The 227,833-nt window shown below is 42.0% G+C and overlaps 2 protein-coding genes across 8 annotated transcripts; both read left to right on the top strand.

Annotated features, from left to right (window-relative positions):
* Positions 1 to 12,788: 12,788 nt before the first annotated feature.
* Positions 12,789 to 18,089, top strand: RPL6 (ribosomal protein L6). The gene is made up of 6 exons (XM_079942073.1): positions 12,789 to 13,039; positions 13,130 to 13,228; positions 15,070 to 15,213; positions 15,781 to 15,829; positions 16,853 to 17,037; positions 17,896 to 18,089. The coding sequence occupies exons 1-6, from the start codon at positions 12,815 to 12,817 to the stop codon at positions 18,046 to 18,048; spliced, it is 855 nt and encodes a 284-aa protein (XP_079798199.1). The 5' UTR covers positions 12,789 to 12,814; the 3' UTR covers positions 18,049 to 18,089.
* An 18,634-nt stretch (positions 18,090 to 36,723) lies between these two features.
* On the top strand, positions 36,724 to 227,279 carry HECTD4 (HECT domain E3 ubiquitin protein ligase 4). 7 transcript variants are annotated; one of them, XM_079942071.1, is made up of 76 exons: positions 36,724 to 37,087; positions 85,450 to 85,967; positions 90,116 to 90,205; positions 90,865 to 90,995; positions 94,113 to 94,221; positions 94,894 to 95,032; positions 97,907 to 98,077; positions 108,125 to 108,317; positions 112,516 to 112,674; positions 117,915 to 118,028; positions 118,766 to 118,906; positions 123,145 to 123,377; positions 123,783 to 123,928; positions 124,752 to 124,822; positions 125,727 to 125,832; positions 126,428 to 126,548; positions 127,235 to 127,357; positions 129,373 to 129,497; positions 131,061 to 131,214; positions 131,673 to 131,773; positions 133,364 to 133,562; positions 135,682 to 135,801; positions 136,928 to 137,032; positions 138,109 to 138,272; positions 138,871 to 139,104; positions 140,095 to 140,287; positions 140,481 to 140,585; positions 141,055 to 141,143; positions 141,530 to 141,705; positions 144,181 to 144,316; positions 144,410 to 144,551; positions 144,641 to 144,807; positions 147,291 to 147,437; positions 148,121 to 148,305; positions 150,327 to 150,480; positions 151,604 to 151,884; positions 152,113 to 152,302; positions 153,265 to 153,346; positions 154,359 to 154,561; positions 155,265 to 155,400; positions 156,208 to 156,390; positions 156,857 to 157,021; positions 157,418 to 157,587; positions 158,497 to 158,612; positions 167,011 to 167,114; positions 168,276 to 168,437; positions 168,557 to 168,705; positions 168,998 to 169,077; positions 171,153 to 171,316; positions 173,735 to 173,972; positions 174,756 to 174,892; positions 175,387 to 175,513; positions 183,008 to 183,145; positions 184,719 to 184,855; positions 186,454 to 186,614; positions 196,921 to 197,102; positions 198,335 to 198,540; positions 198,827 to 198,957; positions 199,249 to 199,454; positions 201,070 to 201,249; positions 203,569 to 204,875; positions 205,885 to 206,092; positions 209,748 to 209,971; positions 210,060 to 210,211; positions 211,573 to 211,679; positions 212,381 to 212,504; positions 215,399 to 215,589; positions 216,710 to 216,856; positions 217,929 to 218,048; positions 218,711 to 218,866; positions 220,495 to 220,598; positions 220,851 to 221,072; positions 223,012 to 223,178; positions 223,466 to 223,661; positions 224,230 to 224,452; positions 225,022 to 227,279. In XM_079942071.1, exons 1-76 carry the CDS (start codon positions 36,911 to 36,913, stop codon positions 225,156 to 225,158), a joined length of 13,251 nt encoding a protein of 4,416 aa, XP_079798197.1. In that variant the 5' UTR covers positions 36,724 to 36,910; the 3' UTR covers positions 225,159 to 227,279. The 7 variants fall into 7 exon arrangements, 6 of the variants coding, with proteins under 6 accessions (XP_079798197.1, XP_079798195.1, XP_079798196.1 ...); XM_079942069.1 differs by having other exon boundaries at positions 135,655 to 135,801; XM_079942070.1 differs by having other exon boundaries at positions 127,235 to 127,363.
* The last annotated feature ends 554 nt before the right edge of the window (positions 227,280 to 227,833 follow it).

Here is a 227,833-nt window from a genome sequence, read left to right as displayed (position 1 = left end):
AAATAGTCGCTCCACTTACTAGCTGTGTAACCTTAGGAAAGTTGTTTGGTTTCTCTGAGCCTCAGTTTCCTCCATTCCTTCATTTCTGTAAAATGAAAATAGTAATTGTATTTTCTTCGTAGGATTATGGGGAGGATTAAATACGTAAAATGTTTAGAACTAGGCCTGGCCTATTTAATAAGTGCTTTGTGATTATTAGCTGTATTAAATATCATTAGAAGGACACATCTGAGTGTTTTCTATCTGCTAGGCACTGATTTTTGACTATGGGGTTACAACAGTGAACTGAAAGGACAAAAATCCTGGTGTTCTCATGGGAGGAGCTACAGTAATCAAGATAAATAAAACACACAAGATAATACTCCGGTCCTCATTTCCCTTCTTTTTTCCATAGCCCTTTATATTATTTTAAATAGGTTACTTATGGAAGGCTTCACTAAGGATGACATTTGAGTAAAGGAGCAGTCAGTGGGAATAATTTAGGGGAAGAACATTTAAAGGTCAGAGGCCGGTGCAAAGGCCCTGAGGCAGGAGGCTGCCTCCTGTATTTGAAGAAAAATGAAGAAGTCTCTGGCTGGAGCACAGTAGGAGATGGGAGGGGTATAGGAGATGTAAAGAGAATAGTAGAAAGGAGGTGAGAAAGGGGTAGAGATGGTATGGGGTTGTAGAGGCTATTTAAATGAACAGTAAAATGGAGAGCCACTGAAAGATTTTCAGCAGAAAATGAATGTAATCTATGCTTTAAAAGTATTACTTTGGGTACTTTGAGTTATTGGATCAAGAGGGCAAGGCTGGAAACAGAGACCAGTTCAGAATAGTAGAATACTGTAATATTGGAGATGATGGAGATGAGGTAGCTCAGACCAGAGTGAGAAGGTAGAGCTTTTTTACCTGATGAATGCTCCTGTGACTCATTAAGGGCCACAGATCTAGTAAATGGCAGAACCAGAATTCAAACCCACATCTATAGAGCTCCAAAATCCTCATTTTTTCCTCCCAGTGCTCCACATCTCATTCCTATACAAAGAATTCTCATACAGTATGCTAACTGCTTCAGCATTGATGTTACCCAAAAATCCTTTAAAAAATTGTATTTAATATATGCCAGTTTAATTTAGGTAATAGGTATTCAACAAGCAGTTGTCTGGCCTGTTTCTCTCCATTCCCCTGAAGCCTGGCCCCCCCAGATGAGCCAAACAACATCCTGACTGATCTTAGGCCTGCAGGCTTGCCTTCTCCAATCCATTCACCACATAATAGCCACAGTAATCTAAAATGCAAAACAAGTTGCTCCTTAAATTGAACACTTCAATAGCTTTTCTTTTTTTATATATAAATTTATTTATTTATTTATTTTTGGCTGCGTTGGGTCTTCGTTGCTGCACGTGGCTTTCTCTAGCTGCAGCAAGTGGGGGCTACTCTTTGTTTTGGTGAGCAGGCTTCTCATTGCAGTGGCTTCTCTTGTTGCAGAGCATGGACTCTAGGCGTGCAGGCTTCAGAAGTTGTGGCACACAGGCTTAATTGCTCTGCAGCATGTGGGATCTTCCCGGACCAGGGCTCGAACCCATGTCCCCTGCACTGGCAGGCGGATTCTTAACCACTGCACCACCAAGGAAGCCCTTCAATGGCTTTTCATTGCTTTTAGGATGCAGTCAAAAAAAATTTTTAACAACCACCTGGTCTTGTCCCAGCTCACTTTACTAGTCCCTTCTCTCCCCACCACTCTATGACCCAGCCATACTGAAAAACTTTCAGTTCCTCTCAATAGCCATGTTCTCTCCCAGCTCAGGGCCTTTAAACAATCTACTCCGTTTCCCTGGAGGATTCTGACCCCCATCCCCATGAACTCTCGTCCATGCCACTGATCTCAGGCTAGAGGTCATCTCCTCTGGAATAGAATAATCTGATTCTCCCAGTCCATCTTAGATGGTCCCCAAGACAGCTATCCTAGCTTAGAACTGAACACACTCCATTATAAACCTAAGACACAATATCATATGAGGATTAAGTTCTTAATCTCCAAAGGTCAGCCAGCCTGCCTGCCTGCCTGGATGTCCTTGGGTAAGTCACTTGAGTCCTCTGTGTCTCAATTTACTTCTCTGTAAAATGGAGGGATCAAAATTCTACCCACCATAGGGTAGGTTGTGAAGAATAAAAGAGTTAATGTTTGTGAAGTACTTAGAACAGTACCTGGCAAAGTAAGCATGTGATAAATGCTGGTTATCATTTGTCTCTTTTCCAAAGTAAACTGTAAGCTTCCCCCAGCCTCCACCCCTTGCTGTGAGGCTTGCAGGATCTTAGTTCCCTGACCAGGGACTGAACCCAGGCCACGGCAGTGAAAGCGCTGAGTCCTAACCACTGGACTGCCAGGGAATTCCCAAACTGTAAGATTTTTGAATGCAGAAACCATTGCTTCCCCAGTTTCTCCAGTGTTCTGTACACTCCGCAGCTAGAATGATCTTTCTACAATACAAATCTAGTCATGTCCTGTTCTATGAAGGAAGTTCAAAGCCTTTAGCACTGAATGAAGATCCTTCTGTTAACACATCAGGCCCTTCTAAAAGTGAACTATGCTTACCTGTTCAGTTTCCTTTACCTCTACTTCCTCACATAATCTGGCAGTTTCCAAAGGCCTCTGGCTGTTTCTTGTATACCTGTCTTCCAAAGTTTAATTCCTTCTGTCTGGAATACCCTTTAAACTCGTCTCCATCTGGAAAACTAAGTGTCATGCAAGATTCAGCTCCAACACAACTAGCTCCTCTAGGAAATATTCACTGCGCACACCATTTGACTACTTCCTGAGAATAAAATAGAAACCCTGTAGCTGGGAATTCCCTGGAGGTCTTCATCTTTATATGCCCAGAGCCTAGCACAGGGCTTGGCATATAACAAGCTTAAGAAATATTTATTTAGATACACTTTATTTTAATTTCTCTCTCAGCTACAAAAACAACACGAGCTCCTTGAAACAGGTCAAATAAAAACAGTAATTTTCCCTGCTCTACAATCTATATAACCTCCCTTCTCCAACCCCCACCAGGGTTAATGGTTTGGTGTGTATCCTTCCACACTTTTCTCTATACTTACATGAACCCACACACATATCCCACACCCACGCTCACTCAAACACGTAACATATATAGAGATATTTTTAATGCAGTCATAATATGTGTATATATTTATGGGTTCATAATATGTATATATTACACATACATATGTGTATATATGTACATATGTGTGTATATATGTATAAAAATAAAACTCTGTGATTTATTTTTTTCTCTTAAAATATAATGAACATCCCTCTAGACCAGCACTGATTTTCCAATACAAATATGTGAGTCATACATGTAATTCTAAAGATTCTAGTATTCACTCTTTTTTAAAAATAAATTTATTTATTTATTTTTGGCTGCACGGGGTCCTCGTTGCTGTGCACGGGCTTTCCTCTAGTTATGGCGAGCGGGGACTACCATTGTGGTGTGTGGGCTTCTCATTGTGGTGGCTTTTCTTGTTGTGGAGCACGGGCTTTAGGCGCACGGGCTTCAGTAGTTGTGGCACATGGGCTCAGTAGTTGTGGCTTGTGGGCTCTAGAGCGCAGGCTCAGTAGTTGTGGCTCACGGGCTTAGTTGCTCCGTGGCACGTGGGATCTTCCCGGACCAGAACTCGAACCCGTGTCCCCTGCATTGGCAGGCGGATTCTTAACCACTGCGCCACAAGGGACGTCCAGTATTCACACTTTTAAAAAGTAAAAAGAAACAAGTGAAATTAATTTGAAAAATATGTTTATTAACCCAATATATCAAAATAATATCGTTCTACATATAACTAATAAATATAAAAAATTGAGTTATTTTACCTTCTTTTTTTCTTGTTAAACCTTTGAAGTCCAGTGTGTGTGTGTTTTTTTTTTTTTCTGTACGCGGGCCTCTCACTGTTGTGGCCTCTCCTGTTGCGGAGCACAGGCCCCGGACATGCAGGCCCAGCGGCCAAGGCCCATGGGCCCAGCCACTCCGTGGCACATGGGATCCTCCCGGACTGGGGCACGAACCCGCGTCCGCCACATCGGCAGGCGGACTCTCAACCACTGTGCCACCAGGGAAGCCCCAGTGTGTATTTTACACTTACAGCCAATGTGTAAAATCTCAGTGTGAACTGGCTACATTTCCAGTTCTTAATAACCACATTCGGCCGATGCACCCATTCTGGACAGAACACTGAGATGTAACCCAGTCTTTTCCATATCTGCATAATATTCCATAGTATGGATGTTCACTATTTAGTCAATTCCTGTGCTAGTAGATATCCAAGTTATTTGCAGGGTGTTTTTGTTGTTGTTGTTTTGGGTTTTCTTGATGGTGTTTGCATGAACTTCCTTATGAGAAAATTGAGTGAGGGAGTGAGCCATTATGTTGATCTTAATATTAACATTTAGGGAGGAGGGTTCGTGGCAAGAATCATGCCTTGTAGGCCGCCCTGGGCGGTCTCGTCTTCCTGCAGCTTGTAGACCCTCAGGCTTAGGAGCTGTTTCAAGCACACAGCCTTGAGAGAGTAAGGTGTTCTTGAGGCCATCTGTACCAAATCCGTGACTGAACCCAGTGAAGACCTCTGTATAAACATTTAAGATTCTGGCATCACATGCGGAGACCTACTCTTTTAGCCACCAGCTGCTGGAGACAGCCTCGTAGACAAAGGGCTCCCAAGTCATCCTCTTATAGCTGAACAGCTACTGTAGACCCTCATAATCTGACTTCAGAATGGAGACTGCCACATTCACAGCCGTGCAGCTAACAGGGCCTTGGTGCTCCTGCTGGGTGTCAGGCCTGAGCCTCTGAGGTGGGAGAGGTAAGTTCAGGACACTGTACAACCAGAGACCTCCTGGCCCCATGTAATACCAAATGGCGAAAGCTCTCCCAGAGATCTCTATCTCAACGCTAAGACCCAGCTCCACCCAATGGCCAGCAAGCTCCAGTGCTGGACGCCCCATGCCAAACAACTAGCAGCACATTAACACAACCCCACCCATTAGCAGAGAGGCTGCCTAAAATCATAATAAGTTCACAGACACCGCAAAACACACCACCAGATGCGGCCCTGCCCACCAGAAAGACAAGATCCAGCCCCACCCACCAGAACACAGGCATCAGTCCCCTCCACCTTGTGTAGGAAGCCTACACAAGCCTACACCAACCTCACCCACTGGGAGCAGACACCAAAAGCAATGGGAACTATAAACCTACAGCTTGAGAAAAGGAGAACCCAAACACAGTAAGCTAAACAAAATGAGAAGACAGAGAAATATGCACTAGATGAAGGAGCAAGGTAAAAACCCACCAGACCAAACAAATGAAAAGGAAATAGGCAGTCTACCTGAAAAAGAATTCAAAGTAAAGATAGTAAAGATGATCCAAAATTTTGGAAATAGAATGGAGAAAATACAAAAAATATTCAACAAGGACCTAGAAGAACTAAAGAGCAAACAAACAATGATGAACAACATGCTAAATGAAATTAAAAATTCTCTAGATGGAATCAATAGCAGAATAACTAAGGCAGAAGAACGGATAAGTGACCTGGAAGATAAAATAGTGGAAATAACTATCACAGAGCAGAATAAAGAAAAAAGAATGAAAAGAACTGAGGACAGTCTCAGAGACCTCTGGGACAACATTAAATGCACCAACATTCGAATTATAGGGGTCCAAGAAGAAGAAGAGAAAAAGAAAGGATCTGAGAAAATATTTGAAGAGATTAGACTTGAAAACTTCCCTAATATGGGAAAGGAAATAGTCAATCAATTCCACGAAGCACAGAGAGTCCCATACAGGATAAATCCAAGGAGAAACACACCACGACACATATTATTCAAACCATCAAAAATTAAATACAAGAAAAAATATTAAAAGCAGCAAGGGAAAAAGCAACAAATAACATACAAGAGAATCCACATAAGGTTAGCAGCTGATCTTTCAGCAGAAACTCTGCAAGCCAGAAGGTAGTGGCAGGACATATTTAAAGTGATGAAAGGGAAAAACCTACAACCAAGATTACTCTACCCAGCAAGGATCTCATTCAGATTTGAGGGAGAAATTAAAGCCTTTACAGACAAACAAAAGTTAAGAGAATTCAGCACCACCAAACCAGTTTTACAACAAATGCTAAAAGAACTTCTCTCCTCAGGAAGCACAAGGGAAGGAAAAGACCTACAAAAACAAACCCAGAACAATTAAGAAAATGGTAATAGGAACATACATATCAATAATTACCTTAAATGAAAATGGATTAAATGCTCCAGTCAGAAGACATAGACTGGCTGAATGGATACAAAAACAAGACCCATATATATGCTGTCTACAAGACGCCCACTTTAGACCTAGGGACACATACAGACTGAAAGTGAGCGGATGGAAAAACATATTCCATGCAAATGGAAATCAAAAGAAAGCTGGAGTAGCAAATCTCATATCAGACAAAATAGACTTTAAAATAAAGACTTTTACAAGAGACAAAGAAGGACACTACAGAATGATCAAGGGATCAATCCAAGAAGAAGATATAAAAGTTGTAAATATTTATGCACCCAACATAGGAGTACTTCAATACATAAGGCAAATGCTAACAGCCATAAAAGGGGAAACTGACAGTAATACAATAATAGTAGGGGACTTTAACACCCCACTTTCACCAATGGACAGATCATCCACAATGAAAATAAATAAGGAAACACAGGCTTTAAATGATACATTAAACAAGATGGACTTAATTGATATTTATAGGACATTCCATCCAAAAACAACAGAATACATCATCTTCTCAAGTGCTCTTGGAACATTCTCCAGGATAGATCATATCTTGGGTCACAAATCAAGCCTTGGTAAATTTAAGAAAACTGAAATCGTATCAAGTATCTTTTCCAACCACAACACTATGAGACTAGATATCAATTGACGGGGAAAAAAAACTGTAAAAAATACAAACACATGGAGACTAAACAATATGCTACTAAATAACCAAGAGATCACTGAAGAAATCAAAGAGGAAATCAAAAAATACCTAGAAACAAATGAAAAGGAAAACACAACAACCCAAAACCTATGGGATGCAGCAAAAGCAGTTCTAAGAAGGAAGTTTATAGCAATACAATCCTACCTCAAGAAACAAGAAATACCTCAAATAAACAATCTAACCTTACACCTAAAGTGATTAGAGAAAGAAGAACAAAAAAACTCCAAAGTTAGCAGAAGGAAAGAAATCATAAAGTTCAGATCAGAAATAAATGAAAAAGAAATGAAGGAAACAGTAGCAAAGATCAATAAAACTAAAAGCTGGTTCTTTGAGATGATAAACAAAATTGATGGAGCTTCCCTGGTGGTGCAGTGGTTGAGAGTCCGCCTGCCGATGCAGGGGACACGGGTTCGTGCCCCGGTCCGGGAAGATCCCACATGCCGCAGAGTGGCTGGGCCGGTGAGCCATGGCCGCTGAGCCTGCGTGTCCGGAGCCTGTGCTCCGCAACAGGAGAGGCCACAACAGTGAGAGGGCCGCGTACCGCAAAAAACAAAACAAAACAAAACAAAAAAAAACTACACTGAGGTATCACCTCACACGGTCAGAATGGCCATCATCAAAAAACCTACAAACAATAAATGCTGGAGAGGATGTGGAGAAAAGGGAACCCTCTTGAACTGTTGGTGGGAATGTAAACTGATACAGCCACTATGGAGAGCAGTATCGAGGTTCCTTAAAAAGCTAAGAATAGAACTACCATATGACCCAGCAATCCCACTACTGGGCATATACCCTGAGAAAACCATAATTCAAAAAGGGACATGTACCACAATATTCATTGCAGCACTATTTACAGTAGCCAGGACATGGAAGCAACCTAAGTGTCCAGCGACAGATGAATGGATAAAGATGTGGCACATATATACAATGGAATATTACTCAGCCATAAAAAGAGATGAAACTGAGTTATTTGTAGTGAGGTGGATGGACCTAGAGTCTGTCATACAGAGTGAAGTAAGTCAGAAAGAGAAAAACAAATACTGTATGCTCATACATATATATGGAATCTAAAAAAAAATAATAATGGTTCTGATGAACCTAGGGGCAGGACAGGAATAAAGATGCAGACATAGAGAATGGACTTGAAGACACGGGGAGGGGGAAGCGTAAGCTGGGACGAAGTGAGAGTAGCATTGACATGTATACACTACCAAATGTAAAATAGATAGCTAGTGGGAAGCAGCAGCATAGCACAGGGAGATCAGCTCAGTGCTTTGTGACCACCTAGAGAGGTGGGATAGGGAGGGTGGGAGGGAGACGCAAGAGGGAAGGGATATGGGGATATATGTATACATATAACTGATTCACTTTGTTATACAGCAGAAACTAACACAACATTGTAAAGCAATTATACTCCAATAAAGATGTTCGAAAAATAATGCAATAAATATAATATTTCACTTTCACATTTTTCAATAAAAATAATTGTAGTTTCTTCAAAAACTTTAGGGAGTTATTATTAATATTGTCAATATCATCCCCATTTTATAAAAAAGAAAACTCACGTGCAGAGATTTATCATAAGATCAGATAGCAAGTGATCCCCGGCTAGAAGGATAATACCCTTTCTGCAGCACAACTGCCTACTGGTTTTCTGTCTTTCTGTAGCACAAAGAGATACGATTCAATGTAAATGTATGTGTGACCTCGGCTAAGACATTTATTGTAATCAAGCCTCAGTTTTTTCATCTTAAAGTCCTACCTCATAGGAAAGTCGTGTTGAGGCTTAAAACGATTTAGTGTCTGCAAAAATGTTTACTTTGTAATTAATAAAGCACTGAACAAATTTATGAGCACTTTATAGTGGCAAAACCCGGTGCTTAATCATACCGTTTATAACAGAGTGATGATATTTTTCCCAACTAACGAATGCTAAATTTTGCAATACCTCAAAAAAACACAAGAGGGTGTTCATTATATTTTGATTTCAATGGCAAGTCATTTCACAAACATTTTGGGGCACTGACTATGTGAAAGTCTCTGAGATTGTCAGAATTTTTGAGGGGCTCAAGTAAACAATTCTGCGCTTTATTCACTCTGATACATTTTCTAAAGTCGCAGTTTCTAAGAGGTGTTTTGTTCAGGAAGCTGGACAAATAAAGGTGCCGACATTCCCAGTCTCAAAAAAGAGCTGTGCCTAAGCTTTTCCTTGAAAATATTACATGCATGGACAGTAAATAATCCTAAATGGGTATGAAATGGAGCAGGACCCTATGGTCCTTGCCCCACTTGTCCTCAGCCTGCCTTTTGTCTGTGGAAAACCTTTAGACAAAGAATAAGTTTAATCAGAGAAGTGAGAAAACGCAGAAGCAAAGAAAATCGGTCAAACAGGAGAAAACAATAGTAGTTTAGTCCGTAAGCAAAGTCAAGGACCTTTAGTTCCTTCTCAAAGACTACAGATGATATTCTGAGCCATATCCTGTGAGTGTCTTATAGATACTAAAACCCCCACCAGGTGGAAGAAGTTAACTACATGATGACCAGACTGTAGCCATGACATAAGCTGCCATGATTCCAAGAATTGGCCTCAAGAAAATGGGAACAAACCAGCCCTGGAACTGAGGATTCAGTGTACTTAAAACAATCAAGATGACACTGTTCAGACCACCGAAAACCCATTTCAAGATGACTGTCAGAGCTGATTGTGCTGTTTCTATATGTAGCCCCCTCCCTCAGCCTATAAAAACTCTTGCCCTTGATTGTCAGGGGTGGGTGGGGGCAAAGTCGGCCCTTTGGATAGTTCCCCCCTCCCCCTCCCCCTGCCCCGTTGTCGGCATCCAAAATAAAGCAAGCTTTCCTTTTCACTAACCTTGCCTCTTTAATGGCTTTTGAGCGGGGAGCAGCTGGACCCACTTTGGGTTACAGGTATAACATGCAGCCTATTAAGATCACACTCATCCTTAATCTGTATGGGAGGCAGACATGTTTAGAAGTCACATGTTTCAGCAAACGTGGCAATTCTGCCTTTACTATAGTCTGAAGGATCCCACTGGAATCTCTGAGGCTTTCAGAAGCATCTGATCACTATGTATGTATCCTCAGTCAACCAGAACCAGAAAAAGGCTACATGATTCCAGGGGACACGGAAACGATGGTTTGGATACATCAAGGTGAAAAGCTCTAGCCACCAGCAACAAATGGAAGAGAATGGAAAATTCAAGCCAAAAGATGTCACATTGTGTACATGTTACCTTAAGGGCTTTGATGCAGTTAAAAAACAAAAACTATAAGATATACTGTGCTGTTTGTTTTGCAAAAGACAATAACTATTCTTATTTTTAATTCTAATATGAGCAAAGAACTCTCTTATTCACGTTCATTAGTCAGCTCTTTAATCTTTACAGACTGTTGATTAAGAGTGCACTCTGGGCTTCCCTGGTGGCACAGTGGTTGAGAGTCCGCCTGCTGATGCAGGGGACATGGGTTCGTGCCCCGGTCCGGGAGGATCCCACGTGTCGCGGAGCGGCTGGGCCCGTGAGCCATGGCCGCTGAGCCTGTGCGTCCGGAGCCTGTGCTCCGCAACGAGAGAGGCCACAGCAGTGAGAGGCCCGCGCACCGCAAAAAAAAAAAAAAAAAAAAAAAAAGAGTGCACTCTATGGATCAGATCCATGCTGTGGGCAAGTTACTGCACCTCTTTGAGTTCCAGTTTCCTCATAATAGTAACCTCTATAGAATTTTTGGGAGGATTAAATAAAATAAAGCAAGGCTCATAGAACAGTTCTAGGCACATAGCATACAGCATTGCTCTTATTTATCCCTAGTGTATAACTTTTAGCAGAATACTTGGCACATAGTAAGGTCCCACAGGGTCCTGCTCCATTACATCATCCACAACCATGATGTACATGGTGATGCTGGTGGTGGTGACAACAAGAACTAACATTTATTTAGCCGTTACCATGCATCAAATACCATTCTTAGTGATTTTTTTTTTTTTTTTTTTGTGGTATGCGGGCCTCTCACTGTTGTGGCCTCTCCCGTTGCGGAGCACAGGCTCCGGACGCACAGGCTCAGCGGCCATGGTTCACGGGCCCAGCCGCTCCGCGGCATGTGGGATCTTCCCGGACCGGGGCACGAACCGGTGTCCCCTGCATCAGCAGGCGGACTCTCAACCACTGCGCCACCAGGGAAGCCCATTCTTAGTGATTTTATGTACATTAACTTATTTAATCTTCCCCCAAACCCTGTGAGGTAGATATGGTTATCTCCATTTTAGAAGTGAAGAAATAGAGTACAAAGTGGCCAGAAATGCTTGTAGAGGGAATAAACAACCATGCCCTTTGATGCCTCCATGCCTCTTGCATTTATTGTTCCAATTGACACTTTCATCTGCCAAATTTGTATCTATTCTTCCAAATCCAACACAAAAACAAACTCTGGTGCAAAACTTTCCTAAATCTCCCAGAAGAAATAACTTACAATTATTAATTTACCTGTTTGCTTTTCCCTTGAATGTGTGTTCTTCAGAACAGGAATATATTTTATTCATTTTAAATTCTAGCTTTTTTCCTATTGTATAGCACAGGTAAGCAAATATAAAAAGTTTCAACTTTATGCCGGTTCCCAAAAGTACTTTGAGAATTCTATTGGTCTATAAAATGAAGCATTTTCAGGAAAAAATTTCTCCACTTTCGCCTCCTATTGAGAAAATTAGCTCTGTTTACAGTACGAACGAGGAAAAACTACATTTCCCATGATGCCCCTGACCCGGAAGGAAGTGAGACTCGACACCTCCCGTGATTGCTTATAGACCGGAAGCCGGTGTCTTAGTTCTCTTTCCCATCTTGCAAGGTAAGAATGGCGTCCCCTCTCTGCAAGACTCTATTTCAGGATCCCAATCCTTCGCCATCTTAACCAGGAGGGTATCAAGTCGACAACTGCAGGGGTCGGACACGCTCAGGGCCATTTGGGAGGCCTCCCAGACCCTTCATTTCTCTCGCTTGGGTTTACGGTGGGGCACGAAGAGGGTGCTGTGGGGCACGAACAGTGTGAGGTGGAATGCTGCAGAGGCTCCGGGGCTCCGGTTGCTCGCCACCCTCCCGGGCTGGGGAAACAGGGCCCCTCCAGGGATTCGTAGCGGGCCAGTGGGGCAGCAGGGACAAGGGCGGCGGCGCGCGCTCTGAATTCGGGACCTGCGTTCCAAAAGACGACGCCGAGTTCGTCTCCGCCACGTTGTGGATTTGAGACTGAGCACAAATGCAACTTTTCCCGTCTCCCGACGTCCGCGGCCGGAAGTCGCCTGCTGGGCTTCGCTTTTTTCAGTTTGGCCTGAGTTTGGGCCATTTGTGTGTGTGTGTGTCTTCGCCTCCTAAACGGAATTTCTTGAGTGAGACAGTCTGATAAGAGCAAAAGTCCTGAAAGCAAACGGTTTCAGGTTACAGCCTCGCTGCTTTCTGGCTGTGGAGATTGTTAAAGCTAAGTCTAGGATTTCTAATTCGTAAAACAAATAATGGAATAGGGACTTTTGACCTCTAAATATATGTAGCGAACAAATAATAGTTGTGAGATATATTCAAATCGTCAAGAAGGTTATACGGTATTGGGGAGACAACCTAAAAGTTAACCATTTATGGATATTGTTGCAGATGTGTGGCGATTTGGAGGAAGGCCTGTATCTTATAGTGGGAATAGTGGGAGGGGTGTAAAGGATGGAGAAGGAGGACAAGGACTTGCAGTCTGGGAGGCCTGTCGATGTATAGCTATGAGATAATTGGTGAAATGCCTTTTTAAAAAATATATGTATTGGTAGATGGCGGGTGAAAAGCCTGAGAAGCCAGATACTAAGGAGAAAAAACCTGAAGCCAAGAAGACTGATGCTGGTGGCAAGGTTAAAAAGGTGAAGCAGGTTAAGAAGGGGAAGCCCCACTGCAGCCGAAACCCTGTCCTGGTCAGAGGAATTGGCAGATATTCCCGATCGGCTATGTATTCCAGAAAGGCCTTGTACAAGAGGAAGTATTCAGCAGCTAAATCCAAGGTAAGGGATGAGGGGAAGCCCTGAGCATTATGTCTTAACATTAAAACGTTTGTCTGCCTCTGACTTTTTGACGCATTTGTGTCCTACTAGGTTGAAAAGAAAAAGAAGGTGAAAGTTCTTGCTACTGTCACAAAACCAGTTGGTGGTGACAAGAATGGTGGTACCCGGGTGGTTAAACTTCGCAAAATGGTAAGATTTGGAGGAGATTGTAATTTGGGTGTTTAGTTGAAGCTTGAATCCTGTGAGGGTTATTTATTTATTTTTTTTTTGGCTGCATTCAGTCTTGGTTGCTGCGCTCAGGCTTTCTCTAGTTGCGGTGAGCGGGGGTGCTCTTCGTTGCGGTGCGTGGGCTTCTTATTGCGGTGGCTTCTCTTGGTGTGGAGCACGGGCTTCAGTAGTTGTGGCTCGTGAGCTGTAGAGCACAGGCTCAGTAGTTGTGGCGCACGGGCTTAGTTGCTCCGTGGCATGTGGGATCTTCCCCGGCCAGGTCTCAAACCCGTGTCCCCTGCATTAGCAGGCGATTGTTAACCCCTGTGCCACCAGGGAAGCCCTCCTGTGAGGATTTTTGTGTGTGTGCTCAGGTTTTAGAAGTGTATGTTTACCAGAGGATTATTAATGGAGGATAGTTCTGGGTTTGCAACTTCGCTTTATTATTTACTGTTCTTAAGTAGAGTTACTTTTCTGTGCTTTTGTTTCTTGTAAAATGGGAATAAAGTTTTGACTCACAGGGTTGTTGTGAGGCTTACCATACGTAGAGCCTAGGGTGCGCCCAGACCTGTAGAACATTTGTCCACTAGAGTGGGTGTTTCTTGGCCCCTCTTTACCATGCACAAGACCCAGCGTTTTCTCTGTGAAAAATAAAGGTTTGCTCTGTGATTTCCATTATGGGACTATTGCAGATGTATTACATTCTTCACAGTTGAATATTACTGCACCAGAGGGAAAATGGCGCTTTGATTTCTTCTTGTCACAGGTTTTGTGAGCTGATTTTTCTATTAGGTATTAATGTTTGTGGTAAAAGAAAGACCGTCCACTAAAATGATACAGTTAGAAATAGATTATTTTGAGTTACTTGTCATAAGCGAAAGAGTCTTTGTGTGGGGTCTTTTTAAAAAATTAATTTATTAATTTATTTATTTTTGGCTGCATTGGGTCTTCGTTGCTGTGCGCGGGCTTTCTCTAGTGGCAGAGAGAGGGGGCTACTCCTCGTTGCGGTGCAGGGGCTTCTCTGTGGAGCACAGGCTCGAGGCGCGGGGGCTTCAGTAGTTGTGGCTCGTAGGCTCAGTAGTTGCGGCTTGCGGGCCCTAGAGCGCAGACTCAATAGTTGGGGCGCTCGGGTTTAGTTGCTCCGCAGCATGTGGGATCTTCCCAGACCAGGGCTCGAACCCGTGTCTCCTGCATTGGCAGGCGGATTCTTAACCACTGTGCCACCAGGGAAGCCCTGTGTGGGGTCTTATTTTTACAATAAATGAACTGGCAGTCTTGATCTAAACTAATGTCTATGGTTTTATACAATTTATTCTTTATGGATAAGATGGAAGTGATGCATGTTAATGTGAAGCATATGAACACACTTAATTTGAGTTGGAAAACAAGCCATGCCTTTTTTCATAACATACAAAATTGTGTCAGGCGTGTGTTTCTGGAGAAGTAGGGACCCCAGAGGGTCAGGGACCCCAGAAAAACTTGAGAATCACTGCTACACAGCAGTATATAATGATAGCTTGCCATGTAGTCTCTAAAGTTTGGTTTATTCCAAATTTACAAAGGTAACTTGCTTGATGCTTTCCCTCTTTGCTTGGACACAGCTCCTTCAGTTAAATGGATTCCACCCTATGTTTTGCATGTAAAGCTATTGAAGCAGTGTTGATCTTTTCTACCTTTAAAATATTAGAAGTGAAAATGCAGTAGTGTGAATAAAGTGGTTCAAGTAACTACAGGATTGTAGTGAAGGTTTCACTGACCTCACAACCAGCTCTACTGACTTGATTAGATTATTTAAATAAGTTGGACCTATGGGCTCTCTCCAGCCTAGGTATTATCCTACTGAAGATGTGCCTCGAAAGCTGTTGAGTCACGGCAAAAAACCCTTCAGTAAGCATGTGAGAAAACTGCGTGCTAGCATCACTCCTGGAACCATTCTGATTATCCTCACTGGGCGCCACAGAGGCAAGGTGAGCAGAGCATGACACTTGAGGTACCTGGAGTACTTGATCCTAATAAGTTTGTTCTCTGGATAGGATTTGTTTACCTGTGTGAACTGCAGTTAGTAGCAAGAGGTTCTGTGGGAGAGGTGAGAGTGATCCATAACAAAACCAACAACCCAGTCACTATCATAACGTGTTTAGTCAATAATAGACAATAACTTATTACCAATTCCTGTCGTTGGTAATACTACTTGTTACAGGTGATTCAGATGTCCCTGTACCCAAAAATGTTTATGTATTTGAGTTAACTTCTTAGGATGGATTTGCAGGGATAGAATTACTGAGTTAAAGGGTACTAGTTTTTTTTTTAATGTTAAAAGTAGTGGCTGCTCATTAAAAATCAAGCACACAAAAGTACTGCTCGTATCCTAGAGTCACCCCTGTTATTAGTTTGGTAAGTTACTTCCAGAACTGCTGCACATATGCATATGTAGAAATTTCCTTTTTTACCAAATTCAGGAACCTGTGATTTGATTAATTCAGAAGTCAGTTTCTAATTTGTGGAACCATCTAGCATTTCTTTTTAATCTACAGAGGGTCATTTTCCTGAAGCAGCTGAGCAGTGGCTTGCTACTTGTGACTGGTAAGAAGATCCTTGGATTTAATATACTCTGAAATTTGCAGGTCTCCCCACCTTCAGTTTTACTGAGAAATAATTTATATGCATCACTCTTGCGAGTTTAAGGTGTACAACATGATGGTTTGATTTACATATATTGTGAAATAATTACCACAATAGGTTCAATATCCATCTTCGCATTTAGATAAAAGAAAAAACATTTTTCCTTGTGATGAAAACTCTTGGGATTTTCTCTTTCGAAGGTTGTATTTTTATTTTAAAAAAAAATTTTTTTAATATTTATTTTGGGTGTGCCTGGTCTTAGCTGTGGCATGTGGGATCTTCATTGTGGCACGCGGGATCATTAGTTGTGGCATGCTTGTGGGATCTAGTTCCCCGACCAGGGAACGAACCCAGACCTCCTGCATTGGAAGCGCAGAGTCTTACCCACTGGACCACCAGGGAAGTCCTGAAGCATGTGTTTTTAAATGCTTGAAGTATACACTTTGCTCCCACCTAAATAGAAGTTTCAGTGTCATGAGATTCTTTCCCCTATTTCATTGCCTTATGTACACGGGAGTTCTGAGGAAGCAGGTATTTAAAGTTTGTGTGGCAACGTATCACCAGGTATAACTGCCACCTAAAATGCAGAATGGTTGGCTACTAACTCCTAGGAATGCATCCTTCATAAGACTTGTAATTGGTCTGCCCTTGGCACCAGGATGGAGTTCCTGGATAGGGGAAAAGTGAACTGTTTACTCCAAAAAACAGTGCTCAGTTTAAATTTGTCCTCAAGGACCAGTGATTTTTGACCAATCTGTATAAGTGACTATGCTCTCTCCTAATCTGGGTAACTTTAAAATTTGAGGATGGGGGGAGCCTTGGACAAACTGAGATCTTGAAAAAAGCCTTGATGCTGACAGTAGAAAGCAGTTTGGAATTTCTTTGGATCCAGAGAAAAGTTAGAACATCAACAGGTTTCTTCAAATCCAGTCAGTTCTTGAATCTTTGTATCCCCTTTCCCCTCACTATATTTTCCCCCCTTAGGGCCTCTGTCCCTCAATCGAGTTCCTCTGCGGAGAACACACCAGAAATTTGTCATTGCCACTTCCACCAAAATTGATATCAGTGGTGTGAAAATCCCAGAACATCTCACTGATGCTTACTTCAAGAAGAAGAAACTGCGTAAGCCCAGGCACCAGGAAGGTGAGATCTTCGACACAGAGAGAGAGGTAAGCTATTTCTGTCTTTGCTTCTAATAGCTCTGGCTCTTCTACTTGGGAGTGAAAATAAACAAGGTTAAGAATTGTTGGAAAAAGAAAAGCTGTAAATAATGAGGACTATCTGGGAAATAATATTTTTCCAGATTCTGCTAATTATTTTATTTTTGGCTGCATTGGGTCGTCGTTGCTGTGCATGGGCTTTTCTCTGGTTGTGCCGAGCGGGGGCTACTCTTTGTTGTGGTACGTGGGATTCTCATTGTGGTGGCTTCTCTTGTTGCGGAGCATGGGCTCTGGAGCGCAGGCTCAGTAGTTGTGGCACATGGCCTTAGTTGCTCCACGGCATGTGGGATCTTCCCTGACCAGGGCTCAAATCCGTGTCCCCTGCATTGGCAGGTGGATTCTTAACCACTGCGCCACCAGGGAAGCCCAAGAGTTGCTATTATTATATTAAAAATAGGTTGTATTTCACAGCCCTCCAAGGAAAGAATTATCAAAGTTGACTTCTAGGGACTTCCCTGGTGGCGCAGTGGTTAAGAATCCACCTGCCAATGCAAGGGACACGGATTCGAGCCCTGGTCCAGGAAGATCCCACATGCTGCGGAGCAGCTAAGCCCATGTTCTGCAACAAGAGAAGCTACCACAATGAGAAGCCCGCGCACCACAACGAAGAGTAGCCCCCGCTCGCCACAACTAGAGAAGGCCTGTGTGCAGCAACGAAGACCTAACACAACCAAAAATAAAAATAATTTCTAAAAATTGCCTTCTAAATATTCCTGGGATTGAGTACTTGTGATGTAGGATTTCTTAGTTAATGTGGAGTTTGGTACTTGTGCCCATTTTTTTTTAATGATTTTTCTTTTTCTTTAGAAATACGAGATTACAGAGCAGCGGAAGGTTGATCAGAAAGCTGTGGACTCACAAATTCTGCGAAGAATCAAAGCTGTTCCTCAGCTCCAGGGCTACCTCCGCTCTGTGTTCGCTCTTACAAACGGAATTTATCCTCACAAAGTAGTGTTCTAAACTTCTTACAAAGAACCTAATTAAATAATTGGGTCCATTTCCTTTGTGTCTTTTTTCTTTTTTTAATCTGCCTGAAGGTGTGGTATGGCTCAGCCAACTTGATGGGGTGTTAGCCTCTACTAAGAGGAGTGGGATTGGAGGGGAGTGCTATCAGCTGCAATGGAATCCCCTTTTGGATCAACATCCTTAGCTTCCTAAGTGTCTTCTCAGCTTTTTCACCCGGCACCTACCAATACAAAGTCGTGGCATTTCCACAGCCATCACTGAACAACAGGTCAGTACTAACGGTACATGGATAAGAAACAAGTGTGGGCTCTCAGGCCACAAACTTTCCTCCCTTTCCATGACTTAACATCCATTTCTGCCCAATTCAGCCCCTCTCCATAGTCATTACTATTAGTTTCTTGTGTATCTAGGTTCTTAAAGCATACACAACAAATTAGTATAATTATTTACCTTTCCCTGTTTTTAACCAAAAACCCCATGTGCAGTACATGCTGTTATATAGATAACAAATGAATTTGATTATTCCATAGGAAGTGTCCATCTTTACTGCTGCATAGCGTAGTAGTGCATTCTATGGATATTTGGGTTTCCGTCATTTGTAATTATACTGGTTTCCCCTGCTATCCAGAAGTAGAGTATGCTTCTGAAACTTTTTGTAAGCCAAAATGGCATAAAGTGAAGAAATGACCTTATGACACATCTTGATAACAGAGGCATAAAATGGGATAAAACACAGATGCTCACAGTTCAAAGTGACGGCTCTGGATGCTGAGATGTCAGAGTGTAGTTCCAGGGAAGGAGCTTGCCGGTGCGACTCCCACTGCCCAGACATGCTGCCGTCTCTAGTGGCTCTCTGCAAAACAAAACCGCTGTTTTCCCCCTTTGCCTTTTTTCATAAAAGTGAAAATCTTGATTTTTTTCCAGTTAACAAAGACAGGTACAAATGAAGTTCTTTCGGTTAAAGCAAACTTTCAGAAAGTGCTGGGTAACAGTGCGATGTAGTGAGTAACTTGCAGTGTGCATACAGATGAGCAACCATCAGGTAGGAAGTAGCTTTTTGCGGAGTCAGGATTTAGGCAGTTTTGGTAGGTGGTGCCAAACTGCCCTCTATGGAGGTTGTACCAATTTATACTCATGTACAAGAGAGCCCGTTACCCTACAGGCTCCCTAAAATGATGTGTCATGAGACGTGGGTTTTTTAAGTTATTTTATTGATAATTTACATTTGGTAGAATTGATTTTTTGTGTGTGCAGTGCAGTGGCCTCTGCAGTTTGGGAAGCACCACCAAAGTTCCTTCCAAAAGTCAGTTTCCACTCCTAGTAACCACTGATAAAATTTTTGTTTTTCTAGTTTTGTCTTTTCCAGAACATCATGTAATATATTCTGTGGCATAATATCTGTGACATTTGTTCACATTAATGGTTCAGTAGTTCTTTTGTCAGTCAGCATTCTATTGTATCAGTGTGTCACTATTCTAAAATAATACCCATTGAAAGATATTTGGGTTGTTTATAATTATTGGAGATTATGAATAAAGCCACTATTAACATTCACATACAGGGTGTTGTGTGGACATATGTTTTCATTTCTCTTGGGTTAGAATACTTACAAGTAGGATTGGCTGGGTTGTGTAGTTTAACTTTGTAAGAAAGTTTCAAACCTATTTTGTAACCCACCAGCAATGTGTAACAGTTCCAATTATTCCACTTCCTTCTCAGCACTGGCTATTTTCAGGTGGTTTTTTTTTTTCAATTGAGATATAATTGACAAGTTAATTTTAGGTGTACAGCATAATTTGTTATTTGTGTATATTGCAAAATGATCACAATAAGTCTAGTTGACACCCATCACCATACATAGTTATAAAAATTTTTTCTTGTGATGAGAACTTTTAGAACTTTTAAGATCTATTCTTAATGACTTTTAAATATACAATATAGTGTTACTAACAATAGTGATCGTGCTGTACATGACATTCCCATGATTGTCTTTGTTAATTCTAACGGTTCCAGTAAGTTTGTACTGATAGGTATATAGTGATAAGTTCTGATGCATTTTTTGAAACAAACTCCAACTTCACTTCTGACTAAAGCCCTTTAAGTGGCTCCTTATCACTCTAAGGTTTGGCTCCAAAATTATCGCCACGAGTCCTGATTGGCCCATTTCTCCAGTCGACTCATTTTTACTCTGCCCCTCAACATATTAAGTTTCTTTTAGTTCCTCAAATTGGGCTGTTTTGCCTGCTTCAAAGCTTTTGCACACCCTGTATGTTGAACTGCCTTTCCCACCATGTGAGTGGCCCCTTACTAAATAGTAATGATAATTTGACTTGTCACGTAGGTTACCCAGGAGCAAGGAAACATTGCTCAGGCCAATGCAAGCGTCTGGTCCACTTGACAGATGTATTACGATAAAGAAAAGGTATTTGTGATTTATCAGTGTCTGTGAGCTTAGGGCTAGAGCTACCTTCAGGGTGTTGAAAAATAAGGTTTCTGTTCGTGCAGATTCACACCAGTTCTTAGGTATATGCAAGGATGTTCATTGCAGCACCAAAGGTTCCATCAGTAGGGGATCAGTAGTTTACATCCATACGTTGGAGTATGATGTAGTGTTACAAAGAGTGAAGTAGCTGCATAAGAACTTGTGAAGGGACTTCTCTGGAGTCCAGCTGTTAAGACGCCGAGCTTCCACTGCAAGGGGCCCAACAGGTTCGGTCCCTGGTCAAGAAACTAAGATCCCACAAGCTGTGTAGCGCGGTTCCCCCCCCCCCAAAAAAAGAAAACGACAAGATTGATACCCACAAAATATAAATTGTTAAAAATTCAGATTGGTAAGAAAAAGACAAATCTTGATAGACAAAAAGGCAATTCACAAAAGAAGACATATATATTACTAGTATTTACGGAAAAAGATCTAGTTTCCCTAGTAAAGAAATGTACATTTAAAATGAGATACGGATTTTACCTATTAAGATTAGCAAAATATATTTTAACACGTCATGTTGTTGAAGATTTGTTGAAATGAACATTCATGAACTGTTTGTGGAATACAGATGGGCAGAATATTCAAGACAGCAACTTTATAATATGTATCAAGACTCCTAGGAATCTTGAAGAAATCACAAATATACAAAAAAAAAGTCATGTAAAGTACATAGTATCTCATTTTGATAAAAAAGATTATATGTATGTGGTAGATTGTAAAAATGGCCACAAGAAATCTTTCTGTACATTAAGCAGTGGTTCTCAACTTTTTTTGGTCTCAGGAGCCCTTTACAGTCTTAAATTATTAAAGATATGAAAGAATTTTTTATTTATGTGGGTTATGTCTATTGATACCATATCAAGACCAAATAATTATTAAAAGATTTGTTTTTAAAGACAACAAACCATTCCATGTTAATGAAATATTTTTGTGAAAAACATTTTCCAAAACAAAAATGAGAAGAATGGCATTGTTTTACATTTTTGCAAATTGCTTAATGTCTGGCTTAATAGAAGACAGCTGGCTTCTCATATGTGCTGCTACATTCAGTCTGTTGCATTATCACATATTATGTCCTGCAGCCTCTGGAAACTATTCTACGCTCGTGAGAGAATGAAAGTGAAAAGACAATATCTTAGTAGCAGCATGATAAATGGATTTCACTTCATGGGTTCATTTTAAGAATCTCAGGGATGCTAAGGATTCCCAGATCATACTTAGAACCACTGCACTAGTCCCTTAGCAAGCAAGGTTCCAGAGGTGGAATCCAAATCTCTACCTTTGAGATGTCCTCCTTTCCAGTCCACCTGCTTCCTACAGCTCTGGCGCATCTGTGCAATGCTTGGGGCAGGACTGCTTGTTGCGGACAAGGCTGGGAACCTCATATTCATTCACCAGTTTGCTATACAGGATACAACTCAGGAACAGCCAAATGGGAGAGAGAAGTAGGGCAAGGTAAGGGTGGTGCCTGGAGCACCATACCCTCTCTGGGTGCACCACCCTCTCAGCTCCTCTTGATGTGTTCACCGACCAAGAAGCTCACAAGTATTTATGGAGCTTAATCACCAGCACTACCACCCCTTCCCCACTTTTCCTTAAGTCTGGGTAGGGCTGATATTTCCAACCTTCTAATCCCTTGGTCTTTCTGGTGGCCGGCTAGGGGTCCCAACCCTAAGTCACCTCATTAACATAAACTCAGGTGTGATCAAAAAGAGCTCCTGGGGCTTCCCTGGTGGTGCAGTGGTTAAGAATCCACCTGCCAGTGCAGGGGACACGGGTTCGAGCCCTGGTCTGGGAAGATCCCACATGCTGCGGCGCAACTAAGCCCGTGCGTCACAACTACTGAGTCTGCGCTCTAGAGCCCGAGAGCCACAACTACTGAGCCCACGTGCCACAACTGCTGAAACCCACGCGCCTAGACCCATGCTCCACGAGAAGCCACCGCAATGAGAAGCCCAAGCAGCACAACGAAGAGAAGCCCCCGCTCGCCGCAACTAGAGAAAGCCCGCGCGCGGCAACAGACCCAATGCAGCCAAAAAAAATTAAATAAATTTTAAAAAGGAGCTCCTTATGAATAACAAAAGACGCTCCCATCACTCAGGAAAATTTCATGGGCTTTAGGAGCTCTGTGTCAGTAACCCAGGACAAAGACCAAATATATTTTTATCAGGTCTTTAACTTAATCACACCTGCCAAGTACCTTTTGCCATATAAAGTATTGATAATATCTACAAATTTGCGGGATTAGGACAGGGACATACTTCGGGACTATTATTTAGCCTACACCACCTGCCAAGCTCTGGTTACAAGGGTTTGGGGAGGGTTCCTGCTCCATTCCAAGGCCTGATTCTCACCTTTAGAAGCTCTAAGTGGCTTGTTTGTTTGCTTTTTGGCCACACCTCGAGGCTTGTGGGATCTTAGTTCCCGGACCAGGGATCCAACCCACGCCCCCCCCATTGGAAGTGCAGTCTTAACCACTGAACCGCCAGGGAAGTCCCCTAGAAGCTCTAAGTGTTGAACAGACCCCAGTGCTACCCTCCATGTATATAATTCAAAATAAAAACAGTGTCAAAGTGGAAAATACATGTAAGGAAAGGCAACCATGTTCTGAATTTCCCCATAGATTGTACAAGTATAAAGTTGGAATTTCTTTGGGAAAATAGGGTGTGGAATAATTCATTCAAAAACTATTCATTGAGTGCAGGTCAATTGAAAGTGGTGTAGAGGTTAAAGTTATAGCTTTGGGGGATCCAATGGACTTGGATTTGAATCCTAATTTTGCTGCTTATTCATTTACCTTTCAGATAATCAATATGCTAATAATGGCAAATGATGTGGTCCTATTTGCTAAGCAAAATATATACTTTTTTTTTAGAATTGTTTTATTGTGGTAAATTATATATAACAAAATGTACCATTTTAAACATTTTAAGTATATAGTTCAGTGGCATTAAGAATTTAATATAAGGACTTCCCCGGTGGTGCAGTGGTTAAGACTCTGAACTCCCACTGCAAGGGGTGCAGGTTCGATCCCTGGTCGGCGTACTAGGATTCCACATACTGCATGGTACCCACGGCGTGGCCAAAAAACAAATAAAAAATATGAGAAAGTCACTAAAAAAAGTAAAAAAAAGTTTAATATGCAATATTTAATATATATGTATTTAAATATATAAGCATTAATTAATATATAAGTATTTGATTAAATAATAAGTATTTACTATATTTAAAAATACATTTAATGTATACAGTCTAACAAAAGAGACAGGCATCTAAATTTTTATTAATAATTATTTAATTGCAGTTAAGATAGGTACAACGAAGAAAAAGTATAGTGTGCAAAGAGATTGAGAAACAGGAAGATTTGTCATGTTTGGGGGAGCCAAGGAATTTCCCTATGAGGTAGCTGAGACCTGAAGGATGAATAGGAGTTTGCCAAGTGAAACAGGTGGGAAGTGCAATCTGGCCAGGGAACAGCATGTGCAAAGGCCCGGAGTAGGAACAGTTGAACAAGTGGTAAAGAACTGGAAAGAAGCCAGGGTGACTTTCTTTGATCAAGATTGACATTGGCTTGAGGTGAGGTAAAGAAGCAGATGAGGGGTGGGAGCAGGGGGCGCTGCAGTGGCTGCAAAAGGTGATACAACATTGTGAATTCATGTGTGAACTGTTTTTGTAAGGCACCTTCAAAGTCATTTAGCACTAAGAAGCCTTTACAAAGCAGCTACTTTAAGCACCATGCCAGGCACTAGGGACTTAGGGTTAAAAACTCAGTGGCTGATAATAACAAGCATGTAGTGGACCCCTCCAGGGTCTGTGGGTTGGCTCTTCTTCAAGGATGAGATCTGCAGGGCTTGGCTCCAGGCTGGTGGCTCAGGCCTCCCCACATGTCCAATTCTGTGGCCAGCAGCTCCCGGAGTGTGTGCTTTTATTGACAGATGACAAATTGAACAAGAATATTTGACCTCTGCTCACATCACGTCTGCTAAAATGCCATTGACCAAAGCACGTCACAAGGCCAAGCCCAGCTTTATGGGTCAGGGAAATTTACTCCACCTGCTCTGACGGGAAGTTTGGGAAAGACCCTGTATTTGCTTCCTAAGGCTGCAGTAACAAAGTACGACAAACTGGGTAGCTTAAAACAACAGAAATCCATTGTCTCACAGTTCAGGAGACTGGAAGTCCAACTTTAGGGTGTCAGCAGGGTTGATGCCTTCCAGAGGCTCCGAATGAGAATGTATTCTATCCTTCTCTCCTAGCTTCTGGTAGTTGCCCACCAACCTCAGTGTTTCTTGTCTTGTAGAAGTATCACTCCAATCTCTGCCTCTGTCATCACATGGTCTTCCCTCTATGGCTCCTCTGTATCTCTGTGTCCAAATTTCCCTCTTCTTAGACAAGTATCATATGATATCATGTATATGTGGAATCTAAAATGTGATCCAAGTAAACTTATTTACAAAGCAGAAACAGGGGCTTCCCTGGTGGCGCAGTGGTTGGGAGTCCGCCTGCCGATGCAGGGGACACGTGTTCGTGCCCCGGTCTGGGAGGATCCTACATGCCGCGGAGCGGCTGGGCCCGTGAGCCATGGCCACTGGGCCTGCGCGTCCAGAGCCTGTGCTCCGCAACGGGAGAGGCCACAACAGTGTGAGGCCCATGTACCGCAAAAAAAAAAACCAAAAAAAACAAAAAAGAAAACAGAAACAGACTCACAGACATAGAAAACAAACTTATGGTTACCAAATAGAAAAGGTGGGGGAGGGATAAATTAGGAGTTTGGAATTAGCAGATACAAACTCCTATATATAAAACAGATTAAACAACAACATCCTACTGTATAGCACAGGGAACTATATTCAATATCTTGTAATAACCTATAATGGAAAAGGATATGAAAAAGAATATATATATGCATAACTGAATCACCTTGCTGTACACCAAAAACTAACATAGCATTGTAAATTAACTATACTTCCATAAAAATAAAAATTTTTAAAAATTATCATAAAAAAAAATTTCAAGACTTCCCTGGCGGTCCAGTGGTTGAGACTCTGCACTTCCAGTGCAGGGGGCATGGGTTCGATCCCTGGTCAGGGAACTAAGATCCTACGTGTCACGTGGTGTGGCCAAGAAAAGTTTTTTCTTCCTCTTCTTAGAAGGACACCAGTCTTTGGATTAAGGTCCACCCTAATCCAGTATAACATCATCTTAACTTGATTACATCTGCAAAGGCCCTGTTTTCAAATAAGGTCACATTCACAAGTTCTGGGTGGACACGAAGTTGGGAGACACTATTCAACCCCCAGTATAGTCACATAATAAAGGGTATGGATGTATGACTTTAATAAACGGAGAAAGTAAAGAATTGAGAACACTTTCCAATCTACCACAAAGTTACAGCAAAAGCCCAGAAAAGGGAAAGCCCAGAAAAAGGGATGATATATGTGAACTCTAAGTATTTTAGCACATTCAGTAGGTGGAAAGGGGCTGAGGACTGTGAGAAGTGACACTTTTGCCCAATAAGAGCCTGATCGTGAAGATTTTGTGGGGACCCAGAGGAAATCAAGAGAGATCACTACAGGATTTTTTAAAAATTAATTAGTTATTTTTTTCTGCGTTGGGTCTTTGTTGCTGCGCGTGGGCTTTCTCAGTTGCGGCGAGCGGGGGCTACTCTTCATTGGGGTGCGCATGGTTCCTTATTGTGGTGGCTTCTCTTGTTGTGGAGCACGGGCTCTATGTGGGCAGGCTCAGTAGTTGTGGTGCACGGCCCACGGCATGTGGGAACCCGTGTCCCCTGCATTGGCAGGTGGATTCTTAACCACTGCACCACCAGGGAAGTCCCTCAGTACAGGATTTTAAAGCCAGGAAGTGACTTCATAATCACGCTTGCATTTTATTTTTATTTTTTAAAAAATTCATTAAAGGGCTTCCCTGGTGGCGCAGTGGTTGAGAGTCCGCCTGCCGATGCAGGGGATACGCGTTCGTGCCCCGGTCTGGGAAGATCCCACATGCCACGGAGCGGCTAGGCCCGTGAGCCATGGACGCTGAACCTGTGCGTCCGGAGCCTGTTGCTCTGCAACGGGAGAGGCCACAGCAGTGAGAGGTCCGCGTATCGCAAAAAAAAAAAAAAAAAAAAAATCATTAAAAAAAGAATTTTGTTTATTTGGCTGCACCAGGTCTTAGTTGCAGCATGCAGGATCTTAGTTGCGGCATGTGGGATCTAGTTCCCTGATCAGGGATCGGACCCGGGCCCCCTGCACTGGGATCATGGAGTCTTAGCCACCGGACCACCAGGGAAGTCCCCACACTTGCATTTTAGAAAGATCACTCTAAATGAGGACTGGTTTAAGGAGGACAAGGAAAAACTAAAATACCCTAGCAATGTGAACAGTGGCAGGAATCTGATCAACAAATTGATTTTTTTTTTTTTTACTAATTACAACATTCAATGCAAATTTTTATGAAAAAGAAACAAGCTCTGATATAAAAATAAGTAACTTCCAGGGCACAGCCTAAAATAATCCTAAAATTGTGGGGGAAAACCCCCCACAAGTGTGATCCTGGAGTCCTAGTGCTGCTTTAGATTGAATTCCTTCATGACAAGGATATTAAAATGAAAATATCCACCCACAGAGTCTCCTCCTCACATAACAGTTTCCTCCTCTGCACTTTTTTCAAGTTATTAGGTGCACACATATGTAGTCCATATTAGTGTAGGTAAACTCCTGTGTTTTGATTTTCTTCACAGACTATTATTTCATAAATGTTTATATTGCTGTCAAAGTTTCTTAATTATCCTTTTTAATGGCTTCATACTATTTCATATAAATGTACATCATTATAAATAAATAGGTTTTTGAATACAACTGTTTTCTTTTGAATTATAGTTTCTTGCTCTGTTCTCCCACTCATTTTCCTTCCCTAAAACATCCTATTTCAGGGAATCATAGCTCCATCCCTGTTATGGATTGAATTGTGTCCCTTCAAATTCCTATGTTGAAGTCCTAACCCCCAGTACCTCAGGGTCTGATCTTATGTTATGGAGTAGGATTTTTACAGAGGTGATCAATTAAAATGAGGTCATTAGAGTGGCCCCTAATCGATAAGACTGGTGTCCTTATAAGAAGAGGAAATGTGGACACAGACCCGCATTGAGGAAAGACAATGGGAAGACACAGGGAGAGGACAGCCAGCTACAAGTCAAGGAGAGAGGCCTGAAATAGTTCCTTCCCTCACAGCCTTCAGAAGCAACCCACCCTGTTGATTATAGATGTCTAGCTTCCAGAACTGTGAGACAACTTTCTGTTGTTTAAACCGCTCAGTTTGTGATACTTTGTTATGACAGCACTACCAAACTAAGAAAATCTCCCAGGCAGGTGCCCAGCCTTTAATCCTCATAGCCCCCCTCAGCCACTCCCTAAACTCCCATATCTTCTCAAGTGCTTTTGAATTCACCCACTTCATTCCGTGCCACTAGACACTCACCTAAGCCCAAGTTCAAGTTCACGTCTGGATTCCTATGACAGCCCAAGTAGTCATCCAGCCTATAGGCTGAGCCATTTTCCACAAGGCAACCAGAGGATTTTTCTAAAATGCAAAGGCAAATAATAATAATAATAGTAAATTAAAAAAAATTTTAATAAATATGCAAAGGCAATTCTCTCATTCTCCTCAAATTTCTCCACTGATTTCTCATTGCTCTTTTGGGAAAATTCCTTTAACATAGCTCACAAGCCCCTTCCTGATCAGACTCCTGCTTTCCTCTCAAGCTATTTCTCTCCAATCTGCACCCTACACCCTAACAATCTCTGCCCTTCAACTCTTCAGCTAGAAAGGGCAGCTTCTGGCACTAGTTTGGGGTTCAGAGGACTGGTTCCAGAATGAGCTTCCCTGGGTTCAGATCCCAGCTCTGCCTCTTCCTAGCTGTGAGAACTTCCTCCTTCAGTGCCTTGATGTCCCCATCTGTAAAATGGGATAACAAAAGTGCCTACCCCGTTTGGTTGTGGTGAGTATATTTGAAGCATCCCTGGCACATGGGAAGTAACAAATATGAGTTATTATTCTTCTGGTCTCTAATCTACCCTTTTCTCTCTCACCTCTTAGATTTTGCACATGTTCTTCTGAAGCCCTGGAATACTCCTCTCTGCTATGAGCCTTCCCCCACTTGACTAATTTCAATCATCCCTTTGGATCAGTTTCTGAGCCTCAGCACTATTGATATTTGGGGCTGGATAATTCTTTGCTGGGTGCAGGGGAGGTTGTCCTGTGGATTGTAGGATGTTTAGAAGCGTCCCTGATCTCTACTCATTAGATGTCAGTCGCATCCGACCCTAGTCATGATGATAATTATCATTTTCAGACGTTGCCAAATGTCCCCGGGGTTGGTGAAATAACCCCCAGTTGAGAACCGCTGCTCTAGCTCTTCTGTGCCCCTGCCCCAAGCCTCATCCCAAATACAGATCAGGTGCTCCTGGTCTGTACTCTCAACCTGTCCCATCACTGACAGGACTTCTTGCCCTGCAGCATATGTTCGGATTACTTGTCTTCTCCCCCATTAGATTTTAAGCTCCTTGAGGATAGGAGCTATGACTTAGTTATAAGAGCCTAGCAGAGAGTAGGAACTTAATAACTCCTTGTTTTGTTTTGTTTTTAATTTATTATTTTATTATTTTTTAAAATTTTTGGCTGCGTTGCGTCTTTGTTGCTGTGCGTGGGCTTTCTTTGGTTGCGGCGAGCGGGGGCTACTCTTCGTTGCGGTGCGCGGGCTTCTCATTGCGGTGGCTTCTCTTGTTGCGGAGCACGGGCTCTAGGTGCGCGGGCTTCAGTAGTGGTGGCTCGCGGGCTCTAGAGTGCAGGCTCAGTAGTTGTGACGCACGGGATTGGTTGCTCCGCAGCATGTGGGATCTTCCTGGGCCAGGGCTTGAACCCGTGTCCCCTGCATTGGCAGGCAGATTCTTAACCACTGTGCCACCAGGGAAGCCCCAATAACTCCACGTTGGATGAAAATTTTCTATGGGTAAATTTCTAGGAGTGGAACGATGGATCAAAAGGCACGGTCCTTTTATGCCTTTTGGATACGTGTGGCCAAAGTGCTTTCCCCCAAAGACCGTGCTGATTTAAAGTGCCACCAGCAATAGATGGTGTGTTTACCCCAGAACTTCACCATGCCTGGGTTCAAATGAAAATCTTTGAATTAATAGGTAAACAATGGTGCCATATTTAATAATAGCTCATATGCATTGAGAGCTTCTTCATTCCAGGCATGGTCCTAATGGTCCTGCTCGTATTAACTCATTTAATCCTCACAAAAGTGCTACGAGGTCGGTACCATTACTATCATCCCATTTTAAGGTGGGAAAATGCAGCACAGATGTGAGGAATAAGTTGTCAAAGGTAACACACAAGGGAGGTAGGACCCAAATCCACACAGGCCATGATTCAAGCACTACGCATCCTGCATTTCATGCAAATGCTTTTCTTTGGTTACTAAATCTTCCCACCCACCATCCTCACATTCCTTTAGCTAACTCATACACACCAGTTACCAGCATTAAATGTGACATCATGGTGGTCATTTTATAATGTGAAGAAATATCGAATTACTATGTTGTGAACCTGGAACTAACATAGTGTTGTAGGTCAATTATGTTTCCAAAACAAACAAACAAACAAACTCATAGGAAATGAGATCAGATTTGGGGTTACCAAATCTGTGGAGGTGGGAGTTGGAAATGGGGGTGGGGCAGAGGGAATTGGATGAAGGTGGTCAAAAGGTACAAACTTCCAGTTATAAGATAAATAAGTACCAGAGATGTAATGTACAACCTGATTAATATAATCAACACTGCTGTATGTTATATATGAAGGTCGTCAAGAGAGTTAATCGTCAGAGTTCTCATCACAAGGAAAAGACATTTTTTCTTTTCTTTTGTTTGTATATGGGATGATGGATGTTCGCTAAACTCATTGTGATAATCACTTCATGATGTATGTAAGTCAAATCATTATGCTGTACACCTTAAACTTACACAGTACTGTATGTCAATTATATCTCAAAAAAACTGAAAGATCAACAACAAACCCCCCCCAGGACATCCTCAGGGAACCTTCCTCATTTCTCAGATCAGGTCCCTGGACTTCTCATCCCCTTTGGAATTACTTATTCCAAGTCATTTCCCCATCCTAAGCTTCTGGAGGGAGGGAAGATGCCTTTTTCCTAGAGAGGAGTGCCAAACCTAACATTTTGCCAGCACAAAGTAGGCACTCAGTGAATACTGAATGAATGAAAACATAGAGTGTTTGCTTTTCCTCTTGTGCAAACTCTAAGATTGTGTCTTTTGCCCACTTTTCCTTTGTGAGGGCTACCGTTTTTTAATGTAAGTTTTTGTTTGCAGCAGGGAAGTGCTTGCAAATTTGTTAAGTAAGAATTGGAAATTCCAGTGCGGTACGGCCTCTGATGTCCACAAGGGGGCGAGAGAGGACGTGGCATCTTTCGGAGCTCCAAGGTGCCGATTCCTCCAATGACAGTTGCACGTCATGCTGCTTCATCGTTGGGCTTTTCATCGTTTAGCTTTTCATCAACGTGGAGGCTTGTCCCTTAAGTTACCGTAATCAAGGGAGCTCTAAGGAGAATTTCTCCCTCTTCATTTTAAAAAGCTTTTTCATCCGATTTCCTTTCTCTGCTGCCTCGTAGACTCACCTATGAGCTGACAGAATCTTCCTTGAAATAAATTTAAAAAAAAAAAGAAGAAAACAGGGCCGACCAGATCACTTGGAAAAAAAGATTTTGAGTAGGTGTGTGTGCTTACTCTTTGAGACTGTGATTAGTGAGATGGAAACACTCAATCTCCCCCACAGGTTCTGTCAATGTGTGTGCACGTATTTATTTAGCAGATGTAGGCATGTGTTTTTTTCCTTGGTGTTCTGAAAGGCTTTAAAAATTAACATGGCTGCTTTATTTAAAGCTATTTCAAGCTCTATTAAGGCTTATCAAGGACCGCTTATCTCCAGGCTACACTCGCATTTTTGTGGGCCTGGTAAGGATTACAGACTCATTTTAGACAGTCAGCTGGTGCAGAAAAGCCAGCAGAAGGGAGAGATATTGCAAAATCCCAGAGGGGCCCCAGCTTGAGCCAAGGCCAGTGAACACTGCGTCAGCAGCTGGGGCAGCGGAGAGACAGTCTCCATCAACAAGCTTGCTCTCTCCTGGGGAGATGCCTCCAAGGGGAAACTGAAGTCCAATCTACTCATAGCTCTTCCTGCTTTCTCATGCTTCCTCCAGAGGGTTGCCGAAGAAAATAAGTCATAAACCATAAACCTTTCCTTTCTATGATTCCATGAATGGATGTTTCCTGTGTGTACGGTGTGTGTGTGTGTGTGTGTGTGTGTGTGTGTGTGTGTGTGTGTGTGTGATCTTGACTAAATTTGGATTCTCTGCCTCCAGGCTTCCAGCATAGAGTTCTTCTGAGCAGGGACTTTCTTTGTCTTGCTGATCTGTTCTAGAAATTCCCAGTAAATGGTCTTTTTCCAGAGGGGGTTCTATAAATACTAATTCATCAGCTGCCTCATCGTGGTACAGTGGCAGCCATGCAGTCCTATGACTAATTAATTACTGTTGCTAAAATATTAAATAACTATTTTTTTTTGGAGGTGATAAAAAGACTTATTTCAAGGTTTTTCCAGTTTACAGAAAATGGTAAATATCAACTCTATGTAGACTGTGAAAGTTTAGATACATATATTATAATCCCTAGAGTAGCCCCTAAATATAATACAAAGAGATACTAGAAAGGCTAATAGATAAATTAAAATGGAATAATAAAAGTTTTTCAAATAACCAAAAAGAAGGCATCAAAAGAGGACCATAGAAACAAAACACAAAGGGACAAATAGAAAACAGCAAAATGGTAGACGTAAATCCAAGCATATCAATAATTGTATAAAATGTTAATGACTGAGACACTAAAATTAATAGGCAGAGGATGACTGAGTGAATAAAAATAAGACCCTACTACATACGATGAGACATACATAGTAAATATGAACACAGGTGGAAAGTAAACTGTGGGACAATATATACCATGAAAACAGTAAGCATATCAAGACTAAAGTGGCTTTTTAAAACTTCAGATTTAAGTAACTATTCAGTATGCAGTCTAAAGACTTTCAGCCTTGGATATGTGCTGTCTTCATTAATTGAAGTGAAGGACGATACAGACTGTCCCCGACCTAGGATGGTAGGACTTACAGATTTTTTGACTTTACAATGGTGCGAAAGTGATATACATGCAGTAGAAACTGAATCTCAGATTTTGAATTTTGATCTTTTTCTGGGCCAGTGATACGCGGTAAGATCCTTTCTCGTGATGCCAGGAAGTGGCAGCAAGCTTCCACTATAGATGAACAACCTATATACTTACAACCATTCAGTATCTATGCAACCATTCTGTTTTTCACTTTCAGTATAGTATTCAATAAATTACACAAGATATCCAATACTTCATTATAAAAGAGGCTTTGTATTAGATGAGTTTGCTCAACTGTAGGCTAATGTAAGTGTTCTGAGCACGTTTAAGGTAGGTTGAGCTAAGCTATGATGTTCAGTGAGACTTTCTACTTTTGATATTTTCAGCGTATGATGGGTTTATCAGGGCATAATCCCATCATAGGTCAAGAAAGATCTGTACTTCTTCGGCATTTAGACTCCTGATCTTGAAATATAAACAATATGAGGAGGAGAATTTATTTTGAGCCACACAAGAAGGTTATTTAGATTCCGAAACCTGAGCATTCAAAAACTGATGGTTGCCATTGGATTTGGAAGGTGTGAGACAAAATAAGGAAGCTGGGATTATAGAATCAGACAGACCTGGGTTCACATCTGAGATTTGATGTTTACTGTCTGTGAGATATTGAGTAAAGTATCCAACTGTGCATCAGTTTCCTAGCTGAACGTGGGGGTAATAATATCTCCATTCTGTACACCTCCCAGGATTTGACACCTGCTAGGAGCTTAGGAAATGCGTGTGGGATAAATATCATGAAAATGAAATTAACAGTCATTGTAAGGCACATGAGATTGTTGTAACAGTGCAAGGTATATGAATTACTTATTTGGGAGGGAGGCAGTACAGGATGGAGCCAGCTATGTGTTCAAATCTCAGTTCTGCCAATTCCTAGGCAGGTGCAAGTCACTTAATTCTGAGCCTCAGTTCCTTGTAAAATGGGGCTATTAATGAATACTTGGAAGGGTAGTATGATGGTTATATGAGTGGAGACACTTTGATTCCTAGGTGTTCAATAGATTTTTTTTTTTTTGCGGTACGCGGGCCTCTCACTGTTGTGGCCTCTCCCGTTGCGGAGCACAGGCTCCGACGCACAGGCTCAGCGGCCATGGCTCACGGGCCCAGCCGCTCCGCAGCATGTGGGATCCTCCCGGACCGAGGCACGAACCTGTGTCCCCTGCATCGGCAGGCGGACTCTCAACCACTGCGCCACCAGGGCAGCCCTTTTTTTTTTTTTTTTTTGCTTTTTTAAAAAGTAGTGCATGCTCTAGGAGAAAACTTGGAAAACATTGCAAAACCCAAATCACAAATCCTCCAGTCACCTACCTGTAAATGCACTGCTGAGATTCATCCAAATGTTATCAGACATGCTACCTTCCCTGTCTTTCCTTCTACACCTATAGTCATACATCTGTGTAATTTTTAAAATGCAATCATACAGTAAATACAATTAAATTTCAAAATTTCCTTACTATTTTAGCCTGACTTTTTCCATTCACCAATATATCATGAACTTTCACTTGTATTAATATTCTTCATAAACATTATTCTGAATGGCTCCATAATATTCCATGTTATGGATATACCGTTATTATAGTTAACCAGTCCCACACTGTTGGATATTTAAACTGATTATAATTTTTCCTCTTACAAACAATACTGAGCTGCACATCCTTGTATGTACATCCTTGACTATGGGTCTGATTATTTCCTTTGGACAACTTCTTCAAAGTTGAATTGCTGGATCAAAGGGTATGCACTTTAATGTTCTAATGTATTCATTCATTCATTCTCTATTAAAACTTTATTTTTTAGAGCAGTTTTAGGTTCACAGAAAAATCGAGAAGGTGCAGAGATTTCCCACATACTCCCTGCTCCCATGCACGCATAGTCTCCCCCATTTTCAACATCCCCTGCCAGAGTGGTACATTTGTTGCAGCTGATGAACCTAACTGACAGGTCATAATCCCTAAAGTCCACAGCTTACACTGTAGCTCCCTCTTGGTGTTGTATATTCTATGGGTTTGGACAAATGTATAATTTCATGTATCCAACATTATGGTATTATACATAATATTTTCACTGCCCTAAAAATCCTCTGTGCTCTGCCTACTCATCCCTATCTCTCCAAATCCACTAGCCACCACTGATGTTTTTATTGTCTCCATAGTTTTGCCTTTTCCAGAATATGACAGAGTTGGAATCATACAGTGTATAGCCTTTTCAGATTGGCTTCTCTAACTTAGTAATGTGCCTTAAAGTTTCTTCCATGTCTTTTCATGGCTTGATAGTCACTTCTTTTTATTTTTATTTATTTAAATATTTATTTATTTTGGCTGCTCTGGATCTTAGTTGCAGCATGCAGGATCTTTGTTGTGGCACGTGGACTTCTTAGTTGCGGCATGAGTGCGGGATCTAGTTCCCCGACCAGGGATTGAACCCAGGCCCCCTGAACTGGGAGCTCGGAGTCTTACCCACTGGGCCACCAGAGAAGTCCCAGGTAGTCATTTCTTTTTAGTGCTGAATAATATTCCATTGTCTGGATGTACCACAGTTTATTTATTTTATTTATTTTTAAAATAAATTTATTTATTTATTTATTTACTTCTGGCTGTGTTGGGTCTTCCTTGCTGTGTATGGGTTTCTCTAGTTGCGATGAGCAGGGGCTGCTGTTAGTTGCGGTGTGTGGGCTTCTCATTGCGGTGGCTTCTCTTGTTGTGGAGCACGGCCTCTAGGCACACGGGCTTTAGTAGTTGTGGCATTCAGGCTCAGTAGTTGTGGCGCATGGGCTTAGTTGCTCCGTGGCATGTGGGATCTTCCCGGACCAGTGATGGAACCCGTGTCCCCTGCATTGGCAGGCGGATTTTTAACCACTGCGCCACCAGGGAAGCTCCTGGATGTACCACAGTTTATTTATCCATTCACTTACTGAAGGGCATCTTGGTTAGTTCCAAGTTTTGGCAATTATGAATAAAGCTGCTATAAAGTGCCCTATGCAGTTTTTTTGGTGGACATATGTATTCAAGTACTTTGATACCAAAGAGCGCTTTATTATTATTATTTTTTAAGTATAAAAGCAATACAAAGATAATCTCACCTCAACCATTCCAGGCTGGTCCTACTTTGCGTGGCAATTCACATTAACAATTTGGTACTTATTCTCCCGCACATTTTTCTCTACACACATAGTTCTTTCTTGTTTTAGTAAAAGTGGGATGGCGGGCATATTTTTAAGGTGTATGTCAATCAGTGTTGAATACTGATGGAATATAACAATAGTTTTAACTCCCTCTCGGAGCGTTTATTAAGTGCCAGACACTGGACATCAAACACTGTGACCCATGCTTTATTTTCACCAGATTTTGAGCGCTTATTGGGTACTAGAATTTGTAGTAAATATGAAGCACCTACCGTGCGCTTCTACCAAGTGCTTATGAACAAATGTGCAGCGCTTATTCTGCGCCAGATTTTTGCACGTATCTCATTTAAACGTGAGAGTGAAAGTGAACCTCCAGGCTCTGCCCGGGGGCCCAGGGTGGGGGCTCTGGCCGAAGAAAGAGGAGTGCACACCTGAGCAGGTGGGAGGAGGGGAGGCGGTGCCCTCTTCTCTTGGTGCACTGCAGACCCAGGGCGCCCTCGAATAGCAAGGGGCGTGGGAGGTCACTCTAAGGGGAAGATGCAGTGGCAGGCGAGGCGGAGAAGGTCCTGCTGACCCGGCTGCCCCCGGTCTGCGGGGAGGAGGGCGGGGCCAAACGGGTGGGCGGGACCAGTATTGTCCGCTCCGTGGGGCATGCCGGGAGCTCCGCCCCCAACATGGCGTCTCACTGACAGTTGGCTGCCGAGAGGCAGAGGCGGATCTTGCTCCTCAGGGCGGCGGCGGCGGCGGTGGCGGCGGGGCCAGGGTCTCCGGGGCCAGGGGTGGGAGGATGGCGGCTCGGACCTCCTAGGGCGGAGCTCCACGGGCGAGGCGGCGAGCGGGGTGCTGCAGGCGGGCGCGGCGGCTGCTGCCATGGACTGGTGATCGCGGCGGCTACTGCTCGCGTCTCCCCTGGCCGGGCGGCTGCTCCTCACCGCCAACCCCTCAGCCGGGGCCATGGGCTCGTCGGCGGCCGCGGCGGCTGCGGCGGCGGCGGCCGCGGACTCGGCGCAGTGGCTCTCGGTGAAGGAGGAGACCATCTTCCTGCACGACGGGCTGATCCGGGTCACCGACCTGGCCGAGCTGCCCAGCGAGATTCTCGGGGCCCCGGAGGCCGCCGACACCGACTTGGAGGTGAGCGAGGCTGCCCCCGGCCTCCGCCATCAGATTAGCCCACCCGCGCCGCATTCCCGGGGTCGGGCCCTCTCATCTCCGCTTCACCCCGACCCCGAGGCCCACGAAGGCTGCCCCAGCAGGTGTGTGTGGGCGCCGGGCAGGCAGGTGCGGGCCGCGCCGCGAGTCTGCAGACCACCCGCCTCCCTCCCTCCTCGGGGCCTCAATCCCCGCCGGGGATTTCATTTGTGGGTTCATTTTGAACGTTCCGACTACCAACATTTTATTAGACCATCACCCGGCACAGCCTTGAAGCCCCGGAGGAGCCGCCGCCGCCTCCCGGGCCCGGTCTCCCTTCCCCCACGGACCCCTTGGACGCACTTACAGGGCACACCCAGGCTGCTTAGCTTTGGGGACATTTTAATTTTAACGCTCTACACCCCCCCCCCCACCTCGTCATTCCCTAGTGCTGTGCGTGTGTGTGTGTATGTGCGCGTGTGTGTTTTGTTTGTTTTTCTCGGGAGAAGGTAGTGGCAGCTGCCGGTCCGCGATGGGCAATCCAGCAACTACTCCGTGTCGTGCCTCGGATTGACACGGGGCCTTTGTCAGGGAAGCGGGCAGTGTGGACAGCGAGGGGGATGCTACAGCGGCCCTCGGTGCGCTATCCGCAAGGGTCACGGGCGTTTTAGGCCGCAAGGCCTTTTTATGAGCTCGGGGGTCGCGGAGAAGCCCAGGCTTAGGAGCCGTGGCAGGTGCAAAAGCAAATCTCAGCAATTGTGCCGCTGGGTTTGGGGGCAGAAGGAAACCAAATATGCTGGATGGATGGGAACTTTCCACCGACTTCTCTTGGTTTCGTGTTTGCCCAGGGGTGGCAGTACCGGCAGGATCGGTTCATCGAGGCACTGCTCCCCCTCCACTTTGTGGGGTGACATTTTGATGTGTAGGTAGCATGGGGTGTCACGAAATTCTTGTTGTCGCAAGGAGGACTCTCTGGGGTAGGGCGCAGAGAGGATGGCTTGTCTACTGGCTATAAACGGAATGCGAGGAATCTTTTGTGTTATGCGGTTTTGCGGGCACTTTGGCTTTCAGCACAACGAACATTTATAGAAATGGATTAAAACCCATTTCTATGTGTTTCTGGAAACGGCAGTGATGGGATCCCGTTGGCGGAGACATTTGGACGTGTCTGAGATGCGAATACGTTCCTCTGTATTTTTGTGTCTGGATTTGAAGTTGAAGTTGCGGCTGCGGCATTCCCATTGTGAACTCTTAATGACTTATTTTACAGTCTGGCCACCAAAAAATAAGGCATGTGCAAATTGATAGGGAATTCTGAACATGGAATCATAGTTTTATTATGTCTCATTTGGGCCTTTTCTATAAAAAGCAAGGTGTGTCTGAGTGTCTTATATGCTTAAAAACTCAAGGGGCATTATGCTATGATGGTGGAATCTTTTGATATAATTGGTTCTCTTGTATGTGAAATGAGGAAGGCAGATGCTCTTTGTTCCTTAGAGACAAAGTTCACAGATCCAAAATTTCTATACGTATGTAATTTATTTATTATTAAAAAGTGTAGGATTAGTTAAAAATACCTGAGCTGTTAAGCTGGCTTTCCTAAGATGTTTACTGTACAAATGTACTGAGTAGTTGTCAGGTATTTCCACAGATGAATGATTTAATAGAAAGAATCTCTCTGGCCTGGAAGATTTTTTAAAAACTTAAAAAAAATTTTTATGGTCTGACCTCTCAGAAACCAATATGTATACGGGTGATAACATTTCTGAATGTAGTCAGAACTTTTTTCATTTCTTTCCATATGTTATACAGGCAACATAGTATCAGGAGAAATAGCTAAGAATGTTTTTGTGGCTGTTAGGTTTGTGTTTTGCATATTTAATGATAATAATATTGAGTAAGTGTATCCTATGTGTCAGGCATTGTTTTACTAAATTCTCCAAGGGATCCTGGTTTAAAAAAGAGTGGGGAGGGATCCTGGTAGCTAAATATTGTTACCTGTTGTAACAGTTGTAAATATTGTACCCATGTACAGGTAAGGCAAGTAAAGTACAGAGCAGGTATGCAACTTGCTCAAGATCACACATAGTTGGAGAAGAGAGCCTGGACTTTAACCCAGGTCTGTTTGGCCTCAAACATATCTGCTCCTAATCATAATATTCCACTACCTTCATGCATGTATGATACTCATATTTGTAATTGTTTTAAGTTTAATAACTGGGTAAAGATAGGGTAATAAACAGGTATCTTTATTTCCTTTCTAGTGACTTACTCTTTTTACATCTGAGGAAGATTAGAGGTTCATCAACTTTTTAAAAACTAACTTTTGAAATGCTACTACCCCTGTGAGGCTCTTCCAAGCCTCTCCTTCCACTGGACATCTGGGTGAAAGTGACCAATTTTTACAGGATTTTATAGTTATATAGAATCTTTCAGTTAACAATTTTGGATTAAGAAAGATGAGACTCAAACTGAGGTGACTAATTTATGATTGGCAACCTTAATGCGTAAGACTGCACTAGCTGCAATAGAGTCTCAGAATTTTAGAGCAAGGAGGAACCTTGGAGATACTTGTTTCCCTCATTTTAGAGAAAAGTTATCTGAGATCAGGAGAGGTTTTGGCTTGGTAGCATAGCTAGTTATGGCAGGACAAGTGACTAGACCCTGGCTTTCCTGGCTTTGAATTCCAGTGTTCTTTTCGCTATGTAAGTGCTGCTCAAAGATAAATGTGAATCCGAAAAAAGAACCCATCCTAAGAGGTAGATCAGCGTTAACTTAGCATTTTAATTTAAGCAATAGCAGAGGATTGGAATTAAAAATTTTCTTCTCAGTGAATTTCAAAGGGAAGGTTTTTTTGTTTGTCTTTCAGTCAATAGTGTTTAATCAACAAATTCATTAACAAGTGTTTGTGGAATTCAGAGGTGAGCTGAGCCCACTGTCGTGGGTGTTGGGGACATAGCAGGGGATAAAATAAAATCCTTGTTCTTAAAAAAGCTTTTTTTTTAGTGGGGGATATAGATGATAACAAATTGTCAAATATAGGACATGTGAATAATATGTCAAATGATAAGTGCTATGGAGAAAAGTATAGCTGGGTAAGAGGGATGGAGAGTAATGGTGTGGGGAAGGGTCTGTTTTACATACAGTGGACCGGAAAGGAAAGACCAGGATGGCATTTGAGACCTGAAAGAAATGAGAGTGTACCATATGGCTACTGGGGGGAGCACATCCCAGACAGGACAGCAAGAGCCAAGTCCCTGAGAGGGAAGCAACCTTAGCATCCTTAGTGTGGAGCTCTGAGCCCAGTAAGCAAAGGGGGAAAGGAGAGTGAGTGATAGGAGATGGAGGCCAGGTCTGCAGATCAAGTAGGGCCTTGTAGGTAAGGACTTTGAATCTACTTGAGCAGATTAAAGATGCAGAGTGAAGCTCTTTCTTGGCCTTTGAAATAGCTATCTGTGTTTAATTTTATGTTTTTGGCAAAAAGTGAAAGCATGCAGGAAATTAGTTTTTAAGTGTTGAAATAAATATAAATTCAAGAGAAATAAAAAAGCAATAGCTCAAAAATGACAAATATTATTGAATTTTGCATTACATTTCATAGACTATTAGTCTTTTTAAAATTAAGGTAATTTACAAGAAAAAAGCATTAGTTTCTTTGTGGAAGTTCCAAAAGAATTCAGCTTCCTGTCTCATTTTTCTTTACAAATTCCAGGTGGGGACAGGCGTCATACATCTGGATGTTGATAGAGAAGCTAATTGACTTGCTCAAGGTGGCCAAGATATTTTTTACTCCATAGTTTAGATTAATTTTGAACCCAAGCATTTTCGTTAGTGTTTCTCATCTTTCATTGTGTTTGTTTATAAGGACCCCCCACCACCCGCCCCATTCAAAGACTTGAACATGTATGTTCATGGAAGCTTTATCTGTGTTTGCCAAAAACTGGAAATAATCAAAATGTCCATCAACAAGTGAATGGATAAACAGGTGTGGTACATCCGTATAATGGAATACTAAGCAATAGAAATGAATGAGTTGTTGACACTGACAACTTGGATTTATGCTGAGTGGAAGAACCCAGTCATACAAGAGTGCATACTGTAAGATTCCATTTATATGATGTTCTAGGAAGTGTAAACTAATCTGTAGTTATGGAAAGCATCTGCTTTCCATAGACGATAACAAATTGTCAAATATAGGACATGTGAATAATATGTCAAATGATAAGTGCTATGGAGAAACGTATAGCTGGCTAAGAGGGATGGAGAGTAATGGTGTGGGGAAGGGCTCTGTTTTACATACAGTGGACTGGAAAGGAAAGACCAGGATGGCATTTGAGACCTGAAAGAAATGAGAGTGTACCATATGGCTACTGGGGGGAGCACATCCCAGACGGAGGACAGCAAGAGCCAAGTCCCTGAGAGGGAAGCATCCTTAGCATCCTTAGTGTGGGGCTCTGAGCCCAGTAAGCAAAGGGGGAAAGGAGAGTGAGTGATAGGAGATGGAGGCCAGGTCTGCAGATCAAGTAGGGCCTTGCCAGTGGCTGCCTGGGGATGAAGGCAGGCAGGAAGGGTTGGGAGAAAGGATTACAGAGGTGCATGAGGAAACTTTTGGGGTGATGGCAATGTTCCCTATTTTGATTGTGGTGATGGTTTCATGTTGTATGTATACATACGTTGAAACTCCTGAAATTGTACACTTTAAATATGTGTAGTTTATTGTATGCCAGTTATAGTTCAGTAAAACAAAACCCGCAGAAGCCCAGAATGCTTTACTGATGTGAAAAAGGCTCAATAGGTCTTTGGGTTTGTTTTTTGTTTTTAATCATGTAAGGGAAGGAACCTTTAGGTTTGGAGGTGATCAGCTTAAATAGTCAAGGCTTTGAATACTTATGTTACACTTAAGTGAAAGCTTTGAGGTGATATTTAAATTCATAAATGTTTATCTGTTCTCCTAGGAGGATACTACCACCTGTTTATCCTTTGGTCAGAATTCTTTGGAAAGTGTTTAGGTACTTTTAGAGAATTCCAGATTCTAAATTTGGAAGAGTTAATGAATAAATGAATAAACTGCCTCTGTTCACTAACAGAATTAATTATCAGGTAATTAATGAGCACTAGAATAAGAGTCGCTGAATCTTGGTACAGTGTTCTGTGACCTCAGCAAATGGCTCAAAATTTCTCAGGTGAAAGAATATAAAAAAAGAATGTATATATGTTTATAACTGAGTCACTCTGCTGTCCAGCAGAAATTAGCACAACATGGTAAATCAACTATTCTTCAATAAAAAAAAAAAAAGGAAAAAAAAAGTTCTCGGGTATGACTGGCTAGCTGTAAAGTTAGGATGAAGTATTTGAAGACTGTGGGAGGCAGTATTGCCTAGAGGTTAAAGTCAGGTTTAAAGAGTCAGACTGGGATTGAAACTCTAGCTCTGCCCGTGACCTTGGGCAAGTTCAATTACCTTTAATAATCCCTGGTTTCTTCCACTGCAACTTCTTTGTCATCATTGTCACCACCTCTACCACCACGAGGACAACAGTGTCAGCATATTGCATGCCAGGCTCTGTGCTAAGCACTTCCCACCCGTTATCTCATTTAATCCTCACTGCAACTTCATGAGGTTGGTACTATTGTCATCTTTATTTTACAAATAAGGAAGCCATGGCACAGAAGTGAAGTTGATGAAGGTCATACGGTTACTAGTAAAGCTGAGGCTGAAATAGATCTGTCTGATTCCAGCCCAGGGTCGAGGCTTCAAAACCATTGTTAGACTGCCTAGTCATCTGTAAGAGGGGGATAATAATAGGGTTAACGTAAGAATTAGTTAAGGATGGTTGTGATTATGTACTTACAGTGTATGAACTCTCTTTGGAAGGTGCTGTGTTGCTGAGAAGTTATTTTACGTATATTCAGTTAGCTGCCCAGTGTATATGAAAGCAAAACTATCCCATCAACAAATTTTTTTTCCTAGTAGTGAATAGTGGAGATAGTGCTTTTTTGGTGTGATCCCTTTGGAATTTTCTTCCTTCCCAGTTTGTTTGGAATCTGGCTGGCAGATGAGATAATAGTCTTCATTTCAGTTTTCCTCCAATTGTATGCCTAGGGTCTTGCTAAATAAATCAGTTTTGATTATTATCTGTCTTCTTGGCTTCCATATTGGCTGCCATAAAATACCACCTGTTGGCCAGGGCTACTGGGGGGATTGTCATGCACCTGTTCTTTCCTAAGTCATATAAGGTACCTGTGGTGATAATTATGAAAGGACTGTCAGTTCCTGAAGGTGCCCCATGCTTTCTCCTCCCTCCACCCCTCTTTCTGGCTTGTTTTACAGTGGTGATGGTGGGGTGAACACAAGGAGTGTAGTCTGCTTTGCAAGATGTTTAGTCAATAGTTGTAGACAAATGTAAATAACAGCAGGTGATCAACTATGGGACAAATGCATAATTACTTCAGAAGGAGAGAAGACTGCAGAAATTGTATCACTATTACTTTGATGCTGCATTGTTAACATTTTTATGTATTCATTAAGTTCTTTAAAAACCAATACATAAATACATTCTTATAAAAAAATGCAGGTTAAACTGAAGTTCCTTTTGACTACCATCACTAGTCCTGTTTCCATCTACTCCCCACCCTGGTTAAATCAATGATAAATTTTTTTGGTATATTCTTCAAGACCATTGTTGAATGTGTATGTTTATGTGTGTGGTGTGGTGTGGTGTGTGTGTGTGTGTGTGTGTGTGTACATAACACTTTTTATTTTTTCTTTTTTGCGTAATAGATTTGATTCTAGGGACTTCCCTGGTGGTCCAGTGGTTGAGACTTTGCCTTCCAATGCAGGGGGTGTGGGTTCAGTCTCTCGTTGGGGAGCTAGGATCCCACATGCCTTGCGGCCAAAAAAACAAAACATAAAACAGAAGTCATATTGTAACAGATTCAATTAAGACTTTAAAAATGGTCCACATCAAAAAAAAAAAAGATTTGATGCTAGACATATCATTCTATAACTTGCTTCTTAGATTCAATGATATGTTTTGATTTTTCTATGTCTCCACATATAGATCTATTGCAATTTTTTAAGTGCTGTACAAGACTCCGGAAATACCATAGCTTATTTAGCCATTCTCCTACTGATGAGTGTGTTAGTTTCCTGTTGCAATGCTAACACACTATTACAAACTTAGTGGCTTAACACAACACAAACTTATTCTCTTACATTTCTGGAGATCAGAAGTCCTAAATGAGTCACATTGGGTTAAAGTCAGGTGTTGGCAGATCTGGTTCCTTCCGGAGGCTCTAGGGGAGAATGCATTCCCTTGCCTCTTTCACAGCTTCTAGTGGCCACCTGTATTCCTTGGCTTGTGGCTCCTTCCTCGAACCTTTAAAGTATATCACCCTCGTCTCTGATCTGTCATCATGTCATTTTCTCCTCTCACTGATTCCTCTTGCATGCCTTTTACAAGGACCCTTGTGATTACATTTAGAGCCCACCCGGATAATCCAGGGTAATCTCCGCATCTCAGGATCCTTAATTTCATCACATCTGCAAAGTCCCTTTTGCCATCTAAGGTCACATTCACAGGTTCCAGGGATTAGGATGTGGACATCTTGGCAAGGGGGTGTGGTGGTTATTATTCAGCTTACCACGATGGTTATTTTTGTTGTTTGAAATTCAGTTTTTCACTATTAAAAATGGTCCTTCAGTGCACATCCTTGCATGCCTGTTTGTGCATATGTGGGAGTATTTCTCTAGAGCAGATCCTGAGAAGTAGAATTGCTGAGTCATAGGTGACCATTTTACATTTGAAGAGGCACTGCCAAATTGCTCTCCACAGTGGCTTACACCAATTCATACTCCCAAGTAACAGTGCTTGATAGGACCTCTTTCCCTCACACCCTCATAGAGACCATTTTAGAACTTATGGATTTGCTTAAATTTATCATTTGCTTAAGTCAATGGCTTTCACTCCAAAAGATCAGTCCAATAGATATAGTTGGGTACCTGGACCTGCATGCCAAATCATGCTCAGCTGAAAGAAGCCAGGGTTTTCTGTTATTGCTGCCTGGCTGTTATCACTTCACTTCAGAGGACTTCTCTTGTGGCTTGATCGCCTTCGCCTCCTGGCATGTACTCATGTTAGTCAGTAATCCAGTTAATACAGACTATGTCCATATATAGGCAGGAGAGAACAACAACTTTGTATTCTGATGGTCTGGGGATGCTGCCAGAGGCCAGCAGAGCCAGGGAGCTGCCCACCCTGGGAAGAGATGCACTGGCCCCTGAAGTGTGTTCAGAGTGCATAGCATTTGTTAGGCAGACTATCTGGACTCAGATTGTCTTAAAATTTTCTCTCTTATATGCCAGTATAAGGAGTAATTCTATGTTTTTCTGACCTATATAGAAAATAATTGATAGTTCATTATATATATATATATATATATTTTTGCGGTACGCGGGCCTCTTACTGTTGTGGCCTCTCCCGTTGCGGAGCACAGGCTCCAGACGCACAGGCTCAGTGGCTGTGGCTCACGGGCCCAGCTGCTCCGCAGCATGTGGGATCTTCCTGGATTGGGGCACGAACCCGTGTCCCCTGCATCGGCAGGCGGACTCTCAACCACTGTGCCACCAGGGAAGCCCAGTTCATTATATTTTTATGCTGTCAGAACTTTTTTGATTATAAAGAAGTAACACATGGATGTTGTAGAAAATGGAGAAAGCACTAAAGGTGTAAAAGAGAAAAGAAATATCCTTTGATTGCATTATCCAGAAATAGCCATATTAACTAATTTTTTTACTATTTCCTTTTTAAATTCACATTTATATATATTATTATAAATAAACCCAAAAGATTTTTAGTGTTTGGAGTGTCATTTTCTTCTTTTTCTTTTTTGCAGTGTTATTTTCTTGATAAAGTTTGGTAAATTACAAATTTGTGGTAATTATTAAAGTGTGTTTCAATCAACTATACTTCAATAAAAAATTTTTTTAAAAATTTAAAAGCAGGGACTTCCCTGGTGGCGCAGTGGTTAAGAATCTGCCTACCAATGCAGGGGACACGGGTTCAAGCCCTGGTCCAGGAAGATCCCACATGCCGCGGAGCAACTAAGCCCGTGAGCCACAACTGCTGAACCTGCGCTCTAGAGCCCGCGAGCCACAACTACTGAAACCCACTCACCTAGAGCCCAAGCTCCGCAACAAGAGAAGCCACTGCAATGAGAAGCCTGCACACTGCAACGAAGAGTAGCCCCCCGCTTGCTGCAACTAGAGAAAGCCCACATGCAGCAGCGAAAACCCAACACAGTCAAAAATAAATAAATAAATGAAAATTTAAAAAAAAATTAAAAGCAACAACAACAATAACAACAAAAAAGTGTGTTCTTGCAACCTGTTATTATTGGCAGTTTATAATTAAAAAGGATTTTTATAGTGCTGTTATAATTCCCCTCCCAATAATGTTGAATATTTGTGTGGAGCTTTGAGTTTATGAAGTGCTATTAAGCATAGTTGTAGAATAATTAATTAATGTTCCATGATGGGACACTTTGAAGTGGACACAACTTGAATCCCTGGTGTTTCTACTGAAACCTGCAGTCGGCTGAATTACCAGGTCAGAGCACAACGTGTAGCAATTTTAGATTAACAACAAAGAGATACATAATTTGCGAACTATTTTATGCAAATTGTAGGTTTAGCAACACTAATAACTACAGATGTGTGGTTCAAGTAGTGGTTTTATACCAAACAAAATATTAACATTCAGCTTGTATTTGTAATGGATCTTTTCTGTGTTTACTGTATTTTCTTTGAGCTCTGTGGTTTGCTTTACTGATTTCAAATGAACCAAGTCTCATATAAAAGATTACAGCTATTTACAGGACAGACTAGAAAATCTGGACCTCCTATTTCTATTGATATATTTGCTTTTCTTACTCCTGAAATAGAATCATTAAGAATGTTAAAGGAGAATCTATCAACATATTTTCGTCAAAACAGTGGCCTATAATAGAATAATTACCTTCTTTATTTCTTGATACTGATTCCTTCCTGATCATCCAGTTGTGGTGTGGCTGAAAGACAACTTACTGGTTTGTTTAATCTAGAAAGGAGCAAAATGGGTGGTGGAAAGGTAAAAATACATTTGGGGAACTTTGGAGGGAGAATTTTTTTGGATGAGCTTATAATAAAAGTTTGCTTTCCGTCAGGGATTCTGAACCTGAATAGAATTCAGGGCGGTCTGTGAACTTGGATGGGAAAAATTATATGTTTATTTACACATACCTTTAGCTAGAATGCAGCATTTCCTTCTATTATGAATGTAGTCAACAAACTCTAGTAGTATTGGCAGTACCTGTGACCTTGTAACCAGTAGAAATCATAGATATTTTCATATCATATTACATTTGTTGAACATATCTTGAAATACTGTTTATGCTCATCTCACCACCACTTAGAAATTATGGCAAGTATTAGATCTTGTTATTCAGTGTACTAATAGTGAAGTTCCTATGTTGATATCACAAATTTGTTTCTTAAAGTATTTTGGTACCTGTATTTTAGTATACTGTAATTGGTTTCTTATAATTCTGTGTATTTTGTTTTATGCATTTAAAAATGTAACTGGAGAAGGGTTGGTAAGCATCACCAAACTTGTGAAGGTTAGAGGCCCCTGAGATAGACTCTCTTTCTGCCAGCATCTCTCCCTTTTTTGGTCGAAGTTTGCTGACGACTAGCATAGTTTGCAATTGTTTGAAAGAAAAGTGAACCACATTTTGGAAAATCCCTTCTGTGGTAGAATATGTTATTCTTCTACAGTTTTTCCCATTATCTACTAACTGTAAGCTATTAGCGAATAATAATTTTCTTGGGTAATCTGATCTTTGCCCATTTGCTAAATGTGGTATCATTAACCAGGAAACTATTTTTCTTAAGAAAATTAAATACTTGCTAAAAAGTGACAAACAGTTCTTTTGAAATAGAACAATTTTTTGTTCACCAAATATTTTGGTTTTTTCCCCCTGGTCAACTGAAACTATGGGAATAAAAATTCATCAACATACTTTATATTGGTATCTTATACTGCTAATAATGAACCGTTTTAAACAGGTGGCCTCAAGCAGTAACAGTTGGTATCCCAGGAGAACATTATTTTTCACGTTCGAAATTCATTTTGCTTTCATCTTCTCCATAGAGTACTGTTATGTAATTTTGGTTTCATTTATTGTTCAAATTGTTATTTTATGCTTGAATTGTCAAAGTTTAGCAGTTTTACTTAAGTAGCCACAAGAACTGTGCTGTCCAGTGGGTAGCTACTACCCACATGTGGCTGTTGAGCCCTCGAAATGTGGCTCGTCAGAAGTGAAGTGTGCTGAAAGTGTAAAAGACACATCAGATTTTGAAGACTTCACACAAAAAGGATGTAAAATATATCCCTAATAATATTTAAATGGATTAAATGTTGAAATGGTAATATTTTGGATATGATGGGTTAAATATGTTATTTAAATTAAAATATACTAAAATTAATTTCATCTATTTCTTTTTACCTTTTTAAATGTGGCTACTGGAAAATATTAATTTCCATATGTGTTTCACCTATTTCCATATGTGTTTCACCTATTTCTGTTGGCCAGTGCTTCTGTATACGGAGGGCAGCAAGCTATGGTCCTCATGGTCATATCCAGCTGTCTGTTTTTGTAAATAAAGTTTAATTGGAACATAACCAGTACATTCATTTACATATTATCTGCCTTCATGCTACAATGCAGAATTGAGTATTTGTGACAGAGACCTTATGACCAGCAAGCCTTCCAGGGGCTTCCATATATACTATTTTCATTTCATCTTTTCAGTGGCTCCATGAGGCAGTAGAGGAGATATTTATTATTTTAGAAAAAAAGGCTTAGAGAAGCAAAATGATTTGTACAAGGTCATATAATTAGGACTCTTTCATTTCTGAGTGATTTTCCACTATACCTCTGCTTTAGGTTGCACTTGATCTTATTAACCTATTGTCTCTGAGACAGTAGTTAATGGCAGCTATTTTAAATAAGAACTACGCAGCCCAATCTACACGTGGCTGCCAGAGTAATCTTCCTAAAGCAGTTATGTTACTTTCTTGCTCAAATCTTCAGTGGCTTCCCATTTCCTGCAAAATAAGATAATAATTCAACGTAGCTATGCTTTGGCTCCATCTACCTTTCTAGTCTTATATCATTAATCCTTGCCCACCCCCCCCACCTTTCCCCATGTTTTACAAACTCACCACATTTACTCCTACAACCTTGGTTTAAGGGGTTCCATTGCCCTGGGGTACCCCATCTCCACCTTTGGAACACTACCCTTTATCCTTCATGTGGCAGATCAAATGCCACTCCTCAATGAAATTTTCATGATGCCTACAGTTAGCAGCAGTCATACTCTCTTCTGTATCTCCATAACACTGCCTTATATATATTAAAGTTATTTATTTGCATCTTGATCACCCTTACTATATTATAAGCTCTTTGAGAACAGCCATTTCATATTGTATGTTGAGTACCTACTAATATAGTAGGAGCTCCAACTTTGGATGTTGATTGAACTGAATGTTAAAAGGGGCATTTAAAATGTGTGAAAGAGTGTGATTTAATGAATAATATCATAAGTTGAGGACATAGGTGAGGAAAAATTCATTAATAGAGAATAAGAATAGATAGTTATTTTTGGTGAACTAAAAGTAGTTCAGGTGAGACTTTAGGAATTTTAATAATTGCAGTTATGCTTTGCATTTTAGATACGAAGAGAGAACACATCCCAACAGTTGTCGTAAATGTTGTTAATGCTTGAATGTGGATAATATGGGGTTAAGACCTTTGATTTTGTGTAGAGCATAATGAATTTTGCGTAGAGAATGATGGATTCCCAATAGATTTCTGAAAACCGCTAGATTAGAGGGAGTCAATTGAAAATACCTGATTTTGCTCATCATTCGAAAAATCTTAATGAATTGGAATGAATTTTTGTTTAACTTAGTTGTTCTACAGTTAGGTAGTGAACTTGAGCACTGTTGTGTATATTTGGAACATTTTCATGTAGAGATTTTTTTTTTCAGGGCTTTCAGTCAGCTGTGTCCATTTACCAGCTTTTATTGAGTGGCAGTGTCTTAAGGACTGAACTGTCACAAAAGTTATAGGATTTAGCATAATCTAGTTACTGATTAGCATAATAAGGCTTGTAGTCATAATTTAAAACATTACAAAATGCTTAAAATTTTAAAAATTAAAATGTTAGAATTTTAGAAAATTTGCAAAATGTAAAAACAGTATAAAGAAGAAAATAATATTACCACCTAGAGATGAGTTTAGTTTATATTTTAATGTGTTTCCCTTCAGACTTTTTTCTATGCATGTACACTTACACTTCTGTCTCATGTACCAGAGAATATAATTTTAAATACCTGCATAGATATTAAAGTCTGCATGGTATTTCATTATATGGATGTTCAATGATTTATTTACCCATTCCTCTATTGTCGGATATTTAGTCAATTCTGTTGAAAAGTTTTTAAACTTAGGGAAGTGGTTTTATAAATAGTGAGATTCTTCTCTTTAAGTATGCTACGACACACATGTATGACCATCTAGGTTTATTTACCATAAGTTAGAATGAGAAACTTCAGAACTGTGCCATAACTGTATAAATTGATAGGATTGTTTCACTGTTTAATTGTACATTTTTATATGCATAATCAAGTTCATATTTCTGATCATGTAAGTAATACATAAATTACATGTGAAGTCTGTGGATTCATTAGGTGCTTTATTAAAAATTTTAGAAAAGCAACACATGGTTCAAAATTCTTAAGGTTCAAAAGGGAGTTCAGGGAAAACTCTACTTCTGCAGGAGAGAGTGGTTCCCCCCAGAGGTATTTAATGCACATAGAAGCTGATGCATAGCAGATATCTCTGGACTTCAGCTCCCACTACACCCACCCTCCTTCCCTTCACTCCACTACAGCCGTCTTGGCCTCCTGGTGTTCATCACAGGTCAGGCTGGCGGGTCCCAAGGGCTCCCTTCTTCAGGGCCGTTGTTCTTCCCTTTGGATGAAATTAGGTTCCATAGGGCAACAATCCACAAAGGTGATAGAGGTGGTACTTCTGAGAATATTAGAGTATGAAAAACTTAGAAACTTAACATATTAGAAAACAAAAATAGCCATATTACCAAGGGTGGCTTTAACTCTGATAGCAGACCAGTGGGAAAACTTTGAAACAACTGAAACAATGAATCTTTTCAAACAGATACGAACAGTTACATATGTGTAGCACAGTTCCAGAGAGTACAGATAGAAACCGTACTTTGAGTACCACCCGTGGCAAAGGAGACAGGACTTTTTAGTTCAAAGGTTCTCTGGTTGCAAGACTGTGTGGTAATTCCACATAATTGGGACATACAGCGTTACCCAGAACTAGAACGGTTCTCCCCAAATTCTGATCTACAGATTCACCTTTCTCTAAGTAGTTCTGTTTGGTGCTAAAATGTCACCCTTCCTGCTACTAGAGTCAAACAGTCACTTACATGATAAGCAACTATATATTTATCTTGCACAGGACTGGTTTTTAAATCTGTATAAAGTACTATATTTTATGGCTCTTTCTTTGCCTGTTGCTTTTAGAATGAATGTTAATATGTGGGACCGTACAGAATATCGGATTTAAAGAAGGGTGGTATATTGAGTCAGTGACAGATCTGGGACTTCTAAATGCAGGAGTCTTTAGGGCATGTGTTGACACAGAGGGCGAGCCCAGTGGTTCAGCCTTTAGGCTTCGGCATTGACACACATATCTAGCCAACTTTTGATCACCTGTCAAAACTTCCATTTCTTGGTTATATTTTAATCTTTTTTTTCATGACTTAGATTTAATTATTACTACGTCCAGTTTATAGAAACTGATTTGTTTGTAGGAGAGTTGCACCCCACCCTGAATGCTCCCAAATAAAAGCTGTGGTAGTTGCTGTTTATCCCTCTTACTCGGCTACATCTCCTCACTTTCGGTATCTGCCTCCCAGTTAAATTCTTATTCCTTTTCTCTGAGCTTATTCTTCCCTCTTCTTATTGCCTGTCCTCTTTTAGTCACTCCATTGAGGTGACAGAAGTGGCTGTCATTAGGTCGTTTATTTGCTGGTCACATCACATCTTCAGCATTCAGAATCATAGAATTTGTGGGGCTGAAAAGGATCTTGAGATTATTTAATACAGCTTTTTTTTCAGAAGACACTGAGTTCCTTTAGCCTATTGTGGTCATTTACTAAGAGTTAGGAGACTTTGGAAAATTAAATAGGTTGTATATAGAGCAATGCTACTCTAAGTGTAGGCCACATACCATGAACTTTCATCCGTAACAAAAAAGTAAGTACAGAAATTGAGAGTAAGCACTTAGAAACTTCATAACAGATTGCTAGACTAGTTTTATATCTGTTGAACGTAATAAAACTTGGGACTTGAATTTTGTGTCTTTTTTCACTTTTTTGGAGGTGCTAATTGATTTTATTGTATTTTACAAAACTTTTGTTCTACAATGGATTGGGAAAAACCAATCCTCCACCCAAGACAGTTTAAGAAGCACTGATATAGAATATCTAACACAATGTTTGGCATATAATACGCTCTCAAAAACTAATAGCTTCCTTGTTTCTTAAAAGTTTGCATTTATTTTGGGTGAGGAAGCTAGAGATCTGAGTAGTAGATAAATGAAACATTACAGAAATGGGGTGATTAAAATCGACACTGCTTGTTTTCAAATACAAGCCACTCGGTTTTTTCCTTTTTAAACAGCCTATGCTTTGAAGAGAGATTTATACACAGTAGAACTGTAATATATATTTGCACTGATTCTTGGAGATACTTTATAACATTTAATGTGCTACTAAATCCTTAGCTCAGCAAGGGTGAAGGAACTTAAACTCTTTGGTAGCTAGTCATATCCATAAATATTTGAGTACATCATTATGCAGTATGCATATATCAATATTATCTCCTTGGATAAGGGAAGGAAAAGATCTAGTGAGAAGCACTGGGGCTTCTGTCAGTTTTCTCATGTCATTCAGCTTTTGGAAAGTACATAGTTGTAATATTTTTTGGCATTCCCATTTTGAAGCAATTTAATACCACATATAATAGCCCTTATATTTTTAGCAATCCTTGGCTACTTTTTGAAATTAGTCTCGTCCTGATTTTTTAATTGAGTTAAATTGTAGTTAAACTTACATATGACACAGTAAATATAGACTATCAAAGGCTCTTAGCTTACTGTGGTTTACAGGTTTGAGGGACATTTTTTGTATTACTCAAGATCGTGAAACTGCCACTCCCTATTTAAGGATAAAGAAAGGTCAGTGACTGAGCTAAGTGACTCTCCTCAAATGTCACCCCTTTAAAAATTCTGTTTGTAACCAATAATCCTTAGAAATGAATCCCTTTGATTTATGCAACTTCATTTTGGCAAATTTAAAAAACTATTTGAATGTTAAGAAACCTGAAAGGATTGCTTTTTGCTTGGCAATACCATCCACCTCCATATGATACCATACACATAATGTAATAGGACAAATCTTTATCCATATAATGGAATGGAATGACACATTAAAAAAATCCTATTTGGGCTTCCCTGGTGGCGCAGTGGTTGAGAGTCCGCATGCCGATGCAGGGGACACGGCTTCATGCCCCGGTCCGGGAGGATCCCGCATGCCGCGGAGCGGCTGGGCCCGTGGGCCATGGCCGCTGAGCCTCCGCGTCCGGAGCCTGTGCTCCGCAACGGGAGAGGCCACAACAGTGAGAGGCCCGCGTACCGCAAAAAAAAAAAAAAAAAAAAAAAAAAAAAAATCCTATTTGGAACATCCTTAATCTTATGCTGATTTAAATGTAGAATAAATATTTGGTCTGTAGGGCATATCACATATTTTCGTTTTGAGCCTCGTTTTTATTTGGACAAGGCTTACTTTTTGGTTATTTCATGTCTTAAAAAAATTAATTTTTAATTGTTTTAAATTGAAGTATAGTTGATGTACAGTATTTTATACAGGTGTACAATATAGTGATTCACAATTTTTAAAGGTCATAGTCCATTTATATTTACAAAATATTGGCTATATTCCCCATATTGTACAGTATACCCTTGTAGCTTATTTTATACATAATAGTTTGTACCTACTAATCCCCTACCCCTATTTTGCCCCTTCCCCTTCCCCACTGGGAACCACAGTTTGTCCTCTATATCTGTGTGTCTGCTTCTGTTTTGTTATATTCATTAGTTTGTTGTATTTTTTTAGATTCCACATATAAGTGATATCATACGGTATTTGTCTTTCTCTGTCTGACTTATTTCACTTAGCATAATACCCTCCAAGTCCATCCATGTTGCTGCAAATGGCAAAATTTCATTCTTTTTTTAAAATCAAATTCTTTTTTTAAAGATTTATTTAAAAAAATTATTTTAATTAATTAATTAATTAATTTATTGGGCTGCCTCGGGTCTTAGTTGTGGCATGTGGGATCTTTCATTGCGGCAAGTGGGCTCTTCATTGTGGCGCACGGGCTTCTTTCTAGTTGCGGTACGTGGGCTTAGTTGCCCTGACCAGGGATTGAACCCTGCATTGGAAGGTGGATTTTTAACCACTGGACTACCAGGGAAGTGCCTCAAATTCTTAACATCAGTGGTGCTTGAGACTGAGCTAGGATTTGAAATAACCAGCATATACCATGTTTGAGAGTAGTTTTGAAGTGATGACTTAAAACAATTTGAGATTTGAAGTGTCACTCCCTGGTTTTAGTAGGAGCATTTGAATAACACATCCAGGTTTTCCTCTCTTTCTGTTTCTTTTAGGAGTCAGGCTGAAGAACTTCAGAAGAAGAACCAGTATTATTAATCCTGTCGAGCACATATTACATTTTGGCAAATTTGGCTGATGAGATTAAAATTACCCTTCACATTTTAAAGGTTATAGTTCTATAATGTCATTAGCAAGCAGGTAGATCTTAGGGGGATAGGAAATGAATGTTTCTTTTAGCCTAACTTTTCAAAGTCAAGGTTTAGAATTTATTTTGGCATTTTGCTTTGATGCATGAAAAGATCTGGTTGTAGTTTCTTAAAATAACTAAATTTATCTCTGTTCAGCAGTCATGTTGAAACTCAAGGAAGAGCCACATTTTGGAAAATATGAAAGACAAATAAGAAACTAGAACTCTTTTAGTGGTATATGTTCTTCTGTGAGAGAGCTGATAAACACTAAATAGTCTATAATATAGACTAATATATATAATAGGCTACTCTTCATTGCGGCGTGCGGGCTTCTCATTGCAGTGGCTTCTCGTTGTGGAGCACGGACTCTAGGCACGCGGGCTTCAGTAGTTGTGGCACGTAGGCTCAGTAGTTGTGGCTCGCGGGCTCTAGAGTGCAGGCTCAGTAGTTGTCGTGCATGGGCTTAGTTGCTCCGCGGCATGTGGGATCTTCCTGGACCAGGGCTTGAACACGTGTCCCCTGCCTTGGCAGGCGGATTCTTAACCACTGTGCCACCAGGGAAGTCCCTCCGTTTTTTTTCTTTTAATATTTATTTACTTATTTGGCTGCATCAGGTCTCAGTTGCAGCACGTGGGATCTTTGTTGCAGCATGCAGGGTCTTTCGGTGTGGCATGCAGGCTCTTCATTACAGTGCGCGGGCTCAGTAGTTGTGGCAAGTGGGCTCTAGAGCGTGTGAGCTCAGTAGTTGCAGCATATGGGTTTAGTTGCTCCACGGCATGTGGGATCTTAGTTGCCTGACCAGGGATCGAACCTGCGCCCCCTGCATTAGAAGGCAGATTCTTAACCACTGGACCATCAGGGAAATCCCTAGATTCTTATTTATCGAGTTGTGTTCTTGGATATTAAGGAAAGACTTTGGCTAGTAGTTTATGTTTCTCTAGCAAGGAACTGTCGAAGGATTTTTGGGTCTTGATTTCAAGATGTTAAATGTTCTGAAAGAGTGAGTTTTTCTCCCCCTTTCTTAGATCATAACCCATCCTGTTTAAATTTCAAAACATAGTTCAAAAGCTTTGGAACTTTGAATGTATTTCTTACCATTAAAGTGAATCTAAATGAATTTTGTTTTGAGAATTTTATAAACCTACCTTGAGATAACGGGGAATAGATGGGGATTCTTGCTTTAAATCATAGTTTGGCAGCTCAGAGATGTCGGATGATCTTTACCATTTCCTCTTATCCTTTCATCAGAGTTTCTCATTGTTATCCTATCGTATTTATTTGAATGGATGCAAGTGAATAGCAGAAAGAAATCAAGAAGTGAAAGACCAGCTTGAATATAGCCTTATCATAAGGTGTAGTTTCTGTGCATATAGAAACTATATATTTCTATACCATCAAGAAAACAAAAATATCATCCTCATCAACTTTACAAAGTAAAATCTACTCTCAAAAGCTTGTTTACAAGCTTTTCCTATTTTATGTAGTCTAATATTCAGTGAGTGACAGTAATTCATTCATCTAACATAGTAAGTGTTTTCGTTGGATGTTTCTGTTCCAGCCCTACGATTTTTAGGCTTTTCCATAGGCTTGCTAGCCTCCTATTATTCCTAGGCCGGCAAGGATTGTACCTAGTGATCTTATTTTGGATTATTCTTTTTCTTTTTCTTTTTAAGGGACCTCATGTGGCCAAAACTAAACAGGTGTCTTATGTTTATTGGTGATTTTCTTATTTCTAAGTCATATTGAAACTATGACATATTTTAAGTTTCCTGATATATTTTAAGAGCTAGCCATTCTGTAAAATAAAAAACAAAAACCTACTTAGTGGGAAATTTCTCAGTTTCCCCATAACTGCATGTACATTTGTGAATGAGAGCCCCTCAGCCTACTTACTATCCACAGTGTGGTATGTTTGCTGAATATTTGTTAAATTGAACTAAAGCACCAATATATGATAGAGAATGGGCATATTAGACATGTACCTTATTTAGTCACATTTCTGAAAGGTAGCCAGCTATGGGTCATTCTGTCTTTGTTTTAAAGGCTAGGAAACTGAGGAACGGGAAGATGAGTGACTGACATACCTTGGATTAGACTTTTTGCCTCTTAAACACAGTAAGTGTGTCTTCTCTGTTAAGCTGTGTTACTGAGTAAGTATATATGATGGCCTTGGTAATGAAATCTTTCTTGTGAGTTGGCACAATTTAAGTCAGGCAATATAGCATAAAAAATATGTAAAAGTATTCTGTTATGATCTTTCATGATTTATCTGTAGCTTTTGAAAAAATAATTTATTTATTTTATTTATTTATTTTTGGCTGCATTGGGTCTTTCGTTGCTGCACACAGGCTTTCTCTAGTTGCGGTGAGTGGGGTCTACCCTTTGTTGTGGTACACTGTCTTCTCATTGTGGTGGCTTCTGTCGTTGCGGAGCACGGGCTCTAGGCACGCAGGCTTCAGTAGTTGTGGCGCACGGGCTTAGTCGCAGGCTCTAGAGCACAGGCTCAGTAGTTGTGGTGCACGGGCTTAGTTGCTCCGCGGCATGTGGGATTCTCCCGGACCAGGGCTCAAACCCATGTCCCCTGCATTGGCAGGCGGATTCTTAACCACTGCGCCACCAGGGAAACCCCTATCTGTAGCTTTAACAGGGAAAAAACCAACTAAACCTGCTGAATTAAAAACTTTCACATTTTGGACTTCCCTGGTGGTCCAGTGGTTAAGACTCCATGCTTCCATCTCTGGTTGGGGAACTAAGATTCCGCATGCTGTGCGATGCAGCAAAACAAAAAACTTTCACTTTTACCCCTTTGTCTAGAAATTTCTAGGTATTGAAGCATGAGATTCATTTGTATCCATCAGTTTGTCACTATGAATAGTCGATAGATCTAAAAGTCTCCAGAGTTGTCTTTGTTGGGGTACCTGCTTAAATAGTCCTCTTTCCTAAACCCCTCACCTGTTTTTTTGTTTATTTGTTTTTACTATTAAAAGATTCTATAAATTGGTTACCTAGAGGAGAGCTCCGTGGCATTGTGAGCCATATTCTGAGATAGCAGAAGGAGGGCCAGCTGTACACCCTTATCTGTGTCCTGGCAGACACTAAACAAACTCCACCCTGGCGTATTTGGTGAGAAGTGATAGTGTGTCAGAGCTGATGATGACCTCTGGCCTCTCCTTGCACTGGGGACCTCTGTTCTCACAGGAAGCTTGATTTACTTTGGAAACAAAGAGATTTGAGTTCTTTGTAAACACTGATAAAGTGAGGCAGGAGGGCTGTGCAAGGGCTGGCTACTTGATGCACCTACACAGAAAGCTGGGTTCAGATCATTTAGATCTGCAAGGTATAGAAAATAAACTCTTACCTGAATTGAACTGATGACTAGAACAGGAAACGAGGTGGCTGATAAATGAAGGTGATGATTTATGCAGCCATTCACACTCCATTGGATTTCTGACACAGGATGGAGCTTTTAGGAGACTGACAGGCCCTTAATGTATTGGGTTGGCCAAAAAGGTCGTTCGGGTTTTTCCGGAAAAACCCGAACGACCTTTTTGGCCAACCCAATAGATTGAACCACAACTTAGTATTTGGTTCCAACTGACTGAGCTAGTCATGTTAGCCCGAAGAGCTGATCCAGCCCTCTCACTGAAAGGTCTAATAACCAGGAGAGCAGAGGGTGGTGTGATGTGTGGCCAAAGTATTGGCATCATAAATCAGAGCTGATTGCATGTGGACGTAAAAACTGAGGGTGTGTCTTGCTGACAGCCTTAAACTTTTAAAATTGGATTATTTTTTTATGATGAAATAAAGTCGTATTCACTTGAGGGATGCTGTAAAGATGTTTGATTCTTTTGAAGCCTAGAAAAATGAATCCATCCAAGAACACTAAAGCATAAAGTTTATTAGATAAAAATATACTGAGAGATTGGGGAGGGCCTCTTCATTGGCTTCATATCCTTAATAAAGAAAAACAAAATAGACACTTTAAACCTCTAAGAAGCAAAGTCTGGAATTTGCATTAGACTGCTTAGAAGCTTAGGAGAGTATGACAGTATTGCTTCCTAAGTCAGTGAAATCAAAACAAGAAAAGTTACACAAAATAATAATTTTTTCTAATAACATATGCTGTTTCCTCAGAAATGATTATTACCTTCCTCCTTTCAGCATGTTGTGAGAATGGCATGTTTATTTTGGGTTTTGAGTCTAAAAAGACATTTGATACCAAAATTAAAAGTGCTGTATATTTATTACCAATAGCCTTTCCCCCCAAATAGAAAAATTTTGAAATATAAAATAATTTGAGGTATTCTCAACATTATTGCTTTTCTAGAATTAAGTAGGTTTCTTTAGTCAATTCGTTTTTCTCCTTTGCACTCAGACCTTGCCAAAAATAAAATCTTCCTACACTTGCTCATCCAGTTTTACTCCATAACATTCCAGGCACTGTTTCTAGGAAAAGGTTGAAATTAAGAATAATGTATTTCCTGCTGACCATCCTGTTGGTACTGCCTCAGCTGAAGTCTGCGCCAATTTCTTTTGCCATCTGTTCTCAGCATGGATAAGTTGAGATTCATGCAACGAGAGAGAGAAGCAAAACTAAATGTTTTATCTGACTTGTCCCCAAGAAGCATGCCTTATCTTTGACAGTTAGAGTCTTCACTGGAGAATAACTTGACATGGAAATATCATGCAACAAATTTTTTAAAATTTAATTTTATTTTTTTATTTTGGCCACGCCGTGCAGCATGCGGGATCTTAGCATGCGGGATCTTAATTCCCTGACCAGGGATCGAACCCATGTTCCCTGCATTGGGAGCACGGAGTCATAGCCACTGGACTGCCAGGGAAGTCCCAACAAATTAATAAAAAAATTTAAAAATTTTTTGGCTGTGTTGGGTCTTTGTTGCTGCGCACAGGCTTTCTCTAGTTGCGGCAAGCGGGGGCTACTCTTCGTTGCGGTGCACGGGCTTCTCATTGTGGTGGCTTCTCTTGTTGCTTTAGTAGTTGTGGCACCTGGGCTCAGTAGTTGTGGCTGCAGAGCTCTAGAGTGCAGGCTCAATAGTTGTGGCGCACGGACTTAGTTGCTCTACGGCATGTGGGATCTTCCCGGACCAGGGCTTGAGCCCATGTCCCCTGCATTGGCAGGCGGATTCTTAATCACTGCGCCACCAGGGAAACCCAATCTAGTTCATTTCTTAATATCAAAGCAATCATAACTTGGTGCTGCAGTGATCTGAATAAATAAAAGATAAAGTTTTTCTACTTCAATTAGAATGCTTGGTCTTTAAAAACATTCAACCTTTATGTTCACTGTACTCCACTGTTTTATCTCTGTGGTTTGTCCAAACTAAGAAGTGAGCTGTTTCTGCTCAAGCCTGGGGCAAGGACTTGGCAGAGCCAATGAAGTGACAGCCTGAAGAAGCTCAAGCAGGGAATTCTGTGTATTGTACACGTCATCCATATAAATGGAATGTGTTTATAGTTCATATGGCAAGCAATTGGCATGAGAGCGAACACAGCTTGGGCCAACATACTGTCCTTATGTTCTAAATCAGCAATTCTTGACACCTGCCGTGGGGCCTCCTCTCCTTCTGCCCCGAGCATCACTGTGTTAGGAAACCACGGTGACTGGGGTGACTGTGATGTATCTCTCAGCTCTGGAATAGAAGGAAGGTTGTGAATCGTAGCTCCAAGTTCTATCCACTAGGTGTCTGATATTATTCCTAATATCAATGTGTGTATTGATGATTAGTGGTAGGTAAGTGAAGTGCAAGTAAATTCCTCATTTTATCTGGCTTAGTATTTCAATCACTAGGTGATTCCCAGTCCTGAGTTTCATTTTTCAAAGAGCCTACTTGACAGATGCCAACTCATTTATCATCAGAGGTTTTTTTCAGCTTTATTGAAGTATGATTGACAAACAAGAGATATTTAAATTCAACATTTGTCCCCTGCATGAAATATAAATATATATTTTATATAATAAATGATACATATTTTTAGAAAAAGAAACTGAGGTAACAAGAATTTGGGCCCACAGGGATTGCAAACTGTAGTCAGAAGGTCAGATTCAACTACAAATAGGTTTTGTTTGGCATTCAGAGTTTTACAAAATGTTTGAATGCCTTTAGGAGGAACTCGCATTTTCCAGTTTGTGGTGGACCTCACCATTGCCTGTATATATGTATGTATGAAATAATAATTCAAATAATTGATAACCTGTTTCTACTAGGAAGGCTCTTATTTAAGAATATGAAATTCCACATCCATATTTCATTTTCTCCTAGTTTCAAAAATGAGAGCAACAGAGTAGGGAGGTCACTGAACTCATTCTCCTGCTCCTTCCTCCTTTCCTCAGCCACGGTTTCCCCAGTTTGTGGTTGGGGAAAACAAGCCACCGGTGACTCTCATCAGAACACTTGCAGAGGCTGTAGAAATTCAGAAACTATGGCAGCCTCAACACAAAAGCTTTACCTCCTGCTTTATGTTATAAAGTAGTCATTTTCTCTGTTTGGAAACCCAAGAGTGGCTTCAATCAATAGACTGTCTTGGTTTTCTTTTGTTTTGTGTTTTGGAGAATGTAGTATCTGGCGTTTAAACAGTTCATAGAAATTAGGGCCAGTTTGTATGCTGAAATAAGCTTCATCCTAAACAGAAAGTTTGAGTGGTAGCAGAATGGATGGGTTTTCCAAGTTATAGCTGGTACGAATTACTGGGACACCTATTAAATATAAGATTTCCAGGTCCTCTGATAGAAGGTGTAGGGGGGTATGTTTTTCTAACTAGTGCTCAAGATGATTCTTTTTTTTCTTTTTATAAAATTTCTTTTTTTTTTTAGCTTTGGCTGCGTTGGGTCTTTGTTGCTGCACATGGGCTTTCTTTAGTTGCAGTGAGTGGGGGCTACTCTTCGTTGCGGTGCACAGGCTTTTCACTGCGGTGGCTTCTCTTGTTGTGGAGCACGGGCTCTAGGGACGCAGGCTTCAGTAGTTGTGGCATGTGGGCTCAGTAGTTGTGGCTCACGGGCTCTAGGGTGCATGCAGGCTCAATAGTTGTGACGCACCGGCTTAGTTGCTTCGTGGCATGTGGGATCTTCCTTGACCAGGGCTTGAAACTGTGTCCCTTGCATTGGCAAGCAGATTCTTTTTTTTTTTTTTTAACATCTTTTTTGGAGTATAATTGCTTTACAATGATGTGTTAGTTCCTGCTGTATAACAAAGTGAATCAGCTATATGTATACATATATCCCCATATCCCCTCCGTCTTATGTCTCCCTCCTACCCTCCCTATCCCACCCTCTGGGGGGACACAAACACCGAGCTGATCTCCCTATGCTATGCAGCTGCTTCCCACTAGCTATCTGTTTTATATTTGGTAGTGTATATATGTCAATGCCACTCTCTCACTTCGTCCCAGCTTACCCTTCCCCCTCACTGTGTCCTCAAGTTCATTCTCTACGTCTGTGTCTTTATTCCTGTCCTGCCCCTAGCTTCTTCAGAACCATTTTTTTTTAGATTCCATATACATGTGTTAGTATACGATATTTGTTTTTCTCTTTCTGACTTACTTCACTCTATATGACAGTCTCTAGGTCCATCCACCTCACTGCAAATAACTCAATTTTGTTTCTTTTTAGGGCGATTAATATTCCAATGTATATATGTGCCACATCTTCTTTATCCATTCATCTGTTGCTGGAAACTTAGGTTGCTTCCATGTCCTGGCTATTGTAAATAGAGCTGCAATGAACATTTTGGTACATGACTCTTTTTGAATTATGGTTTTCTCAGGGTATATGCCCAGTAGTGGGATTGGTGGGTCGTATGGTAGTTCTATTTTTAGTTTTTTAAGGAACCTTCATACTGTTCTCCATAGTGGCTGTATCAATTTACATTCCCACCAGCAGTGCAAGAGGGTTCCCTTTTCTCCATACGTTCTACAGCATTTATTGTTTCTAGAGTTTTTCATGATGGCCATTCTGACTGGTGTGAGATGATATCTCATTGTAGTTTTGATTTGCATTTCTCTAATGATTGGTGATGTTGAGCAAGCATCCTTTCATGTGTTTGTTGGTAATCTGTATATCTTCTTTGGAGAAATGTCTATTTAGGTCTTCTGCCCATTTTTGGATTGGGTTGTTTGTTTTTTTGATATGGAGCTGCATGAGCTGCTTGTATATTTTGGAGATTAATCCTCTGTCAGTTGCTTTGTTTGCAAATATTTTGTCCCATTCTGAGGGTTGTCTTTTGGTCTTGTTTATGGTTTCCTTTGCTGTGCAAAAGGTTTGAAGTTTCATTAGGTCCCATTTGTTTATTTTTGTTTTTATTTCCATTTCTCTAGGAGGTGGGTCAAAAAGGATCTTGCTGTGATTTATGTCATAGAGTGTTCTGCCTATATTTTCCTCTAAGATTGATGGTGTCTGGCCTTACATTTATGTCTTTAATCCATTTTGAGTTTATCGTTGTATACAGTGTTAGGGAGTGTTCTAATTTCATTCTTTTACATGTAGCTGTCCAGTTTTCCTAGCACTACTTATTGAAGAGGCTGTCTTTTCTCCATTGTATATTCTTGCCTCCTTTATCAAAAATAAGGTGCCCATATCTCCATTGTATATTCTTGCCTCCTTTATCAAAAATAAGGTGCCCTTTATCAAAAATAAGGTGCCCATATATATGTGCCCAGGTTTATCTCTGGGCTTTCTATCCTGTTCCATTGATCTGTATTTCTGTTTTTGTGCCAGTACCATACTGTCTTGGTTACTATAGCTTTGTAATATGATCTGATGTAAGGGAGCCTGATTCTCCAGCTCCATTTTTCTTTCTCAAGATTGCTTTGGCTCTTTGGGGTCTTTTGTGTTTCTATACAAATTGTGAAATTTTTTGTTCTAGTTCTGTGAAAAATGCCATTGGTAGTTTGATAGGGATTGCACTGAATCTGTAGATTACTTTGGGTAGTATAGTCATTTTCACAATCTTGATTCTCCAATCAAGAACATGGTATATCTCTCCATCTGTTTGTATCATCTTTAATTTCTTTCATCAGTGTCTTATAGTTTTCTGCATACAGGTCTTTTGTCTCCTTAGGTAGGTTTATTCCTAGGTATTTTATTCTTTTTGTTGCAGTGGTAAATGGGAGTGTTTCCTTAATTTCTCTTTCAGATTTTTCATCATTAGTGTATAGGAATGCAAGAGATTTCTGTGCATTAATTTTGTATCCTGCTACTTTACCAGATTCACTGATTAGCGCTAGTAGATTTCTGGTAACAGCTTTAGGATTCTGTATGTATAGTATGATGTCATCTGCAAACAGTGACAGTTTTACTTCTTCTTTTCCATTTTGGATTCCTTTTATTTCTTTTTCTTCTTTGATTGCTGTGGCTAAAACTTCCAAAACTAAGTTGAATAATAGTGGTGAGAGTGGGCACCCTTGTCTTGTTCCTGATCTTAGTGGAAATGGTTTCCAGTTTTTCACCATTGAGAACGATGCTGGCTGTGGGTTTGTCATATATGGCCTTTATTATGTTGAGGTAATTTCCCTCTATACCTACTTGCTGGAGGGTTTTTATCATAAATGGGTGTTGAATTTTGTCAGAAGGTTTTTCTGCCTCTATTGAGATGATCATATGGTTTTTATCCTTCAGTTTGTTAATATGGTATATCACATTGATTGATTTGCGTATATTGAAGAATGGCAGGCAGATTCTTTTTTTTAAAATCATTTATTTATTTTTGGCTGCGTTGGGTCTTTGGTGCTGCGTGTGGGCTTTCTCTAGTTGTGGCGAGTGGCGGCTACTCTTCATTGCAGTGCGCGGGCTTCTCATTGTGGTGGCTTCTCTTGTTGTAGAGCGCAGGCCCCAAGCACGTGGGCTTCAGTAGTTGTGGCACGTAGGCTCAGCAGTTGTGGCTCACGGGCCCTAGAGCGGAGGCTCAATAGTGTGGCGCACAGACTTAGTTGCTCCGTGGCATGTGGGATCTTCCCGGACCAGGGCTCAAACCCATGTCCCCGGCATTGTTAGGCAGATTCTTAACCACTGCACCACCAGGGAAGTCCCGGCAGGCAGATTCTTAACCACTGCGCCACCAGGGAAGCCCAAGATGCTTCTTAAGATGTGTTGGAAACACTGGTGTTGTGGTTCAGAATGTGGGCTCTAAGTTTACAGACTGCCTTTTAATCCCGGTTCACCATTTACTAATGAAGTGATTTGGTCATTGGTTTAACCTTCTAAACCAGCCATTTTCCATTCATTCATTTATTTATTGAAGTATAGTTGATTTACACTATTTCAGGTGTACAGCAAGTGTTTCAGTTTATATACACACACACACACACACACACACACACACACACACACACATACATACACACACACACACACACACACATATATATATATTCTTTTTCAGATTCTTTTCCTTTATAGGTTATCACAAGATATTGAATATAGTTTCCTGTGCTATACAGTAGGTCCTTGTTTTTTAATCTGTTTTCTATATAGTATTGTGTATCTGTTAATCCCAAATTCCCAATTTATCCCAACTCCCCTAAACCAGCCATTTCCTTATCTCATGGGGACAGCACTACTACTTACCTGCCTCATGCTATGATTTTCCAGATTAAGGACCACAGTGAATGGAAACTTTTTGGCACAGCTTCTGGCATGTAAACATTTGGTAAATTTTGTAAATGTAGTTCCCTCACTACCAAACAGTTCTCTTCTGTGAGCTCCTGAACTACAGCTTTCTAGCACCTTTAGGAAAGACATTTGCTTTCTACTCTTTCTAAAATAACTTCTTACAGAGAACTATATTCAATATGCTATGATAAACTATAATGGAAAAGAATATAAAAAAAGAATGTATGGGGATTTCCTGGTGGCACAGTGGTTAAGAATCTGCCTACCAATGCAGGGGACACAGGTTCTAGCCCTAGTCCAGGAAGATCCCACATGCCGTGGAGCAACTAAGCCCATGTGCCACAACTACAGAGCCTGCGCTCTGGAGCCCACGAGCCACAACTACTGAACCCACATGCCACAACTACTGAAGCTCGCATGCCTAGAGCCCATGCTCCGCAACAAGAGAAGCCACCGCAGTGAGAAGCCTGCACACCTCAACGAAGGTAGCCCCCACTCGCCACAACTAGAGAAAGCCCGCACACAGCAACAAAGACCCAATGCAGCCAAAAATAAATAAGAATGTACGTATATGTATAACTGAATCACTTTGCTGTACAGCAGAAGCTAACAACATTGTAAATCAACTATACTTGGATTTTTAAAAGTGAAGAAAGTTTAAAAAAAACTTCTTACAAAAGTAATACATGTCCTCTGGAGAAAATTTGAAAAAGCAAAAGGAAGAAAAATATAAATTACTTGTACTCCATAATTTCATGAATTTACTTCCAGTCTTTGTAGACAAATGTTATAATGTGATTAATATATAACTAGTAATTTTCTTTTGTAAAGTACTTAATTGCCCTTGAATTGCTTATTTTGCTATTTACCTTTGTGTTTCTTATATCATTAAGGTTTTGATTGGTTAGTTTTTGTTTGTTCTTATAGATAGCGTTTAGAGTCTTGTTTATTGTTTTTGTATTGTTTGATTGTTTATGATTTTTTCTTAATGCAAAAATTTTGTTATGCAATAGGAAAAACTCGAGATAGTCCAGAGACCTACAGCCATTTTTGTTTCCAGCCTCCTTTCTTTTCTGTTATTACCTATGTGCCTCTGCTGTGTTGAGCTTTTTATGAACTCTGAGTTAAGCTAGGCTTGGAATTTGTATTTTGAACAGAGACATTGCTGTTTTGCTTAGTTTCTTACAGTGTGGCTGTTTACCAGGCCGTGTTCTTTATGCTGAACACTCATCCAAGTTGTTTTAGAAATCACAGGACCAGTTATAACCCCCCTGCAGTTTTGGGTTTACAGCTTCAGTTGTTTCACTAAAGCAGGACATTGTAGGATGCTTCTGTGGCTGTTGATTTTTCTCCATGAAGCCATTAAGAGTTGGAAATGCTTTGGAGTTAAAATTTTAAGTTTTCTCAAGAGTGAAAGTTCTACGTAAATGGAAATCAAAATTTATTACAGAAATTGAAGTGATCTGAAATTGCCTCAGGAATTCTTTGGAGAGATACTTAAGATTCACATTCAGCCCTATTCAAATCCCATTCCATTGTCCCCCTGCCATAATTGGCCTCCTCCAGGCATGTTCATCTCAGCTCTTAGCTTGTTTGTTCACGGAGCCTGAAGATGCTACCTTTAGAAGATGTGTAGTATTGTTTTTTTTTTTAAATTAATGTTGTTATATGCATGTTTTTTTTTAAACTTATTTATTGGAGTATAATTGCTTTACAATGGTGTGTTAGTTTCTGCTTCATAACAAAGTGAATCAGCTATACATATATCCCCATATCCCCTCCCTCTTGCGTCTCCCTCCCACCCTCCCTATCTCACTCCTCTAGGTGGTCACAAAGCATCGAGCTGATCTCCCTGTGCTATGCGGCTGCTTCCTACTAGCTATCTATTTTACATTTGGTAGCGTACGTATGGCGTACGTATGTCCATATATGCATGTTTTTGCAACTTGTTTTTTTCCACTCTGTGTATCTTAGAGCTTAATTCATGTATGTGTGTGTGTATGAATTATATATGTGAATGTGAACTATATTGAGTTATATATAATTGTATATGAACTGTGTATATATGAATATATGGATTATATATAATTATATTTTATATAATTCATTATTATATATAATTATGTTTTATATATACAAATTGCTTATTTATTTATATGAATTGCTCAGCTTCGTTCTTTCAAACTTCCTCACAGATTATTTAGCCTTTCTCCTGTTGATAGACATTTTAGGTTGATTCCAGTTTTTCTCCAGTATAATGTTTAATGTCTTTGTACCTCCAAATGTTTCTGAATCCTCACAGTGCTTATCAGTACTTTGTACATTGGAAACCACGTCAGAAATAAAGTTTGTTGAATTGAATTTGAAGAATGTGGATTTATTTATAAAGAGAATTCAGTAGTATTTGTTAAAGTAGCAGTATTATCAAAAATTTGAAGTACAGTTTTGAGAGAATGTCAGTATCACTAGCTACCTATATGCTCTAGGACATCATGCTAGTTGAACCCATTTACAACAAATCTATGTAACAAATATATATATATATATTTTTAATTTTATTTATTTATTTATTTTTGGCTGCATTGGGTCTTCATTGCTGCATGAGGGCTTTTCTCTAGTTGGGGCGAGCGGGGGCTACTCTTCGTTGCTGTGCACGGGCTTTTCATTGCGGTGGCTTCTCTTGTTGCAGAGCACAGGCCCTAGGCACATGGGCTTCAGTAGTTTTGGCACGCGGGCTCAGTAGTTGTGGCTCATGGGCTCTAGAGCACAGGCTCAGTCGTTGTAGCACACGGGCTTAGTTGCTCCACGGCATGTGAGATCTTCCTGGACCAGGGCTCGAACCCTTGTCCCCTGCATTGGCAGGCGGATTCTTAACCACTGCGCCACCAGGGAAGCCCAACAAAAATATTTTTAAACCTAGTTGGCGGTAATTTATTTTCTGTTAAATTTGGTCCAGCACATTTTCCGTGCAATAAAAAAAAAAAAAATTAAATGTATTTGGAAGTGATTTTGTCTATAGTTTTAAGAGTTTTAGTGAAATTTGAAAATTGCAGTTACATGATTTTGAAGAAAAAGAATGAACCCCATTTTTCATTTTATCGGTAACCCCTGGGTAGCATGGAATGTTGTAAGTTAAATACACCTTGCATTGATGTGGTAAATTGTAGTGTTTTTGAAATAAATTCCAAGATGTAAATTTTTTTTTTTTTTTTTTTTTTCGGTACGCAGGCCTCTCACTGTTGTGGCCTCTTCCGTTGCGGAGCACAGGCTCCGGATGCTCAGGCTCAGCGGCCATGGCTCATGGGCCTAGCCGCTCCGCGGCATGCGGGATCTTCCCGGACCGGGGCACGAACCTGTGTCCCCTGCATCGGCAGGTGGACTCTCAACCACTGCGCCACCAGGGGAGCCCCCAAGATGTAAAATTTTTAATGCTTCATTTTGTTGTCTGTTTCATTGTTTACTAGAGAAAGGGTTTCTTTGGTAAAAAATCATGTTGGAAAGAAAAATTGAACTTTAGATATTTTTTGATGTTTCAGGACGTAAGTATAACATGGTATAACTTGGTATATGTGGCTTTGGCAGCAAAAATTAATCAATCCAAAACCTCACAGAAGCAACTTCTGGCTGTTAAAATCCATAATGCGATAGGTCTTTTTCATGTGTTCCTCCTTTATCATATCTAGGCAAGGACTTAATAACTCAGCAGTGATAATAAAAGTTGCATTAAGAGGGGGAATTTTATGTATTTTGCTGTCATAATTTATAAAACTCTTAGAAATTTGAAGTTGTAGGTTCCAGATAAAGGCCATAAAAAGTGGATTTTTTTCTTATGTTTTTCTGATCATGGGACAGGACCAATAGCTCAGCAATGAATCATCCGTATTTTAGATATCAAAAGTGAAGCTATAGGGCTTCCCTGGTGGCGCAGTGGTTGGGAGTCCACCTGCCGATGCAGGGGACACGGGTTCGTGCCCTGGTCCGGGAAGATCCCATATGCCGCGGAGCGGCTGGGCCCGTGAGCCATGGCAGCTGAGACTGCGCGTCCGGAGCCTGTACTGCGCGTCCGGAGCCTGTGCTCCGCAACGGGAGAGGCCACAACAGTGAGAGGCCCGCCTATCGCTAAAAAAAAAAAAAAAGTGAAGCTATAGATTTTGAGCCCATTTAGGTTTTCTAATGTTCAGATGAGAGGAAAATGGACGAGCAAAACCTTGGGGTTGATAGCCCTATGTAATTATTTTGGAAGAGCAATGTTTGACATGTGTAAAATTCTCCAGAAAGTTGCCTTTAGACGTAAATCTTTTTTAGCCACGAGTTTCTGGATTTGTCCCTGATTTGCTAAGATAGGAGTTGCATATCTAATATGTAATCTAATATGGTTAAGTATTTAATACAGTTAAGCTTTGTGTTACCTTTTTTTTAATAATGATTTTTTTTAAATTAATTTATTTTTGGCTGTGTTGGGTCTTCGTTGCTGTGCGTGGGCTTTCTCTAGTTGCGGCGAGAGGGAGCTATCTTTGTTGCGGTGCGCAGGCTTCTCATTGCGGTGGCTTCTCTTGTTGTGGAGCACGGGCTCTAGGCGTGCGGGCTTCAGTAGTTGCGGCTCACGGGCTCTAGAGTGCAGGCTCAGTAGTTGTGGCGCATGGGCTTAGTTGCTCCAAAGCATGTGGGATCTTCCCCGATCAGGGCTGGAACCCGTGTCCCCTGCATCAGCAGGCAGATTCTCAACCACTGCGCCACCAAGGAAGCCCTGTTACCTTATTTTTTTAGTGGTTTATCCTTATACTCCTTGCTCCCTGCCCCCAACAGCATATTAAGTCTTAACTACAAAAGGTACATTTAATTTTAGCTAGCTGGTTAGTTTTACTGAACATTTGTTCTTTGCAGACTGAGGGAGACAGATGGATTTGAATTCTAAAGTGGAATCTTGATTTAGTAGAAAAAATAGCCAGTAAAGTGATAGACGAGGTTTCCAGGCAGTTTTAATTAGGCGCAGCTGTGAGCAGGAATTGATGAGAAGGGCAAGATTTCGTGGCATAAAAGATGCAGCATTTCTCATGTTTCTTAGAGGTATTTAGGGGTCAGCCATGGTTATCGGTAATTTTTACAGAGTAGTCGTTTGGTGCCTATTCATGTTCTTGCCTACCCCAACCAAACAATTACAGGCTACAGGTTTAAAATTAATGTCTCTGATCTTATAATCAAAGTATGGATGACACTGATTTCAGCTTCTTTGTTCATGTTGACTAAAGAAGTCATTGGAAGTACTGATCTAGGAGTGTGTTTGCAAACGGTGCCTTATTGTGTCTATTGCTTTCTGTTGTTTGTTTTGTTTTGTTTTGTTTTGTTGGGCATGTATGTGCACTGTCAGGTAGCATCTTTAGTCATTTGCTCATTCAGTAAATATTTATTGAGCATCTGTCATGTAACAGGTTCTCTGGTGTTTGGGATACACTAGGGAACAAAATAGACAAAGTTGTAAGCCATAATGAGAGAGTTTGAAATAAATTTGAAAAAGATGTTTTTCAACTAATATTAACTAATGTTATTGAGTGCTTACTACATGCCAGGTGCTGTGCTCTGTGCCTTATTTCAGGAGAAAGAATTCAAAACATGCTGAGATTTTAGTGCAGAAGATAAAGAGATGAATGAATATAAGTGTGCACCCTTGAGAAGTTTACAATCTATCAGAATCCCTCTGGTAACAATAATTATCTGTAGAACTTGTATTTTAATTGAGTATATGATTAGAATCCCTCCTGTGCACAATTCTGAGGATTGACAAATTTTGCAAACCGGGACTTCCTATGTCCCTAATGGGAGGTTGTTCGTCACACTCAATGTCAGGTGGCAGTAGTTAGGCTTATTGCATGCATTCAATCAAATGGTTACTATAGAGCAGTATTTTTTCACCCTCAGCTAGATGATTCTCTGCTGCGGGGGCTTCCCTGTACATTGCAGGATGTCCGTCCCTGACCTCTACCCACTAGATGCCAGTAACACCTCTGTACTTGTAACGACCCAAAATATTTGTCGGCATTGCCACACATCCCCTGGGAGGCATCAAGAGTCTCTGTCTCCCTAGACAGTCCGCACATCCTCCAGGAGGCAGAGCCAACTGCCGCATCATCCAAACCTTAGCTTGTGCCACCCGCTCACACTCTTCCTACAAATGGGAAGTGCTTGAGCTACTCACACCTGATACTGGGAATACTCTCGTTAGACTGTGACCGTGTTTCTAGAGAAACCATTAAGTGCTTATCAGCAGTGGGGATAATGATCTTGGTCTGCTTTACAGAGCTAGAATAAACAGTGGGAATTACAACATTTTCATTATTAAATATATCATGAATTCAAATGGTATATATGGAAGGTATGTATTTTTGGGTAGAACTTTTGAATATATAAATTAAACTAAATTAAAAAAATATATTCTGTTATTCCACCAACCAGTTAAGAAATGGGTCCTTACCAATCCCTTTAAAGACCCCGGTGGCGCAGTGGTTGAGAGTCTGCCTGCCGATGCAGGGGACACGGGTTCGTGCTCCGGTCCGGGAGGATCCCACATGCCGCGGAGTGGCTGTGCCCGTGAGCCATGGCCGCTGAGCCTGCGCGTCCGGAGCCTGTTGCTCTGCAACGGGAGAGGCCACAACAGTGAGAGGCCCGCGTACCGCAAAAAAAAAAAAAAAAAAAAAAAAAAGACCCCTGCATGCTCCACAATTCAGCCCTCCCTCTCTCCCACGTAGGATACCACTATCTTGAATTTTGTGTTTGTTTTTCTTTTCTGTATTGTTTTATAGTATGCACACAACTCTAAACATTACAGAGCTCAGTTTTGTGTGTGTGTTTTGGTTTTTTTTTTTTTTTTGCGATACGAGGGCCTTTCACTGCCGTGGCCTCTCCCGTTGCGGAGCACAGGGTCCGGACGCGCAGGCTCAGCGGCCATGGCTCACGGGCCCAGCCGCTCCGCGGCATGTGGGGATCTTCCCGGACCGGGGCAGGAACCCGTGTCCCCTGCATCGGCAGGCGGATTCCCAACCACTGCACCACCAGGGAATGCCCCAGTTTTGTGTGTTTTAAGACCTTATTATATAAATGTAGTATGCCATATGTAATTCTTGTGACTTGCTTTATTTTCTGCTCCACATGTGTTACATGATTCTTCCATGCTGATGTGTGTAGCTGTACTTCTGTTTTCACTGCTGTGTAATTATATGAATACATCACAGTGTATCCATTTTGTTGATGAATATTTGTTTCCAGTTGTTTTTTTGTTGTTATTGTAAACAATGTTGCCGTAAATATTCTTGTACTTGTCATCTGGTGTTAATGTGCAAGAGTTTGTGTAGGGAATTACGCAGGAGTGGATTGCTGTATTGTAGGCTATATGCATGGAGCAGGCTGAAGGATGGCCCCTAAAGATAATAGATCCTAATACCTGGAACCTATAAATGTTACCTTATGTGGAAAGAGGATCTTTGCAGGTGTGATTAAGTTAAGGATCTTGAGCTGGGGAGATGATCCTAGATTATCAGGTGGGCTCTAAATGCAGTCACAAGTGTCCTTAATAGAGGAGAGGCCAACGGAAGTTACACCGAGTATAAGAGGAGAAGGCCCCGTGATCACAGAGGTAGAGATTGAAGTGATGTAGCCACAGCCCAGGATGCCAGCAGGCACCGAAAGATGGAAGCGCCAAGAAACAAACTCTTTCCTAGAGCCTCTGGAGGGAGTGCGGCCCTGCCAGCAACACCTGGAATTTGGCCCAGTGATACTGATTTTAGACTTCTGGCCTCCAGAACTGTGAGAAAATAAATATCTGTTGTTTTAAGCCACTAAGTATGGTGATTTGTCATAGCAGCCACCAGGAGCTAAAACAATTCTTTATTTTTTTTCATTTTCATTTTAACTGGACAATACCAATTGTTTTCTAAGGTGTCTGTACAAATTTATGTTTCCACCAGAAGTGTCTAAGAATTACTATTGTTTCACATTCTTCTCAGTAGTTTGATTCTTTTGCATTTTACCAGGAGATTTTTCTAAGCAATTTTATAAAATGTAGTACAAACTTAAAAGAATTTAGTTCAGAATGCAAAAACAAACAAAAAACTACACTAATGAGAAGGTAAAAATGTTGATATTGAATACTGTAGTAATGTAGAGAAGGGGTTTGGTTAAATTAATACATATGCTACAGATACTGTGTTATATGTATTATTTCTCTTGCCTCGTCTCCTAACCACTAAACTTAATATTTTCTGCACACATTCTTCCTTCTCCTGAAAATAATCCAGTGATTCTTTGGTACTCATTACATGATTTGGCATGCTTTTTAGGTTTCTGTTTGGTTTGTTTCTGTTTTTACTCTATCCCATGTTAAATCTTTTTGGCTAAACATAAGTTGGTAAAATAGTATTTTGTGGGGGGAGGCAGTAACTATAACCTAGCTGCTCAGGAAGATAGTATATTTGTGCATGTATTTTGAGGGAACAGATGTTTAGTCATCAATCCCAGAAAATGTTATCATGCCCTTGTCTCATGAAGTATATTGTTTGATGATAAACATATTGCACATACTAACAATAATTGTACCTTAGGGATGAATTGCATTTGGCACTTTAAAAAGTAATTTTAGGGCTTCCCTGGTGGTGTAGTGGTTGGGAGTCCGCCTGCCGATGCAGGGGACACGGGTTCGTGCCCCAGTCTGGGAAGATCCCACAAGCCGCGGAGCGGCTGGGCCCGTGAGCCATGGCCACTGAGCCTGCGCGTCCGGAGCCTGTGCTCCACAACAGGAGAGGCCAAGACAGTGAGAGGCCCGCATACCGCAAAAAAAAAAAAAAAAAAAAAAGTAATTTTAAAATGTATATCCTCATTTGATTAATTTGTTTGTTCTTTTGTTGTGCTCCTTAAGGGTAAGCATTTAAGCAAATATATTTACTTAGGAAACTAGATTAATCATAGTTGTTTTTACACACTTTTGAGAGTCTATTAGCAAAATTAAGTTTTTTATTAAAGTTTCTATTAGCAAAATTAAGTGGCTAATTGAGGTGATTTAGCTAGTCTTTTTAAAGACTGCTCTCTTTAATAGAATCCTAGCATTTGAAGAAGAAATCCTTGTGTGTCATTTACATTACAAGAACTGTAATAAAGAGCCATCCAGTTTCTTCTTGATTGTGACCAGTGGAGGGGCTCTTAGAACCTCTTAAGCTTTTGGTTTTGGCAAGCTTTTTTTTAAAAAACACTTTTCTCATAAAAATTTGGAAAATTGCCCCAAAATATTAAAGTAGACAGAATTGCATAATGAACCCTTATGTACTCATCACCAACTTCGACAATTTTCAACTCATGGCTGACTTGTTTCACCTATGCTGCCACCTATTTCTCTTTCCCATATTATTCCCATATTATTTTAAAGTAAATCTATGACATCCTATCAGTTTATCCATGAGTATTTCAACATGTATCTAAAAGATGAGGACTCCTTTAAAAAAACATAATCATAATATTTCATATCTTTAAAAATTAACAATATTTCTTTAATATAATTAAATACGCAGTCAGCATTCACATTTCCAATTGTGATTGTGCTAATATTTTTGAAAGGTTGTTTGGATGAGGATATAAATAAGGATATAATGTTTTTTAAACTACATATTACTTCTCCTTCTCTTCTCTTTTTTTTTTTTCCTCTCCCTTGCAATTTATTTGTTGAAGAAAGTTGGTTCTTTGTCCTGTTGAGTTTCCTATGGTCTAGATTATGCTTATTGCACCCCCTTGGCATAGTTTAACATCTTTTTTCTGTCCTCTCTATTTCCTGTAAATTCATATTTGAATCTCACTTCTAGACCACAGTTCCATCATGTTTAAGTTTGTTTTGTTTTTCCTTTATTTTTTGGCAAGATTGCTTTACGGGTGGTGGTGTATATTTTCATCATTAGGCACATAATGTCAGCTTATTTTTGCAGCTGCTAAAGCTCAATGCCTAGATCTAGTACACTGAGATTGCAAAATGGTGATAGCCTGTCATTCCTTCATTTATTAGCTGGAATTCTTCTATACAGAGAAGTTTTCTTTTATCAACTGTTTGCTTACCTAGGTGGACAGGTTATATAAGAAAGGCAGGGTAAATGATTGACTCTTTCCCTATATTAACCAGTTTACCAAAAATAGGGTTGGTTTGCCAACATCCTCCAATGGTGGGTTTTTAAAAAAATATTATAAATTTGTGGATTTAAATGTATTTGATGTGTTTCTGTCCATTGAACTTACTGTCCTTACTGGCTTGGCAGAATTATTGATTTTTAAAATGGACTGTCCTTTTTCCAAAGAAGATATGTGAATGACCTTATGAAAAGATGAAAAGCTTATGAAAAGATGCTCAACATCATTAGCCTTCAGGGAAATGAAAATCAAAACCACATGAGTTACCACTTCAAGCCCCCTTGGATGGCTCTAATCAAAAGACAGCTAATAACAAGTGTTAGCAATAATGTGGAGAAATTGAAATCTTTATACATTACTGGTGGGAATGTAACATGGTGCAGCCACTTTGGAAAACAGTTTAACAGTTCCTCCAAAAGGTAAACAGAGTTACCATATGATTTGGCAGTTTCACTCTTATGTTTTCATCCCTCTTGGTTATAAAGCTATGTCCATACAAAAACTTGTACTTGAATATTCATAGCAGCATTGTTCATAATTGCCAAGAAATGGAAAGAACTTGTGTCCATTAACTGATGAATGGATAAATAAGATATGGTATATCCATTAAGTGGAATATTATTCAGCAATAAAAAGGAGTGAAGTACTGATACATACTACAACATGGACGAATTTTAAACAGTATGCTAAGTGAAAGAGGGCAGTCACAAAATACCCCTCAGTATGATTCCATTTCTATTAAATGTAAAGAAAATAGGTAAATCTATAGCAACAGTAGATTAGTGATTGCCTAGGGCTGAAAGATTTGGGGGGACATGGGGAGTGACTGCTAATGGGTACAGACTTTCTTTTGGAGGTGATGCAAATGTTCTAAAATTGTAATGAATGCACAACTGTCAATACGCTAAAAGCCATTGGATTGTATACTTTAAGTGGATGAATTTCATGGTGTGTGAATTACATTAAAATAAGCCTTTTTATAAAGGTCATTATATTAAAAAAAAAAAGGACTACCCAGAGTCATCCAGAGAGCCTGCTTTAGATGCAGATTCTGGGGTAATCCTAGACCTTTTGAAACAATGTTTATAATTGGATCCCAAGAATCTTTTTTGAAGAGTAAATACATCCAGGAATTCTGTTTGAATTATTATCAAGTTGTTTGTTAGGCTGTGCATCCCAGTAACTTCCTGTTTCTGCCTCTCCTGGAGCAATAAGGGACGAGAGTAAGTCTTCCTCTTCCACATGACAGCCCTTGAAACTTACGAAGGCAGCTCCCCCTTCCAACTCACCTTTGTAGGCCACGCATCCCTAGTTCCTTACCATTTCTCATGTGACGTGATTGCCAGATTAGTCAAATCACCTCTTCTGGACACCCAGTCTGTTTAAGACCTTTTAAAATGAGGTACTTTGAACAGGATATTCCAGTTATAGTTTGACCATTGCAGAATATAAATGGGATTATTACCTCCCTTGCTTCTGACACTGAAATTCTACTAATGTATTAAGATTATATTAACATTTTAAAAAATGGTGGTGGCTCAAATGAAGCATGTGTTTAATTCAAACCTCCTTTATCCCACCCTCAGCACTCCCAGGTTTTATCTAGTTGGGTCTTCCTTATAGGGTTATCTGGAAAAGTTCCCTTTCTTGGTGGTGACCTGGTCCAAAATAAGGAAGCATCTTTAATGTCCTAACAATTATTTAGCAGTTTCAAGTTTTTCAGAGCACTCCCTATACATTATTTCCTTTGACCTTAACAGTGTAAACCCGTCATATTATAGATGTAGAAACACAGACTGAGAGAATTTAAGTAAAATGCATAAGGGGAGAGTTATTTGCAGAGGCTGGGCTAGAACCTAGTTTCCTTAACTCAGTGGTTTGTAATCTTGGCTGCACATTGCATTCACCTGTGGAGTTTAAAAAAAAAACGAAAACGAAAACTAGGTTCCATCCCTAGATATTTTGAGTTAATCGGGTTGGGGTGGGACCTATTCGGTATTATTTAAAAGCTCTCAAGGCAGTTCTAATGTTTAGCCAGGGTTGAGCAACTGCCCTAGCTCATATCCTCATGTTCCCTTCCCTGTCACATATATTTTCTTCATCTAATTGAAATAGTCTTACGTGGAAGAGGAAGAATTATTTTCCATTGCTCCAGAAGGCAGAATCACAATTAGTCCAAGTGAGAGAAGGTTACTCAGATGTACAGTGGGAACCAGATGTACATCTTAAGAGAATTATTCTTGGAATTTATGTATCTTCTTATTCATTAATTTATCAAACTTTTATTTGCCAGACACTGTGCTAAGCTCTGGGGGTACAAATATGAATAAGACATGGTCTCCCCCTTTCAGAGCTCACAGTTGAAAGGGAGGACAGATTTAAATAACATTATAGTAGAATGCGGTATGTGTTACACATATTGGGAGCTCTATAATTTCCTTCTTTGTTATATTTTTGTATTTGTAAATTGTCAACAGTGATTTTCTTACTAAGATATATTTATGCTAAGCATTTGGTGAATATGTCACAATGATAGTCTTTACATTAAGTACGTAATTCAAGCAATAACAGGTAAAGTTAGTCCTTGCATAGATATCTTTTTTTTAAATACTCCTAATAATAAAATTTATAGTGTTGAAACCATTTTGAGAGTTCATTTCTACATCTTCCTCCGAATTTTATTTTGTTGATTACTAAGCATAGGAAGATGATCTGTATTGGCTTTGTCAAGATTTTGTGTTGGTGAAAAAAATGATTTTGTAACAGAGAAATTTTTAGATTTGAACTCTATGCCTCAGATCAGCTTTGAAGAATCACTCTATATACCACTCACTACATTTCCTTTATGGACATCATTTATTAAAAACAAATCATTGATACATTTCCTATTGAAATACCAGACACATTTATCCTTAGAGTTTGTATCTGACCCTCTGATAGAGGTATCTGACCCTCAGATAGAGGTATATCCTGGACAATACGGGAACACCAAAAAGTTATTCTGGGGAGGGGAAGAGGGAGGAAGAAAAGAGGGAGGAAATCAGAGTTTTTCAAAGTTGGCGGTGGAGCAGAGCTGGGTTCTGAATGATAGGTAGGATTTAGACTGAGTGGTATGGACATTCAGGCCACATCAGCAGGGAGATGGAAAAATGGGACCCTGATCATGGAACATGACAAAAGATGAAAACTGGGCAGGGACAGGACAAGATGGAACTTCTATGAAAAAGAATCTGAACAGTGATTTCTTATATGTGGGAGTCCTCAGAGTCCTAACAATCCTGCTCTCAAAAGCAGTTGGACAGAGATCTGGGAAAAATCACCATGTGCTGGAGAAAGCTTTATAAGGGCTGAGCCACAGTTAATTAGTCTGGTGACAAGTCAGGGTCCACTCCTAGTTTTGGCACCAAGCTAGGGGCTAAAACTCGTGAGTTAAAGTGTGAAGTTTAATTGTGGTTATCATTTAAGACCCTTAAAGCCCCTTTTATTTTATTTTATTTTTTTAAACATTTTAAAAAATTTTATTTATTTTTGGCTGCATTGGGTCTTCATTGCTGCACGCGGGCTTTCTCTAGTTGCGGCGAGTGGGGGCTACTCTTCGTTGTGGTGCACGGGCTTCTCATTGCAGTGGCTTCTCTTGTCGCGGGGCACGGGCTCTAGGCGCGTGGGCTTCAGTAGTTGTGGCTCGCGGGCTCTAGAGCGCACGCTCAACAGTTGTGGTACCCATGTGTAGTTGCTCCCCGGCATGTGGGATCTTCCCTGACCAGGGCTCGAACCCATGTCCCCGGCATTGGCAGGTGGATTCTTAACCATTGAGCCACCAGGGAAGTCCAAGACCCTTTAAAAAAAATAGGTGATGTTGAGAGTTTGAACATGTATTTCCAAGATTGGATAAGGTCATGCAGCTTCAGGGTCTAATTTAATTGATAAGGGATCCACTCTTGATTTAGGCTTTCGTTTTAGAGATGGAATTCCATCCTTCTATTCGTGATTCATTTACTTTGTTCACATGAAATCTTTCTGATCTTTGAGTTGCCATATGCAATTCAATTTGGCCATGATTGCCATCTTCATAATGTAAAAATGGTAGGAAAATCTGTAGAAGGGTTTAAAAACTCACTCTAACATTTGAGAGGGTTTCGGTATTCTACAGACTCTACTGAAAAGTTTTGTGCTGGGCTTGTGAGTCTGGCCAGTTGATCTGCTTTGGAATAATCCAGGTATAAATTCCTTTTATGCTGACAGGTTCATATAATGAATTGAATCAGTTAATGTACCGTACTAGAGAGTATAGTAATTTATTTGGAGCTTGAGTGATCCTGAGTTTTAAATATCATTTCTTTTTGGAGAGTGAAACGTTTTATTGTTTACTGATAGTTCCCAGCATCTGTGGTGGTCTGTCCCATCCCACCACCAGTCCTTCAGTGAGAGAAACTGCTGCCAAAATTCAATAGATGGGACTAGTGAATTGATTTAAGGAAAGCACTTCCTATGGTACTTGTGATTGTTCTTTGTCAGATATGTCCCCCAAATGTTGATTATATCAATTGTGTCACTATTTGTTTGACTAGCAGTTATTTAAAGGTAGTGTTTGCTTCTGTAAAATACCGGCTCTAGTTAAGACTGCTTTTCTTCAATATAAACTATTCAACTTGTCATCACTATTTTTTTTTTAAACAGAGGAAAAAAACCCCTCATGTTTCTATTACCACAAATACCAATGACATTTCAAAATTGAATAAGCATGTTTTACATAGTCCTTTTTATGGGGCATATACAGTTTTGTTTTTTTTTCCGGTACGCGGGCCTCTCACTGTTGTGGCCTCTCCCGTTGCGGAGCACAGGCTCCAGACGCGCAGGCTCTTCGGCCATGGCTCACGGGTCCAGCCGCTCCACGGCATGTGGGATCCTCCCGGACCGGGGCATGAACCCGTGTCCCCTGCATCGGCAGGCGGACTCTCAACCACTGCGCCACCAGGGAAGCCCCATATACAGTTGTTATGCTCCTTTTTATTGTGTAGTTTTAATTATTTTTTATTTATTGCATAATATTCCATTGTGATATGTTATAATTTAATTGAACCCTTCTGAATATTGAGATTGCTTCCACTTTTTCCACTATAATAAGACTGCAGTGAAAATCTCTGTGCATTTTTATTTCTGGAATGTTTCTTCAGGATAAATTCTTGAAAATGGGATTACTTTGTTTCTTTCAGAGGTAGGAGATAATATATCTTTTAGTGTCTATCTTGACCCTTTTAGAGGATTACATCTCTGCTATTCTGAAGAGCAAAGTAGATGGAAATTGAGATAAACATTTAGGGGAATATTGTAGTTCATTCCCTAATCTTGATTTTTCTACTAATTATTAGTCTAGTTAATTTCCTTATGCGTTTATACAGTATTCTCTATTACTTGAAAAGCCTCTATATTCTTATTCTCCCTACCATATTTACTTGAAATGCATGTTGGCATTTTACATTTCTCATCATGGCTGACAGGTATATGTTCTGTGTTTTCCCAAACGAAAAAAAAATTGGCTAAAAGATGATCCTCTATACTTCTTTTTTTTTTTTTTTTTTTTTGCCGTACGTGGGCCTCTCACTGTTGTGGCCTCTCCCATTGCGGAGCACAGGCTCCGGACGCGCAGGCTCAGTGGCCATGGCTCACGGGCCCAGCCTCTCTGCGGCATGTGGGATCCTCCCACATGGGAGGCGCAAACCCGTGTCCCCTGCATCGGCAGGCGGACTCTCAACCACTGCGCCACCAGGGAAGCCCTATAGTTCTTTTTTTAAAAAATATTTATTTATTATTTATTTGGTTGCACCAGGTCTTAGTTACGGCAGGCGGGTTCCTTAGTTGTGGCACATGGGCTCCTTAGTTGCAGCTTGCAAGCTTCTTAGTTGTGGCTCGCTGGCTCCTTAGTTGCAGCAGGTAGGCTTCTTAGTTGTGGCATGCATGTGGGATCTAGTTCGCTGACCAGGGATCAAACCGGGGACCCCGGCATTGGGAGCGCAGAGTCTTAACCACTGCACCACAGGGGAAGTCCTGATCCTCTGTACTTCTTATGTCAAATATTGGAGTCTTGTTCAAAGCCAGATTTAGCTGGCAAAGAATATTTTGCCTACCTTCTCTTAGCTTTCCAGAATGATTGTTGTTTAGCTTAAAAATATGTATGTCACGTATGATAAAATTATATTAAGGCTACGAATTGCTTTGAGTGTCGCTCCCTTAATCGGGGTGACTTCAGCATTATCACCAAAGTACAGTTAGCAAACCTGTCTTCTGATTAAGGGTGACAGGGATCTTCCCTTTTCCTTAAATAGCCTTTTTCCTTTTTAAAGAAAAAGTATTAATTTTATAATGACATTACAGTCTTTTATCTTGGTCAAGAGCCATTACTAAGAGCAGTGGTTTTATATGAGGATATGAGACAAATCATTTAATATTCATAAATACCAGAATAGATCCTCCATAGCTGACTTACTAAAACCCAAAGGTATGATATCTTTATAAAATGATTTTAGGCCATGACCTTCAAACTTTAGAATTCTTAAAAACAGCAGCATATCAGACAGTTCTTAGTTTTCATAAGGCCATTGAAATGGATAATGCTGAGTAATCTAATGGATTTCTGAAAGCATAGTGTGCTTTAGATACTGTTAAATCAATAAACATAACAGTCACTTAAGCGTGTATATTATATAATATTTTGTTAATTATATTATAACTCAAATCCTTTCAGAATATTTGTCTTTCAAGTGGAATGCCAAAAATATAACTGAAGTGCTTGTAAAAATAGAACCATCAGAAAAATACAGAAGTATAGTATATATTTTTTCAGATAATCTTAATATTTGGAGTTAGCTACAGATTCTGTCATATACATCATTTTATGAACCATGAAGTATCGTATTTCAGAAGCACTTATGTTTGAGATTGGTAATAAAACTAAATATCTGGGTTTAATATTACTGAATTGTTCTTTGATTCTTGTGTCCAATAAAAGCCTGTATTGAATTTTTTAGTAGTTGCTTCATATAACATAAGTTGCCGCTCAGTGTAGCATAAGTAAAAATGTATTTGGAGCACATATGTATTTAATTAATTTAAAAATAATTTTTTAAAATTAATTAATTAATTTATCTTTGGCTGCGTTGGGTCTTCGTTGCTGCGCCTGGGCTTTCTCTAGTTGTGGTGAGCGGGGGCTACTCTTCGTTTTGGTGCGCGGGCTTCTCATTGCGGTGGCTTCTCTTGTTGCAGAGCACAGGCTCTAGGTACAAGGGCTTCAGTAGTTGTAACACGCAGGCTCTAGAGCACAGGCTCAGTAGTTGTGGCACATGGGCTTAGTTGCTCTGTGGCATGTGGGATCTTCCCTGACCAGAGCTCAAAGCTGTGCCCCCTGCATTGGCAGGTGGATTCTTAACCACTGCGCCACCAGGAAGTCCATATATGTATTTTATATCAAAGAGTTGTATTGGGTAGAGATCACAAAATCAGTATTGAAAAGCATTTAAAAAAATGCAACAAAATTTATTTGTTTAGATCTTCATACCTTGAGATGATCAAATTTAAAATTTTTTCATTTTTCACAACATTAAAAGTATCTCAGTCTTTGGTTGTTGATCATAATGGTGGAAGCTGGTTACTGACTTTTTTGGGGAGTGATCTTAAAAAAAAAAAAAAGGTAATCTAGCTTCCTTAGATACAATTACTTAAGGGTAGATGGTTGCCCTTGAAATGTGATCGTTTTTAAAGGAATTTGGAGTTATTTTATCTGCTGTCATGCAAAAAATAATCAAAAGGGTAATTTGTGTTTGATGAATCGAGACAAAAGGGTAGGGAAATACAATTTGTATGACTTAATGATAAAGGACATTTAATCAATCATTATTTGATACTGTTGTATTAAAAACTAAATTAAAATGTCCCTAGTTCTTATTTTTAATAATATAATTTGCAATATTGCTTTGCCCAATGATACCTAGTTGAATACAACCATAGCCTGATTAGAACTGTTTTAAATTTTATTTTAAAATTGTCATATGGTAGAATTGACCTTTTTTGGGGGAGTGGGTGTGCAGTTCCATGAATCTTAACACATGTATAGATTCACGTAACCACCAGCACAATCAGGATATAGAACAGTTTGTTTGCCTCCTCAAACTCCCTCATACTATCCCTATATAGTCACACCCTGCCTGTACCCCAGCCTCTGGCAACCACTGATCTGTTCTCTATCACTATAGATTTTTTTTTTTCCAGAAAGTCATATAAATAGAATAATGCAGATGGAACCTTTTGAAATTGACTTCTTTCACTCAATAAAATGCCATTGAGATTCACTGAGGTGGTAGATATCACTGGTTCATTTCTTTTTATTGCTACGTTGTTGGTTGAAATTTTATGGCATTTGGATATTATTTCTGATCTCACACACTAGGACTGAAGTTTGAATTGGTTACTTTTTAAAACAATGAATATTTTTTCAAATCAGTTAAATGAGATACATACTTAGTTAATTTTTTGAATTGGAATTTGTTTTCAAACTGAACATTTTTTCAGTTCAGTTTAGCGACTTGCATGTATAGCTAAGCTAGGCAAATACAGGGTTTACATTTCTCTGGAAGTTCTTGTTGTTTTATTGGGCTAACAGTTTTAAGGGCAAAATTTGAGATTAAAAAAAATATTTTGCAGGTTTATGAGAGAAATAAAGTGACCTATGACCCTTTAAAATTTCAGTGCCAATGACTTGACAGAATTTTCTTTGCTTTTATTCCAAGCCTCTCCCCACCCTGACTTTCTGGTCTACTGAGAACCAGACACCTCTGGCGCCTGATAATCTGTTTTAATGTGCTTGTTCCAAGAGTGGCCTCTTATTTGTTGGTTACAACAGTCTGTTCATTTTAACTTAGTCACACTTATATGCGTAAATTATTTGCATCATGAATTTAGTTTGATTCTTTATCTTCATAGCTGTTTCCTTTCCTAGTTGATTGAGGATTTAATGGTTTTATCATTTCCCCAGCTGCTGAAAATCTCAAGGAGGTCTCCTGATACTTGTATGTTCTTGGTGAGAAAATAGGGGTGGATCCATTATCAGTATGAACTGGATAAATCTATACCATGTCACCAATTGAAAGAGTAGATTAGCAGTAGTAAGAATGGAGTGTTCTTCAAAATCAAAGAATAATAAATAATCATTTATTAGTTGGTATATTAGATCTTGAAGATGAAACTTGTTCTGTTTTCACTGACAACCTACCTGGTAATAGAAGTTAGAGACATAGATTTATAACCTGAGCATTGAATAAATATTTACACCTCAACTTTCTAAAATAAGCTACTCAAATTAACTTTTGACCTCCACACTTAATTATTTTCATGATTTGGGTTCTAATCTCACTTTTAATAGGAGCATTAGCAGAAGTGCCAAGGAGAAAAATCTCTATCAGCAACCTGGCTTTGGCCACAATTAAAAGATTTTTTGATGTGGACCATTTTTAGATACCATTGGATAGATTTGCTTCCATAGATGAGAGCAGTGGTGAAAGCAATACATACCAACTTTTCTATTGGTTCTTTCCTTAGATTTTAACATTTGAGACCAAGAATCCGACGGAATTAGCAGAACGTTTGCGCTCTGTTTGTGGGAATCAGAGCAATGCGTATGCCCGCCTGCTGGAATACCGCCTGAATGCCTTGCGAGGACTGTGGAATGCCCAGCGCCAGCTGGCCTTGGAAGAACAGCATGAAAGGGAAAGTTCAGGTGACGAAGAAACTTTGGCCCTGCTCAAACGCCAGGGCTTGTTGCAGCAACCCGAGCAAGCTCCCTTCACGTCAAGGATGGGGCTCCTGCTGGTCTTCCCCCTTATTCAATCCCAGAGTAGAACAGACCCCTCTCTCTGTAACATAACTGCTGAGGTGCTATTGAACTGCCTTCGCGACTGCCAGCCTTTGAGCTTGACCAAGGAGCCTGCTGACTGTCTGAATGGAATCGAAACTTTGCTGTGCTCTTGGCTAGAGGAGACTTCTGACACAGGCCGACACATCCCACATAAGCAAAAAGAAAATGCTGCTGCTGCCCTGGTGGCTTTGGCATGTGCCAGGTAAGGAAAATCAAAGGTGCCAACTGGTGGCCTTGTGATGGCTGCTTCCTGGGTTGGGTGAGTGAATAAGAGGGCAAGCGTATTTGTTGGAAGTCTCAACATTCAGAAGTCCTTCTTCGTTTTCAGTATTGAATTTTGCAGCCTTGACAATGCATAAGATGCTTCCACCAAAACTTGGTACCAGGAGCTGGAGTTGAAACCCAAGTTCAAGTTTTTGCTTTCTGTTATACCATGATAACAGCTTAAACAGTTTAAAATGGAGAATCAGCACTTGCCATTGTCTACTCACCCTTAGATGGTTACTGTTTTACATCAAGTAGTTAGCAGAGGATGTTGTATCTGTATTTCTCCTGGAAGGACAGTCAAAAAATATGTAGAGCTTTTAATTTTTTTTTCCTGCATGTCTGTAAGGAGTATGTCAGTGAGTGAATGGGTTATTACTCACCTGAACTCAGTCACACAGACTTGGTCACAAATTATATTTCTGGACCTTGACGCTTGGCTCCATCAATTTAACTGAAAGATCTCTCTGTGTGTAGCAAGATTTAATAGTGTACTGTCCTTCATTTGTAAGTTGATGTTACTGATGTACTGTCAATAGGAAATGTGCTTGGAGTTACTTTTCCAGGAGAGGATTTCTTACATTCTCCTGCCCAGTAAACTGTATGATCACTCTCACATATTTGTGAGAAAAAGTTTCACTACCTTTGCTTTCTTCTAACCTAATTGTCTAGGGACCAATTAGGACCACGGTCTGATAGATTAGTGTCACTAATCTCTCTCCCTTCATAATTTTTTCTTTGATTGTTAGCAAAGAGAATGTGGAAAAGTTCTTCTTGGAGGATTATGAAGTTCCTAGCTATAAGACTCCTTTCCCTATTTTTATGGTTTCAAAGTTGACCTTCAAATGGTTGAATCTGAAGGTATTTTTAAGGCACAATGGCAGCAGCATTTATTGTCAGTTTCTTTGCCCTCAGCAAACTGTCATAGCCTAGTTTTAGATCCTTGAAGACTGTGGTTGATTATGGAAATCCTGACATGAGCTTAATTCTGGAGACATTATTGGGTGGTACTGAAATAAGTTTCCCTGTAAAGGCTTTATATTGGACTGATTTATTTTTTTTGGATATGCAGAAGACAGTTTTGAGCCCTAAATAGATTTGTTATTAATGCAAAAGTCCTACTTTGGGAAATTTTGCTTTTAGATAGTCCTATCTTTAGACAGATTTAGGATGTTTGGAATAATTATCAACTCTTTTTTTGTGTGTGTGTGTGTGTGTGATATGGGGGCCTCTCACTGTTGTGGCCTCTCCTGTTGCGGAGCACAGGCTCCGGACGCACAGGCTCAGTGGCCATGGCTCATGGGCCCAGCCGCTCCGCAGCATGTGGGATCTTCCCGGACTGGGGCACGAACCCGTGTCCCCTGCATCGGCAGGCGGACTCTCAACCACTGCGCCACCAGGGAAGCCCAATTATCAACTCTTTAGTTTCAAATGTTTTTAATGAACATGGGATCATAAAACTCACTTTTTTATTATGTACCCTAATTTAGTCTGAACCAAGAGAGAGTTATTGAAATCGCTTCAGGTACTTGAGATTCCAAATTCCGTTCAGCAGAAACGTTGAAATGAGTGTTTTTTATTTTCTTCTTCTTGGGTGTGTATTTTTGTTTTTGTTTTAGATGGTGCCTACATTATTGCTAATATTAACACCTTGTTCTGGACTTTATTTACCTCAGTCACGTACTTTTCAGTGTTAGATCATCTCCTTTAATGAAGTTATTTAGGAGCATATTATTGAACTTTTGAGATTGATGCTCTCAAAGACAGAACAGCGTTTCCAAAAAAATATTTTGAAGATGTTCATTCATTTCAACCAACTAACATTTATTGAACATATCTGATGTGCCAGGAACCTTGCTAGGTCTTAGGGAAATAATGACTCATGGTGACTCATGGTCTCTAATCTTACAGTTGAGTGGATTTCATTTTGTCAGTCATTATTGCTCATTTACCACGTGCAAGAGACTCTACTAGGCAGTGCGGATACAGCAGTGAGCAAGGTAAATGGTTCCTAAAATTGCAAGGTTTACATGAGACTGAGAGAGTCAGACAACTAGCAACAAATGCATATATAAGATAATTTCTGAGAGGGATGTTCACTGTAAGAAGACAAATCAAGATATTTTAATCATAGAGAATGACTTAAGTGGAGGTGGGGGCCAGCATTAGCTAGAGATAACAGGGAAGGCCTTACTGAATAGGAGACATTTGAGCTGAGGCCTAGATGATGAGAGCCAGCCAGCCATGCAAAAAAGCCAGTGACAGGGAGTTCCAGGCAAGAGGAGCAGCAAGTGGCACAAATCTGATCCTCTTTCTGTGCTTGGGGTAGGACAGCAAAGTGAGCAGGGTGGCTGGAATGCAATGGTAGCAGGAGAGGGGCAGGAGATGAGAGTCCAGACCGTGTAGGGGCTTAGGAGCCATGGAAGGCGTTTCAATTTTACTATTTATTTAGGCTGTGCCAGGTCTTAGTTGCAGAATGAAGGACCTTTTTAGTTGCAGCATGCAGACATAGTTGCAGCATGCATGTGGGATCTAGTTCCCTGACTAGGGATTGAAGCCGGGCCCCTTGCATTGGGAGCATGGAGTCTTACCCACTGGACCACCAGGGAAGTCCCTAAATTTTACTCTTAAAATCTGAATCTGGCAGCTAATAATATCTTATATTTGGTTTAATGTCTTAAATGTTCCATTGTGCCTTTGCCCCTTTCTTTTAACCTCGTTGTACCCCAGGGAGGTATCCTTATTGGACAGATGAAGAAGTAAAAACCCATAGGAATTTGGTAACAGGACTGAGATGGTGCCGCTGGTGAGTGGCAGAGCTGGGTTTCAGAGCCTGTGGGTCCTGACTCTCAACTTGTGCTTTTATACTGTGTCTCCTGCCTCCCTGCCTTATATGGTTCTTTGGTTTTGATTCTTTGAACACCAGAGATAGTGAAAGGGGCAATTAAGAGGAGGACTCGGGCTTCCCTGGTGGCGCAGTGGTTAAGAATTTGCCTGCCAATGCAGGAGACACGGGTTCGAGCCCTGGTCCGGGAATATCCCACGTGCTGCGGAACAACTAAGCCCGTGTGCCACAACTACTGAAGCCCGTGTGCCTAGAGCCCGTGCTCCCAACAAGAGAACCCACCACAATGAGAAGCCTGCACACCACAACCAAGAGTAGCCCCCACTTGCTGCAACCAGAGAAAAGCCCACGTGCAGCAACAAAGACCCAATGCAGCCAAAAATAAAAAATAAATAAAATTTAAAAAAAAAAAAAAAAGGAGGACTCTAGGCCTTCTTGGTCCTGTGTTAGGTATTCCATTTCTTTTTGGGGTTTAGGCACATGATACCTAGCAATTAAAGACTTGGCTAAGAGAATAAGGTAGCAATCTGAAGTCAGCCCATCTGATACTGGCGATCGTTTAGCTCAGGAAATGTTCTTGTGGTGATTTATACTTGGGATCTGGCCAGGTAAGTCTCGTGCATCTTAAAATCACCTTCTTTTAGATCCTGCTGACCAAAGTATAGACTTCCCAGAGCCTCAAGCTTTGGGAACCAAAAGGAAATTGGGTCTTAGTGAGCTCTGCAAGCATTACGGTCACATACTGCACAGCAGGGGAAAGCAGAAGGGACACCTCTCAGCACAAAGTATTAATTTTTGAATGTTTTCCTCTTCAGTCATATTTAATGTGTGAGATGTTTATGTAAAATGGATGAACTTAACAAAGAGGTTAAGAAATTAAGCCTAGAAATACTGCTACACTTTTAAATATAACCTTTTCCTATGAAATATCTCCTTCAGCTAGAGATCAACTTGATGATGAAACAGTATCAGGCATAATAGCCACACATTCTTTGTGCTTGAGCTTTATGTTTTGAACTTTTATGTTAGGGGAACATTATTTACCTTTGCAAATACAAGAAGAATATCATAACTGGCATGGTAAGAATCACGTCTATTTTGACATTTTGTACAACACATCTACTGATTGGCAGAAGCAGACTCAATTTGGAAGCTCCCCGTGTGGTTAATAAAATTGACATTAACAACCTTATTTGACGTTTCAGTTGTGATGATTTTCTGTTCCTTCCTTTTATTTTTAGGGGATCATTGAAAACTTTTGTTCATACAGTCCATCTATTACAGAAGCAGACAGATCTAGGGTCCCTGCCTGTAGCCGATGTGCTGTATAGGTAAGTTGTCACTTTGGATCCTCACCCTCCTTCCACACAAGGGAGCCTTGTGCATAAAAGCTCTTTTAATAAGTAAATTGCTAAACTTTTTTTTTAATCAATTAATGACTCATTTTTAAATAAGTATGTTATTTTCATCTTAAGTAAGAATTTTGTTTCTTTCCTTCTTGGAAGGTGTTCCTAGAGCATGTTATTTTTCATTTTTTAATTTTTGTGGTAAAAAAATGCAATAGCTTGTCATGAATTCTTATTGTAGGTTTCAAGATAATAAGATGTTAAGGTATAAAGAAAAAAGTGAAAGTCATAATCTCACTACTCAAAGATAACCACTCCTAATGTTGTGTGTGTTATATGTGTTTCCTAGTTCATACCCCTTTCTCTCCATCCCACCCCTTCTCTCTATCTCTCGCTCAGATATGTATACATGTAAAATATATGCATTTTACACACAGCTACAATTTTATTATAACATTTCCATAAGCACTACTTCGTAATTTTCTAATTTAAAAATATACGTATTGTTAATGTCTTTTCAGATGTATAGTATTTGTGTAGAACTATTTTAGTTTTCTGCTCTTTGAGATGTTAAGTAGACCTTTATCTTCTTGCTGAAATGGATAGTCTCGGTGTCTTTATGATTCTCTATCTCCCCTATTTAGGCTGTTGCTTTTGGAAGGGGGACCTGGATCCCCCTCCTGTTTGCTTGGTGGCAAACACATAGTATCATGGGGGTATGAAGACATGTTGCCTGCACCAGATAGCAACACTGGCTCCAGTTCTGAAAATAAAGGTAATGCAAGGGTTTTGGTCCTGTGATTGAAATTAAGATATGAAAAGAGTGGTTTTAGATAATTGTGGAAAACAATTTAGATATAACTCTGTATTCCTTTTAATTAAGAGCTCAAGGTTCCTATACAGGGTAATCATTGTCTGCTTTATCAGTAAAAGTATAAAAGCTGATACTCGGTGAGGTAAGAAAATGGATAGGTTTTACTATCTCAAGGGAAAAGGATCATCCGTACAGTCCTGCCAAGGAAGCATGAATTACTTAAATTCCTAGGTATTTGAATTTGGGCATGGGAGCCTTAAGTCCACGAATAGAGTATCAGGTCTTGTTGCCTGATGCTGTTTCTTTTAGTAACTTATTGTGTGTGTGTTGGTGAACCTCCTGTCCTACAAGCAAAAAAAAAAAAAAAAAAAAAGAGTGTTCAAAGGAGCATGAATTGTTAAGTATCCCCTTTAAATAAAGGAGACTAGATTAAAATGTTTTTACAGTTTTACAGGTATTACATATCTGTTTATTCTGTGATCTCAGTGAAAATGGCAGAAGGTCTCTGAAATGACCTGCAGTTAACTGACTTACCAGGTGAATTAGGCCTCTATTCGCTTGGTAGATGTACTGACCGGTGCCGTGGCACACAAAACCCATGAGGCCAGTAGGCTCTTCTTAGAGTCTGTGCATTGCTGCTCCCACCTACGGAGTTGCAGGCTTGCCAAGAGTCTGCCTTGCTTCCAAACCTGTTTGTTATTGTAATTGGTACTTGTGATTATAAGTGATAAAATAGGAATTTAAAAAACCCTAGGGAATTATTTACATTTAGAAATGGAAGGCTTTTAGGGCTTCCCTGGTGGTGCAGTGGTTAAGAATCCGCCTGCCAATGCAGGGGACATGGGTTCGAGCCCTGGTCTGGGAAGATCCCACGTGCCGCGGAGCAACTAAGCCCGTGTGCCACCAACTACTGAAGCCCGTGCGCCTAGAGCCCGTGCTCCGCACCAAGAGAAGCCACCGCAATGAGAAGCCCCGCACCACAATGAAGAGTAGCCCCCGCTCACCGCAACTAGAGAAAGCCTGTGTGCAGCAACGAAGACCCAACACAGCCAAAAAAAATTTAAATAAATAAATAAATTTATTTTTTTTAAAAATGGAATGCTTTAGAATGATTCAACAAAGCCAATCTCTAAGAAATTGTGTTCTCTAAGAAATTAGAGTGGGATTCAGAGTCTATTCTGCCCACCCCTTCTCACACTTTTGATGGGGACAGCTTTCCTAGGTAACTGTAAGGGAATGGGGTTCAGTGTAAGCAGTGGGCCATCCCCACACCTCTCATCCAGTGCCTGTGCCTTTTCACGGTCCACTGTTTCTTCCAGGCAGTCATGTGAAAGTGGTGAGAGGAACAGAGGCAAGACTTCTGGATGTGAGTTACTATCTTCACTGACTCAACTAGAGTCAATAGGAGAAGCAAAAAGCCTCCAATGCCCAAGAAGTTCTTAAACATTATAGGTGGAAATTTATAAATTCATACAAAACCAAAACTCCTTTCTTTACTCTCTCCTTTTACTCCTTTTAGTATCTCCTTTGGAGTAATTTCTTACTGAGGATGATGGTATTAAGCTGATCTGTATGCTTTTCACTCTCTTGTACCTTTGGTTTTGCTCCTGGCTAGAGAATGTTTTTCTTATAAAAATTTAAAAAGTAGTCTTATTTAATTTTTAATATGTGGAAACATTCAACATACCCAGATGTTGAAAGCATACTACAGTAAACCCTGTATACCCATCACTCAGCTTCAACAAGTGTCAACTCTGGCCAATCTTGTTTTACTCTGTTACCTTGACTCTCACTCCTTGTCAGATCCATACTCAAAAGGCCTTGGCCTTAATCTAAAGAGTGATGAATAAATGTATATTTATAAGTTTTAAGTTAAAATAAAATGTTTAAGGAATGAAATTAATATTTTGAAAATGATTACCTACTTTTAACTGTTTTTTGAAGAACTAATAGGAACAAGTCTTGGTTATCTTGGATTAGTAGGCTGAATTTTTAAGATAACCACATACTGAGTACTAATTTGAGTGCTGTTACACTGGATTTCTTATAATATGGCAAATAGTAGAGAAACTCCACTTAAACATAGTAAGTGGATTGATTTTGAAAATAAAAACAAAGTTTTATTTGTAAGCTCTCTTATTAAGGTAAATTCTCTAGAATATGTTAGTAAACCATTTACTATCATTCAGAGAGATACTATTTGTTTTAAGCTTGGGGAAGATACCCCTGAGGGTAAACATACTTGCTCTTTTTAAATAGAAGTGATATTATACTTTTGTGCTGTGTCACTCCAGAAATTTAAAATTAGGATCTCTAGATGGAAAATCCACAAGGAGTAGATTTTAGTTCAATGTATATCATCAGTCTATCAACATAAAATCATTTGCCATTCATGGGGCCCTGGCTTTGTACCAGAGAGCAGTGTGGGTGTTTACCTATGTTGTCTCATTTAACCATCACAGTAACTCTTGAGGTACATATTATCTTCATCTTACAGATGAAGAAACTGAAGTTCAAAGAGGCCCAAGGTCAACTAATAAGTGCCCCAAACTCTTAAATCTCACACCTTTTTTATTACACAATCCTTAGCGAAAGTATTGTATGCTTAGTCATTTCAGATTGGAGTTAGGAATGTATTTTTGCTTTTCAAAAAAAAAAAAAGGAAAAAAAATCTTTGGCAGAGACTGAACCAGGTTCTTCTGCTAATAACTATCTGACCTCTTTCCCTGATCTTGGTCTCTAATCCTACATTCATTTTGGAGTTTTGTTTTAGGTGTTCAAGCCATCTTCCCTGGAAGTCACGTTGAAGCACTTATTTTATTATTTTTATTTCTGGCAGTACTGTGCAGCTTGCAGGGATCTTAGTTCCCCGACCAGGGATCGAACCTGGGGACCGGCAGTGAGAGCACTGAGTCCTAACCCACTGGACTGCCAGGGAATTCCCAAGAAGCACTTATTTAAGAAATGGGAGATTATCTTTCATTCAGCCTCCTAATGGCTTTTTCATTCGAAAAAGCACGTTTATAATTTCATTAGAAAAAGCATGTATATAATTTACTTGTGAAAAAACGATTTCAGATGCTGACTTGGGACGCTGTGTCACGGCAGATGGTCTTTACCTGTATACTACTAACTCAGTTGGAAGAGGAGTAAGCAAATTGGGGTCTGGATTACATGGTACTCTCAGGTCAGTTGCATGGAACTTGCTGAATGATTTGGCTGGAACGTTTTCCTCATTACCTAAATCTGTGATGAAGACACCCGGGAGTGCGTGCTAACTCCCCATAGACTGATGAGTGACTAAACAAGTCTGAATGACTGGTTTTCTCTTATTGTCACTTTCTTTCTCTGGTTCTGTTAATGCATTTCAGCTTTGTTTTGACTCTATAAAGAGTTTGGTAGCCCTAAAATCATTGTTTCTAGCTTCTAGCCAGAAATTCCTCTGTGATCAGAATTTTTATATTAATGACTTCTCTATGTTGATAAATGGGTATTTTTCGAGTTAAGTCTTTTTGTTCTTGGATTTGACATTGGATCAGTGGTGATTTTTTTTTTTTCATTTGGGATATAAGATCTATGAATTGCTGCCAAAAGAAACCACAGTTTGAGATCCTTATGTATATTCAATTAGACCGTTTCCCCAACTTTTTCTCCTCTCCAATTTGTTGTGGGAAATTAATATTTGCCATAGTTTGTCAGTCTCAAAGTTAATATAATATGTTTATTCTCCGTTAGATGTTTTGCATACTTAGTTATTGAAAAGAAATTAGGAGGGAAATGTTGTTTTGTCTGTTGTAACTCATTGCAGGGTTTCAGACATGACCTGGTGACTTAGCCTGTATACCGTTTTTCCCCACAGAGGTTTTGTGTACTGCCGGAATGAGGAGCTGGAACCAGGATGGATTGCTTTTGGCAGTGGCAGTCTTCTCCACCGGCCTGTATCTTTTGACAATAAACCTCACTCTCTTTTCCAGGTCATTGACCAGAATACCCTTCAGGTAAACAGAACACCAAGGCTTTGTGTTTTATATTTTGGCGACAGTAAGGGAAGTTTGTGACATCATCAGAAGGAATAATAACACAGCTGATATAGTTTCCTGCCGGAGTGACATCCTTTTAACTGTCATCGTTTGGGCATTCTGTTTTTTCTCTAATGTCTTAAGTTTTCCCACATGATCTGAGTGAATGTGCTCTCTAAGAGTTACTAAGGCCAACAAACTTTTTTTAGGATTAAAAAAATTTTAGAGAGTCAAAGATGGTATAAATCCCAGCTTTTTTTTTTTAACTAGATCTATTTTGGGAAGGCATTATCTCCCTATTCAATTTGTTCTAAACAGCCTTTCTGTGGGAATGGGAGCTTTGAAATGAGTTTAGATAAAATCATTGTGCGCTTGGGATTGAGCTCATCCTTGGTGCTCTTAAAGCGCTCTGTTATGGCACTTGCTATATTATACTGAAATCGCCTGCTGTTGTGTCGAACTCCTCCCCAAGACCACACACACACCTTTAGGTCAGGACCCTGTCTTACTCATCTTTGTGTCCTTAGAATGTAGCACAACATTTGATTGATAATTGATAATAACAGTGTCTCTCTTTGCCAGGCTGTGGGTTTGGCAATTTACATACACTTCCTCTCCTTATCTGTGAGGTGTGACTACGGCAGTTTCATCTTACAGTTAAGGCACCTGAGGCTAGGCACGTTGTAAGCACTCAGTAAGTGTTTGTCCTTCAATGAAGGAGTGAGCTTAGAGAGGTTAAGTATCTTGCCACACAATAATGGCAGCATGAGAACTTGAACCCATCTGCTCTAGAGTTTGAGCTCTTTATGCTACAACTTTCTGCCTTTCAGCCAAAGTCAAACTGAATGGTTAGAGTTACTATCTGTGGAGTGAGTGCCCTGAGAGTAGTCACATCCAGGACTTAAGTGGCATGTTACATCTTTTCTTGTCTGTCACTCAACTGTGCCTTTCCTGGAGAACAGTCTTGCTCACCTTTGCATCTGCAGAGCACATAGGAGGTGCTCAAAAATTGTTTTTTTTTTTTTAATTTTATTTATTTTATTTTTGGCTGTGTTGGGTTTTTGTTGCTGCACGCGGGCTTTCTCTAGCTGTGGCGAAGGGGAGCTACTCTTCCTTGCGGAGCACGGGCTTCTCATTGCAGTGGCTTCTCTTGTTGCGGAGCACGGGCTCTAGATGCGCAGGCTTCAGTAGTTGCAGCACGCGGGCTTGGTAGTTGTGGCTCACGGGCTCTAGAGCACAGGCTCAGTAGTTGTGGCGCGTGGGCTTAGTTGCTCCGCGGTATGTGGGATCTTCCTGGACCAGGGCTCGAACCTGTGTCCCCTGCACTGGCAGGCGGATTCTTAACCACTGCACCACAGTGGAAGCCCTCAAAAATTGTTAGATGAATAAAATAACAAATAGATGCCAAATTAACTTCATTTCTTATCAGTAATGCAGATAGATGAGAACATTGCCTGTTCTCATTTGAACAGGCAATTTGAAATAGCCTGGGGACTTAAACAGATGTTAAATCTTGGAACGTGGTTTACATTTGAAGGAATGTCAGTATCCTCTGTGCTTTTGCAAAAACTTTGATGCCCAAGAAAGCAGTGTTCTCACTAACTAGATTGGTGCGTTGGAACAATTTGTGGGTAGCTTAAGCCATTCAGTAGCTGTCAACTTTCTAGATGTCTTGGCATTACAGATTGCAAAGTGTGGTTATAGCAACTAAATGACTTTTTTAACTTTTGAGGTAGCAAAAACAAGTCTGGAAAAAAGTTCATATGAAATGAGTTCAGGGGTCTAAAGTAACCTTAGGAAAACTAGTGACCCACCCGAAGAGATGGAGTAACTGAAGGTCATTCTTACTGTCTCCTAAATACACCTGACCTTCTCTAATTATTCTTATTTGGGGATTTTCAGTCCTGTTTCTATTCTTGGATTTTTTTTTTTTAAACCTAGTCAGCAGTTCTCTTGATTCTCATTTTCTCTTATTTTAAGTGCTTTTCTCTGGCAGTAAAAATTAGTATGTAATTGCACATTTAATATGAAATATGCAGAACTTATTCATTACACTGAAACTGAAAGATGTTTAGTATTAGAAACACATGCTTCATGTCTAATACAGAGAATGGGTGTTTGTCTTTTTCCTTCTGCTGGTCGTGGTGAATTTCAGTAAGCCCTCATGTGCAAAGTGAGGATCTGTGTGTGCCTTCATCTCTTTACTCCTTCTCCCTCTTCTCTGCTTTCCCTTTTGTTTTTTTCTCACCTTTGCTTTTTTCCTTCCTTCCATAATTATTAATTTCTGAGTTAGACTCTGAATTAGGTGCTGGGAATATAAAGATGAATAAGATATAGTTCCTGTCCTTTAAATATACTTAAGCCTTAAATTTATATACTAAGGGAATTTCAGAAAGTACTGTTTCTCTAAAACTTTGTTTTTTTCTTTTTTTTAACATCTTTATTGGAGTATAATTGCTTTACAATGTTGTGTTAGTTTTTGCTGTATAATAAAGTGAATCAGCTATATGTATACATATATCCCCATATCCCCTAAAAAACTTTGTTTTTAATAAGTGTTTGATAAAACACACATGCATAGCAGATTCAAAGTGTTTAGTAATACTTTTTCCTATTAAAATATAATGGGAATTAATCTCAGGAATCTTTTAATCTATTGCATGGCCCATTGTATGAACTCTTATATTTCTGTCATATAATTTTCATATATTATTCTTAGAGGTAAATGTCAATTTTATTTTGACCAGGAGGCCTATTGAATTCTCTTCTTGGACTTAATGGCATTAATGATGAACTGATAGAATCAGAATTTACATGTCACACTAATGAAGTTTTCCTCCCTTTCATGTTCAGGTGTGCCAGATGGTGCCAATGCCAGCCAATCACCTCCCTGTGGGCAGCACTATGAGCACCGTGCACCTTTCTTCAGATGGTACTTACTTCTATTGGATCTGGTCTCCTGCCAGTCTGAATGAGAAAACACCTAAGGGACATTCTGTCTTCATGGACATTTTTGAACTTGTGGTAAGTTTCAGTTTCTCATTTTATGTCTTTGCAGAGACATTTTTTACTTGCTTTCTTTTTATAATTGGTTTACAAAGGACCTAAGAAACTTGGAGTACTTGTACAGTGTGTTCACTCTTGCCTCAAAATTGACTTCTCTCTTGGATGTCTTTGAAGATTTCTTTGTTTGGAGTTGTATGACACAAATAAAGGCAAGGTTTTTGAAGGTTAATCTAGCAACAGAGTGGAGATAAGGATAGTTAATGTATAGACAGTGGGCTTTTAAGTAGAAATGCTCATAAGCTTCTTGGAAATTTGGAACTAAATTGCACTAGCAAGATTGGGTCTACAGATGGATATTGGGAGTCCCCAAGAGAGATGACAGTTGATATTGTGAGAAGGCAGTCATTCATTCATTCATTAGATATTGGCTAAGTATCTACTGAGAACCAGGCATGGTGGTATCTAGGTGGTGGGAATACAGTGATGGGCAAGGGGGACAGGACCCTTGCTCAAATGGAGCTTGAATTTTGGCGGGTGGGTTGAGTTGTGGTGGTGGTGGAGAGACAAAACATTAACCATAAACAAGTGAACAGATACGTGGACAACATAATTTGAGGTAGTGAAGGAAAAGTAGTAGCTAACCAGATGAAGAAGTTGGGGAATAGGGAGGAAAGAACATGGTAGGAAAGGGAGACCACAAATGGAAAAGCTCTGTGGAGGGAGCATGTGTTTTATTGGAAAGGACAGCGGGCCAGAGTGGTTGAGTGCAGAGAGAAGAGCTTGGGGCAAAGAGAGACTGGAAACCATGATGGTCCAGATCTGCACTGTCTAATATAATAGCTAGTAGCCACATGTGGCTATTTAAATTAATCAGAATTAAATACAATTAAAACTTCAGTTGCTCAGTTGCATTAGCCACGTTTCAAGTCCTCAGTAGCCACATGTGGCAGGCTAGTGGCTACCATGTTGAACATCAAAGATAGAGAACATTTCCATCATTGAAGAAAGGTCTATTGGACAGCACTGGTCTAGATAATATTTGTAGAGACTTGTAAAGAAAAAATTGCCCCAAGCCAGGTCTGTGACAAAACCTTTTTATATAATGTAATTTACAACCTCCTTCTGGGAAGAAATTAGCATTCCTGAAGGAAAAAAAAAACACTGAAGCAATTTCTGATAAACTTTAATGGGGTTAAAACTTGTTCTGGGAAAGAAGTCATCCATCCTGCCAGTTAACTGTCAGTCTAGTAACCTTTAACTGTACATTCTTTTTTTTTTTTCTATCTAGTTTCTCAGTATTCTCAAATCATTATCTTTTCTTGTAAAATGTCTTAGCCAGAGTGAGTCTTTGAATTGATCTGCTAGAGATTGTACTACTAGAAGATGCGTTCATAATTAAATTGTTAGAAATGCCTTTTTTAAAAAGTTGTTTTTAAACAGACCTAACGAGTTAGTTAAAAGATTTAGGTCTTTGTCCTAAGAATAATGGGAAAACATCAAAGAATTCCCCTTTCCATTATATGCTTTTGTTAAATTAAAAAATATCTATATCAAAGAAAAACATGTACATGGATTAAAACTTGAGGTAGCACATCTAGGCTCATAATGAAAAGTGAGAGTCTCTTGCCCCATCCCTAGCATGTTCCTTATAGACAGTTACTTTAATGGTGTCAGCTTTTCCTTCTTCTGGTGGCTGCTTTCATATTTCTAAGTAAAAGGCTTATATTGCTGTTTCTTGGTTTACTAACCCCATATATATATTGTGTGTGTGTGTGTGTGTGTGTGTGTGTGTGTTTTGTTTTTTTTGTTTTTTGCTGTGATAGATGAGCATTTGGCTCAGTTCATCCCCTTTCTTTCCTCCCTCTTCCTAATGTATTTATTTCATTCATTTTAATTCCTCTTTGGAGGAGAATATCTTTGTAACTTATAGTTAACCTTTTATTACTTGTTCCTCAGCTCTAGGTAGTAGTAGTGTCCCTTCCTGCACGAACCCGTGTCCCCTGCATCGGCAGGCGGACTCTCAACCACTGCACCACCAGGGAAGCCGTATTCTTCTTTTTAAAGTATGATGATGGCATTGTGATTATATAAGAAAATGTCCATATTTTTAGAGATGTGTAGTGAAGTATTCAGAAGTGGAATTACATGATGTCTAGGACATGCTTTATTTATTTTTAAAAATTTTTACTGGAGTATAGTAGATTTACAGTGTTGTGTTAGTTTCAGGTGTACAGCAAAGTGAATCAGTTATACATATAAATATATCCACTCTTTTTTAGATTCTTTTCCCATGTAGGCCATTACAGAGTATTGAGTAGAGTTCCCTGTGCTCTACAGTAGGTCCTTATTAGTTATCTATTTTATATATAGTAGTGTGTATATGTCAGTCCCAAGTCTGGGATATGCTTTAAAATGCTTGAGCAAAAATAGATGGGTGGGTTAAACAGATTTGGCCGTATCTGGTTAAATTTGGCCGTATCTGGTTGAATCTGGATGATGGATATATGGAGGTTCACTATACTATTCACTATTTTTGCATTTTTGAAATTTTTCATCATAAGATAAAAAATTCTTAAGCATCACCGGCCACTAGTTTAGCAGCTTCTAAAATGCTGACTTGGGGGACTTGGTGGTCCAGTGGTTAAGACTTAGCCTTTCAGTGCAGGGGGTGCGGGTTCAATCCCTGGTCAGGGAGCTAAGATCCCATATGCCCTGTGGCCACAAAACCAAAAACATAAAACAGAAGCAATGTTGTAACAAATTCCGTAAAGACTTTAAAAAAATGGCCCACATCAAAAGTATATTTAAAAAATAAAATAAAATGCTGACTTGGGAAGGTAAACATAGATATCTATCTGGCTTTCTGCCTATGGTACTTTCACAGAAGGGAACACTGTGTAGCCATTAAAAAGCATGGGGCAGATCTGCATCTATTGAAGTAGATTAATTTCCAAGTTATATTGTTTAGTACAAAAAGCTAGGTTCAGAGCACTGTGTATAATCACTACCTGCTGTATGATAAAAGTTGTGGCTGGCGGGGAGGCGTGGATTCTCTCTGGAATTGTCCTTCTCCTATGATAACAGCTCTCCTCTCTCAGTGGATCACTCACCACAGCGTACAAATACATGAGAGGATATCCAGCCTTGAAAAATCAAAACCAACTCCCTTGACCCACACCCGCCTCCACTCCCCTATTCTTTGGCTCCCATTTACAGCAATATGCTTAAAAGAGTTTATTTTTACTGTTCTGTGTTCTTTCCTCCCATTCTCTCTTGAACCTGCTCCAATCAGTTTTGTATCCTCATCACACCACCAAAACAGCTCTTCCCGAGTTCATCAGGGACTTCCACAGTAGTCAATTCAAGGGCAACTCAGTTTTCTTTTTACTCGACCTTTTAGCAGTATTTAATGTGGCTTCACCCCCTCTGCCATTCTTGAAAAGGTTTTCACTTGGACTTTGGGACACCCATAGGACTTCTCCTGTCACTGGTTGTTCCTGCCCAGCCTGTCTTCCCTACCTCTCAACAGTCACGGGCACCAGGACCTATTTCCAGGACCCTTTCTCTCTATCTGCTCTTACTCCCTTGTTGATCTCATCCTATCTTGTAGCTTGAAACACATCTCTATACAGATAATGCTCAAATTTGCTCCTCAGCCAAAACCTGTCCCTGAAGCTCTAGATGCGTATTGATGTGGATGGGTGTTTGTATATGCACAGAATATGAGACTTTTCCGATTGGAAGTCTGATAGTTCCCTCACGCTAGACATGCCCTCTACCAAACTCATGATTTTACTCCAGACCTGCTTCTCCTGCAGGCTTTCCCATTTCAATTCATGGCATCTGTGTCCTTTCAGTGCTGGCCAAAGACCTTGGTGTCCCTCTCTATTCCTCTTTCTTTCCTTCCCAAATTCCATGTCCAGTCATCATATGCTGTCTGCTTTACCTTCAGAGTGTCTCCCAAATCCCATTCACCTCTGTAAAGGTACTATGTGATTTGGGCCCCCTCTCACCCCACTCTAGCCACACCTGGTCTCCTTGCTGACATACAAACACACTGAATGTGCTCCCCCCTCTGGACCTTTGTGCTGGGCTGTCATCGCACAGGTAACCAGATGGCTTGTTCTCACTTATTTTAGGTCTCTGCTCAAATATCACCTTATCAGAAAGACCTTTCTGACAATTCTTTATAAATTATTTTATGTAAAATATAATCCTGTCCCTCCTTATCCCTTTTACCTTGCTTTTTCTTTGTGGCTCTTATTACTGCCAGTTTATTTGCTTATTTATTGACTGTCTCCCTTGCCTAGAATGTCAGCTCCAGGTCAGGGATTTTGTTCTCTTTTATTGACTGCTGTGTCCCCAGCACCTAGAACAATGTGCCTGGCACACAATAGGTGATTACTAGATACTTGTTGAATGAGTGGAAGCATCACAAGAAACTGGAAACATTAGTTGCGTCTGAGGAGGGAACGTAGTGGGGAAGGCATTGCTTTCCACCGTTCATCTTTCTATGTGTTTTAAAAGTTTAAAAAGGGGCTATAAAAAGTTAAATTTTGGGGACTTCCCTGGCAGTCCAGTGGTTAAGACTTCGGCTTCCAGTGCAGGGGATCTGGGTTCGATCCCTGGTCGGCGAGCTAAGATCCTACATGCCTTCGTGACCAAAAAACCAAAACATAAAACAGAAGCAATATTGTAACAAATTCAATAAAGACTTTAAAAAAATTAAATTTTTATAAAGTTTTATAAATTTTTATAAGAAGGAGAACTTGGTTATTAACAGCATTGAATTCTGTTCAGAAGTCAAGATTGAGCCTGAAAGAGGTCTTTTGAATGGAGAATATGGAGGCTATTGGTGGTAGCCTTAGCAAGAGCTGTTGGGGAGGGTAAGGGGTGGAAGCCAGATGGAGCTGGCTGAGAAGTGAGGTGGAAAAGATGGTGGTGAAGAATAGATAATTCTCTCCAGACGTTTGCAATGAAAAAAGGAGAGAAATCAGCGGGGAGGTAGTGGAGTAGACTGTGGGGACATGGAAGTATTTTTAACTTTGCTTTTTAAACCTTAAATTATTATGATTATTTCTTTTACGTTTTTATTGGAGTATAATTGCTTTACAATGGTGTGTTAGTTTCTGCTTTATAACAAAGTGAATCAGTTATACATATACATATGTTCCCATATCTCTTCCCTCTTGAGTCTCCCTCCCTCCCACCCTCCCTATCCCGCCCCTCCAGGTGGTCACAGAGCACCAAGCTGATCTCCCTGTGCTATGCGGCTGCTTCCCACTAGCTATCTACCTTATGTTTGGTAGTGTATATATGTCCATGCCTCTCTCTCGCTTTGTCACAGCTTACCCTTCCCCTTCCCCATATCCTCAAGTCCATTCTCTAGTAGGTCTGTGTCTTTATTCCTGTCTTACCCCTAGGATCTTCATGACATTTTTTTTTCTTAAATTCCATACATATGTGTTAGCATATGGTATTTGTCTTTCTCTTTCTGACTTACTTCACTCTGTATGACAGACTCTAGGTCTATCCACCTCATTACAAATAGCTCAATTTCATTTCTTTTTATGGCTGAGTAATATTCCATTGTATATATGTGCCACATCTTCTTTATCCATTCAGTGGATGATGGACACTTAGGTTGTTTCCATCTCCGGGCTATTGTAAATAGAGCTGCAATGAACATTTTGGTACATGACTCTTTTTGAATTATGGTTTTCTCAGGGTATATGCCCAGTAGTGGGATTGCTGGGTCATATGGTAGTTCTATTTGTAGTTTTTTAAGGAACCTCCATACTGTTCTCCATAGTGGCTGTACCAATTCACATTCCCACCAGCAGTGCAAGAGTGTTCCCTTTTCTCCACACCGTCTCCAGCATTTATTGTTTCTAGAGTTTTTGATGATGGCCATTCTGACCGGTGTGAGATGATATCTCATTGTAGTTTTGATTTTCATTTCTCTAATGATTAATGATGTTGAGCATTCTTTCATGTGTTTGTTGGCAGTCTATATATCTTCTTTGGAGAAATGTCTATTTAGGTCTTCTGCCCATTTTTGGATTGGGTTGTTTGTTTTTTTGTTATTGAGCTGCATGAGCTGCTTATAAATTTTGGAGATTAATCCTTTGTCAGTTTCTTCATTTGCAAATATTTTCTCCCATTCTGAGGGTTGTCTTTTGGTCTTGTTTATGGTTTCCTTTGCTGTGCAAAAGCTTTGAAGTTTCATTAGGTCCCATTTGTTTATTTTTGTTTTTATTTCCATTTCTCTAGGAGGTGTGTCAAAAAGGATCTTGCTGTGATTTATGTCATAGAGTGTTCATGTGTTCATAGAGGTCCATCTCCCCCTTCACCTGATGGGTTTATTATTTCCTTTAAATTATGATCTGGCTGACTGAGATGCCCTTCATTCATCCTTCCTGTGTTAATCCAGTGCCTTGTCTGGGTAGCAGGGTAATAAGCCTTTGTTTTCAAGGTGCTTACATTAGAGTGTGGGGAATGAGTAAGAAAGGAAACAACAAGAACAAAATAATTTCAACAAGTGATAAATGCTGGGGAGAAAATAAAACAGGATAATGCGATAGAGAGTGAGGGGGCATGGAAGTGGGGAGCCGCTCCAGTTTGCCTGGCAGATAGGGCCATTCTGAGGAAGGACATTTGAACTGAGATGAGAATGATGAGAAGCAGCCATCCATCCTGCCAGGGAGGGCAACCAACCATCCCCGTTGGCCTGGGCCTGAGAGATTTCTTGGGACATGGGACTTTCAGTGCTAAAACCAGGACAGTCTCGGGCAAACCAGAACTAGTCCAGTCCAGGAAGAGGGATCAGCAAGTACAGGCCTAGCGTACAGGCATTTTGGAGGGGCGACAGAAGGCAGTGCGGCTGCAAGTGTGGTGAGAAAGGGGGAGCAGAGGCAGACCAGCCGGGGAGGTCAGTGGATGTTGGACCCTGTGGACCTTACCAGTAGGTTGGATTTTATTATAAGTGTGTTGGGAAGCTGCTGCAGGGTTTCAAACAGGCAAGGAGATGGTTTTATTTACATTTGTAAATAAATCATTGGCTGGTGTGTGGAGAGTAAAGCATATGGGGCCAAAGTGGAAATGGGGAGACCAGTTGAGAGGCTGGATGGTCATCGGGCTTGAGGTGCTTGGGCCAGGAAGGGAGCCAGAGGGAAGCTTCTCATCGTTACTAACTCTGTGCTGCTTCTTACTCCTCCCAGGCTCTTCCCCTCCTTTCTAAATCAGTAGTAGCTTTTTCATCCCAAAGAGCTTCTTAGCTAAGGACAGAGGTTCCCAGATTTACCACTTGGGCACCAAAGCCCAGTCCTCCTTGCTTCTCACAGGCGCTTTATCAGGTTTTCTTTATAGTATTTTCGAAGTACTTGAACACAGTGATACGATTTTTTTTCTTAAGCTATCTGCTGTCTTTCTCATAAGGCTAGTCTGGGTAATGCTTCTGAATGCCAAGTGATTGCTTTTTATCTGGATGCCTTTGAAGGGTCATATTTAGAGTCGTGCAACATAACTAGAGCTATACTTGGTAAAGGGTAATCTAGCTGGGGTGTGTGTGTGTGTAAAATGACGTGATAAGATGTGGACGTGTTAAATTTTAGGCGACAGAAGGCTGCTCCAGTCGAAATGCTGGGGAGTGGGAGGCAGTTGGAGAAGCGGCACTAGATCTCAGTAGCAAGGCTGGGTCTGTATATAGAAACGTGGGAGCCACCTCGGAGAGCTGGTATTGGATTTGGGCCAGGGCACCGATTTGTTTACTCAGCAAAGCTTCAAGTATTTACTGCGTGCCTCTGAGTGCTAGAAATGTTATGGTGAACAAGGCAGGCAGGATCCCGGCTCTCAGGGAGCCAATATTCAGTTGGGGCGGGGAAGGTAGAAGGTCAAACAATCAATGAATTAATGAGTAAAATAATTTCAGAGAATGGTAAATGCTGTGCATATAAAACTGGGTGATGTGCTCTGGCTTGTGGGGGGTGGGTGGGTGGATGGAGGAGATTCCTCTTTAGATTGGTAATCATAGGAGGCCTCTTTGAGGCAGTGACATCTTACCTGAGACCCGAATGATGGGAAGGAACCAGCCACACATAGGAGGATCTAGGGACAGAGTGTTTCAGGCAGAGGTCTTAGACACCAGAGGCTGGGTCTAACTCTAAGCAAACTCCCATTTAGGTAAGTGGAGATGGGAACCAGCAAATAAGAGGAGAACAAGGAGGGCAGGAACTATCTTGGCTTTGCTCATTAGAAGAGTCCCTTACACATAGGTAAGTGTTCATGTTAAAAAGAAACAAACTGGGATTGTGTTCTACCACTGAGACTGAGGAAGGACAACCTTAAGAGTTCTGGCAACCGTGGCACAACCTACACGGAAGTCAAGAAAAAGGTTGATTTTGGTTCTAGGTTACTCTCGGCCCATCAAGAATGTCCACTTGTTAGAGGGAGCTGAGTTAAGTAGCTGCAAAGTGTTAAAAAGCAGAGGGGAGGAAATAGAAACAGCATTTCGAACTCTCTAAGAAACTCATTCCCTTACCATTCGTGAATGTCTTGTAAAAGCCTCCCCCCACCAGGTCCAGCCCTTCCGGGAACCTCGCCTGGCTGTGCTCCTCAATTTGCTCTCTTTCTCTTGCCTCTTCTCTGCTACCACCCTTTCACTTTGTACTTCTTTTTTGTTTTTTTATTTGCTTCTGGAAGCCTTGCCGCTTTATACTCCTGTTCTCTCTTATCTCTAGTCCTGCCCACCTTCGCTAGTGGCATCTGTTTCTGAGACTGCAGCCAGATCCAGGAGCCTGGGTCTGGAGGGGGCAGTGGGTACAGAGGCTGCATGAGATACATTTGGGACATTTGATAGTGAGTGGTAGTGGAGAAGAGGGATGGTATTGCAATGGGCCACCAAGGTTTTGTTTAAGATCCCGGAGGCCTGTGAATACCTGACACCAGGAAATCAGAGAGGGAGACCTTGAGCGTGAAGGGGCAGATGGGAGATAACTGAGGGAGCAGTTAGAGAGGAGGCAGAGTGCTTCTTCCTTAAACAACATGAGGTGAAGTGCTTCTTCCTCTGGATTAAGAGGAAAGGAATAGGGCTTCCCTGGTGGTGCAGTGGTTGAGAGTCCGCCTGGTGATGCAGGGGACACCGGTTCGTGCCCCGGTCCGGGAAGATCCCACATGCCGCGGAGCTGCTGGGCCCGTGAGCCATGGCCGCTGGGCCTGTGCGTCCGCAGCCTGTGCTCCGCAACGGGAGAGGCCACAACAGTGGGAGGCCCGCGTACCGCAAAAACAAAAAAGAGGAAAGGAATAAATGAGGCTGGATACAAAGATTCTTGAGTGGGAAGAGAGATGAGTGGGAGCAGCTTACAGTAAGTGGTCTGGATCTTTTTAGCAATAAAGAAAGCCAGGTGGTCTGCTTAAAGCCAAGCTCAAAATTTGGTGAAGGAATTTTGGAATCACCACTCCAGAGATTTTTCTGGGGAATAATCAAGTGATGAAGGAAGAACTGCCAAGTACCAGCAAGGATCCAGTTGAAGCTGGCGTATATTTTTAGCAGACAAAGTCTGCCTTTCTCCACGATTGCTCTGCCAATACCCAAGCAGCTGGGGCTAGTGTTGACTGCTGTTAATACAGAGTTTGGATTTTAGCCAATTATATTTCAAGAAGACATTATCCTCATAGTTGTACTTAGTGGTAAATCAAGATCTGATTGACTTGTTTTCCTCTCATCTTACTTGTACCTGTCAGAAGTTTGTAATTAGTGAGAGCTGCCTGTGGAATTCAATATAAGGAATTTTAATCAACAGCCTTCCATAGAACCTATTAAACTTAGCTCATTACTTTTAAAATCTGGGCTATTATGAAAAATGAAAGCTCTCAAACTTCTCGTAGCCTTCCTTTTGTTCTCAGTTTCTGTAGAGCAGTTAGGTTTTGAGGTATACACCTACTCAGGTACAATTTTGGGAAATGTTTTTGAGTAACCAGATGACAATAATACACTTCTCAAGTAGAAATTTGCTAAATGAATGGAAACAGATATCATTTAAGGACCTCTTTTTCTTTAAATATTAGGTTGAAAATGGTGTATTTGTAGCCAACCCGCTTCAGGAACGCACAATTCTAATGAGAAAAGAGGGCGAATCTGCAAAAAGCATTAATGAGATGCTTCTGAGCAGACTTTCACGCTACCGAGCCTCGCCATCCGCAACGCTGGCTGCCCTTACTGGCTCCACCATCTCCAACACCCTGAAAGAAGACCAGGCAGGTAGGCTGCCCTTCGCTTTTTCAACTATATATATTTTTAAGACCTTATTTTTTAGAACAGTTTTAGGTTCGTAGCAAAAGTAAAGGAAGGTGCAGATTTCTCGTCTACCTCCTGCCCCCACACATGCACAGCCTCCCTTATTATCAACATCCCCACCAGAGTGGTCCGTTTGTTACAACTGATGAACCCACCCTGACACATCATAATCACCCAGAGTCCATAGTTCACCTTAGGGTTCACTCTTGGTCTTGTACATTCTGTGGGTTTGGACAAATGCATAATGACATGTGTGCATTATTATGGCATCATATACAGTGCTTTTATTGCCTTAAAAATCCTCTGTGCTCTACCTGTTCATCCCTCCCCACCCCCCAAGCCCTGGCCACCACTGATCTTTTTATTGTCTTCATAGTTTTGCCTTTTCCAGAATGTCATGTAATTGGATTTATACAGAATGTAGCCTTTCATATTGGCTTCTCTCACTTAGTAATATGCCTTTAAGATTCCTCCATGCCTTTTCATGGCTTGGTACATTCAGCTTGTGATTAGTGCATGCTGCCTGTGGAATTCAGGCAATACTTGTTATTGAGCATTTACAGTGTGCCGTACAAAGCACTTTGCTTTACGTAGTTCACCGTTTTTAATGTCCTTCCAGTCACTTTTCATTTTTTTTAATTCCAAGCTAATACATACTGTTGGCTGTGGACATGAATTAGCATGAATCTGTAATAATTCAAAGCAGCTCTGTGTTTAATGGTAAATACCTTATCATTACTGTTAGTATAAACTGTTTTCACATTTAGCATCTGCTTCATGAATGTAAAAAACTCATTTAGCATCATCTTCACTAAATACATTCTTTTTTTTTAACATCTTTATTGGAATGTAATTGTTTTACAATGTTGTGTTAGTTTCTGCTGTGTAACAAAGTGAGTCAGCTATATGTATACATATATCCCCATATCCCCTCCCTCTTGCATCTCCCTCCCACCCTCCCTATCCCACCCCTCTAGGTGGTCACAAAACACCGAACTGATCTCCCTGTGCTATGCAGCTGCTTCCCACTAGCTATCTATTTTACGTTTGGTAGTGTATATATGTCAATGCCACTCTCACACTTCGTCCCAGCTTACCCTTACCCCTCCCCCGTGTCCTTAAGTCCATTCTCTACATCTGCGTCTTTATTCCTGTCCTGCCCCTAGGTTCATCAGAACCATTTTTTTTTGACTCCATATATATGTGTTAGCATACGGTATTTGTTTTTCTCTTTCTGACTTACTTCACTCTGTATGACAGACTCTAGGTCCACCCACCTCACTACAAATAGTTCAATTTTATTTCTTTTTATGGCCAAGTAATATTCCATTGTATATATGTGCCACGTCTTCTTTATCCATTCATCTGTTGCTGGACACTTAGGTTGCTTCCACGTCCTGGCTATTGTAAATAGTGCTGCAATGAATATTGTGGTACATGATTCTTTTTGAATTATGGTTTTTGCAGGGTATATGCCCAGTAGCGGGATTGCTGGGTCATATGGTAGTTCTATTTTTAGTTTTTCTAAATACATTCTTGACCAAGAAAATGAGAGGCAAACCTTCCACAACAGAGGTTGCTTTTTCTGGAATTTGGCATTTAGTGTTTGCACTTTAATATTTGAAAATAGTTACAGAGTTTGAAAGTGAAAACAATATAAAAGGTATATGCAGAGAAATCTTACTCCCGTGTCCTTGTATATTCAGTATTTGCCCCACCCTACCCCCTATAGGTAGCTCTATTTATTAGTTTTTGTTTATCCTGTCAGAGTTTTTTTATGCAAAGAGAAATTAAATTAATTTAGAAAGACAAATTTATGCATTTTTATTGTCCTTCTTTTCTCAATAAAAGGTAGCCTTCTAAACACACTGTTCTGTACTTTTAAAGCAGGAATTCTTCATGGGGATAAGCCTTTCAGAGGTTCATAAATATGCTCTCCCAAAGTTTTAAATAACATATGTATCATCATAATTTTTATCAGATGTTCAAGGCCATTTATGACCCCCCCAAAGTCAAGAACCATTATTCTTGAGGAGTTTTCATATTACATACCAACTACATGAATTTATAACAAATCATGACCTGTAGTAAAAGATCAGGCTAGAAAAAGAGCCATGTATAGAAAAATGAATCTGAATTAATATATGTTTAATGAATTTAATGCAGTTTTATGCTTTAATCCTTTTATATATTGAAATGTTAGGAAGAGAAAATATTTGTGATTAATTCATTGTGAGACTATCAAATTTTAAATACTTATTAGTCCGTATTAGAATTTAAGGATAGTATGTTACTTCCACAGGTCTCCATTGTATCAAATGTAAGTAGGGAATTTATTAATAGTTGTTATAACTTGGGTATGTGGATAATTTGAATTATAGGAAATAGTTTGTAGAGGACAGTCCTATTACCTAAATGAACATTTTCCTGACAAGCTGAAGGCTTGATCTGGGTTTGTCCCTTGGGAGAAAATTGAATACTAGCCTGCACAATAGAAATACTAAAAGGATGTTTGTTACATAAGAAAACATGGGTGATATCAGAAAGTGGACTCAGAAGGCAAGGGTATATTTAGAATCCTGTGAAAACTGGTATCTGTAACTCTAAACATGTGATTTCACTCATACTTTTATGCACATTCTCTATGTATTCATTTAACCTGAGGTTGCTACATAAAAATTCACCAGTTATAGGCTAAGTGAACTTTTGACAATTAATTCAACATTCAGCGGGTCTAGGATTTTTAATTCTGTGATAAACTAATACCTATTACCATGTTAATAAGAGTATGTATATTAAAAACATCTTGGTGAAAACCACGATTGTGTGGTTATGCTCTTTGTGTGGTTATGCTCACAAAGTTGCTAGTTTTTCAGTCGTTGCCCCTTTTGGGTTTCTTACTTATGGAAATTTATGCTACTGGATTTATGTCCTAAATGAAAAATATACTTGTTGGCGGCTTGGAAGTTTAAAAAATGGAGCTTTTTAGAACCACAGGCATTCAAAGCAAATGACAGATTCGGTTTCACTTGTCTAATTTTTCTAATCTAAATCATCTAAAGATAATTTTATGTCTATGTAGGCAGTCATATTTTATACCTTGACAGCTTCCTAGGTAAAGCACTCTTTCTGTTGCCATCGTCAATCTTCACTGGACTAATATATAGAAAATGTTAAATTCACCCTACATTTTCAGATCTGCCAGTGAGTAAGGGAAATTAAAGTACATTTTATACCTCTTGATTAGATACAATAATTATTTTCCTAATGATAGTTTATGTCACTGACCCTAAAAAAAAGAAAATACATCATGGGTTATAAATTCTGTGGACATAAAGTTATTTTGTGATAGACATTGTGAAAGCTTTTATTAACTAGTTATGGGTTGAAATTTCTAGTAGATTCCATGTTCAGAGCTGTTTATAATAAATTTAATATCACAAACCTGTTAATAATTTGTTCTATATAAAATGAAAAGATCTCTACTGGAGCACAGTTTCCTAGGGGGAAACATAAACAGTAGGATTCTTCTTTTATTTTGAGATTTAGTCCATGTGAGGGTTCATTCTTTTGAAAGATCTTTATGTTATTTATTTATTTATTTATTTTAACATCTTTATTGGAGTATAATTGCTCTACAATGGTGTGTTAGTTTCTGCGTTATAACAAAGTGAATCAGCCATACATATACATATATCCCCATATCTCTTCCTTCTTGCGTCTCCCTCCCACCCCTCTAGGTGGTCACAAAGCACCGAGCTGATCTCCCTGTGCTATGTGCTGCTTCCCACTAGCTATCGATTTTACGCTTGGTGGTGTATGTATGTCCATACCACTCTCTCACTTTGTTCCAGCTTACCCTTCCCCCTCCCCGTGTCCTCAAGTCCATTGAAAGATTTTTAAAAGACATAAAGACATATTGAATACTGGGAACACCTTTGAGAAATGTTCAGGTCATGTAACCAGGAGGCTTGGGACCAGGCTGTGGAGACAGAAGATCATTATTTTGCCCTTAGCTTATTATTTCTTGCTCTGTATTTTGAGTCTGAGTGTATTATTGTTAGAATTGGGGGCCCCTTTGTTATACTCTAATTTGGCTTGGTAGTCAAATTAATCTGTGTGTCAACTATTTCTGCTCACCATTTTCATTCCTTTTTACCAGCAAATACTAGCTGTGGCCTTCCTCTAAAAATGCTTCGGAAGACGCCCATTTACACCTGTGGTACATACTTGGTGATGCTGGTCCCACCTCCAGGGGGATCAGGCAGCTCTGCTACCCGGTCTCTTTTTGGTGGAACAAGTGGTTTGTCATCTTTAAAAAGTAAGTGAACTTTATTTGTGGCTCTTTTCCCAATTTGTCCCTAACTTTGAAATTTAAGGTTTTTCCTAATAGTGATTTTACACTTGCTCTGATTACAGATGCTCTTTGATAACAACAAAAAACCTTATCAGTATAGTTATAGGCTAGGAGGAATTAAAAATAGAATTTTTGAAAGTGGTATAATAGTACACTTCTGAAAACTATTGTCCTGTAAAATTACTAGAAATAATAATGAGGTCAGGAAGATTTTAGGAAATAATCTGTTGCCACTTTATTTACTGACACTGCAAGAACTCTACCCACTGGAGAGCTATGAAAATACGTCTGTGAAATACCTCCATTTTAGGACACATAAAAATGTATATGATACAAAATAATATATGCAAAAATTCATTACTGTTAAGTGTACATGTATATATTTTTTATGTATTTCTTTATTTTTAACATCTTTATTGGAGTATAATTGCTTTACAATGTTGTGTTAGTTTCTGCTGTATAACAGAGTGAATCAGCTATACGTATGCCGCCGCATAGCACAGGGAGATCAGCTCGGTGCTTTGTGACCACCTAGAGGGGTGGGATAGGGAGGGTGGGAGGGAGACGCAAGAGGGAGGGGATATGGGGATATAAGTGTACATATATTTTTATGAAAGAGGGAGGCATACTATAGTAATTAAAGCAATGTGATTTTGGCTTCAGAGTGGACAAATAGTTAAATTGAAAATAATATAGGGCTTCCCTGGTGGTGCAGTGGTTAAGAATCCGCCTGCCAATGTAGGGGACACAGGTTCAAACCCTGGTCTGGGAAGATCCTACATGCCACGGAGCACCTAAGCCCGTGCGCCACAACTACTGAGCCTGTGCTCTAGAGCCTGTGAGCCACAACTACTGAGCCTGTGTGCCACAACTACTGAAGCCCATGTGCCTAGAGCCCATGCTTTATAACAAGAGAAGCCACCACAATGAGAAGGCTTCACACTGCAATGAAGAGTAGCCCCTGCTCTCCGCAACCAGAGAAGAGCCCTTGGGCAGTAGCAAAGATCCAAGTCAGCCAAAAAATAAATAAATAAATAAAATAAAAATAAATCAATTAAAAAAAAGAGAAAATAATATAGAATAAAAAAGTGTTCCTTTTACATTGCCATTTTCTGTCTTTCTTACCTTAGGGACATCATTTAACCCCTCTGAGCCTCAGTTTTCCCATCTGAAAAAATAAAAGGCTAATAGTATCTCACATCATTGTTTGGTGATCATATGCAATAAAGTATGTTAGAGTATTTCTAAAAACAAAAACAAACCCCAAATATTCCTTTTATATATGGTAACACCTTTTTTTTAACATTCCTTTTTTCCTTAAAGTTTGTTTAGGCACATAAAATTAAAATGTTTTAAAATCAGTTTACTTATTTTCATTTTCCAAAATTTCATATTCTGTCTTTTAAAAATAATTTGCTTTTTTTTTTTAACATCTTTATTGGAGTATAATTGCTTTACAATGGTATGTTAGTTTCTGCTTTATAACAAAGTGAATCAGTTATACATATACATATGTTCCCATATCTCTTCCCTCTTGCGTCTCCCTCCCTCCCACCCTCCCTATCCCACCCCTCTAGGTGGTCACAAAGCACCGAGCTGATCTCCCTGTGCTATGCGGCTGCTTCCCACTAGCTATCTATTTTACGTTTGGTAGTGTATATAAGTCCATGCCTCTCTCTCGCTTTGTCACAGCTTACCCTTCCCCCTCCCCATAATTCCATTGAAGGACTATATTTCACATTTAGATGTTTAAAAAAGCATTTCTTACCCAAACTTTAACCTGCAGATATAAATTTAACCTCAACAGCTTAAATAAAACCATTTATCTAGTATCAACTTAACCTTTAGGCCATTTCAAGTAGTGCACGTGTTTGGGATTTAGATACTCATAACAACTCCAAAACTCTTTTGTCTTTACTTTTTAAAAATTCATTTAAATATTTATTTTCTTTATTTGGTTGCACCAGGTCTTGGTTGCAGCAGGCGTGCTCCTTAGTTGCAGCTTGCAGGCTCCTTAGTTGCCGCTGGCTGGCTCCTTAGTTGCGGCCAGCAGGACCCTTAGTTGCAGCCAGTGGGCTCCTTAGTTGCGGCTCGCTGGCTTCTTAGTTGCGGCACATAGGGTCCTTAGTTGCAGCAGGCAGGCTCCTTAGTTGTGCTCGCAGGCTTCTGAGTTGCAGCTCGTCAGCTCCTTAGTTGTGGCATGCGAATTCTTAGTTGCGACATGCATACAGCATCTAGTTCCCTGACCAGGGATGGAACCTGGGCCCCCTGCATTGGGAGCGCAGAGTCTTAACCACTGCGCCACCAGGGAAGTCTTCTTTTTTGCTTTTAGAATCAAATGGGTTAGACTTTTTCTCAACAGCCTGTTTTCTCTAATATGTGACCAGGATGCCTCCTTTAGCCCTCGGGTAAATGATGTAAATTTACTATTCACTTCAAAAACAAAAAACAGCTTTATTGAGTTATAACTTACATACCATAAAATTTACCCCTTTAAAGTATACAGTTCAGTGGTTTTTAATATATTCAGAGTTGTCCAGCCATCACCACAATCTAATTCTAGAACATTTCCATCACTCTAAAAAGATACCCCATACCCATTAGCAGTCAGTCCCTTTATCCCCCCCTTTCCCCACCCCCTGGCATCCACCAATCTACTTTCTGACTCTATGGATTTACCTATTCTGGACTTTTCAAATATATGGAATTATACAATATATGTGCTTTTGTGACTGGCTTTTTTTTTTTTTTTTAAGCGTAATGTTTCCAAGGTTCACCCATGTTGTAGCACAAATCATTACTTCATTTCTTTTTATGGCCAAATCATACTTGATTGTATGAATATAATCCATTGACATTTGAGTTGTTTCTGCTTTTTGACTGTTTTGAATAATGCTGCTATAAACATTCATGTACAATTTTTGCGTAGACATGTTGTCATTTCTCTTGGGTATATGTGTAGGAGTAGAATTCTGGGTCATGTGGTACCTGTATGTTTAAGCTTCGGGGGGACTGCTAAACTGTTTTCCAGAACGGCTGTACCATTTTAGAGTCTCATTATCAATGGCTCCAATTTTTCCACATCCTCTCTGACATTTGTTATTTTTCTTTTTTTTTTTTAATAGCTGTACTCCATAGTGGGTATGAAGTGGTATCTCATTGTGGTTTTGATTTGCATTTCCCTAACAACTAATGATGTTGAACATCTTTTCTTGTGCTGATTGGCCATTTGTATATGTTCTTTGGAGAAATACCTATTCAAATCCTTTGTCCATTTTAAAATTGGGTTATTTGTCTTTTTATTCACCATTAATCATCTGAAACTCTTTTTTAGTCTTTTTGGCATGGTTTTTTCCACTCACCTGAGATTAGCCCCATTTGATTAAAACAGGTCTTCACGGTGCCATTTTTTTCATGAGGATATAGCTTACCCAGTGATTCTATTTTAGACCAACAAATAAATAAATGCTTAAATTTTTTCTATGTCCTGTTCCACATTGATCACTGTGGTGGCTACTCAGTGAGTGGGAAAAGTGGTGCTTGCCTTGAGGAGCTCATAGTCTGGTTGGGAGAAATGATGCAGGTGTGTGAAACAACTAGAAAATGATATACAATGCTGTATCACTGCCTGAACCATGGGGAGCAGATGTAAGTGCTGCAGAATCAGAGGAAGAAAGGGTCATTGTTGAGTGGGGTAGAGGGGAGAGACTTCATGAAGTTTTGAGTTTAAGTCATGAAAAATGGCTATTATTCATATAAGTGGCCACATAGGGGAAAGGCATATGCATGGTAAATACAATGAAAAAGAGATTTGGAGAAGACCATTTTGTTGGTGTGCAGGACAGAACAATAGAAAAGAAACAAAGAGTACAGTTTAGATTATAGCTCAAGTCAGACGTGATGAGAATCCAGATTACTAGGGTGATGGGAATAAGAAAAAGGAACTTGAGAGACAGTGCTAGAATTTTCTGTTGGAAAGTGGGGAAGAAAGTTATATCAATAATAGCAGCTAGGCCCTTCTGCCATGGCAGCCATTGAAGAGCAGCCGCCATGGCTTCTTGCTGCCCCATGGCCGTGGGCCTCAACAAGGGCCACCAGGTGACCAAGAACATGAGCAAGCTGAGGCACAGCCCTGCAAGATGTGATCCAAAAGGTGTGTGGCTTTGCCCCTTAGGAGCTGCATGCCATGGAGTAGCATGCCAGGGTCTCCAAGAACAAGCAGGCCCTCAAGTTCATCCAGAAAAGGGTGGGGACATACATCTGTGCCAAGAGGAAGCAAGAGGAGCTGAGGAGTGTCCTGGCCGCCATGAGGAAAGCAGCAGCCACGATAAAACCTTCTCAGGAAAAAAAAAAAAAAAGCAGATCCTTGATATATTTAAACTCATTTAATCTTCACAATAACTGTATAAAGTAGGTAACTTTTATTATCTCCACTTTACACATGGGGAAACTGAGAGGTTCGGTAAATTTCCCAGGGTCACACAGAAGTGGTAGAGCTGGAATTCAAATTCAGAATCCTAAAGCTCATGCTTGTCATCACTACACTTCCCTGTGTTAAGGGAAAAGGCTGAAGTGTTTCCAGGTTTTAGAGCCAGGGCTTGGAAGGATAGCAACTAAACATCCACTAACCTGTTTTGAGCACCAAATATATGTAAATATTGTAAATATTTCTTGTAAATATTGTTACCTTGTGATGTTAATAATCATAACCCCGTTTGCAATTACCCTTTTGACAATCTATCTTGAAAAAAACCTGTATGTAAAAGTTGCCATTTTAAAAACACTTTCAAAAATATGGTTCACCGTATTGGAAAAGGCTTTATGACAGTTTTCTTTTTGTGGTCTTAATGTGTGTCTTTTGTCTCCTCATTGTTACCACTGGTAGACAACCAAAAAAGATGTGATTTTTTTTTTTTTTTTTTTGCGGGCCTCTCACCGCTGTGGCCTCTCCCGTTGTGGAACAGCAGGCTCCGGACGCGCAGGCCCAGCAGCCATGGCCCACGGGCGCAGCCGCTCCACGGCACGTGGGATCCTCCCGGCCCGGGGCACGAACCCGCGTCCCCTGCATCTGCAGGCGGACTCCCAACCACTGCGCCACCAGGGAAGCCCAAGATGTGATTTTTATAAAGTCTTGTTAAGAGGCTAAAGTTTAAGCTAACCATCATCTTAAGGCTTATTAAACAGCTTAATATTTGTTTCTGAAGTCCTAGCTTCTAGCTTGGTGTATAATATTTCGGATGGTCAATTCACAAGTCGTGCCGATCTCATAGATGCTGCTGGAAGCTCATTGGGGCGTGGTGCTCTTGTACCAGGATTGGGTAAGAAATAAATGCCCACATTTATGTTCCTTGGAAAATTCAAAATTTAAGCAATTTCTCTTAAAAACTCTTGCTAATTCTCTATGGTATTCTAGTTTCCTTGAAAGAATTTTTTTATGCTCCTCTTTAATTGTGAGGATTAGTATAAGAAATTGTCATATGTGAAATTCCTCTGCATAAATTACTATTGAAGATACTGTCCATTAGGTTGTGTAATGTTGTCCATAACAAATTCTTCTTAAAGTTTATGCCATTAAAAAGGTTTATTTTCCTTGAGGGATTAGCATACTTCTTATTGTTAGAAAATGAGCATTATGTTAGCGCATTGGATTTTCTCTTTGCCTTGGCACCTAGGGAGCTCATATCTAAGTTTTGGGCTCAGTTACTAAGGCTTTTACTGTGTGTTAATGTTAATTAGTCCTGTTGTACCTGGGTTTTACTGTAAGCCACTTAAATCCTTTTTGGAATTAAAAAGGTCACATGTAAGTCAGTTACTAAAAACTTTCTATTCCATGAGGCTTATTCCATTCTCACATATGAGTTAAGCCGAGTAGACATTGAATCCTGCCTTCCTACTGAGCCCCAATCTAATGCTTTGTCAGCATTGGGGGGATGTGGGATGTGGCTTGCCAACACTGGGGAGAATCCTTGCCCTTTCATTCTTTAGCACTGCTATGAGAAGTATGTATCAAGCAGTCAATGGTATGATAGTTGAATAAAGGATGTTCTTTTTGCAGGTGCCTGTTACGATACAGTGAACAACATGCTATGGACATGCTCGAATGACTATATCGATCAATGGTGTAATCCTGGGAATCAGGCCTTCCATTACGTCTGTCAGAGACTTGGAGTCAGCCATATCATCACTGAGCCCAAAGGTAAGGTGCACTCATAGTCCTACAGGAAGAGATTTTTCCCCCATGAAATAGGAGAGAGTACAGCAGCATTAGTAAGTGGCAACATAGCCCAAGCAGCAAAATGTGTCAACAGCCTTCCCTCTTTGAATTTAGAAACCTAGAATTCTTATTATCTGATGGGTTTATGATTAAGTAAATAAGTGTGTAAATAAATAGAGCTTTTGAGGTGGTCCACAGACTTTTTTAAAGGAAAATTGTTATGTCCCTTCTGAAATTGTCAGAACTTTGGGACAGAAGTTCGTTCTTTATTTGTACTTGGTGTGGGATTATGTATGCTGTTATAATATTTTGCATTAATAACAACTTACTTATACACAGACTTACAATTTTGGTAGACTATCTGGTAAAGGACCTTTATATTTCTTAATATTAAGATTCTTAATATAAGTTAATATTAACGTAAAATCTTTTGACTTCAAAGTCAACTATAGTGGTATATATGGTGTAGTGAGTAGCTCAGCAAATCCTCTCCTGATAAAGCAATGATAAAGTGGACTGAATTACCAAAAATAACTATTTCTATAAAATTAAAATGCCAACTAAAAAAATATTAACTATTTCTAGGCTCTGGAAGTTGACCAAAGGCATATACCAAATTGAGATGCGGTATTCATAAAAAAAACCCCCACTGAACTTTGGCTAAGAACAGTAGAAGTCTGTGATGTTCTTAGCTGCGGACACTCCTGTCCCCTACCTTAAGCTCAGTCAGTGCAGTAATTCCATCAGGGTGGGGCAGATCATGGAAGCCAGCAGCTTGGCTGCCAGAAGGGGCTGACTGATTTGGAGCAGAGCATGGAAAAAAACTCACACACAGCAGCAATGTCCATAACAGTAGTGGTCTTGGTGGCAAACAAACAGCAACAACCAGTGGCTTAGCTAGCCTGAGGTTGTGGTCCTGGTTAGGGCAAGCATCGAACCAGCAAACTAGCCAGAAATTTACTAGTGAGATGTGGGTAGTGAGAAAGCTACAAAGGGCCTTCGTAAGCTCCCCAAACATCTGCAGAGAAGAAGCCAGAGAAGGCCCAAGCTGTTCACACAAGCCTGGCTGAAAATGAGCCTGCATACACATGCAGAGATTTGAGAGGGCCCACAGAAGGTGAAAAGCACAGAATAGTTTAAAACTGCCTAAACTTTGATGTGCTTCTCCCAGAAAACGTGGCTCCATCCAGGGTGGAAGTATTACTGGCTCAGGGTGTTTGAGCACAACCTCTGACTCAGACGAGGTAACCACTAGGAAGGCAGGCTTAAAAATAAAAATGACAATAATAAAAATAAACAAATGAAAGAAAGTAAAAACGAAAATAGAAATAAGAATTTAAGAAAACAAAGTGAGCGGAGGAGAAATCAGTAGCTAAACACTGCAGGCAAAACTCAGATATTAGACTTAGCAGATGAAGACTCCAAAGCAGCCTTTAGAAGTAAATTCAAAGAACTAAAGGAAACCATGTTTAAAAGATTAAAGAAAAGTATGATGACCATGATTAAACAGAGAATTTCAACACAGAATTTATTTAAAAAACAAAAAAAAGACAAAAGAACCAGTTGGAAATTCTGGATTTGAAAAGTTCAATGACTGAAGAGAAAAAATCACGGGAGTAGCTCTATAGCAGATTTGAGATGGTGGGAGAAATAATCAGCAAACTTGGATATAGATGGATAGAGTTATCCTATCTGAAGAATAGAAGATGACACTTTTAAGGAATACCAGTCAGATATTTTGTAGAATTTCCCTCAGTTTGCGGTCATCTGTTGTTTCCTCCTTTAAAACTGAGGTTATAGATTTGGGGGAAGAATACCACAGAGGTGAAGTGCTTTTCTCATTACATCATATCACAGGGTACATGATAGCAACATGACTTATTACTAGTGATATTAAAATTGATCACTTGGTTTAAATGCCAGCTTTCTTCACTGCAGAGTGAAGAAAGCTTCTTCCCCTTCCATATTCAATTTGTTAGAAGCAAGACATTAAGCCCACACTCATGGGAAGGGGAATTAAGCTCCACCTCCTGGAAGGAAAAACATCAGAGACATATGTTAATTACCACAGTAATTAATATTTTGGAGGAGGTGATACTTTGAGACTTTGGAATTATCTATTAGATTTTCTGTTTCTTCTTGTGTTTGTCTTGGTAGTTGTGTCTTTCTAGAAATTTGTGCATTTTATCTAAGTCTTCTTTTTTTTTTTTTTCTTTTTTATTTTGCGGTACGCGGGCCTCTCACTGCCGCAGCCTCTCCCGTTGCCGAGCACAGGCTCCAGACGGGCAGGCTCAGTGGCCATGGCTCACGGGCCCAGCCGCTCCGCGGCATGTGGGATCTTCCCGGACTGGGGCACGAACCTGTGTCCCCTGCATCGGCAGGCGGACTCTCAACCACTGCACCACCAGGGAAGCCCTGAGTTTTCTTATTTGTTGGCATAAAGTTGCTCCTAGTATTATAATTAGTTTAATTTTTATAGGATCAGTAATAATTTCTCTGCTGTCACTCTTGATTTTGGTATTTGTATAAATTTACTAAAAAACATTGTTTTGTGCACTTAGAATGGGTGAACTTCATGGTATGTGTAAATTGTATCTTGTAAAACAGCAAAAAAGAAGAAATTTATATATTGTGACTCCCTAATTATTATCTCCAAGCCTCTTGCTTCAACTCCAGTCTATGTATTTGTCTCTACTTGGATATCTAACATCTTCAACTTAACATGTCAAAAACAAACTCCCTGTATCTCCCCCCTACAAATCTACACCTACCGAGTCCTCCATATTCCAGTGTATGGATCACTATTCTTTCATATGCTCAGACCAAAAAATTACAGTTATCTTTGACTTTCTTTGTCTAATACCCCACATCCAAATGGACATCAGCAAATCCTGTCAGCTCCCATCTTCAAGATGTATTCCAAGTCTAACCATTTCCCTCTATCTCTGCTGCTACAACTCTAGTCTAGGCCATCATCTTCACCCAGATTATCATAGTAGCCCCCTCACTGGTCTTCCTATTTCCCCTGCAGTCGCCCTCCTCCACCCTGCTTAGGCTTACCTCCACACAGCAGCCAGAGTCTTTTACAATATACATAGTCAGATCTGTCACTCTTCTGCTCAGACACCTCCACTGGCTTCCCATCTAACTCAGAATGAAATTTAAAGACCTCAGTTATTTGGGTAGATCCCAAAGCTACCTTTCAAAAAGTGTTCGGTGAAGACAAACAATACTAACCTGAATTCTGTTGTTGTGAGATCAAGGACTCATAAAGGCACAGAAGAGAGGGGGACCCAGCCAGGCCTTAGGGTTAATATGCAATTGAAAAGTTTAGTTTTGGCAGGGTTTACCTTCTGATAGGTTTTCCTTGAGTCCTTTCCTCATAGCTCACGGTGCCCACAATCCTTTTGCAGCTCTAAGGTCACCCCACCCAAGCCTGACTCTCCAAGGTTACCTACTTTCTTGTTTCTTTTATGCAGTTCATTTCAGCTGGTTTAAGGGAAAAAACAATCTTTTTTTCCTGTACTTTGCCTGTTTAGATTATTTTCACCTCCATTCCCTGAATGTCTATAACTATCATGAGGCATTTATTGTTATATAAGAGGATGCTTGTCAATTCTCTTTAACCAAGGTTGAACTGATGTCTGTCTAGGCTGTGGTAACTAAATGAGTTCAAAATGTGTAAAATATTTGAGGTACCATGGGAGGAGATATCTCTCGGCTGGAGAGGGTGGTGGGTGTTACCAGAGAGGAGGCATAGAAGATGAAGAGATTTTTCTAGAATAGTTACCACCATGGGATCTGAGCTGAGATGGCTTGAATTCAAATCCCAGCTCTACCACTTAGTAGCTGTGTGACCTAGGGCGAGTTACTGAACCTCTCTAATTCTTGAGTCACTCCTCTACAAAACAGGGCTAAAATAGTCTAAGTTGATAATGATATTGTAAGGTAAAGCATGTAAAGCATTCAGCCCATTGTGTAGCATATAGAAAGGACTCAAGAAGTGGTAGCTACTTATGCTCTTTAAAAAAATGGAAATTCCCAGGTGTTTTCACCCCAGCATTCTGTGGCAGGGAAAAGGGTTCTCCAGCAGTAGTGGGAGAGATTGGAGGCAAGATAGTCTCTTCTGGTGTGCGTGCGCCTTTTGCAAGTCAGAGGTATGTTCCTTGGTGGCCACCCAGAGATGTCTTTCCTCACTGACTTTCCTTTTCATCTTCTAGAAGAGGCTATAACCACGAATGAGGTTATGAACCAATTATTGCACCATGTTGGTGCGATGTGCATACACCAACTCAATCTTCTTGCTACCAACCCCAATCTTCCAATCACAAGTGTCTTGGGCAAGCAGCATCCAATTGAAGCGCACCATCTTAGCAGTATTTGTGACATTATGGAGAAGGCCATGGTTAATGGAGACACCTGTATCATACGCTGCATTCTCGTTGTCTTTCAGGTAAATACACTGTTTTGAGATAAAAAAAATAGAGAAAAAGAAACACAAACCTTGGCTTCAGTCAGCTAATTTCTACCAGAAGAAAAGTGTAATAACATTCCTGTTTTGCATCTTACCACATTCTAATCCTGTAATTAGAATTATCATTATATTCATAGCACTGCAGTTAATGGAGTATTGCTATATGTACTGATAGCTCATTGCAATTAATATATGTAAAATATTTACTATAATTATACCATTACACAGTAGAAGAGATTGTCGTTAAAAATCCACCTGGGTATTTATTCATAAGAATAACTAGCGTGAAAAAAAAAAGGATAACTAGCGTGTTCTTTCTTCATAGGGATAATTTTATCCCCAGTAGAATTAGCATTTTCAGATATACCCCTTATGTTTCTGTAGGTGGTGTTTAAATTTTTCTTCAGCCCACAAACTGAAAGGAATCGAGACATCATTCGACGGTCGGGGTTGCTTCTTTGGCAGTTGTTGATGGCACCAAAAGATAAAATTTGCCCTGAAATTCAGAAGGAAGTCTGCCTTGCCATCAGGTAATCAGCACCTGATTTTCTCAGTGCTCTCTGCAGAGGGCTTCTCCTGCACTGCATTGTAACTTTCCCTTCAGACTGGTTGCCTGGATGTCTCTTACCCCATCCCACAGTCAGGACCTCATGTGTAGAGGATAATTTAACTGGAGAGAAGTTTGTGGCACCACTCCCAGAGGACTCAGGCTGTCCATGTACATACACTCCTCATCTCACTTTCGGATCTTAAAACAAGACCAGAAAAAAATCCCTTTAAATAGATATTTTGGTGGTTTGCAACTGGATGTTCTTCTCATATGGGTCAAAGTGTGGCAAGGTGGTTAAGAAGCAGGCTTTGGCAGCAGATCGACCTGGATTCTAGTCTTTGCTCTGCCACTGACTTCCCAAATGATTTTTTGGCACATTCTGCATATAGCTGGTTTGACTACATCGACTTTTTTTTTAAATTAATTTTTATTGGGGTATAGTTGCTTTACAGTGTTGTGTTAGTTTCTGCTGTACAGCAAAGTGAATCAGCTATACGTATACATATCTCCCCTCTTTTTTGGATTTCCATACATTGACTTTTTATAGCTCAATTCTCTTTAACCAGTTCTGCATCTAGCCTCAGATAAGTTATCATTTTGGTAATTAACAAATATGAGAAGGAGAGGGATACTGTTTATCAGGGAGGTCATTGGACTACATCACAACAGTGACTTTAGTTTCAGTTGCTTTCTTAGTGGTGAAACTGTACTCAAACTGGCATCTTTTAATAAAAATTTAAATATTTAGAATTTGGATTTTCTAGAACGTGTTTAAAAGCTTTTCGACTTTTCTGTCATTTCAGCTCTGGTTTAAATATCTTGTACCCAGGTGAAACTGAAATCAATAACTTACTTAAGCTGGTCTTAACAGAAGGTGAGAATTATCCTTTAATTACCCTTGAATAAACAACCTTTTTTGTCCCTAAGGAAATGACTGAATTTTATTTTATTTTTCTTCATATCTGTTGGTCAACGTTATTTTATAAACTTCCCTCTTAGGACTGCTTTTGCTGCATCGCATAAGTTTTGGGTCGTCATGTTTTTGTTGTCATTTGTTTCTATGTATTTTTTGATTTCCTCCTTGATTTCTTCAGTGATCTCTTGGTTATTTAGTAGCAGATTGTTTAGCCTCGTGTGTTTGTGTTTTCTACAGTTTTTTTTCCTGTAATTGATTTCTAATCTCATAGTGTTGTGGCTGGAAAAAATGCTTGATATGATTTCAGTGTTCTTAAATTTACCGAGGCTTGATCTCAGTGTTATTTTTAAAATGCACATATGCCAACACTTAAACTAGATGGAAAGCAGAAACCATGTTCTATGCATTGTCAAGTTTTATAAACCGCTTTGTATCCCCACTGTGTAGCATAATGTACCTCACTGTAGATGTTTAGTGAACATTAAAGATAATGATTTCTTGGGATTTCTAAGCCAGTTTTTTCCCCACACATTAAAATCCAACTTTTAAAGTTAGACTCAATGACAATGACAAAATTCACCATGTTAAAGACACCCTGCATTTATAAGCAATATTAGTTTGAGGAATTAGAAATCACACTTCCTGAAATGTCAAGACAGTAACTACACTTAAATCAGGATGTACTGGTTAAAGAAAGTCTGACTGATTGTGATATAGTTTTTGCTGCTGTTGTTTGTGTAAGTACATATGCCTGGTGCCCCTAGGTTGTCGACAGTCTGCTCATTTAAAAACTTTTTTTAAATAACATCAGTTTTCTAAGTGTAATTATCAAGGTAGTTTATGGAGCTTTGTTCTGTGTTAGGAGAGAGAAATAGCGGCCTCTCCCAGCTGCGGGATGTGATCCTAACCAATTTAGCTGAACAGCTTCAAAACAACCGATTTGGCAGTGAGGAGGATGATCATTACAGGTGATGTGATGTCATGTTATTCACTGCTAGCCTTTTCTATGTGTTTTTCTCAGTAATTAATTTACAGTTAAATGTGTTTGATCAACTTTAGTCTCCTATAATATCCTATATGATAATTGGCGTGTTAAGTCTAAACTGTGGATCAGTTGAAAGATAATAAATCCCACAGTTGCCCTAAGAAATGATAATAGCACATTTCAGTTTAATGAGTAAAATAACTTGAGCCTGGAAGAAGGGTACTTAGCAGAAATAACAGGTGGAGCTTATTTAAGAAATCTTGGTGGAGGGTGTCATCAAATTGCTGGTCTGTGAGAGAGGGTGAAGGTGTGGTTCGAGCTGGTGAGGGGAAGAAGGTGTGTCTCTCAAGCTATTTATAAAATACTTGAACTAGGTGCTTAAGTACCATTGTGTTTCCATAAATTTGATTTAGGTAATATACCTAGTTGTTAGAATCATCACTGAGTAAGATGGTTTACTTAGAGAACCAGTGAATTTTGTATCTTCTATTTGTCATCTTGTACCCATTGTATAAATTTTATGCTTTTATTATTAAACCATTAGTATCTTATTGTTACATTTTTCCTGCATTTTAAAGACTAAATGACGAACTTTTACACTACATTCTGAAGATTGTTGTACGAGAATCCTGTATCTTAATCACCAAGTGCCAAACTGTCTCTAAAGATGATTTTCAAAAACTCCTTTCAACTGTGCCTGTAAGTAAAAATGTGTTTAATGAAAGCAAAATTATATCAAGTTTCCCTGTTTTCATTTTACTGTGTTGAAGTGTGTGTGTACACACATACTTTGCAAGGACAGACTTAATTGATGAAAGTCAATGAATGACTGTGCTTGTCTTAGAAATGTAGAAAAGACAAATCCACTTCAAGTACTTTCTCGAAAGACTTTATTCCTCCTGCTTAAATGTCTTGGTGCGATAAATTGTTAGACTGAATTTGGATGTTTTCATTGTGTTTAAAATACTGGGTGGGGATTTCCCTTCTATTAATTTTTAATTTAACATTGTTTTCTAAACCATCAGTGTTTTACAGAGACTGATAAGAAATAAAAGATTCTTTTAAGGGTTTGGGTAGAGTCTTCTCTCATGGAGATGCATGTGAGGGGAAGAGTGGGTAGGAAGAATTAATTATTAAGAGGCAAAAATTCAAGTATTGAAGCGATTAGTGAGAAATATGTAGCAGAAGGCAGAAAGTTATGGTAAATGTGTCAAATTATGTATCAAAAGCCATGTGGAAATAAGTCACCTGAGAAACTAACTTGGTCTGTTTTCTGTACTTTCTCTTTTGCTTCCCTTGTCGAAATCTTTAAAAAACATGAGGATTACATGAGCCCTTCTTTCAGTAGGGTTTAGGTCATTTAAACGCCCTTATTTGTATTAAAGGCTGCATCCTCCTGCCTGCGCTATCTGATGGCAGTTCAGAACCACCTTCTCAGTAACACTGTTTTGATTAAACCTGATGAGAATGATGACAGTGACAACTCCTTGCAGGGAGAGACATTGAAGGTACAGGTAAACACCAAGCTTTATTCTAACGATGCTTTCTACCCAGTGTGTAAAGCACAGCTTAAATGGCTAAATTTCTGTGTATTATGACGTCAGATTTCACCATGTGGCTTATATTTTTGTGCGAGGTAATATTAGGTCGCTCATTTCATAGATTTTTATGTCATTGCACAGTGGTTACCATATTTGTGACACTCTCATAATGTGTTATCCACGTGCTCCTGTCAGTCTTTTTGTGCCTTTGTTTATTTTCATCTCTTTTTAAGAACTATAAAATACGGCACTTACAAGTGATCTCATACGCACCTGAAAGTTTTATATATAAATATATATATATATATCTGTATGTATATGTATATATGTATATAGATATAGATAAATCAGGGAGCATAACATTTTAAACAGTTTTGACATTTTGGCTGGTTTATTATGTTCTCTTGATTCAAATAATTTTAAAAGGTGATAATTTTCTCACAATCCTTATGTTGAATAATTTCTGAACCTATAGTTCATTCCATTTTCTATAATTATTTTTAAGTTAGCTTCTGTGTAAACTCAATAATTTGTTCCCACATGGCAATTTATAGCAATCCACAGATTTTTTTTTTTTATAGCCGTGGTTGTTATAATTTTGACAGATGCTTGAGGCTGTTGTTTGCATTGTTCTTCAGAATTTTATCTTTGTGGGAGAATTAGAGAAATCAATAACTTGATTCTTCCTTAAAATGTTGACTAAAACACACTGAAAAATTAACTAAGGAAGCCATAGTTGAAGATAAAAGCCACTATAGTTTGCCCTTTTCTTACCCCTTTTGTGCATATATACTATATAAATAAGAGATTTTACATACCTGCTAGTTCATATTTATGGGTTTATCTCATTATGTAATCAATTTTTAAACAGGCAGAAATACCTGAATTAATCATTTAAATTGCTGACACTATTTATTAACTTATCTTGCCTTAGTTTCCTAATCAGTAAAAAGGGGCCATAACATCTCCCTTGTGAGGCTGCAGTGAGGATTAGAGCTGAGGCCTGTGCAGTAGCTGGATGTGCTGCTGCCGGCATGTAGTCAGTAGGTGAAGGCCGATAGGATTGATTAGTATGACTTAAGCCATGATTTTTCTCGTCTAGTCAGTTCAGAATTCCTTTTTTCTTAATGATAAAAATATCTAAATAATATCCCAAAAAGACTCCAGAAAATTCCAACAATGAAAACCAATGTTTTTTATTTGAAAGGTTAAATGTTATAAGTTCTTAATTAACCCATGGAAGGAAATACTCTTGGTAAAGGCAGAGTAGGCTGGCTTATCTAGGAATTCTGGGAAAAATAAAAGATATAGATTTCACCTAAAGGGTTAGTCTGGTTGTATTTTTTTTTTCCCTAATAGAAAATAACTGTAAACTAAACATTTCTATGATCTTAACTAGTGTTTCTTAACACATTATTTAGTATTTGTACTCCCGTGAACTCTCCAATAGTTATTTTTAATGTTTAATAGCCTGTAACTGCCTGCTACTTTAGTTGAATTTTTTAACTTGCCTCTTTTCAAGTGTAATGGTTTAAATCATTAAGTAAAAAGGTCACTTGTACTGTTTCAGAATGTTGTGTTTTTGTCTCATTTTATTCACCGCCTATACATGCGCCTTTTACTGTTCTGTTTTTCTCTTTAGCTATCCTCATACCACCCAAGGCAATCTTCCACCTGGACATTTTCTGGGCTGGCCACCGGGAGCTCTCTTGTGCTGGAGGGGATGGGAGAAATGCCTTTTCTCCTGGGGACTCGGTGTGCTCCCCGTGAAATACTGCGTATTTCTGTCAGCACTCCAGACCTTAGCCTCCCAACTCAAATTGTTACTTGCCATCCTAGCGGAACTTACTGCTTTGGGCTTATCCTGGCCACCTCATTATTTAATTTGGAAATGCATCATTAAATACATCATTTCATGTTGTCATTGTAAGTGTATATTCATCACAAAGCTTAAAAATAATTTTATGATATTTTCTACCTAGGAGCTAAAGGTCAGTATTTTGGCTCTTGCCACCCAAATCCTGACTGGATGTGATGAAGTGTTGGAAATGCTACAGCAGGTCACAACTGCCCTCATAAATAGTGACATAGCTGACCGGGAGCAGAGGTGAGGAAATGGGTTGTGAACTGTGACCTGCTGCCATTCAGGAAGAAGAATTTGCTTATGAAAGGGAAACCTTTTAGAAGAGAACATCAAATGTTCATTTAATATAGAGGGATCTTTGTGAGAACAGGTTGAAATGGCAAGTGTTTCAAAGCCAAACACAGTTGAACTTTCAATTAATGGTGCTTTTAGGTGGGACTGGGCTGACAACCACGATCTAAGGGTAGCAAGGTGTGGTGGACACCATCGTCTCTGTCACTTGGGTCTTCTACCATCAACACTCCCAAATTGGCCTTTCCTTTAATTATCTAACTCAGCACTATGTGCACTTAGTTCCCTTGTGGTAAGTACTTTAGGGAGGTAGAAGTGACTTAGTGATACAGATAATTAACTGCTATGCAAAAGACGACACTGACATGATATCTCAAGATTTTACGGTAATTTTATTTCTCCAAATACAGGAGTAATCTATGTATAGGGTAAACTTCTCTTTCCTGGTATTAAAGCTCTTTCTCCATACTCCCCATTAAAATTTCTGCTGTGGTTTGTTGTCAAAGATGAGTTACATCCTGTGTTCATTGATGATTTCAGTGTTGAGATACTGATCTGAAACAATCATGCAGTGTGTTTTTCCTCCAGTAACCCTGTCTGTCCCATGTCCCTGTTTCTCGCCTACTCCCAGAGAGTAGGTGGGCAGGTTGGAACTGAGAACAATATAATCCAGAAAGGTGTTGCACTGGGGCTTGTTAGGACATGTAAGGTTCACTGCTGGCACGTGGTGCAGATCTGCCCTGGGGAGGAAGTACAGTCTGAGAGCTGGGGAGACGTGGGGGTTGTTTCCGGTTCCAGCCCCAGTACCCTAAGCAGTTTTAGAGAATTTACATAACACACATGTTTCTTCGGGTGAGTCATATACCTTAATTCTTCTAGCAGAGGATTGGGATATTAAGAGTGTGATTTTAGGTGATCATTTCATAATATACACATATATCAAATCATTAATTGTACACCTTAAATTTATACAGTGATGTTAGTTATATATCAATAAAACCAGGGGGGAGAAAAAGAACGTGATTTTAAAGGCAGATTAAAAATCTGCCTGCCTCTGTCCCCGACAGGAACCAGTTTCTCTAGGTCAGAAGTGGGTATCGCTGCTCTGGGCAGCTGAGTCAGTGTTGTAGCCATTCACTGGCTCCTTATCAGAGACTCAGTGCAGCACTGTGACCTGCAGCCCCAGAGGCAAGGAGACTTGGCAGGTGGTAACTAGAGTAGCTGTTTGCATTTTAGAACCCATTTATAAAGTGCTTCGAAGGTGCTGTGAAATGCACCATGTAAACTTTTTGGGGGGCAAAATCACAGGTTGGAGGTGAAATCTATTACTAGATTTCTGTTCTCTTCCTCTCCTTCATGGTAGGTGGGAAATTTGTAGACTGAATTGCTGTAAAGGTAAGTGCTTAGCTAGTTTAAGGAGGTGCAGTTTAAGAGAATTTGTCAGATAAGAATGATAATAGTTTCTTTACATGCTTGGGAACTGCTTAAGCTGTGTGTTTTCTTGAACTTTCGTAGGTTAAAAGGCTTGGAACAAGTTACTAAGGCTACTATGCTCGGTCACCTTCTTCCTGTGTTACTGACCTCCCTGATGCATCCAAATTTACAGACTCTGACCATGGCCGATGCCCTGATGCCTCAGCTAGTGCAGCTGGTACTTTATACCAGTCAGGTATGATCCTAGGCGTGCCAAAGTGAACTGCTCTTCAGGAGCAGGAAATAAAACGAAATAAAGGTGGAATGAAGAAAAACACTGTGTCATAAAAATAAGCTGAAATATTAAAGGAAAACATTTAATTTGTTTGACTGAATTACTTACTGCAATCTTTTAACAAATACTGATTGCCGGTCAGCTGTAAAAATGCTGTCTACGATGCAGCTGAGATCCTTTCATTATATTTAGTCTCCTGAGCCCTTGCTGGATATTGGTAACTAATATAAATGATATATTCCATTCCAGTGTTAAATAAAACAATATTAAGTGGTCTAAGTAGCAAAGCATTTCTTAGTGAAAGAGAGCAGGCTAGGATTGTAAAAAGATGATTTAAGTGAGAATTCTGAGTTTGGCTGTAGTACCATCCCAACAACTGACAAGTAAGCACTTTAGGACATGATGATTTTGTGTTTCAGACGGCTTTGCTGCTCAAAACCCAGTGTCCGGTTTTTGCTGAGGTGGGCTGTTCCCCATGTGGTGCATCAGACCAGAAGGGCAGGCTGTTCCCTGATGAGAGGTAAGGGATGCTGCTTCCTTGCAGGAACCTCTGCCACGTTTTCTTCTGGCGAAAGCCTAGTACTCCTTTTACAACAATGATTTTTCTAACTGGGAAAAGAAGGAGACTTCAGGGGCAAAATTTTACAGATAATTAGAGAATTGCTTTGGAGATTATAGGAACAGGTTAGAACAAATTTCCCCACAGATCAAGAGATTAGTTCAAAACTGAAAAGTTCTCATATACAAATAATGGAGATGTTTGACTTTGGCAAACAGTTTGACAGTTTTTTAAAAAGTAAACCTACATCTACCATATGACCCAGCTATTCCACTTCTAGGTATGTGCACAAAAGAAAAGAAAGCACAGATTCTTTGTGAAGGTTCATTAACAGCTTTAGTTAGAATAGGCCAAAACAAGAAACAACTCAAATGTCCATCAACAAGTAAAGGGGTAACACACTGTGGTATAGCCATACAATGGAATCCTACTCAGCAATAAAAAGGAATGAACTACTGATATTTTCAACAACACAGATGAGTCTTAGAATACTTATGCTGAGTGAAAGAAGCCAGAGCCACCTAAGAAGTACAAACTGTATGATTCTATTTATATAAAGCTCTAGAAAATACAAAGTAATTTCTAGTGAAATAAAGCAAAGAAGTGATCACCTGGATTACCAAGAGGATGGAGGAAACTTCACAGGTGTAACATATGGCCAAACTTACCAAATTGTACACTTTAAATATATGCCACTTATTATATGTCAATTACATCTCACTAAAGCCGTCTTTAAAAACATTGATCAGAAAGGAAGGACTTCGAGTTTCTCTAGAGCAGCGTGCTGTCCAGTTGAGCTTTGTGCGGTGATGAAAATTTGTATCTTTGTTGTTCGATGCTGTTGGCCACAGCCACGTGCTGTTACTGAGCACTTGCTATGTGGCCAATGTGAACAAGAAACTGAATTTTACACTGTGTTTCATTTAGATTCAACTTAAATGGCCACATTTGACGAAGTAGCCCCCACATTGGATAGCGCAGAGCTGAAAGGGAGTAAGAGAAATCCACAAGAGCTAAGTTTAGGATACAGGAGTTTGTATTCCACAGTCTTGGGCTGTGAAGTCCTTGAGAGTTCAAAGACAGTAGAGAAGAGGACCTTTGAAGGCACTTTAGTAAAAATTATAGTAAAAGTAGTCATGCAGTCTCATGGGTTTTTCAACAATTGACATTTAGATATAAACAAAGGAAACTTTACAGGACACTTCCTGTGGGATTTGGAAAGTGGCCAATCTTAAAGGTCCTTTAGAGTATCTTTCCCCCCCCCCACCCCCTACCCCCGAGGAATTTTAAATGAGAGTTGGCAAGATCTTCTCCTGGATATGAATTGGGATTCCCCCTTGAAAAAAGGGGGGGAAAATGCAAATATATTGTCTAACAAAGAAAAAAGAACCTTAGATACAGGAATGTTAAAAATGTTTCTGGTTACAGTGCTGTCATACTGTATGTTGTGGAAAATTAGAGCAAAATTTCTTAACCTTTTGTATTTTATTGTGTATACATTTTCCTTTCCTTGCTGTTAAGTTCAATCACTTTCTCTTTGTCTGGTTTTAGAATGCTGGAAGAGAAGGAAGAGCCAGGGTTTCTCACTGGTTTAAAGATTCCTGCTCCATGGGCTGCTGGGAAGACTGTGGAAACAGTCCATCCTGTCAGAGACAACTATAAATTTAAAGAAACTGTCCATATCCCCGGAGCTCGCTGCCTATACCTTAGATTTGATAGCAGATGCTCTTCACAATATGACTATGACAAAGTAAGCAAGAACTGATTTAGTATTGGTTTCACCTCTAATAAGCTGATTTCTTAGATGCTTCTTATTTTTCTTTGCTGCTGGTCACCATTCTTGACTTATTTCTGTCTGCAGATACCTCTTAGGAGAGCTTCTTAAGATAATGCCTTGAAGGGTAGTGACTGGGGGAGTCAGAGCCAGCACCTCTGCAGTCTGAGAACAGTGTTTTAATGATGTGTTGAAAGTGGACTTTTGTAAGCTTTCAAAGATGTAGATCCAAGTCAAAGGAAATTTTCTTTTCCATGCTGTTTCACTCTTGCCTTCCCTTGGTGCTTGGAATTCCTGTAGATGTGGGTGTCCACTCATCTAAAAAGGTCTCACTGCCCAATTCTTGGGGCTTCTCATGTATCTTTTGGGAGAAGGTGGCTTTTTAGAAGGGTTTCAGATGTGCCTAGGATCTGGTTTATATTTATTTAAATTATTTGTTCTTCTTTGCCATTACCTCAGGGCCCACATAGATTTTGAGGAAATATAGTTTCCAACCTAGTGGCTGAACAATTATAAGTAAAAGGAATCATGTTAGGGGTTGAAGTATTTTCTTCTGTCTCTAATTGTTGCATTGTAAACCATCGTGTTGAACCTACAAGGAAAGGCTAATGAAATTGTGATGTGTAATGTATAAGAACAACTGCAGGATTGTCTGATAGTGTTTTATGTACACAGGATTTTTTTTTGTAGATTGTTAGCTATCTTGTCTTTTTCTCTGAACTATAAGGGCAAATGGTCTTAAATCCCATCAAGGGAGAGTTTTAGGGTAAAAATAGGGAACTTCTTAACTGTGTATACTGAGATGGTGAAACACATTATTGGGCAAGTTATAGAATCCTCTTTCCCCTTATCTTTTAGGGTAGTGAAGATTCCCAGATGTCTGGAGGGGTTTAAGACTTGCCCCTCAAACTCTCACCTTAGCTGGAAGCAAGAGAATTTAGAAAATTCTTTAGTGGGCCTTTCAAAAAATATATCTCCTGGCATCAGTCTTTCCCACTTCACAGCTCCTGGCAGTAGCTACCCCCATTTCCTACATTCAAATAATATGACTGTTTAAAATGGAAATGGAAGAGGTTGCCATTTTAGAGGGTGTCATTTTGTTTCTCCTTTAAAAAACAGTAACTTGCATCTTCTGATGTAAGCTAACCTCCACGTGCTGTAGACATTAGTGTTAAATGTGGAGGCTTACTACATGGACAAAAGTAACTCTTACTTTTCCAGTGGTCCCTGGCTGGTGTCCCCCAAAGGTGCAGAAGGGTAAGAAATCACAAAATGATTAAGCATCCAGGGCTAAAAGTGCAGCTTTTAGATCCAAACTGAGCTCAGAGGTGGTCACAGTGTGCAATACAAGACAATTAGGTATTTACAGAAGCCAGAGCCTTATTCTTCCTATGAAAGTATTTGAGTGCCAAATGATGTCTAAATGTTTTTTCCTCCATATTAGAAAGTTGGTTAATTGTATATAAATGAATAGCTTTCATTGAAGAAAAATATTGATACATGAAAACTGACCCAAGAAGAAGCAGCCCCCTTTCTGGCCCAAATTTGTGTCATTTCTTTTTATACCATTAAGCAACATTCTAAGAATATATGGCTTATTTTCACTTTGTTGCATTTTTAAAAAATCCTTATTCATTGAATTTTTTTTTTACTTTCATTTTTTATGTTAGGTATAACCATCTTGCCATCTGTATTTGTTCACTTTATTAATTTTGGGGAGGATTTAAGGGGGCAAACTATACCTGTTATTAATGGGCTATATGTCATTACTTAGGATTAAAATAGCTACTTTTAAAAATACATATAATAGCTGAGTATAACTATTTTAATGTGAGGTCCCCAAGCCAATTAAATTGCAGTAATATTTGATACTACTCTGTGGCTGCCCTGTAAATACCAATGGCTGGTTGCATCTAAACAAGTATCAGTTGTACTTAAAAAAAAAAAAAAAAAAAATCGGGAAATATTAGTTATACTGACACCAGTGCCGGTTATAAATGTATTTTTAAACAAACATTTTTTTGCAGCCTTTTTATTTGTAGATGTTGTTTTTGTTTTTCTTTTACAGTCTAACAGTATATTTTCTGTTTTGAAGTTGGTGATATACGCGGGGCCTAACACAAACAGTAGGAAGGTTGCTGAGTATGGAGGCAACACACTGGGATATGGCAGCCGTAGTGTCTTAGGAACTGGTTGGCCGAAAGACTTGGTGAAGGTATGGTATCCAGGCACATTTGCTTCCCAGAAAAGAAAATGAACTTGCATTCCCCGTGGGCCCAAGTATTAACTCTATTTCTAGAAGACATTTGCCACGGGGGCTTTTGTTGAGGTGGGGCTACCTCGGTAGGCCTGTAAACTCACTACTTTGTTCAGAATGACCCTCCTTTCGCTCGTAAGGCATCAGACCCCTATCCGCTCCAGAACTTGTATCTATCTGTTCCATAGGTTACTCCATGGGCTGAGGTTGTCACAGCATTTCTTTCCCTGTCCATTGAAAGGACTGCTAGTTCTTCCCACTCACTTATTCTCTAGACTCCCTTATGATGGGTGTCCTAGAACCATAGGGCCATTGCCGTTTTAAAATGTGGAATCAGTGTTTTCAAATGAATTGGGGCCTTTGGAGCAAAAATAACTATCCATTCTCAGACTGATGAGATTGGAGCCATGCTTTGTAATGTGGGCCCTTGAACTATAACATATCTACCTAGAATATGAATATGAACTGAAATGCCCACTAAAACCTGAAAACCTCTCCAGAGTCTGCTCCCAGAGCCTTTATCTCACATATATTATGTACCCTCTTTAATTCAGCCATAGGCAGCAAGTTACCTCCAGAGGTATAGTCCAGATGCGTCCAAATCTGGATCAGCACAATACTTTTAATCGTTCTCTGATTTCCTGCATTTTGTTTCTTACTCATGGTATTGATTCAGCAATACAGAGCAAGGTCTTTCATCACTCTGTGTTCTTCAAGCTAATGGCTATTTGCCCACCTTATTGGCACAAGTGAGGTGGTGAGATGGAGGAGGGGGAGGGCAGAAAGTGTAGAAATCTGAGGATTTTATTGAAATTACGTTCAAGATTTGATCTTTACTCTGATCCTGCTATTGGGCAATCGTGGCCATTTCACAGATGCCTCATTCCCAAAGCTACCTGGTCAGGAGAGACAGCTGAAAGGTTGGCATCCAGATGAGAGGGGATGGAATTTGAATCAAAAAGCGAGTGAGAAAAGAAGTGAAATGTTGGCTGTGGTCCCTCTGAAAGTATATCTCTGAAATTCATTGCTCTCTTGAAAATTGTGTCTTGTTTTTAAAGTGCATTTTCCCCCCTTAAATTTTAAGGTGGAAGGAGATACAGTCACCTTCTCCTTTGAAATGAGAAGTGGCCGTGAACACAACACTCCCGATAAAGCTATGTGGGGCTTTGCTTGCACAGTTCGCGCTCAGGTACTTGAATCTAACCACTGCTGTGGGCATAGTGTACTTTTTCCTGTGTGCCTTGGTTATGTACATCATATTTGCCTTGGAAACGAGGCAAAATATGAGCTGCTGTTTCATCCATCTCTTCCATTTGGCAGCAGTAGACCACTAATAGAAGTAGTAGTTGTATGGACTAAAACTAGCTGGGACCTAAAATCAATACAGCACCACAGAAAGAATCCCTTGGTAGGGGCTCCGTCTTCAAAGCCTGGAGAGGTGGTCTGCCTCCAGCATCTTTCCAGAGGGTGAGGAAGACTCGAACACCTGGTAGAAGTGAGCCCTTGGATTCTGGGTTTTAAGAGTAGTAGAATCGGATTATTTTTATTCTGTTCCCAAAGGCTCTTCTTGCTAGTCTAGATCTGTCTCTGCTTAATTACTCATGTTACACTCTGTATATAGGTTTAATCTACTCCTTTTAACAGTACCAGTTACCTTCCTCCCAGGAATCTATTTAAATAAATTAAATCTATTTAAATAAATTAAAACGTATTTTCAGACTTGGCGGTTGCTTAAGTTTAACCAAGCCAAGGATCTCTGGAGTGGGATTATCTGCTAGAATGTAAGCTCCATGAGGGCAGGCCTCTTTGTTTTGTTCTCTGCTTTATCTCAGGCACCTAGAACAATGGCTGGTACACAGTAGGCACTCAATAAATATTTATTGAATGAATTCAATGTAATCATTGACAGCATCTTCGTTCAAGCACAGAATGGAGGTGACAAAATGAAATAGTGATTTATACCTGGATAGGTACAGCAGAGAGGAAGCTATCCAAAAAATCTTGCATGTGATTTATGCTGTTTCTAATATGGAGTCTTACTGACTCTTCTCTCTCCAGAATTGTGTTGAGACTTCACTCTGTGGTCATTCCAGTGCCGCCGTCTATCTACTCATGGTGTTGGGTGCTGTCTCTGTGTCCCGTAGCAATGATACTTGATACTGCTCCATGAGCCCCTGTGGTTGGGGACAGTGCAGTGTGGTGCAGCGCAGGTGAAGTGCTCCTCCGTGTAACTGACCAGTCTGGTTTGCCCTGTCTGCATTGTAGGAGTCTTCAGAGGATGTGTCGGGAGGCTTACCTTTTCTGGTAGACCTGGCTTTAGGTCTGTCTGTGTTAGCTTGTTCTATGTTAAGAATCCTATACAACGGACCAGAAATTACCAAAGAAGAAGAAGCCTGTCAGGAGCTGCTGCGATCCAAACTTTTACAAAGGTAAGAAAAGGCTCAAATTGGACTAGTTTTGCTCGCAAAGGAAAAAGGACTTTATGTGGAAAACTACTTTTAGTACATTTCCCAGCTGATTGTGCCTACTGCTTGCCAATCCATGGGTTGGATACCATGGGTATCGCTGTGTCTAAGAAATAAGATGAAGATTACATCAAAGTGCCTTGTGGTCCTTACTTTACTAAGTTTGAAATTACACCCTTGATCTGTGTAAGCTTTTCTCCAACCCAAATACTGTATACTTAAAGAATCCCCAAAAGGATGGGAAGATGGACAATAAAGCAAACATAGCAAAGTGTTCCTTCTGGAATCTTGGCTGTGGGTATATGAGTGTTAGCTGTGTAATTCTTCCAACTTTTCTGTATATTTAAAAGTTTTCATAATAAAATGTTGGGGAGGAGGTAGAGTCCCAAAGATGGGGTTTCATATAATGCTTATTTTTCTTTAGCCTCTGGAGGAGGTTTGATGAATAAATACTTAATACATAATGTGATCCTTCAAATGTTGAATATCGATATATCTGCAAACTTCAAGTAGCTTTCCAGATAGAAGAGGAAGTGAAGAATCTCTTCTTCTTTATGTTCAGGTGCCAGTGGCAGGTGGAGGCCAATGGTGTGATCTCCCCTGCCCTTACTCCAAGCCCGTCTCCACTGCCTCTGACCATTGAGGAAGACAGAGAATTCACTTACCCCTCTGACGTCCTCGTGCCTCCTGTTGGAAACTACTTTGACCTGCCCCGGATCAGGCTGCCTCCAGGAATCATGATAAAGCTCAGGGAAATTTCTGGGCGTGCCAGACCTCAATTTAGACCAAGTATAAAGTATGTTGCTATACAGCACTTTATTTTCCCAATGAAAAAATGTTTAAACAAGCGAAGGGGGTGTGTTTCTTCTTGTAGTCTAGCAGATGAACCTTTCATTTTACATGTACTTGATGAATGTTAACCAGGTGCTCTGGAGAGTACCCCCAGGTGGTGTTCCAGGTCAGTGGGTTAAAAGCGTGGGCTCAGCAACGTTAGTATCGCCTGAGAACTTGTCAGTTCTTGGGCCCCATTTCACACCTGCTGAATCAGAACCTCTGAGGATGGGGCCCAGTAGTAATCTGTGTCTTGACAGGTTTTCCATATGATTCTGATGCATGCTAACATTTGACAAATTCTAGGTTTTTCTCAGGTGGTTTGACCTTCTACTTGAAGGTAGTCATCAACTTTGGTTTCCATAGGGTTTAGAGACATTTCTTTATTTTCAACGCCTGGAGAGATGGTAATCTTTAATCTAGAATGTGAGGTCTTGCAATGTCTTTGTGGTATTCTAGTTTAAAGTTAAGTCTGTTTTGCAGGCCTCTGCTCTGCCTTCTGAGGCAAGATTGGCCATTTCAGAGAGAAGAATTTGAAGAATAGATGAAATTTAACATGAAAAAATACAAAAGCACCATTGTTTTCAGCCCAACATCCATACGCCCAAAATACTACCAGCCATAATACTGCATAAAATTAATTGGCAGATACATCGTGCCAAAGATCTTTTATTAAGCTCAGACCTATTCCAGCTCTAATATAACACCAGCTCAAAATATACAAATCATAGAAAATGAAGTCTGTTTAATTTTGATTTTCAGCTTCATTGGCCAATGTCAGTTTTATCAGGTAAATATATCAAATTATTGCCAACTTGTAATAAAGAAAGTGTGGTGAATATTTAACATACTTAAATCAAAGCGTACACTCTTCCATCTATAAAATACAGTATTGGTAAGTTGAGAACTTACCAATTCTAGTCATATAGCTGACTGGTTTCCCTTGTGATCGCAGAGAAGTAATCCAGCCAGACGTGATGGAGGAAATGGTGGTATCATGTGTCATTAAGCACTTGAACTTGGTTGATGCACTGCAGTCCCTAATAAATTTCCAGTATCAAGAAGAACATGCTGAGGAATATGATTTATTGTGTAAAATCATGGGAGAGACATTTAAGAAACTCAATGCCATGGAGAGACAGCTGCAGGTAAGTGAAAGTTAAAACATTTAGATGTCTCTTATAACTGTGGGAGATGACTTCTTTCCTAGAAATTTAATGAAGTTTAAAAAGTGATCTGAATTTTAAAAAGATTATTGCAACTAAAATTTCTGAATTTACAGATTGCATTTGTTTTTATTTTGCATCTAGTTTCACGTTGTTTTATATTTTAATGTGTCAGAGTGTTGCAGAATTGGAACAGAAATGGCAAAGTGAGGTTGATGATGCCACACAGGGGAAACTGGAGAACAACATGCCTTTCTTCTATGATTACCATTTTAATGAGGTGAGCAAGCTGTATGACTCATCACTGGGGCATTGCTATTTGTAGTACAATGGTATATACTGTGTGCGTAGAGATAACATCATTTTTAAAATGTTGCATACCTTGAAACATATCCATTGTTTAAAAAGGGTTAAATAAGGTTGATTAGATTAGCATGTCAATGATACAAAGAATAAGTTACTCCTTATTAAGTTTTATAAAGCAGTTATCATCATTATCAAATTCTGCTTTCAAGCCTTTAAAAAAAAATAAAAGAGTTATAAGCACTGAAGAAATCCCCAGAAAGTAGTCATTGCCATTTTTAATCATTAAAATATCAAATAGTAACTTACAAATGTGCTTCTGGTGTAGAAATATGGACCAAAGGTGGGTTTTTTCCCTGAAATTTTCTGTTCCTTTTAACACGTACAGTAAAACTCAGTTTTTGCAGATTCTGCATATGATCTTTTCTTGATTTTTCCTTCTTTAGAACAAAATGAAAGAACTAGAACTTTTGTGTTCAATGAAGGAAGTCTCCTTTGATGGAAATGATCTTGAAAACATGGTCCTGTCTCTGAGGTTAGTGATGTTAGTAACTGTGTAAAGCTAATTTATCACTTTGATGCTCAAAACAAAATGCAAAGATCTCATCTCTTAACAGATATTTTAAAAAATATTGTGCATTCAACTAAATATTTTAGAGTTGGAACTTATTTGGTATTTGGAAACTTTGATTTTAGCCTTCAGAAGTTAGCATATAGGCACTTGAAACTGGGCAAAAGGAACTAAAACTGGCCACAGTTCATAGCACGGCTCTCCTCGGATGGGGAAGGGGGAAGGCGAGCAATATTTATCAGATTACTTTTGCTTAGGTTCCCCTCTATCTTCTCATATCCTTTGTAATGAAACACTTTAGTTTTGGTAAACCAGAGGACAACTAAATGCACATCAGTCTTTCTTTATAGGGAGAAGTTCCTACAAGAAGTGAATTCTCTTATTCAGAAACCCTCGCACCCACTGGCTAAAACGAAGACGTTAGTGAAGAGTCTAATGAACCGAGCTGAGCTGTTGCTGCACGTCACCATTGCGGCCCAGTCCGGCCTCACAAGAAGCATCTCAGGGACCCCCGCAGAAACACCGGGTACTGCTGACAGCCAGCCCTGAAAGGCTGTCTGCGCTAGTCTGTTCATAAAACATACATCAGCTGCTTTAAAAAAAAAAGAAAAAGAAAAGAAAATCACTCTTGTGTACTCGTAGAAAGGAAAAAAAGGAAATTTCAACTTTTTAATTTTGCCTTTTACTTTTTCCAGCCAAGAAGTACTTTTCATTGAATTCATGTGGTGTTTTGTGAGTCATCTGAGCATCAGGGGTGCCTCGTCATTTGCCTTGTTTAGTTTTGAGGGGAAGCATCTAAGGAGCCCAATAACATGTATTTTTATAATCCCAGTGCCCCTCATTTTTAGATTATGGATTGTCATTTTCATAGTAACATATAATTAGTCAACATTGTGAATCCTGGAATGCATCATATTTTTCTCTTTACTTGAAGCTGAGTTTGCATTTCCTCTTTAGTAATTATGTGGAACCTTCTAGCATGAATTTCCACTATTAATTTTTTTCCTAGTCACATTCTTTTTTAAATTAATTTATTTTATTTATTTATTTGTGGCTGTGTTGGGTCTTCGTTGCTGCGCGTGGGCTTTCTCTAGTTGCGGCGAGCAAGGGCTACTCTTCATTGTGGTGTGCGGGCTTCTCATTGTGGTGGCTTCTCTTGTTGCGGAGCACGGGCTCTAGGCATGCAGGCTTCAGTAGTTGTGGCTCACGGGCTCTGGAGTGCAGGCTCAGTAGTTGTGGCGCATGGGCTTAGTTGCTCCGTGGCATGTGGGATCTTCCTGGACCAGGGCTCAAACCCGTGTCCCCTGCATTGGCAGGCAGATTCTTAACCACTGCGCCACCAGGGAAGCCCTCCTGGTCACATTTTAATTGCTAGCTTGAAAACGCATTTCTCAGGGAAATCAACGAGTCTTCTTACTTAAGCCAGATCCACACACTGGGCAGAGCCCATAATAGCAAGTGTTAATTCTTACCCTGAGAGAAGAAGTCATAAACATGTTCTTTTCTTCTTTTTTTTTTTAATTTATTTTATTTATTTTTATTTTTGGCTGCGTTGGGTCTTCATTGCGGTGCGCGGGCTTCTCATTGCAGTGGCTTCTCTTATTGCGGAGCACGGCGCGCGGGCTTCAGTAGTTGTGGCGCACGGGCTTAGTTGCTCCGCGGCATGTGCGATCTGCCTGGGCCAGGGCTTGAACCTGTGTCCTCTGCATTGGCAGGCAGATTCTTAACCACTGCGCCACGAGGGAAGCCCATAAACGTGTTCTTAAATGAAAGACTCCATGTTGTCTAGACCCATTGCCCGATGGACACTGTGGAGCAAGTGAACTTGTTTTCATCCCATCTGATTGCCCAGGGCTCCTCTCACTAGGGAGAGAAGTCTAGGATGACTCCCAGGTTTCTGACCCCAGTAATAGGGTTCCCCTGCAGCAGGGGAAGCATGCCAGGTGTGCAGTATGAACACATGCTAAGATGGTCAGCTACACCATGTCCCTGGCCACATTAGCCCGTGTTCATTGAAGGTCCCATGAAAGACTTACCCACTCAGTAAGCCTGGTGGTGCTTTCCAAGAGGCTTTTGGCATTAGAGATGATGAAACAGTAGTTTCCTAAGAGACAATGTCTTCAAAAATTATAATTTTTTTAGATTGAAGCTATCTAACCATTTTTAAGACAGATTCAAAATGACCTCAACTTTCTTAACATCTTTTTTTCTTTACCTATCTTCACATGCAGTTTTGTCTGCTTCCATTAAAGTGTTCCTTTACAAAACAACTATTTCCTTGATAGGAGTGTATATCTTATAGGAAGTGCTGGTCAGATTCTAGCTAAAGTGTGATATTTACTCACATCAACTATGATCAAAGCAGAGGTATCACCAAATGGCAGTAAGTCAGCTAAATAAAGCCAGCATTAAAGGGGGAACAAAGGCCATCTCTTAAAAAAAAAAAAAAAAAAAAGGATCTGGATTTATTTGAATTAAGATTTTTTGCTTCCAGAAATTACTTTCTCTGTCCTCTCTTGCTTTCTGGAATGCTTAATATTAAAGTTAACACTGATGGTTTACGAAATTAAATGAATTTTTCAGCCTTTCTTTGGAAACCCAATTTGATAAAAAGAGTTTAGTTTTTCAAGATAAAGTAATTTTTAACCTTGATATTTGAGGTTTTAAACCTCAGTATTCAAGGTTTTAAAAAATTGGCCTAGGGAATTCCCTGGCAGTCCAGTGGTTAGGACTCTGCACTTTCACTGCTGAAGGCCTGGGTTCAGTCCCTGGTTGGAGAACTAAGATCCCACAAGCTTTGCGGCATGGTGCCCCCCTGCCCCCCCCAAAAAAAATTGGCCTAAAAATCATCTGTGTGCTGTGCTAGCTGGTTTGGTGGCTGAACTGGAAAGCAAAGATACTCTTAGACAGTTCCGTGGTTCCTTGTTACTTTTCGCTGTTGCTGCCATCCTTACAAATAGGATAGCAGATATGTCAACGTTCTTCTTCCTCTCTGTTCCAGCTTGTAAATCAGCCTCTGAAACAAAGGTGATATCTCATGCTGTGCGGCAGCCTGTTTTTCTTCGCAGCATGTCGGCTCCTTCTGACCTGGAAATGATTGGTAACGAAGATTTGGAATTTACTAGAGCAAATCAGAGGTAAATAGCTAATGGCCAAGGTCGGATTCCCACCTGCGGCTGAGCGCTGTCATCGCAACACACTCCCTGAGCGGCTTTCTTGTTTGGCTGTAGGCGGCGCCACGTGACCAGCCACCGCAGCAGCTCCTTCACGCTCCTGCAGTCATTGGCCATCGAGGACAGCAGGGATAAGCCCACCTACAGCGTCCTGCTGGGGCAGCTGTTTGCTTTCATCGGCACCAACCCTGACCAAGCTGTACGTCACATTTTGCCGACCACAGGTGGATAGCACGAGGGGTCGTGTGACAGCAGGAGTCAGGTGTACTTCCTTTTCATGCGTTTCAGGTGTCCAGCAGCAGCTTTCTTTTGGCTGCGCAGACAAGGTGGCGGCGGGGAAACACTCGCAAGCAGGCGCTGGTGCACATGCGGGAATTGCTGACGGCTGCCGTGCGAGTCGGGGGAGTGACACATCTTGTGGGTCCAGTGACAATGGTCCTTCAGGGAGGACCCAGGTCAGTTGTTTCTGTTAGTTTATACTGTCCTGTCTGGAATGGGCAAAAGCCATTCCAGAGATTACTCTTGGAGCAAGATCTTAGATTTTAATGTTTTCCCATAAAATAATATACTTTAACAAAACTGGTACAGGATTTAATTTTAAAAATTCAGCACGTATAACAGAAAGTAAAAGTCTCCTTCCCTTCCCTTCCTAAATTTCACTCTGTTCATTAAGAGCTTGTTGTATCAACTATGCATACGTAATAGCTATTTCATTCTCTTTGTATGCTTGAGTGTGTATGTGTATGATTTTTTTAAAGCTCAATTCAGATTATATTACACAGACCTTACTGTAATCAGTTGTTTTCCTCAATATATCTTGGATATCTGTTTCTTTTCATGTTAATATGTATAGATCTGCATTATAGCTTTTAAGAACTTCATGGACCTCAGTTGTATAGGTGGTTATATTTTATTTAACTCATCCACTACTGATGGACACATAGTTTCATTTATTTATTTATTTTGTGGTACGCGGGCCTCTCACTGCTGTGGCCTCTCCCGTTGCGGAGCACAGGCTCCGGACGCATAGGCTCAGCAGCCATGGCTCACCGGCCCAGCCGCTCCGCGGCATGTGGGATCCTCCCAGACCGGGGCATGAACCCGTGTCCCCTGCACTAGTAGGTGGACTCTCAACCACTGCGCCACCAGGGAAGCCCTAGGTTCATTTATTGTTTCTTTCTCTCTTTCACTTTCCCTCTCCTTCCTTTCTTCCACCCTTCCTTTCTTCCTTCTTTCTGTTTTGGTTTCCTTTTGCATTAACAATAGTGCTGCAGTCAACAACCTTATATCCCTATATTTTTGGTGCTTATTTTTACTAGATCAAATTTCTTTTCTTTTTTTTTGAATTTATTTATTTATTTTTGGCTGCGTTGGGTCTTCATTGCTGCACACAGGCTTTCTCTAGTTTCCTGGAGCGGGGGCTGCTCTTTGCTGCGGAAGAAACAAAATTTTAGTTCTTGCTCACGTCCATTGCAGGTCTGTCTTGGCTCATGGTAATCACAGAGAGCTCAGGACAGAGGAGGAGACCACCATCTCGAAAGCTTTCAGGGCCCTTGTCAGAGCTCTGGCTCGTTGGCCAGACTAGTCACATGCCCACCCAACCGCAGCGGTGCCCAGAGGCGTAGTGAGTAACACTAGTGACTGCCACAGCTTACTTCCAGAGTAGTTTCTCTGTAACAGTGGCAGCATTATTCCTTTTTCCCTCATTACATTTCCCTCATGACATTATTAATGCCATGTGTCAGACGTCTAAAAAAAAATGCAGAAAATCCCAAAGTATAAAATAAAAATGACCTGTAAATCTAGCATCTTAAAATAAAACCTATTAATGTTTTAGTGTATTTATTCAGTCTTTAGTCTAACCGTAGTTATCTCCTATAATGTTTTTAGTGCTCGGATAGCACTGCATCATATCCCTGGACCTTTTTTAAGCCAATTTCCTATTTTTAAGCCTTAGTTTTTATTTATTTTTACTATTATAAACAATATTATGTTGTATATCTTTGTAGATAAGTCCGATAGTTCTAGTTTTCAGCTAACATTAATTGCCATAGAATCTATCCCAGGTTGTGTTTTTACATTGGGAAAGTCTTATTTCCCAACAGGATTCTCACATTCTGCTCATAATCAGAGTACGAACTTGCAAAGGACGCTTCGCTAATTTATTTGTGTCTTGGTTTTCTCACTAGTGCAATTGTATTTACAGTATTCAGTGCTGCATGGAATGTCGTAGCCATGCCTCAAATGAATGGTTTCATTATTAAATAAGTTTGGGAAATGTTGGGTGCCATTCTCTTGCTCCTAGAGATATGAAAGACTTTAACCTTAAAAGGTTCTGAGTAGTCCTGCAGTGAGGAACCCAGCTTACCTTTACCTAACGTGGGATTTCCCAGACTTTTCTCTTTTTTTTGGCTGTGTTGGGTCTTCGTTGCTGCACACGGGCTTTCTGTAGTTGTGGCGGGCGGAGGCTACTCTTCATTGCAGTGCGCGGGCTTCTCATTGTGGTGTCTTCTCTTGTTGTGGAGCATGGGCTCTAGGGGCACGGGCTTCAGAAGTTGTGGCACAGAGGCTCTAGAGCGCACGCTCAGTAGTTGTGGCGCACGGGCTTAGCTGCTCCGTGGCATGTGGGATCTTCCTGGGCCAGGGGTCGAACCCCTGTCCGCTGCATTGGCAGGCGGATGCTTAACCACTGCACCACCAGCGAAGCCCTCCCAGACTTTTCTTGAGTGTGGGCGTTGTCTTTGAGGCACACTTAGAAATCCTGCCCAACAGTCTTCTGTGATCCTGCAGTTTGGGAAACACTGATCTCCAAGATTCCTTCAGTTCTGGATTCATCTAGACACTCTTGGGTTTCTCAGAAGAACTCTCTTGCTCTTGTGTTCACTATCACCGTTCTTGACATGGTTGAGGAAGTCTGAGCTTTGGTTCTGTTCCCTAGAATTGAAGAACTAACCTGTGGTGGGATGGTCGAGCAGGTCCAGGAAGCCTTCGGCGAGACCATGACTTCTGTTGTCTCTTTGTGCGCCCGTTACCCTATTGCTTGTGCGAATAGCATCGGACTCTTATGTACTATACCTTACACCAGGTAAGCAAGGAAATGCTTTCTATTGTTCGTAAGGTACACCACAATGTAGTTGATTAAACAGAAATATTTTTTAATTAAAAAATTGGATTTTTTGGTTTTGATTATCCAGTGACACTATCACTCTGATTAAATGAGCTTGTCTCCTGACAGACACTTAAAGTTACTATGTAAATTCCTTATTGTTGAGTTCCTGCATGATCAAATGTGGATCCCCATTAGGGATTATATTACAGTGTCAAAATGGAGAAGTTTGAAGGAAAGAAATAGGTCCCTAGGAAATTATTTATATACTGAGCAAAATTTTTTGCCTATGCACATTTATTTCCTCTCTTAGTTACTTGATTAATAGTTTGAAAATGTCAAGAATTCATGAAGTCATTCTTTGAATCCCCTTATGATAAAGTATGTAGTTTTTTTCTATTATGGTAACCTTGTGTTGATTCCATCGATTTTTACTTTGCTGTTGTATACGAACTAACCAGAACTTGACGTTCATTATTTATGAAGGAAAATACTCATTCTAAAAAATTTCTATGTTGAGTTATACATTGGTATCCTAAGTTGTGGACAAGAAACTATACTGACATGTTTTATGACCCTTTGATAACCTGAATCTTAAGTGAGAAGTTCCTAAGGGCTAATCAGTTATATTTCTTTCATTCAACCCTTTCTGCCTGGCCCAGGAGTGAAGAGAAGTGCCTGGTGCGCAGTGGCCTTGTTCAGCTCATGGATCGACTGTGTAGCTTGAGCAGTCAGACTGAGTCCAGCTCCAGTGAGAAACAAACCAAGAAGCAGAAGGTGGCCACCATGGCCTGGGCAGCCTTCCAGGTGCTTGCCAACCGCTGTGTTGAATGGGAAAAAGAAGAAGGTGAGAAGCAGGATTCCTTTCTAGAGCTCATTGATTTCTTCTATTGATGTGTTAATATTAAGTATTTGTGCTGGATGGGGGAAAGAAAAGCTATATTAAATTACATAAGTAGATTGGTTGAATCAATTATGTTATCATGGGAGCCTCTTCATCGGCATGGTTCTATGAAAATTTACTACTCTATGACAGTAAAGAGTATCCTAACCTGGAGGACATTATGCTAAGTAAAATAAGCCAGACACAGAAAGACAAATACTGCAGCCATCTCACTTATATGTGGAATCTAAAAAAGCCAAACTCATAGAAACAGTAGAACAGTGGTTGCCACGGTTAGGGGGTGGGGGAAATGGGGAGATGTTGTTCAAAGGCACAAACTTTCAGTTATAAGATGAATAAGTTCTGGAGATCTAATGTACAGCATTGTGATTAGAATTAATAATACTTTATATATACTTGAAAGTTGCTGAGAGAATTAATCTTGTGTTCTTATACCCTCCCACACACACAGAAAGGTAACTATGGGAGGTGATGGATGTATTCACTAACTTGATTGTGGTAATCATTTCACAATGTATATGCATATTAAATCATCACGTTGTACACCTTTTAAAAAATTCACGTTCTACAATCTGAATATATACAATTTTTATTTGCTAATCATACCTCAGTAAAGCTGCGGGGGTGGGGAGGAACGATAACCATCTGAAAGGAGTACAGTAACCCCAGGAAATTGAAGACATCTTTCATTTCCTTTTTGTCAACACTGCTAACGGTGTCCGAATAAATATTTTTATGCAATGATTTTCCAGTTGCACTTCTGAGGTGCTATTTTCAGATTATATTTTCAGTCACCAATCCAATTTAAAAAGTAAACTTGAAGGATAACTTCTCCATAGTATCCCAGGTATATAGCTTGTTTATTTATTCATTCACTCTGTGTCTTATTGTCCTGAGAGCCAGGCATAAGATGAATAAGGCATCGTTCCTCACCTTAAAAAATATGGTCCAATTAAAAATAAAGATGCTGTGATGATCCATGTAAAAAAAAAAAAAAAATATATATATATATATATATATATATGGTCCAGTGGGGGAAATAGACCAATGAACAAATAATTACCGGGCAATCAATGCCATGATCAAGGTGCACACAAAGTGCTATGGGAGCATAGAGGTCCCTACAGACCAACTGTGCTAGGGATCAGGCAAAGCTCCCCAAAGAAGGTGACATGTGAGTTCTTCTTGAAGGATAAAGAAGACTTCTAGGTAGAATGAACAGTAAATGGCAAATAATTTTTGTGGCCTTTACGAGAGATGTTTGGGGAAGGCTCTGGAACTACAATGAAAATAGAAAGACCCCAAAGTGTCTTTTATTGTGTTTGAGAAGAGGTAGGGTGTGAGTTAAACATCAAGACGTTTTCCAAAACAGAAACAGACTCGCAGATATAGAGGGCAAGCTAGTGGCTACCAGTGGGAAGAGGGGCGGGGAGGGGCACTATAGGGGTAGGGGACTAAGCAGTACAAACTATTGTGTAAAAAATAAGCTACGAGGGTATATTGTACAACATAGGGAATATAGCCAATATTATATAATAACTATGAATGGAGTACAACCTTTAAAAATTACGAGTCACTGTGTTATACACCTGTAACTTATATTGTACATAAACTGTACCTCACTAAAAAAAAAAAAAAATCAAGATATTTTCATCACAGCAAAATAGTGATTCTTGCCTGTCAATCAAAGTATGTTTCTGGGTTTTGTGTGGATGAATTATATTCAGTTTTAATTAAGAGGAATGTCTTTCCCCAACACTGAATCATTTCTCAAGTTACTGTTACCTTGTTTATGTTCAGTTGTTATCTAATGAGGAGACACTAATTGGATGGCTAATGAAATACTGAGCAGGTTAAAGGAAAATTGGGCGAAGGGAGGGCTTTAATGCAGGCTCACCACACCTGCAGACTCGCCATGCCTTCCTGGAGCTTTCACTGTGCTTCTCCTTTCTTGCACTCTGAAGGCGGCTCCACAGACGCTGTGCACTCAGGTCTGGCCCGTCAGGTGTCCAGCCTTCTCACTAACCACCTCGCCCGAGCGACAGAGAGCTGTGGCAACCAGGCTGCCGGGAACGATGCCCTCCAGGACGTCCTGAGTCTTCTCAATGACCTCTCGAGGTAAGGAAGGCCCAGCTGGGGCTTCCCTGGTGGCACAGTGGTTAAGAGTCCGCCTGCCGATGCAGGGGACACGGGTTTGTGCCCTGGTCCAGGAAGATCCCACATGCCGCAGAGCGGCTAGGCCTGTGAGCCATGGCTGCTGAGCCTGCGCGTCCGGAGCCTGTGCTCCGCAACAGGAGAGACCACAACAGTGAGAGGCCCGCGTACCGCAAAAAAAAAAAAAAAAAAAAAAAAGGAAGGCCTGGCTGGAGCTGTGGGAGGAGGTGGCTTTTCCTCTGAGTGATTTGGCTTCCTTTGCGGGTGGTTGTCTTTAGAAACATCTTACTAGGCCATCCTGATATGCTCCTGCATCAAGAAAAATAGCAGAGGATGAAGTCACTGAAAAATAGCATTTAGTTCCAAAATAAGAAAATTATTTAGGTGAATATCTACATCATAAAATAACATATTATCATTTGCTTCAATACTTGACTGGCAACAGCTGCTAACCTTTTGAGTCAATACAATTGCATTCAGTAACCAAACTACTTTACCTTCATTATAGGAAGATTAAAGGATAATCAGCCAGGACCTGTAATTAATTCGCCTTCTCATGCTGTGTCTTTAAAAGAAGATACTCTGTGGAGGTTTAATCATGTGTGAGCTGTGAGGCCCACAAAAGCTTGTCCACATAGGATGCTTATTCTTTGGTTTCTGCTGAAATGTAACACGTTCAGCTGTGGCAGATCCCAGACTCTTGAGGCCAGTACAACACTGTATGATCTCTGGTCTTGAAGCACTTCTTAAAAAGGAATAAAAGACTAAACTAAAAGCCTCCTAGCTTGGGTTTCTAAGTCTTGGTGTTCTGTGAATCGTGCTGAACTATAGGATCTCAATTAAATAAACATCAAGTATCAGAAAATATTCAAAAATCTTTTAAAGTATTATTGGTCAATTATGAGCTTTCATCGGATGTTTACAAAAACCCTTAATTCTCCTTCATAAAAACGTATTGCCAAATCTGTGTCTTCCTCATTAAATATGAAGTCATCAGTTTGTTCAACCTCATCTAGGGAACTTCTGCTTCTGAATTTCTGTAGATAACATTCTCAGCATTGTGGACCTTTTCTTCCTCCTTTTGCAGGAGTCACATAGGTAAAGCCATCCTGAGCCAGCCAGCTTGTGTGTCCAAACTCCTCTCCCTGCTGCTTGACCAACGCCCGTCCCCAAAGCTGGTTCTTATCATTCTTCAGCTGTGCCGGGCGGCACTCCCGCTGATGAGCGTAGAAGACTGTGGGAATGTGGAGCTCCCACCCTGGAGCTATTCTGTCCCCTCCCTAAACAGCGAGCAAGAGGATCCCAGCGACCCAGCGTCCAAGATCGCCTCGTTGCTCTTAGCAAAGCTAGCAGATTACGTGGTCCCAGGTGAGTAGCCTCCTGGACGGAAGACTGTCACTGAGGCGCTCACTTCCTGAGCGGTCAGACCGAGCTTTCCCTTGTCCACAACTGCAGCTGTGCTTCCTGTGATAAAAGGGAGAGAGAGCGGAGAAGGGACGAGCGGGAGAGAGGGAGGAAGAGAGATTCCAAAGCCAGTGCTTTCCTTATACAGGGGAGCCGCACAAACAACTTCGCAATTTTTTTGTTTGCTTAAAGGATGTCAGACAGTCCTTTCTCCAACCGCTTCCGAACCTGACACCACGTTGACAAAAATCAGCCCCAAGAGTTCCTTAAAAGGAGATAAAGACCCTGGAGAAGAGAGTGAAGCAGTGGATGGCAAGCTCTCTATCTTTATCCACAAGCGTGAAGACCAGTCATCCCATGAAGTTCTCCAACCATTACTAAGGTGATGATTGTAATAGCTATATGCCATCAAGCACTAGCCATGTCGCAGGCACTGTGCTGAGTAAGCCCCTTACAGGTATCAACTGTCTCAGCCCTCTTAACACCCCTAAGAGGTAATCAATGTTACTATCATCCCTGTCATTACATATGGAGAAACTGAGGCAGAGCTGAAATATAAATGCAGGTCCCTCTGATGCAGAACCCAAAGGTACTGTCTCTCCAGACCCAACAGAGTGAAAATCCTGTTGAGAATGTATCATTTGTGTCCTACGAGGAGTCTATAGTGTGACCTGGGCTTTGAGAAGGAATAATGCAGCTTGGTTTTCAGTTAGTTATTGGCATCCTTCAGCCATCAGTAAATTTAGGGATACCATTGACTGTGAGGTGAAGAAATAAGAAACTTTTTTATAGCTTTATTTAATCGAAGGATGAATGGTATGATTGCTCAACAAGGAAGTAAAAATATATAATTACTGTCCAAAGTTTACAAATCTACAGGACCCTGTCAGTGGAATCCAGGACAACGAGAAGATCCCACAGAGCACAAGGGAATTTAGGAGAGGTGTTTATGTCTCAGATGGAAGAGTCCTCTCTTCAAATAAATGATTGAATGATGGTGTCATCCTCATAATTGGATCCCTTGTCTGCCATCATGGCAACCGAAAGCACTACTAAGTGTGGTCAGGGCAAGTCAGCACATAGATGAAGAAACTTCCAAGGAACATTCCTGGGCACTGTGAAACGTCATAGTACAAATTTGGTGAAAGATTTTTTTGAGAGCCAGGTTTAGGGGGCAGGGGGAGCTGAATTATTAGAAAGGAAGATCCAGTCATTCACACCAAGGCAGCAATCCAGGCTGTTCTTAAAATCCCCTCACTTTGGGATTTAGGTCACTCACTGAGGCCTCCCCAACCTGTGACCATGCCTGTAAACTCATTGCCTCTCTCTGCCTTCCCATTTTAGTAGCTCAGAAGGACGGCCCTTCCGACTTGGTACTGGTGCCAACATGGAGAAAGTCGTGAAAATGGACCGAGACATGACAAAGGTAACCCCAATATGAAGGAACCCGCTCCGCCAAGACCCACAGTCGAAGAACATATGCCAGGCTTCAGGTTTTCAGGAGAAATTTTTTTTTTTAATTTCAAGTTACCACAGGGTGAGAAATTGAAGACAGTGGCTTAACTGAGGCCATTTTCAAGAGAACTAGTCAAAATCAGTGTATCATTAATGTTAAAATGTAGAAGAGAACTCTTGGTTTTGACCTAGAAATTTTCTTAGCTCTGTTAAGAAAGTTCTACAGCCTAAAAATACTTTAAAAGTGATCAAAAAAAAAAAAAAAAGTGACCATAGGGTGAAAGGTTAAAAGAGTAATAATAATAGATAATAAGAAATAAAGACAAAAAAGCCCGTGAAAATATAAAAATTATGCTCATGTTCACAGATTACACGATAAATAATTAAAGGGAGGTAATAAAACAATAGTAGTGTATCATCTTTACCTGTCGCACTGATAATGTTAAGATCGATGGTACCCATTATTGCCAAGGTGAGGGTAAATAGGCATTTTCAAGTATCCAGAGACAAGCCTGTCCTTGGCAGTTCTGTTTGTAAAAAACAAAATAGAATCTGTGTACCCATAAATAGGGGATTTGTTAAAGAAATTATTACATTCATATAATGAAATACTGTACAACTATAAAAATAATCAGGTAGGTCTAAATATATAGACATGGATATTCATGATATTTTATGGTATCAGGTTCATATCAATGATCACAATTCATGATGTTTTGATAACTGATAAAAAAGAAATCAAAACTGCGTAGCGTGGCCTATGATTATGTATGTCAGAATCTGCATGGAAAAAATTCTAGAGGACTAACAGTGATCTCTGACTGGATGAGGACAAAGGATGTTTGTGGAGATTTAACTTTCTACATATAATATTTTAATATATGAATTTATAAAAATGAGCCTGGATTAGGGGAAACAGATTTTTTAAAGTATAGTGCTGAGAAGAGCAAAAAGAATATGAATGTCTTCAATCTGATCCCCAGGGTGGCTGCTGTGAGGTGATTACAGAAGAGGCGGCAGCTGCTCTGCGAAAAGCAACCAAGTGGGCACAGTCAGGCCTCATCGTCAGCGTTGGGCCACCCGTGGAATCGCTCAACCCAGAGACTGTGAGTGGACTGTCCACAGGGGACAAGAAGAAAACCGCCCAAACTTCCATTTGCAGAGAGAGGAACTCTGAACTTGCCAGGTAAAACCTTTCACAGGGTGGAAGCTGTCTGCACTCTTCTCAGACTTACTTTGTAAAGGATTTGTTTTGAGGGTTTTAATTTTATATCCTCCCCTTGACCTGCTGGAAATGAGGACTGAGGGCTTAAAATACCCATCCGTTGTAGTAGTTGTTCTCAAAGTCAAGTCAGAAAGTGATGACCATCCAGGTGGATCCGAGGTTGTGAGGGACAAATAGGGAGGCCCTCCGAGCTGAGTGGACATCTGTGGCTGGAGGATTGTTTTTTTTTTGAGAAAGGCCACCACCAGGAACACCAGCTATAGTTTTTTTGAGTAGCAGAAATAGTAAACTGTCCTTGCTGCCTTTACTTCATCCAAACGATACTTGTCACCATCCCAACTGTACACAGAAGCTTCTTTCTAGTTGGAGGAAAGATAAATGTGTGTTGCCCCTGGGAAGTTTGTGTGAGGTTCTGTGCTTGCCAGCCAGAGGCAGATGTAGTGTAGGTCCTTTCCTTGATCACAATGGTTTATACAGTTAAAGGTTTGAGGTCCATTGTTTCCAAGGCTTCTTCAGTTACCAGAAAGAATGGGAGTCACTGAAACGCACTTTTTCCAGTATTTATAACTAGAAAATGTTTGCATCTGGTGCCAAGCCTGAAGCCACTCATCTGCCTTATTCACCATCACTGGGCACTGACACTTTTCCCTGTTGACACTTGCAGGACCGACCCTGTCCGACCTTTCATCAGTGGGCATGTGGCAAACAGCATGGCCGCAGAAGTGATCGCCTTGCTTCACAGCTTGCTGATGGCGCCTGAGTCAAATGCTGCTCAGATATGGACCACGACAGCAGAGAAGGCTAGTACGCTGTTGCTGCTTAAAACAGGAAGCAAGACAGAAGTTAATGTTCTGTTCTAGCAAAGGACATTCTAACAAAGAGAGAGTTCCCAAACTGGCCAGATATACTTGTTAACTGTATTTCCCCTGAAATTTGCTTTGATTCAGTAGCTTCAACTCTGTTAACCCACATCCCCTTTCACTGCCAGTTCTGATTTCACGGAAGGCAGGCTAGTGTTCTCAGGAAAAGAATGGCACTCCTTGTTTCTCCTTCTTGCTTGTATTCGATTGGTACTAACATGAGGAAATCATGCGGCCTTGCTTTATTGGATTTGTTAAGTGTACTTACTAAGTCCCAAGGAGGCCTCTGTGTGGTTTACACTCCCTGAGTGCTCTGTCAGTAATTCATCTTTACAAACAATAGTTCAGTTTCCTGAAAACTAGGGTTTGGTAATCAATTTCCCTTTTCCCAGTCATTCGTGATATGAACACCTTATAACGTGTCCTAAAGGTACTTGGGTGTTGGGATGTAGGTAGTATGCTGTTATGGTTTTCCTGCAAATAAATTTTTGCTTTAGTTTAGGGGTTTTATTAACAGTGTTTGATTCTCCCATATTTTGAGGTTGTGTATTTCCAGTTCTGTCCAATCACGTAAGGCAGATGTGCTAAGAATGTCAGTGGTCATACCTGATAATTATTTCACCCCTCTCATATCCAGAGTTCCTTTAGCACATGGGACCCAGGCACTGTTGTAGACACTGCATCATGCTTAGTATCAAAACAACCAGAGCTTTATCTCCCACTGCATGGGCTGCTTCTTACACTTAGGTTCTGTCTCGTGCGCTGATGTACATTCCACAATTGGGGAAATATGCAGAAAGCATTCTGGAAAATGGCAGCAGTAGTGGCAGAAAACTCGCCAAACTTCAGAGAATCGCCCGCCAGGCTGTCGCTGCACTGTGTGCACTTGGAGGCTTCAAAGAGACAATCAAGATAGGGTCTGAGGTTCAGGTAACCAGCCACCATTTTCCCAAGTCATCGCTTTCCCCTGTATATAAGTCCATTGATTAATTGCTCATTTGTAAGACAAGTATCATCCACCCAGTTGGACAAAAATCCTTGTTCCTTTAAGCTAAGAAACTCGTGGCTTCTAATCCACACTATGCTGCCGATTAGTCAGATATTAGTACAATACCGTGTAATGTTAACTACAATACTTGTGTCCTGTGGTGGTGGTAATATTGGCAGTATTTTAGAATTGAAAGTGTGAATTTGTATCATATTGTGATCACCTCGATGTAAGGTTTTAGGACCTATTATTTTAACTCATGTTCAGGGCTTGGTATCTGCGTTATAAGAAACTATTACTGTAATGCCGGTAATGACAGCTGTAAGTTTCCTCTTCCCACTTGTCACATCAGATAATTGCTCACACCATCAGAGCTGGTAGGTAGTGCTAATCCCTCTGTGTCTCTAGGTTTTAGGTAGAGGAATATCAGGAAGCGTTGGAGTAGTGGCTTCTATCAATGAACAGGAAGGTATAGCTACAGTCAAATTCCCACCCATAGACTGTAGAAAGACGTCGCAAGCATCAGACACACTGACTATTCCATTGTCTAGACTTTGTGTTCCAAGATCAGAGGTAAGGTGATTTTTAAATGCATCTTAAAATGTTACTGCAGATGGTAACCGTACTGTAATGAGTAATATGCACATACACAGTACAGAAGCACAAATACTTGGTTTTCTTAAATTTTGCTTGTGACGTGTATTTACCTATTGGGCATAATCATTTAATAGTAACATTTGTGTGGAAATTTTTACCTGGATGACAAAATTCATTTCTTTGGTTTGGAATATTCCACAGTGTATTGTATGTTTAATTGTTTGGGTCTAGCTTGCAATTCTGTATGGTGATTTGATTCTTTTTAACTGAAATTTTGAGAATTAACTCCAGATGATAATAACACCCTCATTTCTTATAAACTAACTACTTGAATTTAACTTTTTGCCATGCCCCTCCCCCCACCGCCATCAGGCATTGCCTCTTCATAAACTGTCCATTACTGAGAAGGTAGTACAGGCAGTCCAGTCCATGTTGCTTCCTCAGGAGGGAAGTCTCTCTATTCATACCTCACTTCCTGCAACAGGAGATGGGTCAGCTCCTGTGATGGCAGTCGTTCGGCTCCTGGCTGAAATAAGAACAAGGTGAGCACCCTCCAAAGATCCCCTAATGTGCTGAGGTGGTGCAGGCACAGAGACAGGGGTCCTCCATGGGCCCCTCTGCACCAGGCTTAGTGGGTCCGCAGCGTGAACTTCATGCCAAACTGAGTAACAGAAACTATCCTCTTGTGCTATGTTTACTACAGTTTTTGTTGCATTCCCCTGTTTCTGCACTTTGAAATAAAGTTTAGCTGTTTCCCTAAGAAAGTAAATAAACAAAATATGATTGATATATAGAGCACATACATAAGGCTCCACTGATTTGCTTTGGTTAAAGAACTTTGTCCTGTCACAGGAATTCTTCTGCAGCTTTGCCTTTTTTAAAGTGGTTCGGACCACGTTAGTACCTATCTGGTCCGTCTGCTTTCCAGACTGCTGAGGAGAAAATTAGGGAATGCTCGCAAGTACTGGAGTTGGAAAGAAAATACATTTGTTTACAATGAAACAACAGCAAGTTTCTTTTGACAATGAAGCTTGTCAGAAAGTTCTAATATGTGTTTTGAGTTAGGTGAGAGAGATCAGCATACAGATTTCCCAAGCGTTTGGACCTCTCTTGTTCCCAGAACATTAATATTGCCCATGGAGCGCCGGTTAGGAAGAGCTGTTAAGAGATGGTGCTGATTTCTCACCTGGCACTTGGTGACTTCATTTAGGGAGGTGGCAGCCATTTTTCCCTTTTCCAATTGTCCACGCAGTGTCAGCAGTTACTATGCGGGGGAAAAGAGAAGTTATATACTTCCCAGCCAGTCCAGCTCATAAAAAAAGCAAGAGGAATGGGGAGTTTGAACCTTGTTTAAATTAGAGGATAAAATTGATTGAAATGTTTTTCACAGTTGACTTTTTAGAGAATGACCATTGATGACTTTGAAATATTGTAAATCTTTTAACATTAAGAGCATGCCTGGTCATGGCCCAGCTTTTAGAAGACAGCTTATTTTGTGAAGAATTCATACAGCAGTGTCCAGCAGCTGTTGAAGTTCTCAACCTAGTAGCCCAGGAATGCAGTGCTGGTAAGTACCTGTTACTTTCCTTTCTACCCTATTGTCTTAAGTTTTGTCAGCACATTTATAATTTGATAATGGAATGTTAATGTTTTCATGTACACATCCAACAGCTGAACTCTAAACACAACACTTACCACAATTTACTTTCATTTCAGATCTAGAAATGTAAATAAAAACCTTCAGTATATGCCACCTAGGAAATCAGCATTTTTCAATTTAACTTTAGGACCACTATGTCAGAGTGTTTTCTTTTCCCCATTCATATTAATCAGTTGCCTTTATTTCTCAATTAGAATTATGTATGAGCTGTCCTTAGAGCTGCAGATACTTTCTGACTATTGTCATTGGCCACATTTGAATTCAGAATCAAGAATTTGCACTAACATCCATCTTTGTGTGTGTGTGTTTATGGAAAAGTTCAAACAAATACAAGAATAGAGAGACTTTTCTAGTATAATGAACCCTCACGTTTCCATCATCTAGTTTCAACAGTTATCAACTCATAGCCAATCCTGTTTCATCTACGCTGCACCCTCCTGGATTATTTTTAATCAGATTTTTAGATATTCCTTTATTTTATCCATAAATAATTTAGTATGTGTGTCAAAAATAAGGACTCTTGGGCTTCCCTGGTGGCGCAGTGGTTGAGAGTCCGCCTGCCAATGCAGGGGACGCGGGTTCGTGCCCCGGTCCGGAAAGATCCCACATGCCACGGAGCGGCTGCGCCTGTGAGCCATGGCCGCTGAGCCTGCGCGTCCGGAGCTTGTGCTCTGCGACGGGAGAGGCCACAGCGGTGAGAGGCCCGCGTACCGCAAAAAAAAAAAAAAAAAAAAAAAAAAAAAATAAGGACTCTTAAAATAACTACAATGTCAGTATCACATCTCAAAAATTTACAGTAATTCTTTAATATTATTAAATATCTAGTCAGTGTTCAACTTCCTAATGTTCTCATAAAGTAATACTTGTTTTTACATTTGTTTATTTGAATCAGGATCCAAATAAAGTTCATCTATTATAATTCATTGCTGTCTTTTAAATCTCTTTTTTAAAAAATTCCCCTCAGTATCTTTTCTTCCCTTGCAACTTATTTGTTGAAGAGTTTCCCACAGTCTGGATTTTGCTGATTATATCCTGTGGTGTCATTTAATGTGTCCTTTGGTCCTCAAATTTCCTGTAAATTGATAGTTGGCCTGGGTGTTTTTTAAGTGAAAATTTACCCTTTATCCCCAAGGACATAGTAGCACTGTAAATGTAATTGTTCACAATTAGATTAGCATTTCTCCAATGCTCTATTACTAGCATTTTCATAAACTGTAAGGAAGAAGTGGATATCCTTCCCTTCCCTAATGGTTTTAGTTTTATCCTTTTTTTTTTTTTTTTGGTCATTTCTGTTATCTATATTATTTACTGTCTCTCATGCTGTTTGCTTTTTTTCAGTAACTCTCTAATCTCTTTTCTGTCCTTAAATTTTTATCCTTTTTCATGTGGCAGTGATTTCTGTTGGTTTGTTTTCACTTTTTGTCTTCATTCTATATCTGTTTTACTTCTCAAATCTCCTTCCCTTAATAAGCATGGTTCTCTGGAGCCAACAACTGTTAAAAAAAACCTCAGAGAGGGACTTCCCTGGTGGCGCAGTGGTTAAGACACCATGCTCCAATGCAGGGGGCCTGGGTTCGATCCCTGGTCAGGGAGCTAGATCCCACATGCATGCCACAACTAAGAGTTGTCCTGCCACAACTAAAGAGCCAGTGAGCTCTGAGGAGCACATGTGCCACAACTAAGGAGGCTGCCTGCCACAACTAAGGCCTGGTGCAACCAAATAAATAAATAAATAAAATATTAAAAAAAAAAAACCTCAGAGAGACCCCAAGAAAAGGGAAAAAGAACAAAAGAAAAGGAGCTTGCTTTCTTGGGTGAACTTACTTATGCTAAATACTTGCTTATAATTTACTTTTGTACTTACGGTATGTAGTTCCCTGCCTCTGCTTTCAATATTCTTGGCTTAGATTGCATCCTAAGACTTATTTGACTGATTTTAGCAAGCATATAACTTGCTGAATGAATCACTTACTATTCTATAGGACTCTTTCTGGGTATCTTTTATATATTTTATGGAATAAAGGGGTCTTACTCTGTGAAATTAACTTTGGTACTTAATGTACAAGCCAGGAATTGTAATAATTTAGAGCAAATGGTTTTAATAATAACCCACTAACCCATTTTTTTCTGTGGAAAAGAACCCTGTGGTAAGAAGGAGTTGGAAAGAAACATGGGGGAAGTTCTTACTAATTTTTACAAAAGAGAAGACTATGAGCTTATACATTAGCGATTTATATTCTAAAATACTGTCCTATGTCAAGTGCAACAGTCCTTAATAACTCACTTATTAGATTATCAGAAAGAACTCTGAGGTTAAATGTAGATATCCAAGTTTGCTGATTCCTGAGTCATTTACCTGTATTTAAACAAAAACAAAAACAGGGCTTCACTGGTAGCGCAGTGGTTAAGAATCCGCCTGCCAAGGCAGGGGACATGAGTTCAAGCCCTGGTCCAGGAAGATCCCACATGCCGCGGAGCGACTAAGCCCGTGTGCCACAGCTACTGAGCCTGCGCTCTAGAGCCCGTGAGCCACAACTACTGGGCCCGTGTGCCACAACTACTGAAGTCCATGCACCTAGAGCCCATGCTCCACAGCAAGAGAAGCCACCGCAATGAGAAGCCCGCACACCGCAACGAAGACGCTGCAACTAGAGAAAGCTTGTGTGCAGCAACGAAGACCCAATGTAGCAAAAAAAAAAAAAAAAAAACCCATATCTGAATTACTTTTCAACACAGTAGTGGATTCTTTTTTTTTTCTTTTTAATTAATTTATTTGTTTTTATTTTTGTCTATGTTGGGTCTTCATTGCTGCATGTGGGCTTTCTCTAGCTGGGGTGAGCGGGGGCTACTCTTCATTGCGGTATGCGGGCTTCTCATTGTGGTGGCTTCTCTTGTTGTGGAGCATGGACTCCAGGCATGCGGGCTTCAGTAGTTGTGGCTCACCAGCTCTAGAGCACAGGCTCAGTAGCTGTGGCACATGGGCTTAGTTGCTCCACAGCATGCGGGATCTTCCCAGACCAGGGCTTGAACCCATGTCCCCTGCACTGGCAGACAGATTCTTAACCACTCCGCCACCAGGGAAGCCCCAGTAGTGGATTCTTATAGCCTGCTAGGGAGTCAGAGCCTGTGCTCAGAAGAAATGCTGTTTAATAAATTAGATCCAAAGTGGTGGGTAGAGGAGAAAGAGTTCTTCGATTATTTATTTATTTATTTATTTATTTAATTTTATTTTTTTGGCTGCGTTGGGTCTTTGTTGCTGCGCACGGGCTTTCTCTAGTTGCCGCGAGCGGGGGCTACTCTTCATTGCAGTACACAGCCTTCTTATTGCAGTGGCTTCTCTTGTTGTGGAGCACAAGCTCTAGGCACGCAGGCTTCAGTAGTTGTGGCACACAGGCCCAGTAGTTGTGGCTCGCGGGCTCTAGAGCGCCAGCTCAGTAGTTGTGGTGCATGCGCTTAGTTGCTCCACAGCATGTGTGATCTTCCCAGACCAGGGCTCGAACTTGTGTCCCCTGCCTTGGCAGGTGGATTCTTAACCACTTCACCACCAGGAAAGTCCCTGATTTTTATTTTTTAATGTATCAAGATTTTTAAATTTCATATATGAAAGTGTCATAAAATGTATATGTGATAATATATTGATTCTCTAAAATGAAAAAATTTTCAATGAGTTTCTTTTATTATTTTACTTCATCTGGGATGAATTAAGCCACGGACTTGGCCACTGTAATGTTAACTCACTCATAGCTAAATTTTATAGCTTCTCTAACCCAAAGAAAAGAGTACCTAATTCCATTTGGTCTAGGAAGATAGCACTACAGAGCTTTTTCTCATAAAGAAATATACCTGGGGACTTCCCTGGTGGTCCAGTGTCTAAGACTCTGGGCTCCCAATGCAGGTCCGGGTTCGACCCCTGGTCAGGGAACTAGATCCCACATGCCGCAACTAAAGATCCCACAGCTGTAATGAAGATCCTGCACGCGGCAACGAAGATCCCGCATGCCGCAACTAAGACCCGACGCAGCCAAATAAATAAATAAATACTAAAAAAAAAAGAAAAAGAAAGAAAGAAAGAAATATTCCTGGGGAGTTAACTGGATCCCTTGGTTGAAACAGCATAGGAAATAGATTGTGAAACTGAAGAAGAGACATATAGAAACCGAAAAAGTTCTCAACTTTTTTTTTATACTCTTACAGACAGCAGAATCTCTCAGATTTCCTTTTCTCCCTCCTTCCTAAATGTACACATTCCCTGAGCCAGAGGTTCTCACACTTGGAAAGTTTGTAAGAATCTCTGGGAGGCACGTTTAAAATGCTTTCCAAGCTCCACCAAAAAGTTAGAAGTCAAGGGTGGGCCTGGGCAGTGTGATGCAAGTGGCCCTCACAGCTCACTTGAAGAAACTGCTCTAAGTTTTGCCTTGACCCACCTTCTTTGCTTTATCTGCCCTTCCTTGTGCTTTCATGGCTTCTGCTGTGGGCAGTCCTTCTCTTGAGGTGCAGGCCTGGTAGCTATTTTTCATAGAAGGAACCCCCCGCAAGCCCCAGCCTCATGAATATACCACATTTAAAACCAAAGTCATCATTTACTCTGGAATCCACTCTCCTTTCCGAATTCCCTATTCTTGGTTATACTCGGGCTATTGTTGACCCTCAGACACTGAGTCCTTCCACATCCAATCAGTTGCCGTATCTGATTCTTCCTTTGAAATGCTCCTGAAATTTATCTCTTTTCTGTTCATCTCCACTACCAGCTCTTTAAGTCGGGTACTTTTTATCTCATGTTTAGGCATATGCATTATTCTCCAAACTTTTCCTTCTCGCACTTTGTATTTTCCCATTGTCATCACAGTTACCTTCCTGAAGCCCTGATTTGAGTGGCTGCTTGTCAGGTGCATAGAGCTGTCACTGAGAGGCTGGCTTTCCTAAGTGCAGTTACTACTGTTAAGTTGTCATTTATAGATTGGAATGAATTTACAGCCGGGTCTGGCACTTACTTGTCACTATGGCGAAAGTACAATATAATCAGCCTTTTCTTTCTTGAATTTGTAGCTTAGGAGCTTTTTATTCTCATACTAGATGCTATAAAAATCTCCTCTTATGTTAAGCCTACTTCATGGCAGACATGCCTCAACTCTGCCAAACAGCCCCCACTCCCTTCCTTCTTCCTAAGAATTGCTTTTCCCTTATTATTTGGTCTGATTCCACCTATCTGCATTGAAGTATCTCCATGACACTTGTTACTGGTTGCTTATAAGGACACTGCTGCAGATGTTATTCACTGTATCCTCCAGCATTCTGTGTATCAGGTCTCTCAGAATAACTTTTAAGTCATTTTAACAAAAATAATTGGAAAATGTTTATTAAAAATAATTGGGCTCTTTATGAGTAGCCAGTTTTACATTTATGTAATGGACTCCACGAATCTATAACTAAATAGTTTCCCCCTCTTTGGTTTGTCTATTGGCAAGCACAGATCTAGACTTGTGTCCCTGACTCCCAGGTGTAAATAAAGAACACTAGACATGTACCTCATGGCCTGGCCTCACTCCTGGCTCCACTTTGACTATTTTATCTTTGATCACTCTCTAATCCATATCATTGGATTATATTAGGTGTCTTAAGTGTCTGTAGGTACTAGGTATGTCAATAAATCTTTCTTGCTACTATCCTAAACATATTCTGTGGTTTACTTTTATTAGAGTACATCTTATTCTTCCTAAGACATCTTTTTAAGTTGAAATATAATTTGCATACCACACAATTTACCATTTTAAAGCGTACGATTCAGTGGGTTTTTACATTGGGCTGGCCAGAAAGTTCGTTCAGGTTTTTCGATAAGATGTTACAGAAAAACCTTATCGAGCTTTCTGGCCAACCCGATACATTCAGAGCTGTGCAGCCATCACCACTAATTCCAGAACATTTATAACCACCCCCCGCGAAGAAAACCCTCTATATTCATTATCCCCACCCCCTTCCCATAGCCCCTGACAACCGTCAGTCTACTTCCCGTCTCTATGGATTTGCCTGTTCTGGGCATTTCATATAAATGGAATCATATAGTATGTGTGTGGCCTTTTGTGTCTGGTTTCTTTCACTTAGCATAATGTTTTCAAGGTTTGTCCATATTGTGGCAGGTATCAAGTAGTTCATTACTTTTCATGGCTGAATACCTTTCCATTGTATGGATAGACCATTTTGTTTATCCATTGATCAATTTATGAATACTTGTGTTGTTTCTAACTTTTGGCTATTATGAATAATGCTGCTATAAACATTCATATACAAGTTTTTGTGCATATGACTATGTTTTCAATTCTGTTACATATATATAGGAGTGGAATTGCTGGGTCTTACAGCAATTCTATGTTTTAACTTGAGGAACTGCTTCCTTTTTTGAGGGACCATTTTCGAAAGTGGCTGTGCTTATTACATTCCCACCAGCAACGTATGAGGGTCCCGGTTACTCCATACTCTAGCCAACACTGGTACTGTCTTTTTTATTATAACTAGCTTAGTAGGTGTGAAATGGTATCTCATTTGCCTTTTCCTAATGACCAATGACGTTGAGCATCTTTTCACATATGTATTGACCATTTGTATATCTTCTTTGGACAAATATCTATTCAGCTTTGCTGCCTGTTTTTAGTTAGGTTATTTGTCTTTTTATTGTTGAGTTATAACAGTTCTTTATATATTCTAGGTATACTTGTCCCTGATCAGATATGATTTATAAGTACTCCCTCCCATTCTGTGGGTTATCTTTTCACTTTCTCAAGTGTCTTTTGAAGCACAAAGATTTTTTTTTTTTTTTTTTTTTTTTTGCGGTACACGGGCCTCTCACTGCTGTGGCCTCTCCCGTTGCGAAGCACAGGCTCCGGACGCACAGGCTCAGTGGCCATGGCTCACGGGCCCAGCCGCTCCGCGGCATGTGGGATCTTCCCAGACCGGGGCATGAACCCGTGTCCCCTGCATCGGCAGGCGGATTCTGAACCACTGCGCCACCAGGGAAGCCCTGAAGCACGAAGATTTTTCATTTTTATGAATCCAGTTTCTCAAATTTTCTTTCATTGCTTGTGCTTTGTGTATCCTATCTCAGAAACCATTGCCTAATCTGAAGTCATAAATATTTATACCAGTATTTTCTTCTAGGAGTTAGAGTTTTAGCTATAGGTTTTTTAGGTCTTTGATCCATTTTGAATTTTTGTGTGTCATGTGAGGTACTCCTGAGACATCTAACTCTTGACTATTCTAGAGTAGTGTCACAGTGCCAAGCCATCCAGAATTCCCTTCCTTCTCTGCTTATTGAAATTCTGACTTTTCTGAGATCTGATTATTAAGCCTTTCTAGCTCCTGGAATGAAGTCACACCTCTGTGCCTGTGTTTGTGTCTTATGTCACATAATAACACACTCTAGCCTTGCACTGTGTTCTTTATTGTATGTGTGTATGCATATACATGTCTTATCTCTCCCAGACCGGAGACTTCAGCTCATATTAACTTTGTATTTTCCAACATCTAGCACTGTGCCTTGCTCGTAGGAGATGTTCAGCAGGTTATAGACTTTCAGAAAATCAATTTAGATGATAAGAGTAATAGTTTTCGGGAACTTCCCTGGTGGCGCAGTGGTTAAGAATCTGCCTACCAATGCAGGGGACATGGATTCGAGCCCTGGCCCAGGAAGATCCCACATGCCGCGGAGCAACTAAGCCCGTGTGCCACAACTACTGAAGCGTGTGCGCCTAGAGCCCGTGCTCTGCAACAAGAGAAGCCACCGCAATGAGAAGCCCGTGCACCTCAACGAAGAGTAGCCCCCGCTCGCTGAAACTAGAGAAAGCCTGCACACAGCAACGAAGACCCAACGCAGCCAAAAATAAATTTAAAAAAAAAATAGTAGTTTTCATTTAGTAGATGATAATAAGAGCTTTCATTTATTGAGTGTTTGCCCTGTGCCAGGGACTTGGCTAAAGGCTCTACTTGTGTTATTTTAGCTCATCTTCACAGCCACCCTGTGAGGCACAGGTACTATTATTACCCCTATATTGGAAGTGAGATGGTAAATATCAAGTAATGGATCCAGATTCTGAATCCAGGCAGCCTACGCTAGAGCCTATGCACTTGACCCCATTGCTTTGCTGCTGCGCTACACGTAGTAGACAAAGATGTCTCAGGGTATTTGCTCTTTTGTAAGAATTTGAATAATCTTCTTTTGTAAGCATTTTATTGCTCTGACCCTACTCCAAAAGAGTTGGAGCCCTCTCAGGAGTTGTAGGACTTATTTTCACATATTCAATGTCTCCCCTTCCAGGAGAGCGACTGGCAGTTGTGGAAGTACAGTGTGAACGGCTGAGGATGCTCTACCGGGACTGTGCTCGGCCCCCGCCACCTCCACTGCAGGCTGACCGGAGACAGGTGAGCCCTCTGCAGTGTCCCACACCTGCTGCCTGTCTGCAGCACGCGCCTGAAGAATTACAGAATGCCCAGCAGCATGTTAATGGCACTGAGAATGGGTGTTTGCAAAGCCATTTGGAGGTGTATGCTCTGCAGTGACATGCTCTCATCCTTGAATGTCAAAGCACGTTGATTTGTCATTCTGAATATCGAAAGATGATAGCAGGGGAGCAGAACTCATTGATTTGTAAATAATTTCTATGTTATCAATAACAGAAAAAGAAAACGTTTTTGAAATTAGATCTATAGTTCATCTCATAATAATAAGTATACATAGAGAGAAAGAGTGACTAAAAAGCCAAAGTGGCACAGAGAAAGTACTGTGTGATATCACTTATATGTGCAATCTAAAATATACAACAAACTAGTGAATAAAACAAAAGAAAAAGCAGACTCGGGGAAAAACAAGTTACACTGGGGGAAAAAAAAAGCAAAAGAGGCAAAAATGTTCAATATTGGCATTCTGTGAATGTTCTTAGCAGCATGATTCATAATAGCCGAAAAAGAGAAACAATGTAAATGTCCATCAACTGATGAATGAATGCGTAAAATGGGTATATTCATACAATGGAATATTATTCAACGTTTAAAATTAATGAAGTGGTAATACATGCTACAATATGGATAAACCTTGAATTATGCTAAGTGAAAGAAGCCAGTCACAAAAGACCACATATTGTATGATTCCATTTCTTGTAATGTCCAGAGCAGGCAAATCCATAGAGACAGAAAACAGACAGATAAGTAGTTGCCAGGGACTGGGAAGGAGAGAGGATGGGAATTGACTTCTAATGGGTACCATTTCTTTTAAGGGGGACAGGAATGTTCTAAAATTAGATTGTGGTGATGGTTGCACAACTCCGTGAATATACTAAAAACCATTAAATTGTACACTTTAACTGGGTGAATTGTACGTTATGTGAATTTTATCACAAAAAAATCAGTGCATCTAGGTAAGAGTATACAAAAGTTGCTGTATTCTTGCAGTTTTTCTGTAGCTTTGAAATTATTTCAAGATAAGAAAGTTAGAAATCTGTAAAAGAAGAAATGTCACTTGAAATCTCAACATCTCCATTTTGTGTTTGCAATTCTATTGAATGAGGGTGTCTTTCCCCAATGCAGCCCAAAGAGATTACGTGGAGCCCCTCACGAGTATTTCCACCTGTCCGAGCCTGCATGTTCTCATCGCACCTCACTTCCGTCACCTTCCTTGCTGACCCCAGCGCTGGGGGCGGTCTGCCCCGGGGCACATTTATCTATGCCACCTCACCACTGCCCATTCAGGTGAGAAATCACATGACATACTGTCTTCTGCCTCTTTCCTTCAAATGTGAGAGAAAGAGGAAGTTCAGGGGCCCACAGTGAGCCCTCTGATTGTCTGCACACTTCTTGTGTTTCTTCAGGCCCCATCTTTCTACTGGGAAATTGAAATTGTTTCCTATGGAGATAGTGATGATGACACTGGACCAATAGTTTCCTTTGGCTTTGCTACAGAAGCAGAGAAAAGAGATGGGGCTTGGACTAATCCAGTGGGCACTTGTCTTTTCCATAAGTAAGTGGCTACTAACACTATTATTAAAAAAAAAAAAAAAAAAAAAAGTAGTGGATGTGGGTGGGTTTTTTGTTTTTTTTTCATGTGGGTGTTTTAAAACTAAAGTAATATCATTTTAATCTCTACTCTAAAAAATGTAGAAAATACCAGCTGGAAATATACTCATATTTAGTGAATGAGAATAGCTCTTAGGATTTCTCTTCTGATTACTCTCATGCTACTGTTCACTACTTACCTTCCTCTGTGTTGACTGATTAGCCTTGTCTTTGACTTCTCTTTGTTTTTTTCACAGCAATGGCCGAGCCGTGCACTACAACGGCTCCAGTTTATTACAGTGGAAGAGCGTTCGCTTAGACGTGACTCTCTCTCCTGGTGAGTGCGGTGGGAGTTTTTTTTTTAACCCTGTGTATTTCTGTTGTTCCCAGGTCTGGGTCAAAATAGGTTAAAATTAATGAAACTTGGCAACTGAAAACGGACACTGTCTTCCAGTGAAAATGAAGTACTTGTCATTGTTGTCCCCTAGTTTACACAAAACCTCTCATTTTATGAGGCACTGTTATCATTAAAGCCTCCATCTGGTAACTTAGGAGTCACATTGACTTTCGTTCCTCCATCATCAGAAGAATCTGAGATTTTGCTTTTCTCCAAAATTTGGTCTTTTATCAGCTTTTCATTGATGAATAGCTTGAAAAAAAACCCTCTACCAGTCGCCTTGAGGCACTCAAGAAATTCATTATCAATAGGTAAAGATACATGCTGTAGACTTTGCTCTTGGTAGCCTAAACATCTGGTCCAGCTTCGTCACATCTTCTGCCCAGATGTTTCAGTCATGTAGTCAATTCAATAAAAAGAAAATCTTTCCCCTCTTCTTTTTAAGCCTCCATATAACTAACTTCATCTGGTAATAGTAGATGAATTGGGATCAGTCCTACCTGCTCCAGAAGTAGCAAAATATAGACACTGTCCTCTTGACATTAGAAGCAGCCAAACATGTTGGCTACTTATTTTCAGACAGTACATCTTAGCATCATCTCTGATAAAACTGAAATTATTAAGTATAATAGATGATCTTGGATGCTTGCGTAGGGGTTACTAAGTCACTGAACCCAATAGATAACTTCTTGTAGCAGTCTGGGGGGTAATTTTGCTTATCCTTGAGGGAGCTGTTTATTAAATTGCACTTTTCCAGTGAGCATGGTATTTTCAGCTATGGTCAAGTTATGCCTTGGAAATTACTTCCTGGCAAGTTGTTTCTCTCTTACTTTATGGAGAGAACTCTGTAATCTCAGCTGAGTACTTAAGTGCTTTAAGCACAAAGCTAGGGGTAGTAGAGACAGCAGGGGATCCATAGTGGGCGTTCTATTCGTTTGTTATAGTTGATTGTTATTTTGTTTGATCATACTTTAGTTTTTGAGAATATTTTGGACCAGACCTCAAGCAAACATACTACCCCTTTCTCAGAGAAATGTGTCTGTGTGGGAATAGGAATCAGGAACCCACTTATTACAACAGGATCCCAATCTCTGTACCAACACTTTCAGTGTCTGTTGACCAGCAGATACTCTTTGAGCATCTCCTACATGCTGGGCCTTCTTCTGGGCCCTTCGGGTGCCATAGTGAACAGTGACAAGTCCCCAGCCATTGGGAAGCCCAGCCTAGTGGTTTCAAAATCATATGAGACTCTGATCAAAAACAGAATCACAGAACTTCATGCGCTTATTGGAGAGTTTACAACAGGCTAATTTTAAAGCTACGTGTGCTAGCAGCTTGCCTGAGACAGCCTCTAATAGTGCTGATGTGGTGGATATGGTCCCCTTGGTTCTTTAAGTTCTACTACAATATCTAGTCACTTCATCAGAAAACAGCTTGGCTTATATGATCTTCGCTTCCTGCAAAAATGCCTTAAATACATGTAAGGGGACAGAATGTGATTTAATGGTGTATGTTCAGCTTACATTGTAGGTTGAGTTTAAAATTATATTTTTTTAGATCCTTTTTAAGTCTTCTGCAAACTTACTGAGAAAATAATACCTTTTTACCTTTATGCATAAGTAATCTGGTACACGTCAAAAGAGAAAAACTTGTATTCCTCTATTAAAAAATCATACCCCCCCCCAAAAAAAAATCATACCCAGTGTTTTCCCTTTTTGTCTTGGCTGCCTGGAAAATAAAAGCTAAATTTAATGTGTAATTGTGGTAAGTAACTTAACCTCAGGCACTAGGTATTTTTGTTCTTCTAAACAGAAATTGTTTATTTCTATTGTGTTACTCTCTCTATATATAAATACAAGGTACTCCATATCTTTTTCACCTGTAACTGATGGCATGAATAAATAAAAGCCAAGATAGTCAATGATATGTAGTCTCATGCCAGTTGCAAATTGAAAGTTTAGTTAATAGTCAATAAAAGGAAAAAAAAAGTGTTTCCGTCCTGTTCTCTGCCCTAGGTGACGTGGCAGGAATTGGCTGGGAGAGAACCGAGGGAACGCCTCCTCCTCCAGGGCAGCCAGCCAAAGGCCGAGTGTACTTCACATACTGCGGGCAGCGCCTCTCACCGTATCTTGAAGATGTCTCGGGTGGGATGTGGCCTGTGGTTCACATTCAGAAAAAGGCAGGTTATCTTTTTGGGAAAGGAAACAAAATTCTCCTCAGTAATTTATTCCATCAAGAATGGAAAAATTAAAGACACCAAACGTGGCCTTGTTGACGTAACATGTGGTACCTGATAACAGAAGGAACCACAAACAAACCTGAAGAAGTGGGTCCTTCCTTTGCATTGAACCTGAGTGCTTAACTGCTTTGACTTCCTTTTGGCAGTCTTTCCAAAACTACAATGCAAGGGACACTAGTGTTCTTTCCAATGGCAGTAAAATGAGTCTGTCATTAAGTAAGTTTTGAACGTGACCGTCTCGGGTCACTTTAGTATGTTAGAAGCTCAGAGGAATCCTTCGGTAAAGATTCAAAACTTCAACTTTATTTAACCCAGCATCCCTGCACATATACTTAATCATGGAACTCTTTTGTTTTTAAAGGAGCATCTACTAACAGTTAATGTTCTGTGAAACATTACTACTCACTACACGGCGGTAGCTCCCAAGTCCTTATCTCCAGCCCAGATCTCTCCCTAAATTCCAGACACAAATATTCAGCAGTCTAGGCAACATTTAGAAATAGATGTTCCATTGGCATGTCAAAGTTAACATGTCTAAGACTGAGCCTAACTCTGCCCCATACCCTAACCTGCTTCTTCCCTAGCCTTCCTTGTCTTGGGAAGTGGCACCTCCATCCTTACAGTTCTAAGGCCAAAAACCTTGGCATCCTTCTTGACTTCTCTTTTCCTCCTGCTCCACATCCAGTCTGTCAGCAAACCTTGTTGACCCTACCTTCAAAATGTATCTGGAATCTGACCACTTAAGTCATGGCCCAGCCACCCTTATCTTCTGGGTAGCATGTTACAATATTCTTCTATCTCCCTTCCCTACCAGCCCCTTAGTTCTTGCCCTTTTACACATCTTTTCAACACAGCAGCCACAGTGATTCCTTAAAAATGTTGGTTAGATCATGTCACTCCTCTACTCTCAACAAGTCAGTGGCTTCCCATGTCTATGTTGTAAAAGCCCAAGTCTTTATAATGACTTAGAAGATCTTGTAGAATCTGGCCCTGTACCATGCCTCTGATAGTAGCATCTTTTCTCACTTTGTGCAGTGAATTAAAGATGTCAATAATTTAAGGCAGCCTGTTCTATTCATTCATTCAGCAAATATTTATTGAGTACCTACTATATATTAAGTAGTGTGCTAAGCTCTGGACATATAATAACAATGAGCAAAACAGATATGGTCTTTGTCTTCATGAAGTTAAAACCAGTTGGAGGAGTCAGACATTAGTCAAACATTTGCATAAATATATATGTGTATGTATATAATCACAAACTAATAAACACTGTGTGTATCAGTCAAGGTTCTCCAGAGAAACAGAACCAATAGGACAGAGGGACTTCCCTGGCGGTCCAGTGGTGAAGACTCCATGCTTCCACTGCAGGGAGCACGGGTTCCATTCCTGGTCGGGGGAACTAAGATCCCACATGCCACGTGGTGTGGCAAAAAACAAAACAAAACAAAAAAACACCCCACAATAGGAGCTATATATATATATATATATATATATATATATATATATATATATATACAGAGAGAGAGAGAGAGAGAGTGTGTGTGTGTGTGTGTAGACAGAGGTGGGAGGGGAGATTTATTTTGAGGAATTGACTCCTGTTAGTATGGAGACTGAGAAGTCTCATGACCTGCTGTCTGTAGGCCAGGGACCCAGGAGAGCCGGTGGTGTGATTCAGTCTGCGTCCTAGGAGGGCAAGAGAAGATGGGATGAGATATCCTAGCTCAAGCAGTGGTGCAGGGAAAAAGGGTTTAATTCCTCCTTCCTCTGCCTATTGTTTTATTCAGACCCTCAACGGATTGGATGGTACCCACTTATACTGGGGAGGGCTATCTACTGTGTCCACCGATTCAAATGCTAATCTCACAGACACACCCAGCAATAATAATGTTTAATCTAGCACCCCGTGGCCAGTCAAGCTGACATTTAAAATTAATCATCACAATATGATTGAAAATTGTAGACTTTATGGAAGCAAGTACCAAGCAAATCTGATCACATCCCCATTACCCTGAAGAAGTGATGTTTGAGCCAGGTCTGGAATATTAACCAGTTTAAATGGACAAAATTGGAGGAAAGAAAGTTCCAGGTGAAGGGAACAGCATGAGCAGTGGCATCAGGTAGAAAGGAACAGTGCTGGAAACAAGAAAGGTCACTGCGTTTGAGCAGCAAAGAGCGTGAGTGCCAGGCGAGGGGCAGTGGGGGCCGTGCAGAGCTCGAAGCGCCTGCGTCCACAGGTGCACCAGCCCCTCTGCCTCGGTTCACAGACTCTGCTATGAAGTTCACCTCGAGGGGTTAGAAATGAATGCATAAATGAACCTAAGTCCTTTCAAGTCTTTTCTTTGGTCTCCTTTCCAGAACACCAAGACGCGAGCTAACTTTGGCTCCCGCCCATTTGCCTATGCTGAAGGGCAGGCCCACCGCAACACTGCCGACCTATGCACCGACCTGGCAGAGGAGATCAGCGCTAACTTCGAGGCCCTGCCCTTTGCCATGGCATCTGACAGTGACAATGATGCTGGCACCAGTATTGCGTCAGACCCGGGCACTCATGGGCCACCGTGCCGGATTGCTGCCGTGGCCACTGCTCAGCAACGTAAGCCACCTCCTCCCAAGGCCTCACTGCTTCCTGGGAATGCAAATGCTGTTAATTCCGTAAATCCATTTAACTTGGACATACCCCAGTGCCCACTGGTAATGGGGTAACAGGCCCGGTGAAACAAAATGGGGAGCAGGAGGAAGCATGGCAGGCTAGAAAGCGCGTCCCCCACATACAGGAAGCCTGCCCGCGACTCAGGGCCAGCAGAATATTGCCACATGGAAATGCAAGTCTGAAAGATTGTCTACTTTTATAAGACAGCTAAGAGCCCCAGAATTTTACATAAAATCTCCTAATTTTAAATGTTAATCGTTTTTTAAACTTTTCAAAAACTGAAGCCATCAAAGAATAATAAAATGTTAATTGTGGAATCTAGGTGATGGGTGTATAAGTGTGCACTAAAAAACATTCCTGATAATTTGAAAATTTTTATAATAAGATTGAATAAAAGTGAGCTTCCCAAAATGAGATGTCTGCAGCCATATTTGGCCTTTGAGATACTGGTTTGAAAATCATTTTAAGAGTCTGTCTAATTCTTTATCATGATGAAGAACCTTCCAAAGTCTTCTCTGAGTTGAATGAATTATGCCCATAAAAACTATTTTAAGATTCCCAAATAGGAAATGATAGATGATTAGTTATTCCTTGATGCTGAGCTTTAAAATTTCTCCAAGAACTAAGAGTCTTTCTATCACACAAATTAGGAGAATCTGGTCTGTCCAAGGGTAAGAAGTTCATGTGCTCTTGCCTAGAATTCACTGTCATTGTGCTTTGTTACAGAATATGATAGTGACACTTCCTGTCATTATAAAGTAGAGCTCAGCTATGAGAATTTCATCACCTCTGGCCCAGACCCCCATCCGCCCCCCATTGCAGATGACGAAAGTGATGACGATGATGACGATGACATCCCACAGGTAAGAGCCCCACTTAAGAGCGTTTGCTTAGCTCCCTGGTGACCAGGACAAGCCACGAGGAATATTTTGATCTGAGCGTGCAAGTGCAAGGCTAGAGTTGTTACGCTTTCGGTTATGTCATTGTGTTGGAACAGTGGCTCTGGGGTATTCATTTTTCTAAACCACATATCAGTAGCCATATCTGTTTGGTTCTATTGCCCAGTAGCGATCCGGATGTTAGAGAAATAAAGTACTTTGATAGTAATTCAGCAGTAAAGTTGTGGATCATGTGAAGTGTTTATATGGCTTTAGAGGGAAAGGAAGAGCTTGCCCTAGGCCATCTGTTGCCTCCCCTGGCTTCTGAGGGTGTAGTTAGTTTGGTGGTGTCCACGGTGTGTTTCTGTCACTGGCATTTGAGGGGGGTGAAGACCTCAGGGTGAGAGCTGTAAGTCAGGGAAGGACTGATTCTTGTACAAGGCGTTCCTTCCCTGTTCACGTTTGCCTTCTCCTTCCAGGAGGACCACTACGCTCTGCTGGTGAAAGCATGGGAGACCAAGGTTTTTCCTACTATCCGAAGACGCTTCCGCAATGAAGCAGAGCGGAAATCGGGCCTGGACCAGATAAAGGGTGCTTTACAACTAGGTCTGGTGCTTTATGTTTTCCTAGGGAACTCACTTCATGACTTGAAGAGATGTGTTTAGATGAAACTCAGGATGTAAATCAGAAAAGAGGGGCTCATCTAAAGTTGGGCCAGACTTAACAATGTCTTCTACCTGGGCCTTTACTGAACTCTATGGTCTTTTGCTTTCTTTGCTAGGCTTTTCTTTGCTTGTCAGTTTGACTCAATATTTTGGGTTGATGGGCTGCTAGAATGAAGCTGGCATGGTTATACTAGGAAGCTGGATGGCCTGATGGTTAATAGCTTGGGCTCTGAAGTCACACCTGTGCTGTTTACCAGCTTGGTGACCTTGGGAGAGTTACTTAACCTTTCTAGACTTCCCTGACCTTTCAAATGGAATCAATAATGGTAACCACCTCATATGTATATGAAAAATTAACAAGTTAATACAGATAAATCTTTTAAGAACAGCGTCTGGCATATGGTCAGCATTCAGTTAATGTAGTTCTAAATGTCACAGTAACAATGATGATGGTGAGATTTTTCTCCCACTGGGCACATAGAATAGTGCAAAGTTTGACTGCAGACAGTGGATTGTTAGGGAGTCTTAAGTGTAGATAGCTGATTTCTGTTTTCAGGCTTCTCCTCATCTGTGAAACACCTGCTTTGGGAGATGCAGAGATGCCTTTTCCCAAGAGGCACAGCTGCCCTTCCAGTGGAGCATCAGTTGGGTTTTCATTGTGGCAGTCAGAGGTGGTGTAAGGAGATAGTATTTGCTCTTTCTCCTCTTAACTTTTGTCCTGACTGAGACTAGGAACAAGTAAGGAGAAGAACCACCAAAAGACCTTTATTTCTTGACCAACTGATATACTGAATCCCTGATTCCAGCGATAGCTGAGTAATTCCTTTTTCTCAGATTGGTGTCAGGACTAATCTGTGTGTGTGTGTGTGTCTGTGTGTGTGTGCATGTGTATATATATGTTTTTTTTTCTTTTATGCTTTCTGTCCCCAAAGCTAAGACCTATGACAGTGGAATGATCGTGTTTATACTTAACCTGTGGGAATAGCCACACATCCTATGACATGTTGTAATTGCTTTCTGCTCTTATCAGAGCCCTCTTTTAGCTGCCGACCCAAACCAGGACAGATAATTAATATTCTTTTTTCGTCTGTCCTAAGGGTTTCAGGCAGCGGGAGCAACATTAGGAAGATCCTCGGGTGGGAGTCAAGTTGTATGGTTGAGGGAATGGCAGTGAGGCTAAGCCAGTGTCTCTGAAGAGGAGAGGGTGATGGGGGGAGAAGCAGGAAAGAGATGAGAGGAAGCAGGGAGAAGTGGCAGCCTCGGCAAGGACTTTGGATTTTATTCTGTGTAAAATGGGGAGCCTTTGGGAGGTTTTAAACAAAGGAACAACGTGATCTGCTGTAGTAGATCCTACAGATAGAAAATTCGTTCGTCTCCATTCACTCTCAACATCTGAAAGAAAATGCCCTTTCAGACTGCAGAATAGACCTCACCTTGTTTTCAGATGACTTTCCTTAATCAGTGTGATGCCTTGAAGCACCAGAGCAGGTCAGTGGCTTTCAGAGTTAGGAGGCTTTGTTTCAGTTGTATTTATTCAGTCAGCGGTTCATCCACTTACTTATTCACACATGCAACACGTGCCTCCCAGGGTCAAGCCATTTGCTAGGGATTAAGGACTATTCTGCGAGCAAGACACAGATGCTTCCTTCTCCCAGAGCTCACATCCTAGTGGGAAATAGGTAATGAAATGACGCACTACGTTGTGGGAAGGGCTGTGCGGTTGATCAGGAGACCGCCGTGGGTATAACTGGGGTGCCCAGTCTAGCTTGGCCCCTCTCACAACATAGTATTGAAGCCGAGACCTGGGCCTAATTCAGCAAAAGCAGTGCTGTGTTTAGAAACAGGAGGCACTAGCTGTTGAGGGAGACTGGTGCTTCTTGCTGCTCCGGGAGAGTAGGAAAGGGAGAAAGAGTCTTTACAGTATAAGGGTGGAAAGCTCTTGTATATGATCATGGGTTACTGTGCCTTTATTTTCACATAAGTTCTGCTTAACTCAGAATGTCTCTTTCTTTTACCATTTGGTCCCAGAGCCATCCTGAATGTCTGTGGCCAAGTGTGCCTTCTCCTTCTCTGCTCCCAGTTTGCAGGAGGGAAAATATGGACAGCACAGCAGGAAATTTGATTATCCAAAGGTGGCTGCCAGACCAGAGCCAGACCGATGACTCCTGGCCTCCTGAGTCACCCAGAAATACCTCTGGCCTCTGACACAGTTGCCAAGGCGTCTTCTCGGGACCCATCCATGTGGCCATGGCAGATCATCTGAACTATGTTAATTTAAACATAAAATATTTACCTTTCAAACACAGTCTCCTTCAATATAACCAGGGCAAAGGCTGAAACGAGAACAGGGAGATGGCTCTAGTGCTCAAAGGACGACCTCTGTGAGGGTGGGTCAGCCTCCTGTTGTCAGGACCCCAAGAAGGGCAATGAAACCATCTCGGTGCTGTGCGCACTTTAATTTCACATTCTCCCCATAGTTCCAGATTCCTGCTTAGTAGACAGCAGAGTATTTTTTTCTCCTATCCCAATTCCTCTGGAAAATGTTGTAAAAGACTATTTTTCCATAATCTTCTAATATCAGGCCACAGTTCGTTTTTTTTCAATCTTTTGAAAACTTTTTATTATGTGAAATTTTTTTTGATTGCTCAATATTTTTATTAAAAAAATTTTTTAACATCTTTATTGGCGTATAACTGCTTTACAATGGTGTGTTAGTTTCTGCTGTATAACAAACTGAATCAGCTGTACATATATCCCCATATCTCCTCCCTCTTGCATCTCCCTCCCACCCTCCCTATCCCACCCCTCTAGGTGGTCACAAAGCACCAAGCTGATCTCCCTGCGCTATGTGGCTGCTTCCCACTAGCTATCTATTTTACATTTGGTAGTATATGTATGTCCATGCCACTCTTTCACTTCGTCCCAGCTTACCTTTCCCCATCCCTGTGTCCTCAAGTCCATTCTCTACGTCTGCGTCTTTATTTCTGTCCTGCCGCTAGCTTCTTCAGAACCTTTTTTTTTTTAGATTCCATATATATATGTGTTAGCATATGGTATATGTTTTTCTCTTTCTGACTTACTTCACTCTATGATGGACTCTAGGTCCATCCAGCTCACTACAAATAACTCAATTTCGTTTCTTTTTATGGCTGAGTAATATTCCATTGTATATATGTGCCACATTTTCTTTATCCATTCATCTGTCAGTGGACACTTAGGTTGCTTCCATGTCCTGGCTGTTGTAAATAGAGCTGCAATGAACAATTGTGGTACATGACTCTTTTTGAATTATGGTTTTCTCAGGGTATATGCCCAGTAGTGGGATTACTGGGTCGTATGGTAGTTCTATTTTTACTTTTTTAAGGAACCTCCATACTGTCCTCCATAGTGGCTGTATCAATTTACATTCCCACCAACAGCACAAGAGGGTTCCCTTTTCTCCACATCCTCTCCAGCATTTATTGTTTATAGATTTTTTGATGATGGTCATTCTGACTGGTGTAAGGTGATACCTCATTGTAGTTTTGATTTGCATTTCTCTAATGATTAGTGATGTTGAGCATCCTTTCATGTGTTTGTTGGCAATCTATATATCTTCTTTGGAGAAATGTCTATTTAGGTCTTCTGCCCATTTTTGGATTGGGTTGTTTGATTTTTTTGATATGGAGCTGCATGAGCTGCTTGTAAATTTTGGAGATTAATCCTTTGTCAGTTTCTTCATTTGCAAATATTTTCTCCCATTCTGAGGGTTGTCTTTTAGTCTTGTTTATGGTTTCCTTTGCTGTGCAAAAGGTTTGAAGTTTCATTAGGTCCCATTTGTTTATTCTTGTTTTTATTTCCATTTCTCTAGGAGGTGGGTCAAAAAGGATCTTGCTGGGATTTATGTCATAGAGTGTTCTGCCTATGTTTTCCTCTAAGAGTTTGATGGTGTCTGGCCTTACATTAATGTTTTTAATCCATTTTGAGTTTATCGTTGTATACAGTGTTAGGGAGTGTTCTAATTTCAGTCTTTTACATGTAGCTGTCCAATTTTGTCAGCACCACTTATTGAAGAGGCTGTCTTTTCTCCATTGTATATTCTTGCCTCCTTTTTCAAAAATAAGGTGACCATATGTGTGTGGGTTTATCTCTGGGCTTTCTATCCTGTTCCATTGATCTATATTTCTGTTTTTGTGCCTGTACCATACTGTCTTGATTACTGTAGCTTTGTAGTATAGTCTGAAGTCAGGGAGTCTGATTCCTCCAGCTCTGTTTTTCTTTCTCAAGATTGCTTTTGCTGTTCGGAGTCTTTTGTGTTTCCATACAAATTGTGGAATTTTTTGTTCTAGTTCTGTGAAAAATGCCATTGGTAGTTTGATAGGGATTGCATTGAATCTGTAGATTGCTTTGGGTAGTATAGTCATTTTCACAATCTTGATTCTTCCAGTCCACGAATATGGTATATCTCTCCATCTGTTTGTATCATCTTTAATTTCTTTCATCAGTGTCTTATAGTTTTCTGCATACAGGTCTTCTGTCTCCTTAGGTAGGTTTATTCCTAGGTATTTTATTCTTTTTGTTGCAATGGTAAATGTGAATGTTTCCTTAATTTCTCTTTCAGATTTTTCATCATTAGTGTATAGGAATGCAAGAGATTTCTGTGCCTTAATTTTGTATCCTGCTACTTTACTAAATTCATTGATTAGTTCTAGTAGTTTTCTGGTGGCATCTTTAGGATTTTCTATGTATAGTATGATGTCATCTGCAAACAGTGACACCTTTACTTCTTTTCCAATTTGGATTCCTTTTATTTCCTTTTCTTCTCTGATTGCTGTGGCTAAAACTTTCAAAACTATGTTGAATAATAGTCGTGAGAGTGGACAACCTTGTCTTATTCCTGATCTTAGAGGAAATGGTTTCACTTTTTCACCATTGAGAACAATGTTGGCTGTGGGTTTGTCATATATGGCCTTTATTATGTTGAGGTAAGTTCCCTCTATGCCTACTTTCTGGTGGGTTTTTATCATAAATGGGTGTTGAATTTTGTCGAAAGCTTTTTCTGCATCTATTGAGATGATCATATGGTTTTTCTTCTTCAGTTTGTTAATATGGTTTATCACATTGATTGGTTTGCATATATTGAAGAATCTTTGCATTCCTGGGATAAACCCCACTTGATCATGGTGTATGATCCTTTTAGTGTACTGTTGGATTCTGTTTGCTAGTATTTTGTTGAGGATTTTTGCATCTATGTTCATCAGTGATATTGTCCTGGAGTTTTCTTTCTTTGTGACACCTTTGTCTGGTTTTGGTATCAGGGTGATGGTGGCCCCGTAGAATGAGTTTGGGAGTGTTCCTCCCTCTACTATATTTTGGAAGAGTTTGAGAAGGATAGGTATTAGCTCTTCTCTAAATGTTTGATAGAATTCGCCTGTGAAGCCATCTGGTCCTGGGCTTTTGTTTGTTGGAAGATTTTTTTTTTTTTTTTTTGCAGTATGCAGACCTCTCACTGTTGTGGCCTCTCCCGTTGCGGAGCACAGGCTCCGGATGTGCAGGCTCAGTGGCCATGGCTCACGGGCCTAGCCGCTCTGCAGCATGTGGGATCTTCCCGGACCGGGGCACGAACCCGTGTCCCCTGCATCGGCAGGCAGACTCTCAACCACTGCGCCACCAGGGAAGCCCTGTTGGAAGATTTTTAATCACAGTTTCAATTTCATTGCTCATGATTGGTCTGTTTATATTTTCTATTTAAAATATACACAAAAGTAGAAGAAATTATGTAATGAATCTGCATTACCCATCACCCGACTTCAGGCAATTTTCACCGTATTGCCAAATTCATTTTACTGCACCTCATACTCTCTACCTTTGCTGATTATTTTTTACAACTTTATTTAGATACAATTTGTATCCTATAAAATTCATTCATTTTAAATGTGGAGTTCAATGAGTTATAGTAAATTAACAAGTCATGCATCATCACAGTACAGTTTCTGAGCATTTTCATCAGCCCGGCAAGCTTCTCCAGTGTCAGTCTGATGTCAATACCTGCCCTGACTCCCAGTCCCAGTACTTTTTCTGGATAATTCATATAAATTGTCCTATGATATGTAGTCTTTTGTGTCTGTCTCCTTTTACTTAACATATATTTCACTAATGCTGTATTATGTACCAATATTCTGTTCCTATCTATTATTGTTATTATTACTTGGCCGAACTGCGCAGCTTATGGGATCTTAGTTCCCTAACCAGGGATCAAACGGAGGCCCCAGCAGTGAAAGCGCTGAGTCGTAACCCTTGGACAGCCAGGGAACTCCCTGTTCCTATCTATTATGTTGTGGCTTTTTTTTTTTTTTTTTTTTTTGGCGGTACGCAGGCCTCTCACTGCTGTGGCCTCTCCGCGGCATGTGGGATCTTCCCGGACTGGGGAACGAACCCGTGTCCACTGCATCGGCAGGCAGACTCTCAACCACTGCGCCACCAGGGAAGCCCCTCCTATCTATTATGAAGTAGTGTTGCTTCGTATGCATGAATCACATTTTGCTGTCAGGCCACATTTCTTGTTATTCTCTCTGACACTTCTTTCTCTACACATCCTCCTCTAAGGGCAGCCCCCTTCTTAACTGTGCTCAGAAAATTGCTATGCCTTTTCATTACAGCAAGGCCAGCAAAGAAAGGAGCGGTAGATGAGTGTGATAGAGATAAGCCTTGTTTAAAAGCAAATGCTGTCAATGGGTGTTTTTTACCCACAGCTTCTCAAGCGGTGTGTGTGGGGCAGCAGTGGCAGTCACCCCTCTGTCCTCCCCACAGTGCTGTTTTCTTCAGGGCCTTGGACATTTATTTACTTGGTTTATTAATTAATTGTGGCTGTTGCTATTGAATATAATGATGTCTTCTCCCTCCAAGTAGGAAGGACAGAGCAAATTCCAGTACTGGATAGAAGAAGTTGATGAAGCTCTCTGTCTCTGTTAAATAAACAACATGTGTTCGTTGTAACAATAATCAAACACAGTACAAAAATACATAAACTAAGAAAAAAACACTACCCTCACTTTTCTTCTTCCTCTCCATTTGTCCTATAGTTTGTTCTCTTGACTTAACTGAAATGAAATGACTACATAATAACGTACCATCGTTTTTAACCATTCTCTATTGATGAATACTTTCATTATTTCCTTTTTTTGTTGCTTTTATATTTCCCAGCAATGCTGCAGGGACTGTTCTTATACCTTTACACACTTGTGCTTTTATTTCTGTGGGAGAGATTTGAGAGATGCCTAGAAGTAGGGCATTGAGTATTTTAAACTTGACTGACACTGCATAATTACCATTCCCAAAAGGCTACATACTCCCACAAATTCCCCTTATCTCTTCATTTTAAGTATGGGTCAGTGTCATGATTGGACTGAAGATTGTGTGCTCTTCGGAGAATTACCAGTTCTGTTATATTTTTTAGGCATGGTGGATATCGCCCGGCAGACGGTTGAATTCCTCTACGAGGAGAATGGTGGCATCCCAAGAGACCTTTATCTTCCCACCATTGAAGACATTAAGGATGAAGCGAACAAGTTCACAATTGATAAAGTTCGAAAAGGTTTTGCTTCGCCCCCTTCCTTCACCTATTAAACTTCCTCTGAAACGAGAAGTTGCGTTTTCCCAAGCATGAGTTTGAGCCAGTCAGCTGCTGGCTCTTCTAGGGTGACTCTCCTTACTCTGGGTGATGTGAGCTCTTCCAGGCTCTCCCATGTGCGGCCCTAGGCTTCCTGGTGGGGCACAAGTAGAAGCTGTCTGGCCTCTGGGGGCCTCTTCCACATTCCCAGAACCACTCACACAAGCAGGGTGAGATAGGGCACTTGAGAGAGAAGTGGGGCGTGGGTGGAGGATTGCAGATAGGCCTCTCGGGCTTAGTCCTGGCTGCCCAGCTAATAAACCATGAATATGTGGTTGTACTGTGCTTTTTGGAATTTTATACAATGTATTTATTCATTTGATTAAAAATCTATTGCATATCTTGAGGAAATGAAAATACAGAAAAGCACAAAAAGGAAATAAAACAACTCATTATTAGACCTTCACAAACATCATGGGCAGGGGCAGGCATATATATTTACTTTTCTTTTTTAATTCCTCTTTTTTTGAGAGAGAGAATTCACATACCATAAAATTCACCCTTTTAAAGTATACGTTTCAGCCGTTTTTGTATATTCACAAAGTTGTGCAACCACCAAACCATTGCCTCTAATTCCAGAACATTTTCATCCCCCAAAAGGAATTCTGTACCCTCCCCACTCCCCATTCCTCCTTCCTACTAGCCCCTGGCAACCATTGATCTACTTTCTGCCTCTATAGATTTGCTTAGTCTGGACGTTTCGTAAAAATGGACTCATGCAGCGTGCAGCCTTTTGTGTCTGGCCTCCTTCACATGGCATAATTTTTCAAGATTCATCCCTGTTGTAGCTCATGTTGTTACTTCCTTTTTATGGCAAAAATAATATTCCATTGTATGGATAGTACCCCATTTTGTTTATCCATTCGTCAATTGATGGACACTTGGGTTCCTTCTACCTTTTGGCTATTATGAATCATGCTGCTATGAACATTTGTGTACAGGTTTTTGTGTGGACATGTTTTCATTCCTCCTGGGTATATATGTGGGAGTGAAATTGCTGGGTCATATGGTAACTTTATGTCTAACTTTTTGAGGAACTGCCAGATGGTTTTCCAAAGTGATTGCCCCATTTTACATTCCCATCAGCACATATGAGGGTTCCAATTTCTCTACATCCTGGCCAACACTCACTATTGCCTGTTTTTTGATTATAGCCATCCTAATGGATGTGAAGTGGTATCTCATTGTGCCTTTGACTTGCATTTCTCTAATTAATGATGTTGAACATCTTTTCATGCATATCTTTTCTCTTTAGAAAAATGTTTATTCACATTTTCTGCCCATTTTTTAATTGGCTTGTCTTTTTATTGTTGAATTGCCTGAGTTCTTACAACACTTTGTTTTATTATCTTCCAGACTGAGCCGTGTTCCTTTTGGGTTATGGCTAAACTGAGGGTATTGGTAAATGCCGTAGAGTTATTTTAGACCCTAAAATATAGGGTCCCAAAATAATAATGGTACTTGCTGCTGAAAAAACTTTTCCCTCTACCCTCCTCAGGTCTCACAGTAGTAACCCGCTCTCCAGACAGCAATAACGTAGCCAGCAGTACTGTTGGAACTGCCCTGCCAAAATTTGCCATCCGAGGGATGCTGAAAACCTTTGGGCTTCACGGAGTTGTCTTAGATGTTGATTCAGTGAGTGAACAGCCTTTTATATACACTGAGACTTTCATGCCCAGACTCCAAATATCTTAAAAAGTGATTATACAGATAGATTATTCTTCAAATTAGGGATAAAGAAACCAGGCTGAGTGCTGTCATGCCAGATGACTTGCCTGAGATTTTCTCATGGGCCCAGATCAGCGCTGATTGTAGAACGTAAGCTCTTAACTCTCAGTGCTGTCAGCGCCTTCAGACCATGCTGCTGCTGCCGTTTTTTTCCATCAACCATGTTCAGGCTGTCCCTACCTTATATCTACCAAGTTCCAAGGGAAAATTCTCCTGTTGGCCTTGATGAATGGATCATCTGTCATTGTCATGATTGTTATACAGACTCAAAGAAATAGTTTTGTGATTTTGATCATGTCATCTCACTGGTTCTCGCAGCCTCAGTTTCCCTGTCTGTAAAATGAGTGTATTAAACTAGATCAGTTGTTTTCTTCTCAGCTTTGCAGAGCCCTCTCATGGGGCTCAGCAAGGTTTAAGGTGGGGTGGGGTGGCAGGGGGGAAATAATAGAAGAGAGTAAGGGCCAAGCTGAAGCTTTCTTTTGAAAACGGAGGCCTTGATGGCTGTTTGAAGGCTGTGACTACATAATCCTTAGGTTACATGCACACGCTTGCATTTCTGTTTCCCATGCAGGAAAAACTGATGAAATAATACACAGATCAAGCCTAAGAGTCTCAGATATAGAAGTATCTATCACCACATAGATAAGCTTTGGTATCTGTCTGTCTACGGATACAGATAATGTTAGGTATCACTAATGCTTTGAAATTGAAAATTTTACATCTTCAACTGACTCCATTTTACCAGAGTATAATTTAAATCATTACATTTTTAAGAGAGGCTGTTGGCTAGTGATTTACTAAGGTGAACTTTCAAGTAGAAAATTCCATTAGTAATACTGTTAATCTCCCACTGCCTTCTGAGACAAGCTCTAATTCTGGTTATCAGAAAGTACATAACTGACAGTATTTTTCAGCAATGGAAACGTGTGAAAGGAAAATTAGAAAAATAGACATTTTGTTAAAGTAATAATTCTGTTATGTCTCAAGTGGTTTGATTCCCTTTGTTTCAATAGTAGTCCCTAAATAAAGATTACATTGTTATTTGAATCCAGAATACGTATTCATGAGCTTACATTTTTATTTTCCTAGCAATAAAATAGAGCGATCAGACAGATTCCCTGCTTTTACAAAATTATTAACATAAAAACAATGAACATAAATTTTACCTGGCAACAATGCATGTTGAACTGTTACTTGAAATATACCACTCTTCTCTTTAAATTTCTAACTCATGATTACATTGAAGTTCTTTAATTTATTGTACCAATTAAAATTTTCCAGCTGGTATGAAAAAACTAAATACACTATCCAGATATCTTTGAACTTTTAGCCTCAATCAGTGACATGAAACTAGTATTTACTGCTATAAAAGTTTGGTCTTATATGTATACATATGTATTTTAAAACTTGGGGAAAAAAGTCAGTGCTCAAAAAACAAATAAATAAAAAGAAATAAATAAAAAAAAAATAAAAAACCAAATAGACATTTCCTTTTTCTATTGTAGGTAAATGAATTGGTGCAGGTAGAAACGTACCTCCGAAGCGAAGGTGTGCTGGTCCGATACTGGTATCCTATTGATATGTTGGAAAGGCCCCCAGCAGGCTACCGGAGGACTGCCACCAATGGGCTGGTCACCCTGGATAATACCAACCTTCAAATTCACAGGTAAGGGAATGCCCTGGCAGTCCAGTGGTTAGGACTCCGAGTTCTCGCTGCCGAGGGCCTGGGTTCAGTCCCTGGTTGGTGAACTAAAATCCCACAGGCCACGTGGCATGGCCAGAAATTTTCAATAAATAAATAAAAAATAAATTCACAGGTAAAATTGAGCACTTCTTTCTAGCAGGTCACAGAAATCCACTTACTCTGTTTTATCACATGTGCCATTCATTGTTGACAAAGAAGGCTTTTCTTTCAAAGCTAAGAGAGAGACAGAGGCAGCTAGTAAAGATAACAGCGAATTGCAAGAGTTAGGAAGAACAGTTGCAGCATCCAGTATCACCTGGCCTATGCCATGGATACTCTGCTGTAAGTTGGGGGTGTTGAGGGGTGTCTGGAGATTTGAAGAACGTGGAAAAGTTCTAAAGTGTAAACCGAGTCAAGACACAGCTAAGAGGAGTCCAGGCACTGTGTGAGCAGCCAGCTCATTTCTGTTAAACTAACAAGGTATTCCTTGAGTGCTCCTTTGTGCCCAGCACTTGGTGGGGGTCTGAGGAGACCTGTGCCTGCCGTCTGTGGGTTAAATCCTAAAGATCTGGCAAAATTCCCTCACATGCACCTGCAAATTCCTTCTTTCAGTCATAAAAATTCTTGCAACAATTCAGAAGAAAATATAATGATAAATGGAGCTCTCTGATAAAACTTCCCATAAACTATTTTTCATATTGTTCATCCAATAGCATTGTAACTTCTCATTATATTGTCAATTTTGAAGCAACTTGAGTGTATTTACAGCTTAGACCTCTTCCTGGAACACCAGATGGACGTATCCAACTGCCTCCTTGCCATCTCCACTCAGATGTTTCACCGCCCCATTTGGGTGGTCTTAAGTTCAACTTGACAATCAAATTCACAAGACCCAAACAGGTGATACTTGGCACTAGCTTCACCTAGAAAGATCCAGGATGGGAAGCGTGGCGTGCCACAGGGAAGTGTCCTGCATACATTTCAGCAGGAGTCATAGTCATCCACACAGAAGTTCAAAGGCTATTCTTTGACCCCGCCCACCCACCCAGTGACAACCCAGGTGTGAGGGATAGACTTAACGTCGCTGTGTTCACGTGATGGCTGAGAGCCCCACGTCCCAAATAGAAGCCGGTATCTTTTGTAACAACTCCACAGGCATAGCTTCTAGGGATTTCTGCAAGAGGCAGGCCCAGTTAGTAAGAGTCACCATTTTCTGGAAAGCCCGAAACTGTAGCTTCCCACCAAGAGCACTCTTTTTTCAGTCCTCCCAGTGCAGCTTGCCAGTTGGGGGTGGTTTTGACCATAAGCAACATGCCTGGTAATATTGCTGATATTCGGGAGTTCCCTGGTGGCCTAGTGGTTAGGATTCCCGGCTTTCACTGCCATGGCCCAGGTTCAGTCCCTGGTCAGGGAATTGAGATCCCGTAAGCCGCACAGTGTGGCCAAAAAATATACACACATACACACATACACACACACACACACACACACACACACACACACACACACACACACACACATATGGCTAATACTACTTTTGTCAGGTTTTTAGAACTGAGCTGAAAACAAGTTAACCGAAGTCAGCTCTTACATGGACAAGGCTAATCTAATAGGTGCCTAAAATGTCGCATGTGAGGTGGAATTCAGGCCTTCTTCTCCACCGGTCTTTGCACGTCTGTGAGGGGTGCCCAAGTCACCCTTTGTCCTCACTGCCTCACGTAACCAATCGGCAGGTCCCATTGACTCTTCCTCCAAAGTACATCCCAGGCTGCTTCTCTCCATCTCCGCCTCCACCACACTGGTCTAGGCTTCAGCTCTCCCTTCTCTCCACAGCAGCCGAGTGATCTTTTAGAAACACAGATCAGATCATTCATCTCTCTCCTCTAATTCAAACATTCCCATGGCGTTCCACTTCCCATGGAGTAGAATTCAAACCCTTAACCTGGCTCGCCAAACCCTCCCCGAGCCTCAGAGTCTATCTGCTTCTCCCAGTGTACTCTCCTTCCGCAGTTTCTCTCACACACCAAGCTTGTTTCCTCCTCAGTGTCTCTGTATATGCTGTTCCCTCTGCCTGCAATGCTTTGCCCAGAACTTTGCATGGCTGTCTCATTCTTTTTTATTTTAAATTATATTTTATTTATTTTTTATATAGTAGGTTCTTATTAGTCATCCATTTTATACACGTCAGTGTATGCATCTCAATCCCAATCGCCCAATTCATCACGCCACCACCACCACCCCCCAACTGCTTTCCCCGCTTGGTGTCCATACGTTTGTTCTCTACATCTTTGTCTCAATTTCTGCCCTGCAAACTGGTTCATCTGTACCATTTTTCTAGGTTCCACATATATGCGTTAATATGCAATATTTGTTTTTCTCTTTCTGACTTACTGCACTCTTTTTGACAGTCTCTAGATTCATCCACGTCTCTACAAATGACCCAATTTCGTTCCTTTTTATGGCTGAATAATATTCCATTGTATATATGTACCACAACTGCTTTATCCATTCATCTGTCGGTGGGTATTTAGGTTGCTTCCATGACCTGGCTATTGTAAATAGTGCGGCAGTGAACATTGGGGTGCATGGGTCTTTTTGAATGATGGTTTTCTCTGGGTATATGCCCAGTAGTGGGATTGCTAGGTCATATGGTAATTCTATTTTTAGTTTTTTAAGGAACCTCCATACTGTTCTCCATAGTGGCCGTATCAATTTACATTCCCACCAACAGTGCAAGAGGGTTCCCTTTTCTCCACACCCTCTCCAGCATTTGTTGTTTGTAGATTTTCTGATGATGCCCATTCTAACTGGTGTGAGGTGATACCTCATTGTAGTTTTGATTTGCATTTCTCTAATAATTAGTGATGTTGAGCAGCTTTTCATGTGCTTCATGGCCATCTGTATGTCCTCTTTGGAGAAATGTCTATTTAGGTCTTCTGCCCATTTTTTGATTGGGTTGTTTGTTTTTTTAATATTGAGCTGCATGAGCTGTTTATATATTTTGGAGATTAATCCTTTGTCAGTTGCTTCATTTGCAAATATTTTGTCCCATTCTGAGGGTTGTCTTTTCATCTTGTTTGTGGTTTCCTTTGCTTTGCAAAAGCTTTTAAGTTTCATTAGATCCCATTTGTTTATTTTTGTTTTTATTTCCATTACTCTAGGAAGTGGGCCAAAAAAGATCTTGCTGTGATTTATGTCAACGAGTGTTTTTCCTGTGTTTTCCTCTAAGAGTTTTATGTGTCCGGTCTTACATTTAAGTGTCTAATCCATTTTGAGTTTATTTTTGTGTATGGTGTTAGGGAGTGTTCTAATTTCATTCTTTTACATGTAGCTGTCCAGTTTTCCCAGCACCACTTATGGAAGAGACTGTCTTTTCTCCATTGTATATCCTTGCCTCCCTTGTCATAGATTAGTTGACCATAGGTGTGTGGGTTTATCTCTGGGCTTTCTATCCTGTTCCAGTGATCCATATTTCTGTTTTTGTGTCAGTACCATATTGTCTTGATTACTGTAGCTTTGTAGTATAGTCTGAAGTCAGGGCGTCTGATTCCTCCAGCTCCTTTTTTTTTCCCTCAAGACTGTAGGTGTCTTTGCCAATAGCTTTGGCTATTCAGGGTCTTTTGTGTCTCCATACAAACTTTAAGATTTTGTGTTCTAGTTCTGTGAAAAATGCCATTGGTAATTTGATAGGGATTGCATTGAATCTGTAGATTGCTTTGGGTAGTATAGTCATTTTCACAGTGTTGATTCTTCCAATCCAAGAACATGGTATATCTCTCCATCCATTGGTATCATCTTTAATTTCGTTCAACAGTGTCTTATAGTTTTCTGCATACAGGTCTTTTGTCTCCCTAGGTAGGTTTATTCCTAGGTATTTTATTCTTTTTGTTGCAGTGGTAAATGTGAGTGTTTCCTTAATTTCTCTTTCAGATTTTTCATCATTAGTGTATAGGAATGCATGAGATTTCTGTGCATTAATTTTATATCCTGCAACTTTATCAGATTCATTGATTAGCTCTAGTAGTTTTCTGGTGGCATCTTTAGGATTCTCTATGTATAGTATCATGTCATCTGCAAACAGTGACAGTTTTACTTCTTCTTTTCCAATTTGGATTCCTTTTATTTCTTTTTCTTCTCTGATTGCTGTGGCTAGGACTTCCAAAACTATGTTGAATAATAGTGGCGAGAGTGGACATCCTTGTCTCGTTCCTGATCTTAGAGGAAATGGTTTCAGTTTTTCACCATTGAGAATGATGTTTGCTGTGGGTTTGTCATATATGGACTTTATTATGTTGAGGTAGGTTCCCTCTATGCCCACTTTCTGGAGAGTTTTTGTCATAAATGGGTGTTGAATTTTGTCAAAAGCTTTTTCTGCATCTATTGAGATGATCATATGGTTTTTCTCCTTCAATTTGTTAATATGGTGTATCACATTGATTAATTTGCATATATTGAAGAATCCTTGTTTCCCTGGGATAAATCCCACTTGATCATGGTGCATGATCCTTTTAATGTGTTGTTGCATTCTGTTTGCTAGTATTTTGTTGAGGATTTTTGCATCTATATTCATCAGTGATATTGGTCTGTAATTTTCATTTTTTGTATTATCTTTGTCTGGTTTTGGTATCAGGGTGATGGTGGCCTCATAGAATGAGTTTGGGAGTGTTCCTTCCTCTGCAATTTTTTGGAAGAGTTTGAGAAGGATGGGTGTTATCTCTTCTCTAAATGTTTGATAGAATTCACCTGTGAAGCCATCTGGTCCTGGACTTCTGTTTGTTGGAAGATTTTTAATCACAGTTTCAATTTCATTATTTGTGATTGGTCTGTTTATATTTTCTATTTTTTCCTGGTTCAGTCTTGGAAGGTTATACCTTTCTAAGAATTTGTCCATGTCTTCCAGATTGTCCATTTTATTGCCATAGAGTTGCTTGTAGTAGTCTCTTAGGATGCTTTGTATTTCTCCAGTGTCTGTTGTAACTTCTCCTTTTTCATTTCTAATTTTATTGATTTCAGTCCTCTCCCTCTTTTTACTTGATGAGTCTGGCTAATGGTTTATCAATTTTGTTTATGTTCTCAAAGAACCAGCTTTTAGTTTTATTGATCTTTGCTATTGTTTTCTTTGTTTCTATTTCACTTATTTCTGCTCTGATCTTTTGATTTCTTTCCTTCTGCTAACTTTGGGTTTTGTTTGTTCTTCTTTCTCTAGTTCCTTTGTAAGGTTAGATTGTTTATTTGAGATTTTTCTTGTTTCTTGAGGTAGGCTTGTATAGCTATAAACTTCCCTCTTAGAGCTGCTTTTGCTGCATCCCATAGTTTTTGGATCGTCGTGTTTTCATTGTCATTTGTCTCTAGGTATTTTTTGATTTCCTCTTTGATTTTTTTTTTTTTTTTTTTTTTTTTTTTTTGCGGTACATGGGCCTCTCACTGTTGTGGCCTCTCCCGTTGCGGAGCACAGGCTCCGGACACGCAGGCTCAGCAGCCATGACTCACGGGCCCAGCTGCTCCGCGGCATGTGGGATCTTCCCGGACTGGGGCACAAACCCGTGTCCCCTGCATCAGCAGGCGGACTCTCAACCACTGCGCCACCAGGGAAGCCCCTCCTCTTTGATTTCTTCAGTGATCTCTTGTTATTTAGTAACGTATTTTTTAGCCTCCATGTGTTTGTGTTTTTTATGTTTTTTTCCCTGTAATTGATTTCTAATCTCATAGCGTTGTGGTCAGAAAAGAGGCTTGGTATGATTTTAATTTTCTTAAATTCACTGAGGCTTGATTTGTGACCCAAGATGTGATCTATCCTGGAGAATGTTCCGTGAGCACTTGAGAAGAATGTGTAATCTGCTGTTTTTGTATGGAATGTCCTATAAATATCAATTAGATCTATCTGGTCTATTGTGTCATTTAAAGCTTGTGTTTCCTTATTAATTTTCTATTTGGATGATCTGTCCGTTTGTGTAAATGAGGTGTTAAAGTCCCCCACTATTACTGTGTTACTGTCGATTTCCTCTTTTATAGCTGTTAGCAGTTGCCTTATGTATTGAGATGCTCTTGTGTTGGGTGCATATATATTAATAATTGTTATATCTTCTTCTTGGATTGATCCCTTGATCATTATGTAGTGTCCTTCTTTGTCTCTTGTAACATTCTTTATTTTAAAGTCTATTTTATCTGATATGAGTATTGCTACTCCAGCTTTCTTTTGGTTTCCATTTGCATGGAATATCTTTTTCCATCCCCTCACTTTCAGTCTGAATGTGTCCCTAGGTCTGAAGTGGGTCTCTTGTAGACAGCATATATATGGGTCTTGTTTTTGTATCCATTCAGCAAGCCTGTCTTTTGGTTGGAGCATTTAATCCATTCACATTTAAGGTAATATCGATGTGTATGTTCCTATTACCATTTTCTTAATTGTTTTGGGTTTGTTTTTGTAGGTCCTTTTCTTCTCTTGTGTTTCCCACTTAGAGAAGTTCCTTTAGCATTTGTTGTAGAGCTGGTTTGGTGGTGCTGAATTCTCTTAGCTTTTGCTCTGTAAAGCTTTTGATTTCTCCATCGAATCTGAATGATATCCTTGCCAGGTAGAGTAATCTTGGTTGTAGGTTCTTCCCTTTCATCACTGTAAGTATATCATGCCACTCCCTTCTGGCTTGTAGAGTTTCTGCTGAGAAACTCTGTTAACCTTATGTGAGTTCCCTTGTATGTTATTTATTGCTTTTCCCTTGCTGCTTTCAATAATTTTTCTTTGTCTTTAATTTTTGCCAGTTTGATTACTATGTGTCTCAGCATGTTTCTCCTTGGGTTTATCCTGTATGGGATTCTCTGCGCTTCCTGGACTTGGGTGGCTATTTCCTTTCCCATGTTAGGGAAGTTTTCGACTATAATCTCTTCAAATATTTTCTTGGGTCCTTTCTCTCTCTCTTCTCCTTCTGGGACCCCTATAATGCGAATGTTGTTGTGTTTAATGTTGTCCCAGAGGTCTCTTAGGCTGTCTTCATTTCTTTTCATTCTTTTTTCTTTATTCTGTTCTGCAGCAGTGAATTCCACCATTCTGTGTTCCAGGTCACTTATCCGTTCTTCTGCCTCAGTTATTCTGTTGTTGATTCCTTCTAGTGTAGTTTTCATTTCAGTTATTGTATTGTTCATCTCTGTTTGTTCTTTCATTCTTCTAGGACTTTGTTAAACATTTCTTGCATCTTCTCGATCTTTGCCTCCTTTCTTTTTCCAAGGTCCTGGATCATCTTCACTATCGTTATTCTGAAGGTTGCCTGTCTCCACTTCATTTAGTTGTTTTTCTGGGGTTTTATCTTCTTCCTTCATCTGGTACATAGCCCTCTGCCTTTTCATTTTGTCTATCTTTCTGTGAATGTGGTTTTTGTTCCACAGGCTGCAGGATTGTAGTTCTTCTTGCTTCTGCTGTCTGCCCTCTGGTGGATCGGCTGTCTCATTCTTGTCATTCAGATCGCAATGAATATGTCACCTTTCCAAAAAAGCCTTGCCTCACCATGTAAAGTAAGCCCACAGGAGCACATTGTCATAACACTGTATTTTATCAATACTTCCCTTCCAGAACCTGATATTTTTGCTTTTTTTTTTTTTTAATTTGTTTATTGTGTGTCTCCTCCCTCTAGAACATAAGCTTCCTAAAAGCAGATACCTTGTCTGATTCTTTGCTAGAGCTCCCAGTGCTTAATCTGGGCCCTGGCTCACACTGTAGACTCCACATATTTGTTGAAAAGGATCCCCAAACATATATGCTTGAATATCAATATGGTACTCTTAAAGTTTTTAAAAACTTCTTTAATAAGACTTTCAGTCATATTTTTGGCAAATTTCTGTGATAGATGAAACCTATTGACTGTTGACTAGCAACTTAGAGAAAAGGCAAGAAAGTGCTTCGCAAGGTTACAATCAGGCTGCAGATGTAGGACATTTACGGTCAGTATTAATGTGGTGATCTCGGTATTGGGAGAAATATGAAATACGCCATAGATTTGTTTGATCAATACAATGATGGAATTTCTGGTCGTAGTGTGGGTTTTCATCAGAGGTGTACTCTGCCTAAAGTGCTCACGTGGGTTTGAGAGAGGACTTTAGAGGATGAAGAGTCGGGGGGGCTCCTCAGCAGAGACTTCAAGGGACGTTAACAGTCTGCAGAGTCGACCAAAAATAATCTCACTCCAGCTTCATCCTGGCAACTTGAGGCTTTGCAGTCTGAGGAGAGAGCTGGGGGGAGTCTGTAGGGCTTTCAGCTTTCATAGTCAGACCTCATCTGTTTTGCTGCCCTGGTCCTCGTGAGCTGTGCTAGTACTGTCAACAGACAGACTTCTGAGGAGGGAAGAAGCAGGTGGAGTTGGTTTGTTTTAAATTCTGGCGCAAGAATATTACAAACTGGTGGAGCCGAGAAAGAAACCACCTAACATGCACCATCTTAGCTGGTTTCTTTTTTGTCTTCACTTTATATGATGGACGAGCATTACCTTTAATTTGGGTCAGTAGGTAATATCAAGTGACCCCTGTTGGCTCCGAGTGGGTTTAGACCTAGACTTTATAGACACAAAAGGGCTACTTCTTTTTTTTTTTTTAACTTATTTTTTATTGAAGTAGAGTTGAATTACAATGTTAACTACTGCTGTACGTCAAAGTGACTCAGTTATTTATATATATATACATATATATATATATATATATATATATATATATATATATAAAACGTTCTTTTTCATATTCTCTCTTCCATTATGGTTTATCACAGGATATTGAATATAGTTTCCTGTGCTATACAGTAGAGCCTTGTTGTTTATCCATCCTATATATACCAGTTTGCATCTGCTAATCCCAAACTCCCAATCCATCCCTCCCCCAACCCCCTCCCCCTTGGCAACCATCAGTCTATTCTCTATGTCCATGATTCTGTTTCTGTTTCATAGATAGATTCATTTGTGTCATATTTTAGATTCCACGTATAAGTGATATCATATGGTATTTGTCTTTCTCTTTCTGACTTCACTTAGTATGATAATCTCTAGTTGCATTCATGTTGCTGCAAATGGCATTATTTCATTCTTTCTTACTGCTGAGTAATATTCCATTGTATATATGTACCACATCTTCTTTATCTGTTCATCTGTCAGTGGCCATTTAGGTTGTTTCCATGTCTTGGCTATTGTGAATAGTGCTGCTTTGAACAGAGGGGTGCATGTATCTTTTTGAATTATAGTTTTGTCTGGATATATGCCCAGGAGTGGAATTGCTAGATCATATGGTAACTCAATTTTTAGTTTTCTGAGGAACCTCCACTGCTGTTTTCCACAGTGGCTGCACCAATTTACATTCCAAAAGGGCTACTTCTAACTTGCCTTCTTGATTAAGTGCTTACTACCAGCAGAATTTTCAACTATGGTGATAAGCTAATAAAATACAGGGAGCCTCCCCTATGCTTAGTATTAGCTAGATTAGATTCTTTACCAAGAGATGCATTTCTAAATGAGACCTGCTTAGTCACTAATGAGCTATTATTCAAGGTGAATGCCAATCACTTCATAAATTCATCACATAAAAAAAAAAATGCCCACACTGAAATTTTTATAATAACTTTACAGAGATACAATTCGCGTACCGTGTAATTTACCCATTTAAAATATACAGGCCAACAATTTTTAGTATATTCACAAAATTCTGTAACCATCATCACTCTCAGTTTTAGAGCATTTTCATCACCCCAAGAAGAAACCCCACACCCATTAGTAGTCAGTTCCCCTTCTCCTGTCCCCTAGCTCAACCCTGCCAATCTAATTTCTGTTTCTATGGATTTGCTTAATTCTGGACACTCTATATAAATGGATTCATAATATGTGAGCTTTTGTGTCTGGCTTCTTTCACTTAGCACAGGGCTGTCCAGGTTCATCCATGTCGTAGCAGGTGTCACTGCTTCATCCCTTTTTATTTGTGAATAACATTCCATTGTATGGATTTACCGTGCCTCAGTTGTTGGACATTTGGGCTGTTTCCACTTTTTGGCTACTATATGTATGCTACTGTGAACACACGTATATGTGAGTCTTTATGTGAACATATATTTTCATTTCTTTTTCCACGGTGGTTTCTGAGTTGGGAAAAATCAAACATAACTAAATGTGGCTTTTTGTTTAAAACACAAGTGTCTAACTTGGAGCACAGAGCATGAGGCCAGAGAAGCCTGAGATGTGGTCCTTCCCCTTCAGCGGCCCGTGGCCCAGCCCAGTGTGGAGGCTGGAGCGTCAGAGCTCAGTGCCTGTCCCCTGCCCTTCCCTTGCAGGGAGCTGCTGCGCTGCGAGGCCGCACTGGCCAGGCTGTACTGCCGCATGGCCCTGCTCAACATCTTCGCCCCCAAGCTGCCTCACCTGTTTACCCGCCTCTTCCACATCCCTGCCATCCGGGACATTACCCTGGAGCACCTGCAGCTGCTGTCCAATCAGCTCCTCGCTCCTCCCCTCCCAGGTAAACCTCGGCTTTGCCGCTCTCACTGCAGAAATTAGGCCCAGGATGGAATAGCCCTGAGGGTGAGCTGGGCGCCAAGCAGGAGCTGTGCTTAGTGTCCTTGTTCTCCACATGAGCAGGGGGAGGAGTCCCAGCACAGGACCTTTAGACTTAGTGTAGATAAACTGCACGAAAGATTGCAGCTGTCTTTGCAGTGCTTTCTCACTCTTTGAAAAATCTAAGTGTATTAGATGACATATTTAGTCATTAACCTATTAAGCATTCATTAAGCAAACTAATCGTGGATCAAGGAAAATGAAGTCTTATTTATGAAATCTAGTCACTGTACTGTTGTCACAGACATTCTGTTTGACGTGTAAAGACAGGAAAACGTTCCTGCCATCAAACGCCACCAAAGAGACCTAATTGATTCATCGTGACCTCAAGCGGAGCTGTTTTAATGGGCCAGCCTGTGTGCATCTGCTCAACGTGGGGCCCTTGGAGTGTGGGCTGATGCTGTGTGTTCGCTCGCTTGGTGAACACTAAGTGATGACTCTGCCCTCAACCCAGTTGAAGACTGAAGGGCCCCTTCTGTCTTCCTCTGGCACCTTGGCCTCCAGCCTGCTTCCCTTGACCTCCTAGCTACTAAGATGGGAGCAGGAGTGAGAGGGCAGGTGGCATTCTAAGCATAAAGGACATCTCTCACAGCCATGGGGTCCCAGCCAGTGCCTGTGTGAACTACATCTCCACAGGCCACTTAAGCACATGGGGTCCAGTGGCCCACCCCAAGAAATTAGAGGCTCCAAAACAGGCCTGAAAAGCTTTAACGTGCTTGTGGAAGAAGCTTTGCCACAGTGACTAACACTTGCTTTATAAACTCCACTCTGAGCTACTCCAGTGGTTCCTTGGTGAAACTCCAGGTTGGCCAGGGCAGCCGATAGGTCAGGCTCTGGGAACCCCTGAATCCAAGCAGCTCCACTTCTACCTGCTTAGTAGACCTGGGCTTCAACTCAGGTTTTTATTTTAGGCAACAGTTTTGTAGCTTAAAAGAAAGCAAAAAGTTAAAGGCCGCCGAACTCCTGAATCCCCCACCCCCTGCAGTATCTGACTGGTAACGTCTATTATCCAAGACGTATGTCCAAGCGAACCCATCCTGGTTTTCTGGACAGGATGCTCCTGGCTCGTTACTCAGGATCTCACAGCCCGTGGCTGCTGCTGTTCTTGTTGACTTGTGTTTTCTTTCCTGTCCCCAGACGGCACCATCAGCTCCAGCTCCATCCTCCTGGCACAGTCCCTGCAGCACTGCATCCACTCCCAGAACTGCTCGGCCACGGACCTCTTCTACCAGGGCAGCTCCCAGACAGTGAGAGAGTGGCTCAACGTGGCCATCACTCGGACTCTGCACCAGGGTGAGGAGAGCCTGTTGGAGCTGACGAAACAGATCTGCTCTTTCCTGCAGGTAAAAGTTCAAAGTTCTGATGTCCCTAAATTGGGGTTACAGGTTTCAATTGGAAATTTTATTGGCTGGCTGAAAATGACACTTTCTTCCCCAAGCCCCACTAGTCTGCTTTTCTTCGCAGTTCCCCTCCCCTGTCCCATCCCTGGTGTCCTTCCTCCCAGAGGGCTTTTTTGTCCTCCTGATCCTGTTACAGTGTATGCATTGGCTCTCCTTTGCCTGGGAGCTGGGAAAAGGAAATGCTCTCTTGTGTTTAACCCGTGGCTTTCCCTGTTAAATGTCTCTGCAGACGGCACCAGAGCAGTTCCCCTCCGAAGAGTTTCCAATTTCCGAGTCCAAGGTCAACATGGACGTCAATTTCCCCGGGGCGGCTTTTGTCGTAGTATCTTGCAAAGAAAGTCAGTCTGGATTCCGCAAAGAGTAAGTTGCCGGTACTGTAGAAGATGGTGATGGGGAGAGAAAAGTAAGACAGATTCTGGTGCAATTTACAGAAGAAAAAAACTCATTGCTTTTATTCTTTAATGCATAGTGTACTTGAACATGATTTACAGTTCTTCCCTAATTTCCATGTTTTGGAAATTAGTCTATATAAAGAATGACCTTCTAAATGTGATGGAGGTGACTTACGTGTGCCCAGTTCTCACCACCCCCTCACAATAATGTGTTTGTTGACATGGTTGGACTCTGCTCACACGCATTCCTCCTCCTCAGCTCCTCTCTGTACAAGGCGCCGTGGGCGCGGGTGCTTGTGTACGGGCTGGGCCACAAAGTGAAGCGAAATGGCCAGCTAAACCTCATCGAGGCCATCTGTTACCCGCGGGATGCATCTCCGGCCAACACGGGGCTCACGCCGCCTCCCACCACCAACCAGTACCCTTCTGTGATCCTCTCCACAGACAAAGTCCACATCAAACTGGGTAAGTCTCTGAATTAGCTCCCGGTAATAAGAACAGCTTTGAAGTCATTCTCTGCTTTCCTTCTTTGTGAAAATTGAAAGGATTTTCTGCCGTGCTGTGTTCCCGTTTCCTATGGGTAAAGAAAAGGACTGCTTGGGGCAGTGTATTTCAGAGGCGGTGGATTAAAAGTTCTCCCTTTCCTGCCAGGGGAAGACCTGGCAGATGCTGCCCAGACTACAGTGGGGATTTCCTTTTCTTTCACAAGCGTGTGCTGTTCAGAATGATCTAAATAGAGCAGTCCCATCATTTAGCTGTAATAATCCTGGCCGCCCTTCAAGTTCTCATTAAAACTGAATTCTCTCAGGTATAATGTGGCTCCCTGGGGCACGGGCCTCAGTGATCATTTGCTCCCCGTGTCAATGTTAAACAAAGCCTGGTGGTGGCCGGGCTGGGAAGCCCAGGTGGTCTTGTCTCCTTGGCATCCTTTGTTAAGCCTCCGCCCATTTAGATTTAGGTGAGGTCTCCATCTCTGCAAATCCTGAAGCTCTTGCTGACTGTCTGCTTTGTATACTGGGGCCGGCTGACTCTGTTTCTGAGTCAACACACAGAGGAAGGGAAACCTAGTCTCAGACTTGCACTGCACGTCCTTGGCATGTTGGACAGGAGAAGATGGACACATGTTTGTTAGAGACAATTTTAAAGATGTATTTGAACTTTCAGCCAAAATTGGGCCTTGGCTTCTGCACAGCTCCAGTCCTGGAGACATTGCATCCTTAGGGAATAAAATGAAAGGACATTTCTTAAGGTATTTGGTCAATGCTAAACAAGTTTATGATCTCTTTTTATTAGGGTCTATTGTTTTCATTGTATTTTGCCTACACTGTTTTTTAAAATTTATATTAAACACAGAAGATCTCTGTTTTACCTGTCATTCCCCAAATAAACATTCACCCCAAAGTACAGGCCAGTCAACATGATTCCTCCTGAGCCGGCCAGAGACCCCTGGTACCCCAGCTTATGTCTGACCAGTGCTTGCAGAGGGGGTTGGGGTGCGGTGCAGGGTGTGACAGGGATCAGACCTCAGGATCTTTCTTCTCTCATCGTAGGCAGCTTCGGTCAGATTCAGGCCATGACAATGACCGAAGGCAGTAAAAGAGAATTCTGGTAGTTCCTGAAGTCTGGGGGCCCCCTTGCTGGTCCACTCTGTAAATCTAAAGTAAGCTGATGCTCCCATGGGATTGCAGCTGCACCAAAGGGCTGGTTATTTCTTTACCAGGCTGGGACCATCCCAGTGAAGCATCTTTTAAAGTCTGACTTCCTATTTCCATGCCAGGTCATCAGGCTGGTTGGTATCTGACTGACAGGGAGATGTTTATCCTTCCCTGTCCCCACTGCTGCCCTTTGTCCCATTCTCACACCAACAGGTGGACTCCTTGGAGGATGTCCTCCGCTCCTCCTGCGCCTGCGGCTGACTCCGTCTGGAGTGTGGGGAGTGACATTTCCTCTTGCCCCCAGTGCATGAGTGGACAGGCTTTCCGGCCCTGTTTCTCTGCGCACACCTGGCAGGTCTTTATCGCAAGCTTGTTTTGATCGGGTGCTACCAGTCATGAGCTTTCCTTCTGGGCGCTTCTTTTAGGGGTGTCTCCCCCTCCCGGAGCCGTGCTGGTGTTACACTCTCTGCCCCTTGAGTTCCCACTGGCGATGGCCTTCGCAGAGCAGCTGCTGTCCTGGAAGTCGGAGGATGGCGAAGGGAGATCTGAAGATGAGCCTGACACCATCCCGACGTCGGTCCTCCTGCAAGTGGTGGAACTGCTCGGTGAGGCCTCCCTTCCCTCAGGTTCAGGCTGGTGGAGCTGGCCGGGTGCCTGGGGAAGGAGCTGGCCGGTGCGCCTGGGGTGGCCATAGTGGCCTGGGTGGTGACAGCTCTTGTCAGCTTGTTGTCAGTTGGGCTTGGGGAATTGAGTGGGAAGTGTAGCCTAGACTTCCAAATCCATGATTTGCAGGGTACTTTCATTATTTTGAGGGGTGGCATCTAACTGGGAAAATAAGATTAATTTTATCATGCTTTACTTTAAAGCACTAACATATGCCATTATTGTAACTTTGATTCTGTAACATTGTTCACTTTCATACCACCCTTCACCTTCAAACATTATGACCTCACAGCACCTGAAAGGTTACAGAGAGATGGCATTGTAGCAAAACTCATGGAATGGTAAACTTAAAGAGTTGTGAACTTAGCATGTAAATTTACCTCAAAATTTTTCTAAATATTGAGTTTTAATTAATGATATGTCTGCTTAAGTGGTTAGGGATAAAAATACTGATATCTGCAACTTATTTTGAAATAATCAAAAACTAAGATGAGTCTATGGATGAATAGAGGGATAGATAGATGTGTAATAAAACAAACACAGCTTTGTTACACATGTAATAATGTTAATGGTAGAATCTAGGTGGTGAGCATCCAAATATTGACTGTATAAGGTGTTCAACTTTTTTATATTTTTTGTATTTTTTCAAAAATACAAAATGTTGATGTTGGCGGGAAAAACATGTTGGCAGACTCAGGTGCCCTCAGGGGTCAGGGAGATGATGTAAGTGAGAGGAATTCGAGAGAGAAGTGGACCCAGGACCTCCAGGGAACTGGAGGGCACGTGTCCTGTGGGGCAGCCACTGAGCCCTACTACTCATTTGCGGTGTAAGAATGTGGCCCTAGTCCTGCCAGATACTGTCACTTTTTATTTCAAGAAAAGCCAGAAATCTAGATATTGATGTGAATTTCCCAGTTTCTAAATGTTGACAACTAATTCACATTCTTTAAAACACATTGGGCAGGGGGTTGGAAGAGGTGAGCAGGGAACCACTGGCTGTGGGAACGAGATGTATGTGGCCGGTCTCAGCTCTCGGGCCACCATTTGCAATTTTGGTGGAGATTTCTCTCCAAGGCCATCGTCTTCCAAAAATGTCCAATGGCAGAGGAAGGACAACAGAGAAGGAAATAGGAGCACATGAGGCCCTGGCCTTAGACCCCATTGGCCTGTATTCCCTGTCAGTGGCTCCATGAGCACCATGTCCCGTGACAGCCATGAGTTCATTACCAATTAGAATTATCAAAACAGCATCACCCCGAGACCAGTCAGCCTAGTCCCCTCCTTCGTGGGTGCTGGGCCTAATTGGGAGTCTCGGTAAGTCAGCCAGACCTGGCCGTTGGGACTCCCTGTCCACAATGTGACTGGGGATAGAAGACACGCATCTGGCACGAAGGGGACCTTGGCACAGATGTGTGGCCCACGGTTGTTCTAGACAGTGTTTCCTAGACTTCAGTCATTCTCATGCCACCTTTATGTGATTTCTGCCACGTCTACAAGTCATGCCTATCACCATTTATTGACTTGTTTTTATGGCAATGAACTCCCTTCTCCTTTTTTTAAACTTATACTGAATTTTAAAAGGAACTTTATCTTGCTACTTTAAACAGAAAATTCGTATCCCTTGCCATAACTAGAAGATACTTATAAAATTAAAAAGTTAAGCAGTTACTGTTAAGAAATTCTGGCTAACTACTGTTCCCTGTCGAAGGCTCTGGGTCTCTGGGCTATTCTCTATTAAGAATATTCTAGCCCCAGAGTGAGGCTTTCTTGTTGACAAAATCAGGACTGAAAGAGGAGTTTAAAAGGAATCATTTTTCCGTGTGTATTTCTGAGCTATCTGGTAAAATTGGATTGTATGCCCCCAGTAGTGAGCATCCCATGGTTCAGGAAACATTATGCTAATGATTTGTCACCAACCTGCTTAATAAGTTTATGAGAAAGAAAACAATGATTTCAGGGTCAGAGCTGTAGAAGCTGGCTCCATGCGGTCACCTGCCACAGGGGTGTAGGCCACCGGCTCTGGGGCCAGCCTGCCCGGTTCTGCCCTGTGAGATTGTGTGACCATGTGGCAGCCGTGTGAGTCCTTCAGCTCTTTGAGCCAACGTTTCTTCATCTGTGAGATGGGGATGAAGGATGTAATGTTTGTTTCACGCGGTCGCTGTGAGGGCTGCCTCCATTAAAGTGCCTTAGAACAGTGCCTGGCACATAGTAAGCTCTGTATAGGTGATTTTTTTTTTTTTTTTTGCTTTCATTCACCTCAGGAAACTTCCTGTGGACCACAGACATGGCGGCCTGCGTGAAAGAGCTGGTTTTCCACCTCCTGGCAGAGCTCCTGCGCACAGTGCACAGCCTGGAGCAGAGGAAGCATCCTGCCGGCCTGTCCTCGTCCATCGCCCTCCAGCTGAACCCCTGCCTGGCCATGCTGATGGCCCTGCAATCGGAGCTCCACAAGCTGTACGACGAGGAGACGCAGAGCTGGGTCTCGGGCAGCACGTGCGGTGGCTCGGGGACCGTGGCGGCCACCGACCAGGGCAGGTTCTCTACGTATTTCCATGCGCTCATGGAAGGGTGCCTGGCGGTGGCCGAGGTGACCCTGCCTACCAACATGAGTGTCACTGCCAGCGGGGTGACGTCGGCGACTGCCCCAAACCTCAGCGACTCGTCGTCCTCCTCGTCGTCCTCCCCAGGACAGACGCCACAGAGCCCCAGCCTCCTGTCCAAGAGGAAGAAAGTCAAGATGAAGCGGGAAAAGGCCTCCTCCTCCGGGAAGCGCCAGTCCTCGCGCTCAGTGGACTCGGACCCCACCGTGCTGAGCATCGGGGGTGGCAAGCCCGAAGACATGCTGTGGTTCCACCGCGCCCTGACCTTGCTCATCATCCTCCGGCACCTCACCAGGAAGGACCCGCAGGGGCTGGGTGTGACGAGCGACGCCATCGCCGATGCCTGCCAGGCCCTGGTGGGTCCCACCGCCCATAGCCGCTTGCTGGTGATCTCTGGGATCCCCACCCACCTGGACGAGGGCATCGTCAGAGGCGCCATCCGCAAGGCCTGCAACGCCCACGGCGGGGTCTTCAAAGACGAGATCTACATCCCCCTGCAGGACGAAGACCCCAAGAAGCCAAAAGACAAGGCCGAGGGCGGTGATGGGAAAACTGAGCCAGAGAAGACCCTTGGCTTCCCCAGCACAGACAGCTTGGAGGTCAGCACGTCCCGCAGCCCGACCCCCGCCATGAGCATCAGCGCGTCTGCGTCCACCAGTCAAGCCTCCATCTGCAGCTCCCAGGGCATCTTGCAGACGGTCAGCGACGTCTCCACGGAACCGCTGCCCTCGGGCCTAGAGCTGCCCATCCCTGCGGGCTTATTGGAGCCCCACGTAGTGTCCAGCCAGGAGAGCCTGGACGTTTCCCTATGCAGCACCAGCAGCCTGGGCAGCCTTGGGAGCCTGGGGGAGCCACTGGACAACGCAGAAACGGCCTCAGTGTCAGACATGGGCTCCATGTACACAGTCACGTCCCTGGACAACCAGCCCCTCACAGCACGCCCCATCAAAGGCTTTGCGGTTGTGGAGGTAAGCACCTCACGCCTTGGCAACCACTTAAATCATGAGCGGTTAGAATCCCCCAGGCCTCTTTAAGCCTTCCAATATTATTTCCAAGGGACTAAGTAATAGGTGACATTGGGGCACTTAGCGGGCTCCCTGAGGCAGCTCTTGGAAACAGCAGTGATCAATCATGTTGATTATCTGTATTTGAGGTCCCATCTCTTGAGTGTGATAGCAAGTCTGTCAGGAAGTAAATACAGTTCATTGCGGAGTGTGGGAGGGGCTCCAGGGGCTGACCTTTCCTGATGGGTGGGCATCATCGAGTGTTTTCCAACTCAGGCCCCAGTGGCCTCTTTTTGAGTGGCTTTGGGTTGTTTTAACCATTGCCATTGGCAGGAGGGATCCCCACTGAGCAGGGAGAGAACAGACTTGCCGTTCTGTTTGGAGTGATTCTGAGTTTCAGATGCTGCGCGTGTTGCCAGATTACATTTCCACTTCAAGATCCCATGTGTTTTCTGGGCCTCCTTGTTTAGAAATCCTGCATCCTGTGTCTTCCTGCCCCCTGTGTAACGTGTGTCGGGTGCAGAGTAAAAACCATCCTCGCCCTTATTAGATATGGAGGGGAAGGCACTAGGAGGAGAACTTGCACCCCCTTGCTCCCCACCCCACGGGCTCTGACAGGAGAGCTCAAAGATCCAGGGGTTGGCTTCCTCCCAGAATCTGTCCACCTTCTCCCTGCGGATTTTCTCAGAGCCAAGCGTGGACTTGAACCCCTGGGGCATCTGCGTAGAGCCACAGACCTGACCGGGGTTTAGCGACAGAGATGTCCAGTTGAGCTGTTCTCCTGCAAGTTACCACTTTCGGCACATACAGGAGACTTTGCCGGGAAGCCCAGCTTGCCCCGGTCAGGCCGTGCTCCCAACGCTGAAGACAGTAGAGGGTTTCAGGGACAGACGGGAGGGAAAGAAAGTTCATACAGCTAGCTGAGTGACTGGTCTCTCCACTCAAATCCTTACCCTTTTCCTTGTTCACACAGATCAGATCCCGAGCCAAAATCGAGAAAATCCGAGCGAGTTTATTTAACAATAATGACTTGATTGGTTTGTCAAGTTTGGATGGTGAAGATGAATTGATGGAAATGTCAACGGAAGAGATACTCACTGTGTCTGTAGTAAATCAGAGTTTGTTTGATACGCAGGGGAGCCCAGGGTTAGAAGATTATTTCAATGATAAGTCAATTAAAGGTAGGTTATAGATTTTTTTTAATTAATAGACTTTTTTTTAGAAATGTATAGGAAAAAACCTGAGCAAAAATCATACCCATCTTGGGACTTCCCCTGCGGTCCAGTGGTTAGGACTCAGTGCTTTCACTGCCACAGGCCTGGGTTCGATCCCTGGTCAGGGAACTAAGATCCCGCAAGCCACACAGCACGGCCAAAAAAGAAAATCATACCCCTCTCCATGTCCTGTTTTCCCTGTTTTGAACATCTTACCTTAAAGAGGAGCTCAGGGGGTCAAAGATTTAAGAAGTGACTCAGGGAATGTTGGGAAGATGGTTCACTGCTTGGTTAACAGAAGGTGCGTTGTGTACACGATGTGAAGAGAACACTGCTGCTCCCCCAGGAGAGCCGTCAGGGCTCTGAAGGCCAGCGGGCAGGCCCTGCCACAGGCCCCCCACACCAGGCCCTCAGGTGCTCCTGTTTCCTGCCACAGCCTTGAATGTGGGCTTGCATTCAAGTTGCTTTTTTCCTTTTGTCTAGTCAGGCTTCCCCTTGTTTGAGTTCAAGTGTATTTATTTTGTTCTGTCCTCTAGAGCTAGAATGTACCATGTACATTGCTGGTAATCATTTAGTCAATATGCTTGAGGACAGCTAACACCTCGCCCTTTAAAATGAATTCTTGGGGAAGAACCGATTCCGGTTCCTTTTTCACAAAAGTCCCACTTTGTCATTCTGGTGGCTCTTATGTGGGGGGACCCTACCCTGTCTGGCTTCCCCACTTCTTCTGTTCAGCCAGGACCCGGGCTCTATCGAGGCCCCACAGAGCTGGATCTAGCAGATCCTGAGGCCAAGAGCTCACCCCCAGCTTCGCTTCAGAAGCAGCAGCAATTTTTCTCCTTTCTTTTTATAACTGTAGTTCTTTGTGTTGTTGTCTTTATTTTGCATCAGTCTCTCTCAAATTTTTAAATTTATGTTTTTTCTAACTCTTTAATATTGTTTGAAAGTTCATAATAGAGTTGTTGAGTTTGTTCTGTTTTATGTTTTCTGAGGACAGAAATGTAATATTGAGTATGGATTTTGTTGTTGTTTCAAATTATTATCCCCCAGTCATGAAATTTTGAAATACTCCCACAGGGCTGGGACCAGAGGGAGGTAAATGAGGCCACAGAATTTAATGGGGCTCCAAAACAACTCAGTAATCTAGATAATTATTTTAATATAATACTTATGAAAGTCAAAATTAATGCAAAATATCCATGGTGAACAAACTGTTAAAATTTTAAATAAAGACAGGATCAGTATTAATGATTTTTCCTTTTGCATCAGGCTTTAATATGGCTCAGCACAGTACTCTTAATATTTCACTCATCATGGATTTCTTGTATTAATTTTGATTTTTTTGAAGGACCGCGTTACAATGTGTATCTTGATCTCTGAGTTTTTTGGGACTCTTGTGCGTGAGGGGCTGCCTCTCTCTCCTCGCCCTGGTTTCAGCCCTGTTCCCTTATTAGTGAGTACGGTGCCCACTCGGCTCTCAGCTCCCCACGTGGGGGTGGCTAGTGTACGATCTGTGGGAACCCTGGGGTCTTTTTCTGCCATAATTAATGCTTTGCCAGTCTTTTCATGCTTTAATCCGAATTTAGTTCTAGCTCCTGATTGTATTATGGTCAAACCTTCCACGTAAGATACTCAGTCTTTTGATAACACATTTGCCACGTTACAGCCACACGCATTTTGCTCAAGACTCTTTAAGTTGTGGTTCTACTGAATCAGCTCTTAGATCTTGACCACGCCTTCCACACACCTGTCTCCTCACCCTCCGCCCAGATGCCCAGGGGACCTTTGTGCTCTGGCTCCTGAAGCCCGGCCTGAGCTGGGTGTGCCTCTGGAGGGCCAGACCCCCAGAGAGAGGAGATGAGGAGGCTGGGCAGGAGGACAGGGTGTGATGAGCAAGTCAGTCCTGCCCGCAGGTGGGGGCCCTTGGCCATGAGGAACATGCAGATGCAGTGGAACATCCTGTTCCACTGGGAACATTCCTGACTGGCCCCTTAGGAAAGGTGAGAGCATCTTCTGGAGTGCTTATTTGGGGACAAAAAAAAACAAGTGTTTTTTTTCTCGTGCTCAGGGACAGTTTTCTTGTATCTGAGAGAACTTTCTTTTCCACCTGCTGGCTGGGCCAGGTTTCAAATGGATCCTCTAATAATAACTATTGAACAACTTGTACTTTGCACTAAAAGTACTTGCAGCCTCTACATCCTCTTGCTCCCTGGGGACTATCCATCACAGACATGTTGAAGTTAAGGGAGGTTCAACCTCCATGATAAAGAGACCCTAGAGTACAGTAACTCAGACCCAGTGGAAGTTCATTTCTTGCACATGTAAGAGTCCAGGGTGAGCCCTGAGGTCTGCCATTCGGGGGCTTGTTATCTCCACGCAGCCAGTGGCGGGGATGAGTGCAGAAGAGAACATGATCTCAGAGAAGCAGCAGTGAGCCGTGGCGTGAAGTGAGATCTTAGTTCCCTGCCCAGGAATTGAACCTGGGTAGCCTGGATGAAAACCAGGAATTCTAGCCGGTGGACCAGCAAGGGCTAGAGGCTAGAAGCAAAGTTCCCCTGGCCCTCACCCCCATTGAAAAATGTGTTTCTCAAGGAGGCGAGAACTGTAAAAACAGGTACAAAGTTTATTATTGGGGACACAGAACAACAATAAGTGGGAGAACACACAGAGAAACAGTTTGTTGAGTTGAAAGAAGCAAGGCAGAGATGCACACCGGGAGAGGAAGGGTGTGGGCGTCCTCCCTAATGAAGAGGAGCCCAGTAAGGAGGCGGTGAAGTCATGCATTATAGGGCAGTTCTTCCGGATCTTTGTTTACCTTTGGCCAATTACCTGGTTTCTTTTTCCACACTCTGCCCTGCCCTAGGACCCTCCCCAACAGGCGTGCGCAACTTTTTTCCAAGATGGGTTCCACCCCAGAGGCCTATGGGAGGGCCTTGGCATCACATATTATGGGGTGGTGCCCCTTCCTTTTTGAGCCCCAAGGAGCCTTTCTGTGCATGTGCAATGTCTCCCTTGCCCCAAGGGTGGGAAATATATTATGTGACCTCTTGATCTTTACTCAGAACAGGGTTTAGCCCCTCTCTGTCCCGGCCATAACTGTTACCTCAAAGTGTCCACAGGAAACAAAGCCTGGCTATTTACCCTGTTCCTGTTGTTATTTCTATTTCGAAGTGCAAACAGGAGGCTGGTTCTAAATAGCTAACCTGGAGCCCACCTATCTCCTGTCTCAGGAAATGCAAACAGGGGGCTAGTTGCAAGTGTCCAGACTGAAGTCCATCTTTTTCTCGCCCCAAGAAATGTAAACAGGAGGCCAGTTGTAAATGCCTAGCCTGGAGCCCATCTGTGTCCTGCCTGAAGCAGACTGGCCCAGGAGGGGCCCACGTCACGGGGCCGCACCTCACGGCACCACACTTCACGGCAGAGAAGGCTGGGCGTGTAACTGAGGTGTGCGTGCAGAAAGGGGACACCAGGTCTCAGCGGACAGCTCATCATCACCACTAACCACCCATTACCCACTTTCAAAAATAAATCATTGATGAAAAGTAAATCAGATGCTGCAGGGCTTATCCTGATGTAGCGTGTTCACTGCAGAACCATTTGCCCTCCCTCCATTCTGTAACAGGTGAGAAGCTGGTGCCCGGGGCCAGAGAGGTGCTGACGGAGATATTTAAGAGCTGCGCCCACTCAGAGCAGATGCTGAGCCTGACACCAGCAAAGCCCATCAAAGTGTCTGACATTTATCTCAGCAAAGAGCAGATCAACTCCCAGACGCCAGGCAACCTCCTCCACCTCTTCTTCACCAATGTTCGGCCCCCCAAAAAGGTGCTGGAGGACCAGCTCACCCAGGTAGCCACCCCATCCCCGCCGCACCCGTGCTGGGCCTTGCGTGCCCCTGGGGCTGAGTCTGAGCCCCCCGCCCTCCGGTGCTCCGCAGATCCTGAGGAAGTACGGCGTGCCAAAACCCAAGTTCGACAAGAGCAAGTACAGCAAGGCGGGGAAGGAACAGCACCCCGGGAAGGTGGTGAGCACCAAGCGGCCCATCACCAAGCCACCCGCCAAGGACAAGACCGTGCTCAACAGCGTCAGGTGGGTGACCGAGGAGCTCGGAAGGTGGGCTGGGCAGGGGGACGCGGGGCCACCTCCTAGCAGGCTTCCTGGGAGGCTGTCGGCACCTTGGGGGAGCCAGACATCTGGCTCTTCTCTGCTCTGCTGCCGGGGTCCTTTTCGTCCTTGACTTCGTCAGCTGGAAGAGAACGTTTCATTTTACCCATAAGGATAGTAAAATCTGGACCATGCAGGCTGGAAAGCAGACCAGTCTGAATTAATAAAACATCTAAAATGTACAGAATTGTTTAAAAAGTCTAACTTCTTTTACCCACACAATAATGCACAGTTATTGTAGAAAGACTGTAAAGTGCACCCGTGCATATTGGAAAACACTGAAATACCCCCAACGTAGCAACTGCTTTTAACATTTAAGTGCAGAATGTTTTATTTGTGCATACGTCTCATCTTGTTACATTGTAAATGGCTAAACTAGTACAATATTCAAAAGCATGCAGTGAAAAGCCACTCCTCTTCCTCTCCATCCTTAAGCCTCCCAGCTCCCGTCCCTGAGGCTGCAGTGTCACTTTCGTAGCCTTGCAGAACTGTTCTGGGTGTACACGAGCAAGTGTACGCGTACCCAGAGGTCGGGAACTGTACAAAATGCCTGTAGCTTGCTGTTGCTATTTACTCCTGATCTTGGAGATGTCAGCACAAAAAGAACGTCCCCCGTTCCTCTTTTAAAGTAGCTCCATAATATTCCATGTGTGGATATGCACACATACTTAGTAGAATTTTCTTTAGAAACATGTTTATGACGCTCAAGTTGAAATTCAGGTAGTGAAGTACTACGGAGCAGAAGTCTCTAGAGGACTTGTTTAAGTCGTCAGAGAAAAAAGTGTCTTAAAATTTTATTAATTAATTATACATAAACGGGGCTTTTGAGTCAGTACTGTCCCATAGAGCTTTCTGTGACGATGGAAATGTGCATTTCTCTGTCTGTGCTACTCACCACAGTGGCCACTAACCACGTGGCTGCTGAGCACTTGAAGTGCGGCGAGTGCCACCAAGGAACTGGACTTGTAACTTTAATCAATTTAAACTTACGTAGCTACATCTGGCCAGTGCCTGCTCCTTGGACAGCACAGCTCTGAAGTATGTAGAAAGAATGTTTGAAAAGTGTCTCTTCGAGATTTTCCACATCTTAAAGCATCAAATTGTCCTCATAATTTGCTCCGGAAACTTTTCTTGGTCAGAACAAAGCTGATCTTGACCCCCGCCCTGTCTGAACCATCAGCTGTAGTTGGGGGAGGGTGAACGAATGCCTGGTGAGGTTCTGCATTCCCCCCACCAGGAGGAGGTGTGGGCGTGAGGAATTCTGATTCTGGTGCTTTGGTCTACAGCAGGACTGCCTTGAGCGAGAAGAAGCCCACTGTGAAGCCGAAGTCACCGGAGAAGAGCAAGCCGGACGAAAAGGACCCAGAAAAGTCACCCACCAAAAAACAAGAAGGTGAACAAGCAACTTGGGCCTGATGCGGGCTTGGGGCTGCTTCCATCCTAGAGATGGCGGCGCAGCCTGGGATCCAGCCTCTTTGCTTTTCCCTGACCGCCTGGCTCCCTCGGGTTTTAGTTTAGGCAGGGCAGCCCTGCCCAAGACACGGAAGACATCCCTGGCCAACTGCGATTATTGCTCCAGGACTCCATCTCTGCTGACCTGAACTGATGGAGGTTAGAATAGCAGCTCCAGAAATACCATACTCCCAAGGGAAGAATAGATGATTGCGATTGAAAGTAAAGATTGAAAATCTGCTCAGAAATTTTCTTCCAGAAGGGCACTTACCTGGGACATGAGAACCTTATCTTCCTAAAGGCCCAAGCAGACTTGGAGAACGCTATTATTGTCACAAAAATTGCTTAGTCAGTCGGGAATGTTTCTGAGATACAGAAAGACGAGACTGGGGGGAAAGTGCTGCACCACTTGGTCACCAGCCCGAGGAGGTGAGGCAGCTGCTCAGACCCGTCAGGTTGGGGGTTATGTGTGTCCTTGAGCAGTCGGGTGGAGACAGTCTGTTAACAGACCCTGGAGTGACGGCAGGAGACGGGGGGGTTAGATGAATTGGGCCCTGAAAGAGAGGGTGGGGTGCAGTGGGAGCATGTTGTGGGACCCCCACGTCTCACCGATTCCTAACACTGTGAACACTTTTCCATCAGTCCCTGAGGAAAAGTACCTGACATTGGAAGGATTTCACAAGTTTGTTATTGATCGAGCCAAGCAAGACATCCGTAGTGTCTGGAGGGCGATTTTATCCTGTGGTTACGATCTTCATTTTGAGAGGTAAGAGGCTGTCAACCCAGTTGATACCTTGTGTAAAAATTGTTCTCAGAGAGAGTGGCCCGGACATATATATACTACCAAATGTAAAACAGACAGCTAGTGGGAAGCAGCCGCATAGCACAGGGAGATCAGCTCAGTGCTTTGTGACCACCTAGAGGGGTGGGATAGGGAGGGTGTGAGGGAGGGAAACGCAAGAGGGAGGGGATATGGGGATATAGGTATACCTATAGCTGGTTCACTTTGTTATACAGCAGAAACTAACACACCATTGTGAAGCAGTTATACTCCAATAAAGATGTTAAAAAAAAAAATTATTCTCAGCTACTAGACGCTTCCCCAAGCAATTACTCCCAGGGAAGCCATTCCATCTGGCCTGTTTTTAATGCCTATTGAGTTATTTTCCAATTTTTTCTCATTGTTCTTTTTCAATATTTTTATTTTTATACTTTTTACATCTTTATTGGAGTATAATTTATTTTTACATCTTTATTGGAGTACAATGGTGCGTTAGTTTCTGCTTTATAACAAAGTGAATCAGTTATACATATACATATGTTCCCATATCTCTTCCCTCTTGCATCTCCCTCCCTCCCACCCTCCCTATCCCATCCCTCTAGATGGTCACAAAGCACTGAGCTGATCTCGCTGTGCTATGCGGCTGCTTCCCACTAGCTATCTATTTTACGTTTGGTAGTGTATATATATGTCCATGCCTCTGTCTCACTTTGTCACAGATTACCCTTCCCCCTCCCCATATTTCCTAATTGTTAATGTGGATTTTCCAGCCTGTTTGAAACAGTGTTCTATAGAACAGAAATTCACTGTCTCACAGTTCTGGAGGCTGGAAGCCCAAGATCAAGGTGTCTACAGGGTTAGTTTCTCTGGAGGGCTCTCCTTGGCTCACAGACGGCCACCTTTGTGCTGTGTGCTCAGGTGGCCCTTCCTCTGTGTGCCTGCATCCCTGGTGTCTCTCCCTCTTCTTATGAGGACAACAGTCCTATTGGATTAGGGCCCCACCCTGTGACCTCATTTAACCTAATGACCTCTTTAAAGACCCTGTCTCCAAATACAGTCACATTGGCGGTTAGAGCGTCAGCATATGAATTGGCGGGAAGGGGACATTTCAGTCCCTAACAGGGATGATTTCTTATTCCAAATAATCTTTTTTCTTTGGACTCACACATTCTCTCCCACTCTCCATTGCCCTCTCTCACTCCCAGGCAGGAGCACAGCAAGGTCACGAGTCACCAGGTCTCCAGGGCCAAACTAAATATGGTTTCCCCTTTCTAGCTGTAAGTGAATCCCAAGCAGGCAAGATGTCTGCAAACCAAAAGAAATCTCCCTGCTCTCGCCCTCTGGCTCTGCCACACACAGGCCTACACGCCCGTTCCCACAGCAAGATGTACTGGGCCTCAAAGGAATGGCTGCCAGAAGCATGCTTTTTTAAAACCCCATTTTCAGAGTTGAGAAATTGTTTACTGCTTGGCACCAGCACTTTGTACCTTCATTGAAGGCTCAGAGTCGATGCCCAGATGGGCCTTGGATCATGGTGACAGGGCCAAGTTCTTCGACTGGTTTTAGAAACCAGTAAGAGACACGACTTTGGGGGTTTTCGTTAAAAGCAGAATCACCTATTTTGGACTAGAAACTGCATTCCAAGTGAAAAGGGGACAAATTGGACTGCAAATTAATTCCAAGGTGACACATTTGTAAGAGCTGGAAGGGCTGGTTCACCTGTGTTATGGGGCCACGGTGATGACACATCCAGCCTGGAAGAGGGGATCACCTCCTGAAGGCGCTAGGTCTCTCTGGGAGCACTCCTAGGGTAGGACAGAGGTGGCCTGCAGTGACGAGAGCCTGGCACCAGGCTCCACCACCTCCCTGAGACAGGACCCTCTGCGCGATGCACCCTGTGTGGCATGTGACCCCCTCGAGGTGCCACAGGTTCTGGAACGAGAGGCACCTGTCCACCCACCTGCCTGCCTGCAGGCCTTTCTTGGGTTAATAGCTCAACGTAGAATAAGGACACACACACTCGATAAAAACCTCATGCAGTATATTCAAACACAAAGGAGATTTCCTGTGATTCTGTGCCCAGGGGTAATCACTTGGAAAGGTTTCAGTAAACACCTCTCCCACCATTTTTCCAGGAGTAGATGTTTTCAGCACTGTAGCGGGGAGCAGACAGGAAATAGTGTCCTGCAGTGTGCTTTTTTCATTTTTCCACGTCATTTGATACTGTTCTACCAGATGACTTTAACGGCTGCCGAGCAGTCCGTTACTGGGGGTGGTGTAGCTTATGGCTGATGTTGCTGTAGCAAGGCAGCCCTCACAAACACACCTTTGCCTGCCTGCTCAAGGAGCCGCGTAGGGGAACCCTGGGGTGGGATCGCTGGGTAAAAGATGACGGCTTCAGTAACACCAGCAGCTGGCACGTGCTGTGCCCTCGGAAGGGGCGGGGCACTGTGCTGTGTGCAGCACAGGTGTCCTCTCAGTGACTCCTCCTGACGGCGCGAGCCTGTGCTATCGCCAGCTCCATTTCATAGATGAAGAAACTGAGGCTCAGGAAGTGGGTGTGCTTTGTAGCCTAGATTTCACCCAAGGACTCCAGTGCCCCGTCTTTAACCCTAAAGCCCTGCTGCCTACAGACAGCAGGGAGGCACGTGGGGATGCGTGTTGCCATCCCCTCAGCCTGCTCAGCTTGTTTCTTTAGAACGGAGCTTTCCCCTCAGGACAGGCAGTTCCTCTGCAGTCAGCACCTTGGCTGGGCACCAAGAAATGCCTGGGAGGCGAGGCTGTCTTATAAAGGTCCTCCGGGAGCTGGGACGTGGCTGCGGAGGAACCCAGCAGTCCCCCAGCGGCCGCCGCCCCACCTTGCCTCTCCCTGCCCCCAGGTGTGCCTGCATCGACGTCCGGCACGCACACAAGGCCTCCAGGAAGTGGACCCTGGAGATGGACGTGGCGCTCGTGCAGTACATCAACCGGCTGTGCCGCCACCTGGCCATCACGCCTGCGCGGCTGCATCCCCACGAGGTGTATCTGGACCCCACAGACGCCGCCGACCCCAGAGTGGCCTGTCTCTTGAGTATGTGGCCCCAGGGGGATGCCTTTCAGGGTCCTCCCCCTGGACCGCCCTGTGGGGGCCTGCCCCATGACGGCACGGGGTGGTTTAGAAGGACTAGATGCCCTTTCTGTGCCCATTACAAAAATCCCTAGGAACACCTGCTGTGAACAGGTGGGTATAAAAAGGAGAGAAATACGAGAAGTTGTGATTGTGGCCAAATTAAAGTTTGTGAGGCCTTATTATGTGCTCCTCGCAACCAAGCCAAGCGGCAGACACAAGTGCAGTGGCTGGGAGGCGAGACCCCTGCCGTCACACCCAGGCCCCTGCCTAGGGGCCGCCTCGGATGCCAGGCTGGCGTTGGGGGTGAGACGGGGTCAGGGCAGTCTGGTAGCGTGTGTCAGAGACATTAGCCTTAATTACAAGAGAGCAGCATGTTTGTATCAAAAGCTAGGAACGCACACAACAACAACGCGCACACAGAAACGGCCATTCTCCGTAAATCCACCCCTGGAACATAAGCCCTGTCACACGCAACAGGCCCTGGGCCGCTCCGGTGCTGGGGTGTGTGCGCGCCTCGGGCCCCGCTTAGCCTGCTCACCCTCACTCAGCCCCAGTCCGAGCCCTCGCTCTCTTGCGGATACCGCGACAGTGAACGTGGCCGTGAACTGTCCCAACGTCAGTCTCACGGTTAGAGAGGAGATGTACGTGAGGGCAGACAAGTAAAATTCAGTGTGCCATGTAACAGTCTCCTGGTTTCAAGGCGTGAGGTCACACCACGAGGAGCTGGGGGAAAGGTACACAGGACTCTACTTTGTTCTGCAACTTCCTATGAGCCTGTAATTACTTCAGAGTTAAAAGTTAAAAATCAAATGGTACGCAGCCCCGGCACAGCCGCAAAGGCCGGCTGAGTGGACCCTCAGGTCCCCTTCGAGCCCGGGCCTCGCCCTCTGCTGCTGCTTGGCACAGGCTCAGGGAAGCCGGGATCTCTCACTCACCAACAGCCTCTGGGTTCCAGGGATAAAACCCACCGCGGGAGCCTCCCTGTCCCTCCCTGCGACCAGGCCACCTGCATCGTTCACAGACGGAGAGTCTCGGCCTCGCTGGGCCGAGCCCCCGCCTGACCGCCCCTCATGCCCTGCAGATGTGCCCATCGAGAGCCTGCGCCTGCGCTTCGCCCTGCTGCAGTCCCTGAACACCACGCTCGAGACCTTCTTCCTGCCACTCGTGGAGCTGCGCCAGACGCCCATGTACACGCACAGCATCGCGGCTCTGCTGAAGGAGGCCAAAGGTCAGTGCCTGAGCCTCCTGGGCCTACCCCGATGGGTGGGGTCTCCGGCATCACCTGGACTCCTGCAGCTGCCCAGGGCCCCACCTCCCCCACCCCCAGCCTGTCCTTGGACACGCGAATCTTTTCTGGAGCAGTGGTTCCACCCAAGAGCAGTTACTTTAATTATGCTCTGAAGAAAACAAATATGCTCTGAAAAACTAAATTTACTGAAAGAGTTTTCAGATTATTTAGAAATACATAAACGTAAAGCTCTGACTCACTAGCTGCCTCCAATGTTCCTGCATCCCAGAGACGACCATCACTAACAGATGAGTCTGTCCTTTCAGACTTTTCTATTCACATACATATAGACACACACATTTGTCTTTTTTTTTTAAATCAAAAACTGGGTATCAGGCTTCCCTGGTGGCGCAGTGGTTGAGAGTCCGCCTGCCAATGCAGGGGACATGGGTTTGTGCCCCAGTCCAGGAAGATCCCACATGCCGCGGAGCGGCTGGGCCCGTGAGCCATGGCCGCTGAGCCTGCGTGTCCGGAGCCTGTGCTCCGCAATGGGAGAGGCCACAACAGTGAGAGGCCCGCATACCGCAAAAAAAAAACCAAAAAAAACCTGGGTATCCTCTTATACATTCTGTTGTGCACCTCTGCTTCACAGATCTCTGCCTGTCGACACACACACCCTCCTTGCCTTGCTGTCCACAGTGTAGGTGTCCATGTCCTTATTGATAGACACTTCTGTGGTTTTTATTTTTTGCTGTTTCAGAAGTGGCCACAGAAACCTCCTTATTCTTTATGTATTTGGGTTTGTATTCCTGCAAGCGAGGCGTCTCGTGGGCATGACAGGGTCCAAGGGTTTAATCCTGCGTTCACATTTGGGTGGAGACTAACTAATCACCCTCCAGTGGAGCGGGACCTCTTATGCCCCCAGCAGCACATCCCCCCGGGGGCCCGCGGGCTGTCCCAGAAGAGACTGGACGGACCCACAGGGGACAGTGTGGCCCCTGCCAGGCCTCGGGGTGACTGGGAAGGAAGGGAAGCCACCCCATCCCGGCCTCTACCGCATTCCTCCCTCCAGGGCTGATCTTTTATGACACGAAGGTGACCGTCATGAATCGGGTGCTGAACGCCACAGTGCAGAGGACAGCTGACCACGCGGCACCGGAGATTACTCTGGACCCACTGGAGATCGTGGGAGGTGAGATTAGCTACACAGACCAGAGGATGCAGGCAGCAGTCCTTCAACTAGTTGATTTCTCGCACATAAGAGAAGGTTCTAGAAGTGAGAGTCCCGGGCTGCTCTGACATCCCTCATTGGCGTGGGTGCTTCTGTTGCCCTGCTCTATGTCCCAGCCTGTGACGTCCCCCTCCAGTCCCTCCCAAGCTCCCAATCCAGGCAGCAGAGGGAGGGGGCATCAGCGGCACAGGCCGCGCCTCAGTGCAGGGGAGGTGGGCTTCATTCTGGCCGTGGACGTGCTAAAATCAGGGCTCTAGCACCAAAAAAGCGGGGAGGCTAGTTATTGGGGAGGCAGCCAGGAGTCTCCGCCACAGCCTGTGAACGGACAGATGTCGGGAGGGGCACGTGAGAGGAGCCCAGGTGCAGGGCCTCCCCTGAGACACGTGGAAGGATGGGAGGGGCTGACCACGTGGAGAACGGGGTGGGGGGTGGTGGAGGGTGGGGTTGGGGGGCGGGCTCCTCGAGGGACCCACGTGGCAGACGTGAAAGATTGAAGATGTTCCAGGAGCAGAAGGGAGGCCGTGGCTGCCCCCAGCAGGCCGGGGCCTGGCCATGCGGCTCTCCTGTGCTGGGGTGCAGGGGATGGCCACCCGGAGGTTTTGGCACTTCCTCTCTCGTTCCAGGGGAGATCAGAGCCTCTGAAAACTCCTACTTCTGCCAGGCGGCCAGGCAGCTGGCCTCGGTGCCATCCTCCCAGCTTTGTGTCAGACTGGCGAGTGGCGGTGACCCCACCTATGCCTTCAACATCCGCTTCACTGGGGAGGAGGTCCACGGCACCAGTAAGTGGCCCCCGCAGGCCCTCCGTCAGCCAGTTCAGGGTGAAGGCTGTGTTTAGAATGTAAATATTCCTGGGGTTATTTTCAGCCTAAATGGCCCAATATCTTACCTGTTAACAAGAGTCAAGCCACATCCTCATTACCCTGCTCTGCACAGAAGCCAGGACTGCCCCCAAGTGACATCTGTCCAGGCTCTCCAAACCCAGCCCCCCTGGACTTGCCCCTGTCCCCTGGGGATGTGGCACCTGCCGCTGGCCTGGAACCTCAGCCCAGCACTGTCCAGGCTTGGGGACCGGGCTTCTGATCAGTGCTAGGAGTGCGTTTCTTGCTGAGGAGAGACGCCCTCAGTGTGGATTGGACTTCTTTTCCAGGAAGAGCCCTTGGCTGAGGGTTGGTTGGGCCAAAAGCTTGTGTGTGCCCCATGAGAGACAGGGGTCTGGGGGGCCCTTGATCAGAATGGCACATCCTGCCATTTCACGCTGCAGGGAGGAGGAACGGCCACTCAGAACATGCTCCTGCGTGGTCCTTTCAGTCCGTTTAGCCCAGACGTTCAGGAAATGCGCTGTTTGGGAGAAGACAGTTCTTTCACTGGGCGCGCTGGGTGGGGAGAGCTCTTGGGGCAGCGCTGTTTCCCATTCCCGCCCTGATCATGGGACACTTCCCGCAGCAGCCTCCTTGCCGGCCAGTGCCGTGGCATCCTCTGGGCACACCTCGGAGGCTCTCTGAGAACAGCTCTGTTCATTGAGATACCAGAACGTGCCAGGCCCAGGCTCAACACCTTACACTCCTCATGACACCAGCACTGTCCCACTTTACAGGCAGGGAAACTGGGGCTCCACCAAGTTAAGTAGCTCCCCCAAGGTCAGCAGCATCACTGGGGTGCAAACCCAGGTCTGTCGGATTCTAAAGCCCAGCCCTTGGTGGCTTCAGCAGGCGGGAGTGTCCTGCTTCTCCGTGGAAGCGGCCAGGCCCTGACATCTGTCCCCAAGCAAGTCCTCCGCGAGCGCAGCTGTCCTCAGTGCTTCCTGACCTGAGGACACTGATGGGATGCATGGGGAAGGGCAAGAGGAGACCCAGCCACAGAGAGGAGTTTTGCAAGAAACCCAAAGGCACATTTGGAATGGCAGTAGGAGAGGAGCTGATCATTGTTGTTGCCCTTTGCGTGTGTCCATCCATTTATTTATGCTCTCACTGGACACACACTGAGCCCTGGGCTTGGCAGGAGGCAGTGCTGAGGAAAACATGGGGCCCTGCTCTTGGCCCAGCGCAGGGGACGGACACGGGTCCCACAAGCCCTTGTATCGGTGTCAGCTTGCAGCTGTGAGAAGTGACCTGCGTAGGATCTGCCTTTGATCTCGTTGAATCCCTGGAACTAGCCTGGGAGGTGGGTACAGTGACTGCCCCCATCCGCTAGGTAGAGGTGCGGAGGCTGGCTCCGTCAGAGAAGTGATTCCCCAGGAGCCACGCAGCTAGTTAGTGGCCCCACAGATTGGAGCCCGGATCTCCCAGCCCTTGGGCGGGTTCTGTTTCCACCCACCGAAGCCGCAGCCCAGGGGGCAGAGGAGTTGACTTCCCGGTGGGGACAGGGCCTGCGGGCAGGGTAGGCTGATGGGTCCCCATCTGTCCTGCAGGCGGCTCCTTCCGCCACTTCCTGTGGCAGGTGTGTAAAGAGCTGCAGAGCTCCTCGCTCTCCCTTCTCCTGCTGTGCCCCAGCTCAGCCGTCAACAAGAACAAGGTAAGACGCGAGGCCTGGGCAGCCAAGGCTGGTGGCCCAGCGGTCGGCTCCCTGAGGGGCAGGGGCTCGGCTCATGGGTGTGCGTCCTCATCAGCTCTGAGCCCTTTCACAAGCCTTCCTGGTCTGGGCGGTGCTCTTGCTGCTCTGGCTGGACATGCTTCTGCCTGCCGTGGGTCCCGTGGGCCTGGGACCCATGTTTCTGCGGGGAGCAGAGGCCCACGTCTGTCACTTCACCTCTGCCTCCACTTCCAGGGCAAGTACATCCTGACCCCAAGCCCCATCACCTACGGGGAGGAGCAGCTGCTGCACTTCCTGGGCCAGTTGCTGGGAATTGCGATTCGAGCAGATGTCCCTCTTCCCCTGGACCTCCTGCCCTCCTTCTGGAAGACGCTGGTGGGTGAGCCCCTGGACCCTGACCAAGACCTGCAGGAAGCAGACATACTCACCTACAATTATGTCAAGAAATTCGAGAGTGTAAGTGAAAAGCCCACGTTTTCTGGGGGACAGTGGGGCCCGGAGCAGTGCCCCTGGGGCCCTTATTGCCACCCCATGGCCTCTGTGTCCCCACCTGGGGACTGACTGCCATCTCTTGAACATTAGGCTGCATAAGGCATCTCTGCTGGCCAGGCTTGTCTCAGGGGGACAGGAGCCTCAGTCTTCCCTCCCTGCAGACAGCAGCAGCCCAGGGGTGACTTAACCAGCCTGCTGGGCCTCGTGAGGACACAGGGGTGAAGGGTTCCCGGCAGCTAAAGGAGTAGAAGTGTTGGGTGGGAGGTGCTCCAAGCAGAGCCAGTTTCACTTTTAAGAGCTTGGTTTCAGAGTTTCACGAAGAGCACAGGAGATCAACTCTTGGGTATCACCTAGGCAGGGCGCTGGGAACGGAGCTCTTCCTCCCTCCCCTGTGCCTTGGGACACACAGAGATAGTGAGATCACAGCAGTGTCCGACCGTTCCCCTCCACACGCAGACCAGCCCACCTATGGTCGCTGCTCAGGCTGTGGTCAGGTCCGTCCATTGGTTCGGCAGAGTCGCTGAGGCCAGGCTGGGCTCACGTCTGTTGTCAGGGAGCTGCCCCACTGCTCTCCGTTTATGTAAGGCCCACGCTGGAGGGCTGTGTTCAGAAGCCCTCACAGTGAGGCCAGGAGGGAAGTGAGGCTCAGAGCGGTGGGCTGGCCGGGAGCAAAGCCACTAGCAGAGCTCGGGTCTGGCCAGCTGGAAAGCCTGAGCTTTTTGGCCCACACGCGCTCCTCAGGTTAGAGACCATCCCGGCAGAGTGTGGAGGTGGCCCGTGATCCAGCCCTCCCCGAGGCCGGCGGCTCTTGATCACCGGGGGGGCAGACTTTGTGTCAGAGGCCTTGCGAGGCTGCTCTCCAGAGGACATCTGCTGAAGGAGGGGTTGGCCGATCGGCCTCCACTGGCCAGACTTGAGGGCCCTCGGAGGGGCCTCGTTGCCAGGCTTTCTGTAGTCCCCTTAGCTGCCACTTGAGGGAAGCCAGCGCACGGGAGCAGCAAAGCCGGGGTCCTGGACAGCAGTTGGCTTCTCAGCGGAAAGAGGGCCGACGATGAATTGTTTAAAGGGTCAAAGCAGGACGCCCTCCACGGGCTGGGGATTTATAAGTAGCTGCCAGGCGCTGCTCTGAGAAGTCCTCCTGGGGGCGTGGGTGGCAGCAAAGGCCTGAGGCAGGCAGAGGAGGTAAGACGGCGTCCAGGCAGACCGTCCAGCCAAGGCTTCTGTCTGGAGGGGATGGGCAAGGCCCCAGACGGTGCTGGGAGACAGAACCACCCCGGGAGAGGCGGGGGAGGCACATGAACCAGAAAGAAATGCCCTGAACTTCTGTCGGGGGTGCCTGCCTGCGGCCTTCACTGTCCCAGGCTACAGGCTTGTTCTCCCCTGGGTCAGATCCCATCCTCTCCTCGGTGGCCCAGCATGCACGTCAGTGGGCCAGATGGTGGAGGGGGTAGCCCGTGTACCTTCCACAGGTAGAATTAAGTCAGGGCTCTCTGGTGACAAGTGACAGAAACCCCAGGTCAAACCAGCTTAGGAAAGAAATTTTTTTTAGTGATTTGATCTTAAAACTAAAAGTACAGATATAGATTGGCTTCAGACAGGGTTGAATCCAGGTGCTCCAATGATGTCGTCAGTGAGTGAGCTCAAGATGGCCCCAGCAGCACGAGGTGCACCGCCTTCAGCCGTGTCCACACCAGTGAAAGAGGGCAACTGTAATTTGGGTCTCACTGGTGAGGCCTCGGTCACGTGCCTAACACTGAACTGATGGCAAGGCTGGCAGGCCAGGCCACAGTAGCCCCCACCCGAACAATGACCGACATCTGCCCAACTGGGGAAGGGGTTCCCTCTTCTGAGGGCCTGGGGAGCAGGGCGGCAGTCAGCCCCGCCCTGCTGTGCCTCCCTCCAGATCAACGACGAGAGCGAGCTGGAGGCCCTGTGCGCCGAGATTGCCTCCCAGCACCTGGCCATCGAGAGCCCCGACGGGCCCAGTAAGCCCTGCTGCCGGTTCACCTACCTGACCATGGCGGGCGAGGAGGTGGAGCTGTGCAGCCGCGGCCGGCACATCCCTGTGGCGTGAGTGCGTGGGGGCCTAGGTCAGGGGACCGGCGGCTTCCACTGGGGGGAGGGTGTGAGGCAGGACGGTGGGCGCCAGGAAAGATGGTGGAGTATCTTCAGTGGAAGGACTTTATTCAGAAACAGCAGGTCTGGGGCGGGTGACACCCAGAGCAGGAGAGGAGTTCACTGAGCTGCCGGGCCTGGGAAATCCGGGTAACAGCCTGGGGGCCTCTGCCCGCGCGGGTGTGGCCCCCAGGCCCCGGAGCAGCCTCCTGAGCGTCGCCTCTCACCCACGACCCCCGCAGGTGGGAGAACAAGGACATCTACGCAGCAGCCATCCGGAGCCTGCGGCTGCGGGAGCTGCAGAACGTCGAGTGTGTGACAGCCGTGCGCGCGGGCCTGGGCGCCATCATCCCCCTGCAGCTGCTCACCACGCTCAGCCCGCTGGAGATGGAGCTGCGGACGTGCGGCCTCCCTTACATCAACCTCGAGTTCCTGAAGGTCGGTGGCTGGGCCGGCTGGGCTGACAGGCATGTTGGCAGTGGCCTGTCATGTCTTAGTACTTCCTGGGCCCCAGCACTCTGTCCTCCTCACATGTGAGAGGAGCTGTGCTCACCCCTGTCTCATTGCTGTGTAAACTGAAGCTAAGACAGGTCACTTACCCAAGGTCGCCCAGCCAGGAAGTGGCAGATCCCCTGCCTCCCGAGCCCATGAATTAAGCCACCAGCCTGAGGTGAAGCCCCCTCCACTGTTCAGCCTGGCCCGCTTTTGCCCATGCCAGCTGGGAGACCTTGCCCAAGTGACTTCACCTGTAATGGGAAGAGTGACAAGACCTGCCCGGCGGGGTCAGTGGGGTAATGTATGGAGAACCCCTGCTGTCGGGCCTAGCGCGTAGGCCACAGTCACACAGACAGTGTGCCTTTGCGGTCCTTGTCATCATTGTAACCTCCCTGTGTCCTGCAGCCATCGATTCCCTGCTGCACCCTGCCCCGGGATTGGGCCCAGCCTTGTCGGGGGGCACTGGGTTAGAAGCCCAGGCCTGCTCACGTCTGCGACCTTTCTTCCCCAGGCCCACACCATGTACCAGGTGGGCCTGATGGAGACGGACCAGCACATCGAGTTCTTCTGGGGGGCACTGGAGATGTTTGCCCAGGAGGAGCTGTGCAAGTTCATCAAGTTCGCCTGCAACCAAGAGCGCATCCCGTTCACCTGCCCCTGCAAAGACGGGGGCCCCGACACAGCCCATGTGCCCCCATACCCCATGAAGATCGCCCCCCCGGATGGCACAGCAGGTACTGGCCTCCCCTGGTCATGTTCCAGGTAGGGACACATGGGCCCCGTTTGGAGCTGGGGCTGCTAGGCCCTGCATGAGGGGGGAAGAACAATGGAGAGGGACCGCGAACACCAAGGCCCAAATGTAAATGAGAGAGGCCAGGGGTGGTGGGGTGGGCTTGGGGCCATGTGCTTCCCAAACCTGACCTTCGCCAAGTGGCAGTATAGGCCCGACGCTGACGTGTCTTCTGAAATTTTTAAAAGCTTAAAATCCAGAAGTGTTTTAATCTTCCAACTTTTAAATGCAGCAAAATTAATTTAAAAAATCAAAACTCTTTGCCGGCCAGACAAACCTGCCTGCGGTCAGATTCTGTCATGGGTCAGCCATTTGGTACCTGTGCTGTACAGCAGCTGTGTATCTGCCCTTTCCTCCTCCAGAATCCAGCCTCCCAGGCCCTCATCCCCCCGACTGGGCCTTGGGGTTGACTTGGAGCAGCCCAGAGAGGCAAACCTGGAGGCAGAGGGTCCAGCCAGGCCTCCCTGGGATCCAGTCCCGCGCTCTAACGCTGGCCCGATGTCTCTCCTACAGGTTCCCCAGACTCTCGCTACATCCGAGTGGAGACCTGCATGTTCATGATCAAGCTTCCCCAGTACTCCTCTCTGGAAATCATGCTGGAGAAACTTCGTTGTGCCATTCACTATCGCGAAGACCCCCTGAGTGGCTGAGGGGAGGGAGCCCGAGTTAGGCTGTCACCAAGGCACCGCTCTGCTGGCTTAGGAAGCCTGCCACTGCGAGCACATCCCTCCGGGGCCCTGCGTGAGGAGTTGGCAACATTTTGCTTTTCCGAACCTTTGTCCACATTCCAGGACCTCCTGGAAGACTTAACCTTATGTATTTGTACGTTTTGTGATGGGTTGGTTCTTTTGCTACCTATTTGTGGTATGTTTGTAGGATAGTTTAGTTCCCAGACAGCTCCTGTCTCATTTGATCTTCCTGGACATGTTCCTTCATGGCCACCAGGTTCTGAGGCTGTGAGGCCCCAGTTGGTTCCACATCATAGAACCACCCAGCAGGAAGCTGGTAGTGAGATGCCCTTGGCCCACAGAGCACCTGTTCTTTCTGCAGAGCGTCTTCACAGACAAGTGTGTGGCCAGCCCTGCCCCTCCGCCTTGAGCTGGAGTTTCTCCTGGACGTGGCTCCTGCAAGCCTCCTTCCATCTTGAAATGGTTGGGCCAGTTACCCAAACCTGGGAGACACACACAGGGAGCTTTACGTGTTAATCTTCCGGCTTTAGACCCTTGTCCATGGTCTGGGTTTTCCTGAAGAAAAGCCCACAGTGGTTCCCCCGTCCCTTCCCACCCAGACAGCCCTCTCTGCTGTCCGACTCTTCTGGGCCCCGGTCTGACAGTTTCCCACTGAGTGCTGCCCAGGATTAGAAGACCAAAGGGTTCCTCCCTGACCTTAGTACGCAGAGCCAGGCCAGGTGCGTCCCAGCTCAGGAGTTGAGAGGACCCCTGGAGCTAGGGGGACAGTGCTCACGTTGGGGGCCTTTTTCTGAGGCTCAGAACAGGAAAGCACATGACTCAAGCCTGCCCCACTTTTGTACTCAGAAACGTCCCTTCCTCACTACGGTATTTGTGATGTGAGGAGCAGAGGAAAGGCTACACCCCATTTTAAAAAGAGCTGTCTGAGGTGCTCTGCTCAATTCAGGGCCTACTGCAGTGACTAAGACCTTCAAGTCCAGATGGAGACACCAGGGTCCTTCTGCCCCTCTGGCCGGGCCCACGCGGCACCCCCTCCCCACCCCATGTGAGTGTGTGCCAGGGCTGAGCTGCTGCAGCCCACCTGCGGCCCCAGTGCATTTGTGCCCTGAGTAGGTCTTTGTCCACTGGTACTTTGTTCGAGAGCAGCATATGCCATCTTGCTGGACACTGTCATTTTGGGCCTTGCCAGTTCTCACAGAATCTCATCGCTGTATTTATTGTATAATATTGTGAATATTGGAAGTTCTGAGTGAGTGCTGTCTAGAAGGTTTTGGAGCGTGAATGCTGGTGAGAGAGGATTTGCTCCTCCCTGCTCTGCTGTGGCCCTGGCCTGTTGGAAAGGTGTGTGGATTTTAGAGTTAGAGGCATTCGCATCCACCTCCTCCGTGTTCTTCTTAGGAAATGAATTAAGGACCATCATAGAAAAGATTCCCCGACCTAAGGAAAGGATAAACCTGGATGAATTGTTCCGGTTGCATCAGTTACATTTGATGCAGGATCAGTCATGTCTGGAGGTGCCTGCAAGCAGTTTCCCTAATTGGAAGGAATACGGTAGGCCACTGCCTCCTGGGGGCCACAGCCCCCTTGACTGGGGGGGGGGGGCGCGGGTCACGCCAGGATGTAGTCCTGACAACAAGGATCCTCTTATTTCATTTCTGCATAATGAAAGAGCCTTTGGATTTACTAGAAGTGGTTTTTCCTCCCTGTATTTTTCCATCTTGGTCCCCCCCCCCCCCGCCCCCATCCTTTCCATCCCTTGAATGGACTCAGAATTGTCAGCTACCTCCCCAAGAGGGGTTTGGAAAGCTTCTGTTGGCCCATCACTTGACTAGATGACAGCTGTGAGTAAAATACCTGCTGCTAACACGACTGCTTCTCCCAGAGAGCACATTGAGGTCCAGACAGATCCAAACCTTGGCCCTAAAAAAATGTGTGCTGTAAAGTTACTTGATGTATATTTATTATAATTATTTATGGTTGCATCTAACAAACTTTTCATTCAATTTGATGCTATTTACACCATTGCTGTGTAAAAGAAGCTCATGACAGGAAAAGTCACACCAATAAATAACCTTCATCTAATTTTGATTTACCTTAAGAGTTGTGTGATCATCTACTCTTGCTGAGAAGATTCGAAGGCCAACATGCTTGGATGGCTCTGATACTTGAGGGTCGCCAAGAAGCTAGGAATTAAAAGTATTTCTAATTATTATGGTCTCTTTACACTTGATGTGGTTCTTACTCCATTATGCTTATAAACTACCCCTTGCCCCCCACTCGACTCCTTATAGTCTATGGTTTTCATACAGAAAGTCTGATTAAAGGGATGGAAATCCAAAGTCAAAGGTAAACCTAACCCTGCAGGTTCTGCCCACTCCTTGTCCTGGAGCTGGTCTGTACTCTTGTGCCAGTGTGAGGATTCTCCTCAAGTGGACTGTTGCACTGGAAGAGTCTGGGCCTCTCTTAGACCACGTGTCCTCCTTTGGGCACAGGCAGTGGATTTAGAACTACTTTGTGCAAAAGGAAATACAGGGAAGCAGTAAAGACTTAGCTCAGAACTACTATCCAAAATCAGTGCTCTGCCCTCTTCTCGCTGTCCCGTGTCCATCCTACACATACCCCCCCACCCCCCGCCA

Source organism: Stenella coeruleoalba, assembly GCF_951394435.1.
Source record: "Stenella coeruleoalba genome assembly, chromosome: 14".
Lineage (NCBI taxonomy): Eukaryota > Metazoa > Chordata > Mammalia > Artiodactyla > Delphinidae > Stenella > Stenella coeruleoalba.
Note: the sequence above shows the minus strand (reverse complement) of the source record. Positions and strands in the feature narration are given on the sequence as shown.

What these genes read in the sequence shown, in the direction of transcription:
- HECTD4 (XM_079942067.1), top strand. Translation starts at nt 36,911, where the DNA reads ATGGGCTCGTCGGCGGCCGCGGCGGCTGCGGCGGCGGCGGCCGCGGAC. An exon ending in CACAATATGACTATGACAAA is followed by an intron (nt 133,563 to 135,654) that starts GTAAGCAAGAAC and finishes TTTCTTTTACAG; the next exon opens with TCTAACAGTATATTTTCTGT. An exon ending in AGACGTGACTCTCTCTCCTG is followed by an intron (nt 169,078 to 171,152) that starts GTGAGTGCGGTG and finishes TCTCTGCCCTAG; the next exon opens with GTGACGTGGCAGGAATTGGC.
- RPL6 (XM_079942073.1), top strand. Translation starts at nt 12,815, where the DNA reads ATGGCGGGTGAAAAGCCTGAGAAGCCAGATACTAAGGAGAAAAAACCT. An exon ending in CTGGGCGCCACAGAGGCAAG is followed by an intron (nt 15,214 to 15,780) that starts GTGAGCAGAGCA and finishes TTTAATCTACAG; the next exon opens with AGGGTCATTTTCCTGAAGCA. An exon ending in TGGCTTGCTACTTGTGACTG is followed by an intron (nt 15,830 to 16,852) that starts GTAAGAAGATCC and finishes TTCCCCCCTTAG; the next exon opens with GGCCTCTGTCCCTCAATCGA.